The sequence below is a fragment of the Eucyclogobius newberryi genome, unplaced genomic scaffold (genome assembly GCF_026437365.1).
Source record: "Eucyclogobius newberryi isolate DKJ021-1_F unplaced genomic scaffold, fEucNew1.0.hap1 SCAF_17, whole genome shotgun sequence".
NCBI classification, from domain to species: Eukaryota; Metazoa; Chordata; class Actinopteri; order Gobiiformes; family Gobiidae; genus Eucyclogobius; species Eucyclogobius newberryi.
Window position 1 is genome coordinate 31186655 of NW_027315801.1, and position 230818 is coordinate 31417472.

General features: G+C 41.1%; 13 protein-coding genes and 1 long non-coding RNA gene across 18 annotated transcripts in view; 5 read left to right on the forward strand and 9 right to left on the reverse strand.

Annotated features, from left to right (window-relative positions):
• The window catches only part of phf8 (PHD finger protein 8), a 16354-nt gene extending 331 nt beyond the window's left edge, over nt 1-16023 (reverse strand). The window contains exons 1-22 of one of the 2 annotated variants that reach the window (XM_072450001.1): nt 15749-16023; nt 15134-15352; nt 14939-15024; nt 14668-14794; nt 13212-13372; nt 12971-13112; nt 12707-12893; nt 12461-12623; nt 12298-12385; nt 10734-10840; nt 10545-10636; nt 9862-9951; nt 9502-9783; nt 9347-9429; nt 9096-9268; nt 8186-8271; nt 7544-7662; nt 7130-7455; nt 2176-2271; nt 1987-2096; nt 1556-1913; nt 1-1473 (exon numbers count right to left, since the gene is read on the reverse strand). The exon at nt 1-1473 is cut by the window's left edge and continues 331 nt beyond it. In XM_072450001.1, the coding sequence (XP_072306102.1) occupies nt 1385-1473; nt 1556-1913; nt 1987-2096; nt 2176-2271; nt 7130-7455; nt 7544-7662; nt 8186-8271; nt 9096-9268; nt 9347-9429; nt 9502-9783; nt 9862-9951; nt 10545-10636; nt 10734-10840; nt 12298-12385; nt 12461-12623; nt 12707-12893; nt 12971-13112; nt 13212-13372; nt 14668-14794; nt 14939-15024; nt 15134-15231 (3063 nt within the window). In that variant the 5' untranslated portion in view covers nt 15232-15352; nt 15749-16023 and the 3' untranslated portion in view covers nt 1-1384. Of the gene's footprint in view, nt 1474-1555; nt 1914-1986; nt 2097-2175; nt 2272-7129; nt 7456-7543; nt 7663-8185; nt 8272-9095; nt 9269-9346; nt 9430-9501; nt 9784-9861; nt 9952-10544; nt 10637-10733; nt 10841-12297; nt 12386-12460; nt 12624-12706; nt 12894-12970; nt 13113-13211; nt 13373-14667; nt 14795-14938; nt 15025-15133; nt 15353-15736 lie in introns of both variants that reach the window. The other variant, XM_072450002.1, reaches the window with a different exon arrangement.
• Nucleotides 16024-16244: 221 nt separating this feature from the next.
• wnk3 (WNK lysine deficient protein kinase 3) lies at nt 16245-44831 on the reverse strand. The gene is made up of 24 exons (XM_072449996.1): nt 43822-44831; nt 36965-37137; nt 36660-36880; nt 36290-36447; nt 36114-36202; nt 35807-36026; nt 35310-35598; nt 35139-35233; nt 34924-35067; nt 31829-34528; nt 31545-31588; nt 30385-30520; nt 30198-30314; nt 30027-30128; nt 29871-29919; nt 29653-29793; nt 25224-27070; nt 24824-25070; nt 22243-22328; nt 21630-21955; nt 20734-20966; nt 20561-20650; nt 20163-20326; nt 16245-20091 (listed from the first exon to the last, which is right to left on the reverse strand). Exons 1-24 carry the CDS (start codon nt 44494-44496, stop codon nt 19567-19569), a joined length of 8871 nt encoding a protein of 2956 aa, XP_072306097.1. The 5' UTR covers nt 44497-44831; the 3' UTR covers nt 16245-19566.
• Nucleotides 44832-52597: 7766 nt separating this feature from the next.
• fam3a (FAM3 metabolism regulating signaling molecule A) lies at nt 52598-55353 on the reverse strand. Of its 3 annotated transcripts, XM_072450000.1 has the most exons (9): nt 55323-55353; nt 55132-55236; nt 54958-54981; nt 54621-54747; nt 54381-54439; nt 54264-54314; nt 54098-54182; nt 53740-53866; nt 52776-53645 (listed from the first exon to the last, which is right to left on the reverse strand). In XM_072450000.1, the coding sequence occupies exons 1-9, from the start codon at nt 55333-55335 to the stop codon at nt 53547-53549; spliced, it is 690 nt and encodes a 229-aa protein (XP_072306101.1). In that variant the 5' UTR covers nt 55336-55353; the 3' UTR covers nt 52776-53546. The 3 variants fall into 3 exon arrangements, with proteins under 3 accessions (XP_072306098.1, XP_072306100.1, XP_072306101.1); XM_072449997.1 differs by having other exon boundaries at nt 52598-53645; nt 54098-54314; XM_072449999.1 differs by having other exon boundaries at nt 52600-53645; nt 54264-54439.
• Nucleotides 55354-56193: 840 nt separating this feature from the next.
• LOC140362484 (uncharacterized) lies at nt 56194-58155 on the forward strand. The gene is made up of 4 exons (XR_011927101.1): nt 56194-56269; nt 57013-57147; nt 57269-57324; nt 57493-58155. It is a non-coding gene; the product is annotated as an uncharacterized lncRNA (long non-coding RNA).
• Nucleotides 58156-61094: 2939 nt separating this feature from the next.
• Nucleotides 61095-66137, forward strand: idh3g (isocitrate dehydrogenase (NAD(+)) 3 non-catalytic subunit gamma). Its single transcript, XM_072450003.1, has 12 exons — nt 61095-61196; nt 61371-61415; nt 61975-62072; nt 62698-62813; nt 64051-64111; nt 64223-64355; nt 64473-64606; nt 64682-64784; nt 64876-65022; nt 65122-65216; nt 65297-65357; nt 65768-66137. The coding sequence occupies exons 1-12, from the start codon at nt 61116-61118 to the stop codon at nt 65867-65869; spliced, it is 1176 nt and encodes a 391-aa protein (XP_072306104.1). The 5' UTR covers nt 61095-61115; the 3' UTR covers nt 65870-66137.
• Nucleotides 66138-97131: 30994 nt separating this feature from the next.
• avpr2aa (arginine vasopressin receptor 2a, duplicate a) lies at nt 97132-115448 on the forward strand. Its single transcript, XM_072450004.1, has 6 exons — nt 97132-97665; nt 109238-109617; nt 111367-111612; nt 111775-111921; nt 112767-113304; nt 114784-115448. The coding sequence occupies exons 2-6, from the start codon at nt 109240-109242 to the stop codon at nt 114981-114983; spliced, it is 1509 nt and encodes a 502-aa protein (XP_072306105.1). The 5' UTR covers nt 97132-97665; nt 109238-109239; the 3' UTR covers nt 114984-115448.
• Nucleotides 115449-122917: 7469 nt separating this feature from the next.
• ssr4 (signal sequence receptor, delta) lies at nt 122918-124907 on the reverse strand. The gene is made up of 6 exons (XM_072450005.1): nt 124791-124907; nt 124345-124463; nt 124200-124274; nt 123754-123843; nt 123614-123679; nt 122918-123424 (listed from the first exon to the last, which is right to left on the reverse strand). Exons 1-6 carry the CDS (start codon nt 124837-124839, stop codon nt 123320-123322), a joined length of 504 nt encoding a protein of 167 aa, XP_072306106.1. The 5' UTR covers nt 124840-124907; the 3' UTR covers nt 122918-123319.
• A 3011-nt stretch (nt 124908-127918) lies between these two features.
• Nucleotides 127919-136609, reverse strand: LOC140363443 (rho GTPase-activating protein 4-like). Of its 2 annotated transcripts, XM_072450006.1 has the most exons (22): nt 136451-136606; nt 135034-135123; nt 134748-134919; nt 134503-134665; nt 134268-134330; nt 134067-134192; nt 133864-133992; nt 133187-133408; nt 133001-133102; nt 132565-132735; nt 132402-132486; nt 132279-132306; nt 132111-132204; nt 131972-132032; nt 130339-130416; nt 130117-130245; nt 129943-130048; nt 129600-129824; nt 129442-129488; nt 129145-129364; nt 128978-129023; nt 127919-128294 (listed from the first exon to the last, which is right to left on the reverse strand). In XM_072450006.1, exons 2-22 carry the CDS (start codon nt 135098-135100, stop codon nt 128127-128129), a joined length of 2502 nt encoding a protein of 833 aa, XP_072306107.1. In that variant the 5' UTR covers nt 135101-135123; nt 136451-136606; the 3' UTR covers nt 127919-128126. The 2 variants fall into 2 exon arrangements, with proteins under 2 accessions (XP_072306107.1, XP_072306108.1); XM_072450007.1 differs by lacking the exon at nt 133187-133408 and having other exon boundaries at nt 136451-136609.
• A 1121-nt stretch (nt 136610-137730) lies between these two features.
• naa10 (N-alpha-acetyltransferase 10, NatA catalytic subuni) lies at nt 137731-139615 on the reverse strand. The gene is made up of 8 exons (XM_072450008.1): nt 139408-139615; nt 139122-139220; nt 138987-139045; nt 138869-138914; nt 138661-138776; nt 138521-138565; nt 138292-138376; nt 137731-138213 (listed from the first exon to the last, which is right to left on the reverse strand). Exons 1-8 carry the CDS (start codon nt 139426-139428, stop codon nt 138031-138033), a joined length of 654 nt encoding a protein of 217 aa, XP_072306109.1. The 5' UTR covers nt 139429-139615; the 3' UTR covers nt 137731-138030.
• A 361-nt stretch (nt 139616-139976) lies between these two features.
• LOC140363446 (ceramide kinase) lies at nt 139977-148718 on the forward strand. Its single transcript, XM_072450009.1, has 13 exons — nt 139977-140269; nt 141256-141351; nt 141567-141704; nt 141789-141917; nt 141993-142056; nt 142161-142306; nt 142377-142451; nt 142532-142684; nt 142788-142893; nt 143362-143456; nt 143531-143727; nt 145274-145578; nt 145985-148718. Exons 1-13 carry the CDS (start codon nt 140128-140130, stop codon nt 146070-146072), a joined length of 1734 nt encoding a protein of 577 aa, XP_072306110.1. The 5' UTR covers nt 139977-140127; the 3' UTR covers nt 146073-148718.
• Nucleotides 146381-150615, reverse strand: LOC140363447 (glucose-6-phosphate 1-dehydrogenase-like). Its single transcript, XM_072450011.1, has 12 exons — nt 150452-150615; nt 150144-150181; nt 149936-150044; nt 149628-149845; nt 149394-149552; nt 148899-149024; nt 148727-148820; nt 148162-148348; nt 147855-148090; nt 147235-147311; nt 147064-147156; nt 146381-146979 (listed from the first exon to the last, which is right to left on the reverse strand). Exons 1-12 carry the CDS (start codon nt 150563-150565, stop codon nt 146886-146888), a joined length of 1545 nt encoding a protein of 514 aa, XP_072306112.1. The 5' UTR covers nt 150566-150615; the 3' UTR covers nt 146381-146885.
• Nucleotides 150616-157671: 7056 nt separating this feature from the next.
• On the reverse strand, nt 157672-165683 carry galnt6 (UDP-N-acetyl-alpha-D-galactosamine:polypeptide N-acetylgalactosaminyltransferase 6 (GalNAc-T6)). The gene is made up of 10 exons (XM_072450012.1): nt 165201-165683; nt 164485-164657; nt 161148-161297; nt 159889-160123; nt 159650-159767; nt 159354-159554; nt 159149-159280; nt 158950-159051; nt 158720-158878; nt 157672-158093 (listed from the first exon to the last, which is right to left on the reverse strand). The coding sequence occupies exons 1-10, from the start codon at nt 165665-165667 to the stop codon at nt 157980-157982; spliced, it is 1851 nt and encodes a 616-aa protein (XP_072306113.1). The 5' UTR covers nt 165668-165683; the 3' UTR covers nt 157672-157979.
• Nucleotides 165684-170685: 5002 nt separating this feature from the next.
• On the reverse strand, nt 170686-213556 carry adcy6b (adenylate cyclase 6b). Its single transcript, XM_072450013.1, has 23 exons — nt 213462-213556; nt 210975-211145; nt 210006-210897; nt 188228-188377; nt 187795-187916; nt 181615-181726; nt 181293-181420; nt 180887-181045; nt 180663-180804; nt 180383-180508; nt 179524-179552; nt 178852-178999; nt 178683-178780; nt 178451-178538; nt 178248-178364; nt 176706-176855; nt 176092-176267; nt 175780-175809; nt 174917-175049; nt 174556-174819; nt 173779-173983; nt 173220-173344; nt 170686-172334 (listed from the first exon to the last, which is right to left on the reverse strand). The coding sequence occupies exons 3-23, from the start codon at nt 210894-210896 to the stop codon at nt 172206-172208; spliced, it is 3522 nt and encodes a 1173-aa protein (XP_072306114.1). The 5' UTR covers nt 210897; nt 210975-211145; nt 213462-213556; the 3' UTR covers nt 170686-172205.
• A 3809-nt stretch (nt 213557-217365) lies between these two features.
• On the forward strand, nt 217366-229515 carry LOC140363616 (voltage-dependent L-type calcium channel subunit beta-3-like). The gene is made up of 6 exons (XM_072450248.1): nt 217366-217450; nt 228602-228721; nt 228788-228910; nt 229012-229103; nt 229325-229371; nt 229469-229515. The coding sequence occupies exons 1-6, from the start codon at nt 217412-217414 to the stop codon at nt 229513-229515; spliced, it is 468 nt and encodes a 155-aa protein (XP_072306349.1). The 5' UTR covers nt 217366-217411.
• Nucleotides 229516-230818: the final 1303 nt, after the last annotated feature.

Sequence of the window (230818 nt, forward strand, 5' to 3'; positions counted from 1 at the left end):
GTACATTCTGGAGGGAAAAAGTACATACCTAAACTTGCCCAAAGAGTGCTGCCAATATTCCGCACACAACCTGCAGGAAACCAGTCTGTTCTCATATCTTTGTGTCCCTATATACATTATAGTTGGTACAAATATGTGCAACCAAGAAAAACATGTAAAATTTTGAAATAAATTGTGGACATGGTTTTGTACAAGCCTTTTCTGGATCATAAAACATAATTTAGGGCACCATTAAAAAAAATACTTAACTGACAAGGTAGTTTATATCACATTTGTATTGGTAAAAAATAAATATTTAGAATAAATAGACCATGTCAAAGTATTCATGTAATTGTTTTCACAAAGAAAATAGATGAGTTTTAGGATATAAACAATATAAATGTTATACAAAAATCAAGCAGACCAGATCCAAAATTCATGTTACTAAATATTTAAGTCCTGAAAGAGTTGTTTTTGAGACCATACATTTCTGAGGTATTAAAAGTGCTAACAGAAAAGAGTACAGTAGGATATAGATAGATCTATAGACGTGGAAGCTGTACAATTTCTTTACAAAGCAATTACATCCCTTAAAAGCTAGTAACAGACACTGTCTGTAAAAGTAAGCAAGTTTATGTATTAAGTTTATATAATCAATCTTGCTTACGCCCATATTTTATTCCTATGAAGTTTTTGCCTAGTTGTTCTAAAATAAAGAATACAATTTAACGCTTTCATAAACACAGAAATGTCCCCCCATGCTTTATTCACATGTGTAAAGTTCTTAAAGATTTTTTTTTTTTTAAATCTGCAATTTAGATAACATATGACGCAAGCAGATTGCAATTTTATATTTAGTATGTTGGCGAGCAGTAGGATTTAAAGAAAAGCCAAAATGGCTATGCAAGGCTGTTGAACACTACATGTATCACGACTAAAAGAGCCACGCAAATACAGAGCAGTGGGCATGTATAGGGGGAAGGTGAAAACAGGAATTTTCAAAGCAACGCCGCAGGACAGTAAGATTATGCAATCGAGAGAGTTAATGATAAGGGAAAACCATTATGACTTATTTAAAGCTTAAAAGAAGTAAACGTCACCTTTAAAATGTTGTTACAATAGGGATAATCTATTCTTAATACGTTGTCCGGCACTTAATACTTATGCATCTATTTTAGCGCAACTCGGCAAAAAACCCCAGGAATCTAATAGAGGGGAGACTAACTTTGGGGCACTGTCTAAAAAAAAGAAAAGAAAAAAGAGTGGAATACCCAGCATATTAAAAGTTAGCTGAAAGTAACTATAACTTTATTTAGAGTGACATATGCAAAATACATACCAAGATGCAGGTGTAAACACTATTTCTAAGTACAAAATATAAATGAGTTTTCTCAAATTATTTCTCTCATAAGAGAAGTTTGCCATTGCGGTGAATTTTAAGAATTTTTCCAAGTCTCTGTTTTGCTGTTGCAAGTCCCTTCTTTGGCCGTTTTCCTTCAAATAGAATGAACATTGGAAATCAAATTAGTAAAAATGTTAAGAGTTTGCTGTTTGCATACCTTAAATTTAATCTTACCTTGGCCAACTCCAGCGACGCCCTGGCTGGCTAAGGCTGCAGGCGATGCAGCTAAATGAGAATTGCTGTTTTGTGGAGAAAGAGAAGGTCGTCGTGAGGTAAGGAATACACCAGGAGCCATTGCACCACTGCCTCGAGGCCCTCCAGGGCCAAAGGGTCCTGGTCCTGCTGTGTACTCGTGGTCTAGCAGACTGGCAGAGAAGTAGTCCATTCTCCGGTCTGGGCTGAATTCTTCAGGGGACTCAGTGACAGGTGGTGGTGATGGTGCCGATGGCTCCGTCTGAACAGGGGGAGAAGCCACAGGGGGGGGTGGACGTGGCTTTTTGGTGTACTTTCTTTTTGCAGGCTTTTGCTGTTGCTGAATAAGAACAAAACCATGCATTAAATGCAAATAATAATAATAATAATGTATTAACTACTTTTAAACTTACTTGATGTGCCAATTTTGCAGCTGCTGCTGCAAGACCTGTTTCTACAGATGCGACCCTTGCCCCCTCCCTTGCTGGTCGTTCCTGTTTTGGAAGTGTGGGCATCACCCTTGCTATATTTTAGAGAAGTTACATTGTTACACTAAAACAAAAGCAAAGACAACATTTGTATTCTTTGATTGTATACTATACCCTTTGGACTCCATGGTGTGTCATCCCAATTTTTCTTTCTTTTCATTTTCGCTCTACTTGCATGATCTTCTTCGTCAGATTCCAAAGAGGGGTAAACTAATGAAAAAATATGTACCATTATTACTTGATGAACCCAACACAACATACAATTTGCAATGATAAAAAAAATTAGTCATGATTGTGAAAGGCCTGTGAATGAGAATTTGACCCTGATGACGAATGAAGAATTATGCAACTTAATGTAGAATATACTACTATGTTTGGTAATGAAGCTAATTAATAATTAATAATAATTTATAGCAACATTTTTTTTACACCGTCAAGACCTTTATCAAAAAGAAACAAAAAAGTAATTCAACATCGATTTCAAGTCCAGACCTGACTAGATCTGAATCACTAAGCAAAATAGATACTGTGTAACAAAGGCAATTTGAGCCATGACAAATAACTGTGCAACCCCAAGTTTCCAGAATTTGAGAAAGACATCATACTGATGAAATACAACCGTTTCTAGGAAATATGTGATTATATGTTAATGTTTATGTTATGCATGTTTAAAATGATACAAAATTATACTAGGATAAAAGTAAAAAGTCATAAATGTTGTTAAATGACTACTTCAGGCATGTTTTTGATGAGGGAACAAAATATAACTAGGTTAAAAGTTTCATAGTAAAAATGTAAAGGAAACTCCTCCTTGAACCGTCACCATAACGTGGTGGAGGGGTTTGAGCGCCCGAATGATCCCAGGAGCTATGTTGTCAGGGGCTTCAAACCCCTTGTAGGGTCTCCCAAGGCAAACAGGTCCAAGGTGACGGGTCAGACCAAGAGCGGTTCAGAAGCCCTTTATGGATGAGTACAACAACAAGGCCAGTTACGTCGCCCAGATTGGAATTACCGGGGGTCCATCCTGGAGGTAGGCCTGGGGTGGGTGCTCGACGGGGGTCGGGTGTGAGCGCCTGGTGGTCGGGCCTTTCCCCACAGGGCCCGGCAGGGCACACCCCGAACAAGTGACGTGGGGCCATCATGGACCCACTGACTGCAGGAGGATCCGTAAGGGGCTGGAGCATAGAGATCTGAGCGGCAGTCGACGGTAGGGACCTCGACGACCAGATCTCTGGACACAGAAGCTGGCTGACTCTGGGGACATGGAACGTCACCTTGATGGGGAGGAAGAGCCTTGTTCGGTCCCGACTAGATGTAGTTGGCCTCACCTCCGCGCACATTTCGGGCTCTGGAACCCATCTCCTTGAGAGGGGCTGGACGCTCCACTTCTCTGGTGTTGCCCGTGGGGAGAGGCGGCGGGCTGGTGTGGACTTGCTTATAGCCCCACAGCTCAGCTCAACCTCAGGGGTGTTGGCGTTCACCCCAGTGGACGAGAGGGTCATGCTTTTGCTCACTGTTGTGTCAACAGTGCAGAGCCTTCTTGGATAAGATAACCTTTATTTTGTCCCACAATGGGGAAATTCCAGTATTGCAACAAAGAGTAGGTACAGAAGTATAATAATAAAAAACAGATAACTTAAACAAACACTCTCTCAACTCTTGAACTGTTATACTCTTAATAAAAATAATACTCTTATTTACAGCTGTTTATATAGACAGAGAATATTGCACCAGGATAATTGACATGTCACAGTATTGCACATGATTATGACAGTATTGCACATGATTATGACAGTATTGCACATGATTATGACAGTATTGCACATGATTATGAAGCTGAATGACATGTTTAGGGCTAACAGTGTTTGTTGTAGAGTCTGACAGCAGCAGGAAGGAAAGACCTGCGAAACCTCTGCTTCACACAGCGAGGGTGGATCAGTCTGTCACTGAAGCCGCTCTCCAGAGCGGACAGAGTGTCCTGCAGGGGGCGACATTCATGGTCCAGCATAGATGCGAGTTTAGCCAGGACCCTTCAGTACCTCCTGCACAGAGTCCAGAGCACAGCCCAGGACGGCGCTGGACTTCTTGATGACTTTGTCCAGCTTCTTCCTCTCCCTCTCTGTGATGCTGCTGCTCCTGGAGTGGACTCCATTGTTCTACCGCGGGAATTCAACGACAGTGAGACCTGGAGAGGGGCAATCGAGAAGAACGGCCTCCCCGATCCAATCCCGAGCGGTGTTCAGTTATTTGACTTCTGTGCTAGCCACGGATTGTCCATAACGAATACCATGTTCAAGCACAAGGGTGTCCATCAGTGCACGTGCCACCAGGACACCCTAGGCCGGAGATCAATGATCAAATTTATTGTTGTCATCTGACTTCCAACCGTGTGTCTTGAACACTCAGGTGAAGAGAGGGGCAGAGCTGTAAACCGATCACCACCTGGTGGTGAGTTGGATCTGCTGGCGCAGAAGGGATCCGGACAGACTTGGCAGACCCAAGCGCATTGTGAGGGTCTGTTGGGAATGTCTTGCGGAGCACTCAGTCAGCAGGGTCTTCAACTCACACCTCCGGAAGAGGATCTGAGAGAAGTAAACATTGAGTCTGAGTGGACCATGTTCTCGACCTCTATTGAAAATGCGGCTGCTTGGAGCTGTGGTTGCAAGGTCTCAGGTGACTGTCGTGGTAGCAACCTCCGAATCCAGTGGTGGACACCGGATAAGGGATGCAGTCAGGCTGAAGAAGGAGGCCTATCCGGCATCTTTGGCTTGTTGGACTCCTGAGGCCGTTGACAGGTATTGGCGGGCCTCAGGAAGGGGAAGGAGTGCTTCACCAACATCGTTTATGGTGCGGGTGGAGAACTGCTGACCTTGACTGGGGATGTCGTCGGACGGTGGAAGGACCTCCTTAATCCCACTGTTACGTCTTTCGACTCGGAGGCTGAGTCACTGAGGTTGTTGACAAACTCTTCGGTGGCAGGGCTCCGGGGTACCTAAAGTCTCTGGATGTTGTATGTCTTGGCTGACACGGCTCTGCAACATCGCATGGCGGTCGGGGACAGTACCTCTGGACTGGCAGACCGGGGTGGTGGTCCCTCTGTTCAAGAAGGGGGAGGGTGTGTTCCAACTACGGAGGGATCACACTCCTCAGCCCCAGCATCAGATTTAGGAGGAGCAGAGTGGTTTTCATCCTGGTCTATGCTCTCCATCGGGTGCTCAAGGGTCCATGGGAGTTTGCCCAACCAGTCCACATGTGCTTTGTGGATTTGGAGAAGGCTTTCGACCGTGTCCCTTGGGGTGTCCTTTGGGGGGTGCTCCGGGAATATGGGGTCTGGGGCCTTTTGCTCAGGGCTGTCCGGTATGACCGGAGCAGGAGCTGTGTTTGCATTACCGGCAGTAAGTCAGACCTGTTCCCAGTGCATGTTGGACTCCGCCAGGGCTGCCCTTTTTCACCGGTTCTGTTCATTGTTTTTATGGACAGAATTCTAGGCGCAGTCACGGAGTAGAGCCACTGCTCCTCCACTTCGAGAGGAGCCAGCTGAGGTGACTCGGGCTCTGTTCAGGATGCTTCCTAGTTGCCTCCCTGGCGAGGTGTTTTGGACATGTCCCAGTGTTCTCGCCATGCTTTGGCTGGTCACCGCCTTGCCCAAAAGATACCGGCAGGTATTAAGATCACGGCACGAGGGCGCTCGCACGACGGCGCTCGCACGACGGCGCTCGCACGACGGCGCTCGCACGACGGCGCTCGCACGACGGCGCTCGCACGACGGCGCTCGCACGACGGCGCTCGCACGACGGCGCTCGCACGTTTGCATGGCACTTTTAGCTCGTGCCGCCTATGGTGCTCTTAAGATCACTGTGTGAACGCCATAGGCGCGAGCGAAAATTGTTTACGTTTAGGTTTGTCCCACCGCCATCCTTCAACCTCAGCCCAGCGAGAACAATGATGTCCCACCGGGAAGAGGCCCCTGGGAAGACGCTGGAGGGACTATGTCTCTCGGCTGGCCTTGGAATCCCTCAGGATCCCCCCGGTTGGAGGAGTTGGACATTTCCCAATAGGTCGCTGATTCGGAGCAGATAATTATTGTGAGATCAGGATCCATAAACGTTTTTGTATATTGGCAAGGCCCCTCTTCTGGGCTTCAATTTTTCCAACTAATTAAAAGGCAAGTGCGCCTCATAAAAACACTCATAGGTAGAGATTTTTTATTATTTTTAAGTCCATAAATCCTTTCTAGACTCATTTTAAGCAGTAATAGCAGTGTAATTACGTTTATGTTGCTAGCTTTTGTTTTTCTGCCCATAGTAATTCCCTTTGCTAGAGTGCTAACATCAAGTCTGATGAGAACATAAACTGCCAAAGCAAAGTACTCAGGTTTAAAGACTAATAACAATACAAATAATAAAAAAATATTTTCCGTTTTTAAGGCATACATTATGACTTAACAGAGGGAAAAAAAACGTTTGTTTAGGGCTGCAGCTATCGATTATTTTAACAATCGAGTAGTCTATGCATTCTTTTCTTCAATTAATCAGTTAAAGTTTAAACATTATATATTTTTTAAATAAATGTTTAAAGTAATAAACAAATAACAAACAAGGAGTTTCTGCTTAAAATAACACATTTTGTTCTTAATTTCACATAAATGTGCTCCCAAAACAGCAGCATTTCACTTGCATTTTGTCATTTTGCAGTATTAGTTCCATGTAAAGTGAACGGCCCACGGTGCCAACGCTGCAAAATGTGAGTTATAGCCCAAAATGCCGCGTTCTTTCACACAACCAAACTCTTCCAAGTCACACTCGTGAGATTAAAACACACCGCTCTCTGTTGAGCTTTAGCTCCTGCCAGTTCCGGAACAAGCTCTGTGTGAAACAAAAGTGCCACAAGTCGTTCCGTGTGCTTTGCGCGCCACAGATTAGTGTTTTTAATTAAATATGTAAATTAAACGAATCATCGAGGTAATAAAATAACAATCAAAGCTTTTTTTTTTAAATTGAATTACTCGAGTAAACGTTGCAGCCATATATTTGTTAAACAAAAAAAATTATGAATGCATAATTCTTACCATAGTCGGAGTCCTTAAAACAGGTTCCAAGCGTCTCTTGTTCATCAGGACTCTCATCATCACTGAGGTGACGAGATGGCCGCTTGATGGTCCGTTTTCCAGGTCTCTGAATGACGGGTTTCTTTTCTGTTTTTTTAACCCCTGCAGCTGTCACCCATACAACTTTGCCTCTTTTGTCTTTTATCATCCCCAGTCCCTCAGTCAACCCTCCAGAAATGGATAAAGGGGATGAGGACGACGATGAAGAAGAAGATGAAGGAGGGTTGGCCATGGAAAGCATGCCTTGAATAGCATCACAGGTGCTGGGGGAGGCTGGGGCTTCCTCACTGAGGAAAGTATATATTTCTCTTTAACACCTGGAGCAGGAAACTCAGAACACATACAATATAGGAACCCTTAACGTTAACTGCTCACCTGAGTGCTGGGTCTAAGCCTGCCACCTGTTTACTGGCTTTGAGTAGGTCAAGAATTCCTCCTGCACCTCCTTTCACCCCATGGGTTGCTAGGGTCTCTTCATCAGTTGTATAATCCTCCTTAAGAAAATGTGAAATATACAGAGAAAATGTGTCAATTTTTTTATTTACACTGTAAAATGCATCATGTCACAATGGGGTGTGACAATCCACAATGTGTATGTGTTATGATGCTAAATAAGGGGTTTGTGCTGAAAAACAATATTAATACGGCACAGCAGCAATGTCCTGATTGTCCATATAGATTGCCGCACAACAAACATCTAGAAGATTAATACACTTGCGCATACACACAAGGGCATATACATTGATATTCCAACAAGAAATATGGCAAAACATTTCACCAAACTAATGTAAAGAATGCAGTCTTGTACATGTTTATAATAACAATAAAAAATATCTTAACTAATTACTTGTAATTTTGGTCACCTAAGATGGAATAATGACAAACATTTAAATTATTTTATTTTTTTATTAAATTATTATTAAATTGTGATGAATCAAATTGTAGGTCCTGACTTGTGCATCAAATTAAATTGTGAGAATTGTTACACCAAAAAACATTCATAGTTTAAGTGCTTACTTCAATATCAAAGTCAACCTCTCCTGGCTCTCTGATTCTATTCGGATCAGAGCAAGGTTTTGCTCTTGGCAGCTTTCTTGGAAGACCTAAGGACACATTTGACAACATTCATGAATTAAATTATCAAGGCAAAGAAGTCCAGGACGAGATCCCTCAGTATTTTTCTACAGGTCAATATCAGTCTATCTTTGTTCAAGTGGGTGTGAATGAAGGTAGATTAGCCAATCAGAGACATACATGGTCCATCTATATCTAAACAAATATGGCTATTGACAAGAAAAAAATAAATAGAAAAGAAATCTCTCTCTATATATATTTATTATATATAATATCCTATATATAATATATTATATATGTAGTCTCTCAGGCCAGCCGATAATATATTATATTTTAATATAATTTAATCTGAACTCTAAATCTAAAGTGAGAAATTTGTTTTTGTTCTAGATGATAGATGAGTTCCTCTGTTTCACATGCATCACTGAAAAAAACAGTTCAGATTGGAGAATATCTCCTTGGTGTGAAAAGACACCAACATTTAGCTACGGAGACCATATCACTCATTACATAAAAAGGTGAGAAACGGCCAATAAACTGCCATATGGGCTAGACATGACATTAACTTTCCCTCGCTCATGTTAGGTGGAGCATTTCTACCACTAGTGATGTAAAAATGTCCAAAAACACTTACAATTGTGCAGCAAATTAAAAAAACAATCTCTCCCTGGTGCAATACAACTCCTAAAATCCGCATTTGACTTTGCAGTTGTTGAACAACGAGGAATAGAGCAGCTATTCTCCAATAAAGTAAATTGCACAGAGGTTGGTTTTATTTTTAGGTTTGTCAGAACAGCGTCAGAAACATGGAATGTGAAAACAGTGTTTTAATTGAAATTATTGTAGGCCTTACCACTCAGTTTCTTCTTCTTGCTGGATGCTGCTTGTTTGCGTCTTGGAGGAGGAGTCTCGTCAATTTGCAGCTCATCCTCAGACTCAAAGTCAGAGGCACTGGATCCCTCCATCTCAAGTTGTTGATAGCTAGTAGTTGATCCTGCTCCATTGCTACTACCATCTTTCTTTTTACTAGTAAATTTAAGTAAGTGATGTCATCAAGATGTATATGATATGGTGTGGTTAGAGTGGTCCATTTCGCAAACTTACCCTTGGATTTTTCCATTGGTTAACACAAGCTTCAATTTGCTTTTATTAAATTTTCCTTCAAAATCATCTAATGGCAGCTCAAACTGCAAGGACAAAAGGATTACCAGAATGGGTATACTTTCAAACAATTAAAAAAACGTTGTTACAAGCATTACCTTGTTTTTGCTTTTAGATTTGCCCGTTTGAAATTTCTTCAGAGTGTGTTTTGTGTGAATCTCAAGGAGATCAAGTTCTCCAGGCTCAACTGTCATAGCTCCTTTCTGACTCTTCTTCTTGACTCCTGCTTGTGCTAGAGCACCCATAACTTCTTTGGGTTTGGGACCTTTCTTCTTCCCAGGTGGACGCCCCGAATTCTGGGATGAGGCAAGAGGAGCTTTTGTAAGTGGTGACCCAGGATACTGGGGCCCAGTGCGACCAATGTTTTGCTGAAAGATGTCCTATAAAATAACAATGTAAATAAGAATACAAATTTTAACAAATGCATTTGTAATAAATTTACTTTTTTCTTTTTTTACCTCAACCAGACGGATTTCTTTTGCCAGGTCCTTTACTAGCAAAGGAGTATTGATGTTTTCTGGAATCTCCATTTCATGATCCGTTAATGCCTGTTAATGATCCAAATCTTGAATAAATCACCAATAATGTGTCTCGACTCTTTTAAGTCTTAATTTAAAATAATTTGAGACCTAGAACAGCCCTACTGGCCCGAGAAGACCCTTTTATTCCCATAACAATATACAAAGTTAAACATTACTAGGCAGAATTTATTTCAGATTTCAGCAACCCATTAATTTATTAACATGCACATGACCACCAGGAGGGATTCTAGAGGTTCATTATTACTTTTAGAGCTTCTTTAAAAACAATCTATGTATTGTTTCCCTCCATGCATTCGAGTAATTCACCACTTGTTTCTGTGTCCCTCCTGAGAGCCCAAAATTGTTGTTTCCAGTTATAAGCAATTTGACTGATTAAATTGAAAAGTGCTCCTCAATGTTTATCAAATCAACTCCTAATCTGTTTTACTTATCAGTGCGCCAGTTGGATTCGTTGTGCTTCATTTGGGTTCAGGTGATTTAAAATGTTCTTGTTCTTATTCTTAAAGTTTTACAATGTGAAAGACCATGGCTTAGGTGTCTATTTACATTTTTACAAGCCTGAACAATGTATTGACACATCAAAAACAACAAAAACTTACCTCTTTGCGGGTCCAGCTGCGGAAAGCATTGTTTAATGCTTTGGCCCCATGAACGAGGTAAGAAGCAGGGTGTCTGCGATTTTCTCTTAAGCCTAAACATTTTTGGCAGAATAAAAATATGTGCATGATAAGAAACACTTAACACAGAAAGCACAAATAAAATGAACATGAATAAGTTTTAACAATTACCTCTAAAAGTGTCCAAAAGATGTTTCCCAACATACCAGCATACGGTTTCAAAATTTGGAAACTTGAATAGTTCTGCTGTGCTCAACCTCTTCTCTATTTCATATGCTCTAAGGAAAAGTAAGATTATTATTAGCAGAACATGTAACAATCAGGCAGGCCTGTAAGTATTGAGTGTGACCTAAGTTTTGTTATCTTAAACATAATAAACACAGTTACGGTATATAACTGATTTAAGGTAAAGTGCAGACACTCATTCTGAATTCAATGTATTCATGTCCAAACTGGAGGAAGCCTTCAGGAATTACAATTACAAAAGAAACATAGGTTCTATTTCATGTGCATTCCCGCCAGAGGGTGGGGCTGAATGCACTGATCCTGGTGGTCATTTGTCATTCACAGAACCGTAGTTACAGTTCTGTTGATTTATCTTCACATTTCAGATAGATGTGATTGACTGGTGTTTTTTTTTAAATGCACAATATAAAAAAGAAAAGAAAAAATGGATACAGTAATGATCATGATAGGGCTACACAGACCTCTGCAAAATTAATGAGTGAAGCACAAAACACTGTTAATCTGAGGAGAAAGAAGTTTGATTTTGTTTTAAATGATGAAGCTGACCAATGAGTTCCTCAATTTCTCATGCATCCCTGAAATAACATACGATTGCATGGCTTGATTTGAGTCAAGCCTGAGACCTAGTGGAGAAGGTAGTGAGCAGGACTGTGACCTAATTCCAGGAACTCAAATAGTTACTGGCAAAGTAAATGCCATATCAAAAATAATATATTTTTAAGACTTAGAAATTCCTTGATTTACAAAGTCTGCTTGAAGTCTGGAATCCATGGATACCACTAGAGCTATGCAAATGCGTAAGAGACAGTGTATATTTATTTTTATGCGCACAGATTTAAATTTAGTTTTTGCAGATGATTCCTAGATGGAACACACTGTACTCATTGTTTAATCATATTGTATTCCAATAAATACACGCCATTCAAATCTATGAGACATGTTGCATTGAGAGAGGGGAAGAAATCTGAGTACAAGCATGAGGGGAAATGTTACACAAGTGAATGAAAGAAAATTCCAGCTGGCACCTGGTAAATTGCCAAATTAGGCCAGTTTAAAAGAAAGTAGGCAAGTAATATTCATGGCTATGCCAGCTCCGTTTGGTTAACACTGGCACACTCTGGTACACCTGTGGCTACACCAGTGGTCGGCTGGCACTGACCCCACCCCAAGTCGGTTGAATGCGCACAGCTTCATTCAGAAAATATAAAGGTGGCCAAAGCGAGTTGTGAACCCACTTCATATTACTGCTCATCCAAAAACACTTACTGGCATGTCAGGATTTTTCCTCTATGTCCCAAAGATACTACAGATTTCTGTCAAATGTCTAATGAATTTTATCTTTATGTGTATGGAGTGTTTTGTGCCTGTTTCATGTACTGTTTACTCTCCTGTCAACCTGCCAATAGGACTACAGATGAACATTTTTTTGGGTCACGATCTAAATACTTGTAGATCAAACTTTCAATAGTGATTCTTTAAAAAAACCAACCGTAGTTGCATGTCAATGTTGAGGCTATGCAAAAAGTTTCCACCAAAAGCCAGACAGTCCACTGGAGTGAGGACAGCGTGGATCCATCCTACAATTCAAAATAAAATGTAAATTAGTCTGAGGGAATATGCCAAATTAAAGATGGTATCCATTTATTGCATACCTGTTGGAATAAATAATGTGTTCCCTTGTTTAAGTGAACATTTGTAACACATATCAACCTGGTCTCCAAAGAACATCTCATTTTGATTAGAAGAAGAGCTCCATCTCTCAAAAAGTGCCAGGTTGGCCGGTGTGGGAGAAATCAGGTAGAATATTTTTTCACCCTAAACAGACAAGAGTTCGCAATGCACTTTAATCTAAATAACATTGTACAAGTACTTCATTGGTTGTTTAATTTAAATCGTACCCTAAGAACATGGTACCACACAGAGGTGCCTCCAAAGTCGATATGAAAGTCTGTGTAGCTGTCCTTGACTCCCATTAAGCAGTACTTTTGTACATTAGGACGTTCAAAAACAGACTCCTCTGGCCAGAGGTTTTCAACCCATGACAGTTTTCTTACAATCTTTGGAGTCTCCACCAAATTTGAAAGTCTGAAAGTAAATGATAAAAATATAATTATTTAAAATTAACCATTTAAAATTGCCGGCACGACAGAACAAAGCCTTACCTGGTTTCAGAAAACTCCAAGCTAATTACATTAAGCACTTTCTCTCTATTGGGACTGTTGTAATACTCAACAAAGTCCCCTAAACGCATCTTCAAGTCACACTGACGAGCCACATCAATAACATCAATCTCCTTGTCTGACCCTGTGATTTGTAAAAATAAAATAATAATAGTAATACACATAGAAATGTCAAAGCAACAAACAGATTGTTAATTATTTATTGTTCATTAATACAATTTACCTATGTAGTTTTCGACATCGCTGACCGACAATGAAGATGGAGGCAGAGTCATTCCAAGACCATCCCTTCGAAGCACCATTACAGGAACACTGAAAGAGTGCTCTTCAAGAAATTCAACTGTGAGCTGGGCACCAGTGGGTTTCAATAAGACCTCATCCGCACTTAAAGAAATTGGTTATGTTAAGAACATATAATTTATATTTTCAATAAACAAACTAACAACTGGCTCTGTGCACAATAGAGCTCGGCTTGTCAGTGTCATCAACCCACTTTCCACCCTCATTCATTTCTTACTGGGTTTACTCTGAGCAACAGAGAATAAATAAAGGTTAAGGTACACTTTATTGTCCCCGTAGGGTAAATTGGTTTCCTGACCAGCCATTCCCAACACGTTTTGACAGACTACTTTACAATACCTGAGGGTCTGGGATCCAACCCAGTCGCGCCAATTTCCAAAGGGAGTGATTGACAGGCGGATTAACCAATCAGACAAACGCATTGGCCGTTCGTGTCTAAACAAACATGGTGGATTACGAGGAAAGGATAAAAATAACACAGACTGAGAAACGTTGCCGACTTCTGCCGAGTCAACAATCGACACACTAAACTCTGTAAATCTGAGGTAAATGAAGTTATATATTTTGTTCTGAATGGTCCAAAAATATTTGAGAGATGTCTTCCGCATTTGAGAGACACGTGACACAAAGTCATCCGCATTTGAGAGACACGTGACACAAATTAGCGGCGGTGGTTGGACCGGTAAATGCTGGAAAGTTTTTTTTTGACGCCCCCCAATGGTCCGATTCCAGACCGAGACGCATTCGAACAGAATGTGGGTGGGGCTGGCGGGTCAGGCAAGTAAATTGGCCCCCTGCATTTGATCCATCCTTTAATCCATCCCCTGTCAAGACTACCTTTGCTGGAGGATTATACCTATGTTTTGAGTTGACAGGGACTGCTTAGATGGAACCCACCCAGACAAGTGGAGAAACATGCAAACACAAAGGCTCGAAAGTTCCACCATACAAACATTAAGTACTAAACGGTAACAGGTGGATAATCACCAAGAAGAGGTTAAAAACTTCACAAATTATGTAAATGCTGTGGTTATATAAATAGTAGGCATTTTTGTTTCAAAGTCAATGCTGAATAAATTAAAGAAAATGTGTTTGTTTATTATGCCTAGAAATTAACATTGCATTAGCAATGAGGCAAAAACTTTACTTTGTAATCACAGGAGAGTCCTACAGGAGAGTATTCCCACATACATCAAGTGCTCAAGATGTTGCCAGTGATTGAGGGCAGAAGTGAAGACAATAACAGTGTTTAGTTGTGACCGGAACAAACAGGGACGCTATTGTGCACGGTGCCAATTTAGACTAGATAACTTTGAAATATTAAGAAACTATAGTAACAAATGTATAAATTATATTTGTACGGTGATGCAAATACTTACTTTGGAAAGGTGCGGCTACGTAGCTCTCTGACAAACTGAGCACTGCCTGTTTTTACAGGTCGACTTGGGTCTCTGAACCCAGCAGCACCTGCATCAGACGACTTATTCCCTCCACGCCGTTTACGCACTAAAAGAAAATGGGAAATATTAATACATTCATTTAAATTTGATTAAATACAAATTTTAAGTAAAAGCAATTGATCAAGCCACCAGTCTCCGTTGGCCACAGCATAATGTACATTAAATAAATAAACAAGCACTAAGAACTTACTGACAGAGGGTCCATGTACAACTTGACAATTTGGACAATGATATTGGTCAATCTCTGCAGCGTTTTCCTCTTCAACTCCAACACAGCTTCAAAGAAAGATGCATAATACTTACAGATCTCCTCTTTGTTAAAATCCAAATAGCAGCAGGTGATAATTAAATGTATATATGCCTTATAAATCTAAAGAAAACTTACCTTCCATGGAACCAGTCTTGGCAAATATCACACTCAATCATAAAACGTGTCACATCATACGGCAAGCGACACAGGCAGTAAACTGGTACAGATGCCATACTGGATGAGTTTTACTCCGCTTTGTTGTTGCAATTGACCAGCACTAGATTGGAGGTTGAAGGCAGAGAAATATCTAACGCTGATGAGATATCCTCATGGTCTATATACATCTAAAAGGACCTACAGAAATGAGACATAACATGGGTGTGAATGGCTTTGCAAAGCAATGTTTGTCAACACATTGTGCAGAGTTAATAATTACTTAGTAGTTATAATGCAAGTGAGTAACAAAGTCACAATAGTAAAGTGGTTGTTACTTTAGTTTGTTTGACATAGATATTCAACATTTTGCATGCGCTGTTTGTAAACATACACATTGACTGTTGTTTTCAAAGACCCAAGCTAAGCTAGCTAGTTCTGCTAGCACTACGCAAACGTTGGCCGTGTTTACCACATATTTATATTATGTTACACGGAAAAATAATTAGATTATAACCCCATTACTTGATTTGCAAATACATTTTGTAAAGCTGGGGACGTAAGAACAAGCTGAAAGAAGCTTACCTACGAGCTTACCGTGTTAGCGTTAGCTAGTTGAAGCAGCGCGGCTGCTAAAGCCGATGTAATCCCTACGCAAGTCCGGGGAAGTAACGGCCCTGTTATGTAGTTATTAGCTATTTAAAACGCCACATGCTTTTTGCAAGCATACATTGGCAATTGAATTAAACTCTGCTTTATTACTTTCCGAGATGTCTATGAACATAATCAAATGAGGCCTTAAGCGTTAAAAATAATGATAAATAACGGCGAGCATAAATGCATCAGCGCCATTTCAAAGACAACAGCGTCACCGCGTCATTACGTCACGGAATGGTCGAAAAGAGACCAATGAGAATTTCCATCATAACGTTTGTATTCCCCTTTCGGTCGAGCGTTCACTCTATTGTTAACTAGTCAAAGTGTATGTATATTTTTTTACATTTCAAATTTGTTGAAACTCGGACCATGTGCCTATTCTGTTTTCAAAACAGTACCATACTAGCAAAACAATGCATGACACAGGTACAGGACAGGATGTAAACCCATCATTTATTATGATTAGTTACAAAACATATATTCAACCAAATTTGTCACATCTACAGAGGCTATTCACCAGCAACATGGGCTTGTAAGGGTTCCTTTCTTGGTGGTTTTCTGAAATGTGGGACTCCCCCAATGAGATTTGCTGATAAAAAAAAATATATATATAAACTTGCTGGTGCCGTCTTCATTTCCAATCATTGTTGTGTATACGAAACAGAGTGAATGTAAATCTGAACCATTAAATTAAGTTCTGTTAAAGGCCCACAATTTGCAAAACCAGTCTTAAGGATTTTATAAACTCTCCAATGTGTGAGTCTTCAATATTATCTTACAATTTGTACACCGTTTCATACAAAAATAATATTTATCTTTTATAACATTTTAAGCATATATTAAAGTATTTTTCAACCCATAACTAGGCTGAAGCTTGTAGTTGTCACAGTGTCACCCTTTCTCACGAAGAGCTTCTCTGTCCTAAAAGAAAGAAAGTTATTAGATAACTTTCTATTGTGCACTTGCAGACATTTCTGCACAATTAATGTTATTTATTTGGAAATACATTTTTAAATTTTACTTCCTTTCAAGTGCTAAAAAACTTTTAAGATAAGTGCAATGCCGTATTTCCTTTTTTAATTTTATTTACTTTTTGCAAAATTACTAAATAAATCCATTTATGTCATATTTATGTAATCATTTGACTATTGAAGATCAAACATGTGTATGGCTACGTCCACTAAGAATTACTTTTCTGGAATTAAAGTTTTTAAGGCTACTGTTGAATAAAATAAAATAAAAAAAGGAATGGAGTGTTTACTTTAGTACATAGGCCGTATTTTTCCCCTGAACGTAGCGCTAACAGGAGGCTTTTCCAGGGGGCGGGGTCCAGGGCGCTGGAGTGGGACGGTGCCAGTCCATATATGGTGATAGTTGTTTTATCCAATGACTGCTAACTGTCGCATTCAAAAATACATCCTGTGTGGGTGATTTTTGTTGTCATGCCTCATATACAGACAATGAAAGAAGTGAGCAATAACATTATTTGATTTTCCATTTTTCAATTTGTTCCCAAAATGAAAAATAAATAAATAATAATAATAATAACTAAATTCAAACAAATACTTGAAATGCAGCCTTGGAGCGTTGTTTATTTAATTTACCTTTATTATGTTTTTGCCCAATTTGGAGAGCTCACCTTAATCCCTGGGTTGCCCAAACTAAACTCAGACTAAACCAGGTCCAAAACCTGGAGGCGCTGAGCACAGAATACAGCGCAGTCCACGCACACATCTCTGCTTATAAACTCAACTTGTGATCCATAAACGAGGGCAGGCAGCCGCAGAGCCACATGAGTGGATGAGCACACACCTCCAGACTCCTGCGATGACCCGCATTAGTCCCAGTGTTGGGCCTTTAAGCCCGCGGTGATGGTTGTCACCCAGCGTGGAGAGGTTACAGGCATAGATGTGTGCGCGGACTTCTTGTGCATAACCGTGTGGCACTTGCTCTGCTGCGAGCTCAGTCCCAGTTTCCCCAGTAATTGGAGCATATGTCCACGAGATTGGCTTGTGCCAATTTAACCGGACTAAATCAAGACCAGGTCCAGCGCAACAAGGACTGCATGAGCCTGTGCAGCACAGCACCACACAGTTACGTACAGCTGGATATAGTGCTCGGTTACATGCTGCGTGGTCCGGAGGGTGCGAGAATAGAGCACACACAGTGGTCAGCCCCGGAGCCGAGTGCCGAAAGTCTGCTCGTATGTGCAGCTTTCGTGTTGTGCTGTCAATCTTGACAGTTTTATGCAGACTGGGACAAGGATTTTGGGTGAATGTGATGGTGACGGTGGGGATTTATCCAGTCTCCCAAATAGAAGTTCTTCTCTAAGCTGGGCACATTCAAGTCTGCACGGTCCATTCTGGCCCTGACAGCGCAGTAACAAGTGTCCAACACCAGAGATGGAGGTGTTTGGTAAAAAGCTTTAGGAGCTGAGTGCGCAACAGCGCTGCACTGTTTATGTGAGAAAATTTAACCACCAAAAATTGGACTGTAGGTTAGTTCATTATGATTATCTTGCCCAAATGGGGATAGTAGTACGACTTCAGTGCACTAATTTTTAAGTTTATCAGTTACGATTCTGGCCATTCACAGAATGCAGACACAGAAACCAGACCACGCCCTCAAGTTGGTTCACTCCACCTAATATTTTTGGCATAATCACACCACGTGCTTAGAATTCCACACCCTGCGCTGTCATCAATTATACCAATGCAATATGTAACCAAATGAGTTCCGCAGCGCCCAAGTTAACGCTAAGACCAGGGGCAAAATACGGCCCTAAGACAAAGTTTAAAACACAAGAAAGGTGTCCAACTCATGCATGTACTGAGAGAACTTGTCAGCAGGGAGGCAAAGACAGAGATTGTAACTGATAGTAAAAGCAGTCTCATGACAACTATTTCAGTTCAGTCTGTTATTGTAACAAATAAACGGACTCACAAACTTTTGCCACACAAAAATATAAATCCATACTCTAATTAAAATGCTGTAACTTTAATGTAATTTAGGTAAAAACCTTACGGTGTCCTTAATCTAAAATGATTTGGCAGTTTTCTTCCTCTTCAGCAGGATTTATTTTACACTGAAACTTAATGCTAAATGTGATTTTCTGTGTAATATGTATCATTGTAAAAACACTGGTAAAGAACATCTATAATACTGCAGAGGCAAGACCTTGCCATGCTAAAGTTAGATTAGGCAAGGTTAAGTAATATAGTCTGAAGTCAAATAAATTGTTGCAAAACAAATGTTTTATGGATGCAATTAAATTGATTCTAGAGATAACAGTAAAACCCAAATAACATGCTCTTTAGTCTGACATGCTTCCATTTGTAATTGCTGACAGGAAGAGCTTTTTCAAAATTTTATGGACTAGTTATCTGGTCTCTATGTAGATGTTTAAAACCATAGAATAAAACTATACATCACATGCTCATTACAATTGCTAATTGCACTTTTAGTCAATGTTACTTTTAATGTAAGGAGCAAGACACATTTATGACTTTAATCAATGTTATCTCAGTTAAGGAAGAGTTTGAATCAGTGGTAAAACTGGTCAAGTTACTCATCCACACTTGCTTATAAATGCACACACATGTACCTTCATATTCTTTAGGAAATCAATTACATGCTCAAACCTCTCTGTATCTCTTTCCCATTCATCCCACACAAACAACACACAGTTCAGAATTAGTCACACCTTTAACCAATTGGTTTCCCATGCCATAAAACATTACTTATCATCAAACTTGACTTCAGTTTAATTTTTGACCCATAGGAAGAGTTGAGGTGGGAGGACTTGAGTGAATTTTGGCACTGGAAGGCAGAGCAGCAGCTGTAGAGCAGGCAGTGGAGCAGGTGGCTTGGGTCATAGCAGCAGTTTCCACAGTTGAAGTGGTGAAGCCACTGACAGGGATCAGAGGAACTGTGACAGAAACTGGAGATGTAGGCATTTGGGAAGGCAGCAGTGTCTGGCTTTGAGACGTGGAGAGGGCTAGTTGAGAGATGGGTTGTGTCTGTGACTGGGGTAACACAGACGTTTGCATCCGGGATGGTGGTGGTATCTGTTGCAGCAATGAGGACTGTTGGTAGGTCATTTGTTGAATGGGGACAGACTGGTGCAGGTGTAAACTTTGTTGGGTTTGTCCAAGAGAGTGCAATGCAGACAGGTTTCCTCCTGAACCTGCTGAGTGAGAGCAGGCTGTCACAGACAAGTTCCCTGGAGCTGGAGGCGTCTGGGGATTCATGGGGGAAACTGGAAACCAACCAGGCTGAGTCGACTGTTAACATGAAGCGAATACCATGATTTAAATGAGTCCTGATTTTTTTCTTATTACTTTTGTAGCCTTACCTCAGTAGAATGGCTCCACCCCCCTAACTCCTGCACCTGCTGAATTTGCTTTATTTGATTCAATGAAGGCTTGGGAGGGGTAGATCCCACTGGGTCTTTTGTCCAATTATCAACCAACTTGTGCAGTTCATCAGTAAATGTGCTTTTTCTTAGAGGACTTTGATCTGTGAAAACAAAATGAAACATTTTCCAATTATGTTTATACTTATAATAATAAAAACAAAATGCATACTGTACAGCTAAGTTAATGCCCTCATTTTACAGATGTGCAAAAGCCTTTTTGTTGTGCTGATGAAAAGCATGCAAACTTACATTTGAGTTTTGGAGGGAGATAGGAATGACTAGGCCAACACTTTTCTGTCTTTAATGATAATCTAGCAGTGTGTGAAGAACTGTACCTCTTTGGGTAGGCAGGGAAGGAAGCTGCTCAGGGTTCTCCAGTGGTATTCTCTGTTCACTACCTAAATAGCTACTTGACATTTGGATGCCTAGATGACGACAATCAGACAAAACGTTAAATACGAGATGCCAATTAAAATATGAAATAGGCAGTAATCATAAAATACCTTACCTGAATGTGCGACTCCATTGTTGTCCATGTGAGAGTGGGGTCGTCGGAGTTTGACTTTGGCCGGTCGGGATCTCCGTGGGGACAAAACCAGGGGTGGTGCAGGGAGAGGTGTGGTGTGGGACAGAGGAACAGGCAAACTCTGCCTCTGGTCCTTAAGAGAACGAAGCTGATGATAAAGCTCCTGAAGTTCCCTGTTCTGCTGAGCCTGAAGGGATACCACCTCCTTGATGTGTCTGTAACGATTGTACAACCACAATCGTTTAAGGCTTAATACTGCTGAAAATACAGAAGCTAGCATGTAAGCATATAGAACACACATCATATCAAAACATTGAAAATTGAGACCAGTCATGAACTTGACGATGGGGTCCCTTAAATTTTTTCACTACAAAACAAAGTAAATGTTGCCTTTGGTAACTGACATTTTCTAAAAATGTAGTTATGGTTTAGGCTTTTTGAACTACCATTGAACCACTATTATACAACTTATTATACCTGTTATACAAATATATGTATGGACAATAATTTAATTTATTTATTTTTTCATGAGGGTCAAACCTGGTGTTTGGTCTTAAGCACTTCTAGATTTCTCTATATGTGCGGGCAACTGGGAAACAAGTACCGTATTTTCCGGATTATAAGTCGCACCGGAGTATAAGTCACATCAGCCAAAAAATGCATATTAGAGAAGAAAAAAACATATATAAGTCGCACTGGAGTATGAAATGCAGTTGCAAGTGTGAAAATAACAAATAATATTACATATAAGTCACTCCGGAGTATAAGTATAAGTAAAAGTATATAAATATCAGTATAAGTTGCACCCCGGCCAAAACTATGAAAAATATAGTTTACTCCGGAAAATACGGTAATTGAGGGTGTTACATGCTTCTCACTTTTCTCTCAGTCTGTGTAGCTCCCTCCGCAGGTCTTCATCCTCTACTTCGCTCTCATCATCATCACTGCTGCCAAGAGGTGAGTAAGTGTGGCTGTGGGAACGAGACATCGCTGGGGTCCGCCTACTGTCTTCTCTATCCCCTTCTTTAGCCCGAGATCTCCTCCTCTCTCTCTCCAGTACCGAAGACACAGGAGAACTGTCTGTCTGCTTATCCTCCTTTTTTGATTCAGCTTGGGTTACACAGAAACGTCCCACTCTCCTTGGAGTGCTAATATGGCCCGGTGCTGTCTCTTTTGGGGGAGATGACTGAAGCACTGGAATTACCTGAAGATACAATTGTACAACATGCATGGGAAGAAAGACAATGTATCATTTATACCTCCAGTAGTGGTGTGAGGTCTTGTTACTCAGGGTATGCACGGCCTGCAGTCCAATATTTTATTTATTTGAAATTTGTTTTAATTAATTAATGCTGTGTATTAGAATTATATTTATGCTTCTTGTATGGGGCTTTGGTACACGGAAAGCATGCAGTCAGGCAAGTGTATAAGGCATTAATAGTTGGCATGGGACGCGACAGATTTGAGATAGGACATCCAGGCTACACTTACCTGAAATCGTCCAGTGCGTATCTCAGGGGAGTTCACGAAGGGCAGTTCCTTCTCCTCACTTAAGGACTGGCTACTAGAAGCTTCATCTGATAATATATGGGAATGAAGGGCAGACAAGGACAGAAAAACAAGACACAGATATAAAACCACATTGATAAAGAAAAGTCAAAGACAGGCACAAGACAGGAGTAGATGACAAACACAAAAGTAAAGAGTTATTCACACATTGCATGTTGACCCACATGGTTTGCATGCAGGTCTATGAAATGTGCAAACATTCTAAATGCATCTTTTTCTACTCATACATAGATACAGTATGTAGTATTATATGAGGCATATGAGGAGGGGTGGTACAATACAACATGAATATGTTAAAAATATTAAGAGAAACAGCAGTTGATGTGAATAAAACCCTCACCCAGTCACACACATCCACTCAATTATTTGCATCAACTCCCATTGTATATTCCAAACATAAAAGCTCAAAGTCACAGTTGAAATCTGTACAATATCGACTATGAGATTGTTCATTATGTTGGTATGGGATTGTAGTTTATAGCAATGGGGGCAATACAATAAAAACAATATGTGCAAATATGGTAGTGGTACTAATACTTACAGAAAATGATCCAGCAGAGACATGTATGAAAAGTGGATCATGCAGGGACTAAAATTAGCTTTATATCATAACATGCAAAATGCATAAAACTTAAAGCAACCTATAGCCTATAATAAATAGCACCATCACTATACAGTGTATTTTTGAGATATATTAACAAGGTACAACAAACAGTTATGTAATATATGTCGGTGACCTATATATACAGTAAGGAAAGTAAGTATTTGAACACCCTGTGATTGTGCAAGTTCTCCTACTTAGAAATTATGGCGGGATCTAACATTTTCATCGTATGTGCATATTTTGAAATATTTTATTTGTATGTTATTGCTGAATATAACTATTTGAACACCTGCCAATCAAATTCTGGCTCTTAAAGACCTGTTGGTCTGCATTTAAAAAATCCACCTCCACAAGGCTGTAAAGGGCTACAGGGCAATTGGCAAGCAGCTTGATAAAAAAAGATCAACTGTTGGAGCAATTCTTAGAAAAAGGAAGAGGCTAAAGATCACTGTCAGTCTCCCTTGGACTCGGGCTCCATGCAAGGTCTCCCTTCGTGGGGTATCGATGATAAGAAAAGTGAGGAATCAGCCCATCCCGATTCATAGTCTAACCTAATGGCATAGTTGATAATAATAAGTGTTGTGCAACACCCATAACATAATAGTTATAAAATATCACCCCGCACACAAACCCGGAAATGCAGACGGCTTAGTTTGAGATTCGGCCCTACCCTCGTGAAGATCAATCCGCTTCACCCGCCCAACCTGTGACGTAGTCTCAGCGAGAGCGTGCGTCCCCTGCCCACCCTGTGGCATAGCCTAGCGTGGAGATGGTGGGAGTGTAAACAGAGGCCGAGGCGTGCGCCGGTACACAGCGTGACACAGTGGCACATGTCAGAGAAATCTGAGCTACCTGCTATGAAATCCTGTTAATTTCCACATGGAACCTTCCGCATAGTTAAAAAAAAAATCCTGACGCCGACGTGGATAATCAGGTCAGCGCGGACGGCGCGCGAGGGGGCTGCTGTTTTGGGTACATACTTATTTGAATAAAATGTGTTGAAGCAGAAACTCCTTGTTTGTTTGTATTACTATAAACTATAACGTTGACAGCCACAAAACCTGACAGATCTAGAGAAGCTCTGTGTGGAGGAATGGGACAAAATCCCTGCAGCAGTGTGTACAAACCAGGTCAAGAACTACAGGAAACATTTCACCTCTGTAATTGTAAACAAAGGCTTCTGTACCAAATATGGATTTTCAGGTGTTCAAATAGTTATTTGCAGCAATAACATACAAGTAAATTATTTAAATATCATACAATGTGATTTCCAGATGTTTGGATTTTTAGATCTCTCACAGTGGAAATGCACCTATGACTATGACCAGGTATAACATTTCAGACCCCTTTATAATGTCTAAGTGGGAGAACTTGCAAAATTGCAGGTTGTTCAAATACTTTTTTTCCTCACTGTATGTATTAGCATCTATCTTATTTGTTGTGAAGGCAGTTGTGCGGTGCTGTGTGCACTGGACCAGGTGGAAGCAAGGTGAGCTGTAGCTGCTGGGTGAGCCCATGGACACAGGGCAGGGAAAAGGGTGATATGACGTAATATGTTCTGGTCAAAGACTTCAGGCTTTACACTGTGCCTCTACTCTCCCCTGTTCGCCTCTGAGTAATCCATGCAAAAAGAAAGACTTTGAAGAAAATAAATTCAGTTAAAGGAAATTGGAAAAACAATATGTAGTATGTAGTGACATCAACACATAACATGATGGCTATAGTCACGTTACGATACAAAACACATTTAGCAGTATCTTTCAATCGTTATTACAGGGGGTTAATGCAGTTACTATGTTATCAAACTAGCACTATTTACTGTACACTCTATTAGGTTTAGGATCATGCCCCAGCACCCCATTCGCTCTCTCGTGCTCTCGCTTCCTAAAATGACGCTACCTTGCTGGACTCTGGGTTTCTTGAACAAGCTGGCGGAGTGGCGCAGTTTGCACGCCCAGTTTTTGAATTTGCGAGTCCACGTTTTCTTGCTAACAGGATTTCTGATACTAGGACATGTCAGGTTTAGGCCAAAATATCCACCTCCTGCATTGCGCTGCTGTTGTCCATGCCGGAGGGGGATCGGCTGCTGATTGGGGGGCCAGGATGCTTCTCCAGTTGTACTGGTGTCAGATTGAGGGGGTAGAGCCTAGAATAGTTGAGACAATAAATAATGGCTGCAAGAAACATTCATATGTAAACATTTAAACACAGAAATTTATCAGAACCAGAGGTGAGTGGAAACACAGAACACAAATACATTTTGAGTGAAGGAAGAAGGCACGTTTGGCGTTTTACTTACAAGGACTATTGGTTCTCCAGGTATAGGTGGTCGCTGTGCCATGATTGGATCAATCTGTATTGTGGAGACAGGGTTGGTCTCAGTAAGCAGAGTATGGTGAGGCTGCTGCACCACTGGAATCTCCCCCGATGACTTAAGGCAACGTTCTTCAGCCTTGTTATCTGTGTCCAGCTCAGGGGAGGACGAGGATGAGCGGGGTGTGGTGGAGGACGAGCCGGAGGTTGAGGAGTGTGGGGATGTATCAGAGGAACAGACAGGAGGAACACAGGGTCCAAAGAGAGAGGGCAGTGGCTCTGATGATTCATCTATACCTGCTGTGGATCCAGTAGGTGTGTGTGCTCCCCCAGTCAAAGCAGCACCACTATTATACTCCTGATACAACAAATTGCGCAATTTTTCATCCAGAGTCTTGATGCGATTGTCAACAAATTCTATTTTTGGTGGACCTTCACTGTCAGACTCAGCAACAGAGGATGGTTGAGCAGGAGATGGGGTCATAGCATGGGCCTGTGCTGGCAGGGTTTCTGTTGTGTTGAGATTGAGAGGGAGCAGCGATGAAACAGAGGAAGGCTGTTGAGGTCCAGAGTAGCTCCCTGTCTCCTCTGTAACACTTGCATCTCCAGTCGAAACCTCAGAATCAGACCTTTGACTTAAGGAAGGCTGCTTCTGCAAAGCAAAATTCTGCTGTGTCTGTCCACTGTCCTGTTGTTCAAAGTGTTGATGCAGTCTCTGTGATGGCACATGCTGAGTATCAAGGGTAAAGTGTGTTGGCTGTTGAATCTGCAGTGGTGGGACAGCGCTTACACTGAGTTGTGACTGCTGCTGACCAAACTGTTGACTAATGGACAACAGAAGAACTGGATCTGGGTTTAAAGCCGCATTTTCTTGTAACAGCGGCTGCTGATGTAGCTGGCCTTGTAAATTTAACTGTTCATGCGGTGTCTGTTGAAGAGGAGCAGCACTGGCTGAAGGAGCCGTTTGTGGAAGAGGTGAAGGTGGATGCTGTGAATACTCAGTGCCTGGCTGAATATTAGCTTGCTGTAAAGGGAGAGTAACAGGAATAAATGACTGCAGAGGCACAGGCTGCTGTTGTGGTAGAATTTGCATTGGCACTTGCTGCATCAGTTGTGTCTTTACAGATGGTTGGAGTTGAAGCTGATCTGGGCAAACATGAGACTGATGCACTTGTTGGGGGGCCAGGTGATGGGTCTGTTGTGGCGGTGGAGGTGACTGCGTGGACTGTACCGGCTGTAGAGACTGAGGCGGCTGCACAGGTAAAACATGTTGAACTTGGTGAAGTGGAAGTTGTTGTTGCATCACCGGCAGAGCTGAGGAAAGCAGAGACTGAGGTGGCTGGGCTTTGGCTAGGCCCATCACCTGGACAATGGCCTGCTGGTTCTGGCTGTCAGAAGATAACATTTCTGTGGTGCTAGTGGGAGGAGACTGAACTGATTTGGAGGGCACACTTTGCCCTTGGTTAATTTTAACCGCATCCCCTAAATTATGGGAGACAACTGAACAGCCACTGCTTCCAGGGGATGCATTTACTAGAGGCAGAACAACACTTTGTGTTGGGGACACAACACTGGCAGCAGCTGTGGCTAAGGCGGATGGTGCATTGTAAGTCTGATTGAAAGATGCTGTTGTGATGACTGAAGTAAGCTCAGGAATGGGACACTGTAGCGAGGAGGCTGGTGCAGAGGCTGTTTCAGATGCAGTGCTGTGAGGAATAGAAGCAGCTAAAGCTGAAGGGACCATTGAAACTGGAGCTGAGACAGAAGACACAGGAACGGGAGAAGCTTGAGTCTGATTGGGAGCAGAGATTTCTGCCTGAGACCCGTCATGTTCTATAAAAGAGAAACACAGAGGGGCTATATGTAATTGTGAGTTAGTCATGATAAAACATACAGTGGTTGTAAATGGCATTTTATGTAGAACTAGGGAAGGATATTTTTCTGAAATAATTGGAAGCTGCAGTAACAACTCGCATGTCCTGTTTGCCACAGTAAACAGATAAACAAATCCTCCAGCTCAGCTGCCGTTAGAACTAATTTCCATATCCAAGTCAAATTAGTTTGCATTATTCTTTAATGACAAAGTTCAGGGCATTAAAAATGCAATAAATTCCATAATGCAAAAAATAACCCTAAAACCACCTGGACACTTAGAGCTAACTCACTTTGCACCTGTAACTGACAAAACGGTCCAGGAGATCATCATCAGTCTGACTTCATCTACAGCTGCCTCAATGTGTTACCCACCAGATTTCTAAAGTCTGGGCTGAACAGTTACTTAGCACCACTCACTCACAGAGTTAACATGTCGCTTCAATCTGGAACATTTCCAATGTCTTTGAAAGCTGCGGTCATAAAGCCTCTCCTAAAGAAGAGCAGTCTTGATGCCGCAGTACTGAGTCATTACCGGCCCATCTCTGATCTGCCATTTTGGGCAAAGTCCTTGAAAAAGTTGTTTACCAACAGCTCACAGATTTCCTCTTAATAAACAACTCATTTGATGTTTTTCAGTCGGGGCACTGACACGGGCAAAGCCTCAGTCTTAATTCTGTTAGATCTGAGTGCTGCTTTTGACATTGTTGATCATGGGATCCTCTTACAGAGACTAGAGGACTGGGTGGGCATCACTGACACTGCCCTAAATTGGTTACGGACGTATTTGGAAGTAGAACCAGTAGAAATTGGTTACTGTGTCTCAGACCACATGCCCCTAACCTGTGGGGAGCCCTAAGGGTCAATTCTGGGACCCTTTTTGTCAACCTCTACATGCTGCCATTAGGTCAGTTGATAAGCAGCGAAAATGTGTCTTATCGTAATTATGCAGACGACACTCAGATCTATGTTTCACTAACGGCAGGTAAATATGGACCAGTGGATTCACTCTGTCACAGCATCCTACAGATCAGTGTGTGGATGCAAAACAACTTTCTCCAGCTGAACATAGACAAGACATAGACAAGAAATTATCGTCTTTGGCCCACAGAAACAAAGAGAAAGTGTTAGCGGTCACCTCCAGAGTCTCGCTCTAAAACCTACAAATCTAGTTAGAAATCTTAATAATGGACTCAGACTTGAATTTTAATCAACAGCCATATCAAATCAATAACATCAGCAGCTTTATATCATCTAAAAAAACATTGACAAAATCAGAGGTATAGTGTCTAAACCAGACTTGGAGAGACTTCCATGCGTTTGTCTCCAGTAGATTAGACTACTGTAACGGCCTGCTCACTGGCCTCTCCAAACGAGCTGTAAAACAGCTGCAGTACATCCAGAACGCTGCTGCTCGGGTCCTGACTAGAACCAGGAAGTATGATCACATTAGTCCTGTTCTCAGGTCTCTGCACTGGCTCCCTGTGGCTCAGAGAATAGACTTTAAAGCAGTTTTGCTTGTATACAAGTCTCCCCATGGCCTAGGACCAAAGTACACCTCGGACATGTTAGTGGAATATGAACCATCTCGGACTCTGAGGACCTCAGGAACCGGCCTCCTGCTGGTGCCCCTGATTTTACCAGTTTTATGCAGCTAAAATCTGGAACAGTCTTCTTGAAGATGAGAGGCAGGTTTCTACTCTGACAGTGTTCAAATCTACGCTAAAACAGTTTTGTTTATCTGTGCATATGAATTATTTTATTTTATGTCTTGAACTGTTTTTTTTTATTTTTGTAATGTCTTTGTGATTTCACTTCATGTCTTGCATGTCTGCATTTATTTCCCATTGTGTGAAGCGCTTTGAATTGCCTTGTGCTCTACAAATAAACTTGTCTTGCCTATTGGATACCTCACAATTTCCTCCGGAAAGTCTGCCCACTGCCTGATAGAGCCATTAACAGCCCGCTTTTTAAATATACACTACACACAGAAATAGGGCCCAATGGCTACAGGACCAGGCAATACATGTCCAGGGATATGTGCACTTCTGACCTTTGTCCCAATGCTTCAACTGCCCATCCCACTAACTCTCACGCAACACCAAAAGAAAAGTTCAAAGCAAGAAACAATTAGGCTGGCTACGCTCCTGCTATTGCGACTGCCCTTAAATGACCAGGCCCAAACCATCTCTTAACCTGGTTCCAATACGGTTAAAAAAGCCCTTGAAAACTCCATGTCATGTGTGAAAGAAAGGGCATGAAAAGAAAATTACATCCGAGCAATGCATGGGTCTGTTTTTCTTTTCAATACAGACGGGGGCCTTGAAGCATAAATTACAAACTACCGGTAATTCTTTTTCAAAATGTTCTGTAAATGTGTTCCATACTTTTCCAAGGATCATTTCACATGATGCACATAATATAATTTATGAACATGTATGGGTTAATGTCTTTGAATGTGTGGATTACTTGGGTTGTTACCAATCTCTGGTGAGAAAAAGATTGATGCGTCTAATACATTTTGCAGCTTCTGGCAACCTTACCCTTTTCTGACAATTGGATGATCATTCCTTCTGCAGTTGTGGTGACGGCCCCTTGACTGGACAAGGAGTCTCTGTGTCGGATGGTCTGGTTGATGAAAAACCGCCAACGCCCCACAGGAGATGAATGAGGGACTGACTCCCCTAAAGTAGAACACATATAAATTAATAGTTAATTCCATCACACAGGCCTAAAGTAGGATTATTAGACCTACACTCACCAGAGACAGAAGTTGATGTGCCTACATGTAACTGGTCAGTGCATCCAGTCTACAGAGAATTGTGTTTAGTTACACTTTGTTTTAAATATTTCGAATCAAACAATAAAATAAAAAAACAATGTAAATATTCCAAAGCTTATAGTAGAAATAAATTACCTGCGAATGGGTTTGAAGAATTTCTTGAGCATTTTTAACTATAGCTCTAAATTCCTCAACAAATTTGACTTTTTCCACTTCCAGAACAAAGTCTTCCTCCACCTATGAAATGCCAATAATGCATTAATGTTGGGAAGAGGATAATGAAATATTAAATTTTTATCAACATACCATGTAATCAGCTATGTCCTCAGGAGCATCCCCTTCTATGTCAAATTTGAATGTAACCATCTTGTTAGTGTGGGTCTCCAGCTGACATTCAACCATATTGTCCCCACTGCTGGACACCTGTGACAGACATTTTTTTTACTTTTTACAAAAAACAACAACAACATAATGTTTATCCATGATTATTTACCTGGAGCATGCTCAGCTGGAATTGATGCAACACTTTCTCCGGCTTTTGACAAGAAGATCTTCTTTGACATTTTAGTTTTTCTAATTGTCCATTGGCAATCAGATGAAAAGTCTCTTCTCCACTTGCTGGAATGGACCTATAGGCAGATGATTGTCGCTAGTACTAAATACATGTTTCTTTGTTACAGTGGGTTCAGAAGTCTATAGATTAAAATTAAGGAAGAGGAAGTAAAGTATCAGTATATTGTAGAATAAGAAAAAATGAATAAGAAGTGTCTTCTCTGTCTGCACAAGTAAAATTTACTTTATTGAAAGTTAATTCAATTAATGCTGTGTTGCCCAGTAGTTAAGTGGTCTAAACTGTAATACCTATATCAGATTCTGTGATTGATTCAAAAATTCAACAAATAAGCTATAGTTAAAGTTCAGCCTTGAAGACTTGCTGTCTCACCTGGACAAGCTACTGCCTGGTTAACTATACTCTGGTCAACTATGATAGGCACAGCTCTATTTTTTAAAACATTCAGTTGCTGAGCTCACACAGCCCTCTGCCGGCCCACCACCTTTGCAGAAGGATAGTTCCTTCAGGTTTTGTTTCGCTCATAATTTCCTGCCAAAAGCTATATATATATATATATATATATATATATATATATATATATATATATATATATATATATATATATATATATATATATATATATATATATATATATATATATATATATATATATATATATATATGTATATGTATATATATATATATATATATATGTATATATATATATATATATATATATATATGTATATATATATATATATATATAGGAAATGATGAGCGAATATATATATATATATATATATATATATATATATATATATATATATATATATATATATATATATATATATATATATATATAACTGGATTATTTCAAGGCTAAACTGGGGCTAAAGTTAAACCAGGACTTAATTTGGAATACATCATTGCCAGGGTAGTTTTATCCAAGAAATTACTCAAGGAAAAGCAAAAATGTACTAAAATGACAAAAACACAAGAACTGAAGAGATCCGCATATCACCTAAATCTGAGTCTCTTCTGCTATACTGTCTTGTCACTATTTTTAAAAAATATTCAATATGGAAAAATGTACAACATACCCCAATGATGAATGACCATCTGTACTCGACAGAAAAGATCCACCCTGAAAAGCAGCAAAAAAATGTGAAAACCTTCAATGACATTCAATATAAACTAATATAAACTATAAATACTATATTTAAATGTACATCTACTATACACAATATACAATTTTACTTATATTGTACCAAAATATGAATGTAAAATGTTTCAAGATGGTTATAAGAACATTAACTTTCCAAATATCATAAGGTAAAAGAGATCAAAATCAAAATAACAAAATCAATTTGAGTTAAACCTGTACCTGAGCAATGCCCAGCAGGGAAAGGTCACAGTCTTGCAGTGTGGCATTGGGCAAAATGGGGGCATTAGAGTCAAGCGGCTCTAAAGTGGCAGATGCAACAGGTGGAAGGGAGGTGGGAATAAGGCTGGCAGGCAACGGGAGGGTAACCTGGGCAGCTGGAGGAGATGAAGGCAGATCTGGAGCAGGGACAGCAGAATGGTTTGATGGCAGCAATGAAAGGGATGGTAGTGATGTTGGGCATGAGTGAGTAGGGCTGAGGGTTTGTTGTGCAGGAAAGACAACATGAGGCCGATGGGGTTCAGCTGTGGCTGACTCAGTGAGTGTCTGTGGAAGAGACTGTGTCTGTATCTGGGGCTGTGTGTGAACTGTCTGCTTCACTTGATGCTGAGGGGAAGGGGGCGTGGCAGCTGCAACATGGCTATAGTGGGGCACGTTACTCTGAAGGATCTGAGCAGCTCCAGCAGTCACTGCAGCACTTGTATTAGGGGAGTCTACTGGATTCACAGCGGTTTGCACAGGTAACTGGGGCAGGGTAGGAGCTGTCTGCGGTGGGTGGATTTGAGGCGGTTGGATTTGGGGAAGGCTTTTCAGTTGCTGCTGGGAATCAGCAGAATGAGGGTAAGAGATTGCTGAAGCCTCAGCACTGCTCACTATATTCTGTTGTTGATATGCAGCTCTTTGCTGCTCTATGTACATCATCTGTCCTACTTGCTGCACAGGTTGGGGACTGGAGATTAACTTTACAGGGTCCACAGAACATGCATGTGCTCCAACTGTGGCTACAGGTGAAAGCACCATTTTCTGAAAATGCTGTGGGTTCGCGTGCGTTGTGTCCGACTGGAGGGATGACACCGTTTGGCTCAGAGGTTGACCGACATACTGAAGGGTCTGAGAAGCTACAGACGGAGCCACTTGCAGAGACAGGCTTTGAGTTTGGGGTTGCAACTGTCCTTGCATTAGTCCTGTCATTGGAGCTGTTTGCTTAACAGGAGTCAACCCATGCAGCTGGCCATTGGTTGGAACATGAGACATGGCAGGCTGACCAGAATAAACGGTTTGTAAAGCGACCTGCTGAGCCTGACCCTGAACCGATGGACTTACTTTGGCCTCATTCAGAATGTGAGGCACTGGAGCAGCAGATTGTGAAATAAACTGCTTTTGGTTCTGAATTAGACCTTCTGTTTGTCCTTGTTGAGACAGGATGTGAGCTGGGACAGCCACAGAAGTCAGTACAGGAATCTGTTCAGCTGATTGATTGTGGGACACACCTTCGGTCTGAGCTGCCACCGGAACATAATGCTCCATGATGGGGGCAGTCCGTTGAGGCTGGGCAATAGTTTGCTGAGTTTGGACAGGAGTTGCTTGCTGCTGTTGCTCCATGCCTTGCTGTGGTGTGAATACAGTCTGGGTGGCATGCACCTGTGGCACACAGACATGCTGAATATTTGTTGGTTGTTTATGAATCTGTGGTTGACTTGGTTGAAGTTGTTCTTGTTTCATTGTTTGTTGGATCTGAACAATAGCAGCGTGTTGTTGTTCTTGAAGTTGTTGAATCAGGGTCTGCCGCTCCACTTGTTGCTGCTGTAGCAGAGCCTGCTGTTGCCGCTGCTGTTCCAGATGTTGTTGGAGTAAGGCCTGTTGTTGGAGCTGAGCCTGCTCCTGCTGTTGCTGTAGGAGAGCCTGCTGCTGTAGATGCTGCTGGAAGAGAGCCTGTTGGTGAAGCTCTTGCTCTTTCTGATGCTGACTCTGTTGTTGTAACAGTTGTTCATTTAGCAGTGTCTGTGCCTCATGTGTTTGTTGGAAATAAATCTGAGTGGTTTGAGGGGGCTGTGGCGGCTGAGTTTGAGGCTGCACAGGCGCTTGGTGGTGTTCATGTTGCTGTTTGATCAGGGCTTGATCCAGTAATTGTTTGTGGATCTGCGCTTGCTGCTGCTCTACTTGTAGCTGTGCCTGTTGCTGAAGCAGAGCTTTTTGTTCTTGCTGATCGAGCTGTTGTTGGCAATATGTCTGGTGTTGCTCAATTACAGCCTGCTGTTGGTGCTCAAGTTGTTGGGATGGCTGTACAAACAGGGGTTGAGACTGAAGTTGTTGCTGCTTACTTAGCTCCACAGACTGGTGCTGTAAAAAGGCCTGCTGCTCTGTTGAGTGCTGTATCGGCAGCGCTGACTCCCTACCTGTGTTTAGAGATGCGACTGGTGTCTGAGGCTGAGTGTGCTGCACGCCAGTCTGCTGGGAAGTCTCGTGTTGATGCATGTGGACAGCCAACGTGGCGAGGCTCTGTTGACTTGGGTCCGGTAGCGCCTGAGCGGTACTAACTTGTTGTTGAAGCAGAGTGGCCTGGGCCTCCATTTGCTGCTGTTGCTGCTGTGATGGAGGGAGCTGCAGATTGGAGGCCTGTGGATCCATCCCTATCTGTTGTTGCTGGACAATAGTTTGCTGAGGGATCAGCTCGGGCGGTGTTTGCTGGGGTACTGTCTGGGGAATGATGTCAGGGGGCTGCATGGGAGTGGCAGGGGGTTGGCTTTGCTGAGCAAGGGGCACAATGGTCCCCACTAGTCCAGCTGGATCACTGACTGACATGGATGTAATGAGGACATTAGAGGGCGTCTGTGGTGAGACAAGGGGCATGTATGCCTGTGAGGGAGGCAGTGACCCATGGGGAGTGGTAGTGGGAAACGCATCTGCTGGGTATGTGTGAGACTATGTAGAATAATGAGCCACGATGAGAGGGGTTGGCAGAGCGGAAAGAAAACAGCAGTAGAAAAATAGGTAAGTACAAGCTTTGGAATAAGCATAAACACTCAACAGATTATTTTTTTGTTGGGTTTCTCACAGACCACTCACAGAACACAAATTACATTAATTACCCTAATTTACATGATTGGTCTTAACATTTTCTAAATGAAAATGAGTTTATTCAGAATTTCAGGATATGCTGAATGGAATTCTGGGAAAAACCCTGGACAGTTTATAGTTAGGATTAGATGATTACAAATGCGATTTGAAGAAATCATTGTTGAAAGCCATAGGCCCACACACTCATACAGGCAACATTATTTTTTTACTTAGTACACTTGAATAATTCTCCTTTTCACCTGAAAGAATTGTTGGGGTATGCTTGATGATACCCGTGGAACCAATTTGTTTTGTTGAAGAAATGCCCCTTCTGCCTGACAAAGAGGGACATTACTGTTTTCTCCCACTGATATCAACTGAGGATGGATCACTGCAGGAGTATTCTACACAAATAAAAAGTTATTAGAATGAAGAGTTAATTTTTGATCGTTTGTTTCTAAAATAATAAACATACACTTGCAAGATGTGTATGAGAGTCCCCCTGCTGATAGTACACTTGGCTCTGTCCACTGGCATAAGACTCACAGCTGGCTGAACCGAGGCTCTCTCCTTTGGATGAAAAATATAATGATATAAAATTGCTCGAAACATGTAATATCCTGTATATATGGATATCGATGCTAACCCGTCAAGCTAAGAGTTACCCCACTCATAATATGGTGTTGTTGACCAAACTGGTCAACAACATCATGGACATCTTCTGACGGTCCAGCTGGCCCCAGGGAGGAGTAACCCGAGGGGTGAGAAAAAGCGTAGGAGATGAGGGAGGGGTCTCTCTTCTCTTCAAATCCTTGCTGCTGTAGGAGGAGTTGCTGCTGTCTGCGCTCACGTGACTTCTTTATCTGATTAACACGATCCCGGATGGATTTTCCCACCACCTTGGCATCGCTCTCATGGAAGAAGCCTGACTTTACCTACAATAAGAGAAGAAAATGTAAAGTAATTTAACAGGAAGCAGCTGATAATCAAGCCAGGAATTGTGTATTTAGTCTCTGCCATATACATTTGTCCACAAAGTTGTAACAAAATAACAACTAGAATAGCTCTGCATCTGGTCAAATGTATTTATTGAGTCGGAATATTGTGTAAAACCTGCTATACTAAAAAGGACTTTGGCTTCACCATTTCAAGAGCCACTTCTTCAGCGCTGTCGTTCTCCAAGTCGTAGCTGAATTCAATGGCCTCATTATCTTTATGCTTTCCCTTGAGTTTCTTAGGCTCTTCAACCCAGATCCGCAGGGCAAGACCGTCCTGAAGCCCTGTGTCTTCTTCTGCAAGCTCTACACGTACCCCTGTGTCCTCCCCAAAGAGGGCATGGTTGAGTAAGTCTTTTATTGATAATCTGTAGGTGACAACACAGGAAAATAAATACATCAAGTTGCTGGCACAGTTTTGCACACTATAGAGCTGATCATTACTAATATCTTGCCTCTGGCTCTTGTTCTGTCGAATGCAACCTTCAATGATCTCCTTAATCTCAGGATCATTCACTTTATCAAAGCTTGCTGGTTTAATTCCCTGTAAAATAAAAAAACATAATTAGAATAATAAGACACAGTTTATCAGCCACGTCGGTGCTATAGTCAAACGTGTTCAGTGACTTACACTTGTGACTTTACGATAGATCTGTGCAGCATTTTGACACTCAGAGTAGGGGTATTCTGAGGTAGCCATCTCCAGCATGCACATCCCAAAGGCATAGACATCCACAGATTCATCATAGTGTTCCTCGTACATCTCAGGGGCCATGAACTCTGGAGTTCCTGTTAGAGATAACAGCACAAATAAACCCTTAACTTACTTTTGTTTTAATTAACATAGATTCTGTTTGTGGGTTACTATAACAATCGCCAATAACGGCTCTGAACATAGAAGGATAATACAATATTTAGACTTGAATTACAATAGGCTGACCATTCAAACTATATTCAAACGACTCCAAAAAAACAACATCGTTAGTGTTTGTCACATTTACCTATGACACTTTTGGCAAATGATGTCCTCATAAGAGTTGCGAGTCCCAGGTCTCCTATCTTCACTGAGCCTGTGGGGCCTGTAATAAAGATGTTGTCACATTTGAGATCCCTGTGGACTATGGGAGGAGTCCTGGTGTGGAGGAAGTGCAGCCCCTTAAGGATTTGCCGACACCAACTGCGGAGGACTTTAGGCTTCATTACTTTAAAGCGTTTCAGGTATCTGTGCAGAAAAAAAACACATCATAACTATAATGATCTATTATGATTGATGATCTGATGACATGATCTATGTGATTATACATACGTTTTGAGTGTTCCAGAAGTCATGAGTTCAGTCACTAACACAATGCACTTTTTGCCACGCAGCGCTGATTCCCATGAATCATAGAAGCGCACTATGTTGGGATGTTGAAGCCCTTTTAGCATTTCTGCTTCTTCTTTAAACCTCTGTTGCTCAGCCTTGGTCAGTTTGCGGTCCTGAGGATAAAGGCAGACCGGCAAATATGAAATAAATAGCAACAATTATGCACATAACCAGAGTTATAATTTTCAGATACGGGAATGGAGCATTGAAATGTATTGCCACTAGATGGTACTATAGCACTTAACAGTTTTTCTAGTCTTCTGGCAACACCCATGTCTTGGCTGTATAAAACACATTTTCTGCATCTGCCACACATTTTCAGTATGGCATAAAAAATCACCAAGGACAGCTCTTCAGGCCAGCGTCGCACAGCACTAGGCTTCAGCGTTAAAGCTCAAAATTACATAGCAAACGTTGTGCTGCAAATGTTATGCTTAAGAATTTGTTGCCCATAAATATGTTAAGCAGACACAGTACATACATACGTACATAGAGACAATGCATTGATTTTGAACGTTATGAATCAAATACAGATTTTTGTGTTTTTTCTGTGAATTGCTTTGATTGGCTAATGTAAGTGGCTGTATATTTTTGGACATGTCAAAAGCAACTGTTGTCAGTGAATTCAAGTGTGCTAAACTGTTTTTGACCCCAGCTAACCGCCTATTTACTTCTTATTAGTCAGAAGCATGAAACAAGCCAGCATTTTCAGCAAAGGCCTATAAAACGTATAGTATGGTAGGTAAAACCCTCCAGTTAAGATCCTGACCAAGCCGAGCTCAAGATCTGGAGATGGGTACCTGGGCGCTGCAGTGACCACTGCTCCTAACATATTGCCCCAGCAGCATTGAAGCATAGGTCAAAGGGACAGTGCATATTAATAAACATTTCTGTAACTATGTCTGTATTCTGTAGGCCCATGACCGCTGTTACAGTGTTTATGTTCTTATGTTTAATAAGCCACTGTCCTTTTCAGGAAATGTTTGCCGAGGTAATCACAACAGAAGTAGTATTGACAAAGAGCCTGTCTGGTGTCCTAATATGGCTAAGAGTAAGTTGTCCTATTGCTGTCCCTATTTTAAGTACTTGTATTGATCCCTTAATGCCAACTGATGCACCAGTAGGTGTGTCGAGTGCAGCATACATATAAATGCATCAAGCACTACCTGAAAGCTCAAGCTCTTTTTGTCACTCTCTTATCTGTCTGCAGCTTTACACATCCATGTATACTGTCTCCACCATCCTTGAAATTCTTGCTTCTAAAGAGTTGGGCAAAAGTTCAAATGACAGATGGCTCTACACTTCAGTAGCCTGGGAAACTTACACACAAATAAAGCCAACCAGTCAAACAAAAATTAAGCAATGTGTACGGTAATTTAAATAAAAAAAATACTTTTAACATGAATCATTAAATTCTAAATTTCACAAGAAAAAATAAGTATTATAAAAAAAATCTAATACCATTTTTTTATACCAAATTATTGTGAAGTGGCTTGGTTTTGTTAGTTAGCTAAAGTAAAAATATTTTTATGATATTCTTTTATTGTGTTTGTGTGTGTGTGAAAACGTAAACATTCTTGCTTATATTACTTCTCTTCTAAGTAGAGCTGGACGCTATATTTTAAAAAAATTGATAATATCGCAATTTTTGGGGGGGAAATGAGCTAAATTAGAATATCCAGAATAGCATTTATTATTACATCCATTCATGGTCCATTCATGTTTTGTGAAATACCTGATCCTCAACCAAGACGTTCACAGGCACATTTTAGCACATTCCTGATGCATTGTTAGAATATTATGTGTATAATGTTATCAAGCTAATGAACAAAATAAAATAAAAGATACAAATTTAGATATTCATTTTTGTCTATAATAATAATAATAATAATAACTTTTATTTATATAGCGCTTTTCAGTGACCCAAAGACGCTGAACATATATAAAAAAGGGGGGGTATTTACAGACAGGGGGGGACAGCACATACAATACACATTAATATACAGACATTGTCTGACTCCATCGCCACCACAGACACTGTTGATTCATTTCTCCCTGTGGCCCTCAGAGGCAACTGTTGTTGTGATTTTGGGCCTTACAAAAATAAATTGATTTGATTTGAGATAAAATGAACAAGACAGAAGAAGTAGAGAGAAAAAGATGGGGATGTAACAGGGGGTAGAAGAGTAGGCAATGGGGTAGAGGAGGCTAGGGGTAGGGGAGGTCATAGGCTTGGGTGAAGAGGTATGTTTTTAGGCGGGATTTGAATGTTGTGAGTGAGGGAGAGTGGCGGACAGGTTGGGGGAGGGAGTTCCAGAGTCGGGGTGCTGTTCGGGAGAATGCTCTGTCGCCAAAAGTTTTGAGTCGGAATATCGTCCACTCGTACTTTTAAGTCATTATTTTACAAAAGCCGGAACTCCTCACATCAATAAATATGATACAACTCAATGATTAATCAACATGTTTATGAATATGAGGCTAATCATTGCACAGTGTTCATCTCGGGGTCTACATGAAACTATAAACAGTATTGACCCAGGAACTGGTCGTGCACCTAGGGATTTTTTGGGAGCTGACATCTGTTGAGGCAGAAGGGTCGGTTAAGAAGCTTCATAAAAAAGGCTGAGAAATAGATCTACTCAACTACTGTCACACAAGTCAGAGTGCGCACATTCAATAATATATTTAAAACAACATTATTATTATTATTTTTTACAGTAGCAGCTATATCCCAGAATATAAATAAATAATAATTATCTTATTGCAAAGACTGCCTTTATTTTGGCAATATATTATATTCTGCAAACATATTTTATTATGAGGAAAAATAAAAACTAAATTTCAAGAATTTATTTTTAAATGCATGGGATTCTTGTACAAGTGCATTATACTATTCTCTAAAATGTTAAAGCAACTGGATATAATAAGTGCACTGTGAATTGAATCTGGATATGAAACATAAATCACAATTCAAATACTTTAAAAATAATGCAGTCCTCTATGTAGACGTACTTTTTCCACATTTACTGGTGTCAATATACTCTTTTGTGGCATGTGAGAGGAAGCATGTCAGCATTTTTAAATCCTAGGTGGCGGATGGTTGGGATTAGATTACTTCAAACTAGCACAGCTCTGACTAACAAGATAGATAGTTGAAGAGGCCTGGCCCACGGTAGAGATTAGAGGCAGAGGCTAGTGGGCCAAGTTCAGTAAACCACACAAGGTAATAGCATTAATAGAAATGGCATCCAATGCAACTTTTAGGCCTGACATTTCTTAATACTAATGGCAGTGATAACAACTAATATTTTAAATATCATTGACAAATGATAGATTAGTATTGTGAACATACTGTACCAATTAACACTTTTATTAATAAAAGGTGGACAATTTTGCCTCCACACACTACACATCATAGTCCTTATTCAAACCATTTAAGTTGCCCTATTATTTTCGATTTGTATTAGTTAATATATTCTTCTATTTGAGCTTATATTGAGAAAGAAGCTGGTCAGTTAAAACTGCTATCCAGGTCAAATGATCCTACCGGAATTGCTGAATTGCTGAAGATCAGTGTAGTAGTAATAATTAATAGCTGAAATGGCCAGTGGGGTTTGGTCAAGACAGTGGTGAAGTTACAGCAAGGGGCTCAGGTCAGTTAATGGTTACACATACAAGACAAAACGCTGTAATTAGTGCACTCTTTCAGTTAAGATCAGACAAAAATGGCTGGGTGCGCCGCACTGCTGTTTGGCACGTAGGCCGATACCACCGTGAGAGATCTGTCCACGTCCAAAGGCACAGGGATGTGACCGTCACATTCACTGGGGCGAAGGCAAACACGTGGGAGCTGAGCTGTGGGGCTAGGAGCACGCTCAAACCAGCTCGCCGCCTCTCACAGTGGGCAATGCTAGAAATGTAGAGTCCAACCTCTCTCAAGGATACTGGTGCGTGGAGGTGAGGCCAAATATATCCAGCCAGTAACTCCTCACGCACAATCGTGGGCTCTTCCCTGCCAGCGAGGTGATGTTCCCAGTGCTGGAGACTGCACCTACCCCTGACCACCATCCAAAGCACACAGCACCAGCCCCTTATGGTTCTTCAAGGTGTTGCCTTTTCGGGCTGGGCCTGGCCTTGATTGCCATTACGTCGCTCGGAATGGCTCCAGGGTGGGGCCCCGATATTTTTTTACAGTAGCAGCTATATATGGTCTAATAGTTAAGACACAGCAGACGTATGCCAGGCTCTATTCCCGATTCTGACAATTTACTGCATGTCCTCCCTCTCTCTCATCCCCCATTTCAAACTGTCCTCTACTGTCCAATAAAGCTTACGGGCCAGAAGATCTTGAAAATATATATTTTTTTTAATATTCCATAAGAAGTTTGGGAACCGCCCGTTTGTCATCCTGGTGGGGGGATCCTACCAGGGGCATAATCCTCCAGTTCAAGGAGGCCAAATGTTATGCCAACTTTACTAATTACATAATAGGAATAAACATTCTAGTTAGTAGTTAGTCTGGTTGTTTTAGCCATGCTGGACCTTTTAATAGGTTTCCAAAATATTATATATGAGGACAGCAATTCAAGATGCATCAGAATCAGTGTAGCTGGTTTTGTTATGGTGCCTGCCTGGATTAATCTGGTCTGGCCTGGGTTTGGGAGATCTAGAATGAGTCTAATTTGCTGTCTGAGCAGGGTTTTTGTTGGAGGTCTCATGAGCAGCCACGGTCCGTAACACCCAGGATCACAGCTTCACTCAGTGTCTTGCACCAACAGTGACGGAGCGAAAGAGAGGGTGACAGTCCACACTACATATGTTGACATAGCCAGAGCTGCTGCAGTGGCATCATCCTAATTATAAATGCAACAAACGATACATTTGAGGGAGCAATAAGGAGCTTCACAGCACCACAGCCACAGGTTTCCCAGCCAGAGTTGAAGTTGAATTTGTTCTCGTTCATGCTGCATTTGTAAATTATTTTACGGTAAGTTAAAACTGTAAGCGACTAAGTGTGAGTGTGCATAATCTTTAAGGGGAGTGAAGTTGGAGTAATATACAATGGTATGTGGTATGTGTGAATAACTCGTGGAGCTATCAAATTAGTTGGATTGGGAATTAATAATTTAAACCTGTCGTGAGTCGGCCCCAGTGGCCAGTGCATTGGAACGGCAGCGAAAAATCCTTGTCAGCCCAAAAAGCATTTCCCCCTTAGTATGTAAAACAAACTGCTCATGTTCAGCTGGCAGGCTACAGCTTTCACAAAAGTCAGATATTATGGCAATTTTTGCCTATTTCAGTTCAAAATCGTCCAGTTTCTCAAAAACAGCTTTTAAATCTTTAGCTTTGGGTCATTCTGCTTCGCGCTGCTCTGTTCTAGCTCTCACTCTAGCAGCTGTTGCTCTAGAAGCTGTCGCACTGATTGGTCAGAGCAGCCACGCAGTATGCAAGTCTGCATCATTTGATGCTACTTCCTGGCTGCACAGCCCATTGACATGTTCAATGGACAGCCATCTTCCTCCCTGGGAGCCAGGTGTAACTATCTAGGTAACAATTGAACTTCCCTTATCATATCCCAAATCCCAAATAGGGATGTCAAGACTATTCGGTTAGTTGATAATAATTATTATTACAACACAATAGATGAGAATCATGTCATTATTTGCTTAGAGAGGTCAGCACGCCTAAATTGATTAAATGAATGTAGGTGATCTCACAGATATAGACTGTTAACTAACCCTAACCCTGTTGTAAATGTACTCAAAAAGTACAATCTGTAAGCACCTTTTCCATTCAAGGGAATGAGTAGATGCAGATTAACACATTTAGAATTAATGTTTTTTTCCTTTTGATTAACATATTGTTGTAATCGATTAGAGCAATAATCACAAAATTCTATTAATTGCATTATACTGAAAGTTCATCTTACAAAATGGTGGGATTTAAATGACCTATATCTTAGTATGTACACAGTATGTACAACATCCCAAATTAATTTAAGCTCACACAAATTTGCAGTACAATGCTAAAATGTAGAAACTCTAAATGAAATATAGTGGATCATATTCAGGCAACAGCCCAAAATGGAGACTAAGATGTTCATGAATGAACATCCTGACAAAAGTAAGGTGTTGAGAAGTGAGGTCTTCTGGCTGGCTTTAGTTCTAGGTCATGTACTGGGAACGTGTAGCAACACTGAATAGACTCAAGGATTATAGGCTCTTGTTTTGTAATTAGCTTGAAGCCAAACACATGACTGGCTTTTCTCCAACAATGCCAGCAGTTAGATCAGATGGTTCACTACTGCACAGTTCTCTATTGTGGAGCAAAGAATCTGCACATATATTTCATGAGCACAACCCACTTCATGTCCAGTGACGGTCACAGCAGAGAACAATGTCTCCCATTACTTTTCTGAATACCGCTATTAGTCTACCCAACTTCATTTCACTTCATGAATTGGCAAATGTTGTCACCAACTTGATTGTGTCCTCTCTTCAATTCCATAACTTCTTGCTTCCATGTTTCATTTAATATAAACTTTTCAATAACATGAAATAAGAAAAGGAAGTATTGATATGTCTAACTAACATCTTGGCTCTACTGCTTTTCTACAGCAGATAACAGTCCTTCTGTTCATGTGAAGTTTTTTAACATTGCATTTAAGCAAGGACTACATAAAGAGGCTGCTGTCAAGGTTAACATATACAACCCATCCTTCCACTGGACAATATGTAAGAGGCAGTGGGCAGCTGCCATACAACACTTGTGTTAGTCATGCAAAACGTAAAATGTACCTGTAGTTCGCACCAGGCCACCTCCACCCATGTCTCCGTATCTAGCCCTTTGTAAACCGTCTTGAAGGCTCCTCGACCCAGTTCAATGTCAAACTTAAGGAAGCGTCCTCCAGGAGAGGTGGCCACTGCCTTCATCTCAGCCTCCTCCTCGAGCTCCCTGTCCCGCTCCTTCTTTTGGATTGACAGTGAAAGGTCTTTGCCTTGGTCCTGGCTTGTCCTGGGACAAGAGGGTTCTTGGCCCAGAGCAGCGTGGGCCGAGGCAGCTCCTTGTTGTGGGGCACTACTGGTGAAGACAGAGTCAGAGGTCGGAAGGTCCAGCACAGGAGCGCTGTGAGAGGGTTCATGGGATATCTCCACGTCATCTTTCTCCTCGCAGATCTCCACACTTTTTCTAAAAAAGCGCTTCTCTCTCCTCAGACGTTTCTGTCCAGAATCCACTGACAGAGAAGCAGAGAAGCAGATGGAACAACTGGATTTGCCCTGGACCTTCTGCCCATCCTCACCTTCAGCCAACCTGCGCTTATCCGCCTGGGAGGAGGGAAAATCTGAGGGGGTGCTGTGAGTCCTGTCCCGCTGTGAGATGGTACTGTCCCGCTCCGTGCCCTCCTCCCTCTGTCCATCGGGTTTTTCCGAGGATTCCTCTGTGCCCGAGGGCTCTCCCGGGTCGGTGGCCATGGGGCCTGGACCCTTGTAGTCCGCCCGTACTTCCTCCTCCTCCTCCAAAGCTGTGCTCCAGCCTCAGCCTCCGTCTCTCTGTATGTGTGAGGGACCCTTCTCTGATCTGGTGAGGATTAGTTGGTCCAAAGCAGCAGGTCAACGATAATCTCTGACCAAACGTGACCAAACAGTGGATAACAGTTTTCAGTTCCTTTTTCCTTTCTCAAAATGCCAAAAGTGGCAAAAGCAGCAGTCTCACTTTCCTTTTTTTCAAGTGGACTACATTTTGTTCTTCATATTTATTCTCCGTAAAAGATTATTCTCTTTGAGTCCTTGTTTTTTGAAATCCTTTGGAAATATTGAAGTCAATCCTGAAAGAAGAGAAATAATATTGTATTAATAATCAGTCAAATATTCCTACACGATGATAGCAGATCAAACAAAACAGTTCAGATATGTTTGGAAAAAAAGATGACTGCAATAATTACTGTAATACAAGTGCTGCACAAAGAAAATGTAATAGAAAATTGCTTTCCAAAAACATTCACTCACAATGGTTTCTTGCAATTGCACTCAAATCATTACAAACCTTAATATAAATCAATAGGCTCCATGTGCTCTGTTTGAAACTTTTTTCAAGTAACCACTCTGATATTTACATTATGCTGGGATTAATGTATGTCAGCATTTATCAGCATGTCTTAAGTTGTGTTCAATAGTTCCATTAGTCAACAGAAAGCTGCAGTTACGACTATGTGATCCTAAACATTAAATATGGATGATGAACTGTGGGCCAGTGCAGTGTGAATAATTCATAGACAGCAGATTTGAACTGGAGTACTGCTAACAGATGTGCTAAAAACTAAAGCCTCATAAATAAACACAGCTAGAATTAGCATTATGATCTGCGTCAACTTCCTCATTCATTCATTCATTCTTTCATTCACAATCAAAGATAAGAAAGGCAAAACAGGTTTCTCCTTGACACTTGATGAACAGTACTAACACTTTAATGTTGATTCACTAGGGCGTGTCAGGGAGATGACAAGAGCTGCATTGGATATTTTGATTTTATTTTAGTAGGTTATACAACTGGAAATCATTTTTCAGAAGAAGGGCATCTGGAGAAATAATCCATGGGTCCAAAATTGTCACCTTTTATAAAAAAACAAAAACAGTTGAAACATTATATTTAAAAATCATGCATACTTTAAACCAGGGTGTTGTTTTAATATTTTTGACACATCGTGCACTCTACTCCCCCTGCAGTCAACAGTCAACTCTTTCCCTGTCAATACTGTATTCCCAAAACAGCCTGGTGTTACAACTCTCCAGCCAATATCACACTCACAGTGACAAGCTATTAATAAAGTTCAGAGAAAACATTTATGACTTATGCAGCATTCAGTAAGGATGCATACAATTGTAGCATAGTAGGAGCTTGATCAACCCAATGCAGCAAGCGGAATGTAAAACTGGAAAGTAGGCCATGGTATTAACTAACTTTGCACATTAGTTTACCACTCAGAACGTATTAACTTACTGTACGTGTGGGGCTGGCACTGGAGCAGCCAGAAAGAAACTGTATTGGGTTACCAACACTCTATGCTATGCAGGCGTCAATGGTATGCAAAAAGGCCTTTCTCAATTGCAAACTGCATCAAAGTCGTATTTCCTGCCTGCTCTAATGAGTATTGAACAAAGTAGTGAACTCTAGGGGCTCCACTGCAATGCACGGCCCCCATTATCTCCTTTATAACAAGGTCTTAAGAGAGGGCATCGCTGCAGGATTTGAGCACACACATCTGACGGCCAATGCTAGAAGCTGTCAGTCAAACTTAACACAATTAAGGATTAAAAAATCAAGTTGTGCAACATGTTTGTACTGACATGATAATTACAATAAGACGGGACACCTCCTACTACAGTACTCCACACATACCTGCTGCAAATGAGACGTGCAAATGTCATACAGCTTAAAATGTGAACTTCATACTCCAAGTGAGCTTGAAGTAGCATGAGTATTTATTCTTTATAATCACAACTGTTTGAATGACAACGCAAACTACACGCCTTGTGGCAACGTACAACATTTATCTTTTGAAATTTGAAACCATATTTCTGTGACTTCCTCTTCAGTGTTTACAAGTTTCCGTCTCACGGTGATAAACTTTGTTGTAATACAGGAAAGTCGACATGTAAAAGTGGTTTCTCATTACAAATGTGGGTACAGACTAGACTCTGATATGTGGCAGTAGTAGTAAGCTGACCGAAAAAGCCTTATCAAATAGCAACATTATTTACATAGTGGGAGATATAATGTAGAGTGGATCCAAAAAGGTAAAAACTAACAGGATGTATGTAGCATAAAGAGGAAAGTGGCCCTTTAAACACCAGCCTATTCATTGCGGCCCCTTAGGAAGGAGTTCCCATGGAAGCCACATACCGGACAGAGTTATCACAGCACATCAGACATGCTCAACAGATCACAGTCTGCTCTGGCCTGCCTCATCCTAACACAAACTTTTTATACCCTATCAAAAACACAACACGCATACCCTCACTCACGAGTATGTCCTGTTTGAAAAATAGAATGCCCACAGGAATTTACAGGCACCAGCCAAACAAAATGGCATACATGCAGTTTGATGCAACCAACCTTTCTTTTTTTTTCTTTTTTTTTACTCCGAAAGTGTGATTTATAGCTGAAGCACAAAAGCACATCAGACAAGTTGAAGTCTGCCTTGCTTCAGGTGCCTTAGAACACCTGCAGCTGCACCTATGCTGATGTGCACAATACAAATTATTATGACAGCTTTCTTTCCCTATTTAGCATGTCTACAAGCAGTTTCTGGGTAAATAAATCAATATGTTTAATATGTGTCATAAATGGGAACGACTGGATTGAATAATATTACTGTGCTAACTGGATGCTTTCATAATGTTGTGGATGTTGTTATGAACAATTATAATATAACTATTGTAATGTTACAAACATACAAAGTTTGGGTGAAGTTGTTGCCTGAACCTCACTTAAATAACTCATGCACTGTTGTTCTGAACTCGCTGTATTGTATATATTTCTCTTTAAGCTCTATTTATTTTATTTGTACAAATAATTGCATGCTCTTATTTTGTCATTATTTAGATTTGTCTTTCTATTATTATTGATTATTTGATGTTGCTGACCTAATCTACATCTTACTATTATTATGACATTATTATTTTGGTTGAATTTTGCTGTGTTATTACAGTTACAAAAGTAGTTACTGAGTTGAGTTGTATGCCTCGATATAGCAGTAGCTATGGCATTCAAATAGGCAATAGAAGGAAGCAGAAGTAACCTCTACAGCATGAGAAGTAATTATAATAGAAGAACCTGTTTTATTTCAGGTGTTGAGCATGAAAGTGGTAGTAGAAGTAGGCCACACATTATTTGTCAAATCAAGATGTAAAATGCCCGCCTTTTTTAACACCGTCACAAGCCTAAAGACATGTGCTTAACTGTACCCCGTGTGCAGTAGCTTGTCCAGGTCTCCCTTCATGGGGGGCACATAAATCCCCAGGGAAGCTACTGTGTCCGAATATTGGAAAGGCAGACAAAGCAAGCGCCATTGTGCTCAGTTTGTGCTTGTACGTACGCATTTTTGTGTTTGTTGATAAAAAAGTGAGATTCAAAAGTGGCGAGAGGGACAGGAAGGGATTGTAGCTGCGAAGAGGCAGGGCAGCGTGCAGAAGGAGGGGTGCAGCGTGTAGATGGGAAAAAATGTGTGTTTGAATGAGAACAAGAGAGAGATCAAGAGAGGAGGGGGTGCCATGGACAAAAAGAACCGGGCGGGGGATTTTGCCTGATAAAATATGTGCCAATGTTAGTGTGAATGAAAGCAGTGACTATGGCTGAATTTCTATTGGGACAATGGCTACAGTGGGGTGCAGGGAGAGGGTGAGAAGGGAAGAGAGGTGCTTTTGGGATTTACAATCGCAAAAGGTTGAAAACATGAGGTGACTACATTAGCACAGGCATAGTTTCCGTTGGTATGTACGGAGTCCCAGAGAGGCCGATAGTGAGGATGATTCAATAAAGACCATACTGCCTATAAAACCTGCTGCTGCCCAAAGATGGACCAAATGCGGATAGATAGTAGTGCTGTGTATTTTGAAGTAAACAAAGTACACAGCACAACTCTTTATTATGTAACTGCACTTGCTGTAAACTATAATTCAGAAAGCAAATGTAGCAGCACTTAACACGGCTATCCAAGCACGGATTCTATGTCATTTTATTGGTAACATTAGCATTATTACAAGGTATCTGTTGTAGTAGCACTAGCACAGTAGTAGCACTAACAATGTTATAAGAAAAAGTATCACACATATAAAAGTCTGAAATGTTACAACATTGTAAATGTGAAAGTTCAAGATCCTACACAGTATATACGATGTTCTAGTACTTCCTATTGTATTGTGACAAATTGGGTATTTTTAAGCCAAAGTAAATCTGACTTCTAACTCCCTGTATGTGCAACATCTTTATTTCAAAGTTCCTCATTAAGTAAGTATTTAGTTGCATAAGATACAGTAAGTCTGATCTGTATTGACTTCAGCCTCTTAATCCAAACTTGTTCATGTTTTTCTATACTGTGTTGATACACAATTATGAACAGACACATGATTTGTTTTTTTGTTTTTGTTTTTAAAAGGAACTAGTATTTTCTGAAAGATAATTGAATAAGTTAGAAAGCATCAGCATCGACAAACTTCCCTAATTTCATCCATGGTAACCTGATGAAATGGCTAATTGTCAGATTGAGTGCCACTCTGAAACAATCTCCATGCATGATTAATGCTGTCTGACTTCACAAGCCTGGGCAGTGCCAGCTCAGCTCCAATCCCACAGAGATTTAGTGAAGCTGGAGACTATAGCGGTCAGAGGAGGGGGACTGGAGACAGGACAGAGCAGCCCCCTTGGTAACAGCTTCAGAGAAAAGCTCAGACACTCAGGGAACTGTCCAGTCAAACTAGGGCTGGTTTTGAGCCACTTCTACATCAGAGAAAAAAATCATACAACTATGAACGAAGGCCATGGTTACCAAGGAAACCAGGTTTAAGTGCCATATGAGGAAAAAAGAAAAGAAAAGCAGCGATACACAGCTCAGGAACAGCATTTAGCCTTAGACATACAGACAGACCTGATGTGCACACTTTAGCAATCTGTTGTGGAAATAACTAAGACCTATATGAATCTTATGACCATTACATGAACATTTACATTCCATATCTTTTGTTACATATGATCTATACATTTTCAAATAAACCCAATCTCACAATAGGTAAAATCCTGTGGCTAAGGTCCTGACCAAGCACATCTGGAAATAAACCCCGGGCTCTGAAGGATGGGTCACACGCAGGGGACAAATTTCAATGCGATTATAATGATGGTTATATAGTGTGTGAGAGAAACCATATATCACCTTTCTAGGAGGTGGTTTGGCACAGACTGTAGGGGTTCCCAGCATCTGAGAGTATGGACCCTGCAGATTTGTATCAACTCACAATAGATTTTTTTCACAAATGGCTTTGCTTGAAAGGGTGGCCTTTTGAAATGTGGTGGAAAATATGAAACTGTCCTATACTATCTAACACTACTGTGGTTGTCACTAGTCATTAGCAAAACTCTGCTGAAAACATAACAAGCACTTTGTCCAATCCAGGTCAAGCATGTGAGGAGGGAGCAGCGTAGGTAGCACACACAGAACACTGTTCATAGAGTGTCCGGAGACTCTGGGAGACATATCTATGTGATGCTCAGAGCTGCTCCATTCTGAAGGCCTTCTTTAATCCAGGTGAGACAGAAAGGATGCTCCCTTTTCCCATCAGTATGAATCTACATTATATTCTCCTGAGCCTGAACTCCACTTTTCTCCATAGCTCTCTTTGGCAAAGAAAGTATTGTACCACAGTGTCAATGCTTTTTGGGCCCCTGTGGCTTCTGTAAGAGGTCTCTAAAATAAAGCCTATTGAAGTAAATGTATGTAATAAATGAGAAACAACTAACAAACACGCAACCTGGTGTCTTGTTTTATTGTTCAGTGACACTGAAGCAATGATTGCATGCTATTTATAGGCTCCTGTCAGCACACAACATAGAGCTGCCTGATGGGGCACTTCCACACTGAGGGCTGACACAGATTGGCTGAACTGGAACTCAAAAAGTCAAAAAGATACACAGGAAAGGTTGAGGCAACTGACACAACAACAAACAAAAGTGATCAACTCTGACCAGTGGTGCAGGAGGCACAAAGATCCCAGGTACAGTAGGACAGGCCTATAAAACACTTAGTGGCCCATGGGTCAGCTGTTTCAGCCGGACAGTACATCTCTGGTGCTTTGCCAGGACTCAATGAACTAACAAAGATGAGTGTTTACAGAGGCACTGTCTGTGGTGCCTCTATAGGATGTTCACTGTCACTGTCATTTTAAATTATTTAGGCTAGATTTTAAATATCTACACGCCGCAACCAAAACACAACCACATTCACACAGATGTACTGTACCTTTGAATTATTTGGTCCAGTGTAGGGTCCAGTGTAGGGTCCAGTGTAGGGTCCAGTGTAGGGTCCAGTGTAGGGTCCAGTGTAGGGTCCAGTGTAGGGTCCAGTGTAGGGTCCAATGGGCCAGCTTTCTCTCACATTTATCTTATTATACAAAGGCTATTTCCATCCGCGGTTGAATGAATTCCTCTACCCTGGAATCTTCACATAAAAAAGACAACATATATTAGCTCCTCGTGTCCTTTTATTCTTTTTCCCAGCCTTCGTTTGACGTGGCGCTTTCAGAAAATCCCCGGCGAAACCGTCTGAGCTGAGGACTTGGTGTACGTCGTGTTTCTATTCAGACGATGCCAACCGTTGCGTTTAGATTATCCCGCTCGCTCGCTCCGTGTGCCGGCTTCAAGTTGGACGCCCGGTCATCCATGCGCACCCTGTCAATATTTTGTAAACTTATGTACATAATTTACACGGCATGAGTGCGGTTCGGCCTCGCTCCGGTTCCTCTCGGTGAGCGCGCGGTGCCTGGACGCTGCACTTGCCACGGAGATCATCGTTATCCGTGCAGCGCAGTTACGTCGCTCGGCCACGCGGGGGCAGAGCTGCGACGCGTTTGTATCGTCGATGTTTCCACGGTTTGTTATGTGACTGTGGCGTTGCCTTCAGGGGCTGATGTGTAATTTCCACAACCAGCGCTCAGCAGGTCGGGAAGAACGCGCTCGTGTCGCGCAGCTGACCAGATTGTGAATTGATGTTATTATTTCTATGTTATGTAGAAAGGCTGGTTAATGTTTAGGCCCACAGGGGTGGATGGAGTAGTCCAAATGTGTAATTAAGTAAGAGTAAAGTACTTTAAAATAATATTATTCAAGGAAACGCACAAAAGAAAGACCAAGAAATGGCTCAAGGAAGAATCAAATGCTATTTGGATAAACTACTACTTCAATAAGAGCTCTATCTCTGCTCTATCTAGGCTAACATGATATATTATTTGATTTGATGTATGACAAACCCGGAAATAATGCACAGAAGGGTGTTTTCAAAGCAAATTCCACCACACAAACGAGTCAAAACGAAATCTTGTCACTCTATACAAATTATATATACTATTACTACTCAGAGAAGTACATTTAAAAAAACGTAAATATACTAACCAAGCATAATTGTTGGCTACATCCCACCACTGCTTATATAGTATGTATTTCACTTGCTTACCGACATACATATATATATTAAGTAGATTTATGAGGATTTCTTTGTATGGCACATGTCTGTGTGCATACCATAACAATGACACACACCTTACAAGAAGCACTAGTTATCGGAAAGGTGCGGCAAAAAATAACTCCCGAAATTCCAACATATCTAACCGTCCCTGAACGAGTCATTAAACACATCAATGAAACAAAAGGCATCACTTCCATAGCAAAACGTAACAATCACACAGGCACTTTTATTTTAGACTCCAAGTAAAGAATCAGAGTTAACAAAGAATTAATAACATAATCGAGGTAAGACAGGTTTTCTCCCATTCGCAATGAACGCAGCGGACATGCCCGGAGCACAATGAACTGACTAACCCCAGTCTGTGACGTTTGTCGCCCCCTTGTGACACGTTGGAGTTACTTCATCTAAAGGAGACGAGGACCTTTAGAGGAAATAATTTGAAAAGTTTTATTACTAGTGTCATTCTCACAATAAAAACATTGAGTGTGGAAGTTTATACATTTACACACAAATATATATATATATAAATTCTATGTGTCATACAATTTATTATACAACATTAGTGTGGAGCATTATAATTAGACTCACTGTAAGGCTTAATGGATACATTCAACAATAATAAAACACACAGAGGTTCAAAATGCACTTCAATAATGCGTGGTAGTTTGTGCTCAACTGGCTAGACAAAAATGTTCAGTTTCCTTCAAAAGTGTGTGTAAATTTGAGTTGGATTTATAGGAGGCAGAGACATATGAGATTTACATAGTCTGAGTGAGATTTAAATGTGGAAATCATGCTGATATAAAAGTCTATGTTAATGTATATGTCAGTGTTATTGCTGGCCAGTGAGGTGGGCTGTGTTTAAATATCCCCACGCATGTTTTTTTTAAATAATAATAAAAACGGCAAGCATCCTGATATGACAAATATGTAAACATAATAGCAAAAGAAGAAAAAAGGATGGTTAATTTATGGCAAGTGGAAAAATTTTACATTTGGATCTAAAATGTCCACAGCTCTCTCCTTTAAAGAATATAAGTGCAGTCTTGATGAACTATTATGCACTTTCTGCAAAGGTGTACTTTGTTTCCAGGCAAAGCCCTCATGCAATGATGAACTGCTTCTGCTTCCTATATTACCACACAAACGCTACCATAAGGAAAAAATAAAAGGTGGGTTTGGAAGTCCTTCTGTAGCTGCATCTACATCCACTTTACAGTTACGATTTGGTCAAACCTATGTCTTTGAAATCCTTGACTCATGTTGCAGCGTAGTGTAGCAAGTGTGTAAAACTTAAGTCACCAGTGGTGGCCGAATGGGAATACAACCATCCATCTCCAGTGACTCGGGCCAGCCTTCGTATTTGTTGCTGGTTTTACTGTTCTTCATTCGCTGAGAAAACAACATGAACTTGTACATTATGTTGATACAAACTATGACTTTTTTCACACAACTCTATCATAAAAACAAGTCATCACCAACATACTTGCTCAAATGGGCTCTTGTTTTCAATGCCTTTGGCGCCAACAAACACCCAGCTGTCTCTGAAGGCCAGCTCCTTCACCGCTGTGCTGCCGAGCTCCTCAAACAATTTCCGTGCCTCATCATTCAACCTGCCACACAGAATAAATACAATAATATTGTAACAATGCAACAAAGTGGCTTTTGATCTTGGTTCATGTTGTGTGCTACCTTTTCTGTGTGTTTGGTTCTGTGCTACGCTCTAAAGTACCGCAGTAACTATTACACTATTACACTCATATAAACCAGCTTATTAATTGATATTTATTTGTACTAAAACTCCAATCACAACACAAACAGATGATCAAGTTTAACGGTCTTACTTTGTGGCTGCATCATCAAATGATGTGACAAATACAAGTGTTCCTTCATGCAGCGGTCGGAGATACTTTAACAGGTCTGAGACATCTGAAACAGAACAGGATTGTAGTTTCAAGTAGTTCATGTTCCCATATGTAGTCCAGTAGATTGTGGAGGTGCTGACATTACCTCCTGCCCACATGTCAAATGTTTTGGTTCCCAAAAGTTCTCCAGTTACACCTGCAGCAAGCAACAAAGTTAATGTACACAAATTATAGCCAAAAGGGAGGTGTGTGACAGACCTACCATTTGCCAATGCTATGTTTAGTCCTCTGCCAACATTGTCTTTTACACTGCTTATTAACCTGTAACACAGAAACATAGAATCTATTCACTATCAACACAATATACAATGGACCAAAACAAATATATAAATATTATATTTGCATTAAAGTATAAAGGATGTGCATGGAAGCACACAAACAAATCCGTAACAGCAGAAAAAATTGCAGGTTCGTACAAGAGCCTCAGGAGCCTTAAACTCACATTTTGTCCTCCAGGCAGATTTTTGGACCGATCACATTTGCAGCACCAGACACGATACGGAAAGCCAAGTGCTTTGCAGGACATGGAGCTGACAGGCCACACTTGTACCGCCGCGGACGAGCTTCAACTAAAAAAGACAACCTAAGTTACTATAAACCCTTAAGATGTCAAGTTGATGTTTATTTCAAGGACATTTTAAGTAGTATACATGCTTACACACGGATAAGTGAAATTACGACATTATAATTGCTATTTTACAAGTGTGGTGTAAAAGTGCAGTAACAACTGTTGGCATGTGTGTGGGTGTGTTTTCTTTACACATCTGTAGCATACATACCAGATGTTGGTTGTTCACTTGCACCTAAAACAAATACAATATTAACAACCAACACAAAAAACATTATTATTTTCATTTCTTTAAGTAGCTTGAATAGAAATTAAAACACAACTGCACTTAAGATTTGGAATCATAGAACTTGAATAGGTTTTTATAAATATTTGTCTAACGTACCGCCAAATAAACCAAGAATGTAGCTATTTTCGCCCCCAAAAAAGGTATTTCCAAGGAGCCAGCAGAGCCCCACCAGCAGCAGCAACACCACCATGCGCAGAGGACCTGAACAAGAAATACATATTAATGACCTGCGCCTCGAAAACACTGCACAAACCAGTTCACCTAGAATCTCCAAACAGCTTACTAACCAGTTAATCTCATGTCTTCTCTTTTCCAAACCTGGAAGTACAAATCAGCACAGTGAATACTGAACATCAGAAAGGTGTGATCACAATTAAAAAGGTGGAACAAATTACCTTGTTGTAGTGGGTGGGTGCAGTAGACGCCCCCAATGTATTAAAATATAGAACTTCTCATAAAAAAAAATAGTGATTGGTTGAAATGCACCAATATTTATGAACAGAAGGGTGATCCTGGTGTGTTCTAGTTTAGAAATCGGATCTGTCTAACTTAGTCTAAACTAGTAAATACTTATCAACGAAGACCTAGATGGTCCTGGACCCACAATCTCTCGATATTACATAGAATAGAACGTAGTGCAAAGTCAAATCAATCTTACCGTTCCGTGTTCTAATGTTAGTGTCTCTTTTTCCGAGCTGGAAAGTGCTGCTCTGTCGCCTTTTCCTCTGGGGACGCGATTTATTTTTTGCGTTGTTTCCTCATCGGGGCGTTTTCAACAACTTAAAGCCGCACTTACATTGTCTTCATGCGCTAAACACACAAACCACACATTTTTTGAGCTAGTTTTTTCTGTGTTCATTTGTCTTCCGGGTAGTTTTGACAACCACCAACCATGGATGTATTATAATATCTGGATAGGCCACGCCCCCTCTGCCTCTGGCTCCAAATTGAGTAGTGGCCACTTCGCAGAATGCAGCCTTCTGGTCGGACCATTTCAGGAGTTCGGCCTCTAAAATTACCAAACATGCTAAATTGTTTTTAGTCTAAAAATAAAATAGAAGGAATTTCACTCTTCAACTGTTTCTAAAATACTTAAAAAATACAATTTAACCTCCCGGTGAACGGTGTACGCGCACCGAGCGCGCACGTGACCCTCATGAACGAGCCTCGGGAGAACATGTGACGGAAACTAAACACAAGCAGAAGAAAGTGACCAGACGAGACCACGAGACACGTAAGTTGTGTTTGTATGTCATTCCTCACGTTTCACACATCGTTCCATATGAAGTGTAAAACAACGATTACACAGTTAACACAAGTTAACACGAGCTAACACAAGCTAACACGAGCTAACGTAAGCTAAAGTTTAGCTACACAAAGATGCAATAACACGTCACGATGGCTCGTGCTTCTGCAAATAAATAACAAATTATTTCTCTTACTAAATGTTCTATTAGACAAGAGGTTATGCACAGATCAAGGAAAACTAGAGAAAGAAGGGAAATAAAGTGATGTTTGTATTATGTGCTATAAAAAACTACCAATAATTCAAATATAACCTGCTATAATGGGTCATATCTTACATATATAAATGTAAAGGTAAATGTAAAGGTGTTTAAAAGTGACAGTCCTGTACTTACAGGGGCTGAGACGACATTTGAGGTTTTATTACATATTTAATAATGAAGTGTGCTGTGTTTAAATAAAGCACACGCTTGTTTTCTATAGGAATGTCATGGATTTACTTCCATGGACTATGTAGAGATTTAGCAAACATGTGAGTTATGTTCTAACTTCTAAGGTTTAAACTTATGCATAAATAAATGACTTTTGGTTCTAGCTTTAAAAAATAATGTGAAAAGAGGAACTTTTGTGTTACAGAGCGAAATGTAAATCTGTCAATAACATATTCCAGCTTTTCTCTGTTAAATGTGCAGAATATATCAATGTTCTAATGAGTATCTTTCTCATCTTCAGAGTGCTGACCAGTGAGTTTAGTCTGTCTGTGCTGTCCAGAGCTCTACAGGTCACTACAGGTCACTACAGGTCACTACAGGTCACTGCAGACACAGAGTCATCTCAAGTAAACTCCTGACGACTCCAAAGCAAAAGGTATTTTAATAATAACTTCTGCCTCGACTAAAAGTAAACAGTGTAGAATCAGTATTTTGAATTTATAAAATGTCTGTTTTGTTATGACCAAAAAAACTAAATGATAATTGTTCTTCAAAAGAGCCACTGATGTGTCACATGTGTCTGTGAAGCAGCTTCAGGACAAACATGTGAAGTGTATGTTATATGACTTGTATAATCTATACATATGAAGTGTATGTTCTATGACTTGTATAATCTATACATATGAAGTGTATGTTCTATGACTTGTATAATCTAAACATATGAAGTGTATGTTATATGACTTGTATAATCTAAAGCTGTGACATGTTCTGTTTGTCTCAGTCATACGATGGAGCTGAACGGTGCAGTTACTGAGGTACAGAAGACTGCGTAGCCATGGAAACAAAGTCTTGTTAAATACTGAGATATTCAGTATTTAACGCAATAATGTCACATTCATGTGCATATAACTGATGTAAAAAGAGTGTTTATTTTACCATTATTATTAGTATTATTTTGTCTTACGCTGTTTTTATTTTATCTTTATTTCCCCCTCCATTCTTTATTAAGGTATGAGAGGTTCTGTCTATAGGAGTTTTTGTTTATAAGAGTTCTTCTATTAAGATCGATCTATTAAGAGTGTTTTTTAAACTTCCTATAAGTTATCTGTCCTTTTCCTCTGGATCTACTGTGTTGCAACAACAAAATTTCCTCATGTGTGGACAATAAAGGAATATCTTATTTTATTCAGTTTGTTCTATTTGACTTATACAGGTTGTTTTATCATTGTTAAAATTTTTATGTTGCACTGAATCACCAAAGCAAGTTCCACTGTTTGTGAATTCTGTTCTTTGACAATGGAATAAACCTTTTCTGATTATATTAATGATGATAATAATAATGAACATTACACAGACTCCAAAACCCCTTAATAAGGGACTCCCACATTGTAGCTTTAAAACTCATTGGAGCTTTAAAACTCAACTAAAACTGGCTAAAATCAATTTATCATTTGTAGTTATAATCAGATTTGCATTTATTGAACAAGTTCATTCATGTTCATTATTTGTATTAAATACATTAATAAACAAATGTGTTTTGTATTTATTAAAGATTGACATGATAAAAAAAACGACACAAAAGGAAACTGAATATAATTAAATACTGCTTAACTCAATTATGTAACAGAATCGATGATTATATTTTATATTTCTTCTCATCTGATTAAAAAAAATGCATATTGGCCAAATTATATTATGTAAATAAATAACTGAAAAGTTAATAACAAAATAAATACCCAAACCAAAAACTACAGAAAATGATGAGGACGTTATTAAACCTCTAAATGTAATTCATTGTCATTAAACCAGACTTTTTATCTTAACACTTCTTTATAATTCTCTTAAATATCAGAGCTTTACAACATGATACATGTATATTTATAGATGGATATAACAATTCATCATTATACGTTACGTAAACAGACTATTTCAAGCCGAATCATTCCAAAAGTCCGTGTTGACTTCTCAGTCTTTCACGCTGCTGTGACGTGCGCGCTCCCGACGCCAAAGCCTCACGGCGATGACGTCACAAAAGTGGGAGGAGATATACCACTGTTCAGGAAGTAATGCGGAACTAAAAAACTTTTTTGGAACCATGCGCCAATGAGCAGCTCCATAGGTTTCAATGGCGGCCATCTTGGCTTCCGGGGGCTTGCCATGGATCTATTATAATATGGGGCTTGCCACCAACCTGGGATCTTCTTCGTGGGTTTTACTTTGTGGCGAATGTGTGACTCAACGTTTAGGTGCATTTACGCCATCTGCTGTATTGGAATATTGACCAGAGGTTTCTACTTCCCAACCCCAAAAAATAAAAATAAAATAAGAAATAAAATAAGAAAAAAAACAATAGAAAGACAAAAAAAAAAAAAAAAATAAAACACAATAACTAAATTCTATTGATTAGGCCTGACTCCTTCAATATAAGATAAGATAATCCTTTAATGTTAATAGAACTCTTATGAACAAAAACAAAAAACTCATATTAACAAAAACTCCTCTCCTATCTTAATAGGGAATGGAGGGGGGGAAATAAAATAAAATTGATAAATAAAAATAAAAAGATAAAAATAAGATAATAAAATAATGATAATAGAATAAAATAAAAATAAAATGAAATAAAAATAGCTAGCACAAGACTAGGTAATACTATTAGCAGGTAAGTAAACCGAATAAAAACAAAATAAAACACTCTTAATTACAGGTATTGTATTATTCAAGAACCTAATAAAGGTCTTCTGCTTAACCCACTTGAATATGTTTTGAATACTGACTTCCATTTTCCCCTGGTTGCTCAACTCATTGATAATACACTGCTATTTCTCTCTGTACTTGTCACAGTGAATGATGGAATGCTCGATTGATTTTTCTTCACCACAGTGATGACAAAGCCCTGTTGGATGCTTGTTTATTAGATGTAAAGACTTGTTTAGCTGGGTGTGTCCTACTCTGAGTCGAGTGATGGCCCTCTTTTCCTTGGTGCTCCCTCTGATTGTCTGCCCTGATCCAACTGTTTTCTGAAGTGCGTTTAGATGCCTCCCTTTTGTTTGCCACTCTGCCATAATAAAGGTTTTGATAACTGACTTGGCCTCTGATCTGCTCAAATGTATGTCCATGAAAGGAGCATCTGTTAAAAGTGCCTGCTTTGCCAGTGTGTCTGCTGCTTCATTACCTTCTATACCCCTGTGAGCTGGGATCCACATAAAAGAGACACAGGCTGTGCCAGTTTTCGTGTATTTCTATTACTAAGTCTTGTCTACTCGAGGACCTGAAAGATTGGATTGCCATTAATGAGGAACTTGAATCGAAACAATTTACCACCTCCATCACCTGAGAATTCTCCAACCACTCTAAGGCTGCTAGAATTGCCAACATCTCAACAGTAAAAACTGCCAGGTTATTTGTTGCTCTCCTCTGGGCTGAAACATGTAAATAAGGAACAACAAATGCAAACGCTGTAGATCCTATTATAGTGTCTTGAGCCGTCTCGTCTGTATAAATCGGGACATATGAACTGTATAATGTTCTCAGCAGCACCCTACTGATTTCTGAGCCTTGGTTTTATCCAGAATATAGAAGTCTACTGAAGCGGCAGGAAACTATGAAGGTTATTTTGTGTTTGTATTCCAAAAAAATTACATTGAATCTTTTTTGCATCGAATTTTTTTTTTGGGCAACAAATCTAGTAAAAATATTCATTGTATATAAATACGATTCAATTTTTTTTAAAGATTCGATGTAAAACGAAATACAATGTATAAAAAAAATTAAATTCTATGTAAAAAAAATAAATTATATGTAAAAAAATGTATAAATTCGATGTAAAAAAATTCAATGTCAAAAAAAATAAATCGTAATAAAAACACAAAATAACCTTCATAGAAACCCCCATGGAGGAGAGGTGGGAATCGCAACTGTGGGTGAAAACTGTTTCTGGGTTAACACATGGATCTATTATAATATCGGGGTTAACATCATTAACTCTGCTGTGTCATTACTCCTCCATCATGCAAAACAACCTCTCACTCTCCCCCATCATGTTCACCAAGCTGTGCGCACTGAGCATGCGCAGATTGACCCAAGTTGGACTACGCAATAAAATGTATGGAAAAGCAAACGTTCAAAATAGCTCTCAATTATTATAAGAATAAAATTATAGACAACAAAGAAAACAAAGCAAGTGTCCTATAGTAGAAGTTGAAAATATATATATATATTTTTTCAGATTTTGTCCGATATTTCTCCATCAAGGGATTATCATTCATACATTTTCAGGAATACTAAATACTGGGGTTGTGTATGGTATGAAAATATACAAACAATAAAATAAAAGGAAGCTACATTATTCCGGAAGTACTATTACGCTGGCAACTGTCCACTGTACTTCATTTGCTCTAAAGCAACATGGCAGCTCACAGTCCCGTGCTCTCGATGTCCAAAATAATCAGTTCTCTCTGGGGAGGACGCCTGGGAAGTGCGGCCAAAGTATGTGTGGCACTTTGTGTAATATATGTTGTATTTACGGTAGTTGGACGTATTTAGGTGTAGGATTTGTTTATTTGAACGCAAGGTCAAATACATTAGCAGTCGTTAGCAGCGTACGCGCGTTGAGCAGTAAACATAACATGAATTAATGGTCATTCTTACAATGTGTTAAAGGTTTGGGGGACGACAACGGTGACCAGCCAGAGGAACAAGTCTTATGTACGTATGGGACTGCTGCTCATTATTTTAAGACCCCACCTGGATGAATGGGGTGTTACATCGACTGGACACGGGGACTGAATTTACCTTTGTGTTGTATATTATGGTGGAAGCGTAATGTCCATGCTGTGTTGTTATGCATATGACTTGTTCAAACATGTCGGGATTTCATGCCATCTCGTATTTTATGTTTATTTGTCTGTTATTGATACCTACCACTTTGGTGTTTGTTAACTGAAACTTTTATTATCTTGTCCATGATCAACTTCAGGGAGAAAACATAGTAAGTAACATTCTTTTTCTTATTTTCTTTTGGGTGTTTCTTGCTCTTTACTTGAGTTTTTATTATTTGTGTTAGCAGGGTTGGGTAATCTAAATCATTAATACGATCTTTGTTAAAACATATAATGCATCATAATTCTGCCAAGCCTCTAGGCTAAGTCTTATTAATTTATGTTTTGCCCAGCCTCAGTCTAATGTTGGTGCTTGTTTATCACCTACATTTATTTATTAACACTCACTGTCTCATGTATTAACACAGATTTTTTTTTTATTACAGCCCCCTCCTGCTAAATATGGAGGCAGACACACAGTCACTCTTATTCCTGGGGATGGGATCGGACCAGAGCTGCTCAGTCACGTCAGAGAAGTTTTCAGGTAAACAATATTCAATAATATGCCATTTTAACACCAGAGAAAACATATCAGAATCAGTGAGGGGTTTATTGCCATTGTCAGTGAACATAATTCACAAACTCAGAACTTGCTTTGGCATTAAGGTGCAACATACAACAATGAATAATAATAATAATAGTAGCAAAATGTATAAAAAGGGCATGCATCCGAAGGTTCTGGTCCGGATGGACCGTAGCCTCCTGCCTGAGGCGAGTGGCTCAGGAGCAGAGCAGGGAGGATGGTGTTTAATATAGAGCTGATGTCCACAAACAAGATCCTGGCAGAGGTTCCCAGGGAGTCCAGATGCTACAGGATGAAGTGGAGTTCCAGGTTGATGGTGTCGTCTACAGATCTGTTGGCTCTGTAGGTGAACTGCAGGGGGTCCAGTTGGGGGGAGATGGGGCAAGACCAGGCATTCTAATGAATTAATAAATGCAGACGTCAGCGTCACAGGTCTGTAGTCATTATAAGTCTAGTGATCCGGGGGACCGGCATGATAATGGACGATTTGAAGTAGGCTGGGACACGCCATGACTCCAGGGAGGTGTTGAAAATGCTCCTGTCTGGTCAAGCATATTGTTATCTTGCAAGTGCTTATTTCTTACAGATACAGCTGCGTGCCCGTGGACTTTGAAGTGATACATGTGAACTCTGCTCTGGAAACCGAGGATGACATTGACAATGCTATTACTGCCATCCGCCGTAATGGAATTGGCCTCAAAGGTAATTTTCATTAATCAATTCAAGATATCATATATATCCTAAACGTATATTTTTGTATTTGTATATGATGAACTATACAGCGCTACCATGTATGATATTGCAAGTAAATAAAGTTATAGACTGGGGCATCTGAAAACATTTACTGTTTTTGTATGAACACTGTAAAAAGTTAAAGTTGTGCATTGATAGTTTAACATGTATTTTCATTTAGCTACTTTCCCTGTTAAAGGGCAACATTCACCTTTGTGTTAATTTCCAATAATTACTGGGCATTTCTATGAACAATTTTCAACCCCCTTGTACAATAATACGACGTTATATTATTAATAATTTGTTAAAGCTGTGGAATATTTAAATTATAATTCTCTGGTGTTTTTTGGCGGAAGGTATCCAAGTGTTACATCTTTATTCTTTAGACTTTATTCTTTAGAGTTCATTCTTCAGTTCCAAAAACATGACATCCTCTTCTTATTCTTCTTCTTCCTCCTCCCCATCTACTTCCCCTTCTTCTTTGGTCTTTTGTCTTCTCCACTTCCACTCGCCACTCTTTTTTCTTTTTTTCTATTTCTTCTTCTTCCTCATCATCTTCTTCTATCCTCTTCTTTCTTCTTCTTCTTTCTCCTTCCTCCTTCCCAGCGCTCCACAGCATCCACCCACTGTAATTGTGATTTCTGGAGTTACTTCCGTTGTGCATCCACTGTGGACAAGAGACCAGCGACGCCCCTACCTCCATTCCTTTACTTCATTTACTCTGATTCCCCAAAAGCAGATTTCCTTCAATCTGACTCCCATTTAGCGCATTCAGCATGCTTTCTATTTCTGCCCATTCAAGCTCTTTTGTTCTAAGGAATCTTCCTGCAGCTTTAGCAATGATCCTGATTTAAGCAGCTCAGTTTATAACATTCACCATAAAGTGTACAAAATCCTTTCTATCCACAACCAAGGTATCCTCAGTAATTCTGGAACCTCCACACTTGGAACCTCCACACGTATGGTTGCCTGCGATAACTCCTCTGACCGTGTTTCTCTCAGCATCAGACGTTTAATCTCAATTGCTTTCCTTCGCTGAGGCACGTCTTTGCACACAACCAGCAGCGAGCCATCTCCAAGGACTCTCTCATCCTTGATCTCTCCCACAGTCTTATTTAGGCTCATCGTCAATGTCTACTTTAACAGACCATATAAGGTCATGAAGAAACCCTCCAATTTGATGTTTGAATGTCTTCTCTTCTTACAGGTAACATAGAAACTAAACATACTTTGTCACCGTCCGTGAAATCCTGGAATAATTTGCTTCGGTAAGACCCTCAATAGATTATTTTGTTTACCAAATTTAATTTTCTTAATAAAAATAACATGTCCTTTCACACATTGTATTTTTACTTGACCCTTATACTTTGTCTTTACAGCACAAGATTAGACCTGTATGCCAACGTGATGCACTGCCAGTCTCTCCCCGGAGTTCAGACTCGGCACAAGAATATTGACATTATAATCATTAGGGAGAACACGGAGGGAGAGTACAGCAATCTGGAGCATGAGGTCAGGAGCAGCATAAAACTCCCAAAACATTTGTCTTTTGAATACTAAAACTTAGTATTTTTTTCCCCTGAGCTCTTTATTCAATGTATGAAAATTGCTCTCTGTTCTTTACCCAAGAGTGTTTCAGGAGTAGTGGAGAGCCTTAAGATCATCACCCGAAACAATTCCCTCAGGATTGCAGAGTATGCCTTCAAACTGGCCCGTGAGAAAGGCCGCCGCAGGGTCACTGCTGTGCATAAAGCCAATATAATGTGAGTTGGAATTTGTCTTCATTTGAAATCAAATCCGTGTGGGCCAGCGTGCACTAATGTACGTGTGCTTAATAGGAAGCTCGGTGATGGTCTGTTCTTGCAGTGCTGCAACGAAGTGGCCGCAGGCTATCCAGACATCACCTTTGACAGCATGATTGTGGACAACACTACTATGCAGGTAAGAGCCAAGTACATTTCGCATGACATTTGCCTGATGTCTGGAAGAAGCTGGCATTAAATAGACTCCGGCTACTGTTTGTGTCTTCTAGCTGGTGTCCAAACCACACCAGTTTGACGTGATGGTAATGCCTAATCTGTACGGGAATGTGGTCAGCAATGTTTGTGCGGGCCTAGTGGGAGGGCCTGGCCTTGTGCCCGGTGCCAATTATGGCCGTGACTATGCTGTTTTTGAAACTGTAAGTACTTTCAATTCCGCAAAAAGGAAAAGGACAATGTTTGCAGATTCCATTATGCTGAAGCTGGTTTTCTGTTATCATTGTGTCTAAATTTATCAGGCAACAAGAAACACAGGCAAAAGTATTGCAGACAGGAACACTGCTAACCCGACAGCCATGCTGCTGGCCAGCTGTATGATGCTGGACCATATTAAGTAAGGGTTCATATATAACAAGTCTTTCATATTGTTCTGTAAAATATGTATTTCAACAATATATATTTTTTTTTCCCCAGGCTGAATAATTATGCAAGTCTGATTCGAAACGCAGTCCTCACTACCATGAATGAGACCAGGGTGAGTTTCCTTCTCAAGTATCATCCTCTTTACACTGTCACTGTCCTAAAGCTCTGCACACATTGTAGTTTGACATGTGGCTCGGAGGCACTGGTGGAAGGTCTGGCATGTTTCCTCATCACATTGCACAAAGCAGTTTTGTGTGTGGCCATACATTGCTATCGCTGTATGATTTACACCATTGTCTGGTATCAGATTTTACATTATCCCTGCGATAGCATTAATTACAATGCTTGTAAAACATGATCTATGTATTTGCTGAGCTTATTATCAACTAGAGGGCCCACTTCAGACTTTATTGCTTCCACATGAATACATATTATTAATTAAGTAATAAAAAGCTTGGCCTGTAGAATGTTTTAAGAGTTCGGTTTAATTTCCATAATGTAAAGGCTGTTTTATCTTTTCAGTTGCATACTCCAGATATTGGGGGTCAGGGCACAACGTTGGATGTGGTCCAGTCTATTATGAAGAATATCCAGAGTAAAGGACAACTCACTTCAGAGCTCTAGATGATCAATAAGGAACAGCCACACTTAAACTCACTGGAGTCATTGGAGCAGATGTCGGTACCCACAGGTGCACAATCTGACAGTATAGTAAAATTATTATTAGTGTCTCATCAACTTTTTATTATTCATTTTGATTTCTGTTTTAGAAAATGCCTGTTACATGCATAAGACGGTTTACTGTTTGACATTATGACTCCAAAAATCTTAATCTTTGCTATAAAAACATTCTTAATTTAAAGGGGTGGATTGTGGACTAGAAGCTGCTAAAACCAAGCATAATTGTTCATAGCGAAATGTATCTCTTTTAACCTTTAATTGAATGTCTGTGGAAATGTGGGGTGTTACAAGTATACTTGTATCACCAATAAATATAATATATTATATTATCTTGCTGTTTCTATTTTTTTTTATACAATTAAGTTGTCATTAGGAACCTTTGGCTAAACCTCTTCTGATTAATTGTTTAAAAGACTCTTCTGACTTTCTGCTTCGGTGGACGAGGAAATGAGTTACCAAGGGTTGAGCTCCCTGATCCTTACGTTTGTTTTACAATTTCACGCCCCATCAAAAGATCTTTGCAATGAGCAGATGACATGTTGTAGTTATATATTTGAACACTAGGTGGCAACGCTACTTTCTGTCATTCACTGCATCATTGAGAGGCCAACGTTTTACCAATGCCTTGACTAATGCCTTTTAGATGTATCACAACCATCATCACAAACTCCATATACTTTGTGATATTATTTGCCAGATAATATCTGACAAAAATGTCCCCAATGTTTCCTAATTGACAAAACTTATTCAGTATTCACACATGTGGTCTTCCAAGAAGCTGGATTTAGATTTTTTCTTTTCTAAGAATGGAGTGAATGTTATTGGCCCCGTCTCTGTTAGATGCTGTATTCGTTTTCTTAGTCGCACTGAAGCTAAATCTACTTGTTCTATAGGATTGTCACCATATACTCATCTAAGTATCAGATTAAGAAATAAATGTCATCTCTAAACTACATTGGAGTGGGCCATAATAATGGAGTGACACATCTTTTAGCAGTAACCTCTTGCACTCTCTGCACATTGTACAAATAATACTTTTCTACTCTATTTTTTTTTTTTTTTTCTACTGTTCCCAGTAGTATCGGGCCACATCCAGTTCATAGAAAATTATTATGAAAACTTAAATTCAAGTTTTCCTGTTCTTATTATGATCTGGATCTGTTGTACACCCTGCTGGAAAATGTCACCAATCATCTTGGTCAATTGGAAACAAGCAATTGGACAGCTCTTCCTGGAGCTAATCCCATTTAACAAATGGTCATACATTGTAAAATACTCCACTATATTTTTTATCTAAATTACACACAAAGTCTTATTGGGAATTAGGGTTGTCAAAAGTTTCAAAAATCAGACGCTAATCGATACTAAAACTACTACTATTGAACTTGGATCCTCACTTTGACAAGTATCGATACTACAACAATTCGCACAGACATGACAAAATGTGATCTTTCCTGAAGAGTTTTAGAATGATCTGAGTTTTGTCATAACTAATATAAGACCACATAGTAGTTTGAAAGTTTGAAATGTTAGGATTGTGACAACACCACTGGGAGTGTGCTAAAATATCGATTTATTATTATGATAAATTAAGTGGTACAGTATCAATATTGTAGGCTGCTGTATCAATATATCGCCATGCTTTATTTTGGTATAATTTATGGAATTATTTTGAGTATTTGGAGAAAGGAAACTTGTTTTTTGCGTTTTGAATATTAAAATTAGTGCATTTCATTTTAAATTTGTGCAGGTCGTGGTTTCAAAAAGAAGCAGGATATTATTGTCTCATGTGTGAATCATATATCCCATAAAATCATGACGGACCCTGTGATCCCCAGCCTCACTGCCCCATAGTTCTGTAGGCCTATACTTGAATAAAAGTAAACATTTTGGGGCAGTTGTGTTTTACTTTTTTTATTTCATTCTTTTTTTGTTATTTATTATCATCATTTGGTGGTGTTTCTTTCTTATTTTGACATTCTTATTTTTTATTTTTATTTCATTGAACGCTATTGCTAACTCACTGTCTCTCCTGCTCGATTGATGACAGACATGGCCTCCTCAGAGAGACAGAGTTGGCTCATCAGTGCTCGGCTTGTTTCTCTTTCACTTTATCTTCTTTATTGTACTTTCTCACAGTGGATTTACACTGACAGCCATCGTCTTGTGTCCCACTCGAGGACCTTTACCTCAAATCACTTCCTATCACTGTAAATGGAACGCACATTCCCAGTAGGTCCCAGCGCAGCACTAAAGCCCTGTCCCAACTGAGGCTGCTGGCCCCGGGCCCCGAGGCAGACGATCAAATGTTTATACAAAGGGAATTATTGCTAGAGACCATTTGACCTCACTTTCAATGTGCAGTCCTCAGATAAACCCAGCCAGGACAAGCGTATCATCAGACAGAGGAATTCATGGGTAAAACTGCATTTCAAAATATTATTGTAATGCCTCTGTCAAATTGTTTTGATTATTGTTTAAGAAATGTCAAGCGTTTTATTAAATTTTTCTAAAAGGCCATGACCTCTCAGGGTAAGAAATTATATGAATTAATTTGAAAATAACTAGCCTATACTTTTATACTTTTACCAAAACTGTTATGTTTACGCTGGCACATGCTTTGTTTGTGTCAAGAAAAAGGCCCAACAAAGAAAACTTTCCCTCATATTCTTTACTTTTAGTTGATTATTTACGTAGTTAACATTTTGGCCACAGAGAATCTACCTCCTACTGCACGGCACTGCTATTTCAAGCTGTATGTGGAAACTTTGGTTGCCATTAAAATTGTATGAGGGATTTAGTTGTTGTGTTATCCTTGACCTAATTATTTTGGTGGTTTTATTGGATGTTGGAGCTCACCGTGGGCGCCTGTTCCTCTGTCATGTGTCCAGAGAAACAGGCAAATTGTTTCTTGAGACACATTTTGCAGAAGTGCATTCCGTTCTTTCACCGTCAATCTTGTCCCTGCCAACCTCTCTCTATTAAATTACTCCTTCAGTCTTTGCTTCGTGTTGTGTCCACCCAAAAATCCATTAATCCGTTTCTATTTTGTCTGTCACACATCGGATTCTGTAACATGAGTGCTGTCCAGTTCAAGATTCTTTGTCATTTTGATTTCAAAATGTAAATCTATATTAAAATGACTTGCATAGTCCATTCACGCTCTTGTCTTGTTACCTTAACAATGAGCATTCTGTAATAATAACAGACCTTAATACTGACATAGTTCATTTCCATTTATTTTTGTAACGCCCAAAATCACAACAGCAGTTGCCTCGAAGGATGACGATGATAAACAATGATCATAGGAAATGAGCAAATGGATAATGTATCCTTTCTCCTTCTTTTCTTCTTCTTTTAAATCAGTCCAACTGATTGAAGAGTGCAAATAAAAATCCTTTCAGTCACATGCGCAGCTAAACAAAACCGTTTTTAGCTTAGATTTGAACATTGTCAGAGTAGAAGCCTGTCTCACATCTTCAGGAAGACTGTTCCAGATTTTAGCTGCATAAAACTGAAACAGATTCCCCATGTTTAGTCCTGACTCTAACATGTCTGAGATGTACTTTGGTGCTAGGCCATGGAGAGACTTGTACACAAGCAGAGCTGCTTTAAAGTCTATTCTCTGAGCCACAGGGGGCAGTGCAGAGACCTGAGAACAGGACTAATGTGATCATACTTCCTGGTTCTAGTCAGGACCTGAGCAGCAGCGTTCTGGATGTACTGCAGCTGTTTAACAGCTCGTTTGGAGAGACCAGTGAGCGGCCGTTACAGTCTAATCTACTGGAGACAAATGCATGGATAAGTCTCTCTAAATCTGGTTTTGACACTATATTTTTGATTTTAGCAATGTTTTTAGATAGTAAAAAGCTGCTGATGTTATTGATTTGATGTGACTGTTAAAGTTCAAGTCTGAGTCCATTATTACCCCCAGATTTCTAACTTTATTTGTAGGTTTTAGAGTGAGACTCTGGAGGTGACCGCTAACACTTTCTCTTTGTTTCTGTGGGCCAAAAACGATGATTTCAGTCTTCAGAGTTCAGCTGGAGAAAGTTATTTTGCATCCACACACTGATCTGTTGGATGCAGTGACAGAGTGAATCCACTGGTCCATAGTCACCTGCCGACATTGAAACATCTAGAGTAGAGAGCATTCCTCCAGGGAGTTGAGGAGCATCTGGATCTACAGGCCAGCATCGGCAGTGTCTGAAACAGTAGGAGAAAAACAAGTGACGATAAACAAACACATGTTAAAATGTGATAATAAAACTAAAATATTAAACATTGTTGATAGGAAAATAATTCAGAAGCAGAGGATAGTGCTCAAGCTGCCATACTTCCCCCAGCGTAGTTGCTCCTAGGGCAGCGTAGCTGGGAAACTGCATGTTTTTATTTCTGTTCCTAACTGGCCTAACCATATTAACCGATTTCAAAGAGGAATGTTTTAAGCCTGGTCTTAAATGAAGAGATTGTGTCGGCTTCTTTAACATGGACAGGAGCTGAATCCATAACACAGGAGCTTGGTAGCTAAACGCTCTACCTCCTACTGTGCTTTTAGAGACTCTTGGGACCACCAGATGTCCAGCATTTTGAGAGTTAAGAGCTCTGTTTGGATGATATGGTTCTATAGTATATTTGATGTAGAATTGGGCCATGTCATTTATGTCTTTGTAAGTCAGGAGTACGATTTAAAATTTGATTCTAAACTCGACAGGAGCCAGTGAAGAGACTTGAGCACCGGCGTAATGTGCTCTCTTCTTTTGGTTCCTGTTAATAATCTTGCTGCATTTTGAAAAAGCTGAACAGTTGAATAGTGACTGAGACAAGTCTAAGTGTTCACTTAACGTGAATTGTATTGTACTGAGAAAACTGAATTAAATACCATCAATACAATACTGTGGCCGCACCAGAATTAAGAATGACGAGAGATATTTGGTCCATAGTGGCATCACTGCAGGTCAAACAAGTAAGAAAATGGTTCTTCATCAGAGCTTGGCCTTTGTATTTGCAGAAATCAGCCAAAAATAACAGAATTGTTTTCATTTAGAGAGACTCTTGTACTGTTCAGCCCAGTCATAAAGACCTTATACAGGGATAAACTGTATTATCTCATGTAGGGTAACTGGTGCTCTCAATGTCCTCATCTCCGTCAAAATATATGAAGATTGTTTTAATATTCTGTAGTTGTGTAGAAAAAGGTTCAGTTGTAGTCATCTGGACATCAATCAATCAATCTGCGAATCAAGACCGGAAACTAGGATATCTATCCTACTCTGGGTAGGCCCTGCCCACCAGGTGGGACCTCCTGATGAAAAGGTGTTATTGGTTTCAACAGAAACTATTGAAACCAATAACATCATTTCATCTGAGTTCCCGGTCTTGACTCTTGGATGAGAGTCGAGTCCAGATGACCACAACTGAACCTTTTTCTACAATGAAACTCTCCTGGACGAATGAGGGATTACACCCACATTCTGTAGTTGTGTCAAAGGGGTGAAATGATGGCAATGAAATTTAAAGTGACATTTTCATTATTCAAATATTTTACCTTTTCCTTAAAGAAGACATATGACAGATTTTACAGATATTTAGTATTAAGATATACATGATTGATACTTGATATACTCAATCAAGTGCAGAAGAAGAATAGTAGGGGAACAACAATGGGACATTTAAAGCATCCGCATAACATCAAGCTTAAACTTTGAAAAAATATGTAAGCAAGCAGGGCACATTATGAACATTCTCCTATAGGAACAAACTACTGATAAAACCCCCCAAAACATTTTCACATAACTTCTTAAATGTTTGAATCACTGTTATGGAACAAACTGCAGTTTAGTGGGTTGCAGGTGAAGCTAATCACTCACAGTATAGGCCTCGGCTCATGACACAGCTGTATCCCGTCACCAGGCACGCTGCTCTGTTAATGGGCCCCTCCACCTCCCCCACAGTTCAGCTTAACTACAATGAACTACGGCACTGGACAGCTATCCTCGCCCTCATCTGTGTGTTCTTTTGGCTTGGCCTTAATAAAGACATCTACTGTCTTCTCCTGCAGCAGTGACGGGCCTAATCAGTGAGGAATTATGAATTATGTCGAGATGGTGGTTGGTGGTGATTTGCTTCTTGGGGCAAAAAAAAACAGGTCAAATAATTCCACCAGACGGATAAAGAGGAGAGAACAAAGTGTGAGAGAATGGATAGAGCAGGGTGAGAAGGCTAATTTAAGCTATAGGATAAAACCATCAGTTGAACCATCAGAACTTTATGACAAATTACCAAATCACAAGGAAATGTTGCTTTATTTTTAGATCAACATCACGTGTGTCTAAAATAATTACTTTTTTGTTATATAGGTCACCGTGCATAACTCTTGTTTGTGGATGGAGAAATAACACAAGTTTCCTGTTAAGGTTTGACTGCAGTTCAGCACAATAATAATACCAAATGTGTGTTATTCTAACTCATCCTGTTTAAGCTAGAGCTTCAGACAGCATTATAACAGTTACATAAGACAGCGGTTAGACTAAAGAAAAGAGGTTGTTGCTAAATTGTTCTTCTGCTATGGTTCTACTGCCATTGTGTCTTTGAGCCAAACGTTTCTCCTTCGAAGACAGTGTGTCACTTTGGTTTTGGTGGCAACTGGAGAGCCCATTACAAGTGCCATGACGTGAAAGATGACTTGTTATGGTGACTCCAGAGCTAAGGGCTAATATTTATTCAAATGTGGAATCTGAATCTTTGCTTTCAGATTCCACCCATCCCAGGTACTTATGGCAAGAGAGATTATAAATTAATGTTCAATAAGAGGAGGCAACACAGATTCCCCGTGAACGTGTTTATTTACTCTCCAATTGTAATATGGATTGTACTGAACTCTGCTGTCCACACGCCCACAAGCCCTGAGTTTGTCTTTGGTAGAACTTGCTTCAGCTTGTTCTGTTTTGGTCATGACACGTCCGCAGTCTGTGTGGGCTTCACTACAACATCTGACAGGATGACATGACATAACCAAATTGGCTAGCATAATATACAATATAATACAATTAATTTATAACACCCTAATGCCTTCGCTTCTAAAGTTCCCATGCTTTGCCTATATATACACTTCAATGTCTTCACCCTGGTACTTTTGGAAAAACATCTGTAGGCCAGGAATTTGATGATGCCACTAATCCAAGACTTTATTGGTACAAAACGTTCCTGTGCTGAGATCGTGGTCAAATGTAGAGAACATATTAGGAAAACAAGTTTTACAGGTCCCAATGTGAATCCAAAGGCCCTTTCTTATCGCACAGACCGCTGTACATCAACATGACCGTGCCCTGGAGTGAAAGTGCATGCATATGTTAATGATTTTGCATGTATACTTAATTTATGTGCCTGTCTGCATATGCTCTTACTGCTGCTCTTTGGCCCTTTCTTTCCAGACAGCACAAACTCATTCCACCTGTGCAGAGCCGAGCGTGCTCTCTCTGTGGCCAGGCCCTGACGTTCTGCCTTGTCAGATGTCCACTGTGGTTACAAGCACAGGTTACATTATTGCACCGTGCACTGTCTGTCTTACTCACTTTTTCCAAACCTCCATCTCCCCCGATATTGAGGCCCTCGTAGTAAATTGTGTGAGAGCCGGCTGCTGACTGCTATTTCTGTTTGGTTTTATGTTTATGATAAATTAGCCTGGTTGCGTTGCTGCGTTCTTCTGGAAATGCTGAGAGGCAGTCTTTTGCCCCGAGAATGAGTTAGAGTTACTCCACTGGACTCCCCTTGCACAATATGGAGATGCAAAGCATTGATGGATGGTTTATCGACTATTTATTGGAGCCGGAGCCTGTTTTTTTCTGCCTGTTAATGTTCATCCTGTTCATATCCTTTCGCTCTCTCTTTTCTTCCTGTCAATTGGTTTTGCACTGCGTTTTCCTGGCAGTGCTTTTTGCTGTGAATTCAGAGGTCCAATGCCACGAAGTGACATCAAGGCAAGTACGCTGTGCTCATGACACACCGCATTACACCGCCCTGATGTCATTATGGCTTACATGCGCTCCCTGAAACTTAAGCTGGAGTCCTGGCACTGGGACAAGACGGCAACCCCCCAGCTGTGCGCAGCGACAGAGACCCCAGACTGTTTCCCTCCTGTTGCCAAAACAAAGTCATACTAAACTGTAGAAATAGAACAACAATTTATTTTAAAGATTTTTTTGAGAAGCTATGAACAAAGTAAGTGCATCATTGCAAAGAAATAAGATGGACTTAAACAAGATTTCGTCAGCTAGACACACAGAGATACAGTGCACAGACATGAAAAGTAAATCTAAGTAAATATGGTATATGTTACTACTTCTTCCACTGCACTGGCTTGCAAAGCCCCCATATCTTCAAATGATTTACTTGTGTGGGAATTAGTGCAGTTAGTATATCTTGTGCATATCTCAAAAATGTAGAGGCCATGACCTTCTGACCTGCACCTAATTTTTGGGATTCACACCTAAAGATGTAAACTTAAATTCTTCATTACTCAAGACAGCATTTTCACATTGTGCTAAAGGTTTTAGATGTAGTAAAAATAATAACTAAATGTATTTCTTTGAGATATAGTATAATTTAATGTTACTGTATATATTTTGTATAACTATACTTTCATATAAAAATGTCGGTGCTAATTAGGAATATGGAATATTTGGAAGGGGGAAAAAACCCTGATATCATGATACCAATTTTAGCACTGAGAAGATGCTTGGACTGTCCTCAGTTAGACCTTGTCGTACATATATCATCGTTTCATTTTAATGTTTTTCCTCATTTAAAAACACATTCATATTTCGACTTGTATATTTGCTTTTATGGGAAAACATTGTGAACAAATACAAACTATAGTTCCCTTACAATCTTGCCATTTCCTGATTGCTGTTGATTCTGATCTCTCCTCTTCGCCTCAATGTCTCCTTCCCTCAAGTTAAATATTTATTGTGTTTTTATGAAAATAGCCTACTCTAAATCCACCATAAAACACAGCTTTGATTATGTTTGGCTGTACGCAGGGACAACAAGGGAGGACTCTGGTCCCTCTACAGTCATGCTTCATAAACATCGTCTGGCTCCTGAGTGAGATTTGTCCTGGGGAGAAGGGCAGAAAAATGCCACAGTTCAGATGAGACTAGTGAAAACGCCTGTGGCCCACTGTGCGCATGTTATTCTGCTCATTGCTCACTGTCAGGGGTTGTATTTGGAAGGCTACACTATGTAACAAGGGAATGCAGGATAAAATCTGGGATTTGGAAAAGGTATTTTTGATTTGATTTTTTGGTCTAGACTTGTATCAAACTTCTTTTTAACCACCAATGGTTGAAAGCTCCAGATATGTTCTTTACCAAGGAAGTTTCATCTTTCGTTTGTCAGCTGGCAAGGCAGTGAAGCGGGAAAGTAATACTGTATATTTTTGTGTATGAACTGTGAAAGAATGAAAGAATTTGATCAAGGTCCTGTTTGAACCTGCTAAGAAATTATGATAATCTGAACTGTTTGTGTAATTTGGAAAATTTGAGGTTTCATATCTATGGGCTTTGTATATATGGGTTGTCTGGCTGAGCAATTAATATAATTTCTATTGGGATTCAGTAAATTAAATTGTTCAATGTTATTGGATCTTTTGAATCCAGAGGTCTACGGTGAATCCTCTTTATTTTTCTTTTTTTTGTACATCCATTACAATCATAGTCCAGTCCTTGATTGTTGGTGCCTTTTGTTTCATAAATATTTTTGTGAGGGCCTTTTTTGCAGCCACTTGTAGGATGCTCCAGAGATAGCTGCCGGTTGTGTCCATGGCAGGAGTCCTGATGCCCAAATACATAGTTCTGAAACCCCTTGGGATGGTGATGTCTCAGTCCAATACTTGAGAACAACAGGACAATCCCAAAACATATGATAGTGGTATGCCTCCTGGCGGCCACATCCTCTCCAACAGTTTGCATTTCCCTTTGAGTAATGGGCACTTTGACATGGGGTTATAAAGAAACGAGACACACTTTTACAACAGAATGTGATCCCGTGGTTCTCCAGTGAGACGTACATATACTTTCCCATTCTTCATCAATCAGAACAAAGTGACCCACTCTTTCCCATTTACCCTTAAGGTAATCCGAACAGTGGCTGCCCTGATTGTTAATACATTTATACAATTTAGATCTCAATCCCCTTGAAAGTTCCCATTTATAAGCTTGAATGAATGTTTCAGTCAAAAGGCTATGCTGATCATCATCATTTTTAATGTTTTGGTCATGATAACTCCTGATTTGTAAATACCTAAAAGTCCTGTCCGTCCAAACCAGAGGATTTTTTGAACTCATCAAAGCCCTACAAATGATTCTCATTTACAATATGGTAAAAGACCTTTATAGCTTTTGTTGTTAGGTGTGATTTTTTTATCGTAAACCAACCAGTTTAAGTTTAAGATTTGGGGCAGGTGAAGGGTTCTCCACCTGCCCCAATTACTCAACTGTCTGTCATCTGCCGGTAAGGCCTGCACAGGAATCCCCGGCACAACACTAATCTCAATATTTTTCCACTGAACTTCACCTTGAACTTTTTCTTTTGATAATTGTAAAGTTTTAAATCGGATACAGTTTTTCCCCCTTCCCATATAAATCTTGAGATTGCTTTATTCCACTCATCAAACAGCCGGTTGGGGATGGAGATCGGAAGAGTCTGGAATTGATAGAGAAACCTGGGCAAAACATTATTTTTTATAGTTTAAATCCTTAGACTTAGGTAGGGAATAAGGTTCCATTTTTCAATATCTTTTTTTATATCAGTAAAAAGAAGGGTATAATTTTGATAGGTCTCTTTGGAGTATCACACCTAAATATCTATAAGATTCAGTTTGCCATTTAAATGGGTAGGTCTTTCTAAAGGTCAGAGCGGGTTGCCAGTAAGAGAGCATTTCAGTTTTTTGAACATTCGTTTTTTATCACAATCCAATCGATCTTTCCCTTCTTGTGATATCAGGGATATGATGGCTTCTTTCCAACTCTGAGGAATCTGAGTTTTCTTAAACACCCCGCGGTGAACTCATTGCTCCCTGGAGAATTATTGTTCTTTAATCTTTTGATTGCGCCCTGTATTTCCCAAAAAATTATTTCAGCTCTTATTTTTTATTTAGTTCTTCTGACATAACAGGCACATTGAGGGTGTCCAGAAAGGAATTTATACTGACTTCTTTATTGTCTGTAATGTTTGAAAACGTTTTTTATAAAAGGATCCGAATGCTGATTGAATTTAGTCTTCTTTAGTTGAGATTACATGACTGCCTGTCCCGTATTTAAAATGTTAATTTCTCCTCTTATCTTGTTTTTAATATCTCTGGCCGAAAACAACAAACATATACAGGAACCATAGAAACACAAAACCACTGAAAGGGTAAAAAAGAAAACAAAAGGGTTCATGCTGGAAACAGGCATCAAACACAAAACCGGATCAAAAAGATGGTAAAGGGGAGGGAAGTCCAATCCTAATGAAGGGCCCCCCTCAAAAACAAAACTCCTCAGGCACTCCTGACACCAATCCTCCAAAAGAATTGGATATATAACCTCCCTGGCTCACCACGTCCCCCTGCTGCACTCAAGTAATTATTCTCCAATTTCCCACAAATCCAATCTCCCACGTTTGGTACATCGTTAGGTAGATATACTTAAACACAAAGTTTATGTACTAAAGCAGAAAGTCAACATGGGGCATAAAGTCTGATGATAAAAACAATTAAATCATGTCACCAACATCAGTCTCTTCAAATGAACAGAAATGTATTGCCATGTGACCACAACCCGAACTAACATACCCCACGTTGATGCCTCCATTTCCCATGTTTTTTAGTTCTTTGTGTTTTGCATCTCTGCTTATCCTGATTTTCTGGGCATGTGTTTTTTACCTTCAAAACTCACCAGAAGAGTCACAGGGAAAGAGAACCCATGTCTCAGTTTTCTCCTTCTGAGCTCCTCAAAGATGTGGTGGAACGTGTGTCGTTATTGACGAACCTTGTATGGATTATCTGGAGCAAAGAAGACGTGCTTGCCTTTATTCTGGAGGTTTTCTTTGACCCTTGCAGCCTTCAAGACATTTTCCTTCACACGATCATTAAGAAACCTCATTATCAGGCCTCGTGGTTTATCAGCTGCTGTTCTTGGTTTGCCCAGGCAATGTGCTCTTTCAATTGTGATGGAAGGGACTCCAACTTCTGAGCCATCAAGGAGCTCAGGAATAATCTTCTCCAAAAAGCTTTCTGTATCCTGTCCTTCTTCCTCCGAGACCCCCAATCTGGAGTCCAAATCCAAGAGCACTCCAGTGTCGTCACTCTGGCGCCTCCATGTTGTCCCTTACTGTCAGCAGATTATCCCCATTATCTGAAACACTCTGCTCGATTTCTTCCATGTGTGGTCCGGTAACTCCTGCAGCTTTTAGCTCAGCAGCTACTGCAGCAGATACAGCCGGGCCCATGGCAGGTAGGTGGCTGCCCACGAGTCCGAAGGTTTCCTGGTCCGAAGGTTCACGAGTCCGAAAATTCAGAAATTTTAAGGTTTACAAGTCCGAAGATTCATTAGTCCGAAGGTTCACGAGTCCGAAGGTGTGAGTGCGCAGCGGGCTCTACTCGCGGCTCTCCTCACCAAAGCTGTGTCTCCGTGCAGCGGGCTCTCCTCGCCTCCCTTTGCCCCACACACTGCTTTTTGGACTTTTCTAGTGTTGATGCACTTTTTATGATTAAACTCACGTATTTTCCATAACCGACTTGTTTCTGTGCATAGCCTGAGCTCCTTATCTTATTATTAATGAATTAATTAACTCAAATAGCCCAGCAGTTTTGGCCGCGCGCCGCGGCTCTGTAGACACTCCCGTCTTGGCGAGCTGAATTTCCTTTTTGACTACCAATCCTACGGTGATCGGATCACGTGTTTCTATATATACATACATCATTTCTATACTTTGATCAAATGAAGGCATAGAACGGAGGATTCTGTTCACGCATTTTTCTTATGATCAAATGAAGGCATAAAGCGGAGGATTTGAGATGTTCCCATGTTATTTTCACATACACAGTACAACTTGCGGTGCCTCCTGTGAGCAGCTGGTACATTAAACGTGACGAGCCCCAGTGCGTGTCTTCGTGCTTCGTGCACATTTTACAGAATGACTACATCCCGATGCCGTCTGCACCTTCACTTTAGCCCTATGAGGAACTTTCGGACTAGCGAACCTTCGGACCAGTGAACCTAAGGACTAGCGAAATTTCGGACTAGTGAACCTTTAAAACCTTCGGACTTGTGAACCTTCGGACTAGCGAACCTTTGGTCTCGTGGGGGGTAACCGGCAGGTATCACCTTGGCTCTAAACACTGCATTTCGTGTCTTATTACTTCAAATAATTAGTTATATTCTCTCCCCCTACCGTTGCAAAGAATTCGTGACAATCTTTATCTGCGCTGGCGGGACCCCGTTTGTCCAGCAGGGAGGGACTGCGGTTCGCCTCAGGTTTGCTAGCCATGTTAGCCTTGTTAGCTACGTTAGCTTGCGAGGCAGGCTGTTTTCCAATGGGGCAGTGAACCGTCAACTTTGTTCGTTTTGGTCCCGTAGTGGAGGGGTGTCCAAACCTTTTTCCCAGAGGGCCGCATTTTTAAACTTGTACTGAGCAAAGGGCCACGAATTTGTTGAATGACAAAGTGAATCATTCGAAGTTTTGCATTTGAAATAGTTTCGATGAGCCTCAACACCTCCACAATAGGACTTGGAACATTCATTTTAAGTTGTTATAACATCAAAATGCTTGAACATTTCCAATTTTACAGTAAAAAGTACTACTTTTTGTTGTTTGGACCAACTTAGTCTGAGGGCCATAGTTTGGACATGCCTGCCAAAGTGTTTCCAGACTTGTGCCTTCCTTGTTCACACATCCCTTGTTCCTCTTCTAGGGGATTAGGTGGTGATTAGGTGAAACCATGATTTTAAAGCCAAGTTTTGCACCAGAGGTGTGTGTGTAAGAGTAACACGGAACTACAGTGAATCCTCTTACAGTAAAAGCGTAGCGTAGTGTTTTGGAGGACAAAATTAGTCTTTTTGTTAAAGGCAATGATTAAGTATTGTTCATTTTCAGGGTGGAAATTAATCTTGAAAGGCATTTTTGTTTTTAAAAAGACAAAATAAAACCATAAATCAAATCATAATGAGTCAATACTATATAAATATTTTTTTTTTTATCTTTTTTGTCATAACACCCAGCCTTAATTGTCAGTGGTCACATTCACATAGTGCTTTTCCACCTGCATGGCAGTGTTGGCACAAACACTGGTGTGATTAGTGGTAAACCAGGTCTAGAGACAGAATCAAGTGGATCATTATAATAATTAATTGTAATTCGTAACAGGTCATATGGCCACCAAGAAAGTTCTCCAGAGGAGTAAATTTGTACCAATTAGTTTAAAGGCATTTTCCCTAAAACTGGTTATTACTCTTGGGCAAAACAAACCTCTCTCATCACGATCAGACCCCTTGACTGTACTGATTTCAGCGTAGCAGAATTACAGCATGAGGTCATTGTAATATCAGGAAAATGAAGCCATATGGTTGAGTTTTGCTATCTCATCCTGAGCGCTGTTCAATGTTGTTGTAAGATTAGGCAATGGGATGATAGCAAGCATGGATAAGGCAGCAGCAGAGACTTTGAAGTGCAGAAATGGGAAGGGGCTGGCAGGTATGCGCACTTGAAGACTTGTTGAAAGAAACGGCAGGTCGGCAGCTCTGCAGGAATGTGGAGAACAACAGCAGAGGTGTGAGACCTCAACACAGCGCTCAGCATCTAATCTGTGAGGAATCAGATATGTCCGAACTGAAGCTCCATCCTCCAACAAAGGTCTCGCAAAATTTGTTTTTTCTAATGTATTTACATTTGGGTTGGACAAATATATGGTTAAGCGATGTTACACCTCAGTGTACGGTTACAACCGTCGTTTTCAAAAGCAGTGCTACAACAAACCATAAAAAAACAAATTAAACAAATAATTGTGAGTGAATTGCACATTTTTTTTATTACAAATTCTTGTCAAATGAAGTGGACGTTGTAACCGTTTTGAGTTAAGTGGGGGAAAAAATAAGTTGACACTTTTCATTCCTACTGAGAGCAAGACTGCCTTCGCTGCGCCAAGTCTGAAGTATAGGAAAAAGGCTGATCTTCATTGCAGTTAACTTCACTTTGTCTCGTTTCTTGGCCAAGTTTAAGGTCAAGTGAATCCCCCATGCACGAGAAATTGTTGAATTGGGTTATAATGTCCATCTGACTGCTAATGTTCTACCATAATTTCTATACACATAATGTACCCAATTACAGCATTATTCGATTATTCAATAACAAATCATGTGTTTCCAATAAAAGGGAAATAACACACCAACTAACAATGCAATATGAATTGGTTATTTGCGTTTAAGTTGTTTTAAAGCAGTTGGAGCATTCATATTTCATTCTTCAGGACTGTCCTTGAGTGAATTGGGTTGAAAGTGCACTGTGTAAATGTTGAAGTGTTCACATATACTGTTATTTCATCCAAAGAGAATTTAAAGTATAAAAAGGTTAACAATGTATTTGCAAGTTAATCTTTAAATACAAAGTGCTCTCTTTCTGAACCACTCAAAAACTAAATAAAGTGTGGTATTCCGCTCAAAAAATATTGTTTATGCCATGTTAGATATGTTAAAGTAATGCACCTTGATGATAAGACCATAATCTGTATGTTTTTGTCTACACCTCACCCTACTGGTCACTATTAGTACCTGGGACCAAGTCATTATCCAAAATTACTTAAATATTTCAGGAAAACTTTTTGGGGTTTCCTCCAAAACCATCATATTTAAATCAGAATCAGAAAAGGTTTATTGCCTTTGTCACTGAACAGAATTCACAAACATAGGAACCTTGTTATGGTGATTAGGTCCCGAAAGGTTAAGTGACAGCAAAGGGCACTGAGGACTGCAGCTTAAGGTGAGACTTCTTGCTGCTTGTCAACAACTCCAGCCTCCAGACGTTGTTTTCCATGGAAATATCATACAAAATGCAGCTCTTAATCCATACAGGGTCCACTAACCAATTTTCAGCACCATAATTGTTTCTAAATATAAAGCCGATGGCATCCTTTTGAGAGCCAAATCTTCTCATAAATATCTAATTAAAAGCTTTTAGTTTCACTCCATCTGGAACTCTTCAGCAGCAGTGTGACAGCTCTTTGTTTATGAGAAGCTCCGATTGGTTAATTGCTAGTATAATTAATGACCCATGACTTCCTTGCACCATATACCAATGTGTTCTGTTTATTTTGCTCTATATACATTACGACCTATTGTACTAAGGAGGACATCCGCTACAGTGAGAGCCACCCACTGTTGGTTTATTTATGTTTGCAATGACCCCATACTGCCAGGTGTAGGGTTGCCACTGTTTTAATCAACACTTCATGGTGTAAGAGAAATTACATACAGTGTGTCACAGGATTGATTCTACAAACAAAAATGAAAATATAAAAATATCACTGACGTCACCATTTTTGCACAGCCATAACATCTTTGGAGTTACGTAGTACATGGAGACATGTTAGTACACTGCATAAAGCACCCAACAGTGCACGAGGGAGTTTAGCATGCATGGCTCCACTGCAGGTAACACCACAGTCTCTAGAGAAAGAGCAGAAAATCAATGCCCCGGCATTGTCCTGAACGGTCAAAGTGTTGCCTAAGCTCTGTTTCCACTACCGCTCTCCATTCTCATTAGCCTCAAAAGTGCTGGATCAGGCCTATTGGACTGTCTAATCAACTATATGACTACAACTGCCATTATCCGAATATACTTAAACCTGCAGAGCTTTCTAAACGTAAGAAGAATTATACGTCTGGGACTGAAAAAAGTTTCCTCTGCGATGATGTGTGGCTCAGTGGTGGGAACTGCAGTGCATATGCAGCATCAGTGCTGTACTCACTCTGTCATTGTGAGTGCACATATTTTGCAAACAATTTAAACTTGAAAAGATGCCTTTGTCGTCAAGGAAGTAAGTCAGCCTATCACCTCATTTAAATCAATCAGACAAATGGAAATATGACATTCAGACTTAATTTGAAAATGGACAAACTTGGACTAAATGGGACTTAATGGGAGACTTAATATACTGTAATTTGTGCCATTATTATTATTATTTTTTTTTTTATTATTTCTATTTGTATTATTGTTCTGCTCTCTGGTCTTGTCTTTTTTTCAAATTTCCAATTGAAAAAAATTATTAATTATGAATTTTTAAAATAACTTTGGTTTTTGAAGAGAAGTCCAGTGGCTGTCATGTTTCAATCATGCTTAAACCTCATTATGGATCAATAGGCTATTTCTGTCTAGACCTAAACTTTACTTGGACTATCACATTATCGCCTCAGACTCAGTCCACACCCTGAGCCTGATCAGATGTTAAGCTTCCTTTTAAGAGGTCAATTAGTTCTGTAAAAATAGACCGTGCCTATACATGACATGAACACATAATTACACACAACCACAGATACAGACTAAAATATAGTGACCAAACCTGACACCTCATTAGCCAAACACTAAGTTACGGCTTCTGATCTACTTAAAGTTTCATTGAGTGTAACCCAACAAGGCTCCAAACTGTTCTTTAGGTTCCATACTTCCGTTGGCCTATGTATACACTGTGTGCGTTTTTCCATAATTTGGGTCTCATATTGTGGCGGGAGACATTTTCCATAACATGTCAAGCCAAACATCAGCTTTTTTAAATTTAGCTGAGCAGCTAACATAACTTGGCCACAGCACTAATTGAGATAAATGCGCAGGAATGAGTGTGAGAAGATAAATAAATGAGTCGGGTCTAAACATCACACCTGCTGCAACTGGAATCCTTTTGAGTCTGTGATGAACAGCCACAGAGCAAAGCTGAGCCGCCAAAAGTCATGTTTGTAAGGTCAGAACACCATTTTGTTGCAATGATCAAAGTGTTACATCAGATGAATGCTTTCAGGCACAAAATACAAGTTTTGCCAAAAATATCCTTCAAAAATTGATTAGCTTTAAATTATTTGCTTGAAATTACTTTTTTATTTAATTTAATTTATTTGCTGGTGCATATTCACTTTTGCCTTGGTGTATTAAAATACCTCTCCAATGTGTTTACCATTCACCACCTCAAATCTTTTCCTCCCTTTCCATTCTCCTGTCCCTCCTTTTTATAACGCTTTTTGCATATTTATCCCAAACTCTCTCAGATGTGCACCTCGGGCCTGAATCTTTCCCACATTTCCCGAATCCTTTTCCCATTCTTCTCAGTCCCTCTACACGATTACCCTAATAAGAGTCAATATCCAGTCATTGAGGAATGACTGGATTTGAATGGGTTTATTGCTCTGGGTAGCTGGGAAAAATATGGATTAACACCCTTTTTATAACCTCGCTTCTGAACAACCGAAGAATTATTACATATAGTTACTTATCATTTCCATTAAACGCTTCAGATCAGCTTTATTCTTGCATGAAATATTTACTTCCCCCATAGCTCTCTCTCAGCCCACGGAAACAACCAGCCCAGGATTTATGCCCCCTGCCACATACGCCATGTTAAATCACAATAGTGGAGTAACGTGGAGGGTTTTGCTCATAACGAAGCCCAGATGTGACTAATGGTCTCCAAAACGTCACTAAATGAAATTACAAGCATCCAGATAAGGACGCTTATGTGGTATGACACACGTGCAATGCACGTGCTTTTGCTCCATGAATATATAAGTACAAATGTGGTCCGATATTAATGCTAATGAACAGGCTGAAGTCATGCTGCATACTGTGTGAATATTGATAACAGCAGCAGAAGTAAAGACATAAAATAGCTATTTTCTCGTGTTTTCTTGATAAGTCACTTCACAATTTCATCATCCAGTCATTCCTTAATAGAAATAGAAAGCCAATGTGCAATCAACCACATTTACACAGTTAAACAATCAAAGTGGATACAATATAGGTTTTGTCACAGGGGGATTGAACAACATTAAATTGGCTTCCTTGGTTAACCTTTATTTAATACTGCTAATATTTGAAATGTTTTGATTTTTGACTCCACAATACTTCACTACCTCTTCAGCCACAATTGTAATATTCACAACACTTAAATCAAAATTTGCTGTTGTTGTTCTCTGACTGTTACGACAAAAGGGCATTCCTCGTGTGAACTCCAGCATGTCCTGATATAACCCACATGCAAGCTAGCAACAACAAATACAACTGCAAATGTCAAAGGCTTTGCAGAGTGACACTAAACATGATCAGGGTAGCAATCATCTGAAGTGCTTCTGCTATCACATCCCACTGTAGCTCTCTCTGCTGATGAAAATGTACGCCTTTTGGAGCCTGTTCTGCCTGGTTACTATAGTGATGGCAGACTCATCCCAACTTTGAATGCAAGTTAGCTTGACGGGATACTGTCTTGATTTGACATTCATCAAGTTTTGCACAACACACAATCAATCCAGAGTGCTTTAAATGTCACTTTATGGTTTTCTCTTATCTTCTGCTCTTATATATATATATTTAAAATCTGTAAATATATTACACAAATATTTGTTTAATAAATGAGTTAAATAGTCAGTTTTCATAATGCAATATTTAAACACGTTTAGAGCAAAATTGTTTAATTCTCCAACTTTCTGTTGCCCACCAAGGCAACTGCTGTGATTTTGGTCACACAAAAATACATTGAGTTGAATTGAAGAAATGACACCAGTAATTACGTATTATTAAAGGCGGTATGGACGATTTTTCGGTGATTTGAGAACGCAGGCGGAAGTGCGCATGTGCACTCCCCGTGCGGACTGATACAACACACACGTGCGTTTGTTTATTAGCGCAACGGAGCGCATCGCATCGCTCGACTCCCGTAGATTTCTGTCCACTTCTGCGTCAGCTCCAACTGTCTTTCTCCATCTTCATTTTGCCCCGTACACTGAGGGAACTATATTATGATAGATCCATGCGCTTAGGCAGGCGGAAACGTGAGAACGAGCCTGACGCGGCTGCAGGTGAGCGATAGGTGCGTTTTATGATTGATACGTGGCAGGACAAATGATTTATCCACGCCACGAGGAAATATGATAAAAAATTTGCTGAAAAAAATCGTCCATACCACCTTTAAGTTAACCTTTTCCTCACCAATCACTGTGACTCGTTTCAATTTTACTAACCATTTTAACCACAGTATAATTGTATTTTTTGTGGTGCATGTGCCCATTACATTTTATTCAGTTTTTTATTCTATTTTTCTTTTCTACCCTCTAAACACTATCGCAAATGTCACAGGGGTGCAATATACTCCAACATTAAAATGTGTAAACATGTGTGTAAAAAAAAAAAAACACCGGCTAAAAGCTTCTGTGATTACAGGGTAAAATAAAATAAAAATCTCCCCACCTCTGGTTACTTGGTTCATGTTTTAATGTCAAATCCTGGATCAGATGCCAGAAAATGAACAATTTATTCTCCCTCTTTCCAAAATTTTATGAAAACATTTCTGGCAATTGTACAAAACGATCTAAACTCTGCCAAAGATTTGTCCTAGTATTACAGAGCTATAAACTAACAAATAAAAAATAGTAATAAAGCAGCAAATTGCATCTTAATAGAACATTCAAACAAGCAATATGGGGATGAAAGCAGGATGGACATTCAGCAAATGATCATATCATATCATCAAATATAATCAGTCTCACGATGCCAATGCTGCTGCTTGGATCGATTGGTACAACTTTTAGCTGTACTTGAGACAGAAGCATTGCCTAACCATTTTACTGGCTTTTGTCACCTTAAACCTCCAGAGGTAATCGCCCTAGAAAGTGTTACAATTAGAAGGTATTTTTCAGAACAAAGACGGCTAATTGTGACATCGCTCGTGTGCATCAATATTTCAAAACAATTACAGTGGACCACAAATATGATCCCTAACCTTTACAACCTGTCCTGGGCCTAACGTAACCTTACACAAGATTGAAATTGGATCCCTGCCAAAGTGTTGTATTTCAGCGTGGACCCCTGTGACAGGCAGACACACAGATACGATCAATCAGACGAGGAGAGAGATTGACATGTAAACAAGCTACAAGAGGCCCTCTCAGTCAGGACTCTCTACGGACAGAGCACCATTCAACCCCGCTGCCCGGTCCCCCTCTGCCCTGGTCCCCCTGTCCCACGCTCTTCCTGCACCCTGATCCTCTCCGGGGCCGATCGCCACACTACACCCATTCAAGTAGCACCTACCTTTTTCCACCTCTGCAGGTAAACAAACACCATCATCGTAATCATCATTAACCTTTGTGACGTCAGCAGGCGACAGGAGCACACAATAAAGACAGGAAACAGAGCTGGAACCGGCATCGACTTTAATACATGCAAATATACAAGCACGCGAAGAGTGCTTTCCACCGGGACACACTCCTCGTAGCATAAACAAATAGGCGCTTTGATAGAAAGCATGGCACCTTTAAGTTGGCATGTATACGCTTGTGTTCATTTTTGAGTGTCGCTGCAGGCCCACATCCATCTTCTCTTGTCTGCAGCCTCCATTTGGTGTTAATGTGCATGTTTCTCTTTTGAGTATTTCACTGGATGGACTGTTTGCTCTCGTTCCAGCACTCCTCTGAGTTTGGACATAACTGTATTTGCAAAGTGTGATGGATACCTCTCCATTGTCAGTTTTTTTCCAACTGCAAATCCTCATCTGTCTCCTCGAGTTTGTGTGTCTGGCTCTGTCCATTCCAGCGGCTTTAAAGAGGGATGTTCTGGGATTTAGGCAGATTTGTCAAAACAAATAGATGCTGCTCATTTGGAGGTGATCTCTTCTGCCTTTTTTCAAACCAATAGCTCTCAACCTGAGGGTCGGGACCCCTTGGAGGTCACAAAATGATTTCAGAGGGTCCCCAGATGATTTGGAGAAATTAAACAAGGATTGATGCCATTCAACTGCAGTGGTAAATGTAGATTATAATTTGTTGGGCCACAAATCATTGTTTCTAGGCCTATGTCCTGAAAATAAAATCAAACATTCGAAATAAGCCTACTTTATCAATTTTGTGAGAAGCCTATTTTGTGTGTTTGGGGGTTGCGAATGCCAAATATTGTTGTAATGGTGGTCATGACTGAAAACGTCTGAGAAGCACTGCTCTAAACATTGTTTGGAGGAATCAAAGTAAAAAAAGCCAATTTACCTCTTGCTATAGGTGGCCCTAAAGCAGAAAGTGACCCCATAATCCCAACACACTCGCCCCATTTTGCCTTCAAGTATCAATCATGTACAGAATACACAGCTGAGCGCACATGGCAGTATAATTATATTTTGCCTCAAGTAGCAGAAACCTGCTATTACTGCCAGCTCAAATATTACTTGACCTATGCACTCGAATGGAAAAGGAAAATTATAAAGGTTTTACATGATATAATACTTACACTACAAAATGCATGATGGAGGCCTATGTTGCGTCAGCGCGAACAAGGCCACACTGAAGTAAGAATAATGTCTTTAAGGTTTTAAAACAAATAGCCTAATGAAAACAATACTGCTGTTCTGTATAACTAAATAAATACATAAAGAAATAAAACCAAAGAAATAAAACCAATGCTACATCTTGTAATACGTGAGAGTGAACGATAGCTCAGGTTTGATCCATATCAGACAAACGAGTCATGTTTAAGTGAAGATGCAGAGAACATTTGAACATGACCTCATCACATCAGTATCACTCCACCGTCACACAGGTGTTCCCTATTAGCGGCTAATTAGGCCCCGGGACCATCCGGCCCTCGCGCTCCTCGACATCACTGCCTCTGACATCACTGCCTCTGTCCTCGTGAGCATTTCCATGTGTTTGACGGAACTGGTTCACGCTCTGCACAGTTGGAAAGGACACAAGACCTGTCCTACTTTTTCTCAATATCTTAAATGTATTAATGTTAATTTATTTGCACTGGGGAAATTGCTTGCATGGACTATAGCACGTTATTATAGTGTTGTTTGTCTTTGTATGCTATTTCAATTGTTCCATATTAACCTCTTTGTGTCTGAAATAAAAGCTTGAGATATGAATTTAGCTGATGTAGCAAGTGAGCGCTTTAGCTTTAATTTTGGCTGCTAATAAAGCTGGGTTTTGCATTGAAATTCAAGAACAAAAAATGAGTCTAAAGCTTCTAATCTGTAGGCTCCAGTACATGTATTATGTCAGATAATCTCAGATATTAGAAAGAAAACAGTATCATGGGGCTATAGCTCTCCACAAAACTCACAGACCATAGAAATAATTGTGATAAAATGTGAATATATGATTATATTTCTGTGATGTATTTTATCTGCATAATAGTGATATTTTATCTGCATCATTAGTCTAAGAGAAGAACGGGTGTGTGACAGCATTTGTTTGTGAAGGGGTCGTAAAGATGGGCCAAAGGATGTTGCCCCAGAGGGGGGGTTGCACCCCCCCTTGCAGGCTTTATCTCTACGGAAAAATACCAAGTGCCTTGATGTGAGGCTGACCAATGAGAAATGTGACCCGCCTATTCCAGAATATCTAATAAAACCAACCAGCATGGGAAAAAACGGTGTGAGACGCGGGGGTGAGACGCAGGAGGGTCAGCCAGGCTCCTTACAACAGCCTGGCTGACACAGTCCCCGCGTTTTCTCCCATGCATGCCACACAAATGTCTGATGTTTCTGTGTCGTTTAATATTCTAAGTTGAATTGTGTTCTCAATGTGTTAAGGAATAGCATCGGGTGTATGTCTAATTCCATGACATTTTCTGGTCCTTCGAGCCGGATGACCAGCTGCCCTTCGCGGAGATTGACGGGTGAATCGGTGAAGTCTGTGCACAGCTGAAAGAAGTCCACTTTTCCCGTGGCCGCCCATCGCACCTCAGTCTCCGCGAGGAGAGCGCGTCGTTTCGAAGCAGCAGGAGAACACAGGCGACAAAGAAGACTTTGTTTATCACCACAGCAGAACGTGTTGGAGATGTGGTGTTTACAGAGACGAGCCAGGTGGACGAGCAAAGTGGACGGAGCCACACCGTGTCGTCCTCACACCGACCAGGGGAGGACGAGAACATGGGTGCTCTCATGGGAAAGTGAGAGAAATGTCTGGACAACACAGCGGCAGATCCATAACATCGCAGACGCAGGACTTCGTTTGTATGAGTTTTGTCCAGAGTCTACGGTAGAGTACGATACTCTGCTACGATGAACGAGAGACAGAGGCTACGGTGCGCAGAGTACCATACTCTGTGGAAAAAGAATCAACAGTTATCATCATCACAAGCGATGACGGTAATATGGGTGCTGAACACCTGTATTATGCACGGGACAATCGGGACAATCGGGACAATCGATCAACATACACAGACATGGAATATAGAGGGAAGAAAATAAGTGATCAACTTGAAAGGTTATGAAATGCATAATGTATAATGTACAATGTATAATTGACTTGACAGTAGCTGAAGAAACACAATGGCATATTATACAGCCACTGTTGTTTGCACTAACTAAGAGAGTTTTTTATCTGCTACAACATAACTACATGTAATGTTAATGAGATTATGAATTGAGATGGGAAATATACCAGTTCATATGTGTCATAGGTGTGATCGAAGCGAGCAGCGGGAGAAGGTCTCTTAAGAAACCAAGAGAGGACGTATGGTGATGTGGGGACACTTGTGGGACGTTGTGCCTATGTATCCCTTTTGTGGCCAGCCATGGTCATAACAAAGACCAGCATCACCCAGAACCATACCGCAGGGTCAAGGTCGAGAGGTTAGTGGACAATCTGGTCCCAGTAGCACCTGATACTACGTATTTGATTCTATTGGGGTGTCCAGAGAGGTCCCTGACGAGTCAAACTGACTGACCACAGAGCAGCGGGTTTAAGGGCTTTCCGCTTGTACTTCTATATTTCCCATCACACCGCACAAATTATAGACAAGATAAATTGTCTGTTTGTCAAATTACAGAGATTAACCAATCTGACTCAAAATTTAGGACAGTAATGCTGTAGACATGTTGTGGGCCGAGAGAAAAGAAGTGTGTTCAATGTTGAGAACTGTGCATAAACTTTTTGTGTGTAAAAGTGTCATTTTAACACCAATATGAAAGACATGTTGAAAACTGAAAAGAATAATGTGTTTGGCATATGAGACAGTAGACTAATGCTTTGATAAACAGGAGGGAAATGTGATAAAATGTGAATATATGATTATATTTCTGTGATGTATTTTATCTGCATAATAGTGATATTTTATCTGCATCATTAGTCTAAGAGAAGAACGGGTGTGTGACAGCATTTGTTTGTGAAGGGGTCGTAAAGATGGGCCAAAGGATGTTGCCCCAGAGGGGGGGGGTTGCACCCCCCCTTGCAGGCTTTATCTCTACGGAAAAATACCAAGTGCCTTGATGTGAGGCTGACCAATGAGAATTGGTCAGCCTCACATGAATGTGACCCGCCTATTCCAGAATATCTAATAAAACCAACCAGCATGGGAAAAAACGGTGTGAGACGCGGGGGTGAGACGCAGGAGGGTCAGCCAGGCTCCTTACAACGGCCTGGCTGACACAGTCCCCGCGTTTTCTCCCATGCATGCCACACAAATGTCTGATGTTTCTGTGTCGTTTAATATTCTAAGTTGAATTGTGTTCTCAATGTGTTAAGGAATAGCATCGGGTGTATGTCTAATTCCATGACAATAATAGACTTCACTCCCTGGTCCAGTGGTGCATTGTTTATTCTATGGGAGATAGAAGACACAGACTTCTGAATTCTGTAAAGAGTAACCTTGATTAGACACAAGTTGCATTTCCACCTTTATTACACTACTTACTGAGGTGGGAGTGAACAACAATACATCACGGTAGAACATTTCAGAATTTTAAAAGTCATTAGATCACAGAGTAAGCTATATATATATTAGAAATTATTGTCTAGGGATCAATTAGACAAGAGCTTAGTGTTGTAATTTACAAAAAAAGCACTCACCGTCAACTTGTTACATATTTTATTTCCAAAACTGAAAAAAACGTGTAAGAATGATGATGGGAAAGATCCAGGGACAGAAACGTTGAAATATTTTGTCCACCATAACACCTTTTAGAAACCACCATCATGCATTTAAATCATTGCACATTAAATCCTTTGTAGTAACGTCATCGTGTTATCGTGTTTACTGTGACTGGGTCAAATGAATATTGAACCCCACTGTCGGTGTAATCCCTCATTCGTCCAGGCGTGTTCCATAGTAGAAAAAACTTCAGTTGTAGTCATCTGGCTCCGCCCAAGTAGCAAGATCGACCTCTTGCTACTTTAGGAAGGCTCCGCCCAATGGGCGGGTCTTACCACAGAACAGTATTAATATCGGAGTTCTCGATCTAAATTCTTTTATTGACAATGACTCTTGGATGAGAGTCGAAACGTCGAAACATTTTTTCTAACTGAGTCCAGATGACTACAACTGAAGCTTTTTCTACTATTGAACCCCACTGTTATAAACTTGTTTGCTCAGGTGCTGCCTGCATGTTCTGTGAATCTCTAAATGCCTTTTTTTGTGAATGTGGCTGCCTTGACACCGACATTTTTGGAAAACAGCGAGCACTATTGAGAAACACATCTGCATCTCTCTTCATCTGCATATTCACCGCTCACACTCTCTCCTCTCCAAACAAACTCCAGTCTTTATGGAAACATGCCTTGGCCGCGCTCGAGTACAAGCTGTGAGCGCTCGACTTGTCATGTTGTGCTCGTACTGGACATTTATACCTTTGTGCTGACACTGAGCGGCCCGTTTACCAAAATAGTTAGTTTATAAGTGCCTATCAGCGCCAACAGACCCTCGGACCACCACTAATTACTCACGCACACACCGCATTCATACAGACAATTTCTCAATCTGTATCATCGTTGAATATGACATAAACAGGACTATGATTAGATACAACCCCTCTTCCTCTTAATTATTATATGATATCAGGCATGTCCAAACTGCGGCCCGGGGGCCAAATGCGGCCCTCAGACCAACATTTGTTGGCCCACCAGCTTCCTGCTAAGTTGGTCCAAACAACAAAAAGTATGTGCTACTTTTTGCTGTAAAATTTGACAAATTCAAGCATTTTGATGTTATACAAACCTAATATTAATGTTCCAGGTCTTATTAAAGATGGAGGCATTGAAACAATGTCAAAAGCCAAATTCAAATGATTCACTTCTTTCAAATTCGACATTGCCGGGTTGTTTGTGGCCCTCTGCTCCGTGTAAGACTCAAAATGTGGCCCTCGGTAAAACAAGTTTGGACACCTCTGTATTATATATTATATATATATATATATTTTTTTTTCACTAAGTGATATTTTTACATGGTTATAACAGTTGTTTAGAAGTTGCAGTCAGCTAAATATTGTTTAAAGATAGGCATCATAATCAAGGACAATGTTATAGTGGCATCAAAAAAAGTGGGCAAAAAACCACAAATCTAGTCAGGCCTATTTTTTGCTTACTCACGCATTGTGCTGTGACATCTCCGGTAGTTTTCCTCTCCCTCTGAATTGACTTGCAGCATGTTTATAATACCTCTAGTTCTTTGTGTCCATTTAATCCCTCTAAATCTTTGTGCTGTTTTACTTTTCCACCGGGAAAGTTTCCCATTCTCGCTGTCCTCTTCCTTCCATCAAACTTTTATGCTTGAATTACGGCCGATCTCGTCTTTCCTGTTTCCAACCGTACTTTGTTCACCGCAGAGGAGATTTTGAACTCAAGTGAGCTGATAGTGTGAACTGTGGAAAAGTGCCCCAGGTTGTGTTTGTTTTTTCTAGCAGAATATCTTGATTTATGGAAATGGTGCCTCCTGCAACTCTCTTAGTCTCATCACAGAATCCAAATAAACATCTCCAGAATGCTTCATGCTGCGTAAAACTGGTGGAACCTTGTTTATGCAGATTTAGTTGCTGATGGATGGTTTTACTGAGATTATATTTCATGTTTGTGAATCTTTTAACTATTTCTTTTGTCAAAAATTGCCAACCCCTTTAAATGTTTATAGTCTTTTATCTTAAAGAAGGGTTCTGTAAGACTGCATCAAGAAGAAAATATGAATTCTTGACAATTACCACCACCGTGCGCTCCGTGATATAGTTCTGTGAGGCAGACTTCTCTGCAGAGGAGGCCAGTTCTCAGGCCCTGAAATTTACTACTCAAACTACTGAATATTTAGTACTCAAAAATACCTCACATAAAAAATGCCCTTGTTTGTCTCTGCATGGCCAGATTGGATCAGTTCAACTTACTCGACCTTAAACTTGTCCCGAGAGGCTTTTCTCAAAGTGCTATAAATTATGTCTGCAGGGGTGTGTTATTTTTCACCTTAACCTTAATGTTGGTACAAGGAGCAATCATTTTAAATGTCTTATTTACACATAGAGGCACCATCACCTGTAAATGTTTCCAACACAGGTTTGAGGTCAATTAGTTTTGACAGTTCCACAGAATATTTGCTTTAAAGAAAAAAAAAAAAAACTTGGCTTGTTATGTGACGGTATGTGCGGGTGTATGCACTTTCATCTTGGAGAGGATGTTCTCTCATTTTTCCTATACGTGGCATATTGAGTTGGCTGATACTGTGCATTACTTTGCCACAGTATGACTTAATTTCTCCTATCAAACATTTGATACCCCTCTGTGATCCATGGAGTCAGACGGGGCCAAAAGAAGAGATCCGTCTTCACAGTCCTCCATTAATGTCCAACTTTGCAGTGCAACTCTTGAGTCGGCCGCACGACCTATTCATCTCTGCCATGGGCAGCTGTTATGATGACAGAGCGTGCAGAGATAATAGCTGTATAGTATGATAAAATGTACACGGTTATCATACTGTGACCATATGCAGAGCTCGCCTCATAAGATGAATGCACACACCACTTAATGCTTTGAAATGTTATAAACACATTATGTCACAGACAATCAGTCTTTTCAAATGAACACAAAGTAAACAGGGTACATGATGTTGGCACTACAGCAGCTCAGTGTTTGCACAGATCATCCTGGTGCTCAAAGGCCACAAACCTGAGCCCAGCAGACGCTTCTGCCAGACGCCTCATTAGAAGCTCCATAACTCATCTCATCTTATCTACCATTGTTCTATGTCCTGGAGCACATTTGTTCAAGTTAATACTCTATAAAGTGCTGTACAATTTTCTCCACACCACACTAATACTTCAAAAATGACATTGTAGATGATGTTTTTACTTTTACTCAATGCAGATTGAAATTGTCCTAATTCACTGAAGCGTGCAAGCTGTTGATGTCGGTTCTGCAGTTAGCAGGAGGTTAATGCTGAGTGCGACTAATGACTGAGCTGCACATTCTTCTTCTGTGTATCACGTTTGACGACTTCTGTCAACTCAGTGTCTTGCTGTACAAGTGCTACATGCTAAAAATGGAAGAGGATTTTAGTGACAGCTCCATTGAGGTGATTCATGCCTTTAACATCTTCTGGAGTGTGATTAAGGAATAATGACAGTGATAGGAAGGTGATGGAAATAAAATTCTGCATTTCATGAGCGCAGGGAGTTTGGTATCTCTCTCTCTCTCTCTCTCTGGTCGTTGTGGAAGTTTTTTTAATAGAAGTTTTAAAATGTGCACACAATTGTATATAACTTGTGTTTTTCTTCAGTCTGCTTGTGAAGTACCTTTGTACATGTTCTCAGTTGTTTGAAGCAGATGTGGAACAGTGCACGCCCAATATGATCCATTCCGAACATCACTCAATATCACTTTTTGCACCACTGACTTTAAGCCCTGTTTATGGACTCCGTCTGTGAAGCACTTTAGTCTAGGAAGTGATTGAGAGACTGTTTTTGGATGCATTTCAGTTGTTTCCTCTGTCTCTTTAAGTGGAAGCGGCCCAGTAATGCCCACAAAGATGATTCATATCCACTTTATCCAAAATGTCTTTGTTGATTGCCGACACCTCAAGAGCTGGTTGTTACTCAAAGAGTCAACCACCAGTGCCCCCAAAACTCAGAGGAAAACAGCTGCCATTTTATTTGGGGTTCAATAATAGGAGCTGGAAATAAGCCCTAACATGTGGGAGAATGTCCAGCCCCAATCTCAGAGGAAAAGCCTGCCACAGATGAGATATTTAAAGGCCTCAAAGGCATTCTTGTACAGCTACAAACGCTCTGTGCTCCAGCATGAGACCTTGTACCTGATGACTGATATCACTAATTACATTTTTTTTCCCAAATGGAAGACCTTTTTCAATGTTGTTCAATGCAGTCTTAATTTGCCTGTGGTCTTTCCAGTGTGGTTTCAATTTCTAAACAAAGTCTCTTTTCTCTTTTACCAAACTTAGCCTTGCTGTGTCCAGCTCGTAAGGCGTCATGTGCCGATGTTGAAGTGGAATTATTCCACCCCTTTGTGACAAAATGTTCTGGAGTCCCAAAGGAGCCAGGCTAATCAGATCAGAGGGATTGTCAGAGAGCACACAGCCTGTCCTCAAAGGCAGGACGGTGGTAGGACAGTGGCAGGACAGGGGCAGGACAGTGGAAGAGGGAGGGCCTGATATCATGGGACCATCTTTCCTCCACTGGACTGTCATTCTCTGAAAGCTGCTGTGTGTGCTGCTGGAGACTAAACAGTAGTGACTTTTTCCCAGCAACATTGAGTGGAAAATCTAAGAGGAATTTGCCCATTTTGTTGTCAAAATAACTTAAAAGTCAATGCTTTTCCTTTAGATTTGTGATGTTTTTGCACATGTTTAACACTGTACTATGAAAATGTGAGATTTATGAATCTGTCCTTTGATCCCAGACCTGTTAGTTTTCCTTTTGTTGTGTCGTTTGTGTAAGTCATGACATGAAGCGTCAAAGACACTGTGTGTTTTTCATCTTGAACCTTGCTTGCGTTTGTACATCAGGGGCGTGACATGCAGTGGCCTGGCTGACTCAACCAATTGGCACTCCAGTATGGGAGGAAATATACCGGCCCTTGTCCAGAAGAGGGAAGATGTTAAAGGAGTGCACACGAAGAGAGGAGATTCACAGGACAACACAGGCTGTAAATCAAGCTGTGAGGGGCGGTTTCCCACTCATTTCTCTTGTTTTGTTGCAAATACTGCCTGTACTGCATTTACAAAGAGACATAATTCACATTACACAGGGAGAGTTCATCTTGTCTCTCTCTGCTGCACTTTATAGGTATGTATATGACTGGCTCCTCCTCCCACCTCTCTGAGAGTGCAGGCTGGTTGACCTGGGAGGAGGAGAGGGAGGGAGAGAGGGGGAGGCAGGAGCAGACCGAGCTCAAATTCATTTCTGCCGCTGCTCCTGGAAGTGCAGCACATTGAGGAGCGTATCGTGAGGGAGCCGGGAGCCGGCACAACCTATCAAATGGATTATTCTCAGACACTCTTGAGAAGTTTGACAATAGCAGAACACTCAGACAACTCCTTTGTGACTGTGACAAAAAGAAGGAAAAGCTGCCTGTCTCTGAAGCAGATATGGAGTGACTGAGAGCTGTTTGCTGCTTGATTCATTCAGGGTTCGGTTCACTCTGACAGACCCGGCGACTGGCAGCAACAACTGAAGATGTAAACATGTGGGGTTGAATTTTAACTGCTGCCTCTCACAGTTACACCACACTTGGAACCCATAGGTAAGTCATTGCTATTCAATTTTGCCACATTTGTTTTAAATAATAGTCAAATTAAAATTCCTGTGGTATTAAAGACAATTTGCACCGAGAATCACTTCCAATCACTCACCAAGAGTTGATTTGTGCGGTCAACTATGTAGGTCATCTGTTTGTCACAATCCTGTCCAAACACAAACTGACCTCACTTATTATGGTGTCTTTTATGTAAATAACTTTTTTGGACAAACAATTATGACAGTGTAACATGTTTTTTAAAATGTATTTATTCATTTGAAACAAGGATATGACTTTTGTTGATTTTTGTTTGATGACAATTTAAATGTTTCCAATATTTTTAAATTATACCCTGCACAAGCTCCACTGAAGACAAATGCTTGGGCCAGCTATAGTGTACACTGTGTACATTAATCATGCCGCTGTGGGGCCTGCTTACTTTGATAATGATAATTGCCTTGAATGTAACACTGAAGCTTGAAATGTGTATGAAACACTCTGACAGCCCGACCGCAACAAAAGTGCTGGAGACACGCACCAGCTGTAGTTGGATTGAAATGTAAAATGCATGAAGTTACCTTTTTATTGGGGCTCTGTATTGAAATGCCAAGGGGAAACTGTCAGCCTGTTAATGGCCTCTACTCTAGCATGTAATGTTAATGGTACGTAATGGTGGCGATGCTAATGTTTTGTCACCGACCACAGAGCGATGGGACATGCATGAGAAAGCCTTCACAGGGACACCAGGTCACAGTCAATTCAACCCACAATGCAGGACTCACCTTGCTTTGTGCTTTGTGCTCGTGCGCCCCTGGTCGTATTTCTATTGGCAAATCAAAGGTCAATTAGACGATTAAAAGAAGATTTACAGACCCTGTGTCCTTTCCAATGTTTACAGTAAACACAAATCTTCAAAGGCAATCTATTAAGTGGCCTACGCACGCTTTTATTCATACACTATTGAACACATAGTTTGGTCATAAAATTGGGGAAATGTAAAAGTCTTCACAGTAGGAAAATGCCTCTAAAATGTTTCCATGATTTGCTGTATCAAGTTTATGCATCTGGCACGGTGGGCTTGAACATATTTCTGCTGATTGTAGCCCGCATCAGGAAAAATCATCATTACTGTTATTATCATGGTCAATTTAACTTGGGATGTAACTTTGCAGATTTTTGACGATCAGACGACACACCTCGGGGTCTGACTTTCACCACCGCAGCTCGTTTCCCCTTCTGTTTGTGTGATGTCAAGCGCAGACCGGCTCCTGTGTTGGGTGCACATGTAGCTGGTGGCGTGCTTTAGTTAATGATACATAACAAGAAAAACAGTGAGCGGTCGGATCCTAAGAAAAGCGTTATCAGCGCCGATAAGTGGACTTGGACCTTCTTTGTAGTAAGTCCTGTCAGTAATCGAGATGGTGGACACTTTTGCAACTTTAATAACTATCAGTGCGTGCGACGAGATGCGGTCCGTCATGATTTAGAGTTAATTTGTCATTTTGGCAGAACACTACGAGAGCACAAGGGTTTACTTTTATTGCTCACACACCAGTTTGCTTCTGAAGCTCGCAGCGACAAATCAAAGAGCATTAATGAGAGCGGCGGGTGAATGTAGAAATAGGTTCACATTTTACAGTTTGACGATGGGTGGCAGGAGCCCAAATAACTATGGGAGATTCACTGTGAAAGAAGACTCTAAACTTATGAGTCACAAATGTTGAACCGTGTCTTAAGTCCACTAAGTAATCTTATGGTTTAAAGTCCTTTCAACGGACAACAATCGCAATCATTTCACTTTGTTTTTTTGCCGACAGTGAAATTTGCGACTTTTGCCGTCTTTGTTTCTCGTGGATAAGTAATTACAGAGATATTGACATTGAGTAAAGCTGAAGACTGACGGCAAATTTTACCATAGAATTCGGACAATTTTAAAGCTATGTGGAAATATGTACAGTTACAGTAATTAGAGTGGAATGAAGTGAAAACATACGCACCGTAGAGTACAGCGGTGTCAAAGTCACAGATTCAAACGAAGGACTGATGCTGCATGAGAGTGGCCGATGGGGATCTCATTTACTGATACGCCAGGCTTCAGGAAGAGGGAGGCTTGAATCAGCATTATCATTCAGATGAAACGCTGCACGGAGCTCGACTCAAACAGGCCTTCACCACTGATTCATATGTAAATATAGTAGAGAGCTCCAAATTATAGGGTGATGCTACTACTTATGGAGATGAAGAATCATTTGAATGGCAATATATACCAAGTAAAGGCCATAATCCAAACTCATTTTGATAAGACCTCTTTTCTTGGCCAAAGGTATAAACAAAAGTAGATGCAGAAATATGCACTAACAAAAACAGTCCCTTGTTTGTCGACTTTGATGGTTTATAGAAGAATAGTAACATGCCGCTCAGAGCATCTCTGTCGCTGTAATCTCTGTGGATGTTCCTTAAGGGATGAGTGTGTTTGAAGTTTAATTAAATACACAATGATCTTTTAAACCCCTTAAATTGATTTTCATTACTGTTATTATCATGGTCAATTTAACTTGGGATGTAACTTTGCAGATTTTTGACGATCAGACGACACACCTCGGGGTCTGACTTTCACCACCGCAGCTCGTTTCCCCTTCTGTTTGTGTGATGTCAAGCGCAGACCGGCTCCTGTGTTGGGTGCACATGTAGCTGGTGGCGTGCTTTAGTTAATGATACATAACAAGAAAAACAGTGAGCGGTCGGATCCTAAGAAAAGCGTTATCAGCGCCGATAAGTGGACTTGGACCTTCTTTGTAGTAAGTCCTGTCAGTAATCGAGATGGTGGACACTTTTGCAACTTTAATAACTATCAGTGCGTGCGACGAGATGCGGTCCGTCATGATTTAGAGTTAATTTGTCATTTTGGCAGAACACTACGAGAGCACAAGGGTTTACTTTTATTGCTCACACACCAGTTTGCTTCTGAAGCTCGCAGCGACAAATCAAAGAGCGTTAATGAGAGCGGCGGGTGAATGTAGAAATAGGTTCACATTTTACAGTTTGACGATGGGTGGCAGGAGCCCAAATAACTATGGGAGATTCACTGTGAAAGAAGACTCTAAACTTATGAGTCACAAATGTTGAACCGTGTCTTAAGTCCACTAAGTAATCTTATGGTTTAAAGTCCTTTCAACGGACAACAATCGCAATCATTTCACTTTGTTTTTTTGCCGACAGTGAAATTTGCGACTTTTGCCGTCTTTGTTTCTCGTGGATAAGTAATTACAGAGATATTGACATTGAGTAAAGCTGAAGACTGACGGCAAATTTTACCATAGAATTCGGACAATTTTAAAGCTATGTGGAAATATGTACAGTTACAGTAATTAGAGTGGAATGAAGTGAAAACATACGCACCGTAGAGTACAGCGGTGTCAAAGTCACAGATTCAAACGAAGGACTGATGCTGCATGAGAGTGGCCGATGGGGATCTCATTTACTGATACGCCAGGCTTCAGGAAGAGGGAGGCTTGAATCAGCATTATCATTCAGATGAAACGCTGCACGGAGCTCGACTCAAACAGGCCTTCACCACTGATTCATATGTAAATATAGTAGAGAGCTCCAAATTATAGGGTGATGCTACTACTTATGGAGATGAAGAATCATTTGAATGGCAATATATACCAAGTAAAGGCCATAATCCAAACTCATTTTGATAAGACCTCTTTTCTTGGCCAAAGGTATAAACAAAAGTAGATGCAGAAATATGCACTAACAAAAACAGTCCCTTGTTTGTCGACTTTGATGGTTTATAGAAGAATAGTAACATGCCGCTCAGAGCATCTCTGTCGCTGTAATCTCTGTGGATGTTCCTTAAGGGATGAGTGTGTTTGAAGTTTAATTAAATACACAATGATCTTTTAAACCCCTTAAATTGATTTTTTTGTACTTTTTATGGGCAGAGGGGTTTGTCGTAAATGTGTGAAGTTTTATTTCCATTTTCATTATAAAGCTGGAGTGGCTTTTGGGCTGGTAAATGACTTAACTCGAACACTTCAAACACAGTTACAGTAAATGTTTAAAAGCAAAGCCAATAACAAAGGGTATGGAGCGGGGGGAACTGGAAAAGGAACTGTCAAACAACCACTAAAAGGTACATGTTTATCTTGAGAAAAATCACCAATTAAAATGGCATTAAGAAATAAATAAGCAAACACAAACCTTTCCATAAATATAGTGTCGACGCTCTAAATGTACTGCACGACACTGATCGAATGACCATTAGGTGTGTCCTGTGTGATTATTATGAAAATAAACATCATGACAGAACCAAAGTGAAATCAGTCTTTCTTTACTCCCATTGAGCAATCACCATTCCTATGTGAGCAGCTTTATAAAATAACTTCCTGAATAATAAGGTAAACACTGCACATAATACTGTGACGATGTAGATAGAAAACAAAAAACAAAAACAAAATGTTTCCGCTTATTATTTTTAATTCTTCCGATTATATTGTGACCTGAACAATCTTGAGTGACATCCCAATGACCGCCCAGTATCTGTGGGTCTTTGGTAGAGTCGTTGCATGGACTGACACATTATAAACACATGTTTCATGTATTGTTCTCTGAACACGTACATAAAGACCTTTTATTAAAAAAAAAACTGTAACAGTAAATGTCAAAAACAGGAAATATTATGTTTTATTTCCATCATAAATATTCTCTATGTAGAAGCCTTCAATCAACATTTAAACATTTTATTTGGTTAATAATGTATTTAAAAATTCTCAATGAACAAGTCGACCAATTGAAATAATTATTCCCGACTTCCCAGCCCTACAAACAACCATCACTTCTATACGTTTTTGTTTGTTTTTGCAGAGTGGCAGTGACACTATGTTTATTTAAAATATTTAATTTCTTTATCCGTTGGTGGCTTAATTTCTTTTATATCGCTAGCCACTTTGTACTACAATCACAAAAGAAAGCTTGCAAAGATGTAATTAAGTGTATAAATTGTCTCCAACTCTATAAGGCAGAAATAGTGTTGTCTTTGCAAATGACTCAAGTGCGTTAATGGTCAAATAAGATCCCAGCGTTGCAGAATGTTGATAATACTTGATGGAACTGTTGTGACAAGAGCAGGGAACAAAAGATAAATGTGAAAAATGAGCGTAAATAGCAGGTGACAGACAAGAGGAAGAGGAGCTGATAGTGTGAAATAAATGCAGGTGGTTTGAATGTACACTGTTCCTTAATGAGGATAGAGAGGTGCTCGTTAATCAGAGTCAAAGCTTCTCATTTGGGACAAATTGAGCGACTGACACAGACCCACAGACGCAGGAGGGGAAGGTGAGGAAGTGCTGGGATTTTGATTAAACTGGGATCGTGGCGCCCACTGCCTTGCACCTGTTTCTGCTGCTCCTGCTTCCGCCGCCCGCCGCAAGAGCATCGGGTTTCATTTTTTGTCAAGTGGAGGTGGAAGGCGGAAAGACTTGACAGCCAAACTGTAACCCTGCTTATAAAATTGATGTTGTTATTGGAAATGTAGTTGTCAGATAGAGTCCTCAAAGTGCTTTACTGCAGCGTCTGAGTCACTATTTCAGCACAGTTGAGACGGTCCACAAAGAGTTTTCCCAGTTATGTTAACTGTCTTCCATCAATCAATCCTTATAACTTAAAGTGGGACAAAAGACATAAACTAGACCCACAACCACAGTGTGAACGAGCGGTTAAACTCTGCGGTGCCTGGACGACTGGATTAAAGGGAAAGTCAGGGAGGAGAAAGGGCAGGGTCTGGGCCATCGAGGAACAGCTTGACAACTTGAGCCTCTCGTGACATCAGAGGCGTGTGATCGCAGGCATCTGAAAATGGACTGGCAGAGTTTAACCAGAGTTGGGAGCGCACTCAGTGATAAATGGCAAAACTTTTCTGGGAAACTGTTGTGCTACAAAAATCCATTCACACAGTTTAGGAGGAAAAAGACGTTATCTCATTTTGAGTCTTTACTTTATAAAAACTTTTGAATCCGAACTAGCTCTTTCCGTACACGATATACAGCGGTTCAGTCTTTAGAGGTCCAGCTAAGTCCAAGTCCAGGGCGACGCCGTGGTCTACAAGCTCAAGTCATAATCTCCCTGTCCCAGTTTTAAGTGTCATTCACCAAAAGCTGGACCTGTGTCTCTGTATCTATGACTTTACTAATCACAAAGAGCATTTTTTACTTATTTGTAGGTATTTTTTCCATGCTTTTGATTTTGCAAATGATTGTTTTGTATCCAAGAACAACAACAAAAATGATACCGAGATAATAATCAACACTAAAACAACTATCAAAAGTGAATAATCTGTTTTGATGTATTTGATGTATTTTTATATTATGGTCTTAGAATGGTCTTCTGCCTCATACTTGATGTAGACTTGGTTTGGTCCTGTTTCAGTCCTGGTTTAGCCCTGGTTTAGTCCTGTTTCAGTCCTGGTTTAGCCCTGGTTTGGTCCTGTTTCAGTCCTGGTTTAGCCCTGTTTTGGTCCTGTTTCAGTCCTGGTTTAGCCCTGGTTTGGTCCTGTTTCAGTCCTGGTTTAGCCCTGGTTTAGTCCTGTTTCAGTCCTGGTTTAGCCCTGGCCTTGTCCATGTTTAGTTAGTCGTAGTTTAAATATATATCAGGAGTAGTATACGGCCACATGGTAATATATTTATGAAAAAAATATTTTGTTCAAACGTACATTCTGTATAAAAAAAACGATGTTTTTTATTACCATTGTGGTATCATTTACTATCAATACTTTTCCTGACGTGAATACAAAAATCGAGTTTGAAATCTTAATGTTACTACTGCAGCAATGTTGCCTTAGAAACTCTGCCCCGTTCCTTCTCATACAGTCGGAAAAACCCCAGTGCCATGTTCCTGGTCCATTGTCGCACTTAAAATAAAACATATGCAATTAAGCTCCAATTATTAACGTCCCTCAGTCCCCAATTTCTCTATGGATCAGGTTTTATGTATTTAATTAAGTAACATTTTGGACCACAGTAGGTTTTGGCAAGATGTCTGTGGACTGCCTTATTAAAATTGGGCGAATGAGGCAACGTTTCTTCGTGTCTTTATTTTTATTAGATTTATTGCATAAGCCCATTGTTTTACTTGATTATTATATCGTAACAAGACACTTGAGTCAAGTGGGCTTGTAGAGAAGTTTATTGTTTGACGTTTTGTATTCGCATCAGTGATTCTGTGCTATTGATGCAGCAAATGAATTCCATCTGAAGGGGTCATTAAAAGTGCAGAGGACGAGGTTAAGTCCATTGCTTGTTTACACAATTGGGGTTAACATGAAGGGCCAAAATGGATAGGATAATGGATACAGGACAATTACTCTAGTTCTAGTATATCACAGGTTGATATTAATGTGCGTTTACATTTGCGACACATGGGGTCTCAGGTATTTATTATTTATTCAATAGTGTATACCGGTAGTTCTTTTTCATGTTTAGATTAATATTTTGATGAGGACCTTGTTTGAACATTTGCATGTGCAAACGTCCCCGACAGCGAGACTATGCAAACGCCTGACAGTTTTGAATGTTTTCCCCGTGCATTTTAACTACCTGCTTCTGTCGCCCCCGAGGCGCTGCACGGTAGAGGGCGTGGAAATGGAAACCAAGGAGGTGCACACTCTCATTAATCAGACCGAGGGCTTTAAAGCAGGAAAGAGAGAGGCACAAACTGACAACTAAGAAGCTGCATCTACAGTCCGTCCGCCGCACATTAGGTCGATCAAACCCCCAGTTCTGCTGCCAACGATGTTTTATTAAAGAGAGATGCTCGTGCAAAGGAACACGTTTCTTTGGACACTTCTCACATGCAAATGAGACGCAGAAGTTTGAAAGTACAAAGAGGGAAACAAGCTGCATTTTATCCAAACGTATGAATAACAGACGAACAATGTGAAAGTTTCCAAAGAGGTTTGAAAGACATTTACAAATTGTTTGTGGCAGTGTGTGTAACTTGGTACATTATGGATGGGCCAATATGATTTTTTTGAGCCGATACCAATATCCGATACATGAATAACTGTCGTGGTCAATAACTGATATTTGCCAATACTAATAACTTAGTAACTTTGCCTCCTATTTCTATTTTTACTCATGAGTGTGTTTCAAAAGACTAATCGTATGCACTGAGGAAAAACTGGGCATGATACAGTTACAGAGGATAGTTTCAGTTACAGACATTAAAAGAGGGCCTGCTGCTGCTGCTTAATATTAAGATAAAGTTCACCGAGGTTTTTAACTGAGCATTCATTTCAACATATTTATGTAGAAAGTACACTATAATGCTATATTAAATGCTAAAACTAAAACTACTTATACAAACAGTAATAATATTACCGTACTACAAGTAGTGCTACTACTGCAAAGATGTAGGATTGGGTCCAACAATTAGATCATTTAAGAACCACAAGTGTAATTAAAGCTTTTACAGAAAGCAAAGACCGTGTGTAATGCAGACGAGCACAAATCCTCTTGAATAACACTATGATATCGTTGCAGACTTAGCGTAGTGCTTATCCACACCGCGGCAACACTTGAAAGAGGATTTCACTTCAGATATCGGTCACAAGTGCAAATATATAAAATGAGATTATAGAGGTGGTATGGAGGATTGCAGTAGCACAAAGACCCTCACATGAATTATTCTGTAATTACAGTTGGGAGCATAAGGTCCACAGGTCTGAACAAAGCAACGCCTGGCTAGACTATGATTAATACACATTTGTTATTCATACGTTTCCTAAAACAAAAGGACCAACTTTGATCCGAGTGTTTGAGGAGATAAGGAAAAATATTTTATGAATGTCACTAACATGTGAAGAAATGTCTTTGATCAATTTATGGCCTGATGCTTTATGAAAACATCAATATCCTGCTTTCTATTTCCCATTTCTCGCTAATAAAATGTCTTCAACATTCGATTTGTGAATTATTTTCTGAACAGCAAGTTCTTGGAGTGATCATTGTATTTTGCCGCTAACCAAAACTGTAATGGATATTGGTAACTCATTGAACTTCACATTAATAAAGCAATAGCGTGACAAACAATACTATCTTACATTTCAAAAACACGTCCATAAATAGACTCAAGTCCTGCCTTTTGGCTATGGCTGCTCGCCATTGGACACAAGTGAAAACAATTCCCGAGTATAGTTCACAATGTTCTTCCTGGGCTTTTGCGTATTTGCTTTTTTAACGGTAGATTTCCAATTCAAATTGATTGCACTTCCGTGCTCATAATGTGATTTAAAATGTAATCACACTGGCATTGAATGATACAAACTCTTTTGGAATATCTCAATGTCATATTATTTGGTATGGAAACCTTTTCCATTTGGCACAAAGATGACTGTGATGTGGACACATTCTTTTTAAATTAAACCGTGTCACTGATTATTACCACTTCCAAGTACCTTTGCCAATACTTAGAAAAACGGTATGATTTCACAATCACAAAATAAACATTTGATTTGATTCAAGTTCTCATGTTATTCAAATTATTTCTTAGTTTGGTGGACTATACTGTGGTAAATATCTATCATCAGTCAAGTGGCAGTTTTAAAATACAATAAAATAACACCTAACAACAACAACAACAACAGAAAAATAAAAGTTGAAAAAAAAAATGAAGTAGAGTTGAGTTCTAAAACAGAATCCCTCTGTTATAAGCGACATTCTCTTTCTCGCAACTGACACATTTTTCAGTTTAAACAGCCATTTAACAAAACAAAGCTGTTATCAGGTAATATTATTTATCAAATCATGACTATTGTGTAATTTAGATTGACCCTGGTTTACAATGTGGTTGCCAGGTAAGAGTTATGGAATTGCCTTTACATCTGTCACATGTGTTGCAAGCACAATCATAAACTTGTCAGTTGGGCTAAGAATCGGTCACACCGTTTGTAAATTTCTAAATATGATCACTATATTTTTGTGGAAAGTGCAGTCTAACCTGTCATATGCACTTTAACTTTAGGCATAAGTTCTCTTCAGTGTGTAGACTTTTTCCCACCATGGGAGGCGTTTCACTCTGCTGCTGCACATAATTGTCACGTACAGGTGAGGTTCAGCGTGAGGTCCAGGTACAAACACCAATTTACCTAGTTTAGCTTTATTTTACAACTTAACTTGACTCTTGTGAAGTAAACTGGCAAGTATTGTGACACAGTGAATTCCCTTTCATTTATCTGAGACGATTAAAACAAAGACCATGTGACTAAAGCGTCTAACCAGTTTGCATGTGATAAAAATGACGCCTATCACTTCACTAACGCGGATCACTGACGGCTTCTACTAAATACAAACCGCAAACAAACAATAGTTTGGGATCTGATTGCAAGTGCTATAGGGAAGTAGTGTCTAAAACCAGGCCAATCTAGAAGTTTTGGTCATTCATCGCTACATCTGTTTCACGTCTATCAGTCATTTCTCCACCTGTGTATGAGTCGCCTCATTGTTTTGGCGCACATTCCTGCCATACAGAGATGTCCAGTTGGCCTAACCAGTCATAAAAATACATTCCTGCAGCACGGCCAGCCTCTCGACATTGTGCTCAGCTGACTGATCTGCTGCGCCCTACTGTGAGTAAGCTATTGCAGGCAAATTGGCCCTTAAATCTCAGTGGAGTACTGAGAACAACCTTGTAATGTCCCGTTAGTCCCATGCAGTTGCACAATACTACCTGGGGTTTACTCTTATTTTAGCCTGCATTGTCTTGCATTTGCAGCTCGTAATTCCTTTGCATTGTTTAAACTTGTAAATCTGACATATAAAAGTCATCATTGTCGGAGACTTACTGCCCTGGTTATATTGGGCAACATTTCACTTGTGGCTTTTCTGGTTATTTAACAAAAGAGGGCACATCCCACAACATTGCTATCAAATTAGTCATGCAGGTACTTATACTTCCGCTTGAAAAATTGACTCTCCGAGCGCCTCAAAATAAACATCCATTTTATTGCGACCGACTGTTGGACTTGCGGGTCGAGACGAACAGGGAGGAAAAGTGCGTGGAGGAAACGGAGATGGGGTTGAAAATGGAAGTGTACGGGGCAAACGCAGGACAAGGCCAATTGTGAGGTAAAGGCATGAGATGGACAAACAGCTAAAGCTTATTCAACAGCAAAACAATATTCACATGACATTATATTTGGGCTGTAATGGCATTTTTTTGTGATTTGATTTGGGATTCAGTTCACATTACTAACTAATTCTGAGAAAGCTCAAGATCGTTATAGAACTGTTCAGAAAAGGCAAACATTTTTTCCTGTTTTGGGATTTTTTAGAATGAATACTTCAAAGGAGTTTCTAGTTTCAATTCTAGTTTTGGTATCGATTACCGTAGTATTTGATTTTTGATACTGTTGACAACCCTACTAACAATACCCAATTTAAGACACCATTAAAGAAGTATAGACTTGGCCATTTTGATCATAATGTGGTTTGCTTTCATATGACTTTGCAGTGAGTACTTTGTCTAGTTTGGCTCTTGGGGTTGTCTGAGCCCCTCTGCATAACTCATGTTTGTTTTTCAGGCATGGAAAGCATCCGTGTAGAAACATCCTTGGATGGGTTGGGCCTCTCCTCTGCGTTTGACCAGGGACTCATCAACAACTTCTCGTTTGTTTCTGAACTCAACTCGCTCAACAGTTCTCACAGCAGGGGATCCTTATTCGGCCTCTTCTCTGAGAATGCCTCCAGCACCAGCTCGCCCTACACTCTGCCCCAGCCTAGGGTGCGGGACGTGGGGCTGGCCCGGGCAGAGATCGCAATCCTGGGGGTGATCCTGGCCCTCACGACTCTGGGGAACAGCTTTGTGCTCTGGGTGTTGCTGCGGCGGCGGAAGCAGAACGCACCCATGCACGTGTTCATGGTGAACCTGTGTGTGGCCGACCTGGTGGTGGCCTTCTTCCAGGTCAGTTTATTGGCTTTGGAAACAGGGCTGGGGAATGCTGTTTTTCTGCATCACATGTTCAGAACAGTTTTAGGGTCTCTTTTTTAAAAGATCTGGAGATTTGACACGTTAGCATTATGTTTACACAACACCTCAGACCCAGTGGTGAACATGGTCCAGTCTAACCTGAAGAGTTTTTTCAATAGTGGTACTTGTACACATGACAATTGACTAAGCTAGACCCTTTGGAAGGTGTCAGTAAATATTTGCACATTTATCCTGTGTAATTTGTCTTGAAAAATAAGTAAATTATGATCAAATGTTTTTTTTTAATTAGATTGTACAGTATCTGGATGTATAACTATCAAATATTTGATTTAGTTGTATAAACAAACACTTTTATCATTATTTATTTATTACTAAATATTGTATTCTATATTATTTTATATATTACCTCATACTACTGATTTTTTTCAAACTGTGCACCGTGAATGGTGCTGCTCGGTGGCCGTAGCATTGTGAGTTCGATTCTGGCTCTGACAATTTGCTGCAATGCCCTTTCCCAGTCTCGTCCCCATTTCACCTACAATGATAAATGTACTTACTAGTAGTGACTCAGCTGTGTATTGGGTTGCTCTAAACAATATGGATTTCCATGGTATCAGCCATTTTTGACGTTCCATCCTGAGCTCTATCTATTGTAGCTGTGGTCCTTCGCAGTTTATTGTTAGTCTTGGGTTAGTCGCTCTTTAAGCTGGAGTCCTGATGTATTGTGAAGGTCAATGATTCTTTGCAGACCGTTTGCAGCAGTGGCTTTGAACACTTTTAAAACTACATTTGTTTTACTGTCAAGGTTAAAGTAATGGCCATGTACAATTCATCTTTAAAACTCAATAACATTTACTGGACACACATTACGGCCTCATTTGTGTGGCTTTATATGGCCTCTCACTGTTTATTCACTGCTTACCAGGCTAGCCAAATCCAGTATTTAGCTTAGATTATTATCTTTCCAAATTATCATTCAATTAGTATGCTAAAGCCTTCTTTATTCCAAAATTTACTAATGGCCTTATCTACATTCACGAGTTTTGACTATGACCTCTGTTCAAGGGGAGCATATATTTCAGATTACTTAGGAACAGGATTGCGTTGGTAAACTGCAGTGTTGAGCCTGACACAACGAACATTTGCCGTGTATATATATAACAATGTGATGCAGTGCGGGAGTGTAAAAATCTGGGAGGTATTCGGAAGAGACCTATGTCCTGCAGCTGCTCCCTCACTACCTCAGACGCAAGGGCCACGTGATTCTGTGAGTGGCCCCAGGGGAGACATGAAGCCAAAATGCTAAACGATATTTGTTTTAAAATACATACATAACAGAAGTATAGTGTTATCTATGTGACAAGTTTATAGAAGTCTGCAAATGGTCAGAGCAAATAATGAAGTATTGAATATCAGTCTTTGTTCCCGGTAATTTGATATTGTCCTGTTTTCAACATTGTATTTTTGTTTCTATAGTAGCTCATAACACAAAGAGACTTGTATTGGCCCGGCGGACATAATAACCAGCTTAAAAGGACAGTGTTAGGCATGTGGAATTTATCTCCAATAGATACCACTAAATCCCAAACAATGCACTGGTTTTGTAATGATGGCCTTCCTCTGAATGTGCTGACAAGTGCACTGGCCTTAGACGTGCGTGCTTACAGTACACTAATCCTTTTTTTAATAATCAAGCACATTTTTAATCTGTATTCCCTGTAGGTCCTTCCACAGATGATTTGGGACATCACCGAAAGATTCCAGGGGCCCGATATCTTGTGCCGCTGTGTCAAGTACTTACAGATAGTGGGCATGTTTGCTTCATCTTACATGATAGTTGCCATGACAGTGGACAGGCACCACGCCATCTGCTGCCCTTTGCAGGCCTATCGTGGGGGAGTCATGTCCCGCTGGAACACACCGGCCATGGTGGCCTGGGGGCTGGCCCTAGTTCTGAGTATACCACAGGTAGGAGCTCAGACACATACTGAAGAAAACACATGGTGGATAGGAAATGAGACACGGTCACTGCAGCCGGTCTCAAGATGTGTGTTTTCCCCCCGTGAGGTCGCTTGTACCTCACCTCACAAAGTTTACTGGTGGACTGACCGCAGGTTTTGCCTCGGGCAGGTGTTCATCTTCTCCCGTTCTGAAGTGGCACCCGGAGAGTTTGAATGCTGGGGCCACTTCACCGAGCCGTGGGGTCTCAAGGCCTACGTCACATGGATGACTGTGGTGGTATTCCTGCTGCCTGCGCTCATCATCACCATCTGCCAGGTGAGACAAGCCTGTTCGGCTCTCTCAAAGGCTTTAGCCAGTTTCTGTGTTACATGAAACATTATATAATCTCAAAACATGTGGTGTGGGTGTGGCGCTGTTTGTTTTTAGGAGGGGTGTATTTGGCAAACCTTGTTCAATAACCCAAATGGAGCTGCGGTTAGTGTTATGTGACGTCCCAAGACACATACTGGGCTGCCTCCGTTAGCTCTTGCTGCAGCTCTATTTTAGGGAGACATATTTCCTAGGTCTAGCTATTTCGCCTAATTAACACAGCATTTGGAGGACCATTGCTGAGGCGACTGCCTCTCAAAGTGTGCCACTCTGGGCACCTCCTGCCAGGAGCAGGAATGTTCCAGAACTCAGCCAAACACGACCTATTTATGATCAAGTTTACCCACAGCTGTAGCTCTTGTTTCTGCTGAAGGACGTCCACAAAGTGAAGCCTGTGTTTACACAATAAGTGTCTCTCTTAATTTTTCTGTTTGTAACCACAAATTTTATGATCTCATAAATCTAATTTAAAGCCTAAAGGTTGCTGATGATTAGTAACAATAAACTTCATAATCACCAGTTTACAATCTGTTATTGTCTTCTCTAGATAATGTGTGTACCGCAGTGTGAGGTATTACTCAGCTTTGGTCACATTTTACAACATTTTTCACATTTTACAGTGAACGAAGAGTTGTATTTTGTACTACATTGGGCAGGTCATTACATGCACACAATCACACTTCCTGCCAATGTCAGTGGCCATTACAGCTGAAAGGCAAACAAGGCTTTACCAACATTTGGTCATTGTTTGCAGAGTAATCATTTGACCCTTTTAACCTTTTCTCTTTCAGATAAGGATCTTCAGGGAGATTCACAATAATATCTATCTCAAGTCAGAGCGGATAGTAATGGCCGAACTGAAGAAGAGCAAGATCCTGTTTTGCTTTAATAGCTTTAAAAAAGATGAGGAGCGGAGCACCAGGGATAGGACACAACGGGCGTCTGCAGCAGGGAGCAGAGACACGAGAGGGGCCCACCAGCTTTTAAAGGGTGTCAATAATAACTCGCACACAAACAGCAAAGCTGAGTGTTATGACCATGTGACATCATCTTTACAGTACAGTAGCTGCCACAATGAGCATGTAACAGCCACAACTACTCTAAACAACTCTGAATGTCAGGAGCCCCATACCTCATACGAAGTGGAGTCACTTGAATACCCCGCCTCAGCACCGCCACACCCCAGCACCCCACCCCCCAGCATCACTAAAGCTATGTCCAAGACCGTCCGCATGACTCTGGTGATCGTCCTGGTCTATACTGTCTGCTGGTCGCCATTTTTTATAGTGCAACTGTGGGCAGCATGGGACCCCCACCCTCCTGACCAAGGTTAGTCCTGCAAATGTGACCATGTCGACTGGTGCTGAAATACCGGCACAGGCGGTTTACCTAGTAGGATTATGCTTTGACTAGGAATGGTTTGGCAGTTATGCACCATAAATAGCCCATGGACACACCCTTTAGTTAAAAAGAAAGCAGAATCATGAAAGTAAAGAAAACCATTCATGTCATAGGTTAAGACATTTTTAGGTTATAACATGTTAAAAATATTCTTCCATATGCTTCCAAAGCAGACTTGCTCTCTTTGGCTCCATGAACACTGTAGTGAGAAAGCTAGCACAGGTCAGCAAATTTCCGTTGCGAAATAAGATTGAAACTGGCAAAGGACGGTAGACCACATTTTCCATACACATACTGTTTATAGTACTGCAAATATTTATAAGACATATTTTATATATTATTTGTATTATTGGCCTTTAAATATGCTGTACAATGTATATATATATATATATATATATATATATATATATATATATATATATATATATATATATATAAATAAATAAATGCACATTCTTGTTTTTAGATAAGGGAAGTCCGATTAATACATATTATATACATACTTTCTAGATCAAGGAAAAGACTAAGTAAACATTTTTTTTGTGAACCGCATGTTCTATTTGAAAGCTGATCTGAGAAAACTTCAACAACCTTAATAATAGTGATATTTTGATAATAATTCTAATAACATTATAAATATAGTTTACTGCTCTGAAATAAATGGTCAAGAGAACAAGCGGTGAAAATGTCCTGGGAACTGTTTGACTCTGAAAGTAGGATCTCTGATTACTTCTAGATTTAACTGTCTCTATTTAAAGAGCAGCAAATAAACAAATACTTTGCTCGAGGCCACAACATCATTTGGATTAACCACATGTTTACAGGCTCTTTGTCCTTTAGTCATTTTTCATTGTTGTGTGCTACCTTATGTTCTAATATGCATGTTCTATGTTAATGTGAGGCACTAAATCGCGACTAGTTTCAGCTTTTGAAACAGCACCAGATGTTGACATGTCATCAGAATGTCGATTGCACACAGGAGGTCTTTGCAGCCCACACACACTAAAGAGACGGAGGTTTCTCATGTGCAAAATACGACACACGCATTTACATCCTGCAAACTTGCCCAATAAGACAGCTGATCACGGTCCCCTTTTATGCCCCGTGCACTCTAGACCCAACAATTTTCCTCAGCTGCTCCAGTCAAATCATGTTTAACCTGACACACAGAGGAAATAGTTATTGGAAAGAAAAAAAAAGCAATACAAAAAGAGGAAGTCTGTGTTAGAGTAGTCCCACCGGGATATTTCTGTTATAAAACAATATGTGTCCCATATTCAAACTGAATTGCTGTGGTCTGTTTATGTTTGGTTTATATACAGTGTTCAAAATAGTCCTGAGGCTTTCAGTAAATGTATCTATATTTGTTCTAAATATTTTTTGTAAAATGTGTGTGTGTCTCCGCAGACGTGGCCTTCACTATCCTGATGCTGTTAGCCAGTCTGAACTCTTGCACCAACCCCTGGATCTACACGGCCTTCTCCAGCAGCGTGTCCCGAGAGCTGCAGCACCTGCTGCGCTGTGGCTCTCGGTCGGCGCGTAGGGGCTCGCTGCCTGATGACTCCACCGCCACACACACCTCCACCACCAAGGATGGCATGTACTGACAGACTAATGAACATCACACATCTTTGAGGAGCTGGTTCTCTCACTACACCTCTGCCCTGGGACAGAGAGCTGACCTTCACCAGCTGTTTCCACAGCTGCACTATCAGGACCTGTGTGTGATCACAGAGCCCCTCCTCGGCACAGTGAAGGGTGTCATTGAAGATGTCAGCACTAGATTATGGGGGCACCAGAGGATAGACTGTGAAAGTCTGTGACAGCATCTGCAATTCGAGATGCCCTTGAATGTAGAGATTCTCACCTCGGCTTCTGTTGAGTCCTTGTGCATTAACATCTCAAGAGAGACAAGAGTCTCTTGGCCTTTTGAGATAGTCGTGCCACAATAATGCAGGGCCAGACGACTGCATAATGGTCTTTGGCCACACCTAATGTGTAAAGCAGCACACATTTGAACTGTGGCCGTGTAAAAACAAAACGAAGGAGGCTCCCTGACAATGGGAGAGACACGCAACGAGCTTCCTCAAAAGGATGTAGAAATGTAATAATGTGAGCAAACTTTTTTAAATCAAAGAAAGTGGATTAGGGGTGGATGTTTGGAGCTGAATTAATATTCTCTCAGGAGGACTCCGGTTTGAAAGAATAATAGTGATTTATTTTAGCAGTGGACAGAGACGCTCTGTGAAAACAGATGTTGCCCCTTGAGAAATGCAGCTTCATGGATCAATGCGAACAGGTCAACAGTGCGATGGCACACTCACAAACAAACACATGCGGGAGGGCAGTACAGACCACAATAACACAAATTAACAATCCAGGTTCCCGCAACCAACCGGGACTCAATTATGTGTTTTATTCTGTAGAAACACAAGTATATGGTACAGAAATGAACTTCCTGTTTGCTCCTGGACAAACATGGACATTAGGGGCATAGGCAGGAAACAGCATTCCATGTACAGTAATGACAGTGTACAGTGTATTTATTTAAACATGTGGGACATGACACATTATTAAATGTAAGCTAGCTTCATAATGAATGTAAGTGCAAGATTGTCTTTTAGCAGCAGTCCATCTAAAAACATGTTTTTCAGGTCTTTAAAGTGTTGTTCTTATTGTGTACATAATTAAAACTACATTATAACTTATAATTCCCCCTTTTAAGGAAATTAAAAATACACTAATTAAATAATAGATAGATTTTATAATTTTAAAATATATGGTTGGGATTTAGGTGTAGAAAGTATGTTTGTATGTTACCGATTGAACTGCAAACCTGTTTGTTTCTATTTTGTCAATTTAAAAAATACTACTATATACTACTAACGTTGAAATAGTATTTATTTTACAAATGTGTTGAAAATGTTAAAACTAAGAAATATTAGAAAAATATTGTTAAATCATAATTAGAATGAAACATTTACTCATCAAGTATCGACATTGTATTTTGAGAGTTTGCCTTTTGAACTGAGCTACTGAAAAAAGTACATTTGTAATCTGACCTCAAATCAAGTCACTTTTCCATTTAGTGTGGACGCAGCCAATGTTCAGTCACTTCATGTCAGTGTCTGTAACGTCTGCTGACATTTTTGACCAGGGGCTCCCTCGGGATCAGTGTTCAAACCATGTCAGCACTGTTATTCTTAGAGGAAGCTACCGCCGTCTGCAGCAGGATGTTTGGACGTGTTGTATCATACCGTGAGCCATATTTCTATAATGCTCTATTTATTACTGTAAATATTATCATAAGCTCAGTACTGTATGTCTGTATGTACAGTTTTGATATCACTTTTTTGTGCATAAAGCTATTCTCCCCATCAACTGCTTACTTGAAATCATAATATGGACTTTCTTTTTTCATCTATTACATAAGAACAGTGGATCTGCGTAATGTGTAGCCTCTATTACTGTATATGGCCAGGCTATGTATATCACATGTGTAGTTTCCCTGGAAGTAATGAGCTCTTCGTTTACGATGTGGTGCTGACAGGATATCTCTGGGTCGTAGCAGAAGCCTCACCTCTTCCCCAGCCCGGCCTTGCAGTTGGGCCTTGGAGCACGTCTGTCCACATCTACTCCCCCAGACACACACACACGGGACACTTTGATTTTGTGCCAAACGAGTGGCTCATGGCAACAGCACTCCGGGACTGACTTTTGTTTCACCAGGAAATAGACTAACTTCTCCCAAAGCGTCGGGGTGTCCCTGTGTATTTCTCTTCCTGTCGGGAAGTTGAGAGGTCAAATGATGATTCTTGTGTTGAAAGGGCCAAACTTCACTTGCGCACAGATTAATGGCACAGGTCCATTAGACTTTTACAGAGCAGGACGTGAACTTTTGAGCTGCAGTGGACTCGAGTGGAAGTAACTGCATGGCCACTTGACAAAATAAATTACAACTTGCTCTATGTTGCTTGCTATTTGTGAAAGCAACAAGGTCCCTTTTGACAAGTGTGAAGACAAAACAGCATGCACTTAGTTAGTAACCCTAACCCTAAACCCTTGCTTTGGTGCGGATGAAATAAAGTGGACTAGAAGTGTGAACACGCCCTAACGAGCTAAAATATACCCATGGGCAGAGGTGGGTAGCACTCAGTTATAGTTACTCGGTTACATTTATTTTTGGATGAAATTGTATCTCTCAGAGTAGAGTAAATGTTTTGGTTCCTCTTCTCACTGTCAGTCTACACAGGACGAAAATGTGCAGAAATCCTAATTAATATGTGCGGTGAATACAAACTTACTGTTTTTTTTTTTTTCATTTAAAAAAAAATCCTTTGCGTTTTGTGATTCTATTAGTTTATTTATACCGTCTGGAGGAAAAAATAATGTTGTATCTGGAAGAGAATGCACAAACAAGGCTGATACAGTGGGAATCAAAGGCCTGAAACAAAGAAATTGTAAATCTTTTCTAACTTAAATCTCATTTGACTCATGCGTGGGATCAAAGCCTGTTTCCTCCGATGTCAGTGCGTTTGATGGATACTTCAGACTGACAGCTCAGACCGACCACATACAGTATATAGTGTTTGTCAGTCTACCTCAGGAACCACCTCTGTCCTGTCGCTCACTGCAGCCTGGACTTAAGTGGTATCTAAATTCAAGGTCACTTCTTTATTACTACGGGCCATTGTTTCCTGTCTGAGCCGTTATGGGATACAAGTGAAATAAACGATCCTGCTCTGATGCTGTCATATGGGGTGAAAATCAATCCAATACTGGTTAAAAATGGTCCGTGTGAGTGGCTCCGAAGAATGGCGGGGCCCCCAGCCTCAAACACACAGCCTTACACACAGGCTACTGCTTTTTTTAAGTTAAGAAGCCCTAAACTGACCAGACCATCAGTTCTTACGCAACCGCCTCATGTTTTTGAGTTGCGCTTCAAACAAAGTAGCAAAACAAGCAGATTTTTTTTTTCTCTTAGGAAAATCTATAGCCACAAAAATATTCTAAAATAGCATATTTAAAGAAAAATAACACCCATCCAACCATTTGATATCTCATCAAGTCTTCTGGACAACGTTTCTGAAATCAAAACATTTGAAATCAAGCCATTGTCAATCTGAAGGTTCTAGTCAGAGGAGCTAGAATTGATACTGCTATTTATACTAGAGAGAAGAGCGACCATTCCAACCATTTGTTTTATACACCACTTTAATTTAACTTTGTTTCTTCTTCACAACTTTAAACCATGAAAGGTATAGTTGTGATATGAAAAGATACAGTCACCATCATTGTTATTCATACTTCAGACTGCATGTGATGGTAAAAACACACATGGTTGTCTGCAGCGTGAGGAGCTTTAAGCTTGTAGTGAGTGAGAAGTCAGGACCCACTCCACACAGAGGCGGGGTTGTTGTCAGAGAACTGCTGCTTCAGACGTGATCTAGCTCTCGACCTCCCTGCTAAATCCATACTTTGCATCTCTATCACCGGCCCTGTGCGCTGCTGCCTTAACTGCCTCAGTTTTTGTGCAAACCAGGGTGTGTCATTATTCAAAGTTACTTTGATTTGTGTGGGTGTAATGCTGTCCTCACAGAATCAAATATATGATGTCACAATGTCCGCATACTCATCCAAACTATCTGTGACAGCTCTGAAAACCTCCCAGTCTGTGATGTCCAAACACACACGTAGCTCCTCCACTGCCTCATTGGTCCACTTCTTAGAAGTCCTCACTACAGGTTTGGAGAGCTTCAGCCTCTGTATGCACGTGAGGATCAGGTGAACCATGGCATGATCTAAAGAGCAGCTCGGGCCACAGGGCGGAAGGCGTTGCTGAGGGTTGTGTAACAGTGATCAAGCGTTTTCTGATCTCTGGTCGGGACTTTAATAAACTGTTTGTACTTTAGTAGTTTATGGCTGATATTTCCCTTGTTAAAATCGCCAAGGATAATACACAAGGAGTCCGGGAAGGTCCGCTCCACACTCAAAACCTGGTCCGCAAGCGTGCGCTCTCTTACATGTTTGGTGGTGTGTAAACAGCGGCCAGAATGAATGAGATGTACTCAAGTGGAGATTAGAATGGTTTGCAGTTGATGAAAATATATTCCAGAGCAGAGAACAGTCCTTGATGATCACAGTCACATCTGAAGACCAGACGTTGTTAATGTAAAAACAGACTCCGTCTCCTGTGTTTCCCCCGGAGAGATCCCTTTGTCTGTCCGTGTGGAGCAGCTGGAAACCCTCCAGCTGTACAGTACATCTGAGCTGAGCCACGTCTCGGTGAAGCACAAAACAGGAGATGAAGAAAAGTTTCTGTTTCGTCTCATCTGCAGCGCCAGTTTGTTGAAAAGTGAGTTCACGTTAAAGAGGAAAGTCCCAGGTAAGAGTGTACAAATGTGGTGCTTTCCTCTTCTGCAGCAGATGTTAAAAAGAACTGGAACTAGATCTGTAGGAGTTGTAGTTCTGATGATTAAGAGCTCTTCACGGGTGTAAGAGCACGCTGACACTACTTTTGGAATCAGTCCCTTCCAAACACTTATTTTCTCACGTTCCTTTTAATTATATACAATGTTTGATTGAGGATGCGATATAGCTGCTTTTGTCCAAATATAGTCACACTTGTATTCATATTTTTCTATAGATACAGCATGAGAGGAGAACTATTCCCAGGATATCCAAGGAGATCAGGAGGGGTTTATCACTCTTCCCCACCTTGTTTTGATTATCAAAGACTGTCGTGTATTCACGATAAAACAAAAGCCGGCAATTTCTTTCTAGTACAAACGGAGCCTGATAAAACTGTATTTTATACAGACATGCTTTTACAAGATTTATGGGCCCACTGCTGGTTTGTTGTGATGTGTCTGCTCCCGTTTAACAGGATGGCCCACTGCCAACTCTGAGCCGAACACAAAGAAAAAGCAGGCCTTAGACGTGGCTGACCTCTGACTGTGATGTGTGAAGAGGTGTCTCGTGTTGGAGTAAAGGCATTGGTGCTTTTCTCCGTATAAGGTTGTTTCTTAAAAGGCCACTCGACTGGAAAGAGGATTATCAGGGAGCCCAAAGAGGACAAACGCACTCACATATGGGCCTGTTATTGACTTTATCGACTGTCTCAAGCATATGCACAAAGACTGCAGGATAGAGAGGAAGTCCGCAGTCCACTAAGATCAAGAAAAATCAAGATGAAAATTAAAAAAATACACAAAAGGGATATAATAATAATTAGGCTCACAAAGGCCTATTATAAATATATAATGATGACTCAGCACAGCAGCCTCGCATTTGCCAGCATGTTCATGTCTTCGTCTACATCACCATTAACATATTTTTAAAGTGCACTATGTAACTTTTCATGTAATTTAGAGATGTTACTGCTTCGTCCGGGACATTCCGCAGTATAGCGTTTAATTAATCGCCAGTGGTGTAAGAATTACCGGCACTAGTATGTACCAAAAACAAAATACTTCAGAAGCCTATTTCGATTCCTATTTGTTTTCTGTGTACACGAGTACCTGCGTACACTCACACTTAAGCAGAACAATATGTTATTATTTCAGTGGTCGGAAGGGGAAGCAGGCGTGAAGATACTTATTATTGGGTTTGCCTGATTTTTGTTTTTGGGATTTACAAAACGTGTGAGCAGTAAAAAACAGTGTTTATATGAGGTACAGAGTGTGACTTCATGTGAGAATAATTCGTGCGACAACCCCTCCTTACACTTTACTGGATCTCAGTAATGTTTCTGATGTCACTCTGGTTTTGCTCTGTCTCAAAACCCAAAACACTTTCCAAATCCCATCCTGCTTTATGCATATTCTCACCATCTCACCTCCTAGGTCTTTGAAAATGTGTCATAATAACATTTACTACAGAATATGCACACATGAAAAGCAATATTCAGTCAGCTCCATTTTTACTTGAAAAATATTTTTCTTTAGGGTATGCCTATAGACATTTGTATATTCTTGCTATTGTGCTATATCAAAGTAATCAAATGTCTCTAAATGTTTATTTCCAGAGACAAATGACTAAAAATATTGCATACAATGGGAAGGGATGGGCCTCAATTGTGTGAACCTGGGCTAAACCTCTGCAAAGGAAAGACCAAGGTCAGCACAATTTGTTTTTTCTATTCACACTTTTATTTATTCAGTATTTTCTACGTATTTTATCACATAATTATTGCCAATTTCTTGTGGGTCACGGGGTCATGAATGAGGGACAGAGATGCATTACAGCCAAAGAAAAACATGGACCTCCCTTTGCATTATTTACATGAAAACAATGAGCCCACCCTCCCTCAACCCACGTGATATAGAAGTGCATTGGCAATGACAAGTTCACCTCTATAGATTTTAAAAGAAACCAGATGCATTCTTGTGTCCAGTAGCCTATTTCAAATGCAATCCACATTATTTATTATTTATTTAACAACTGCCTATTATTTGTAACAATTAAAGGATCAATTAAAACAGCCCTATGCCATTTGCTACTTATATTCCAACAACCCCATTTCCCACAGTAATAATACCAGTGTGGATCCAATCTGAAAGTGTTTTCTGAACAACCAGCTGTGCCAAGATGATGGAAGACAGATGACAGGCGCTCACCCTTCAAAAGCGAGGCTGCATTTACTGACAGACACAGAAAAGCTGTCATATGAGAAAGTTGCTAAATTCTCTCGACTCTGCAGTGTTTATGCAGGAGGGTCATGTTACTCATATACAACATTAGTCTTGAAGGGGCGGTGAAAAGTGACATGTGTTGTTCAGAATGTAGAAGAGGTGGCCTGAAATGGACAGTGCAAATGTGTATCTGTGGGGAAACTACTAATAATTAAATGGACCTATAAAGATGACACATTTTAGTGATGGAATGACGTGTTCCAGTCTATTAAACAATTAATTATTTTACATTAACTGCTGCCTAAAGACTGCAGTAACTTGGCAGTGTGCACTGGACACTAAGCAGTGACCTGCAGCACAAAGCTGCCCCCGTGTGCTCAACACTTGTCACTGCAAATTAAAACTTGAACTTAATTCAAACTAAAAGAAGGCCACTGATTATCTTACTATAGTGTCAGAGGTTTTTTCATACGTGACACGATCCCGGATCAGCTGCTGTGTGTTTGTTCCATGTCGACTGTTGAGGAATTCTATAGACAGAAATACCCATGTTCACTGAAGTCTCTCCAAAAAGAACTTACCCTCCAGGGGTCGACCACATGGACAAATATGAAACATCTCCATACAAGTTTGCTTTCATTTGAGACATATGCCTTTGAGCAAAACCCTACAAACTGTATAAATTACTTTTACAGAAGACCGTACTCTTGTTTTGAGATTATCTGCTCGTACATCTTTCACACTTTTAGCTATAGTCTAAGGAGATTTGAGGTCTCAGAGTCAGTCTTTAAGCCATGATCTAGACTCTTAAATCTAAAACAATAAGATCTACACAATGACAGCATATAGCATTAGAGGAAAGGGAAACACTCCATCAGTGGTCTATTGCATAAGGAAATACAACAGAATTGCAAAATGAAAAAGCCATTTATTAATTTTACTGAAAGAGACATTTTCATTCAGCACCTTCACACCAGCCAGTGCACTCAACATTATGGAGATTCCTTAAGCATTCTTAATCTTTGATCAGTGCATCCAGGTGGTTTCTATGAACTTCAACCTTGTGGTCCAGGTTTATTGGTTGAGATTTAATAAAAAATACAACTAAAAAAGTTTTGACAAGACAAATCCACAAAAGAAAAGCTGTCAATGGCCAAGATAGAGAGCACAGACACGGTCTGAATAAAAATAAGAGTGCAGCAGACCTTCCTCATTAAAGATGACTTAAAGATGTTGGTCAACTCTGATAAGAAGCCAGTCTTTCATATTTATTTCATCATGATCCAATTGTTAAAACATTAGTGTTCAGTTTATGCCTGGATTGTGCTCTTTGCACTGAAAGCCAAGTAATAGACCAAGATGCCGATGAGTGCAGCCACTATCTCAGTTGACACCCAAGGGCCACTCCAGGCTCCCTGCAGAAAGATTAAAAACGAGATTAAAACAAGATTGATGGACAGAAAACAAAACTTTACTAGACACAGCAACAGTGTTGAATACTATTTAACCTGGATGTTAAATCTATCTCCACAGAGTAAAGCAACAATATTGTCAACAATATTGTGAAAATAAAATTGCATTAAGTCTTTTTCATAAAATCTCACCCGGTGGTCAATGTTGACGGAGAAAAGAGGCTGGATGGCATTCACATCTTCATTATTCCTCTGGGCCTTAAAATACAACATGAAATGAACACATCTGTTTGGGTGTAACTCATGTTCTGATGGAAAGGTTGAATACACACCTTGCGCAGAGCGCTGTAGGCCTCTTCATCGAAGAATTTGACTGGATACGTCCCAGAGGCAGCCTGTTTGTGAGGCATGCTCCATGAAACCTGAAACCAAATCAACTCAAGTTAATCAAATCTATCTCAATAAGTAGCCTCAAAAATTCAAGGTGCAAGGATTGCATCTAATGAATGTCCAGTTGTCCACTATTACACAAGAAAGATGGAATCAATCAGGACATTTATAGCTGTGCGAACCTCCAGACAAGCTCGAAAGTAACTTAAGTCTCAAAAAGTAGACTGGTCAAGGTTATGAGGAAGACCTTTAACCTCTTATCCAAAATGATTTATCCATTCTGAATTGGCAGTTATTACTCATTTAAATTTGTCCAATTCAATCACTTCAATCAAGTCATTGGTGCCATGTGTCCTTTATTGGAGTATTTGAACTATACTGGTCTCACCTGGTATTTGCCTACGTCCTGGCCTCGAGTGACAGGGAACTGTCTGCCATTCACATCTGCATAAAGAGTTACACTCTGGGGACAAAGAAAGTGTGAGAAGTGTGTGCAGTCATTATAGTGATGGGTCAGGGGACATTACGTTTACCTGCGCCCCGTTTGCACAGGTCAAGCTCAGTTCAACAATGAAGACAGATTCTGAGGAGATGACCGCGTCTGACGTGGTGTAGGCCGATGGAGTAATGACAGGCTCTGTGCAGCTCTCTCCTGTCAAACATTTAATCATATCACATATTCGTTTTAACATTTAGACTGTCAGCATGAAGCATGCTAATGCAGCTGCTCAGAAAGACACGTATTCATACAGGAGATGTGGGGGTCATAGTGTCCATGCTCACGAGACCTGGGTCAGGGTTATAGGCTGCAATATATTATGCTGTAAAACCACATTTATGCACAACTATTGGGGATGTGGAGCCTGAAGTAGCCTATGCTAGTATTCGTGTAGTTCCCCCGTTCATAGAAAAGCCGTGTAACCAGCATTAGCATGATCTAAAAGCCAAACACCTCTTTCATTCCCAGACTCAAACATACCTGAGCAAACAGCCACAACCAGAGCGAGGAAAGCCGCAATCCGGATCATGTTTGTGTTTGAACTGAAGATGTGTGGTGTTCCCAAAGAGAAGGTAAAACTGCAGCTTGTTGGTTTCTTCAGCGAGAAAAAGGAAGTCCGCCTCAGCGTAACGTTACAACGCATGCGCAGAGATGACGTAGCAAAGGATTATGGGATTGTCATGTGTGGACCACGTCAGCGTAAAGAACACATGAGACCAAATAAAACAAGTGGCTATATATATATATATATATATATATATATATATATATATATATATATATATATATATATATATATATATATATATATATATATATATATATATATATATATATATATATATATATATTTCCCTATGCATATATATGCCATATATATATATATACTATTATAGTTCCCTATGTATATACGGATGTGTGTATACTTTGTGGACTGGTGTCAGCGGAACCACCTCCTCATCAACGCGGGGAAGACCAAGGAGATGGTGGTGGATTTCCGCAGACGCCACCCCACTGCCCCCTCACCAGTGAACATCCAGGGACGGGACATTGAGAGAGTGGACTCATACAAGTACCTGGGTGTTCATCTGAACCACAAACTGGACTGGACTCATAACACGGACGCACTGTACAGGAAGAGCCAGAGTCGTCTCTACCTCCTGAGGAGACTCAGGTCTTTTGGAGTGACAGGGCCACTCCTGAAGACCTTCTACGACTCTGTGGTGGCATCAGCTCCTGTAGGTGTGGTCTGCTGGAGCAGCAGCATCACAGAGAGGGAGAGGAAGAGGCTGGACAAAGTCATCAAGAAGTCCAGCTCCGTCCTGGGCTGTGCTCTGGACTCGGTGCAGGAGGTGGGGGACAGGAGGGTCCTGGCTAAACTCACATCCATGCTTGACCATGAGTGTCGCCCCCTGCAGGACACTCTGTCCGCTCTGGAGAGCAGCTTCAGTGAGAGACTGATCCACCCTCGCTGTGTGAAGGAAAGGTTCCGTAGGTCTTTGCTTCCTGCTGCTGTCAGACTTTATAACAAAAACTGTTAGTACTGAACACTCGCAATACTGACCTAACCATGTGCAATTCTGTCATATGTGCAATTGCTGTTGGAATTCATGTGCAATTCATGTGCAATTACTATGAAATTCATGTGCAATCTATGTGCTGTCGTGACACATATTCATGTGCAATTACTGTCGTGATCACATGCAATGGTATTTATGTATTTATTTATTCATTTGTCTATGGGAGTTTTTATTTATTTATAGGAGATCTTCTACTGAAAGTGTTTTTCAGACTTCCTATAAGTGATCTGTTCTTCTGTATCTACCTCTGTATCTACCTGCGTTGCACCAATGAAATTTCCCCATGTGGGACAATAAAGGAATATCTTATCTTATCTTATCTTATATATATGCAATATATATATTATATATATATATATATATATATATATATATATATATATATATAATATATATACTATTATGGTTCCCTATGTATATATATGCCATATATATTTATATATATATATATATATATATATATATATATATTCGTGCCCTATGTAGGGAATAGTACACATTTGGACGCAGCCACTTGTTTTATTTGGTATATAGTGGTATAAGTAGTAGTAGTACTCACTCACAACATTCAAATCCCGCCTAAAAACATACCTCTTCACCCAAGCCTATGACCTCCCCTACCCCTAGCCTCCTCTACCCCATTGCCTACTCTTCTACCCCCTGTTACATCCCCATCTTTTTCTCTCTACTTCTTCTGTCTTGTTCATTTTATCTGTATATTAATGTGTATTGTACGTGTTGTCCCCCCCTGTCTGTAAATATATGTTCAGCGTCTTTGGGTCACTGAAAAGCGCTATATAAATAAAAGTTATTATTATTATTATTATTATTATTATTATTATTAGTAGTAGTAGTAGTAGTAGTAGTAGTATGGATACCAACCGCCATAAAACACCTAAGAAGAAGTTACAACTAACACATGGATCTATTATATTATCCTGAATATAATAGATTCATGGCACAGCTACAGTAAGTCAGTAAGTGGCAATATGGGGACTGCCAACCGCCATTAACAGTAACAGAAGAAGTCTCTATACCATGGATCTATTATAATATCGACTACAATCATAATAGATCCATGACTACAATACATTGAGAGCTGGAAAAGCAACAGTGACGGGTCTTTAACTGGAGGGAGTGTCCACAGAGCCGCGGCTCCTGAAACTGCGTGGTTATTTGAACACGTCTGAACGAAGCAGAAGAGCTGTTTAAATACGCTGTTGACTCTTACGTCACAACGTTGCTAGCATTAGCCGCTTACCTTAGCTTCAGTCGGCATCAAAAGTTGAGATCCATGACTTGTATGGGGATTATTTGCTATTATTCCACTAATATGTGCTTTCCAGACGGATTTGACCATTATTTATTGCATAAATCTATTTTTATGTAAGTTTTGCAGACTTTTTTCACCCGCGACTCACGTGACCCGTGGCGAGGAGAATATAGTAATTTAATGTATTTATACAGGGACACCCCAATGAGAAACGTTCTCTTTTTGTTAAAACACAAAATAAACAAACATAGGATAATAAAACAATCAGTAAAATTAACCAATACATGACACATTTATACATACAATGATACAATGATATAAAACAAATGCATCGGCACTGTGGGTAGTCCTGTAGTGAGCCGAGTGTCCGAGTGCACTGTATCGTGTGCTAAATAGTGCAGGACTATGTAGTGAACGAGGGGAACGAGTGTGGACTTTCAGACGCAGCAATATCTATGATCTCAATACAATATCCACCTGTGTCACCCATGGTTTCACCGGCCCAATGAAACAACAACTCCAAGACCTCTAAAACTAATATGAACGAAGAATATACAAGATTTAAAAAAATAATAATAATAATAATAATAATAGTTACAATACAAGTGAAATGACAACTGGGCCAGAACAGAATTCATATTTATTTCATTTTTCTCAGACAACTGATTATTGAAATTATTAGAAAATTAAACATTTGGGGTAATTAACTGATAATTACGCAGGGCAAGTGCAGTTTCAAGGTTCAAGACTAAACATTTCTGAATAATTTGTTTTACTTTCAAGTAATACAGTTTTGTTTATTAGTCTGCAAATAATGTATGGACAGGGTGGGCAGTCGCAGGAGGGTCAAAGTGCCTCCTGGTGAAAAGGCCAGATAAGAATACATGTGCTGAAAGCTGCTGTCACTTTACAACTCTGTTTACTTTTGTATCATCCTTCTTGTCATCCATGGAGTACAGCTCTTCAGTCAAAGGCGTCTGCAGACTTAAACAGGCCCGCTCCTCTCCCCCGTCGCACATCTCGTCTCCCTATCTTTTGGGGAGCCCGGGCAGAGGGACTGAAGGTGCTGCTGGGTGAGGCTTGTCGAGCAAGAAGCTCCTTGAAGACAGAGTCCATCTGGTGACACACATCCTATCAGAAAAAATAAATCAAATATAAATAGTAATGAAACGGGCAGAAGGAGAGAGTACAGAATATTTGTACTCAAGAAAAACGAATTAAAAATAAATACACAAAATAATATTAAAAAAATAAGGTAAAAAGTGCTCAATTACAACTACTGCTTCCAAATCTGTACTTAGGTAAAAGTACACAAGAAAAAACAAAACAATGTAAAGCATAATTAAGTTGTTTAATATGACAATCCGCATATTCTTTGAACTGGCCAGACGACGCAGCGATGTTTTGTGTGTTTGTAGGTTTAGAAAGGGGCAAAGACAGATGAGGCAGCTGTACATTGGAACTACTCTGATGATTTAAATTTAACTACCGGTAATTACAATTACATTGCTAAAATTGTACTCAATTGCAAGTACCGGAACACATTTAAAAATCCACTCAAAAAAGTACATTTACCCCAAAATCTACTCAATTACAGTAACATATTAGTAATTAGTTACCTTCTACCTGTGTATATGTCCCTATAGCTTTTGTACTAACACTTATTCAAATACATCTGTAGAATAGCTTAGAGAAACTTGGACCGTTGCCATAGACATTAACAATTTAAAAATATATATATGAGTTGAAAATTCCTCAAAATGTATTAAAAACAAGAAGCTGAAACTCATGAATATCTTAAGTGGAAAACAAACCTTGTCTAACTGTACAATATCTTCATTGGATATGCTTTCACGTAACCTGTAAACATAGAAATACAGAGACAAATATTGTGTAATTCATCACACAAATGCCAGCTGTGACACCATCTTGTACAACTTTCCCCATGTGGGACAATAAAGGATTATCTTATCTAACTTACTCTTTGCGCACAAAGCCAGGAGAGTAGACACGTCTTGGAATGAACTGATGTCCCAATGGAATTTGAAGCATTCCTTTTCCACTTGAACCAATACTGCCCCCTGCTGACGCTGCAGCCCACTTGCCTTTCTCACTTGAGGCACAGCTGTTGGCTCTGGGTCTCTCAGCCTTTTTCTGAATTGGCACAGAACTCTGCTCAACAGAGATATTCACCTCTGAATCTAGAGTGAAAAACAGACTGTAAGTTGCCATTACAGCAGCTAAAATGCAATAGTTAGCTGACTCTAACAATCTGTACCTTGGGATGTTTCTACAACTTCCGCCTCTTCTTCCATGACTGGTTCACTGAAATGTAAAAAAAAAAATCATTTTCAGATGCTCAAATTTTAATACATGAAATGATTGGGCAAAGAACAATAGGATTTGTTTTTAATAGTAAATCATCTGTTTTCTTACCAGTCATCCTCCTCCGTCATGCACTTCTCATAGACAGGGCCTGGGACTTCACTCTGACTGGGGAAGATCAGCTCGTGTAAAAGGATGATGCTCTTCACTAGGTCATTGATCTGAGGCTGCAGCATCACCGCATCATCCTCACTTGCTCCACGCACAAGACTCGGGCCAAAACACACAGCCAGATTGTACGGCTGCATCATGTTCTCGTCACTGTACTGAGACACACTAGTCACACAAAACAAATGCACATTAAAGACAAGTGTATTGCTATTCACCCGATTGAAGTATGATCAACTCAATATGGGCATATTTCAGCGAGTTGGCCTGTGTATTTTATACTTACTGATGTAGGAATGCGAAAAGGTATCTCATAACAACAATGATGGGCTTCGGATAAGAAGCAACAACCATTTTAAGCTGAGCTGCTCGGTCAGCTTCACCCTTTATTTCTAAGGGGGAAAAAATGTTTTTATCCCCAATTCACAGATTAAAGCTATTAATCCCATCACACACTCACGTGCATACTCCAGTAGTTGGCCTGTGCTCTCAAGAGGAAACAGTGGGTTCTTCAGACCTCGAAAGTACAGTTTTAGGACTCCAGCCACTGAGTCTAGGTTGTACCTCTGCTGGGTCAGAGGGTCCTCTCCTGAAAGTGGAGCCCACAACACACTGCCCAACATTATTAATGCTCGACAGGGAGAGCTACAACATAATACTGAAAAAGAAATATATACCCTACCTTGCTCAAATGCATCCCTCAAACTGTTCACTTCCATTTGAGATCCTGGAACCCGAAATATTCCCTCATGGTGAAGCCCTAGCAAAGACATTTATTTTTAATTAATTCATGAAACTAATAAATACAATCATAATTAAAACTATTAAATAAAAGTGCCTGCAATGCAGATTATGTTCTATTATACTTGATCAAAACAAGTCTAGTTTGATAGAAAACAAAGGTTTAGTTTCTGGTGAAACCAATAACACCTTTTCATCAGGAGGTCCCGCCCAGTGGGCAGGGCCTACCCAGAGTAGGATAAATATCTGAGTTCCCGGTCCTGATTCGCAGATTGAGAATGACTTTTGGATAAGAGTAGAAACTTATCGTTTTTATTTCTTCAAAAAACAGAGTCCAGATGACTTCAACTGATCTTTTTTTTTTACATGGGACAGAGAGGGTAACTTTATTTTGACTGACGAAGAATGGGAAAGTTTATGTACATCTCAGTGGAGAACACATAAAATCGCATTCTGGGGGAATTCTGTTGGAAAAGTGTGACAGGTTTTGTTGTAAAACAATGTCAAAGCTCATTATTCACAAGCCAATGACATTGACATTCCCTTTGATTTCAGAACTATATATTTTGGGGCTTGAAACCCCTTCAGCTTGGGGGGCCTATTTTTTCCTAAAATGCCTGAAAAAATTACCTACTATTAAAACTGAAACTTTTCCTGACTCTTTGGAGTACAAACAATTAGCTTGAGCCTTTGTGAAGCTGAGACTCTGTAGGTTTGGCCTCTGATGTGTTTTACTGTAATTATAAGTAGTAATAAGTAATAAGTAGTAATTGTAAGTAGAAACAAGCTCTGCACAGAGAAAATAATATTTTAAATTCCACCTTGGTTTTCATTGTTAAATATATGAATGAGTAAAGCTGGTATCACAAAAAAAAAATGTTTTAAAGATTATTTTAGGGTAAAATTTTATATTTGTGGGTTTGGAGTACAAACTGACCCTAATACTTCCCAGAATGATTGATTTGACTAGAAATTAGTGGATTACAGCCTGATTTTTAAGGGAGTATCTACAGTGCCGCGGCTCCTGAAACTGCTGCGCTATTTGACCGCGCCGGGTAGGGTTAGGGTTAAGGTTAAGGTTAGCCATGAGGCTATAGGCAGTGCCGCGGTTCCTGAAACTGCTGGGCCATTTGCTCTGCAGCCATGACCAATTTTTAAGTACAACATACCAAGCAGCTTGATAGTTCGCTTTTTATAAGATGGTGGACAAAATTTAATCAATATAGTAACCTAAGCCTGAGGGGTTGAAACTCCTGCCATGAATACAATCAATGGAGATCTCTGAAGCACACATTTGGCGGTAATGAAAAACGCCATCACCGAACCTGTAGTCAAGGACTGGATGGACATTATAATGGACATAAGGGAAATGGAAACCAAATAAAAATAAAAAGCACATTTGGACTCAATTTGGAACTGGATAAATTCTACAGATTTTGGACTACGTGGGACCACCATCTGTTTTTCAATGTGTCGTGATTTTGTTTATGCATATGTTCCGTGCTATTTCTGTTATTTTCATATTTTGTGTATTGTTCTCTGTTAGTGTTTGTTTTGTGAGTTATTTTCCATACCATTCAGATTTATAAAGCGAATGCAGCTTTCAACAACAATTGGTATCTGCTGGCCTGAATCCTGGAAGGTGAAAAAGAAAACTGTAACTTATAAATGTCAAAATCTGAAAAAAACAAAAAGAAAAGCTCTTAAAATTACCGCAATGAACGACAACAGGTCTTTATTAAAAAGTTTCTGATTGTGCATCAGATTTGCACTCGAACAATTCTTCTTCACACGAGCAAATTTGTGTCTGCAATTTTAGAGACATTTTAAAATAAATATAGAGAAAATGTTGACACAAACTTAACTGTGACCTCGTTGTACCTTGGCTGATGTCCATTTGATGCTTCAGCTAAAAAGGGAAAATATTAAAATTTCAGTTCTGTTTCCAACTTGGATTTATTTTTACTTGAAATATTTGATATGTGAGAAATGCAGAAGTGATACCTTTTTCCAAGGCAACTTTAAGCAAGTCATGTTTAGCTTGCAGTTTATTTACAAGAGAACTGTTCACGAGAAAGTCTTTCACTCTCTGGATCAAATGTGACAGCAAAAAGTAACAGTTAACAAAGTCTATATTTTAGAATTCAAAGTAGCTCGAGTAACTCACAGTGAAGTAGGCAGTTTCCAGCTCAAGCACGTTGGCTTTACGGCGGGCAACACTGGGTTGGACTGAAACACTCTCCGAGCTGTTCTCCTGGGCCATTGCACTGAGCTCCAGGTCGTCCTCACATATACAGTCAACCAGCATCGACTGAGCTGCAGACATGCTTTTACTGGCCTGGAAAACAGACAAACCAATAGTTTTTTCTACTGTATATTTAAAATAATTGTTTTGCTTCATATTGATCTTGAGTATAATGCCTTTTGCTTTAGGGTTCTTTTACGTTACGTTCAAGAAAGTCTCAAATTCATTTTCAATGCACTTCAGTCCAATGCAACCACTACATTATGTGATTTAACGATACAAACAACCAAATTAAATGAGCCGACAGTGGATAAAGTGTTGAACATTATGATATACTAACTATAATGTGGCTGTTTACCTCCTCTGTCTCGTCAGTCAGAGCTTTTAGCCTGGTCTGGATCTGTTTGAACCTGGTGTCGAGCTCACAGATCATCTCGCTCTCTAAACTCACTTCTGTAACCTGGGCACAAACATTTCTGTTATAGAAAAAGATGCAGTGAAAACATGGAAAAGGACACGGGCTGAACAGGGTCAAAGCCCACACCAGGTCTTCATCATGGGGCTGATAGTTGAAGCGCAGGGGCATAGAGAAGGCGTTATAGTGGTCCTGGAGGAGGGTGTCCCGGTCATGGCTCTGGTCCAGGCCAGACACTGCTCCCTGAAGCTGCTCTAGTCCTAAGGTGAGGTTCTGTTGGGCCCTCCACCGACTGGACAGGAAGGCCTGCATTACTCTGCTCAGAGTGAGGTGGTACCCCGTGTCTGCACACTGAGGAACAAGTGGAGGAAAAGATAATGCAAGATTTCTAAAACATTTGAGATCAAACTAGAGATCATTGCTTTTCTACTACCATACAAGGGACTCATTTACAAACTTTCAAATGCTGATAATGAGTTATACACAAAAAAAAATACATATTTATCCAATGTAATTTACCATAAAAGCACAATGAGAGGAATTTCTGTTTGTACCCCAACTTGTCTTTTATTAACAAACCTCAAACAAAACAGCTAGTTCCCCTTTTCAGACAAGTTTAGGATTTGTATTATAAAAGATGATTAATATTAAATAGAAAGGGTGGGTGAGCAAAATACAAAAATACAGTTTGCATGTCATGGTGAAAGGCACTGGGGAATCCATTATTAGGACATTGCCAAACAAATACATGTTTATTTTTGTATGATACAGAGTGTAGAGTACAGACTGCAATGAGAGGAACTCACGTCTATAAGAGTGGAGATGTCTTGGAGATAATACTTATTCATGGAGGCGTTGGCTGCAGAGAGGTTCAGAAGATAATCGTTTCTGCCCTTACTGCACTTCAGGTAGACGTCTTTTACCTTAATTTGCCTCTATAACAAAAAAAATGATAAAAAGGCCACTAGAAAAACTGCATAGAGAAATTTGCGAAACAACCAGGTCACACTTTTTCTATCAACCGCTCCAGTTTCTTGGCACCAGTTTTGTGCTTCTCTTCTTGTTTCTCTGCCTCTTTCAGCTTCCCCTCTGCGCTCACATAGTCAGAGTGGTACTGGTAGTATGTCCGCCAGGCCTGCACATGCACAACTGTGATTTAGTTTGTCTGAAGGAAACGTAAAATCGCTCAGATGGTTTGGTTCACACTCACAGTCTGCATCTCTGTGGTGACTTTGAGTAGGCCGTCCTGTAAACTTGTGCAAATGTCCCGACTCTGACACAAAAACAAAGTTGAGATTCTAACCCAGCGCTGGAGAATAGGTCAAATACAAGTTTCCTACACAAGTCTGTCTAATTCAGTTCATTTAAGATATTTTAGTGCATGCAATGTTTAAACTGTAACCCTCAATATTGTGCAAGATGCATAGTATGTAAAGTACAGTTACCTTTTTAGCCAGGCGTTGTGTGTATTCAAGGCAGTGGTTGAGAGGCTGAATAATGAAAGTGCAACAGGTTTCACTCAGTAAGTTGTGGTCCTTACTTTCTTCTCTGGTTTGGGACAGGAGAGCAACCCAGCTTTTGCTCACTGAATGGTTGCTCGGGTCTTTTCTGTGGCACAATTGAAAACAACAAAATATCAAGTTCATTCATTTTCAATTTTACATTTACATTTGTGTGTGGCAGAAATTACCGTTTTATTCTTGAAGTGAACCTTTCAGCAAGTTTTTCAAGTGATCTAGCATATTCACTTTCGATCTCTCCCCTTCTCCGGAGATAATCTGTGAGGTCCTGAAGTTGCTGGCTCTTGTGCTCGAGCTGCAGGTCTAACACTTTGAGCTGGTCTACGAGCTGACATCGCACCTCTTGGCACAGACATGAACACAATGTGAAACAGATATTAAAGGGTGTCGGCTGAATTCGAAGGTGTGATCTTTTTCAACAGAATGAACCACTCTCAAATATCTATGTGATGTTACCTTTGATTTGTGTGTCATAGTCCACCATTCCAACCTTGTCTTTTCTAGGTTTCACATGTGAAGTCATTGTTGTCCCAACTGGGTGGAATTCTGTGAAAATTACATTTTTCAAAAATCATATAATAAACATTATGCTTATTGATTTGTATAATGTAGATGCATGCAATTTGTTTTTGATATAATAAAAATCTGGTGTAGACTGCCACATAAGTGAATGCTTGCTGATCTTCCCACAACACAAATGTTCACACATTAGAAATAAAAAAAACAAAGCACTCATTAATCTTACTGTAACACATGTCGTGAAACTCTTCCTCGTTGTTGTGTTCTTGCTAAACAACTAGCAGAGCAGTTGGCATGTGCTGCGGCCCCCTGCACTGGCTATTCTGACTGACTTACATGGCAACCCAAAATAGATCTAGTAACATCGCAACTTTAAATAGGCTGAAGCACATGACATACAACCCTGGTGTACGTTTGTTGTAGTACTTAAAGTAGTTTCAGTAGGACGATTGTCAAAGCTTAAGAGGGCACGTGCTATATAGGGGCAGACTAACATGCAGCATGTCTTTTTAAATACTGATTCCAAAAAGGACAACTACATTGTTTCTAGTTCAAGGCCATCATCAAGTCCACTGTCTGTATTGACTATTGTTAAAGTATCCAAACTGATTCAGGCCAGTCAGAAGAGAGTTTAGATAAAAGTCGGTGGAAACTCAATATCTAACTTTGTAGTAGCCAAATAAATGATGCATTAGAAGATTAGATATTATGACTTGATTGTCACATGTTGTGGATATGAGTGTTTATACCGGTATAATGGTAAAATTAAGTAAAGCAATGTGTGTTAAGCATTGAAATAACTTCACAAGATATTCATAGGCCAATTAAAATGGATAGAAGTTGTGTAACAGAAAAGGGAAGAGTAGAGCTTCACCCTTCGTACACTTGTCACACTCGGTCTCACTTTCCTCCTTTACTTCCCTTTTCTATTAGGTCTATTATCAAGCATCAGCACTCTACACAACAGTCACTTTGTTTCTATTTCACAAACGCATTACAAGTAAATATTTCAAGAAGACTTCTCATTCTTTTTCAGTGTGTTCAGCTATGACTCAGATTTCAAGAATGACCATGACAAAGCCACATTTTAATATATATTCTATAACTAACCAGTAAAAAAAAAAAAAAAAAAAAAAACTTCAATAACACACTGAATATAGAAAGTAATGTTTAGAGTTCAACAAGCACCAACACGTTCCATCAACTGTGGTTACACTCTTTGCCAGGGGGTGTTTTTCGCAATCAAAAATACAAATGCCAATAATCAAACGGAATAATCTTTTACAGCACAGTCCATGCTAGAGTTCAAATGACAATAAAAGTTATTCATATAAGATTTAAGTTAATCACTCACCTTATTATGGGCAGAGTTGACTTGTGGCTTCTCCAGACAAGCAGCAACTATAAAATGTTAGTTAAAAGCACTAAGCGCTCAACTGTTTCTCCTCCCCCTCAGTGTGGATGTGGGTGGAGTGCCGATCATCTGCGTCTCGAGTCTTTCACACTGGGGCTGCTCTCTCACTCTCACATTTATAGAACCATCAGCTTGGCATTATACAAGAATGAGTAACTTACCTCAAGGCCTGTAGTGCCGCCTCCTTTTCTGCTGCAATCAAAGACCAGCTGTTCTTACTGATTAGTCCCTCCTCTCTGGCTACACACAGGCTGCCACTGACATCAGACCTGTCAAAACTTGCTATTAGTTATAAGCTTGGAGGACTCTCCTGAGATATGCCTGTAGATCAAGGAAAACTACGGCCCCGGGGCCAAATGCGGCCGACAGACCAACTTAACAGGAAGCCAAGTTGGTCCAAACAACAAAATGTAGTACTTTTTTACTGTAAAATTGGATCAATTCAAGCATTTTGATGTTATACCAACCTAATTTTAATGTTCCAAGTCCTATCAAAGGTAAAGGTGTGGAGGCTCATCCAAACCATATCATATGAAACATTTCTAATGATTCACTTCACTTCAACATTGTCGAGTGTTTGTGGCCCTCTGCTCCCTACAAGTTTCAAAATGTGGCCCTCAGTAAAGCGTTCGGACACCCCTACTATAGATAGAGATATTGACCTCGGAAAAGTGCTCAGCAGTCGTGTATTGTACCCATGAAAGAGACTCTGCCTTCCATTTGAGTTTTTGAAGGTGTGAGAGTTGAGATTTTGTGACAAAGACTAACATTTTGTGAGTCAGTCTGAATAATTGGCGTGGATCGTTTCAAGACTTTTTTCCAATGCTTGCTCGAGTTAACAGCGGTTTGTTAAACAGCTTGACCGATTTTTAAGCAAAAGCCTCAAATAGAGAATAGGTTATTGCCTACAATGTTCCACAGTATGGCATTAAACTCAATTTTCTCAATGGAGACAATCAGTAGATGCCGCCAGGTCAAGTTACAGATCAGACCTGTGGAGGGGTGTCCATGCCCAAAGTAATAACGCATGTTTCGCAAGTTATTTTTGTGCTATGAATACCCATGTAACATCCCTCCAATCCAGGTCACCAAAAAATGACACATCTGCTTGTATTTGATTGGCAGAATTGTCAATGGCTGCCTAAGAACAGTTATTAACGTTATATAATTAATTTGTTTCATCTGTACTTAGTGGAGCTGCATATCAACACAACAGACCATTAGTATTTCAAAGATTTATTTGTGTTTTGTATGTTAAATAGAGAACCTGATTAATGCAAATAGTTCATATTCATCTTCAATTTTGAAATTGTCTCTGAACTTTGGGCCACCTGTACAACATGCCAATAAAAAGGGTAAGAGAACACCTTGTCCACTTATTATCCATCCCAATATTAGAAAGTAAATAAGCAGTGGACCTGATGACAGCAAACCTCTAAGAAGCCAATGGGTTTGTGTTCTCTGTCCCAGATAAAAATTTGAAATGGATATTAATTTTAAAAAATGCCTATAGGTCTGCATCATTGTGAATCAGATGAAGAATCTTTGACGTCTGTGCTTTCTGTCGCCTCGCTGACTTCACTCAGCTCTTTGCTCTCTCCTCCGCTGTCTCGCTCACTCTCTCGCTCTTGATCTCCAGATCCTGATGGGCTCTGGCCAGACAGCGAGTCTTGTCCTGACACTCGCACACCACACTTTCTCAGCTGGTAAAATGAAAAAAGAACAAAGTAATAATCTGACATTAAACCTACAATTTACACATTGTAACAAAAGGTCAGTACATCATCAGCCATGTGCGCCAGGTCTCTCTTCATGGCATAAGCGTCTTCTCCATCGGCATAGTACTTAGGCTCCACTTCACTGATCCTAAAATACATTTTATTTATAATAATATATATATATATTTTAATACATAAAAATTATATACATACACATTTATACACATACACGCGCATAAATGCACCACACTATTGACAAATACTATGGGTAAAGCTATAAAATTGTACTTACTGGAATTTGAGTGTGTTTGAATATAGATGCAAGGCTGCCCGATTACTGAAGTGAAAAAAATAAAAAATAAATGTACAGCATGGACTTAATGGACCGAATAGATGGCATTCTGCAAAGTGTCTTTAGCATCTTGGGTGTACCTTTTGCGTACATGAAGAGAGACATATTTAGCGTTGAAATTTTCAATCATGGCCCGACTCGCCTGGTCCATCAGTTTCTGAGCCAAGCCCAGTCGTCTGTGAGAGCGCTTCACAGCCTGAATGAGGAATCAAAAGAACAAATATGATACTAATGTGTAATGATAATAGTGTACGGTAGGTGCGGTTTAGTAGTCTTTTCCACTCTGACCAGAGATGTGATGTGTCCATGGGGTACATCATCAGGGTCCTCTTCCCTGCAAGACAAATGAGATGGATTTAAACCAATGACAAAACTCAAGTTTAAACATCTTGGGAAATCATCTTACATCTTCGCTAGAACGTATCCAACTATTTTCCCATTTTCGTCTTCTGCGATGTAGGACAGCTGAAGTTTTAACAACACGTCAGAAATACTGATGTTATGTTAGTGAATGTGCAGAGAGATGAGTAACGTTATTCACCTGAGGCCATGATAGTCCGTGATAGAAATAGTATTTCATCTGATAGTTTTCAGGAAGACATAGCAGATTGCAGTGCTGCATATTCATAAGGTCCTCTGGCTGTGGTTGTACATTGAAATCCATGTTATTCAGACAAATAAATAAGAACGAAAACAAACTAAGCATGTAGCACGCCCACAATCTGGTGATACCGGTCGAGCTAAACATGTAGCTTAGCCATAGCCCAGACCATCACACCATTCAGACAGAAACAGCATGGCTTTTGAAAAGATTTCCTTTTACTTACCCGTGCGTTTCTGATGTTCATTTTGATGACTTGCTTATTTGACTTATGGAACAACTGAAATAAGTTACTCTAGTATGAACAGTCAGTTCATGATAACTACAACTGTAATATTTTAAGAGACTACTCGTTAGTTCAATGCTCGCTAATAGCTAACCTAGCTAAGCAGGAAGAGAGATTGAAGGACGTTTCCGGTGTGGCTTTAAAATTAATTTCAAAACAAAAGTTTCAACCTATGTGAATCTTATATTTTGAAAGAACTAGCCAGGCACTGCGTCTGCTGCAACTATAAATAGAAAACAAGTAATACGAAATATAAAGCTGTTAAAATACTTAAATTATAAGACTTTAGCCTGCTATGAATGTATAACCATTGATTGTTATCTTTAAATGACTAATACGCACAGCAAGCAGTAACATAAAAGAAGAACATAGGGAGAAACAGGCAAAAACCCCTGTAATTAATCTGTCACAGTCATTTAGAAGCTAAGGAGGCTTCACGCCCATAAAGTGCGTCATGCAATAATAGCAGGTGTCACTGGGGAGGGACCCAAGGAAACTGAATGTTTAGAACAACACCTATGTTCCTGCTGCTACACTGAACATTATATCAACTGCTGGCCAGATGAACTAAAACACATAACGTGGACTAATGGGGGCCCCTGAGCGCCCGCACCAAAAGGGCGCAGAAAACGAGCGCTCAGGTGAGCGGTGAGGTGATAAATGAGAGCGTCTTCCCAGATGGAGACGGACCTGCGCCTGGAGTCCACGCTCTGGATCCGGAGCAGGCGCCATCGGGCTGTGCTGACCGGCTGGCATTTCAACTGGACCGAGGTGGACAAGAAAAAACGCCACAAGAAAACGAGTAAGAGGTTTTTGTGTGTCTGATATCAAAACACACACACGCACGCACGCACACACACACACACACACACACACACGCACACACACACACACACACACACACACACACACACACACAGCCTATTTCTCCTAGATTGGTCACAGTCAAGTTGAACTTGGCAAAGCACGTTTATTTGCACAATTTGTACACTAAGTGCTTTACAGAACAGGATAAGATTAATTAAAATCACAACACAAACAATTAAAAAACAAATCATTATTCAACTATTTTACTAACTGATGTTTATTACTATTCTATTTATTATTTAGATGTACTTTAAATAAGAAGAGTGCAGATAAATATGCACAGCTAAACAGAACTATTTTGGGCCTAGATTTGAACATTGTCCAATAGAGTATAGGCTTATTGCCACAAGTTCACTTCATCTATTAACAAAGAGAGAGAGAGAGACAAACAAATGTAAAAAAAGAGAAAAACGTTTTACATTTTCCCATGGGAATTTCAGCTATTGGGTCAAATGATAACAAGTCTAGGCTACATGTGTCAAAATGAGTAGGTCAGTCGTCAATCATGTATTGTTTCCTAGGTGCTGTTAGTATTTACTGAAACGTGAAGAACAAGTCCAACAGCACTAGCACGAAAGACACCTTCACACACTATGTTTACTGAAAACAATGAGCTGGAGCAAACATAGTATAAAAAAAAGAAAAAGAAAAAAAAAAGTGGTTTATCTTAAAAAAATCAGTTTGGCTCTAATTTTAGACCTACTGTCCTTAATCTTTTTGTTTTGATCGTAATTATTGCCTGTTATCCATGCATAACCAATGTGTAAATTGTTGAATTCTTTACAGTAAAAGATTTTCCATATAAAAAATAATGGATTTGTTTTACACAAAAGGGCATTTAAAATAAGACTTTCCTCTGTTTTAGCAAAAGTCCTATTAGTTCATTTTTTGCTTTGGTTAATATTTGGTTGTGTATTACAGTTCAGGTGCCTGTGTCAGAGCTGGTTGGAGTGGAGGAAGGCCGAGTGCAGATCCTGCCTCACAAGTTGAGCGAGGATACAGACAAAGACTTCACAGGTGGGTGCGCCTGTGGGACTCTCCTTTTGTGTTGGAAACCCCAAGATGTAAACCAGTTCTTGACTCATTAACCAAAAGCATACTATTTAGAACCTCGTCCTTTTCTTAGATAAGGTCATAAATAATTGATCCCAAATGTATTCTACACATTTGTTTATGTTTCCGCAATGTTTTCCATTGCATAATGACACGTCTTTCTGGGTTGTTTATTTTAGTTTTCTACATCAAGCGCTGCAGTCGCGTTGGCTCTTCTGGAGTTCTATGGAGACTAGGCCAGACCCAGTTCACTTGTCCAAGTCGAGTGTTGAGAGACCAGTGGATCAAGCACCTGAAAACTGCTCTGAAAACGCACAGTAAACACTTACCCACAACATTTAGGTTATTCAATAACATTTCCCTCAGCTAACTGTAATAACTTTACTTATTGACTTGTGCAGGTCCGTTACGTCCTAACCGCTTGTTAGTGTTTATTAACCCTTTTGGAGGAAAAAAGAAAGGACAAGAAATCTATCATAGACTTGCTTCACCACTGTTTGAGCTCGCTGGCATTAGCTCACATGTAATAGGTAAGGACTTTTTCATAGGCAGTATATATTTTTAGAATTTTTTTTTAACCATACACATGCATTTTTTTCCACTAGTGACCCATCGGGCGAACCAGGCCCGTGACTACCTGCTAAAGAAGGACCTGACTGGTTTTGATGGGTGAGAGCTGTCATATCTCTGTCAACTCTGTGGTTTACCAGCATTATCACAGCTAAGCACATTGGGAGGCCTTTTCATAATAGAGCCTCTTGTGTTCCCGACAGTGTGGTGTGTGTAGGTGGAGATGGCATGTTCAGCGAAATACTTCACGGTTTGATTGGGCGAACACAACAAGAGGCTAGCCTTTGTGAGAATGACCCCGCTGTGACTCTGCAGCCCTGCCATCTTCACATTGGCATCATTCCTGCAGGTGAAGCCCCTGTCATTTAACATAATAAAAGCATGATCATGTCCGTCTAACACATGCTGTACATGCACAGGCTCCACGGACTGTGTGTGTTATGCTACAGTGGGAGTAATAGATCCCGTTACCTCTGCATTGCATATTATTATAGGTAACAAAAAACTAACTGTGATTCAAGATAATGTGTTTAAAATCAATTGTATTAATATCATAGACAACATCCTTTCTCAGGAGACTCACAGCCTTTAGATGTGTCTGCGGTCCATCATCCGACCAGCCCGGTGCACTACTCTGTCTCTTTATTGGGCTATGGGTTTTATGGAGATGTTTTGGCTCAGAGTGAGAAGCACCGCTGGATGGGGCCACTCAGATACGACTACTCAGGTCAGGATCCAATTTAACCACAAAAGAAAGCGAATGAGATCATGAGAAATAAAAGAGCATCATATCTATAGCAAGCTTTTATAAACTCCCCTATTGCTTTTAGGTGCTGTGGTGTATTTGAGCAATAGGAGCTATGCTGGCATAGTTCAGTACCTACCAGCCGACCCACGGCTCTCCAGCCCCAGAGACAAGACACGATGCTTTGCTGGGTAAATCAACGCAACACAGAGTTTGCATTTTAAGTTGTTATCAGTTAGAACAATCAAGAAGGCCTGGGATAACAGGAAAGCAATCAAAAGAGCGTTTTTTGTGCCTAATGATAGTTACTGTGCCATTGTTCTTATTATTTAGTGTATTTATTGTTGAAGAGGCAGCAAGTGGTTCAGTGTCTTGGGCCTACAGCAGTGACTCAGGTGTTGAGAGACTGAAGGTGAAGGAACTTGATCTGTTGAAACGTGAGCTGTGGGCTCCAAGTCTTTGTCTGAGGCCGCCACAGACTGTATGTACAATCTATGGAGGCAGCAATCTTGACACTTATAGGAAAAACTTTGAAAATGACAGTCAGTCCATAATGGAATCATGATAATAATAGCTGCAGCATAATAACCTTAAATGTATTGGACAGGATCTTTCAATTATTACAAAACCGATAATACGTAATTATTTTTCTTGTCCAGATGCAGTGTTTGCTCCAGGAGTACAGAGCGACTCTTTCCCTACTCAGCTTCACCGTGTAGGTCCCACTTGAATCAGTTTAGCAGTGACTCTGAAGGTAAAACCACGAACAACATATTTGGTTTGGGGAAATGAACACTCATGGAGCCGATTCTTTTCTCATCGTATTAGGAGAGTGGGTGACTGTCAAAGGCAGGTTCAGGTGTGTCTCTCTCACCTGTATGTCCAGCTCCTGTCCCAAAAGTCCTCTGGGCCTGTCCCCCTCTGCTCACCTGGCCGATGGGACGGGAGACCTGATTCTGGTCAAGGACACACACCCCATGAGCTTTCTCAAGTTCCTGTATAGACACACCAACTCAGAAGACCAGGTAAGATAAACAAATTACTATAAGCAGTGTGTGGTACTTGGGCCAATCCGCAATCATTGGTGTAATACACTTTCATAATTTTAAGCACATTTTTGTGAAATATAGGCTACTTATTATTTAATTAATTTCATGTAATATTTATTAAAGAGAATGTTCTTTAGCTAACACAATAAAAACAATAGAAAAAAGAGTCAGGGATTTAAACAGGCTCAGGTCGCATGCGGTCGCATCAGGTCGTATGCGGTCGCATCAGGTCGCATGAGGTCGCATGCGGTCGTATCAGGTTGATTCAGGTCGCATGCGGTTGCATCAGGTCGCATCAGGTTGCATGCAGTTGCATGCGGTTACATGCGGTTGCAACAGGTCGCATCAGGTTGCATGCAGTTGCATGCGGTTGCAACAGGTCGCATCAGGTTGCATGCAGTTGCATGCGGTTGCATCAGGTCGCATCAGGTTGCATGCGGTTGCATGCGGTCGTATCAGGTTGATTCAGGTCGCATGCGGTTGCATCAGGTCGCATCAGGTTGCATGCAGTTGCATGCGGTTGCATGCGGTTGCAACAGGTCGCATCAGGTTGCATGCAGTTGCATGCGGTTGCAACAGGTCGCATCAGGTTGCATGCAGTTGCATGCGGTTGCAACAGGTCGCATCAGGTTGCATGCGGTTGCAACAGGTCGCATGCAGTTGCATCAGGTCGCATGCGGTCGCATGCGGTCGCATCAGGTCGCATGCGACCGCATCAGGTCGCATGCTGTCGCATCAGGTCGCATGCGGTCGCATCAGGTCGCATGCGGTCGCATCAGGTCGCATGCGACCGCATCAGGTCGCATGCGGTCGCATCAGGTCGCATGCGGTCGCATCAGATCGCATGCGGTCGCATCAGGTCGCATGCGGTCGCATCAGGTCACATGCGGGCGCATCAGGTCACATGCGGTTGCATCAGGTCGCATGCGGGCGCATCAGGTCACATGCGGTTGCATCAGGTCGCATGCAGTCGCATGCGGTTACATCAGGTCGCATCAGGTCGCATGCGGTCGCATCAGGTCACATGCGGTTGCATCAGGTCGCATGTGGTCGCATGCGGTTGCATCAGGTCTGATACTGTTACTCCAGACCTCCGGACCGCATGCGACCTGATGCGCCTGATGCAACCGCATGCGGTCCGGAGGTCTGGAGTATCCTACTTGAGTAAAGGTTTTGATTCTTCTTCCCTCTGTGAGTAAATCTACTAGTGTCAAGAACCTTATGACAATATTGAATTATTTGAACATTTCTGTTTCTTGTACTGCTCCCTCAGATATGATGTACTGTAGTTATTCTCATTTTTGTGGTCATTTGAAAACACCTAATTTTGTGCATTATTTAAGGGCTTTCCAATTAAATCAACTTAAAATTATAAACTCTCTGTATCACTGTACTCTTACTTAAGTTATTTATTTAACTACTTTTTTTATTTAAGTAAAAACTTGGTCTTCCCACCTCTGATCATATGGAATCAATATTACAGTGGTGTTATGGTCCTTCTATCTAACATCTGCTCCCTCAGTTTGACCTGCCTTTTGTGGAGGTCCACCGCGTCAAGGCTTTCCGATTCTTCCACCTCTCTGAAGACGATGAGAGATATCAGCATGAAGACAGTCCCATTGCAGATGCAGAGAAAGGGACCACGGTCTGTAGTGAGGATCCCTTGAGGACGAGTGGCTCTCAGCAGAACCTTGTGAACAATGACTTTGAGAAGAAGCAGAATAGTCCCACTTCGTTGCTGTGTGGAGTTTGTTGCAAGAAGACCCCAGATGTATCTGTGTGGAACTGTGATGGAGAGATACTTCCCTACACCGAGATACTCTGCAGGCAAGTCCATGGGACTCTCATTGTCTGGATTATATTTATTTATTTATGATGTAGTTTGTTAACACAGGTTGAAGTACGTATTATGTGGCAAGTAGTCATATGTAATTTTTACTTATTTTTTTATTTCAAGTTACTCAGACATATTGTTTTTACAAGTTTATGATTGTTTCTTCTGCTCCAGCTGACTGCGTTTCATAAACCCCATCCTCCTTATATACTGATCTTTGTGACACATTTCTGATTTCTGATCTCATTTCTAATACTCTCCATTCACATTTCCCCCAATTAAGGACACATAACATCTTCAACATGGTCTTCTTGGGGTGGTGTTCGGTCATGCAATAGTTTTTCTTTACTCTGCGCTCTGAAATCTGACTTAATTACGCCATTTAATTATCCCTTTCAGAGTTCATGGGCAATTGGTCCGCCTATACGCTCGGGGCATAGAAGATGAAACAACTATTCAAGATGGCACAGGAGAGAGACGCATCTGACAGGCGACATATCTTGGACTAGAGGTCTTGATACATGACTTAAGCAGTCCAGCTTAAGAACAGACATTCACACTGTGAAGGCCTTTTATTTGCAGACAGCAACAGAGTATTTATTTTCTGGACACACACACACAACACACACAACACACACAACACACACACACACACACACACAACACACACAACACACACAACACACACACACACACAACACACACAACACACACAACACACACACACACACACAATTCAAGCAATCAACTTTCTCACATAACTGGGCTAATAAGTAACACATTTTTGTCCCAGTATGAGGTCTTGGCTGTGTATACAAATAAAAGGTGCAGAAGTGCACCCATCCCAGAGGAGAGGCTGATCAAACACATGTTCTTAAGGCTGGGTTTCCCACAGTCCAGTTATTGGTAGGGACATTACTGTTGATGGGGCACTCCTGGTCAGACTATCTGCCTGCCAAACAATTGATACGAGAACATAACATTATCACATCAATAAATCATATATTTTACAATGATAATGATAAAGTGCTCAAATCAAGCATCCAGGTGGTTTAGTTTGGTTAATGTTAACAGAATGAAAATCACCTTACCTTGTGTAGAAACTGGGCTTAAACAAGTGACCTGATTTCATTGTGTTAAACATTTTCAGCGTGGAGGTATAAAACAAGGGAAATTATTTATTTTTTAATTTAAATTTTACAGGTGAACATCAACATCTAGCAGCTAAATGATTAATTTTCATGCAAGTGTCACTAAAATCACGGTAAACATGTCCACTGTGGTCTGAGTTAATTGGGTCTCATGTTGCATAGTGGGGCTGCACCCACTTGTAAGTCCCTCCATAGTGAAATCCAACTCTTCGCATGAGATCATATGCCTCAATTGGACCACGGCTGAAAAAAAGGATAAATAATAATAAGTAAATAAGTTGAACCAGTAAAAAAAAATATTATTGAGAAAGGCATACAAATGTGTACCTTCCGTATGTGTAGGATAAAGGGGCTGTTTTTTCTTGCTCTATCTTGTGGAGGAGTGGAGTAAAAATTCTCCAGGCCTCCCGCAACTCATCACTTAGACACAAGCAAGTGTGGGTTAATTATAATCAATGAAATGTTACTGCTTAATTGTGATTAAACATTAAGACCAACCTGCGGACAAAGTGCATCTGGTTCCCACAGAAGACATCCAGTATCAGTCTCTCATAGGCATCAGGCAACTCCACATTCTAGAAACATGACAAAGCAATAGTCCAAGTCATGACATTTAAGAAGAAAAATTAAGCCATCATTAAAAGGATCTCAAACTGGTGAATCTAAACGGTCCATACTGAATGATGTAGGGCAATGAATTGATTATTTCCTTTATCATTGTCCACTATCGGCCAAAATGTTATTTCTCACTAGTTGCATCTAGTTCATGCATTCCATATGAATATAAAGTTCAACTTACTGTGGCTTTTTAAAATAATTGCATATAACACAATAACATATAAACACAAACACAAAGAAAAAAGAAAACAAAACCAGAGAGAGAAACAACAGTAGACTTCCAGCAAATAATAAAGCAATAAAAGAAGAGAAAATTACGGCACAAAGATTATTTTTTTTTTACCATTTTAACAAGTGTTTCACGTTATAGTCCGTTTGGCCAGATTCTGATCATGTTATGTTTAAAGGAGAGATTGTAAATATTTAGCTGAAATAAAAAAGGGTCTGTGGTATGTATCTTGACAATGAACGAAGGACAAGTTAACGTTTTGGTGCTGTACCTTGTATCTGCTCTTGTACGTGAAGTCCAGCTCCGTCTCCTCAGGGCTGAAGTAAACACCGGGTCTCTTGGTCATCATCTTCAGGTAGATGGCTTCATCCGGCTGGACCCGCATCACTAGCTCATTCCGCTGACACCTCCCACCGAAAATGTCCCCTGGCACATCAGTGAACTGTAGCCTGACTTCTGCTTTCCTCTCGTTCAGGGCTTTACCACAGCGCAGTATAAAGGGAACCCCTGATTGAGGAACATGTATTGAAGCTTTAAAACAATTCTCTATAACAAAAGTATCACGTTATTCCTCTCACCGTCCCATCGCTCGTTCTGTATATAAACTACTGCTGTAGCAAAGGTGGGCGTGCATGAACCAGCTGGAACAGTGGGGTCATCCAGGTATCCGAAGCGGGCCTGTCCCTCCCCCTTGACGTCCCCCACATACTGTCCCAGGACCACATCGGCGGAAGAGACAGGAGCCATACGTTTCAGCACTTTCACCTACAAACGTTGGAAAAAAAGTCAAGCTGGTTAACAGTTGGATGCGTTATTACAGTACATGAGCAGGAATAAAGTCGCTTTTTCAGTAACTTTCCCAATGTATGCCAAATTATAACCACAATTAGGGCAGAGAGATTCTAATCTGCACATGACTTCATAGGTTTGTCTGACGAAGAAATGGCTGCTGTTTTGCATGATGAGGAAAGTGACTTGGAATGACACGGATACGTGTCTGTGAATGCAAAGTGGGAGATTTACAGGTGTAAAGTAGTATTCGTGCAATAACCTGGAACCAGCATCTCTCTGTTGACTTTGTCTTGGTTGATGTATTGTTTTCTGCTGTCCCTGTACAAATAAAATAATATCATAATATCATACCTTTTCATCTCGTACATCATCAGAGTTAGTAGATGCAGGTGTATCCATGGCAACCAAACATAGGATCTGAAGCAAATGATTCTGCATCACGTCTCTGCATGAGAGACAAACGGACTGGCATTAAAGGAAGTGTATGTTCTCATCTTTAGGTTAGCGTGTGCGTGTTGCATACCGGATTATCCCAAAGTCGTCAAAGTAGCCTCCACGGCCGTGAGTACCAAATAACTCCTTGAAAGTGAGGACCACACAGGACACACTATTCCTGTTCCAGATTGGCCCAAAAATGCGATTTCCAAACCTGTTGACAAAGATGTGATAAAAATGCAAATGTGTGAGGACCTGTCCCATTGAAATCATGAAAATTGGACTAAGATTAACAAAGCACAACAGATTGTTTTGGCATCGGCACCACACATGGCTTCAGAACTATTTAGGCCTCATAACTAATGCCATGGACATAATAAATGGGTATGTTTGGAACAGCTTTGTGCAATTTGTTTTTGTATGTTCTCTCTGTGTCATGTTCCTTGTTTGGTTGTTTGTTACATAAAATATAAATATATATATATATAAATAAACAAATTATATATATATATATATATATATATATATATATATATATATATATATATATATATATATATATATATATATATATTTTAAGTACCTTAGCACCATGAGGTTCTGCACCATCTCCTTTCCCAGGTAGTGGTCAATGCGGAAGATTTGGTCTTCTTTAAATAGTGAGGAGAGGTGACAGGAGAGCTCCTGTGAACTCTGGAGGTCACGACCGAACGGCTTCTCCACTATGACCCTGTTCCAGCCCCTGTCCCACACAACATCAGCTGATTAGAATGTGCTTAGTGCATGCATGTTGGGGATTTCAACAAGCTTCACTGACTTGTGGCTGATGCAGTGCGCGCTGATGTTAGTGGTCACACACTGGTACACTGTGGGAGGCAGGGCCAGGTAGAAGAGCCGGTTGGCCTCAGCTCCACCAGGGAGAGATAATAAATGGACTTGGAGTTTGTTAAAAGAGGTGGCATCGTCATAGCTCCCACAAATGTAAGAGTTTTTACTGAAGAAAGCTGCGAGGCAGTCGCTGTCTGCATCTGTGATCTAGACCAATACAAAACCCAAAAATATTTCCTGCTGTAGATGCCAGATATTTATCTCAAACAATGTGAAACGTGTCATGATTTTAGATACTTTCATATGGGGCAGGCATGCTGTTTTGATGTCCGGGACCGTCAGGTTGGAGCGAGCATAACCCACAAAGTAAGTCTCATTTGGGAGCAGGCCATCTCTGTACAGCCACCTATAGGAGCCACACAGAACAAGTCAGAGGCAGTGATCCATAACATTGGGGGGCAAGAGTCAGCTTTTGCAAGAGTAGCATGTATGAATGAGAGCTCACCAGAGTGTTGGGTAGATTTTTTTCTTTGCAAGATCTCCCTAGAAAAACAAAAGAAAAATACAGATACAATACATAGTTAGTTTGTAAACAAGAAGAAAACAATGCTGATAAACCTTGTGACTATACAAGGCTCCACACAAGTAGTGGCAAGAGAACATGACACAACTTCAGTAAAGATCAGCTTGATCAAGATACTAACCCTAAGGAAACTGCATTGCTACATGACATAATACAACTAGATAAAAACACGTTTCGAAATGGGTACAAACCACAGCTTTGACTTCACAGATTGAATAGTTATTACTCACTGAAGCTCCAAAGATGATGAAAATGTGAGCCTTGTGAGATGACAGTGGGTCTCCATACAATTCCCTTCTCAGCTGCCCAATGATTTCACAGCGGTTTAACGCTTCAGAAGACATGTCTGCACTGCCTTGTGCCTCACTGAACTGCACAGTGGACTTTCTCCTGCTCAGTTTGTGCCTGCACAGCCAGTGTGTGGAAACCACGTATCATTGGAGGGCAAAACAGTTGAAAGAAAATACTGCCACCTGTTGATTCAAGACCATACTGACCAAAGTTCACCAATCACCAATGTGCATTATATTTATGTCCATCTGCCTTCATGAAATATGAAATGTACTTGAAATTCGGTGTTGCAAAATATCTCTGCTCAGTTTGGTGCCAAAGACAGAAGTGGCTTTAATGTTGTTGTTGTTGTTGTTGTTGTTGTTTTATGGCGGTTGGCATCCGAGTGTTGCATTACCGCCAGACTTTATTCCTCAGACGTTTCGTAGTCCTCAGACTCTGTCGTAGTCCGTAAAAGTACTCCTCCCATCGCTTTGGCGTTACAAAGCCCATGAGGTCATGATGTGTTTTTGTGACTAGAATAGTTGTTGTGTCAGAGACCAACCGGCTTTATTCCAGGGAGACTCTTCTTCACCTTCCTCGCCCTCTTTGACGTTCGGTGCTTTGGAAGTACAAAGCCCATGAGATCATGGGACGTCTTTGTTGTTTTACAAAGCCCATGAGGTCATGGGACGTCTTTGTCGTTTTATCCTTTAGAAGTCCTTCTTCCATCACTTTGGCGTTTCTAGGCCCATGAAGTCCAAGCGCGTTAGAACATCCTCTTGCTCCTCATCCTCGGCTCAGTCTCCAACACCCCCCACCTCTATAAACGTTTACCCAGCCCTGTGCTACATAAGTAAGCAACCACAGCCTGACACAAACCCTGTGACTGGATCGCCAGAACGTTCCGCAGATTGAACTCCCGCCCATTATTCCGAAACCACAAGGCCAACCCGGCCCTTTCCCTATCATAAGCCTCACAGCAAATCAGCACATGCTCGACAGTCTCTGGCACCCGACAGTGACCACACAGACCGGTCGGATGTTTGCCTATCCTACTTAGTGACCAATTGAGTCCAGTATGGCCAATCCTCATGCGGGCGAAGGCCCTTTCCTCCCACGCGTTCCTGCCCATAGACCCGCAAGGACCCACACTACCCTGTATGTGATAGAGATGCCGTCCAGTAACACAGTGGCTCCAAAATTCCTGCCAAAGGCCGACCACATGACTCTTGATAACAGGCTTGATTTCAGATTTGCTTAACTCAACCGCCACATCAATTGATGGCCGCCGAAGGGAACGTTTAGCCAGTGCATCAGCCATTTCGTTACCATCCACCCCCACATGCGCAGGGACCCAAATGAAGGAAACCCTCACATCCTTCCTGGACAGGGAGAGCATCAGACAGAAGATGCCATTCAACACATCCTGTCTGCAATCCGATTTCCCAGATTTAATGCTTTGCAATGCAGAAAGGCTGTCAGAGGCCACCACAATGCCGCAACACTGCAAAGCAGATTCCGCCCATTCCAACGCCAACCGTATCGCTATAAGTTCCGACGTGAAAACAGAAAGGCGATCTGTCAACCTCTTCTTGACCGCTAGCCCCAGGTCAGGCACAAAATAAGCGGCGCCAGTACGCCCACTCTCAGGATCCCTAGACCCGTCGGTATAAATAAACACATCACCTGAGTGCTTATCGATGAGCGCTTGAACGGCAAACTGCGGTGCCCTCCCAGCGACTCCTCTAAGCTTGCCATGCAAGCTAACATCAACAGGAGCCGGGACAAACTTCCACGGAGCTATAGCAGACAAAGCCACCGACGGGCTCACACGCAGATCACCAACCCCCGCAAGCCGCGCCTTCGCATTTCCTACCTGGCTGAAAATCATACCGCCAGCCTCACTCTGCCCCCCATCAACCCTGAGAAAGTCCCTCACCGGGTGAGAGCTCGTATGACCTTGCACATTCACCCAGTAAGCCAACAGAAGTTCTAGCCTCCGGAGCCGTAACGGCAATTCCCCCAACTCAACCTGCAGCGCCGAGACAGGGGAGGTCCTAAAAGCCCTACAGCAGATGCGCAAGGCCTGGGCTTGCTCCACATCAAGCTTCTTTAAGTTAGTCTCAGCCGCAGACATGTAGGCTATACAGCCATAATCAATAGCCGCCCTCATGACGGCCCGATAAATACCCAGGAGCGACCTTCTGCTGGCCCCCCAGTCCTGGCCGGATAGACAACGAAGCAAGTTATTCACCCTTTTGCATTTACCACTGACCTCATCAATGTGCCGACGCCAACTAAGCCTCTCGTCAAAGGTGACCCCCAAGAACCTCACCTCCCTGACCTGTTCGAGCACCTGCCCATGCAGTCGAAGGGAGACGTCCCTATGTCCATTGAAGAAACAGATCACTTGAGACTTCCGTACGGACAGTTTAAACCCCCACTTCAGGGTCCACTGCTCCACCTGCTGTATTGCCCTTTGCAGTTTCGCCTCGTAAAACCGGAGATTCCTCCCTCTCACCCATAGAGCGCCATCGTCAGCATAAAGGCTCCTCCCAACAGACCCATCCACGTCGTCAAAGATGTCCTTAATCATAACATTGAACAAGATAGGGCTACACACACTCCCCTGCGGGATCCCATTCTCCACCCCATAGACCCCAGAGTAAGCAGCGCCCACTCTGGTTTGGATACGCCGGCCAGACAGAAAGCTCCGGACCCAGTTAAACAGTTTACCCTTCACACCACACTTCCGCAGCTTAATGAGGAGCCCATCCTTCCAAACCATATCGTACGCCTTCTCCACATCAAAGAGCACCGCAATAACCTTTTCTTTCTGAGCCCTGGCCAGCTGGATATCAGATTCCAAACACAACACGGAATCCATGGTGTTCCTGCCCCTACGGAAACCACTCTGGTGCGCGGGAAGCAAACCCTGACTCTCCAAGAAGTAATCCAACCGCTCGGTAACCATGCGCTCCATCGTTTTCCCGAGCTGCGACGTCAAGGCAATCGGCCTATAACTTGAAGGGTCAGACGCTGGCCTACCCGGCTTCAGAACCGGCACCACCGTAGACTGTTTCCACGCAGATGGAACACAACCTGAATCCCAAACACGGTTGAAAAGACCCAGGACTAGCCCAAGCGTGTCATCAGTCAAATGAGAGAGCATGTCATAGCACACCTCATCTTTACCCGGGGCTGTCTGTTTCGCCTTAGAAAGTGCTCTCCTTAGCTCAAACAAACTAAACGGAAGGTCAAGGTCATCTTGAGTCGAAGGCTGGTGCCCAATCAGCTCAGAATTCTGGGCCAAAGTACTCTCCCTGTAGTGCCTTTCCGCAGGTGAGAGATTGTCAGAGCTGTGCACCGACACAAAGGTGCTGGCCAACAGTTCAGCTTTGTCAACGTCGCTGACTGCTTCAACACCATTCAGTATTAGGACCGGGGTCCCACGACGGCGCTCAACCCCATGCATCCGCTTAATCATCCCCCAAACATCCCCGAGACGCGTTTCTCTCCCAATTTTGGAACAATACCGCCTCCAATAGGCACTCTTGGCCGTTCTCACAGTTTTCCGCACAACAGCGCGGGCCCTCTTGTAGTCAATGAGGGCACCCTCAGTGTGGGCAACCCTTAGCCGGCGAAACGCCGCATTTCTCGCCCTAACAGCATGACCACATGCTTCAGTCCACCACGGCACCCGCTTCCTATGTCCACTACCACCACTCTTAGGAATCGTGCCTACCGCTGACTGCGTGATGAGCGAGACAATTGCACTATTGAGATCATCCACCTGAGTCAATCCTCCTTCCTGCAGAACCCTAGAACCATCATCAGCTTTCCTCAGGAAAGCCCCCCAGTTCGCCCTTGCCAACTGCCACCTCTGGATCCTCGTCCCCCTGACCACACAGCTCCCAAAGCCAATCACGGTGCGGACTAGATAGTGATCGCTACCAAAAGAAAGATTACCAAGAACCTCCCAACTACAAACACCAGCTAACTCCTTGGACACAAGTGTAAGATCTATTGCACTTTCCGCACCGGTCCCCATATCATAGCGGGTCCCACCCCCATCATTCAGACAAACCAACTCCCTTTGATTGATAAAACCCTCTACCACCTGCCCATACCTATCGGTACCACTACCGCCCCACAAAGCGCTATGCGCATTAAAATCCCCACACCACACGGCCTTTCCCCGAACATCCTTACCGATACTATGTAAGGACTCTAGCGTTAACTCACCACACGGATTATAAAGGTTAACCACAGTAACAGCTTCACCACCCAGCCAGACCCTCACCGCCAGGGCCTCCGGCGCTTTACTCACACTGACAACAACGTAATTTAGGTCATCTCGGACAAACACAGCCACACCTCCGCCTCTACCCTGCTCCCTATCATTCCTAACACACACATACCCTTGTATCCCAAAACCCCACCTAGGTCGTAACCAAGTCTCCTGCACGCACATAACGTGAGGCTTGTTCAACAAGGTAGAGACAAAATGCTTAAATTCCTGGCCATTAGCACGAAGACTACGCGCATTCCATTGCAAGACAACCACCGCCATTATGAGCCCCCGGAACCTGACGGCGCATCGGGAGCCCCCCCACTCCCACTGCCAGAATGGGGCAGGGCGCCCTCCCGCAGCGCATCCTCTATCTCCGTCCACTCGGGGCCCCCAGCTCCAAAGTACTTCCCTGCAGCCTTAGCGATGATCTTAGTCTTTTCGGATCTCTTCTTGGTTTGCCCAGTACAGTTAATCACTTCCACTATAAAGAGGAAGAAATCTTTCCTCTTCACAACCAGTACATCCTCCGCACCCACAGGGCCTCTGCCCGTGGAAGCCACACTCACGGGCATCCCAGTGGGGACCTCCCCCTGGCTGCGGGCAACGCTGCCCCCTCCCCTGTCGCCTAGGACACCAGCAGCACTGGCAGCCCCCACTGCATCCACCGTCACCTGACTACCAGACACCTTCTTGACCGCATCCGCGTAGGATATGCCTTGAGAGGCTCTAACTTTTTGCACCTCCGCAGCCCTCTTGCTGAACACGCATCCCCCGTAGGCAGAGCTATGCTCTCCCCCACAGTTACAGCACTTGAGTTTTGCTCCGTCGTCACACTTCCCATACTCGTGGTCTCCTGCACATTTACCACACTTCTGCTTCCCTCTACAGACCGCTGCAATATGCCCAAAGCGCTGGCACTTGAAGCAACGCAGGGGCGGCAGAACATATGGGCGTACGCCATAGCGCATGTACCCAACGCACACCACACGAGGCAGGATCCCACCTTCAAATCTAATCATTATCGACAGGCTGTCACACCTTACCCCATCCCGGGTCATCTTCAACCGCCTAGCATCCACCACCTTAGCTCCAGTCAAATTCTCCTTTATGTCATCCACAGATGTCGTCGTAGGGACGCCTACTATAACTCCCCTGACCGTGCCTCTTACAGCATCAGACACAAGAATGTCCTTCCCCCCCAGACACTTAGCTTCAATCGCCTTCCTTTGCTGAGCCACGTCCTTGCACACAACCAGCAGCGAGCCATCCCTAAGGACACTCGCATGCTTGACCACTCCCACAGCTACAGTCAGGCTCCTTGTCAACGCCATCGGATCCCACCCCTTAAAGGACGCATTATCCTGCGCGAGCTTTATGAACACCTTACACTCTGAACTCACATCCCCGACATCTGCAACCCCCCCGCCCTGCTCCTCACTGAGAGAGCCCTCCATAGACGAGCAAGAAGACGCCCTACGCTGCACAGGATCAGTGGCTCCAGGGGAGTCCTCCCCGCTGTTCATATCGTCACCGACCAGGTCACGCTTCCTCTTCTTCTTCCCCGTCATACGGACCGAGGCGTTCCTCTATGTTGTCGTAATATCCAAACTGTTGTCGTTGTAGTTTTTTATGGCAGTTGGCATCCAAGTGCACGAGGTATTGTTCGTTGTTGTGTTGTTGTTGTTGTTGTTGTTGTTGTAAGACAGAAGTGGCTTTAATAATGCCTTGTGGGGTTTATATAGGTTCTGGGGGGGGGGGGGGGGGGGGGGGGAATGCCGCAAGTGAAATGTATTTACAGGCGAAGAGGCAACGTTTCGGCAACTGGGCCTTTGTGGAGACTTAAGGATTCTGTCACTCTAATGACGACTTCAAGGTGCAGGAGACGAAACGCAGGTTTTTATGACATATGTGGAACGTATTGTCCGTGTCGCTATTTGTCCTCTTTTGGTACTGACGATGTTTGTGTTAGTTCTGACGTGTTTCTTAAACGTCTGTGATTGGCCACTCCTATTTTTGAGGTCACTCCTATTTAACCCCCCTGTTCCATCCTCAGTCAAGCCCCTGTTCCATCCTCAGTCAAGCCCCTGTCCCATCCTCAGTCAAGCCCCTGTCCCATCCTCAGTCAAGCCCCTGCCCCATCCTCAGTCAAACCCCTGCCCCATCCTCAGTCAAACCCCTGCCCCATCCTCAGTCAAGCCCCTGCCCCATCCTCAGTCAAACCCCTGCCCCATCCTCAGTCAAACCCCTGCCCCATCCTCAGTCAAACCCCTGCCCCATCCTCAGTCAAGCCCCTGCCCCATCCTCAGTCAAACCCCTGCCCCATCCTCAGTCAAGCCCCTGCCCCATCCTCAGTCAAGCCCCTGCCCCATCCTCAGTCAAGCCCCTGCCCCATCCTCAGTCAAACCCCTGCCCCATCCTCAGTCAAGCCCCTGCCCCATCCTCAGTCAAGCCCCTGCCCCATTCTCAGTCAAGCCCCTGCCCCATCCTCAGTCAAACCCCTGCCCCATCCTCAGTCAAACCCCTGCCCCATCCTCAATCAAACCCTTGCCCCATTCTCAGTAAACCCCTGTCCCATCCCGTCACCCATTTGCCTGACGAAGGCCCAGTTGTTGTTGCCTCTTCACCTATAAATACATTTCATTTGCAAGTAAGACAGTGTGCGGGACTTTTAGCGTCACGTACGCCTTTTTCCTACGCACCTGCCACAGAATCTGATGTGCGGAGCACCGTCCTGATCTGGGTTTATACAGGTAAAATTTGAATTATGATAAAATAATCAGACGTGTTTTATTGTAAAATTATTATTTTTTAATTTAAAACATTAAATACAAATGTCACTGCATGTACTTTTTTCCTCTCACTGTGTAGTTTGATGCACTTTGGTTTTTACTTTATTGCAAATCCCAGCCTTTTCCACACGGTCAAAGCTGTCATTCCTCTCAAGTCCTTGCTAACTCGAGGGACACCCTCCACCTTCCTGAGTTTCCGTTAAAACTCCCATAAATAAATTTAAAAACAACACATGTCAACAAATGGCTCCGCACGTCTTTGCTCTGTCTTCCCGCTCATTATTAACTGCTTGTCTGTACCAAAGTCCTTCCAGCTCCGCAGCAGGATCTGGATGTCTTAAGCCCCACAATGTGAGAGTCTAGCATGAGAACAAAGTTTTCTTTGGTTCATGTTTGCGACAGTTAGCTTATGGTCCAGTGCTGGAACAGATCAGCAGCGTTACAAATGTCCATCTGAATGTGGCCTCCAATCAGCCGCAAGCACTTCCCACTGTGCGGATTCTTCAGGAGGTTTTCCTAAAAGGAAAAACATTTGTTCATACAAGTTTCATATCAAACATCTACAGCCATGTTACAGAAGCAACACAAAAATGGACTGCACAATAAAGTTGTCAGATTAAGATAAAGCAGGCAATCTTCCCCAACAAGGCCATTTTTAATGTTCAGAATGCTCAGAATGAGAGATTAATCAGTGTCACAAATATAGCAAAGGGAAGACAGGAGGCGGGGCATCCCTGCTTCTCTCTGGGCCGCCTCCTCCACATTGGTCTTGTGCCAAGCGTGAGTGAGGAAGGTACGGGTGGTGCAGTGGTTAAGGGCCTGGCACATGTGTGGTTGCTGCCACCGCTGCGTTGTGGGCTCAATTTCAGGCCTCAACGATTTGCCGAGTGTCTATACCTGCTCTCTCCCCATTTCAAACGACAAATGTCCTGTCAAAAAAACCTTTGGGCTGGAAAAACTCTAGCAATGTAATAATACTGTAATGCCTGTCTCAAAGTAAAAACATACATTGTTAAAAGCCTGTATTTTCATAACAGTTATGTTGTCATTCAGCTGAAGTGATAAATACTTAAGGACAGCCCCTTTGAGAGGATCCTTCTCCTTTTAAGTATTAAGTGATAACAATGAAAGGAGCTCGTTACCTCCGTAAAAACCCACTCCTGGTCTTGTCCTAGAACTGTGCCTTTTCCTCTTAACCAGCACTTTTCAATCTTCACCACATCTGGCTGTGCATAGGCGTGAAGACACAGCTGCTTACGGATGTTGTGCCGTAACTCTCTGTGGGAAGTATATTCAAAGTACTACAAAAACAGACAGAATAATTAAGAGCCGTTTAATGAATAGATGATGCATGTTTTGCCTGGTTTTGTACCTGATTTCCTCCCATATTGTGACATGAATACATAATTACAGCTTTGCCTCCTTTATTGTCTTCACCCACATCGAGGCAGGTGTGAGATCCCGTGTTCTTAATCTAAAGCAAACGTACACACAACGGCAAGTTATCAAACAGAATGTGAACGGTGCCACCTCTTTAGTCTATAAATGAAAGAAAAGAAAACATGACTCACAGCTCCATACTTGATTGGCTCAAAGTCCGGGATGAAGGCCTCTGGGTACACAGTATTTAAATACCAGGTGAAATTCTTGCAGTGCAGCTTCTCCCTCAGAGTCAAACGTTCAGAGATGTCGCCGTACTGGTTCTGTCGGAGATACGATTAAAATGCATTGTGCAGATCCTTTTTGTGTGCCAGTTACAGACCTGCTCACACTCACCTGACTTGCCATGGAGGCTGCATTTTTGTTGCGACGATAGAAGATTTTCTTGTAGTCGTCCATCCACACCTCCGCGAGGCGTACCTGGTTGCGAGTGATGACTTCAGTGCCTTTAGGGAACGTGTGAGGGCTCTTTGAGCGGAAAACATGTCCCACGACTGAACAGGGGATGATCTCGAGCTGGCCGCCACACTGCCACACCTGCCATTTACAAAACAATACAAAACTAATTCCAATCAGCACATTTGTCTGCATATTGTTGGAATTGAATGCATAAAAAAGTCAACAAAACTCACCCTGAATGACATTTCCACATTCTCACCGCCCCAAATCTCCATCTTGTCATCGTAAGTTCCAATGTACTCAAAATACTTCTTGGATATTGCGAAGAGACCTCCAGCAAAAGTTGGTGTTCTAATGGCCAAAAATAATGATATTAATTGTATAACCGTCACATTCAATTTCCCCATGTGTGGACAATAAAGGAATATCTTATCTTATCTCAAATGCACATTCCACTCTCATAGTTTCTTACTTTACTGGGTAAGTCTCATCTTTGCGTAGCAGCTTGGCGGCCTCTGGTATAGGTTCCCAGCCAAATGTCAGGCTCCAGTCGAAGTTGCCACGGTTGTAGGCGCGATTGGTGGCCACGGGTTTGTGAAACTGAAAGGTGTTCATGTCGATGGAGCTGATCTCTGGACTGACCACGGCAGTCGGCTCCTCCACGATGCGGAGCAACAACGGCTCCAACCAGCCGTGGAAACACTCGCCTGCAGGAAGCCGAAGAGAACGTGTAATTGGAGGGAATGAATGATAACTATTTTAAGATTAAGTTGTTTCTGTTGCTTGTCTTGGAGTCGAGTAAGCCGCTATAAAAAGGTTAATAAAAAAGAATGAGCATTTGTTTCTGATCTGATGATTTAAAAACTATTCATTTAAAAAGGTATTTAACATGAAGGTCTAGATTAAAATAACAGTTTTATTTCAAGTCATAAGTTACAATTAAAGCTTAACTGCAAACAACTGTACAAGTGCAGTCACAATTTGTTCCACCTCTGGGTTTAGCGTGAGCAACAGGAAGTGGTTACGAGCACGTTCAAGCTTGATTTATAGTTCATCCCAGGCAGAGGAGGGTACAGTAGCCAAAAAATGCACTTTAAATAATATGCACAAGTACAAAATAGTGGTAGGAGTAAAAAAGCTTTTGGGGAAACTAAGAGTGATTTGATTTATAATTGGAAGTTTATGCAATGGGAAGAAAACATGATATAATACACAAAATCTGGCATTTTGAAAGGACAGACAAAAATGAAAAAACCTAAATCTTATCTGAAAGAGCGGTAAAACATGAGAAATGTTTTTTGTCAACATAAAGGCTTAGTCACTTTTACATTTACTCACAGTGGGAAGAGGAACCAACACTTTTAGTCAAGTATTTTTAATAATAATAATAATAATAATAATAATAATAATAATAATAATAATAATAATAATAATAATAATAATAATAATAATAATAATAATAATAATAGTAGTAGTAAATTTAACAGTACTATACTCCTCATGAGCCCGTGATTATCAATACCCAGCCTGGACTAGATTATTTTCAAAGTAATGAACTGATCTGACTGGAAGTAGAAATAATTTTAGCTTTTCGAAAACTCAAAACTCCAAAACCTGCAAATTCACCTGGTCCAGAACAGATTTATCATTCCCAATAAGTCATTAGGCATTGCACATGTGTCAGGCGTACAAATCACTTTGGCCTCGATGATGGTTTGTGTGATTTCTTACAGTGAGCATCCAGGAAGGTGAACACTTCCCCCTTTGCGATACTGGCCCCCAGGAGCCGAGCGGTGATCAGGCCCTTTCTCTCCACCTGCCTCACCACACGCACAATATTCAGCCTCGCCACATGTTCCTCCAGCGGGCCTTTAAGATGCTCTGAAGAGGAAACACAAAACATCCCAATTATGTTTATCACTTGACAGAGGTGCGAGCAGGGCCGGCCCAAGCCTTCAGGGGGCCCTAAGCGAAAAAGAATTTGGGGGCCCCTCACCACGTCATCAGAATCAGTTTTATTGCCATTGTCAGTAAACAATTCACATATGGGAACTTTTTTCAACACAAAGCGCACCAAAACTCCAGGGCATCCAGTTAGTTTATTCTCAACACCTCACAAGCTCAAATATTGATAACTTAAATCCCACAATGCAACTTGGTATTCCACTGACATCACCTCTACTCCCTGTACAAATAACACACGTCCCAGATATGTTTTTGGGTGTATTTGGGGGCATTAAGGGTCTACAGCCACATTAGCACATTAGTTTAAATGAATGAACAGGGGGGGGTCTGGGGGCTCTCCCCCAGAAATTTTCAGACCTTTTTTGGGTCTTCTGCTGCATTTTAATGTGGTCCAGCCGGATAAAGTAAGAGTAAAATGTTGAGGTTGTAATGCTATAAAATGATGATGTGATGAAACTGAGCCAGGAGAAAATGACTGAAGCCAGTTATTAATACATTAGTGTACTTAATTACTCAATACAATATTGGCTATGAAAAATAATTATGATCAAATTGATTCATTTTAACTGAAAATGTAAAAGTATTAGTTATCCTTACTAATTTATCTTTTACAGCTCCCAACTGTTCCTTCTTGCCAAAGTGACAAAACAAGTTATATTAAATTATACAAATGGCATAAGCATTGCTTGATTAACAATTAACACTGATAAAACAGTGCAAACATGTTATTCCCAGAGAATGAACAGAACGAGAAGTGAAGGTCCAAACCTAGTTATAGTGAAGAGACTGCGTTTCTGCAACTTTGCCACTTTTGTATAAAAATATATAGTATTATTCTATAACAGACGTAATAATAATATGTCTGGTTATTTTTCACTATCAATTTATTATAATTTATAACAAATAGTCTAATGATGCTTTTTAAATAAATTGAAAAGTTTTATTGCTCTATCAAAAGTTAATTACAATATAAATGTTTGTTCTGATCTGAACATCAAACACTGGACTCCTGCATGAAACAATGCTGCGATGTGATTGGCTGATGGACCTTACACGCATAAACCTTTACGTTCCTCTTATTGCACGTTAAGAAGTCAAACAGACATCACGAGTCACGATTGATCTCACACATGGTGATGTGAGAGAGGGACACAAACTCAAACCCGCTCATCTCTAACTGAGGCTGCACAGGGGCCCGGGACAGGGGCCCGGGACAGGGCCGCACACTGTTCACTCCAAAGTCTCACATCAGAGGTTCTGGACGAGACGGCGCTCGTCCGGACCGGATCTCCGCCTCTTAGTGACCCGGGGCATAGACGCCCCTCACCGGCCTCACCTGCAGCTAACACTACCGGGCTGGTGTAAATGTGAAGCTTATTATCTTTCATTCAGACACATATTGTGCGCGGGGCAGAGCTCTCGTCGCCTCCAGTCTGAGCGAACTAACGTGACAGACTCGTGTTGTTTCAAACAGCAGCATTAACCGTCTCTTTGTAAGAGAAGTTCACTACCTGGAGAGTGTTGTTGAGTTTGCAGTTTCTTTACATCGTCAAGAAGTTTCTTCTTTTGTTTTTCGGCACCAGGAGATATATTCCTCTGGACATGATGACCACGCAGGGACCACGTTGTGTTGTGTTTATGTTTAGCTCTCGTTCTCCTCGCGCACAATGAAGTTGACCAATCAGAGCAGGTTTGGTGTCTTGGTTGCCAGATTGTCATTACAAATAAATGCGGTTTGTGCGTTGTATGTTACCGCTGTGTGCGCTGCCGCGCCAGCAGCGCTACTACACTAGTGGCGCACGCTGCGCTTGCACTTCGCATACGACGGGTTGCCAGATTAGGGGGCCCTCTTAACGCCTCGGGGCCCTACGCGGCTGCTTAGTTCGCTTATAGGCTGGGCCGGCCCTGGGTGCGAGGAGGTGATTGAGTCTCAGTATTGTCTTTATTTGTTGCCTCTGTGACGTCTGAGCTTCATATTGTGGTTACTGGGAAACAACCAACCAGAGGACGGCTGTTTCAGTCATGACTTGAAATGGAAATGTCAACAGTCATAAAATGTATTCTGCATGCTAACACTAATTATTACTCAATACAGCCAAGAAAAGATGTGCAGCGGTGAGACGAGAGCTGTACCTGCAGCAAGCTGGACAATATACTTTGCATAATGACACGTAGCTCAAGCCTAAACATTTAACCAAATCTAAATGTGTTGACAAAAGCAGAAGCAAAAGAGGAACTAGTGATACAGAAGACACTCCCTGTGAATAACTGACAAAGCCTTTTTTATTTTGATGACTGGAACGACAACTAAACTATAATAAATTAATCTGTGCCACAATGAGGAAATTCTAGTGTTGCAGCACAGAACTCAACAGCAGCAGGAGAATAAAAATATGCAATTAAAAATGTATATAGTATATAAACCTGGCACATGATATAATCAGATCAAATACATGAATTCTAATTAAATTACAAATGATGTATACCAACACGTGCACAAATTTACAAATGTCTTAATGGTTCAAATCATGACCTGTTATCTAATCTTTGTTAATGAAGTTTAGCTGTCAGTTTGATAGTGGGAAATGCTTTGTTTAGAAATGCTGTGAAACACAATGACCCGCACACGTCAGATAGGAGATATCAGCACCGGCCGCCAACAAATGTCACTCTAGCTTTGATTATAGTTGTGATCCAGGGCCAAAGATGGGAAGAATAAAAAGGCAAATATCGATATCATTTAGAATAATCTATATTTTTTTTACCCTTAAATAAACACCTTGCATTTATTTCATATTGCCAAACCATCTTTTTTAACCTTTGTGAGCTGGCGCAGCCAAGTGACAAAGCCTCAGCAGCTGTCAGAAATAACCCAAAGACTTCCTGGTATTTACCATTTTAAAAATATCTCCATTGTCTGCTCTTTGCAGCAAAAAGTCACAGCAGGGGTCCATTGAGTTTACTGATATAATCTTTTTTTTTTAACATAAATAACTTTTGACAAAGCTTATCATCTGTGTGCTGATATGAAACAACCTCGAGAATACTTTGCTTTTCGGTTTCAGTTTATGTTCACTTATTTGAACCAAAAACATTCCCATACCTGCTACACTAGCGTCATCCACCAAAATGATTTCTTTGAGAAACTTGGCCGGAGTGGAGTGGAGCACGCTGTACACCGTCCTGAGGAGAGTGGACCAGGCCTCATTGTGGAACACTATAATGACACTGGTGGTGGGCAGAGGAGGGCAGCGGCGAAACCTTCGGTCCACACACCTGGTACAAAGGTTGGACACACGATTAGCGCCAAGTCAGAGGAATACACAATTATAAAAAATAATTGCTTGTTCTTTTCTTTCTTTACATAATACTTAAACTGTAAACATAGCGATTCAACAGAGACACTCCTTAGATCCTGTTGAAGGAGAGTGGAAGTCTGTGGAGTGTGTGTTGAAGGTGGGGACAAGGAGTGCGCTCTGGGCAGCTAAACATGTTATTTAGATATTAGAGTTGTATTTCCATATTTAATGCAGTATTGTGAATAGCCCTGTGACGATCTGGACAGTCCTCATCCTTATCTCAGAAACAAAGGGTCAGGGTCAGTGCCTTAGTACAGATCTATGCTTTTTACGTTTGCATGTTTTAATACATTTCACACAAAAAAACATATACATGACTTGAGTGACTAAGGAGTCAGCCTATTTGTCTGCAGTGAATATAAAATCCAAATCCATGTAAATAATTGACCAGCCTCTTCATGACCTCATGAAGCGTTATCGGCCCAGCTGTGACCAAAGCCGTAACTCATTTCAAACTTACTCTGGTGGTCTAGTGTCTTCTCCAAGGCTTCGGCTGAGTGAGATCCGGTCAGTGGCAAACTGGTTGAAACAGTGTCTCGTCATACCCTCCTCCTTCTCCTTTTCATCCTGAGGGGTCATGTTGTCTTTCTGAAACGCTTTCCCGTCCGCCCCTGGGGCATTTGCGTCCTGGGGCGGCCTTTCCAAGTGCGGTCTGAGCTCCGACTGTGTGTAGAAGCCAGCGGGACAGTTGGCATCCTCTGTTGGACGCTCCTGAGCCGGGGGAGGCTGAGGAGCTCCGATCTGGAAGGCTTCTCGGACCATAACCATCACCCTGTCCCCTTTGTCCACCAGATCCTGAAACCATGGATCCCTCGAAGGCGAAGAGGCAACGTCCTTTTGGAGAACAACTAAAGCCACCATGAAGAACGTCCCCCCGAGCACGACCAGTTTTAGGGGGGACATGCGGCGTCGCAGAAACAGCCGCATAGTCACAGTCTTCGGGTGAACAAGTCAGAAAATAGGAATTCAACAGCTTTGATCTTAGGCGTGCATCTCGTCTGTCGTAAATCACCACCACTCTACAAAAGAAAACATGTCAAGATTGAGAAAGATGCATTGAACCAGTTTCCTTAGTTCTGAGTCAAGCTGCAAATAGCCTTAACCAGTGACACTCCTCCTTCTCGGTCTACCTGAGGAAAAGTGTCCCAAGAGCCAGGTGGGTTGAGCAAGCAGGCTCAGAGAACGAGACAGAGAGAGAGGGAGGAGGAGAGAGAGGGAGGAGGAGAGAGAGGGAGAGAGAGAAGAGAGGGAGGAGGAGAGAGAGGGAGAGAGAGAAGAGAGGGAGGAGGAGAGAGAGAAGAGAGAGGGAGGGGGAGAGAGAGGGAGGAGGAGAGAGAGGGAGAGAGAGAAGAGAGGGAGGAGGAGAGAGAGGGAGGAGGAGAGAGAGAGAGAGAAGAGAGAGGGAGGGGAGAGAGAGGGAGGGAGAGAAGAGAGGGAGGAGGAGAGAGAGAAGAGAGAGAGAGACAGAGAAAGACAGAGGCAGAAACAGAGAGAGAGAGAGAGAGAGAGAGAGAGAGAGAGAGAGAGAGAGAGAGAGAGAGAGAGAGAGAGAGAGAGAGAGAGAGAGAGAGAGAGAGAGCAAACACCACACCTCTTGTAAACACCTGACTCCACCTGCCCCCGCAGCTACACTCCTCCAGGACCCACGTGGCAGCAGATAGCAACACTGGTTAATAAGTGACGCACACGTCTCCAAAGACACGTTCTACAGAGGCCGTGCCCCCATCACCTGTCTTCACCTGTCTTCACCTGTCCTCACAGAGGACACCGAGGCAAAGCAAAGACCTGTAGCACTCAACAACCTTGGCACAATCTAGAGGCCGCTTCCTAAAATGTCAAACAGGATATCAACACAAAGCAAGGACATCAGACGTGTCCTTAGCGATCAGAGCAGGCGAGACTCACTTTTACTTAGTCATTATTAATTCACTCAAGTCCCGGCTCCTTCATTATTGATTCAAGTGGGTGACTCTCGTGAGGGACACAACCAGTTTGTCCGCTTTGTGGCCACAAAACAAACAACAAAGTGGCCAACTTGTCCCCAGCCTATTAAAAAAAAAAACATACACAAATAAAAAGCCTTGACGCACGCGAATAACAAATGTCTCATAATAACAAACAGCATTCATTATTATTTTTTAACACAATCATTATCTGACTCGGCGACATATTAACTCTGCCACGAAGGAAAAGTCAACACGCGTCTTGAAACGAAACGAAAGAGGAAGGATGACACGCAGCATAAATCTGACAAAAGCGCCGTGAAAAAACTTGTAAAAACAACTTTAAACTGTCTGATTTGCCACAATGACCCCATCGCGCTGTTCGGAGACACTTGTTGAGCGCGTCTCCTCCATCCGCCGTGCTCTTTACTCACCCCCGGGGCCCCCGACTCAAGACGTCACCTGTCCCGTCCTGACAGTGCGCGCGCGCTCCCTGTCCCGTCCGCCGCACCTCTTCTGTCGGGACGCTCTGAACGGTGCTGGAGTTATTATTGCGCAGGTCGTTTATCGCGCAGGGTGCCGGGTGGATGGAGCTAGTCGCCCTTCCTTCTGCAGGGAACAGGTGCCATTTGTGTTGAAATGATTAGCTAAAGTGAGACCTCTTCTGGCCACGGGAGCGCACGCGGGGACAGAGGCGGCGCGCGGTTCATTCACGCGCCTCCTGTAACGGTTTTTGGAATTTAAAAAAAAACAAAAAAAAAACACGCACTTTACGTGGCAGTGTTGGAAACTGCGCCAGAGCTGATGAAGAGGCATGTATCCGCCAAATGAATCACTCGTGTTCCTGTGGGACAAACACTGCGTGGCACATCCTCAGTTTCAAGTGGCCATTGTTCGCTATAATAAACATTAGAGCCACATGTGTAATCCATGTAGCATGTCACCATGCAGGCGCCCGCGGGTGTAACTTTATTGCCTTTTCACCCGGGGATGAGCAGAAATTATGCTGTTTAATTAATGATCTACACAGAGGGCTCCAAGTGAACAACACGGCATTACCTCCTCAAGAATACATTATTCATACAACAGAAATTAAGTACTCGCTCCAGTGTCACCCTCCTGTAACTGTACCCAGGTTTATTGAGGGAGGAAGTGGGTGTATCTCAGGTTACTGTGACTGTCACGGTCTGAAATCTTGATTGTATTCTGTTGACTGAAGGTAGAGCTTAACCCTAATGAAAAAAACAGAAAATGGTACTAGCCACCAATGGTGTTTGAAGAGCAAAGTATTAAAAGTCAGGTATGAAGAAATACACCTTCACCACCATTGGTTTCAGATGTGGGAGCAGCACGTGCCATTAAGAGCAATTTGCAACACTTCAGTCACTTCAGAAAATGATACATGATTTCCAGATTAAAAAATATAAAAACAATGTTCAAAAGTATTTAATTCTGGGTCAAGACTTTATAGAGCCACGTTTCTCTGCAATTACAAGTGCAAGTCTTTTGTGGTATGGTCCACCGGCTTTGCTCATCTACAAACTTCTTCTTTGTGAAAAAAGCTCAAATTCAGTCAGATTTGATGGAGTGTGAGAACAGCAGTTTTCAGATTTCAGATTCTCTTTTGAATTTAGGTCTAGACTTTGACTGGGCCATTCTAACGCATGAATATGTTTTGTTTTAAACCATTCCGTTGTATCTGGTTTTATGTTCAGGGTCGTTGTCGTGAACCTCTGCCCCAGTTTCAAGTCTTTTGCAGACGCCAAAAGGTTTTCTTCCAAGATTGCCCTGTATTTGGCTCCATCCATCTTCCCATTAGCTCTGAGCATCTTCCTCGTCCCTGCTGAGGAAAAGCAGCTCCACAGCACGATGCTGCCACCTTCATGTTCGACAGTGAGGAATGTGTGTTCAGAGCCATGAGCCGTGTTAGTTTCCCTCCACTTTTTGTGTACTTTTTGCTCCTGTATCTTTCCCTCCTTATTAGACCAGAGCACCTTTTTCCCCATGTTTGCCGTTTTCCCCACATGGCACGTGACAAACCACAAATAGGACTCCTTATGGCTGCTTTTCATCCATGGCTTCTTCTTGCCGCTCCTCCATAAAGACCAGACATGTGTAGTGCACAGATTCCCCCTCCACCTGAGCTGTGGATCTCTGCAGTTCCTCCAGAGTTACCATGGGCCTCCTGGCTGCATCTCTGATCAGAGCTCTCTTTGTTTGGCCTGTAAGTTGTGGTAGATTGGCCACGTCTTGGTAGGTTTGTGGTTATAGCCACATTCCGGCACTTCTAGATGATGGCTTGAACAATGCTCCGCAAGATGTTCAAAGTTAAGTAAATCTTAACTTAACCCTGCTTTAAGCCTCACCACAACTTTAGCCCGGTCTGAAGTGTTCCTTCGACTTCACGCATCTTTCAGCAATCATCAGGAAACTTGTGACAACAATTGCTGGCACTCAGGGAAAAGGGGCTGAATACATTTGCTGCACTTTTCAGTTTTGCATTTATTTAAATCTGGAAATCATTTTGAATTTTCCTTGACAATTGTGTGCCACTTTTTTGTTTTCACAAAAATGTCAATAAAATGTATTAGGCTGGAGCCATGGAATGGAATGTTCATTCCATGAAATGCTCAAGTCTTTTGTTATTCCCTAGTTTCTTATTCCTATTATTCATGGTCATTTGACCCCCTGAACATTGAGGAATGTCACACATGGGGTCATAGGTCACATGGGACATAGACGCGATCAGCTCGGCATGAACTCCAATAAAATGGAGGTTGTGAGAACGCCCGTCGCAACAGCGCCGACTAGTTCAAAAAAGAAAAACATGAAACGCTTAATCTTTGGCCTAGGCACATGAAACTTGGAATAATGATAGAGCTACCTTTGACCTCTGACCTCTGACGAGTAAAACACCCCTGGCAGCATCGCTCTATGATAATGAAACTTCCTATAAGTTATCTGTCATTTCCCCCTGTATCTACTGCGTTGTAGCAATGAAATTTCCCCATGTGTGGACAATAAAGGATTATCTTATCTTATCTTAAACAGGAAGTCAGCCATTCTGAAACAAAGTGGTGCCGACACGTTTGACTTTTTTCTTTCATAATCGTACTTGTCCTAGGTTTTTTGTCCGATCGAGCTCAAAACAACACATTTTGCATCTAAAGACATTGAAACTTAATAACAATTTTAAAAAATGAAAATATTTCTTACGGTCCCGCGTAGCACGCCCTCAAAAAAGGCTAAATTTCCTGTTGCTAGGTGACGGAGGTACAGGGTGGAGGGGGTGCAGCCAGGTCACCGAGGCTCTCTCTCCCTTTCCCCCTGCTCAGCGCGATCTTGCAATTTCTCAGGACGAACAACTATTTGGAATCGCAAACTAGTCCAAAGAATAAAGTCTAAAGAATAAAGTCCAAGATAATGCAGTGTCGGGGCAATCATCAAACAAACTACGAATTACTGAGCGTCGTTTGGTATGCCGCAAAACACAGCAGAAAACATGGATGGGCGGGAAGGCGGTCGGGCGGGAAGGCGGTTGTGAGGGTGGCGAGTCATTTTGTGGTTGTGACGTGACAAAATGTGGTAAAGCCATAGTATGTGCAAATCATTGTATATTTATAACACATGTTTAGAAACAAAAAACTATTAAGTTGCTTCTATTGACTATAAATTTGCACTATTCTAGATCATTACATTTGACACTTTACTTTAGTTCGATCTCAAAATAAAAAAAGGAGGGAAAATGTGTACTTTTTGCTCCTGTATCTTTAGCCTACCTTTTGAGCACTTCCTCCGCCTCTGCTTCGTGGTTTCATATAACTATCAGTATTTGTAATCTGGCACACAAATCTGCAATACATACATAGTGTTTAACTAGAACTACCACACTTGACATGACTTAAGCTGAAAATATTATTGCAATTCATATGTATGTTACTGACTAATGTGCCAATTCATAATGTAATAGTTATATTTAACAAAAACTCCCAAAGCAACAAATAAAAACAGCCATTTATTGTTGAGAGGAAAATAATTCAACCAATCATTGCACTACTCCTTAGACTGTTGATTTAAAAGAAAATGCAACAGTGATTTATTGACCTGACGAGTCCAGGACACAGAGGAACTAGCAAAAGAAACAAGACTTCTTTAGCCAATAAGGCAACTGTTTGGGCTCAGGTAGAAAACAACTGAACATATAAAGCCTTCTACAACATAAAATCACTTTAACATAAATTGTTTTGCTCATCTATCTGTACCAAAGGCAATTATTAGAGTGGTTCTCTTCAGTAGTAGCTTCTTAGTGGACAAAAACTGGTACATTCAAATAGTGATTGTTTAGCTTGGGGAAGAGAGTGAGGGGGACTCGCCTCCAAGTGCCCAATGTAACTAGCTTTTGACAAATACTGTTGTTGGAAGTGGTTATTTTTGGTCCATAAAATAATACATGGACTTGAACTGCATATTCTGAAAGGCAATACTTGTGAACAGAACAATAATCTTTCCATACAATCAACACTGAAGCCACAGAGATACTGTCCAAAAGAAGAAAAAAAAAACACGTATCTTCATCAATTGGAAGGAAATCACAGTAAGTTTCAACAGGTGTAATAATTATTCTCAAATGTTCTTAATAAATCAATTTCAACCTTGAAAAATAATATAAAACATGCCTTGTGGCAACTGTTTTGGCAACAAAAAGCATTTTTTTCTTACAGTAAAAACCTCACAGTGAACAGTGAAGTACAGTATGCCCCTTATCAGATACAAGTGCTCGCATTCATACACCACTCATACTTCTAAAACGCTTCATTATCTCCTCATTGTACCACGATACAAATCCTTCAATTTCCAATAAATCAAATGTACATTTTGGTGCACCATCAACATTGTCATGTGTGTGTCCACAGTGTCAAGGAAGAGACAAAGAAGGCTCTGATAGGAAAATAAAATAAAAGTTATCTTAGTCATAATTTTGTATATTTGTAATTATATAATGTTTTTGAGTGCTACTTCCTGTCTCTGGGCACAACTGAGACACTTTTCCGTGGTCTATTGCAGTTAAAAGAGGAATAAATTACATAATATTTATGGTACTTCTCATAACAAATGTTTGTTCTTTGGTCATATTCATCCTTCATGTGTATCTGTTTGCATATTTTCTTTATAGTAGTGTACAGTATATTCACAAAAAAATCCATCCATGAAAATAAATAAAAACTCTGGATGAAATTGTTGTACTATTGCTCATAAAAGCATAGCCACTTCCGTCCTAAGGCAACTGGGCTTTTGTGATCTCTTTTCAAGCAGCTTGAGGGGAAAGTCTTCACTCATAAAACCACTTCCTAAAACTTCTCCTTCCAGACGAGGATCATTTCCGGCGGCCATCTTGTGTCTCCGCCGTATCCGTGCCATCCTTCACAGTTCAATGCCAACTGGACCACTCTTCTCAGAAGTCTGTGTCCTCTCAGTGCAGTAGAGGGGCTTGCAGTGACTGTAGTGCTCTGGGTCCGCTGTCGTTAACTACCTTGGGGGCCGCTGCTGAGGAAGTAAGTGGTCATCTCGCCCTTCCCCTTGACTTTGACCAGGCCGCGACAGTCCAGCTTGTATCCGTGACTGGAAAGCACATGGTACAAGTCTGTTGTCACCTGAGACGGGAATAAGAGACATGGGAAACTCTGTTAGTGTTAAGTGTTACTCATAAGGCAATATTTCTATGGTATAGGGGCCCTGTGAAACCAGATGTTTCTATTTAAATACTTCATTTTCAACTTGTGTGTATTCATGAACCGTTGCAAAGACAAGGTGAGGAATACAATAGCCATTTTCTAAGGAGTTTAATAGAAATCCAATTGACTGATGTCTGTAATTTGATGCAATTACACAGTTCGAACAAAGAGTAATTCCAATTCAATATTGTGACTTCTTTTTGAATTAAGTCTGACATGCAGATTGAACATCTTTGAGTTCTCTCTTTGCAGTTCATAGTGATGCTCAGCAGGTGGCAGCATTGCTCTGATTGTACCTTTTCCAGAGGGCGCAATATTTGGAATGAAAACCTCACTAAAACCCAATGAGATTAACCAGCCAGCCTCAAAATGGAAGTAATCCAACAGTTTCACACTCAAATACAAGAACAAATGGTTTTAATTCCAAGAAACTGCAACACAAAAGTTTTTGTATTCATATTTGCTACAAACTAAGCTTTCTGCTGAACTGTGACATTCATTTGATTGGTTTACTGTTTGCAGATGGAATTCCAAGGAATAATTATAACAGCTACTAATAATATTGTAATTTTACACAAGGATATAAAGCTGCAGCAATCGGCATAAAATGTAATAGGATTAAAAATGGGAGTAAACACAGAAAGCAATGTGGAACAGATGTGGTCATGCATATATATATTCACTACAACTAATTCTCTGCTGCCATGACTTCTGGCAACAGCAATGAGTTTAAAAATAAACTAGAATGATTTATGCAATAATCGGTATTCATTTCATATAGTGCGACTCGTGGCGTCTTCTCACCTGGATATAATCTGGAACTCCTGTGCTGTCCATACGACTGGCCACATTCACCGTGTTTCCCCAGATGTCATACTGAGGCTTCCTGGCTCCAATCACTCCTGCAACCACTGGCCCCATGTTCAAACCTAAGAGATTATTATAGATGTAGAATGTTTGTATGTAACTGAAACACAATCTCTCACACAGTAAAATAATAACAAGTACATTATGTGATCTAACTACCAAAGCAGAGTATGGTATAATTACTATGAAGGTAAAGTTGGTAACTTAACTACAGTAATTCTAAATTCTAATTAATTCTAAAAACTGCAAGTATGAGATTTGATTTTGTAATTTATGTTTAAACAGTAGTATTATATTCAGAATATACAATAAATTCCAACAAAATGGAAACAATTTTTTTCTACCGGATTGAAAAAGAAAATCAAATTGAAACCTTTGTATTTGTATACAGTATGTTTGTGGAAATCCAACTCCAAGAACATGATTTTTTTTCTATAAAAAGACTGTTCTTTGTAGAGACTATCTTATTATCTAAAGAATTACTTCTCAGACTCACCAATCTTCATTTGGAAGTTGTTGAAGGAGTGTTCGTTGATGTACTTCATCTGCTCCCTCAGCCTCATCGCGTAGTCGGCCAGTGCCAGGATGTGGGACCGGCCCTCTCTGTCGTAAGTGAAGTCGTTGAGGCCAGAGGCGACCATGTACGTGGAGCCTATGGTCTTAATCTTCTCCAGTTGACGAAAACGATCCTCACTGATGATCTGTAACAAGAATAGATATGGAGAATATGGGACGACAGCATGTCAACGCATTTATGACCAAATTTAGCATATACTTTAAAACACGTACACAACAATATATACAGATTTTAATCATGTATTTTGTCTACATTCAGACATGTGAAGTATGACGTTTAAGTATCAACCTGAGCCAGTAACTATGGGCCTTGAACAGGGCCTCTGAGTGGCATTGTACAGAGACTGGTCAAAGAGGTTCCCAACCGTTTTCTCACAGCGATCCCTATTTTATACATGAATACATTGGCAACCCAAACACCCTACTCCTACCTGAGAAGCTACTGTCCTATGTTATTGTTTTCTGGTTAATAAAGATGTTAAAGAATAGAATGATTCTAAAATACTTTAACAATCCATCGCTTCATTAACATTCACACAATCTACTTTTGACCACTTTTCTAAGAAACTTGGCGTACTCCCTCAGAATCTTACTCCAGGGTGGGAATGACTGTCCCATAATACTATGAAATACTTCTAAACAGAAAGTCATGCAGAAGAATAGGCAGTAATATAGGAGGACGAAAGAAGAGACTCACCTCGTCAAAGTCGGCGATGATCTCGTTGAGCAGACGCAGACACTCCACTCCCTCGTTGTTTGCCTCCAGCTCCACGTAGAACTCAGAGAAGTTACTGATGGATGCAAACATAACGGCCACGCACTCACAGGACTGATAGTACAGCTCATCATTGCGCCTCTCTCGGGCCAAAAAATGGGCAGCTACATCTTTGGGCAGGATGTTATGGAGCAGACGTCTGTTGTAGGCCTGCAGCTCCTCCATCTCCTCCTTCTCCTCAGTAGCCTAAAGAGAAACAAAAACACGTATCAGTCACACAATGGAAGAGAAGTGCAACCTTTATTAACAATTAACAAAGTCTGAACTGAACCAGAGTACAAACCTGCAGTTTCCAGAGGAAATCAAGGCGTGCGGTGGACTCCACCTGCTGGCCGTGTAGGTACAGCGCCAGGACAAACACAGTGAGGATCACAGGGGTCATGACCTTCAGGGGAACTTTGTTCACACTGTCCAGGCTGAAAAAGAAGAAGAAACACTGTACATTTTAGTAGTATTCAATGACAGTCACTAGTGGCTCTTATATTTTTGCCTCATTGCCAAAACCTTTTTCAATCTTTTGACTGAAAATTATTATCTTTTTAAGATATTGTGGCCCGTAAGCTTTATTGACAGGAAAGGAGAGAGTGAAATGAGGGATGAGAGGAGAGGGAGGACATGTGGTAAATTGTCGCAGTCGGGAATCAAACTTTCCCGCGCCTCGTATAGTGTAACCATTACTTAAAAATAAACGTTTTGCCACTGACTTCAATCCAAATAGCTCCCTCTATACAATACCTTATTCTACAGTATCTTTTAAAGTCACTGTTTTACAATTTAACAGTTTCAAGTTTTGCTATATTCAACACCTTTCAATAAAACAAACTTTCCAACATTCATCTCTGAACAAAACCTTTTTCCACACGTGTCTTCTTGACAGCAGACACTGGCTTAACTGATTGTTTGAGCAGATATAGAAAAAGAAACAGCAGGTCATAGATGAGCAGAAGACTGAGCTGAGAAACCAACTTGAAACAGTTCCAACAGTGTTGTTGTTAGAGGAGTGGTTAGACCAATTGCTTTTAAAACCTGGGCTCTTGACTTGAGCACTCTGACAATGTATCTAGTTTAAAAGTGTTATTTTAATAAGATACATTTTTATAGTGCCAAATAAATAATATTCACAACTAGTGATAAAATGCTACTTACCACTGTTCTGTTGTTTCATTGAAACTAGGTCTGAGAAAGCAAGAAAAGCAGAATGAGATTAAAATACAATAGTGATAAACAGGAAATTCAAAATGAATGCATGGATCATAAAATAACCTGCAAATCTACTTCTATTTACCATCAATTTACAATTTATTTACACACACACATTAATTATATATATATAATATGTACATATTATATATATATATATATATGTACATATTATATATATATATATATATATATATATATATATATATATATATATATATAAAATTATAAAATCTTAAACGTTCATGAGAGTCTTACAGGGTGATCGCGCTGACGAGCAGATCTGCGTTATCAAACAGAGCCACCTGAGGCCACTCCACCAGCAGCAAGAAAGAGAACTGCACGAAGAGCATCAGGGCCAGCTTCCCGATGCTGCTGATGTGGAGGAACACAGAGCAGGCCAGCAGGGTCAGCAGCACACTGTAGTTGAAATACTGCGGCACAGAGAGAGGACAGAGTGAGGAGGATGCTAAAACATATCTCTGCTGTACAACAAAATCACCATTCAAGTTAAGATCCTTACATTTCCTCAGAAATCCTAAAAAAAGTACTTGGCATAGTAAGTATAAGCACTACAGCTTGCAGAACACAAATAAAGCCCGACAACATTGTAATAAAACCACAAAAATAATTCAGACCTTTTTGTTTACTAACATTTAATCCTCATTTTGCCTAAATATTTGTTTTAATTTTTTGAAGGAACATATCTCAGAGTATAACTTTTAAATAAAATATGATACTGTATGTTGAATGTGTATGAAAGATAAGTTAGTTTAGACACTTTGGTCACTGTCTGATGCATTCATTGCTGACATATACCTATGCATTGAACCGGCTCACAAGAGCAAGCAGTGAAATATTTTGATGCTGACCTCTGGGAAATGGCAGGGCATGGTCTGACTGGAACACAAAGTCAGGCCGTCGTCAGCCATGGTGCTCAGGTTGTGCAGCAGACACAGATTCACTGAAGTGTTCAGCTCTTTGGCCACACAGTCCCTAAGACCTTCCCGGCTGCATGTGAACTGGATACAGGAAGATAGAGAAGGTTAAAAGTCTAAGAACAACATTGAGCTGAAGTCACATCCCAATAGTTGGCTGAGGTAAAAATGCTCAAATCCATCATGGCCACCTCAACCTCCTGATTAACAGCAGCACCTTCAGTCAGTACTGATGCACCAAAGAGAACGCCTGAGTGCTTTTTTTCCTGCCGCTTCTTGACTAATGCACAGTCATTGTGAAGCCTACATTTACATTTACATATGTTAATACTGTAAAAATCATGTTGTCTCTGGCGTCTTATGTATAAGCTGTTAAAGGCTTATACAAACAGAAGACATTAAAGAAACAGGCATTAAAGAAACATATAAATAAATAATTTACTGTGGTTAGTTAAATTTTGTCCAACCAACACCAATATATTAATGTCCCTCTGCTGAAGTAATATTTCTTATTTATGATGGACCATCTGATGTGAGTAATGCAAGTCCATCAACCAGTGCCTGCCTTCCATTAGTACAATATAGCATCTGATAATAGGGTTCAATCTATTCAACCATAACGAAAACTCCAGTCTGTTATGGTTTCCACAGATGCCCATGGATTATAATATACAGGTACATTCATGACATTGAAATATTATCAGTTAAAATGTAGCACAGAAGCTGTTTGTACGTGGGTTTAAACGCCCAGGATTAGGAGAGGCAGGTGCAGAACAGAGCATGTGAGCCGGCGTGTAATCCTTAAGAAATCCAAACATGGTCGATTGGTGAAGTGTGTGGAGCAAAGCAAACCATGGATTGGCCAAACATTTAGACCAAAGTCACCCGCAGCAAACCGTAGTGGGCTAAAAAAATAAAGGCAAGTGACACAAGTCTCTATTTACAGGAAAACATGACACACTTTCCATAAACTGGGCTTCTCAACATCAGTGCAAAATGTACGACTTTGTATTTTCTTATAACCATCGACATGGCTGGTCACACTACCATCATCGTGTTGGTAAATAAGGAAAATATAGCGGATATAAATAGACCACCCGATCTGTCTCGCTGATGAGCAATTACGGCTCAGTTTTTAAATATAGCGCCCCCTCAGGCCAATGATCTAATTTTACACACGCCACGATGATTCCGGATTTTATGATGTGAACTTTGAAGTAGCAGGGAAACGCAGAGGGATAGATGCAGAATATAAGGGTTGAAGCAAAGGACGTAGCTTGGATTAAATTAGGTACTCGCAAACGCAAATACACGACAAACCAGCAGGATTAAACCAACTGTAAATGATGCACGGAACAGATCCAACACCGCGATGATATCAAAAGCAGGAATAAAATGGCATATTAAATCCCAATGTAAAACCACTATCAGATTCATTATCAAAGGCCGATGGCGAATGTTGGCCTTGGCTCTTACCATGTTGGCAAAAGATGAGATGAAGAGCAGGAGGATTGTGAAGACGCCGACCAAAGTACTGTGTGCACGAGACTGGACGATTTTCCTGGTCAGAGTCTGCAAGGCAGCTGGGAAAAGCTAGAATATAAAAAAAAAAAAAGGGTAAGATCAGATCAATCTCAAAGGATAAGTGATAATGACTCGTTATAATAATGTTTTCTTACTTTAATACAAGAGTAAACGGCACAAATAAAGAGGATGTTGACGAGCATGATGAAAACGCTGATGTAAAGACCAACTATAAAAGGGGATCTGTGAAGAGAAGGACGAGACAGCCTCATTATGATGTATCGCACTCATTAACTTACTGTAAACTAATAAAAACAACATTTCCCGTTCACTATTCAGCACAGTGCTAACCGGGAAATGCAATGTATCTAAGGAAAAATAACCTACCTTTGAAAAACAGTCATCTGAATGAAGCAAATGAAACAAAAAACAAAAAGAATGCAGGCCACGTATCCTCCAAAACGATCATCCACCTTTTTGGAGTACTGTAATCACACAATAACATTATTTAACATTCGGCAATGCCATGTTGTGGATACATTGCATTACGACGAACCTTTTTTTCTAAGTCTGGAGTCTGAAATGTAAGGAAAAACTTTTTGACGTGGTCTTTCCGGAGCTGGTCGATGCTGCGTGCGTCAATGGCCCGTCCCAGAAACTCGTCCACCTCGTCCTCAGGGTTCAGTGCCTCTTGAGCACAGCGACTAGAGGTGCACGAAATATGAGGTCACCGTGGGGTTTTATACATGCAGGAGATGGCCAGTGTTGTGACAGCGAGTGCATGACTCAGAGCTAATATGTTATTTGGAAAGAGTTGGATTTGACTTTGCAAAATCAACAAGTAAGATGGTTACGCGGACAAACTGCAGCCCGGTTGCTAGGGCTGAAAAGATTTGGCTGTGTGACGTGTGGGGATTACAATGGCAATGTTGTTTTTGTTTAAAAAAAATTAAGATTACATTTTCAGAACAGTTCAAACTATTCCAGGCGCAAACACACTAATATGAACTGTGTAATGAATATAAGAATTACCTGCAATACAGAAAATGTTTGTATGAATCTGAACAATAAGGTTTGTAGGTCTTTCAGACAATCATATGTCATGTTCACCGGTGGTGCATTTAGTTGTTGTTTTACGAAATGTAAACATTTTGATATAGATAACAATCATTCTATTTGCCAATTACACAAGCTTTTTAATAACTAAAACTGGAGCCTTTATACTCACTTGTCTTTGCTTGAGGCCTCATCAATGCCCTGAGAAAGACAGATATCAGTCAGAACAGGAGCCTTTTAAGCATACAGGGTCCATAGTACCATGAAAATAAACTTCAATAGACTATAGGAAATTATCATGGAGTTACAGGACAACTGAAAAATACACAAGGACTCAGACATCTGCACAGCTAATCCCGGCGAGCTAGACTGATGTTTTAATTAATGCTTGAAGGCTTCAAATTACACCCACGTCGCCCCCTGGGCTCAAACCCTTCTGAGAAGGACAAAATGACATTAAGAGTATAGTAAGAATGCAGGGGAGAGGAGCAAATGAGACTTATGCTTCACAGAGACACCGGAAGAGAGGGAAAGACAGTGGATCTCCAGCTGAAGCCTCATCAGATTAAAGAGACTAATAATGAGGCACCAAGAATCCAGGAATCCCAGAAAGCTCAGCTGTGCACTATCTCCTGTTTGTTTAACAGATTATATCAATCCAATTTCTTAGTTCTGATTTATAACTATATTAAAATCTGCTGGCACAATAGTCAAATTTCCACAATGGTTCTTGTTTTGTATCAAAATAATCCATGTTTATTGGAGTTTTGAGATTGACAGAGATTAAAGCAACAGACAGGAAGACAATATCATTCCAATTGAACAGAACCAATAAAAAAACAATTCAGTAGAACTACCACTACTCTAATGTCATTTTTTGAAAAGCAAAAATATCTGCATATGAATTAAATATATGGCCTGTAGAACCAGTAACTAAGTAATAATAGATACCACAGCTATAATTTCTAGTTTTCTTAAAACTTTCATTTTCAGTGAAATAGAAAATGTCGTGCCGAGTGTGTGTGGCTCACCATCTGCCGCAAGACTTTGGAGCCCTTGTTTCTGGAGTATCTGTCCTGACCCCAGTGTGATATGGGTCCGTCCGCTGAGTTCGCCCGTGCCCTCTGCATCTTGGCCATCATAGCTTTCTCCTCTTTCTGCAACGACACCACCAGGACGGCCTTTAGAGCAGATGCTATGACAAACAAGGTCTTTTGTGTCAGCTCATAATCCATTATACTGTTTGTGTGAAATATGGCACCGCTGTGAAATTGTAGAGAGGTCAAGGAGACGTGCGTATGTGCGACTAACCCTTTTCTGGCTACAGCCCAGCACCAAGAATGTTTCGATGTTGTGCTCCTTCAGGTAAGCGTTCCTCTCACCCCCGTGTCCCGGCTCAACCTCGTAATCCCCGTTTAGATACTGCAGAGTGGCTTTGGTGATGTGAATACGCCTGAACACAGACATAGTTAAATCATACATGAGAAGAGGATGGAACAAAGACGCTAGACGCTGGTGGATTTCTGGACACCTACCCAGCTTTACCCCCTGCCTCCATCTGGTTGGCAAGAGTCACATCATTGGACCAGACGTCAAACTGCCACTTGCGAAGGCCCAGCACCCCACAGTGAACTCGCCCACTGTGAATGCCCACCCGCATGTTCACGTTAACTCCCGTCACCTCTCGCACCAACCTGCCGAGAAACAAATTAACAGATGATGAGGAGCACTTTTTTACGTTGACCTTCAGTTTTTCAAGTACTCCGAGTCTGGCAATGAGACTTTACAAAAAGAAGGAGTTTATGAATAAATAGATATGTATATGGAATTGGAAACCAGAAAAACGGTTGGTCTATCCAGAGGCGTTGTGATCCGTCAAGGCTGGTCCAGGACAAAGAATGAGACTATATTCAAGGGATACAATAAACTTTTTGAACGTACGAAATAGCTTCAATCATGTCGACTCCCATCTCGACACAGCAGTGTGCGTGGTCAGCACGGGGCTCAGGCAGCCCTGACACACAGTAGTAACAGTCTCCCAGGATTTTAATTCGCAAGCAGTGGTTTTCCTGCACAGCAAAGACAAGTACATAAGTGGCTTTATAATGCATGATTTAGATGACTCATCATATGGTCTCATTTGTTACACAATGCTTAAGTAATCTCTCCCTATGCATCCAGTGGGCTTGTCATTTACAGTCAGGTTACATAAGAGACACTGTTCAAAGTTCTCCAGTAAAGACAGTTGCAGCAGGTTCCTCACCGAGGCCAGTTTGTCAAAGCGTGCAAACAGTTCATTCAGCGTCATAACCAGCTCCTGTGCCGTGCACTGCGAGGCCAGACTGGTGAAACCCTCGATGTCTGCAAAAAGTATACTGTAAAAAATAAAGCAGAAAGAACAGGCAGAGGGAAATAAGTTTTATATTAACAACAACAACAACAACAACAACAACAACAACAACAACAACAACAACAACAACAACAAGATCATGAGTCAATGAGTACATCCTACTACCTCTGTAGGCCTACTATATAGTGGTCAGTTACTTTAAGGGGAACATAAGGTCACATATTTGTCCTGCTCAGGCTCTTATCACTGTCCAAAGTAGGTCATCTCATCCTGTTCACTCTTTGATGGACAGCAGCCCACGTCCCCATGTCAGCATGCCTTACATTGCTTACTTTTGATAGCACCAAAAGGCGGTAATCAACAGCAGCCCTGATCTGGAGTTCCACTACAAGGCAACAGATGGCACTGTTGGTCCCAGAAGATACTTCACGACTGAGCGAGCATCCTCTTTTGCCTTTAATGACAACACTCCAGAGTGAATTTTCCCTTCTTTCCAAGCTTTTATACAAATACATTTGCTCACAAGATTTATGTAAACGCATCAATATGGACATGTGTAAAATAAATTCCCTTCCTCCTTAGAAGAAGTTATCATAATTAAACTAGCATAAACTCATGACCATGTAATCTGACCTCCATCTGCTTCATAAATATCTTATACGTGTTTGTTGTCCAGGGCAGGTGCACTTGGAAATGACCTGTGTCGAATGGGGGACACAGGAGGGGGACACTAATCTAGGGTTACACTCAAGTAAAGGATTGCTTCTGTAAGTATACACCTTCATAGAGCAGAGAGGCTTTAATGACTTGTTCAAATTAGAGCATCACCTGCAACTATTTGGGTCACCCCTAAGAGGAGATCTTCACTGCAACCTCATTTAATCTTCAGCACATTTACGGGCCCAAGCTGGGCCAAAAAATTGCCTATTGTAAAACAGATGAAAAACAGTTTCCCCATACAATTTGAGGCAGATTGCACAGTTGTGTAAAGTCAATATTTCTTTGTTAGTGTTCTTGTCAGTGTCACATGCCAGGTCTAAACTAGGTCAAACAAAGGATAAATCGGTGCTGCTAACTTGTGAAATAACGTGTGACATAGTAAATCTAGCAAATGCTAGGATGTACAAAGACTAAACCAGGTCTAACCTGGCACTGAATTGAAACAAACATGGAACTAAACTACTAGTCCTGGGTTTAAACGTGAGTTACTAGGAAACAGATGGAAATCAGTGTGAAACACAACCTAAAGAAACCTGCATGTAAAGCGATTGTGTTAAGTAAATTTCCCGGTTTTGTTTTTGTCAGCGTCACATAATATGATGCACCACGTCAGTCAAGAGAATAAGTGTAACACAAGTCAGCCGTGTAACCCTGTGTCTGTGTGCACCCTCCATACATTCAGCCATGGCACTTTTAGAACAGTTTTCTACAGTAGAGCTAGGTTGTACATTTGAGTTTATTTCTCTGTCTGGGCCCTGAATCCTATCTATTATCTGATGCTGGACCCCATTACTCTGCTCCTCGGTCAAATTACTTTCAGCTTGGAGGCATGTTTAGGGTCATTGTTCTGCTCAAAACACAATAATGGTTCGACTAAGGACAAACCAGATGGCACTGTGTGCCATCTCTAAATCATGTCAGATGATTCGTGCAGCAAATTCACAATAAAATGACAAATAGTAATAAAATTTAAAAGCACAACCTTTTACAGGATTTTGTATATGTCTTGCCTACACCGTAATAATGTGTAATAATAACAGAATTTAAAGTAAAAGACTCAATACCCATTTCAGTACCAGATGAGTATTTAAAAAAAATACTTTTTTATACATCATTTATACATTTATACATACATTTATACATTTCATATACACCTCTCCTTGAACCGACACCTTAACGTGGTGGAGGGGTTTGAGTGCCCGAATGATCCCGGGAGCTATGTTGTCCGGGGCTTCATGCCCCTGGTAGGGTCTCCCAAGGCAAACAGGTCCTAGGTGACGGGTCAGACAAAGATCGGTTCAGAAGCCTCTTATGACGACGACACGAACAAGGCCGTTTACGTCCCCCGGATCGGCGTCACCGGGGCCCCATCCTGGAGCCAGGCCTGGGATGGGTGCTCCATGGCGAGCGCCTGGTGGCCGGGTCTTACCCCACGGGGCCCGGCCGGGCACAGCCCGAAAGAGCGACGTGGGGCCGCCCTCCCGTGGGCCCACCACCCGCAGGAGGATCCATAAGGGGCCGGTGCAGAGAGATCTGGGCGGCAGTCGACGGCAGGGGCCTCGGCGACCAGATCTCCAGACACAGAGACTAACTCTGGGGACATGGAATGTCACCTCGCTGGGGGGGGAAGAGCCTGAGCTTGTGCGGGAGGTTGAGCGATACCGACTAGATATAGTCGGCCTCACCTCCACGCACAGTTTGGGCTCTGGAACCCATCTCCTCGAGAGGGGCTGGACGCTCCACTTCTCTGGTGTTGCCCCCGGGGAGAGGCGGCGGGCTGGTGTGGGCTTGCTGATAGCTCCTCAGCTCAGCCGCCACGTGTTGGAGTTTACCCCGGTGAACGAGAGGGTCGCGTCCCTCCGCCTTCGGGTGGGGGACAGATCTCTCACTGTTGTGGCGGCCTACGGGCCGAACAGCAGTGCAGAGTACCCGGCCTTCTTGGAGTCCTTGGGAGGGGTACTGGACAGTGCACCGACCGGGGACTCCGTTGTTCTACTGGGGGACTTCAACGCCCACGTGGGCAATGACAGTGACACCTGGAGAGGGGTGATCGGGAAGAACGGCTTTCCCGATCTGAACCCGAGCGGTGTTCAGTTATTGGACTTCTGTGCTAGCCACGGATTGTCCATAACGAACACCATGTTCAAGCACAAGGGTGTCCATCAGTGCACATGGCACCAGGACACCCTAGGCCGGAGGTCAATGATCGACTTTGTTGTCGTGTCATCAGACCTCCGGCCGCGTGTCTTGGACACTCGGGTGAAGAGAGGGGCAGAGTTGTCAACCGATCACCACCTGGTGGTGAGTTGGATCCGCTGGCGGAGGAGGAAGCCGGACAGACTTGGCAGACCCAAGCGCATTGTGAGGGTCTGTTGGGAACGTCTAGTGGAGCCCTCTGTCAGTAGGGTATTCAACTCGCACCTCCGGGAGAGCTTCTCCCATGTCCCGGGGGAGGTTGGGGACATTGAGTCCGAGTGGACCATGTTCTCCGCCTCCATTGTTGATGCGGCTGCTCGGAGTTGTGGTCGCAAGGTCTCCGGTGCCTGTCGTGGCGGCAACCCCCGAACCCGGTGGTGGACACCGGAAGTAAGGGATGCCGTCAGACTGAAGAAGGAGGCCTATCAGGCCACTCTGGCTTGTAGGTCTCCGGAGGTCATCGACGGGTATCGGCAGGCCAAGCGAGCCGCGGCTCGTGCTGTCGCAGAGGCAAAAACCCGGGCCTGGAAGGAGTTCGGGGAGGCCATGGAGGAGGACTATCGGTCGGCACCAAAGAAATTCTGGCAAACCGTCCGGCGCCTCAGGAGGGGGAAGCAGTGTCTCACCAACACCGTTTACGGTGCGGGTGGAGGCCTGCTGACCTCGACTGGGGATGTCGTCGGACGGTGGAAGGAATACTTTGAGGATCTCCTTAATCCCTCAGTCACGTCTTCCGAAGAGGAAGTGGAGACCGGGGACTCGGTGGCTGGCTCATACATCACCCAAGCTGAAGTCACTGAGGTTGTTCGCAAACTCCTCGGTGGCAGGGCTCCGGGGGTGGATGAGATCCGCCCTGAGTACCTAAAGTATCTGGATGTTGTAGGACTGTCTTGGTTGACACGTCTCTGCAACATCGCGTGGCGTTCGGGGACCGTGCCTCTGGACTGGCAGACCGGGGTGGTGGTCCCTCTGTTCAAGAAGGGGGACCGGAGGGTGTGTTCCAACTACAGAGGGATCACACTCCTCAGCCTCCCGGGTAAGGTCTATTCCAAGGTACTGGAGAGGAGAATCCGACCGATAGTCGAACCTCGGATTCAGGAGGAGCAGAGTGGTTTTCGTCCCGGTCGTGGAACACTGGACCAGCTCTATACCCTCCATCGGGTGCTCGAGGGCTCATGGGAGTTTGCCCAACTAGTCCACATGTGCTTTGTGGATCTGGAGAAGGCTTTCGACCGTGTCCCTCGGGGTGTCCTTTGGGGGGTGCTCCGGGAGTACGGGGTCCGGGGCCCTTTGCTCAGGGCTGTCCGGTCCCTGTATGACCGGAGCAGGAGCTGTGTTCGCATTGCCGGCAGTAAGTCAGACCTGTTCCCAGTGCATGTTGGACTCCGCCAGGGCTGCCCTTTGTCACCGGTTCTGTTCATAATTTTTATGGACAGAATTTCTAGGCGCAGTCAGGGGTTGGAGGGTGTCCAGTTTGGGGACCACAGGATCTCATCTCTGCTGTTTGCAGACGATGTTGTCCTGATGGCTCCATCAAACCCGGACCTGCAACATGCACTGGGACGGTTTGCAGCCGAGTGTGAAGCGGCTGGGATGAGAATCAGCACCTCCAAATCCGAGGCCATGGTTCTCGACCGGAAAAAGGTGGCTTGCCCTCTCCAGGTGGGTGGGGTGTCCTTGCCCCAAGTGGAGGAGTTCAAGTATCTCGGGGTCTTGTTCACGAGTGAGGGAAGGATGGAGCGTGAGATCGACAGGCGGATCGGTGCAGCGGCTGCAGTGATGCAGTCGCTGCATCGGACCGTTGTGGTAAAGAGGGAGCTGAGCCGAAAGGCAAAGCTCTCTATTTACCGGTCGGTCTACGTTCCTACCCTCACCTATGGTCATGAGCTTTGGGTAGTGACCGAAAGAACAAGATCGCGGATACAAGCGGTCGAAATGAGTTTCCTCCGCCGTGTGGCTGGGCGCTCCCTTAGAGATAAGGTGAGGAGCTCGGCCACACGGGGGGAGCTCGGAGTAGAGCCGCTGCTCCTCCACGTCGAGAGGAGCCAGCTGAGGTGGCTCGGGCATCTGTTTCGGATGCCTCCTGGGCGCCTCCCTCGGGAGGTGTTTCAGGCATGTCCCACCGGGAAGAGGCCCCTGGGAAGACCCAGGACACGCTGGAGAGACTATGTCTCTCGGCTGGCCTGGGAACGCCTCGGGATCCCCCCGGAGGAGTTAGAGGAAGTGTCTGGGGAGAAGGAAGTCTGGGAGTCCCTGCTCAGACTGCTGCCCCCGCGACCCGGCCCCGGATAAAGCGGCAGAAGATGGATGGATGGATGGACTTTTTTATACAATAGAATGTATTTTTCAACAGAAAATAATAGCCACTTATTATCAGGTCAATTAAGGACCGGTCCATCCAACTTTGCTCTATTTATGCACATTTTAGAATCGACACTTTCTCAAATAAGTGTCACAGTTTAAATATTAATTTCAGTATTGTTTATAGGGTTGTTAAAAAATACAAATAGCTAATCCTCAATATATTTTTAATAAATACAGTATAAATTTCACAACTCACTTTGGGGTGACCTTACAGTAGTATACATCCAGTTTCAAACTCTGTCAGACAACCACTGTAGCCTTTAAACAAGCATCAGTAATATCTTGACGTCTCATCTGATTGTGGTCTAAATCAGTAGCTCTAAAACGTTTTTACACCAAGTACCTCCTAGAAAAAGATTTGCACTCCAAATCTATGCCAGGTCTATACAGGACCATTTTAGGGCTAAACCAGGACTAAAACAGGATATATGAGATATGTACCACCAGAAGGAGCTTGAGAACCACCGGTCAAGATTATTACAACGACTGAAAGTGTTTATGTTGTTTTATCTCGCTGCAGCAGTAATTTGCATTTGACTTTGATGTTGGCTGTAACTGGAGGTGCCCTTAACAGAGGCTCAACCGTCCTACAGAACACAATTATTCATTATGTGGGTTGTCAAGCACTGTATATATTTACTAAAAATAAATTGTTAACAATATAGGCCTTTCTAGCAGCAAAGGTATACAACTTTTAACACTTTAATATTTGTGAGATAAGAGTTATTACGATAAGTTATTATAAAATGTGGTTCTGGCATGTCCACTGTTTCTGCACAATGAGGTATTTCCAAACGCCCCAACAGTATTTACCTAACATTGTCATGCTTTTGGATGTAGATCTTGTGGAACATCATATCTTCCTTCTTTGCATTGATATCTTCCTTCATCTCAACAGCAACATGCCTTGGCAGCACTGACAGCAGTAGACGCTCCTGAGACACACAGACAGGGGAAGCGAAACATGGACAGATGAGGAGAGAAAAAACACTGCCCATTCATTTATTTTCATGTGTGAATACTCAATGAGTCACTGTGCCACGCTGGCATCTGCGTGGGAGTCTAGCACCTAGCACAGAGAGGTGGTGCTACACAATATACTCATGAACATATTGTTTGGTCTGGACACACTGACACAAACAAATTAGGGCTAGGAAACACCCCTCTGCTCCTTTACATATGAATGTGGCTGCCTGGACCTCATTTGCTTGGAGGCTGCACGAGTGGCCATTTACTATGCTGATACCTGCTGCTGGTTTTCTCTCTGTAGGTGCAGCCTGGCTTGGATGTACCCTCTGGTCTCTTGAAAGGCTTGCCTCTGGGATACCTCGGCGGGGTAGTGGGTGCAAATCCCAATCATGTTAGTGCACAGGAAGATCAGCACGTTGGCACTGATCTGGAACACAAACATTCACATAACATGGTCAAATAAGGGAAAAATTACACAGAATCTGTCCAAGTATGTGCGTGTCAAATCGCAAAGCTGTGTGAACTCTGCCTGACCTGGGTGAGGTCAATAAAACTAAATTGATAACACTCAATGTCATAGGATTTATGGCAACATTCTTCAAGCGTCTGAGGAGCCATAAGAAGTGATATGGTTCGAAAGGACCAGTGCAGCCTCATGGTTTACTTTGGAAAAGGGACAGACTCTTTAACAGTAGATAAGGCAGGACTGGACACATGACTGTCGGCACAAGCAGCCTGTGTGACTCCACACTGAGAAGAGTTTATTTACCATGTGATCCTCCAACCAACTAACAGAGAAAACATTTGTCAACTATATTATTTTTAATTATCCAAAGATAGCTTGAATCTCAAAGTTGGGTTGAACAGACAAATGTTAAAGTAGTGTTTTAATGTGTTGGGTTTAATGTTTTTAACGGCTTCATTCAAAACATCCATTATGGTCTCTTAAATACAAAAGTACTTTTGGTACTTAAATATATTTAAAAAGTGATCGAAGTAACAAAGACTAAAATTAGGTATTAATAGTAAGCACGAACAATAAAAAACATCAATTGGTTAGGATGCACAGCGGAGGAAGACCTTAAAAGGGCTGAATGTACGGACAAACTAAGACTATAATATATAATATAATATATAATGAACACGTGAACCAGAGGCCCTCAGCACCAAGAGTTTACAGAGATCAAAACGTGTTTAATAATAAAGAGCCGAGCCATGTGCATCACAGTTCCATGTGCATCACATGCATCACAGTTTCATGTGCATCACAGTTCCATGTGCATCACATGCATCACAGTTTCATGTGCATCACAGTTCCATGTGCATCACATGCATCACAGTTTCATGTGCATCACAGTTCCATGTGTGCATCACAGTTCCATGTGCATCACAGTTCCATGTGCATCACATGCATCACAGTTCCATGTGCATCACAGTTCCATGTGCATCACATGCATCACAGTTCCATGTGCATCACAGTTCCATGTGCATCACAGTTCCATGTGCATCACAGTCCGTGTGCATCACATGCATCACAGTTCCATGTGCATCACAGTTCCATGTGCATCACAGTCCGTGTGCATCACATGCATCACAGTTCCATGTGCATCACAGTTCCATGTGCATCACATGCATCACAGTTCCATGTGCATCACAGTTCCATGTGCATCACAGTTCCATGTGCATCACAGTTCCATGTGCATCACAGTTCCATGTGCATCACAGTTCCATGTGCATCACAGTTCCATGTGCATCACAGTCCGTGTGCAGAGCAGGAAGGCTGATATATGATGTTCTTTGTGCAATTTAAAAACTGATATTTTATTTACTTTGTTTTCATAAAGAATAAAACAATAAAATTAAATACGGTACTTATACAGCCAGAAAACTTAACATTATTTTGAATGAATAAATTGTGTATGGACCAATGTTAAAGGCGGTATGGACGATTTTTTGGCGATTTGAGAACGCAGGCGGAAGTGTGCATGCGCACTCCCCGTGCGGACTGATACAACACACACGTGCGTTTGTTTATTAGCGCAACGGAGCGCATCGCATCGCTCGTCTCCCGTAGATTTCTGTCCACTTCTGCGTCAGCTCCAACTGTCTTTCTCCGTCTTCATTTTGCCCCGTACACTGAGGGAACTATATTATGATAGATCCATGCGCTTAGGCACGCGGAAACGTGGGGACGAGCCTGACGCGGCTGCAGGTGAGCGGTAGGTGCGTTTTATGATTGATACGTGGCAGGACAAATGATTTATCCACGCCACGAGGAAATATGATAAAAAATTTGCTGAAAAAAATCGTCCATACCACCTTTAAGTACATGAGCCTATAACCTATTATAAGTGGTAATTCATATTCAAAGGGTAAACTTTTATGCATAATCAATGTGGTAATTACTAAAACATTTAATGTGATATCTTTTATACTGGGGAGAAGGAAGTCTGGGAGTCCCTGGTTAGACTGCTGCCCCCGCGACCCGGCCCCGGATAAAGCGGTAGAAGATGGATGGATCTTTTATATATTTTTATTTTATTTTTAGTTCGTTTAGTTAAAAGTCTGTTTGAAAGGTGCAATGTAAATATGATTTGTACTATAGTCTCTCGGCTGGCCTGGGAACGCCTCGGGATCCCCCCGGAGGAGTTAGAGGAAGTGTCTGGGGAGAAGGAAGGCTGGGAGTCCCTGCTCAGACTGCTGCCCCCGCGACCCGGCCCCGGATAAAGCGGCAGAAGATGGATGGATGGATGGATGGACTATATGAGTTTAATTAAGCTGTATATTTCAAGAAAAAATACATTGTAGAAAAAGATTGCGTTGTACTGTGTAGCTTTATCTGGCCAAACAGAGTAATATACAAATATGGATGGTAGAGGGAACAATGAGGGCAATAATGTAGTTTCCATGTGCAGAGAGCAGAGGTATTCTGGTTATACAATGAGTCTTTTTAAGCACATAACAACATTATCTCTGGATGGAGCAAGTGAAATTTAGACACAGTTAGCTTTACAGGGTCATTGGCCTTAAAAGCATTCCTCTGCACTGCTGTGTGTCTGTGACAGAAGGGCCACATTTGCGTGGTTTAAGAAAGTGGGCAACATCTGATCATATAATATGGGTCTACTACCGTAATCACGTTTTTTTGATCGTGGTAGTGTGAACAGATAGAACAATAATAATAAATAAACCAGACCATTACATTTGTTAGAGCCAAAGTCTCGGGAATTAATTTGAACACACAAAACTCTACTCATTCCAAGTAAAATGATACAGAATAAACATCTGTCTTCAATCATTTTTAAAAACGTCAACTTAATATTAATTGTAAAAAAAAAGATTCAGTTGTAGTTTGTAGCCTTAATATTAGTTAAAAAAAACATGATAATTCAGTACATAATACCACACACCTTTTTTGGGACACATTTCCTCTGATATGGGACTATAATGAAAATGGCTTAAAAATGTGTGGATTCAGTTGTTGCTGTGGACTTCCCCTCGTTGCTTAAACACAAAACACACTAAACTGCGCTACACACAGGCACACACTCAGCCTGGGAAAGTCACTTGACCCATGACCAGAGGACACAGTGTTTCCTCTGAAGATAATATCATCAATTATGAGAAAAAGACATGCAAACATGATACATGTGCATGGACAAAGAGGGCCCACTTCAACCCTTTTTAATAACAACATCACAACTTCAAGAAGGAGGACTGGAATAAAACTCATCTCCAGCACCAGTATTTATGAATCTGTTGGTATGTTGCCAAACTAGTGTGTGTTCGTGTGTACATTTGTGTCTATGAAAAGCACAGACATGCACAATGAAGAGAGACGATGACTATCTTGGACACTGGATTCATGGCGTAATTCTATTGCGCCTTTATCAGTTTTAAAACTTTAGAGACAAACTCAAAGCCATAAACTGGGTAAGTAGTGGCAGTGGTGGAGGTTTACACTGTACACACACATGGGCTGGGCTCCAGTTGCCACAACAGACCATCCAACAACCTGGACCTGAAACAAAACACTATTAACACTGGTTTGCCATAGGAAAATACTACTGCAGAGCCTATTCAATGGGCATTAAGTACGACTATCAACATACAGGCAAACACATTCTGAAGCAATTGTGAAATTAAAACTATTCACAGTTAATAGGTTGAAAAGCAAACACACCTTTGATGTACTGGGCAAATACCAATGGGAGTCAGCAAGTCGGCATCACAACAACCAAGTGCGTTTACATTCAGAGGCTCTGGCCCTGAAGACAGGCGCTCATTCGGCTGAACTCCTTGACACTGGATGATACAGAATAACAGATCAAACAGGATTCAGATCAAAGCTGTCAAGAGGTGTGAGACACCACATCATCACCCCTCTATTGAATATCAGCAGGAAGAACCTAGAGAAATGTTCTCACTCGTGCGCTACACATGACTTCAGTAGACTCTGGCCAGCCCACCGTCCTCCACACAGGCCATAGTGCTGATAAAACTGTGCTTATTGGACCACCAGAGGAGATGCAGTGGAGGGTCTCGCAACAAAAACCTGATCACACATAAAAGTCAAACAGATGGCTGCCAACAACGAGAACCAGTAACTTCGTTAAGTTCCCAGTCTGAGACACAGGACCACCTGCAGTTCCCAGGACAGAGACTCTGAGAAAAGTATTCCTCTGCGTTCAGCCGATTGTTCAACACAGGTAACATCACCCTAATCCAATCAAGACGACAGGATTAATGAGCGCTTTGCCTAAACTGTGCTTTTGGCAGTGGTAGAAAAAGTACTGAAAATGTATACTGAAGTAAAATGGCTACATGGCTAAAATGGTACATAATTAGCCTTCTGAAATGAGTTCTACATGAGTCAATCTGGAGAGGCTCTAGCTGAAAAGGTGAAATGTCATACCGAATATTTGAAGCTGATTGGACAAAACAGCCAAACAAGCCAAGAAATGAAACTTTTGCAGTGCTTAAGGACAATTGGGACTTATACAGTACTCAGTAACGATAATGTAATAAAGTAACATTACATGCTACAATTATATTAAATTATTATTACATGGTTATAATCTACTCAAAAGGTACAATCACCCAAAATATTCATTCATTCATTCATTTTCTACGGCTTGTTCCCTTTCGGGGTCGTGGGTGACTGGAGCCTATCCCAGTGACTTTGGGCCTTAGGCGGGGTACACCCTGGACAGTGGCCAACTCGTCGCAGGGCCAACACAGAGACATAGACATTACAGACAAACATTCACTCTCACATTCATTCACTAGGGCCAATTTGGAGTTGCCAATTTTACTAACACATGCAAGTGTTTGGACGGTGGGAGGAGCCGGAGAACCCGGAGAGAACCCACGGTAACACGGGGAGAACATGCAGACTCCATCCAGAGAGATCATGTGATGTTGGTCTGGTCCGGGAATCGAACCCATGATCTCCTTCTTGGGAGGCAAGAGTGCACTCTCACCCAAAATATCTATCAATTAAAAATAGAATTTGTATTTGTAATAAGCTACTTTCCACCCTTTAAAAAAATAAATTGAATAAATAGCACCCTTGACTTTTGTATACACACCACTCATTCTGTTTAGTGAACCAACAGAAGCAAAGCCAGTGTAGAGCCAAGTGCAAACAAAACTATGTATATCATCTGTGTGTGTAGGCCAGGTTAAGACCAGCGCTTGTTTAGTACTAAAATAAAAATTCAAATTTATTCACACACCCTCCTCCGTGCCCAATGAGAAGTATTGGTGACTCAGCTCCTGAGTGATGTCTCCATATGAAAGTAGCTGGGTATAAGTGCAGTGCAATACATGAGGAACAAAGCTTGTGTTAATGCCAACTTTTGCTGACGCTTAGTCACCACTCGGGCTGCAGATTAGAGCAAGGCATTCAGAGAGGCTTTTAAATAAATCTTGAAGTGTGAAAGCTGTGGGGGTGACTCCATCAGGACTAGCGGCTGTTTGATCCTGAGCATGTTGTGTCTGTTGATGCACTTATATCACCCAGGCCCCGCAATCCAGCAGTGAGCTCGCCCCACTCCGCACCGGCACTCCCAAGCTCACAACACATGCAGACTCAAAACACAGCAGTAAGTATTATTTCTCTTGCGATTCTCACTCTGCGTCTATTTTGGAAGAAAGCTCTTGGCGGTGAAGTTAAAAGAAGTCCAAACATTAGCTTATAAGGTGAGGCTCACGGCAAGGTGCTTTACAAAATAAGACAGATGTGGATAACAAATGAGGGAAGGATTTGAGCAGATATGGGCCTGGGATTCAAGCAGAAGACCTATTTTTCCCTTAATAATATCTAAATATGTTTTGGCAAAGAAAATGTAAGAAGTGTAGCAGCAACAAGAAGGCATTTGCTGGACATTATTAACGATAAATATGTAAATGGAGGTGTCGATAACAAATGTATCAGTCAACATGGTAATTCTTATAGTTCTTGGTAAAACAGAGGTTGGTAAAAGCCCAGTTTTAGTTCAAACATTTATTTTGATGTTACTCTGTTCATGTCGCTCAAGACAACAGAACCCGACACACTAATCTGTGTACTGCCTGGACTGATTACAAGAAAGCATATGACTCAATGCAACATACATGGATTAATATTAATCATATTAATATTAATCATATTATTATTATTACTATAATAATAATAAATATAGCCGCAAGCGGCAATGATCGGCCCTCGCCACGCCGCCGCCACGCCGCAAGAGGAGGGGGCGCTATCGCGCCCCAATTGTCCTTTTATTACGCTCTTCTCCCCTTTGTTTTACCATCAAAAAGCAATTTTATTTTGAATTCTTGGCAAAATGTGCGGCTTTGCCGCACAGACACCGTGACTCTTAGAATAAAAATGTGGATAACTTTTGACGGTCCACCCCTGAGTCTCACCAAATTTCAGGTTAATATGTCTAACGCCCTAAGAGGAGTTCGTGAAAGTCTAAAGTGTAAACATGTTCTGGCAATTTCCCCATTGGAATAACATGGAAGGTTTCGGTCATCGTTACGGCAAAACCATAACAATTATGACATGGACCTCATTGACTTTTTTGATGGGGATGCCAAAATTGAGTTGTGTGTCAAATTTCATATAATTTCGCAAAACTAAATATTTAACCTCCATATAAAATCTGTAGAGGGCGCTGTGGCTCCAAATTAATTTATTTCACTTCAAGTAGGTTTAGGGCAAAGAGTTTAACAACTGATTCTAATTTGACGCAATTCGGACTTTATCTGCGCAAACGGCAGAAATGTTAAATTTGGGAGATTTCTGAAATTCTTGCTACAGTTTGCGGCTTTGCCGCACAGAGACCGTGAGAGGTATCAATGTAATTTGGATAACTTTTGATGTCCCACTCCTCAGTAGCATTTTCACCAAATTTCAGCTTTTTAGGGCCAACGCCCTGGGAGGAGTTCGTAAAAGTACGACGTTTGGAAAAACTCCGAAGTCATGTTTAGCCATTTTTGAAGCAATATGGCCGACATTTGGTTGGGCGGACGGCGTTGCCGTAATAATATTTTTTACTTCTCTTGTCACCATCTACCTCTGCGCCAAATTTCATGATTCTACGATCAGATTTTTTTTGGGTCATTTCCCATCTCTCAGTGCATTTTTGGTACATTTGGGGGCGCTGACGCGCCAATTTTTTTAATTTTAGAAAAAGGAAATAGCCAGAATGTAGAGAGGCACGATTTTTAGAGGTATGCTAATTTTTGTGGCTTTTCGTCAATGTTCACTGGGTGAAAAATAGGGGGGTTGGAAGAAGAAGAAGAAGAAGAAGAAGAAGAAGAAGAAGAAGAAGAAGAAGAAGAAGAAGAAGAAGAAGAAGAAGAAGAAGAAGAAGAAGAAGAAGAAGAAGAAGAAGAAGAAGAAGAAGAAGAAGAAGAAGAAGAAGAAGAAGAAGAAGAAGAAGAAGAAGAAGAAGAAGAAGAAGAAGAAGAAAGAATAATATTCCGATGCGAAATCAATGTTTCCCATTTTTCAAATATCATAAAGTATACATTTTCGGAAAGCGCTCGCGCTTTCCTACCTTATGGTGTGGGTCCCTGGTCACTGACGGGTACTTTCGTTAATTTTGAGTGGGCTCCGCCCACTTTGTGTTTTTGGCCCTCTATACAGTAATAATGTTCAATTTTTGCATTACAAGCTTATATGCACGGAACATGCAAGAGATGGGGAACGTATTCGTGAGCTACTTAGCGCAAATGAGTACTTTATATGGGTAATGTAAGGCCAATGTAAAGTGCTCGTTTAGTGCGCACTTTTGCACGGGCTTCGCCCGTTTACAACGGTAATGTTCCATTTTCCTACTACTAATTAGTATGCACGGGGCGTGCATGAGTGAAGGAGTGCGTTAGTGAGTGTTTGGAAGTGGGCGAGCGCTTCGCGCTCGATTTCGTGCGCACTACATGCGCACTTTCGCAGCCGTGCTTCGCACGGCCTTACGAGATTAATAGGCCTCTCGCCAGCTTGTGGCGCTCGGGCCTAGTAATAATAGTAATAGTGGTCATATGTTTTACAATAATTACCATAATACATAATTATAATAAATTATTATAATAATATTAATGATAATTATTATAGTGAAACAAATGAGTACATTGTGTTTGTGGCTCTTGATGTGTCCAGGTTTGCACTGGTTTGGATGTTTTCCTCACAGAGCTGTCGTCACACAAGTTTGTTTTCTTGTTGTTAGCTCCACATTAGCGTCGCTTTTAGCACAGCTGTAACGTCAACAAAACCGTCGCCTTTCTTTCTTCCACGCGTTTCCCAAAACATATGTTTTTCCGCTCAGACCTCAGCTCAAGTCTAGTTTAGTGCACAATACACGTTGGCACTTCTCAGCCCTCTGCAGCAGCAGAGGGGCGGCTGCTCCAAATGATTGTTGGACTCAGAGTTCTAGTGATAAAAACATGATATATCTATCGGAAAATAATAAATATAAATTAGAAAGTTTTGTGGATTAAAACGTCTGGGGGGCCATGTCTAAATTTTAGCCTGTTTTTCTCCCTTTCATAATCACTCAGATTCACAAGATTTATATGGATAGAAATATATATAATCCAATGGCAAACATTGAATAAAAGTACAGCGGCAGTTAAACACCATTCAAAAACATTTGAAAAAACAAAAAACAACGGTTATTGAGGGTTTATTGTTCACAATTTTATGTACGTAACCAAAGTCATTGATTGACAATGAATCTATTATCAAATCTATCCGAACATTTCTTTGCGTGACACAATAGTGAAATGGTGGCACAAAGATACAGTTCACTGAAATACAGCCATTGTTGAAAAGACAGACTGGGACTATTATGTAAGACTTACAACCAGAGGTATGACAAGCTTCGCCCCAATCCATGAGCTGCATTTAAGATACAAGTTTAAACTTTGAACGGCCAAAGGGTCAACACATGGGGGACCACACGCTTGACTTTGGGGCTTCTCTCTGCTCATGACAGGCATCTGCAGGAGCTTTCAAAATGACTTAGGGGGAGTAACGTCAATACACACTGCAATGATAACATGTGGTCAGGCAACAGTAAAAATAGAACACACCATGATGCAAAATGACTGTCACAAGAACACTGCTATTCCTTATAAAGATAAATGTTTCTGAGTGAAGTGGACAGGGGGCGGCCTTGTGGTGCCATCTTGGGCCCCTGCCACTTGGAATGGGAGCTGCCGTTTCATTGTGGATAGAGCCCAAAAACCAAAATTGGTCTCAAGCGACCAGTAAGGCCAGAAAGTAATCTTTGAGAACATGCTGGAGTGGATTGTGTTGAGCTCTGTGAACGCTCTACATCAGTCAGACAAAACAGAGTCTAAATGAATAAAGACTGATAATGCTGTACAAACGCACTGTAAATCCATCCAGATCACTCTGAAACAAACTCAAACTGTTTTATTGAACGGCTCGCAAATCCCTGAACTCAATTGTACAGAAACTTGCTATTAACGGTAAACTACAAACATGTACAGTATTCAGAACACTATACAATGATTAGCTTAAGAAATACAAATGAATTATTGAGGCTTGAAACTATATAAGATATCTTCGTCAACAGTTAAAAAATTAACTAAAATGAACTAAAATGAACTAAAGAGGAGTGTGCTTATGCTCTAAGTGCCAAATTGCATGTAAAAACCATTAACCATGGCCATAAATCATGTTGTTTATTACCTTTCACAAACTCTTTGGCACATTTTACTCGTGTGCATGCATTTTTGAGCACGTGCACAGATTTAGGCTTAGTTCAGACAGTAGTAAGGCAGAGGTGGACCGTAGACGCTCAGCAAATTGTAGCTGTTCATAGTTAGTAATTTAAATGTTGTGGCCAAAGACTGGCATCAATTTAATCAAAATGTTTAAATTGTAGGGCTTTTCTCAAATGGAGAAACCGAAAGGGAAATGTTAACTAAAACAAATATGTAGCTGAATGAAATAGCAATAGTCTGCATTTTCAGACGTTGGATTCTTGTTTGTTGATTCTCTGTCAAACCTTTAAAGGAATCTAATAAGGTGACTTTCTGGCAAAGGCAGACATTTCCTCTACAAGATATCACTTTCAGGAAATGTAATGATAAAACAGAAGCCCATAAATATTGAATTTAAGAGTCACGTAAACTGCTCCCTGTGAATAAAAAGTTGACATTAATTCACTTCTTCCCTGCTTCAGTTGGGATTACAGAGCATCGATAAATGTATTAAGTAAAAGTATTAAGTCTACAATTAACTTTCTACATCAATGAGATACATGTCATATTATCATGTGTAATTTCTAATCTAATAATTATGGTCCATCTCTTTATGGTCCGTTCAGAGTTCAGACTTTGGAGGAAGATATTTATTTTTCATTTTATTTTTCATTTGTAAATGTTAAATGTGAATTTTGAAAAGTTTGCATTGTTATGTTCTTAAAAAAACCCTTTTAATTCATGTTTAAAAAGATAAAATTAAGCGATAATTCTTATAATTCAAATGAATACCAGGAGTTGTTATATTGTAATTAATAGGTTTTTCCATCATAATCTTCACTGGAATAACTGTGCCACAGGGGGGGGGGGTAGAGCAGACTGCCATTGTGTCCTTGGGCAAGACCCACCATGCCTTTGTCCAGTACACTGGTGAGAGCGAGTGTGGGACAATGGATGGAAATGAGTCCATGGCTCCTATCTGGCTCCTATCTGGCTCATATCTGGCATGTTTAGCATGTGGATCATACGTGTTCATTAACATGCACTGACCCGACCAAATAATTAAAATAATAATAATGATTGATAACAAAATTTCAATTACATTTTATTTATTCATTTCCTGAACATAAACAGGAGTCTTTTAATCAATGGTCCCATTTATTCCTCTCAAAACAGCCAACTCCAAACCACATGCTTTTACTGACAGATGTGGCCACTGACCAGTCGAAATGCACAAGCTGAGCAATGACAATTCAGAACCATCTCAGTCAAATTTAAATTGTATTAATTAGACAGCCCTCCTTAATTGTAATCAAATTGTGAGATATCCATAGAGCCCCACTTCTGGATTATAGTTCATATTCAAATTTATCTAAATAATAATGTATTTAGTTATAATGGGATTCATATGCATCAGTGCATAGATTCTGTGAGCCAGAGCATTGGACAAAGCCATTTCAATTAGCGTTCCTTTATCACACTGGTGTCGTTGTCCTGGTGTTACGCAATACATCCATGGTTAAAACATGGGCTAATGTCTGTCAATAGTATGGCTGTTGTCCATTAGGCCGGGGCCATTGTTTGTCAAACGGTCCTGAGCTCGGAGGGCCGAACAGGCCACACCCCCTTATGCCCATTCTCCATTCACAACAAAAACATAACTGTTTTTACATGTAACAGGGCAGCACAATACACCGCACAAGTATCAATATCGCAATATTGGCTGCTGCAATTGCAGAAGCACTGAGGTTCTCAATCTGACTGTATACTTTTAATTAAATAGACTATTTTTTTTAAATGAAAACATTGAAAAGGTCAGATTGTATTCATAATTTTCAGGTTACAGTAGCCTTGTTTTTTCTTTGTCATGCTGGACTATCACAACTATTCAATTATTGCAATTATATTGATATTAAAATACTTTACAGGCATCTCGCAATAATTTCCAATATTGTGCTGCCCTCGTATGTAATAGATTATATCAATTAGCTAAATTCCCATAGAGTGAAATGACAAGTTTACTCTCTTACTTCATGGCATGAGTTGTGTAACTGTATCGTAATCATGTAAGAATTCCCAATTGAACTGCAGCAGCCTCGTTCTCCTTTTAAGACCAACATGCTATAAGCCACAGCCATATATTTTCTGTGACAAGGATAAATGTGGTGCGTTTATTAAGAGAGGAATGCTGCGAGGGAATTGCGCCAGGCTTCAAATGAAGGTCAATTTGAGTTTGTAGTTATTCGAGGGGCAGGATATGTTCTTTTCTGTAAATGTCGTATTGTGTTTACAGGTCAAACTTGTGCAGTTTGTGGAGTGCACAGGTAGAAATGACAACAATGAGCAAGTGTAATAGCTGTTTTGTTTATAGGACAATTTCAATATTGAGGATTTAGTTTACCATCTGGAAAAAAACTATTAAAAAAGAAAATCAGATAAAGAGTAAAAGAAAAGAGACTTACAGTGTCACGTTCCAAAAAGGATAAATGCACTTTTCTGGTTAATTCAACGTCCTTTTGTGCAATACTTGAAACTTCAGGCACAATTTAGTGCAATTGCAAAAGTATCATCTGATTTTCCCACAATTTGAGATATTCCTCTCCCACCACAGCCTGTCTTCTGCAGCTTTCCTCCATGTTAATGTTTACTGCAGCGTATACATATCCATACCAGGAACCAGGTCATACTCTAAACAGGCAAATGGATAAAAGCACTTCAGTTGTTCCACAATGGCTCTTTTTGACTCAGGAAACAACAGGTGAAGAGAGACTTGGGGCTGAACTCTCATCCAGCAACATGGAGTTTAGTCATCATAGACTTTAAAGGACAAACCATTATCATAAGGAAGGACCGTTTTACAGACTTGAATGACATGTGGAATCGCTCTGTTCCAATTCAATGTCTGGTTAAGATCATCAGTTAAAAAGCAAATTAACAAAGACAGGAAACATATTTACAGGTTTATTCAACTATCATAGACACACATACTACTATAAAGCTGAACAAAATTGTTAATCATTTGCCATTAGTTACTAGGTGTGGGAAAGAAATCAGAACATGCTTTTTAAATTAATGAAAATTAAAGACTTTTTAAACTTTTATCACATGAAGTGCGTCTTGGCTTCTCTTTTTTCTTGTAAATATGTTCTCCCTGTTACCAATGAGCACGTTCAACCTTCATTAACTAAGATCATCTACATGAGCAATTTGGAATGTTTGTTTTCTGGTACTATAAAGCTGTTTTAAATCTTCATGCGTGGGGACTGTAGTGAAAGTAATACAAATACATAAAGTTATAAAACCAAGTAAATGTGGCTGGATCCAGCACAGACTGAAACTCTCCGCTGAGTGAGCAAAGTGACATCATGGGACTAGGGCACTTGTTTTTGTATGTGACATCATTTTTTGAAAATAAGAACAAGCTGGACGTGACATGAACATTAAAAAAAAATTAAACTCTCGCCACCCGCGCGACCGCCTTTTGATTGCGATTGCCCCGATACTGAGAGAGGCTGTTTCGTCTCACCTATGTACCGTTCTTTACAACTTTCTTCACTGCATTGGATCGAAGTTGTAGTTGCATTGGATTGAAGTTGTAAAGAACGTTACATAGGTGAGACGAAACAGCCTCTACACAAGAGGCTTTATCAGCACAGAAGAAATACTAGTTCAGGACCTCAGAGCGCCGTGCATCTCCATCTTGAAGCCTCTAATCACTCGTTTGAAGACGGTGAGGTGAAGGTTTTAAGCAGGGAGAAAAGATGGTTTGAAAGAGGAGTCAAGGAAGCTATTTTTGTTAAAAAAGAAAGACCTTCTTTAAACAGAAATGGAGGGCTTAGGTTTCATCTTCCTGTTATTTATAATGGGATTCTGAACCCCTGGAAAGGTAAAGGACATTCAGATGCTAATCAGGTACTCAGGGTGGTTGAGCCAGGGTCTCACAAAGACAAAGAGGTTTCTAATAGCCCATTAAGATTCTGAATAGGCTAGCTCGGTAGATACAAGGGGGAGTTTCTGTTGAAACAAACAACTCTTTCTACTTCAGGAAGGCTCCTCCCAATGGGCGGGTCTTACCACAGAACAGTATTAATATCGGAGTTCTCGACCTAAATTCTGTTATTGACAATGACTCTTGGATGAGAGTCGAAACGTCTATTTTTTCAAACTGAGTCCAGATGACTACAACTGAAGCTTTTTCTACTATGGAACACGCCTGGACGAATGAGGGATTACACCGACATAGTCTCAAGGAGAATATAATCCATGAGTTTCAAACAAATCAGACAATGTTGAGTTTTTCACACAATGGGTAGGGGGCGCTATAGAGTAAATTTATTACATGGGTATTAATTATTTCCAATCAGTCCATAAAAACGCATTAGTGAGTGAAATATGAGCTCCGTAGATCAATTACATTAGGCGTGAAATTAAGCCTTTTTTGAGGGCGTGTTACGCGGAGACCGTAAAGAATATCAACATTCTTTTGAATATTTATTAAATTTCAGTGTCTTTAGATGCAAAAGGTGTTGTTTTGAGCTCGATCGGACAAAAAAAACTTAGGACAAGTACGATTTTGAAAGAAAAAAGTCAAACGTGGCGTTGCCACGTTGTTTCGACATGGCTGACTTCCTGTTTATCATAGAGCGATGCTGCCAGGTGCGTTTAACTCGTCAAAGGTCAGAGGTCAAAGGTAGCTCTATAAGATAAGATAAGATAAGATAAGATAAGATATTCCTTTATTGTCCCACATGGGGAAATTTCATTGGTGCAACGCAGGTAGATACAGAGGTAGATACAGAAGAACAGATCACTTATAGGAAGTCTATCACTGTCCCAAGTCTCATGTGCCTAGGCCAAAGATTAAGCGTTTCATGTTTTTTCTTTTTTGAACTAGTCGGCACTGTTGTGACGGGCGTTCTCACAACATCCATTTTATTGGAGTTCGGGCCGAGCCGATCGCGTCTATGTTCCATGTGTGACCTATGACCCCATGTGTGACCTATGACCCCATGTGTGACATTCATCAATGTTCAGGGGGTCAAAAATGCCAGAGTTGTGGCAAAATTTTACCATGCAGAACTATAATAATAAGAAACCTGGCAAGAACAATGTCTCGTCGCATTCCATTCCATGGAATGGCTCGAGCCAATAAAATGTATTGTTCCGTGGGTGCGATCCAACATTAAAACTGAACTCTTCACCATGCATGGAGGGTTCTATTCCAAATCCAGCGCCTGAGACTGTACTCTAGCCGTAAGGAAGGAGGCTGTGGACTAGTGAGAGCCACTATCCAGATACATCAAGGCTCCTACAGATGACGTGCTCAGTGAATGTCTCAGACAATGGGGAACAGAGGATGAGGTGCTGGAGGGACCATCAACAAGCCCCTACATGGGACGTACCACCAGACCATGACTCATGTTTAAGGTTAAGGTTAAAGTTCTCTGTTCCCGGGGACATTGGAAGAAAATGTTCTTGGTTTTTTTTTGTCCATTTTTAGCGTGTGAAAGTGTAATCAAAAGTCTGCATTCTATCCATGGGAATTGCTTATTGAGTCGTAATAAAATTTAATTAAAGTAATAAATCCTGATCAATCTATTTATTTTTTTGTAGTATTGGCCAGCACCAATTGGTGATGTATAAACAGTTTGGAGTGGTTTTGGTTTCAGTGGTAGAAAGTGAAGCGTGTAGAACAGATCCTCTTGTTGACATAATGCAGGTTGATTCCAGCTGAACATGATTGTAACATGAAGAGCCGGCTGAACGGTCACTTTGTGTGACACAACCACACGCTTAGCACCGCACTGAAGTGAACACCACTCAACGCTCTGGGACTTGCAAAACATAGTTCAACATTTAACATTACCAATTGACTTCAGAGATATATTTCCTGGCTCTGTGCCATGACAGTCCATCCCTCGGTTTACTTTTAGTTGCTGGTAGACCGGGCACTGTTATTAGAAGCCCTCACTTCCCAACAGCTATAAATACTCATGCCATTATTTCCTTATCAGTGGCTGTAATTTAAGAGCAATATTTTTCTTATCACTGGGCCAAATTGCCCTCACCACAGTTGTTGGCAGTGGGAATTATCCAGGTTTGTATCATTGCCTCTGGTGGTAATACAATAAGTGAATGAGTCACAAGCTCTCCTTCACTCTCAGGGGGTGGAGTTACAACTAAAGCGGATCTATTATTTGAGCTGCTTTGTTTAGGCCTAGACAGTACCAGAAGATGTTCTCACCATTTGATAGTAGCCACAAGCACAGCTCTCCTCAGCTTAAACACATTTTTTTTTTTTTTATGGGAGAGCAAATGTAAACAAGGAAAAGTTCAAAAGGCAACAATTTAATTTGTCACAAGAAGCTGACATTAATCATATATTACCCAATTAGTGCTGAATTATCGTAAACGTCACAATGCTTTACAATTCTACTACTAATATGGCTCACAATTAAACAGCTTTCCACCCTCATAAAAACAACAAAATGGAAAACGCAGAAAAGCTTATCATCTTTTTTATCTATAATTTGGTTATTATAAAACAGTTATGAAATGATTACTAATGGGATCAAATAGAGACTGATGCATATTTGCACTTGGATGTGTATATTGGACTGTACATGGGTGACAGTGCTCCTGAAGAACACATCAGCAGAGGCCCGTAGGCTGAACTGTACTGTGCGATGGCCGATAGGGGTTTGTTATGTAAGACCAATGTTCCAGACTAAATTCATTATACATGCTTTGATTGTGATCGTGTCGATTCATTGATTGGTAGCTTTAGTTTTGCAAAGGACAGTGCATATGTTCCCATAGTCCCACAACTGTTGACCCCATAACAGTTGGTTTGTCTAGAGAACTGTTTTTTCCTCTAGCTCCAAACGCACAGATGTACATTTCTCTGAGAGGCACGACAAACGCTGCAGCCGGCAGCTCCACTCTCAAGGACTCCACGTCATTTGCTTATACCCAAATATACTGTGCCACATAAAAACACATCTTGTAGAGTTTGTTAATCTCTCTTCAATATCTAGGACACCGGATGGCAAGGCATTTTTAGAAACAAAACAATAGTTTGGTAAATCTTATAATGCCTTAGACAAGCACGCAGCTGTTGAGCATAGAAACATATATAGCAGAAGTGTGGAGGGCAGGTGGTCTCTCACACAAACAGCCTGAGTCTATGTGGAACATGTGACGATTTGTGCTGAACAAGTTTGACTTGCAGCCATAGTTTCAGTAATGTGAGGTAGAATCATACCTCAGATGACAGAGCCAAAGATACACCAAGATAAAGAGGCATTTTATTCAGTAATCTATTCATCTTTGCCCTTTAGCTTTCATACTGTGCACTAACTATTTTGAACGAATAATCAATAGGGTACATTTCTAAAACTGTTATCCAGTGGTGCAAAGAGTACTGAAAAATGTGTTGTAGTACATTTTACTCAAGTAAAAGTAAAAAGTATGCATGAAAAAAATAGTAACTACAACTAGAAACTACTATTAATACAGTTTTATACATACATCATTTTGGATAAATCTTTGGTACAAATCATAACAGTTCAAAATTAAGTTTTAAACTGTAATCTGCCTATTCTCACAGCTCTGGCCAATCAGAGCAGGTTTGTAGGTTTAGAACGAAGTACAGACAGTGGTGAGACGACCGTGGCTTGGGATGATTGAGACTTGGGATATACTCAATAACTAATTACAATTACATGGCTAATACATAACCTATTATACTCAATTACAAGTTAAAAAAAAAATCTATTAAAAAAAGATAAATTATCCTCAAAACATCTGCTCAATGACAAGGTCAGGCTAACATGAATAGCTAAAGACACTGGTTATCAGCCAAACAGCAGGAAATAAACATCTTCCAGAAAAGCTTCAGCTGGTAAACAGACATTATATGAGATAAACTAAAAAGTACTACTACTAAAAGGCCGTGATGCATTAAAGCAGCCTCTGGGCAGCACAGAACCGTCGCAAGTTTGACACTTTTATGAGAAAAATGAGCCACACGCGAACCAAACCGTTCAACATTTGTCTCCTTAGTCCAAAAAATATTTTCTCTACAATCTTAAGGATCATTCACACATTTTTGTTTGTTTTCGGATGTCTTTTGTATTTATGGACATTGCTAGCTCATTATCTTACAGTTAGAGAGTTTAAGTTAAATATTGAATACAAATAAATGAGTGAAAAAATATGATATAATACATACAGATGAACTGTATGCATTCCATACACAGGGCGATCACAGCAGAAACAGAATCTGAAAAGGTTCATTGCCATTGCCACATAGCACTGTCTGAAGACTGTATGGTGTAAACGAATCACATTACTATACATTATGGGCCGTCCAAACTTTGCAAAGAGCCACGTGGAGACTAAAACCACCTGTGTGAACGTGTTCCCCAGCTCAGGACTGTCCGTTGTCTTGAACAGAGCTAATATTTTCTGCCCTTCAACTGGCTTCAGCTCATCTTTCTGCCGAGGTCTGAGGAGGCACTTTAAAGCCTGCTCATCAAGGACACAATCCCCACGAGAGGCTCACCAATAAAAGCCCACTTCATCAGAGGATTTTCTCTGACTCACAGAAAGGAAAAAGACTGACGGGCATTTATAGAGCAATGCGTCAGCCCAGCTTCATTTTACACTATCCATGGTTGTCCCCTTGTCACTGTCATAACCCCCTCTGCCCCCTCCCCCACCGAGGAGGTCCTCCACAAAGAACCCCATTGTCCTCGCCATCAACAGGCGTGCATCTTCTGAGCTCTGATCCTGCCTGAACATCTCCGCGGGGAAGATTACAAAAAAAAGAAGAAAATAAATCGAGGACACGATACAAGGCATGAGGATGGAGAGATCCCTGAAGAAGAGGCAGCAGCGTTCCCAGATCAGGACGTCGGGCCATGTGACGCCCAGAGCCACAGAGCGCTGCACAGGCTTATGTGTGTCATGACGAGCTTGTGATGGACTCAATGGCTCCAGTATTCACTCGCAGTAGTTGCATGTCAGGCTGAAGTGTCTTTATAAAGGCGTAAGGGACTCCACACTCTTCTAGGTCAAACTAAAGCAAAGATACTTATTGGTGTGTAAGTGTGCAGGGGTCGTGAAACGTGCTGATTATAATGATACATTTACTTTCTGAAGTTTAAACCTTTCTTCTGATGGGGGGGTCTGCTAGAACGTTCCACAGTATGGCATTAAACGTATCCATCTCCATTTAAATAATCCGTGTTTAGGTGACCACACTCTCAGTAGAACAAATAATAATCAAGTCCATTTGAGAAGCAACATTAAGTGCTTTTAATTCATCTATCGTAAATTCATCTATAGTAAAAAAAAAATGAATACACACATATAATGTATTTTTACTGTCTGGATTGACAAAAATACTATCCAAAGGGCAAGTGATTTCAAGTGTAAAACTTGAAGTAAGAGGTGAGTAAAAGCACTAGATGACCTCGGACAATTCATGTTATTCAATCTCAGTCTCTCTATCAAAGCCCAGCAGAGAAAGTAAGCGCTCAGTCCAACACCACAGGCCCATGTCCCATCATTGATTGTTCAGAGAAGTGGAACATACAACGTTTGGGGTCCAGGGCCTGGGGCTGAGCAGCAGTCCATTAGACTAGAGCCAACTGAAGCCCAGTGCATAGATCCAGCAGAGCGGCCTCTGCTGTGGCACTGTCTGGGCCGGGACATGGCACTTAGCACAAAGCTCAGTGGACCAGCAGTGCAATGTCAATATTGCCTTATTCACAGTGCAGGCTCCACACTCGTCAGGTTGCTTAATACTGAAGTTTGAGAGGAAGAGCACGACTCCACTCAGGCTAACAGAGAAGTATGTTTGTTGAATGTGCTCTAACTAGATAAATTGTGTCAAACTAAGTTATCACATGTACAATGAAAAAGAGCCAGGCTGAGATTGCGTAACAGTTGCCAGACTTTGCTTTGACATTTGAAATAAAACATTTAATTATAGAACACGGCACATACTTTGAGTGTCAGAAACATAGGAATGCTTTGGCATGGATTGGACATGGGTTTAAGGTTTTACTATATATTACTATAAATTTTAAATGTATTTTATTTTCATATGCATACGTTTTTACAGCCGTTACTGCCCCATGTCGAAACAATTGCATATTCTTCATCTACCTTGTTCTGGAAGCCCTATAAGCTCTGTTGTATAATATTATTGCCTTGTTACAAATGATCTGAAGGCTCGAACACGATTAAAGACTGACTATTGGAAATTTGCTATTAACAATTGGGTTCGAAACATTTAGCTAAAACAGTTATAAACAACATGTTTGGCTGCTATTTACTTTGTATATTAATTAAGGTCATGAGTGACCTATTTCTGCCACTGTCCTAGAAGGTTTGCTTCTCATAAACAAAATACTACAGCAAAGCAGTCAATAGCTTCCATCTGTTCTTCGCTAAACCCTCTCAAATCTGGTCATGCCTTTCCTCAGAATCCAATACAAGGAACTAATCATGTTGTTTTGAATCAACTTCATTGCACAATCTCAGTATCCCACCCTTTTTCATTTGACGACAATAGCCTCCTTGTCTTGGGGATAGCGGATCTGAATGGCACCATGCTACATTATCATGATATTTCTCCACACAGTGCTGCTAAAGGCTTTGCTCAACCCAGACGACCTCCAACAAACCCCTACAGAGGTGCCACCGTCTCAAAGACACAGCACAAAACAGAAGCTCATTAAAAACCTCACTTGAGAGGCGGCCAACATCTACAGCACCATCTACTTTTAGTACGCCACCTCTGATGTGGAAAAGTGGTGAAGAAGCAGCCTACTGCACGGTTTGCCCCATATTGATGGGGAGAGAAAGTAGGGCGTTTCCACTGGCAAGTACAGTAACAACATTGTGCTCAATTGTATAGGTCCCAATTAGAGAAAGTGAGCATTGTTTTGTTTCTGAATAAGCATTTGCATGTTAATACCACAGTTTTCTGGCTCTGAGTGAGCGTTTATGGAAGATCTGGAGTAGAATAGCAATATGTAGTGTAACGTGAATATTTACGGCCATAAGAAAGTTATAATCCTTGTTGCTTTGGTGTGAACTTAAAGCCCTAACATAGGTTTTTAGCAAAAAACATAATAAAATAAAAGCATGTTTTACTTACTCACCTTACTGTAAGCGGCTTGCATTTCCACAAACCTGAATCGTACTTGGCCTGGAGGAGGCTCCTCCTGCTTTTTTCCTTTGGCTGTAATTTTCTACAGTATGGCATAAAACCTATCCATCGCAATGGAGAATAGTCTAACTTTTTATTTCTATGAAATCCTGCTGGCTCCAGAAAGTTGCGCTGTGTTGATTTAATTCCAAGAATACTGAAAATGAATCGGAGAGAGAGCTTCCTCTGAGGCAGCTGGATCTAGTTTATCATTTACTATTCAAAACAAACTAAAAACAGCAAAGTGCAAAACCCCAAAAACAAACAAATGTGTATTTAACTGTATAAACTAAATACAATGTGTTGATGAAAACACAACACGGACCTTATCTTCGCAGATCTTAGCAAGGCTACAATGTGGCCAAAACATGTTACACCATATCAATTTAAGGCTCTAAATTCAGGGACACTTTTGCTTGAATGTATTTATGATTTAGAAGGAACATTTTAAATAACACTTTGGAGACCATTATGAGAAAATGTAATAATTCATCAGTTGTGTCCTAGTCTTTCCTTTGAATTTCACTAAAGGCCTGTAGTGCAATAACTGTAATTGAATAGAAAATAGTGACTATGTATTTAATGAGCTTGTGTGAAGACGTTGTACCTGTGTGAAAATGAACTTGTCCTCCTGGTTGCGGTGCCAGGCTGTGACCAGGTGGATGGTCGACAGCACAACTCCGCTGAGCACCGCGGCTCTCATGCGCACTGGCAGCAGGGTGTAGATGATATAGATGAAGAAGACAGTCCACCAGACGCCCTCCGAAGCGCTGCGAGGCTGCACCATGAGCACCCCGAAGACCTGCACCACGATGAGCACGCCCATCACCAGGTAACTGACCATCCACATGTATTCCTGGTGGAAGCCATTGCGGTTGCACACCACCATCAGAGCCAGGAACAGCGCCATGGCCACGGAGAGGATGGAGATGTAGGCGATGTCCGGACTGGCATTGATGCAGTGGAACACCAGCATGACCGCACACACCACCACCAGCACCCCCATCAGCATGGTCAGCGAGCTCTGGTTGAGTCTAAAGAAGTAGCGCTGGTACAATCGCTCCAGCTTGGCCGAACTAAACTTCTTCGATTGAAAAACCCAAACTATTCTCCTCCAGCAGTCCGCAGCGCTCATGACCTTACAGCTGCCCTCGCCCCGCTCCCCCACTTCCTCCTCCTTCCTGCCCTTCACGTCACCATCTTCAAAGCCCAGGTCCACGGCCTTCAGACCCACATCGCCAGCACTGGGCTTCTTCAGGTAGTGGTCCTCCTGCCACACACAGTGCAGGTTGTAGTTACCCGCGCTGGTTCCAGCTCCACCGGGGTAGTTCTGAGAGGCTGCGTTGGGCAAGTCGAGGTCTTCAGCATCCCGCAGACAGCTCATGTAGCGGGGATGGCACAGGGAGGAACTGTCCTTTCGCTTCTTGCCGTTGCGCTCTCCCCATGCTGTTTTTCGCTCGTCCACTCTTCGTGTAAAGAGCCCTCTGGCCCACGACATCCTACACCAGAAATACAAGAAACAGTATTACCCAACTGTAGTACATGACAAAGACCAGTGTGACTTGGAGCCTCTCACCTGTGTGGGCTTTGTTGTGTGTTGAAACGTTGGCCAGGCCACTAGTTGATCCCTGCGAGCACAAACCATGAGCTCAGTCCTGTCAGAGGCATCAGAGGTGTGTCTGCAAGTGTCTCAGTAACAGACAGAGCGATACTCCTCCGCCCATCGCCCCTCTTTCCACCTGTTTTCCTGAAAAATACACACATATTACATTACATTATGATATATAATGGTTGTGGAGTGCTCACAACATGGGCACATATCAGCAGAATTATGATAAACCGAAAGATGATTCAGAAAACAGTTGTTGAGCTGTGAGTAATTCTGTCAGTAGTCATGTGTTTGTGCATGAACTTAAATGATCAAAAACAAAGCCGAGCAAATGACTTGTGTTTTCCACTTTCCATGTCCTATAAAGCAGAGAGCAATTTCATGGAGTTTGTGGTTTTGTTTGTTAACAAGAAAATCTCCTATAACTGTCTGATGGAGCAGCCACACAATAAAGAGAAGAACAGAAAAACACTGGCAGCTTTCACCAACTCATCACCAAACTCTTGTGGTGGACAGGACTGTATCATCACAATCAGGCCTCACATATCAAGCTGGCAGGGATGGGTGGGCTCTATTTGACAACAAAGCCCTCCTGAGTGGGCACCATCAGAGATCAAGATCTCTCCATTCCACACTAAATTGTCCATGCTTCCCCCATTAGCTTTGATGACTCACTATATGGTTGGCTTCTTGCAGCACATGTCAAGGACACTAACCTCTAAACTTAATAAGTAAATCCCTGCCAGGCACATGTGTACAATATACACCCGTTTGTAAGCCTTTGAACCACAATGTCATTTCCAGACTGTAGTAAAAGTCCATCTTAATCAAGTGCTCCCGCAGCTGCTGTCCACTTTAAGTGAGCGCCAGTCAATGACTTACTGTCCTAGAGAAAATAAATAAACTAAAAATATGTTTACTAGAGATTATTATAGCCGATAAACTGGAACGAAGCACTGACCAGCACCGCGCCATCATTAGTTTAAATATAAAGCCATGACCTAGTCCTTTTATTTGAATATGCTCCACTCTAGAAAGTTTGTTCAGGAGAGAAAAACTGTTAGCATTTAATTCAACCTCCATCCAAAGCGATTGGATCAACAGAAAATGTAATATGCCGTTTACAATGACATAGAAAGCAGAAAAACTTGAAAGCACAAGTTTAGCATGTGAACAGTGTGGGACTGTGGGCACATAATGTTGAGGGGTGTTGATGCAAACACATATGTTGAGGGGTGTTGATGCAAACACATATGTTGAGGGGTGTTGATGCAAACACATATGTTGAGGGGTGTTGATGCAAACACATATGTTGAGGGGTGTTGATGCAAACACATATGTTGAGGGGTGTTGATGCAAACACATATGTTGAGGGGTGTTGATGCAAACACATATGTTGAGGGGTGTTGATGCAGTTGTGACTTCTTGGATTATCTGAATGATGCTGTCATAAGGACTGATCCAGATAAGAAGGATAAGAGGCTCGGGTGCCCTCCTAACCTTTAGACTGGCATCAAAGCTTAAAAACAGACCATCTTCACACCGCATATCTCTCAAAAGCCCAAGTCATCATCTGAATAACATTGAAGACCACATTTGGTGCTGAACACGTGTAGGCCCGGGCTGTTTGGTTGCGGGCAATCGGCCGAAACAGCCCATTACATAACAGGATGCACCAAGAGCCGACACGCCAAGTCGACGGCTCCCCACTGTCCAGATGCAGTCTTCAAATCACGGGAGAGTTTGTCCCCGAGTTTGTCCCCTGTCAGACTGGAAGAAGAAACACTGTAGGAGAAACGTCACAGACCCGGGGTTACAACCGAGTCCCTCCTGCCCCGCATCCCAGCAGCCTCCGGAGGCAAGCGGGAGCATCTGAGGAGCAACTTAAGGAGCTCCAAGCACCGCGGCGGCTCTTCTGCTGGACGATGTGAGCAAAGCTGTAGTAATAATAATAATAATAACACGAGTCTCCACGAGCGACACACTGGGCCCCGACTCTTCCTCTCCTCTCCCCCCACCACCACCACCATCAGCAGCCGAACGTCATTCTTGCTTTCTGGACTCTAAACAGGTCAATGGACGCAAATGGATCGGTGCGAAAGGGCCACTGACCGCTACACCGTCCCACTCGCGAACGCGTCCACGGGCTCGCGCGCGCCGTCCGATCGTCGGGAAAGTGTCACAGTTACAAAAAAAACCCCCAAACACGTCTTGTGGAGTGCGCGCGCGGAGAGGAGCACGCGCTGGCTGCAGAGCACTTCCCCCGCGCCGCAGCGATCATCACAGCGGCGCAAGTCCAAGTCAGATGTTGGCGTTTGTCCCACCGCGATCGGCTTTACCGTGTGCCCCCCGACCTGCACGGCACAGCACGGAACAGCGGCGGCGGGAGGCAGCGGCAGTAGCGGGAGCAGCAGGGGGAGAAGCAGCAGCAGCAGCAGCAGCAGCAGCACTCACCATTGGAGATCCAGAGAGTAATACTGCAGTGGAGATCCAGTGTTTCTACCGCCGTGTTCGGTCCAGCGCGTGGCCCGTCCGTCCGTCCGTGCCCGCGACTGTGCCGGAGAGAGGCCGAGAAGCTGCTCCAGACGCTCGGCTAAGGGAAAGGCTGACAGACCGGGAGAACCGTCACTGTTCCCAGCCGAGCTACAGTACATTCCCACCGCCTCGACCTCCCGGACTCCCTCTGGTTCTCTCTCTCTCTCACATCGCCCTAAACCAGAGACGCGCCGATCAGCGGGGGTGTGGCGCCCTCTGGTGGCCGCGTGGGGAGGTGACCGGGACGGGAGCCTGAGGAAATAGGGTCCCAATTTAGCATGTGAATTGTACATTATTTTCTTTAGATGGCTCCCCTTTTTAATTTTTGATTTGCATTTTCACCTAATTAGTTCTCTCTGGTCTTGTCTTGTTTTTGTCTGTGGTTAATGTTGTAAGTTTTGAACAATGAAAACAAATATTAAAATATAATATGTATAATAAATGCATAAATTAAATGAAATACAATAAAATGCAATGTAAATAATGAGAAACGCAGCTCTTGCACTGGGACATCGCAATGTAGAATTAAAAAAACAATACAATGGTGAAACAAGGGTTAATGGTTTCACTGGTTATGGGAGCTCACAACTCCCTTTAGTGGTTTAATTTATCGTATGACAGAAAAGGTGGAGATCAATAAATTAGGCTTAATAGAGTTAAGAGAGTTTATAGTGGCACAATTCTCATTTTAGGCCACTTGTTTTTTCTTTGCAATGCGTATAACTTTTATGCATACAATTACACACAGTAGTTTTCATTAAACACACCATTTTTTTTACATTACAAGAGTTTCAAAAGGATCTTCTGTGAGTGTTATGTGGACAGAAATATAGTCTGTAACATGTTTTACAATGAGAAAAGGAAATATTTTATACTGCTTTAAATCTACATAACTTCCTTAGCATGTTGTTGTCGGCAACACCATGGGAACAAATCAATCTAAAAGTGATGTGTCCATCCCGGAGACACCTGTCATGCTGCTGAGTGTGTGTGGAATGCCTGCCAATGTGGACCGATACATTTGGATTTGGCAAGATGTTTTTTATTTTTATTTTTTTATTTAGTTAATTTTATTGTATTTCTGTTTCCGTCATTTCTTTGTGATTTTAATGCATTTTTCCTGCTGTGTGAAGCACTTTGAATTGCTTTGTGTACAAAATAAACCTTACACCAGTGCCTTCTGTCCGAGTTTTTCTTCAGTTGTCTGTGAGATAATCTCCAGAAACAATAAAACCAAAGGTGGTTCAGCCAGAGCCAAGGCAGCCAATGGCACTGAGGAGTTTGATGTGTAACCAGAAAGGCCACGCTGGTGTTGACACAGACCAGAGAATATGGTGACTTTTCATCATTTAAACAAGCCCACACCCTCACACTCACCTATAGGAGAGTTATACCACCATTGCACTCCGCTTACCTGCCAGAGAAATAGCAACAGTTTCATTGAAACGGTGAAGCCTATTGACTTTGGCCCAGGTCAACCTGATGAAAAGGTTTTGATCTCAGTGTGGTTTTACCTGGTTAAATTAAGGTTATTGATAAATAAATAAGTAATCAATGTTGGTGATTGTCAGAAAAAATGGTCCTCTATTGTTCCATATTTTCATAATTTTTATTTTTTATTTTTATTTTTTAATATGGACATAGCATTGGAGGAACCAGATGCAATGTTTGTGTTATAGCAGAATATGCTAATTTTCAACACCCGTCCATAGGGCCAATTTAGAGTTGCCAATTTTATCTAACCTACGCCTATTTTATTGTGTTGTATTATGTATGTATATTATGTATGTTGTAAATGCACAGCTTGTTTTGCTTCTACACAGAATAACAATATTCATGATTTGAATGAAATGCATATTTAGGCCTATAGAGATATCACGTGACTGCTATAATTACCCATATATTCACAACCGAAGTAATTTCAGGGCAATTGTTGTTTCAAGATATATCATATATTATGATAGCATCTTTTTTTCGTTTGATAAGTTATGACAGTCTTTTGCTTATAATTCTAATATAGTTTTAACTTATTAGCTTGAACACCTCTGATAATATTCTATAGGTGTTGACCTTATTTGGACATTCAGTTCAACAGGTAAGATATTAGCTGTAGCCTACATTATTACCACTTTCATTTTGGCAGATATGAGGAATTATTTCACTTACTCATTTAATTTCACAAATAAAAAAATTATACTAAGGCTCCACCTTGGCTTAAACGTTGAAATGTGATTAGTGGTGGAAAGGTTAACGTTGTACTCCTTTTATTAGGTTATTTATTTTTTCTGAATAGGCCCTTTTTTTCTTTCTTTACTTTTCTAGATTTTTTATCAAGCCTTAAACTGCGCTGCCTTAATTTTCCACCACGGGGCGCCATTGCTCACAAATAATGTTTCAGTCTCTTTTGGGGACAACGCTCCACTGAACAACCAATATATTGTTATCTTTACCGTCATATCTGCCATAAAAGCACTTCAGTGTTGTTATAATTATGGCGTGGTGCTTAATACTACTTTACACAGTACTGCACAGCCGAAGTTGTGTCTGCCCTGGGGCTGACTGACAGAGACGTGACTGGTGACTGGACTCTGGGTCTGTTCTCTTTAAGCCTGTATCAGAGGAGGATGTGACAAAAACGATGTTTCAGTGTAAAATGAGCCGAGCTTCTGCCTGGGCCACAGCGCAGGCCACGCTGAGTATCAGGACTCTTATTTGAAGTTTACACACAGCCCTGGCCCTGGTCACCATTCCCACACTTTTGATGTGGGCTGTTCTACTTTTACCCCATGTCGCGGGTCCTCAGGTTTGCACCATCTAGTGGACGGGTTTGACACCTACACCCCACTATCACTGGGCTTCTCTAAATGTAGCCTGTATTAATATTAATATATATTGCCGAGTCAGGGCTGGTCACTAAAGAAATGGTTAGAGTCAACATTGGTGGATTTTCCTTTTGGATATTATAATGAAAATACCATGTAAATTATACATTATTTTCTTTAGATGGCTCCCCTTTTTAATTTTTAATTTGTATTTTCACCTAATCAGTTCTCTCTGGTCTTGTCTTGTTTGTGTCTGTGGTTTATGGTGTAAGTTTTGAACAATGAAAACAAATATCATGATATAATATGTATAATAAATGCATACATGAAACAAAATAAAATGCCATGTAAGTAATAAGAAACGCGGCTCTTGCACTGGGACATCGCAATGTAGAATTAAAAAAAACAATACAATCGTTAAACAAGGGTTAATGGTTTCACTGGTTATGGGAGCTCACAACTCCCTTTAGTGGTTTAATTTATTGTATGACAGAAAAGGTGGAGATCATTAAATTAGGCTTGAACTGTAAAAAAAAAAAAAAAGGTTTTATAGTGGCACAATACAATACACAGGCTGTGAACGGTCTGTAACTCTTTTAAATCAGCCTTAGTAAGTGGTCCTGGTGTAAAAGAGACCAGCAGTGATCGGGGAATATCCCATATCCAGTCAGAGTCACAAATGAGTATCTTCTGCGAAAAATCCAAAATAGACCGCCATGAATCCACAGAGACCCCGGGGACAGAGCTGTGTGAAAAGTGCAAGTCCTGCATAATTTATCCAGAAGGCTGTAATCTATCCCCGCGTGTGTCCGTGCGCGTGGCTCTGTGCACACTCATCGATCATGCTGTGCGTCCGAAAAACTGCAGATTTGACTGTGGAATGATGCGCCTCCAGCAGCCCCGCGTGGCTCGCCTTGGAGAGATCTGTTTGGTTGAGCCGCGACGATCTGTCTTCACTTGATGGTTTTAATTAACTAAAGCTATTTATTTATTTTTTTTTTACACAAGTTTGGGTCCCAACAACAACAAAATCTCGGTGAGCCACTGATGTCCCTGACTAATTCAAGCGTCTTGCTGCTGAACGAGGTGGGTTCGTCTGCAGGTTTTCTCTGGTTTGTTCTCTGCCTCTGGTCAAGCTTCTCTGTGTTAAAGATGATGTTTGCGCGCTTCATTTGTATTTCGGGCAGTGGACTTGAACATAGGTCAAAGGCTGTTGTAGTTTTAGGTTATTCATTAACGCGCGTCAATTAAAACCTGACTCTTAAAAGCCTCCAATAATGCAATATTCCCCTTTAGCTCAAATGTGACTACACCTGCACTTGCACGTATTACTATGACTAAAAATTACAATCCTTATTTCACAAATGGAGCATAAAACTTGCACTTTGGCTACTTGTTGAAGTTTTCATTCCTTCACTTATGGGAGTTCCTTAAGTCTTTGTTAAGATAGTGTTACAATGTTACTTAAAATCCATTCAGGCATTGTTTTTGGTATGTATTCTTATTAAATTGTGTCGTTCTGGAGCCTGAACCTGATGAGTTATAAGTTTGACTATATATTTTTGACTATACATTTCCAGTCACAGTAATCTCCGTCTCAAAAGACATAGTGGAAACATAGTGGATAATGTAAAATGTAATTATAGGTACTTAAAATCCATTTAGGCATTGTTTTTGGTATTTATTCCTATCAAATTGTGTCTTTATCTGGAGCCTGAACATGATGAGTTATAAGTTTGACTATATATTTTCAGTGTCAACAAGTCACAGTAATCTCCGTCTCAAAAGACATAGTGGAAACATAGTGGATAATGTAAAATGTAATTATAGGCGACAGCTTTATAGCATATAAGCTTTGATTAACCTGTCCTCATCAGGTGTATTTCATCCCTCTGCAGATCACTACAGTAAAGTACAGTTAATGTGACAGTCTCCTTGATGTCTCTCTGTTTACATCATACTTCACACTGGGGTCAGCTCTGTGCACAAACACACGCTGCACCTTCACGTCGCCGCTCATCACGGCTCGGCTCTCAGAGGAAGAGATTCGGCAGCAGCCAGGTGCCATCTCGCCCCGCTCGCAAATCAAAACGCACCATCCCCAAAGCCTTAAAATAGCCTCATCCATAATGCACCAGCAGCAGCAGCAGCAGCAGCAGCAGCAGCAGCAGCAACAGCAGCATCAGCAGCATCAGCAGCGACAGAACAGCCCAGAGCAGTGCCTCGTGCGGGACAGACTGACAGACAGACGCTTTCAATGCTCGGGTGCCGATCCTAAAAGTCGTTCTTTCCATTTCTGTAGCTTGAGAATGCTATTTTTGTCCGTTGGTGTTTTATTCCACGCCATAGTTTAGACAGGATTCAAGTTGACGCCCTGTTTGTGGCTCGGTTTCTCTTCGCTGCACCATTTCCTGCAGCCTCAAATATGAATAATAAATGTAAACTTTGATGGGTATTTTTCTCAGCAGTCATGGTCCTTGTTGTATTGTTAAACAGCTGAATGTTATTGTTTACCTGTGCTGTTGTCTGAATCTGCCTTTGAATGATCAGATTCTCCATCATCGTTATAGGCGAGTTTGAGCTATTTTGCTCCATGAGGTCGTACACTATTTTCTTCGATTGTCTATTTTTAGGTGTCATTGTTCACAAGCCGATAACTTGTAAATATATTCATAATCTTGAAGGATGAAGAATTTCCCACCGTCAATGGGGCTTTGGTGCAAGTAGGTGTCAGTGGGCAATATGCCGAACACAATCACAATTATATAAAGCCCCAAACATGGTTTTGATTGATATAGTAGTCTATCTTTAATCGTGCCAAATTATCTGCTGCTTCTGTGAGTTCACGCTTCACTGTGATTGGTTGAATCCGCTTGTCACTCACTCAGAGCATGACAGAGGCAAAGACTGGGTTGATTATAGAGCTGCTTTAAATACAGAGAAACCAAGAATCATAATATGATACTATCGTTAAAAAATGCATATATTCACAGCCATTATCGTTTTAACCTTGTAATTGAAATGAGTTACATTCCAAATCAGAGGTGGGTTGTACTGAGCCACAACAAGTTACATTTACTTGAGTAACTTTTTCAGGAAATTGTACTTCTTGGAGTAACCTTTTGTCTGTATACATTTACTCCTACTTGAGTGATATTGTTTGAGTAATATTGAAGTACTAATACTCTGACTTGAGTAAAAGTGTTGGTTCCTCTTCCCACTGTGAGTAAATATACCAACATACAAGTGACTAAAGCTTTATGTTGACAATATGAAACAATTTAAACGTTTGTGGTTCTTGCACTGCTCCTTCTGCTATGATTTACTTTTTATCTGTCCTTTACCAGAGTTTGTGTATTATTTTATGTTTTGTACTTTCAATTACATAAACCTCAAATTATAAATCAGATGTCATGGCCAGGCAGTTACTTTTAAACTCTTGAGCCCTTGACCCAACTTAGACAGTGACTCTCTTCTCATTTCTGAAACAACCATGTGGAAAGACAAATCCCGTGGTCATGGAAAAGATGTCAGTGTGTTTAAGAAAGGTCAAATCATTGGGATCAAGCAGCAGAAACTAATCTACTACAGATCTGAACCCCAGTGAGAGTGTTCGAGACGAGCTGGAGGAGGCTTTGTGCTGTGGTCACGCTCTCTCATTGTCAAGACAAGATCATATGATGAAACATAATAACTCTGGATGGAAATACATCTTTTAATATTCCTGAAGCTAATTGAAACTATGAGAAAAGAGGTTTTATGATTCAAATTGAATTGAGGCACAATTTCATGAGAAATGTGACCAACCCTAACCCTAACCCTGGTCCATAAATGTGCTCCACCAGGATCCTCAAACGGCTTCTATATTCTCATCATGTCAAACAACAAATCAAGTGAAAGAATAATTGCTATAATTAATTAGCAAAAGGATCATTAGTCGCAGCCCTTTTACTTTTTACTCTTTCCATCACCGGTCACAGTCTAGAGATCATATCACGATTAATTTCTAATTGCACCATCAACCATTGCATCAGCTCTAGAGGCTCTAGAAGTCTGAAACTCCCCAGTCCGTACCTCACGTGTTGAGAGGCAAAGAGCAAACCACTATTTGTATATATTGATTCTTACACATGCCAGTTTTACGTGTTCATGAATATATTTTGAACCTGCTGACTGCTGCATTAAGGCTCATTTTATTAAATTAAAACATGTAAAACAACAAAAACAAACAAGACCAGAGAGAAACATATTGGGAAAAAATTAAATTAGAATTTAGGAAAATAAGGCATCCAAAGAAAAAGAAAGTAAAGACACACTAAGTCCAAAATAAAAGTCCCATTTAGAATCTGTCAAATGTGTCCATTTTCAAGTCGAATCCCACATTTTTATTTTTATTACTTTTTCCGTATGTCGATCGTTGGCTCAGTTTGTGTGATTCATTTCTTCGTGATGGCCTTTTTCCAGCTGCCAGAAGTATATTCCAAAGTTATCCATTTATGTAGTCTATGGCAGGAGTTTTGGGGCCCAAATGCATGGTTCTGACGTTGAGTGAGACGGTGGTGCATTGCTCATTTTTGTCCAGTATTTTTATGCAGCAGGACAGTCCCGGAACACATGATAATGGTTTGCCTCCTGGCAACCGTAACCTACATTCAGCATTTCATCATGTATAATGAGCATTTTGACATGGCGTTATAAAAGAACAGGTCACATGGCATTGTGAAAATATCCTTTTAGTGAACTTGTAATGCAGGATATTGTATGAAGCACCAAGTATTGGGTTATGTATCATAGGGGTACATATCGTATCATTGAACCCGCCCTAATAAAACGCATATGCACTGTAAACATATTCAATCTGGTGAGACAGCAAATACAGACAGGTTAAATATCTGAAGACTATTTATCCTTTGTGCATAATGAAGCTATATTTCTACCACAAATATCTCCTGATCATAATGTCACTATTGACGTTGTGCCTTGCAAGATTCTTGGAGAAACCTAATCTTCTTGCACTCCATGGGACCGTAACAACGGGGAGGAGGAGAGCAGAGAGATGTGCGGAGAGGAGAGTCTCTGTGACGTAGAATGGAGCGGAGGGTGGGGGTGAAGGGAAGAAGACTGCTTCTGAGCACGCTACACTTCACTTTAGTGTTACCCCAGATAGGGCACACCATGAGCGACTAGCAGAAGGCACGAGCCACTGCCTACCTCCAACTGAGTAAGTACTGCAGCGTCCTCTGCATCTTCTAGCTTACTATTGCACTCATGTGTTTCTGCTGGACCTGTGATAAATGGGATGCATGTGTACTTGTCAATGCTTTCATGCAGTTTCTGAGAAGTTTGCGGGCTGCATTTATTGGTAAAATATTGTAACTTCTTAAACCCAAATGGTATTTCACATTCGCTGAAATCTGCTTACATTTTCAATGCAGTTGTGATGTATAGGCATATACTGTACTTGCTGGTGCTCCATGTATTGTCGGAGGGGGAAGAAGCAGTGCATTTGGGACCGCTAGGCTTCCTGTGCAGGGTCAATTAAATACTGCATGAGACAGAGCACTAAAAGCCTGTCCCGTGAGGAGCCGAGTGCTTTGTGCGTGTGCGATTCCTATACGTGTGTGTTGGAGCGTCAGCGAGCAGTGGCTTGATTAAATCTGATGAACCAGCAATGTGCAGAAAACCAATGATCTCAATTCTAGTCTTTTAGGTGCCTTATTATCAGGCTGGACTTATAAGCGTCATAGTGAAAGAAGATGTGCATCTGGTATAGTGTATTTGATCACTTTTTATGATTTATAAAGTTTAATGAATGATTTCCCTAAGACTTGGCTGTTTTCATCTGGATCCTCCTGTTTCCCTTGGCCATGTTCCTCATTTATGGATTCCAATGAGGCAAATGTCCCTATGGGGATTGTAAATTATACCTTAAATTGCTCCCTGTCGCATCACCTGTAAAAAAGATCTTGGTGTGTAAACATAAATGTGATCATTTATATAGTATCCTATATTACTCGGCCACACAGCATCACAGCTGAATATATTCTTTTTGCTGTTTTTTTTGCTGGTTGATAATGATGATGTTTTGCAACAGGAAGTGAGATCATTGAAAACCTCTATACTGTCAGCAGAGATTCAAAATGCTAAATAAGGAACTGTTTTAATATTAATTGTAACTGTTTATAATAAAAGACAAAATGAGGCCTTATTCATACCCAGAGCTTAAATCTGGTCAGGTAGAAAAGAAAACCTCTCGTTTACAGGCATCAGGAGCAGTTTGTGCTGCACTGTTTCTGCTGGTACACAGTTTATGTGGGTTAGAAACTCTGATACACTTTGAAGCAGTTGCGTCAAGTCAGGTTTGATGTTTTCCAGGAAACTAAAGTGTGCACGGTGCAGTCAGCAAGGCCAAGTCCTTCACAAGGGTCAGAAGTTTGCCTTCATTAGAGATGTTTGGAAAAAACAACAGCAAACAAATATTCTCTTCCTACTTTTCTGCTTGTTGTCTCTCAAATCGATCACTCCATGCACCTTTTACATTCAATATTCAACATTCAGCTCCACATTAGAAGGTATAAAACAAAAAATAAATACTTTCTGTGGGAATATGGCCTTATAAGAACGTTATTATTGTTCAGGATCCGAACCTCAAGCCCAAAGTAGCTGCAGACCAACTTACCCTACAACTCCTCTGTGTTTTAGCATTTTGACTGTCGCAAATAAAAACATTGTCAATTTACGTTGTTTAAAATGTAGCATTAAATAAGTCAAGTTCAAAGTTATGACCTTAGACAAACGGCAGATGGATAACGTTTCTGAAAGTCTATTTATAAACGGCGAGGTCTGACAGGGGCTTATTATGGATAGCAGGAGACACAGTATCCTGAGGTCATATGATGGAGAGGAGGGTGGAGCTGCAGGACAGGATACAGAGGAAGCAGAGGATGGAGAATATGTGTGGCGCGCTCATCGATCCACTGGGCTGCTCCGGGTGCACTTTCAGGAGACTGTAGATCCTCATGTAACAGCCTCGGTCACACGGAGCAGAGTGGGAGGCACGTTAAACAAGCAATCAGGTGATAGGCCCACCAACAAATGAAGAGATTATCTGCAACACGTTCTTTAGTCTCCTTTGTGTTTATTACTGAAGGGTAGCACATAATAGTTTACCCAAAAAATGCTAGGAATGAGATACTCATTGAGTGTTTTTTTGGATACAGTGAGTAAAAGCAAATACATTTTAGTGTGAATCTTGTATGTTTGTCTTTTCCCTTCAGTTTTGCTCATTGTTGGTGGGTTACTGTCATCGTCATACTATTTTAATAACAAGATGCATGAAAGTGTGGTTAGGACTATTTACTGTACAACCAAAAGATTTTGTTTGGGATATTTTTCCAGTTATTCAGTTCTGTTGTTTTTATAGCACCATCCTGCGAGTATTAGATTGAACGGGAACTCCTGAAATAGAATAAAGTGGACACATCTTGTTGTCTTACTGAATGCAATTGAGAGAGTCAGAATAAGAAACGAAGATGGAGAAAACTGACACATGATGGCCAGTTTTATCGGCAATACACGGCCAAATATGCATGTGCTTTAAGAATGCATATTTAACTTGTACAAAGCTTGGAACTAAAGATGAATATAGATAACAGTAGACAATGGAAAGGGTGTGCAACATCTGTGTGAAGACTGAAGAACTCTGCTAACTTTAAAGGAGCTGTAGACCCAGTGTCCCTCAGATGTCCCTCAGATGTCCCTCAGATGTCCCTCAGATGTGCCTCAGATGTGCCTCAGCGCATACGCCACCGACAGGCTCAAAACCTGCTTCACTCTCACTGCGGGGAATTCATCAGAAGTCAGTGAACTTTGACAATCTCCTCCTGCCTTTCCACACTGCACCCGGGGCCGGTCAGGGAGGTGTGAGGAGGGAGCTATATTTAGACAAAACAGTCTGATTTTTAAGAATTCTCTTTCATACTTGTCTTAGGCTGCCCAATATGAGAAATATCTGCAGAAATAAAGACTGACAGATCCGTTAACTAAAAAACTATGGACGTGACAATAGAAATTAAGGATTTTTTTTTTTTTTAAATGCCTCAAACTTTTGTGTCTGAATATTTTCTTGGTTATTTGCCACATTAGTAATTTAGCACTGCATCTAAAATATTTTACGACAATAAATTATACTTACACTGAACATAATCAAGCAACTGGGTCTTAATTTGCGACATACATATGCTTATGTATGTTGAGACAATAAAGGTACACTTGTAGAAAAGTGCATTGTCACATGAACTAAAATAATTGCAGCAGTAATTATTTTTCATTGTAGATCGTACATTGTAATACAATTTGTTACTTCTTCCCTTTAATTCTATTCCACCTTGTGTGTTTCGAAGCCATAGACGTTTTTAAAAGTCCAGCAGATCTAGCTCTTAGTCATTTTCACAAAAAGCTCCCCTCATGTGCACTTAATTCTGTAGCAGTCAAAGTTGAATAAGGTTGACCGAGAGTGTGCAGCATAATGCAGGCCAGAGCAGGGTCTTGATGTCCTGAGGCAGTGTGCTGAGTGAGTGTGGACAGAGGCGCAGGGACGGGCTGCCTCTACTGTACACTTCTATCCACAGTCTGATTAAGATTTCTGTCCTGATGGGCTGAGGACTGCTGCTGACTCACTGTGTTTCTCTGGGAGGACACTGACTGTAGCCGGGCCTGGTCCATAATGCTACTGTACTCTGGATACATTTGCTGGAAACTGGTGAACGTAAATCAAGATTACACATTATTTATAAAGGGAAGTTGGATCGACGTGACATCCCAACATTGCTGAATACCGACATTTTCAAATTGAGCTCGGGACAGGTCAGAATTGTTAGTTTTCAGATATTTTGACCTGATTTATGGTTAATACACTGTACAACAGTATAAACACAACCCTTTTTTAACGAGCTGAACTCAGCAATGTAAAAAATTTACCCAATTCTCTCAGATATTGTTCACAAATCTGTTAAAAACTATTTTTCTGAGCAATTAATATTAATAATCCATTCTACCTCACTGGTGTGGCATATCAAGATGCTGATGATGCTCAATGGCATGTCCATTGTTATGCCGTTCATTCACAACTATCACCGCTTGTTGCAGCATGACAATGCACAGCCCCACGTTGCATGGATCTGTACACAATTCCCGGAAGCTGAAAACATTCCATTTCTTGCATGGCCAGTATTCTCACCGGACATGGTTGGGATGCTCTGGCGTATATGACTATGTGTTCCAGTTCCTGTCAATATCCAGCAGCATTGGTGGCCATTTTGGTAGTCACACCAGATACTGACTGTATGGTTTTCTGTAAATGTAGTTACTGGGTCTATCCAGACAACACAAACTGGGACAATGTTCCACATGTTGTTCATATAAATAAACATAGAAAGCTTCAGAAAGTACTGCCATTATTCAGCACCAAAGGTGTGATTGGTGTCAATTTGAAAGATTAACATGGCAAGTTTGTCGAGCTGTCCATAACAAATGATGATTAAGTTCATCACAGGAGATTTACAGTGTGGATTTTTCAAGTAATAGTTTTTATAATAGTTTCTTATAACTATATATACGGCCCTCCATCTGAAAATACCATCACATTCTGTGAACAAAACCTAAGCAGCATTTCTGGATTCCTTTCTTATTACTACCTGGTATTAGGACAAAATATGTAGCCGAACTAGAATTTCCAACTCATGTTCAGCCACGTCATGCTTTATGTACAGTTGCCCACGACACCTGTCAAAGGTCTGTTTGGTCCGGGACTGGATTCCTTGTTTTGAGTACGAGCTCTGCCGGTGGATTTAAATGTTTTACCTGTTTTAACAAGAAACCACATGGTCTTAGTGGATATTTATCAGCTGTTACATGTTATTACTTCATTTAGTAGCATATCTGTACAGTCTTATTTATAGATTATGTATCCATCGAAAATGTGAAAATGTCTTCAAATCTGCGTTACCTTGTTATGAAAGAAAGGATGCACATCCTATTTGATGGCAGCAGTGGCACCTCGTCACATTATTAAGGTTGCCTGCGCTTGGACAGCCAGCAGCGACATAGGATTACTGGTGTTATAAAATGTTAAAAATGATGCATTAAACTGTATATGCAGGAACCCTGCCACCCTCTGTTACGGGCGTGTACATAGGCTCCTGCAGTCAGACCTTGGCATCAATTTTGTATAGCAAATGGCTGTTGGAGCTCGCAGCAACGTCAGCTGTGAAGCACTTAGCATCTTTCTTAACCACAGTGGACTGGCGGGATGGGAGGAGACTGTGGGTCCGCCTTTCTCTGTGCAATGGGGGATCACCTTTTGGTCTTTGCATGCGTGTGTCTTTAGTGAATTAATGTATTCATGAAGAGATAATTAAGATTGCTATTAAGTCAATCATCTTGAGTCATGAAGAGTTCTACAGCCAGTCCTCAGTCAGCATGTGGTTAGGAGCCAAGTTCAGAGTTGAGAGGACGTCTTTTTTTGTCTTGATTGATGATAAAAAAGTTAATGTGATTTATGTTCAAATTTGACCAAATAAAAACTGGGTCGATCAGTTGGAGAAAAACAGATGATACAGTGTTTTGTCTTGTCCCCAGCTCATTGTGTTGTGCACTTGGGCCCTGGTACAGTAGAGATGAGTTGTTTTTGCTGCCTCCTGCTGGCAGCTCTCCACTGCTGCACAGTCATTATCTCATGTTACATTATTTAATTGGGACTTCCAGTATGCCAGTAGTGTTTTTCTGTCTCTTGTATCCTCTTGGCAAAAAGGCAACCATTGTTTCTGTTGGTGTGTGTTCATGATCATAACTAAGATCCAAAGGATCATGTAAACAGATCACATTTTGATCATCTTTGCAGATGCATATGGTTCTAAGACAGTGACTGGATATCTAGAATCAACCCAAAGCATGCACAATCCACTGCTCCTGACAGGGTTCCCCAGTGGCATTGAAGGATCCAAATGCAGTTTCCCTAGTATTCATTATTCAATGTTTTGTTGTTTGCGTTGCATCGAATCACCAGGACAAGTTCCTATGTTTCTGAATTTTGTTCATTGACAATGGTTATTCTGATTCTGTTTCTGATTCTATGGAGACAATAAAGTGTACCTTAACCTTAACATTTGAATTAACTCCATTGCTGAATACGTGAGTTAATTATTAAGAGAAACAATGATGATCGCTAAAAAAAGAAATATTCATACATATTAAGCATATGCCTATCATATTACAAATGTCAAAACTTGCATTACAAGTTACCATGACATCTTTCTTGTTTGTCGAAGAAAAAACTTCATGTTTTTCTGTGTTTCAAAGCTGTAGGAGCACAAAAAGCATTTGGGAAGAATAGTCAAGTAATTAAAACAGTACAGAAATATAATTTCTGCTGATGACCACATTACACATGATGCACCACATCACTGAAGGCAATAGGCATTATTCTTTGTCCATTTAGTCAGTTTCTCCATTTACAATAGATAGTGTCTCCTAATCCTTTTTTATTCTTGCACAGTCAATGCAGTATTTCCACTTGAGAATGAGGCTATAGCGTGTATGATTAACTGATGTTTATTTCAGCTCGCACCGGTCTCTCTAAATATCAGAGTGTACGGTAGACCAGTCTCCTCCATCTGCAGCACCGAAGGGCTCTGTGCTCCACTGCTTTAATTAGACTTTGTTACTTCTAGATCCGGAGAAGACTTTTCAGGCTGTACCTTACCTCTAGCTAGCTTTGATATTCAAATGATGTGTGCAAACTCTGCATGTGTTTTTTAATATTTGGGAGAAGAGTATGAAAAGGGGAGCTGGAGTGCAGGGACAGCAGGTGGGGACAGGTACAGCTGATGACGCTGCAGTGGGATATATTTAGAGCTTCCTGTGGGTGTCCTGTCGGTGTGAGGAGTCTCCAGTTGTGCACCTCGATGGTGTTGTGCATCACCAGGCGCTGCAGTGAGTGGATAGTATTACATGAGGAAGTTTACCCAGAGGTTTCATCACACAAGTGTTAGTTTTACATTGTCACAGACTAAAGAGCTTGAATCAAAGTTAAAACACAAACATTCAAGCTCAGGACCCTCCACACACTCTTTTTCTACTGCAAAGCAAGTTGCAGGGGAACCAGGATGTTATCAAGAGTAAACTGCATTTATGTTATATCTTAATAAGCCTGTGTGCACTGTTCCCTTCATGTTCCAGGGTTCAGCCGATTCCTACACTAGTCGTCCCTCGGATTCAGACCTGTCCCTGGAGGAGGACAAGGAGGCGTCTCGGCTTGAAGCCGAGCGCCAGGCTCAGCTGCAGCTTGAGAGAGCCAAGGTGAGCACAGAGTTTTGGACTCGATTTGAGAATATCACGTTTTAAATGCGTCCATTCTGCTTCCAGTACAAACCTGTAGCATTTGCCGTGAAAACAAATGTGAGCTACTGCGGTGCCACTGATGAAGAGTGTCCTGTCCAAGGAGCTGCCGTGAACTTTGATGCCAAAGAATTTCTGCACATAAAAGAGGTGATGGGCCTGTTTCATTGTGCCATCAAATTCAACCCATGAAATAAAATGTATTTTATGTACATAACCCAATTATTCTTTTGGCAATTTCACATTTTTAGAAGTACAACAATGACTGGTGGATTGGTCGACTGGTGAAAGAAGGAGCAGACATCACATTCATCCCCAGCCCAGTCCGACTAGAGGCCAGAAGGTAAAGCTCCCGCCTCCACCTATAGCATCCCCTGTACTTTCATTATATGTGCCATCATTTATATATTATTATATATTGCATCTATAACTCGATCATTGCGAGTACACAATCACAACTGTAGTCCATGTTAGTTAGCATCTTTAGCTTCTGTTTTGATCCTAAACTACAGTTGGTTTAAAAACCCTCAGGGACTTTTGCACTCAAAGGTTTTCTGTTTTCAGGAAAAATGCCTCCACAGGCTGGAGGGCCACGCCCCCCTCATCTGCAGGTGGGTGTGGCTCACTATTTCTACCACAAGCTCATGATCAATTCCTAAAAAAGTTTCGCCTCTTCGTTGCTTAATGTCCAATTTGTTGTTTTCAAAGCTAAACAGAAGCAAAAACAGGTATGTATGTGTGGACATAATGTATAGCACACTACTGAACCTTCTTCTGTACCTACTTTGTGTTGCAACACTGGAATTTCCCCATTGTGGGACAAATAAAGGCTTATCTTATCCTATCTTGTCTTATCTTAAAGAAGTCAAGTTTTGAATTGGATTTTAAAACAGGTTAATTGGTTGGAAACTAGCCAAGAGGTCTGACAATGACCAAGTTAACTATCCTCAACCTCATGAATACTAGTCTCATTTATTCTAAATTGTATTTTACCACGAAATTTAAAGATTATTTAACATCAATATTTTAATCCCTCGTACATTTGGCCTAGACACTTTACCATCATGTGTCTGAATGTGATGGTGGTTTTCAGATCAGCCACACTTCCAGTCTGCCCCAGGGCAGCTGCGAATAATGTAACACACACACACACATGTGTGTGTTTGTGTCTCATGTGTGTGTCTTTGTCTCATGTGTGTGTCTGTGTCTCATGTGTGTGTCTGTGTCCCGTGTGTGTTTGTGTCTCATGTGTGTGTTTGTGTCTCATGTGTGTGTCTTTGTCTCATGTGTGTGTCTGTGTCCCGTGTGTGTCTGTGTCTCATGTGTGTGTCTGTGTCCCGTGTGTGTTTGTGTCTCATGTGTGTGTTTGTGTCTCATGTGTGTGTTTGTGTCTCATGTGTGTGTCTGTGTCCCGTGTGTGTTTGTGTCTCATGTGTGTGTTTGTGTCTCATGTGTGTGTTTGTGTCTCATGTGTGTGTTTGTGTCTCATGTGTGTGTTTGTGTCTCATGTGTGTGTCTTTGTCTCATGTGTGTGTTTGTGTCTCATGTGTGTGTTTGTGTCTCATGTGTGTGTTTGTGTCTCATGTGTGTGTTTCTGTCTCATGTGTGTGTTTGTGTCTCATGTGTGTGTCTTTGTCTCATGTGTGTGTTTGTGTCTCATGTGTGTGTTTGTGTCTCATGTGTGTGTTTATGTCTCATGTGTGTGTTTGTGTCTCATGTGTGTGTTTGTGTCTCATGTGTGTGTTTGTGTCTCATGTGTGTGTTTGTGTCTCATGTGTGTGTCTTTGTCTCATGTGTGTGTTTGTGTCTCATGTGTGTGTCTTTGTCTCATGTGTGTGTTTGTGTCTCATGTGTGTGTTTGTGTCTCATGTGTGTGTTTGTGTCTCATGTGTGTGTCTTTGTCTCATGTGTGTGTTTGTGTCTCATGTGTGTGTTTATGTCTCATGTGTGTGTTTGTGTCTCATGTGTGTGTCTTTGTCTCATGTGTGTGTTTGTGTCTCATGTGTGTGTCTTTGTCTCATGTGTGTGTTTGTGTCTCATGTGTGTGTTTGTGTCTCA

What these genes read in the sequence shown, in the direction of transcription:
- LOC140363616 (XM_072450248.1), top strand. Translation starts at nt 217,412, where the DNA reads ATGTCCCTGACTAATTCAAGCGTCTTGCTGCTGAACGAG. An exon ending in TGCAGCTTGAGAGAGCCAAG is followed by an intron (nt 228,722 to 228,787) that starts GTGAGCACAGAG and finishes TTCTGCTTCCAG; the next exon opens with TACAAACCTGTAGCATTTGC. An exon ending in AATTTCTGCACATAAAAGAG is followed by an intron (nt 228,911 to 229,011) that starts GTGATGGGCCTG and finishes TCACATTTTTAG; the next exon opens with AAGTACAACAATGACTGGTG.
- avpr2aa (XM_072450004.1), top strand. Translation starts at nt 109,240, where the DNA reads ATGGAAAGCATCCGTGTAGAAACATCCTTGGATGGGTTGGGCCTCTCC. An exon ending in TAGTTCTGAGTATACCACAG is followed by an intron (nt 111,613 to 111,774) that starts GTAGGAGCTCAG and finishes TGCCTCGGGCAG; the next exon opens with GTGTTCATCTTCTCCCGTTC. An exon ending in CCCCCACCCTCCTGACCAAG is followed by an intron (nt 113,305 to 114,783) that starts GTTAGTCCTGCA and finishes GTGTCTCCGCAG; the next exon opens with ACGTGGCCTTCACTATCCTG.
- naa10 (XM_072450008.1), bottom strand. Translation starts at nt 139,428, where the DNA reads ATGAACATCAGAAACGCACGG. An exon ending in TCTCTTCATGTACGCAAAAG is followed by an intron (nt 138,566 to 138,660) that starts GTACACCCAAGA and finishes TTTTCACTTCAG; the next exon opens with TAATCGGGCAGCCTTGCATC. An exon ending in TCAAACACACTCAAATTCCA is followed by an intron (nt 138,377 to 138,520) that starts GTAAGTACAATT and finishes AATGTATTTTAG; the next exon opens with GATCAGTGAAGTGGAGCCTA.
- galnt6 (XM_072450012.1), bottom strand. Translation starts at nt 165,667, where the DNA reads ATGCGGCTGTTTCTGCGACGCCGCATGTCCCCCCTAAAACTGGTCGTG. An exon ending in GGATGACGCTAGTGTAGCAG is followed by an intron (nt 161,298 to 164,484) that starts GTATGGGAATGT and finishes TTTCCTCTTCAG; the next exon opens with AGCATCTTAAAGGCCCGCTG. An exon ending in AGGAGTGGGTTTTTACGGAG is followed by an intron (nt 158,094 to 158,719) that starts GTAACGAGCTCC and finishes TTTTCCTTTTAG; the next exon opens with GAAAACCTCCTGAAGAATCC.
- LOC140363447 (XM_072450011.1), bottom strand. Translation starts at nt 150,565, where the DNA reads ATGTCTTCTGAAGCGTTAAACCGCTGTGAAATCATTGGGCAGCTGAGA. An exon ending in TCATCATCTTTGGAGCTTCA is followed by an intron (nt 150,182 to 150,451) that starts GTGAGTAATAAC and finishes TTGTTTTTCTAG; the next exon opens with GGAGATCTTGCAAAGAAAAA. An exon ending in CAGAACCTCATGGTGCTAAG is followed by an intron (nt 149,025 to 149,393) that starts GTACTTAAAATA and finishes CTTTGTCAACAG; the next exon opens with GTTTGGAAATCGCATTTTTG.
- LOC140363446 (XM_072450009.1), top strand. Translation starts at nt 140,128, where the DNA reads ATGAGAGCGTCTTCCCAGATGGAGACGGACCTGCGCCTGGAGTCCACG. An exon ending in GACCTGACTGGTTTTGATGG is followed by an intron (nt 142,057 to 142,160) that starts GTGAGAGCTGTC and finishes TGTTCCCGACAG; the next exon opens with TGTGGTGTGTGTAGGTGGAG. An exon ending in ACTCAGATACGACTACTCAG is followed by an intron (nt 142,685 to 142,787) that starts GTCAGGATCCAA and finishes TATTGCTTTTAG; the next exon opens with GTGCTGTGGTGTATTTGAGC.
- adcy6b (XM_072450013.1), bottom strand. Translation starts at nt 210,896, where the DNA reads ATGTCGTGGGCCAGAGGGCTCTTTACACGAAGAGTGGACGAGCGAAAA. An exon ending in TGCCCTGCCATTTCCCAGAG is followed by an intron (nt 176,268 to 176,705) that starts GTCAGCATCAAA and finishes TCTGTGCCGCAG; the next exon opens with TATTTCAACTACAGTGTGCT. An exon ending in CAACTTCCAAATGAAGATTG is followed by an intron (nt 173,345 to 173,778) that starts GTGAGTCTGAGA and finishes ATAATCTCTTAG; the next exon opens with GTTTGAACATGGGGCCAGTG.
- wnk3 (XM_072449996.1), bottom strand. Translation starts at nt 44,496, where the DNA reads ATGGCCACCGACCCGGGAGAGCCCTCGGGCACAGAGGAATCCTCGGAA. An exon ending in ACTTCTGGAACACTCAAAAC is followed by an intron (nt 36,881 to 36,964) that starts GTATGTATAATC and finishes TTTTCTGCACAG; the next exon opens with ATACCTGAAACGCTTTAAAG. An exon ending in CATCCAATTGTCAGAAAAGG is followed by an intron (nt 27,071 to 29,652) that starts GTAAGGTTGCCA and finishes TCTCTTTTATAG; the next exon opens with AACATGACGGGTCTCAGGCA.
- fam3a (XM_072449997.1), bottom strand. An exon ending in AAGTGAACAACCAACATCTG is followed by an intron (nt 54,748 to 54,957) that starts GTATGTATGCTA and finishes TGTCTTTTTTAG; the next exon opens with TTGAAGCTCGTCCGCGGCGG. An exon ending in TTTGATGATGCAGCCACAAA is followed by an intron (nt 53,867 to 54,097) that starts GTAAGACCGTTA and finishes TCTGTGTGGCAG; the next exon opens with GTTGAATGATGAGGCACGGA.
- idh3g (XM_072450003.1), top strand. Translation starts at nt 61,116, where the DNA reads ATGGCAGCTCACAGTCCCGTGCTCTCGATGTCCAAAATAATCAGTTCT. An exon ending in TAATGGAATTGGCCTCAAAG is followed by an intron (nt 62,814 to 64,050) that starts GTAATTTTCATT and finishes CTCTTCTTACAG; the next exon opens with GTAACATAGAAACTAAACAT. An exon ending in ACAGCAATCTGGAGCATGAG is followed by an intron (nt 64,356 to 64,472) that starts GTCAGGAGCAGC and finishes TCTTTACCCAAG; the next exon opens with AGTGTTTCAGGAGTAGTGGA.
- ssr4 (XM_072450005.1), bottom strand. Translation starts at nt 124,839, where the DNA reads ATGATCCGGATTGCGGCTTTCCTCGCTCTGGTTGTGGCTGTTTGCTCA. An exon ending in GGTTGTGGCTGTTTGCTCAG is followed by an intron (nt 124,464 to 124,790) that starts GTATGTTTGAGT and finishes AATGTTTGACAG; the next exon opens with GAGAGAGCTGCACAGAGCCT. An exon ending in CCGTCAACATTGACCACCGG is followed by an intron (nt 123,425 to 123,613) that starts GTGAGATTTTAT and finishes ATCTTTCTGCAG; the next exon opens with GGAGCCTGGAGTGGCCCTTG.
- LOC140363443 (XM_072450006.1), bottom strand. Translation starts at nt 135,100, where the DNA reads ATGACTTCACATGTGAAACCTAGAAAAGACAAGGTTGGAATGGTGGAC. An exon ending in TGGAAACTGCCTACTTCACT is followed by an intron (nt 132,487 to 132,564) that starts GTGAGTTACTCG and finishes CATTTGATCCAG; the next exon opens with AGAGTGAAAGACTTTCTCGT. An exon ending in CCTGGCTTTGTGCGCAAAGA is followed by an intron (nt 129,024 to 129,144) that starts GTAAGTTAGATA and finishes CTATGTTTACAG; the next exon opens with GTTACGTGAAAGCATATCCA.